General features: G+C 40.6%; 4 protein-coding genes and 1 long non-coding RNA gene across 8 annotated transcripts; 2 read left to right on the forward strand and 3 right to left on the reverse strand.

Moving 5' to 3' along the window:
- Positions 1-475: 475 nt before the first annotated feature.
- Positions 476-65,047, reverse strand: DNAJB6 (DnaJ heat shock protein family (Hsp40) member B6). Of its 4 annotated transcripts, XM_076331917.1 has the most exons (10): positions 64,923-64,992; positions 54,815-54,923; positions 53,265-53,374; positions 50,489-50,548; positions 50,016-50,126; positions 36,920-37,051; positions 35,864-36,005; positions 33,580-33,650; positions 10,111-10,317; positions 476-2,107 (listed from the first exon to the last, which is right to left on the reverse strand). In XM_076331917.1, exons 2-10 carry the CDS (start codon positions 54,877-54,879, stop codon positions 2,025-2,027), a joined length of 981 nt encoding a protein of 326 aa, XP_076188032.1. In that variant the 5' UTR covers positions 54,880-54,923; positions 64,923-64,992; the 3' UTR covers positions 476-2,024. The 4 variants fall into 4 exon arrangements, with proteins under 4 accessions (XP_076188032.1, XP_076188030.1, XP_076188029.1 ...); XM_076331915.1 differs by lacking the exons at positions 476-2,107; positions 64,923-64,992 and adding an exon at positions 65,000-65,047 and having other exon boundaries at positions 9,955-10,317; XM_076331914.1 differs by lacking the exon at positions 476-2,107 and having other exon boundaries at positions 9,955-10,317.
- Positions 65,048-66,525: 1,478 nt separating this feature from the next.
- On the forward strand, positions 66,526-80,313 carry LOC143157201 (uncharacterized). The gene is made up of 3 exons (XR_012994741.1): positions 66,526-66,610; positions 70,913-71,004; positions 79,976-80,313. It is a non-coding gene; the product is annotated as an uncharacterized LOC143157201 (long non-coding RNA).
- Positions 72,493-157,994, reverse strand: UBE3C (ubiquitin protein ligase E3C). The gene is made up of 23 exons (XM_076331918.1): positions 157,799-157,994; positions 147,685-147,738; positions 144,782-144,856; positions 143,941-144,087; positions 143,067-143,182; positions 140,959-141,116; positions 138,713-138,866; positions 137,692-137,912; positions 137,262-137,416; positions 135,003-135,190; positions 127,582-127,668; positions 126,422-126,579; positions 125,622-125,854; positions 120,389-120,493; positions 119,163-119,250; positions 115,587-115,684; positions 112,171-112,303; positions 107,539-107,786; positions 94,625-94,837; positions 86,008-86,196; positions 85,844-85,910; positions 84,835-84,965; positions 72,493-76,446 (listed from the first exon to the last, which is right to left on the reverse strand). Exons 1-23 carry the CDS (start codon positions 157,862-157,864, stop codon positions 76,276-76,278), a joined length of 3,255 nt encoding a protein of 1,084 aa, XP_076188033.1. The 5' UTR covers positions 157,865-157,994; the 3' UTR covers positions 72,493-76,275.
- A 43,568-nt stretch (positions 157,995-201,562) lies between these two features.
- MNX1 (motor neuron and pancreas homeobox 1) lies at positions 201,563-205,007 on the forward strand. Its single transcript, XM_076332365.1, has 3 exons — positions 201,563-202,345; positions 204,406-204,566; positions 204,672-205,007. Exons 1-3 carry the CDS (start codon positions 201,745-201,747, stop codon positions 205,005-205,007), a joined length of 1,098 nt encoding a protein of 365 aa, XP_076188480.1. The 5' UTR covers positions 201,563-201,744.
- Positions 205,008-217,402: 12,395 nt separating this feature from the next.
- NOM1 (nucleolar protein with MIF4G domain 1) lies at positions 217,403-232,051 on the reverse strand. The gene is given in 12 exon segments (XM_076331919.1): positions 217,403-217,614; positions 218,612-218,721; positions 219,443-219,574; positions 219,941-220,073; positions 223,846-223,967; positions 224,598-224,765; positions 226,002-226,112; positions 226,626-226,949; positions 229,006-229,201; positions 230,151-230,275; positions 231,129-232,024; positions 232,027-232,051. Coding segments are annotated over 12 exon segments (2,520 nt in total). The 3' UTR covers positions 217,403-217,436.
- Positions 232,052-254,298: the final 22,247 nt, after the last annotated feature.

Below are 254,298 nucleotides of genomic sequence, written 5' to 3' on the forward strand. Positions count from 1 at the left end.
ACCAGCCCTATGCTGGTGTCACCTCTCCCTTCCTCCACCCCTCCTGCTTTTCCAAAGCACGCACCATTTTCCCAACAAATAAGGAGCGCTAATAGCTTAAAATTGGCATATGTACTGGGGCGACTTCCCCCAGAGTGCAGAAAGCGCACTAAATGGGATGCAAGTCAAAGTGTTGTGTATTATCCAGGATGAATGTTCCTTGCACGGCAAATGTGCAAGCTCCGTTTGAGGTATACGCTCCTTACAGTGATGTTTCCAGCCAGAACAAACCCTCATTTTCCAGAATCAGCCATTTGACGCAGGGACTGTATCGACTTGCTCATGGATTTAGCAAAAAGAATAACTTGGTATGCTTGTGGGCGTTTTGTGAATGCAGACTCTCCCCCTTGTGCTTACAGCCTAAACTTTAATTGAAGCTAAACATGAAGAACTGATGCCAGCTCCAGTCTACAGTACAGTGCAAGAGGACAAAGTATAAAGGAGAATTTTCTTTATTTTTAAATATTAGTAACACTGCACAAAACAAAAAAAAGTGGTACTTAAGTGACAGAAAACCGGTACTCAGTCTTATTTCATATTAACCATAATTTAAATACCCTAACAGAGTTCATGTATGGTTATATGTTTGCATAGGGTTACATTGGGTACTGTAAGCATTTGAAGCTAAACCGTTCAGATACCAGAGACACCAGAATTTGTTATATCAAACCATGCTAGAATGCAGACTTGATTTTTCTGTTTAGCTTCTTCCTTACACCATTATGTGCATTGCTACATCTTTTAAACGTTAGGATGAGTGAGTTTCTCCAGGAACTGTGGACTTTCAATATTGCCAGGTTTAAGTCTGTTACATCTACAACGTATCGGCAAGAGGAAGAACAAAAGAAACGAAACAAAACCGTAAGCTGCTAACTCCTACTTGGAGGTTAAAAAGAAGAGGCAACATACTGACAAGAAACATGCAGGTAAATGCTTAAGGCAACGGAAGGGCTCTGTACAAACTAAAAGGTTAAGAGAAGCAACGTGTCATGCACATGAGACAAGTATGGGAAGCAAGGAAGTAATCTTGCCCAAAAATACACATTTCTTTTAAATTGAAGACATCTTTTCAAGCTAAAAAAAAAACTAGTCCTGCAATAAAACCGATGCAAAATGCTTTCATACATAAGTGTATGTTCTTTGTAACATAGGTGTAAGTTCTTTGTAGAAACAACTTGATAAAATCTTATACGGATGCTGAAAAATGTTTGTTATCTAAAACCTACTCAGCAGAAACAAAGAGCAGTTTTAAAGTAGCACTTAGATCATTTGACTCTAGGTTCTGAAAATAAACTTTTAAAATAAGGAATGATTTCACTAAATGATTCATCGGGAGTCAACTATGCTTAAGGAAATCAGTAGGAGTGCTTACAGGAGACCACCATTACACTAAGTTTCTTAAAATCAGAGGATATAACTCCATGATAGAATTTAAAATGAAGGAACATTTTAATAGCAGGGACAAACCCTTGCTGCCCAGCTTGGGGAAAAAAAAACCCGCCATAAAAGTCACTTATTAAGCTTGCATAAATTACCCTATAAGAGCTCACGTCTCAATCCCATTCCCAATGACATGAGTGAATAGGACTCTTCTTTCAGCAGGCCTGATGTTGATGCCAGAGTGATCAAACAAACAGGCATTTGCACAATTACACCCTTTATATCCTACAAAACAAATAAACAAACACTAGACTAGAGTCGTTTTAGTCCCAGGGAAGGAAGAGGTAAGAAATTCTGTAACGCTTCAAACATAACACACTTCTAACCAAGATCAGCCTCCTTCGAATTCCCTAACCTGACTGGCAAGAAAGCCACTCCGTGAAACTAAAAACAGTAACATAGTGCAATTTTAGTACAGTTTTAAACATGAGTCACTTCCTTGCTAGCAGTGTGAACAATCAAAAAATATACACAAAAGAGTGTGCTCAAATGTTACATTAAGTTGTCATTATTATAAAGGTATTAGCATAGCAGAGAAGTCCATTTTAGTAACTCCCTTTGGTTGACTTCTTCTTCTTCTGTTCCTCTCTCTGCTTCTGCTTCCTCCTCTTGCTGCCTTCTTTGTGTCCTGAGGAAACATGGCTTGTAAAACACTATTCACAGCATTCATGGACTTTTCCCTCTAGCAAAAGCACACATTCTCTGAATGGTTTAAGGAATCTTAAAGAAAAGGTCTGGCTTTCTAATATAGTTTTTTAAATTATCAGTTCTACTATATCCCCAGTTCTACTATATCCCTTATATAGGACAGAAAGAAAACACTATCAATCTTTGAAGTTTGAAATGATCTGGAGAACTTTCAAAAGACTTCAAAGCCATTCAGGAAAAGCTTCAAAATTAGAGCACATGCAAAACCAGGATAATCTTCAAAATGGAAGCCATAAATAAGACTTATACAGCAGGAGCTATTTAAGTACTGGCATTTCCTGCTCACAGTAGTCAGAGTTACCACGATATTTGCATTTCCATTTTAAGACTAGGGAATGCCGAGAATCCTGAGTAAATAAGAAGGTGCTCAGTGTTTACCAATACGCATTTTATATGCAGGTCATCAGCCTGCTCACGCTTAACTATGCACCATAGGTTATATTCTACTGCAGCTCCAATGGTGCATGAAAGTATTAAGTTCAAGCAACAACTATTTGCTACAGGTTCAGTAGGCACAAGCTTCCAGCCATGTGATCATCATCTCAGCGATTTTTTTCCCCACAAAGATGCATGGAAAACAGTTCTTGCTCTGCATCTCGTTCTTTCCTCCAAACTTGCAGTAAAATGCAGCTTGCTAGCAGACTTGCACGGACAGTGAACTGTGCAGAACCAACACCACATCTACCCAAGTGCACCTTAAATCCAAACTTGAAGCTAGCAAACATTTCCCTCAGATAATCATTCTGTGATGCTTTGAGATAGCTGGAGGCATCTTTTAGCTCAGCGGTGCTCCGCCACTGGGAATCAGCACAGTCCGATGAACGGGGCCAGCATGGAGCGGAGGAGCCCCTGCAAGCCCGCTGAGGGGCAAGGCTGGGAGTCAGAGGAACAGCCCAGGAAGGGCACAGCTCTGCCTGTCTGGAAATCTGTTTCTTTCCCCCATTCTGTCTGCAGGCAGGCAGATGTGACCCTGAGGAAGCCGTGTCACCATCGCGTCTGGTTCTCCATCAATTTAGCACCAAAAGCAAAATTAAGACGGGAAAAGGAAGCGGTGGGAGGGCAGAGGAGTATGAAGCCACGCTGTGGCTGAAGTTTGCTCCTAATCAGAGCTTCTCCCAAGTGCAATTAGGGTTGTGCCCGCGGCAGAACTGCAGTTCTTCGGTTTAAGTTTAAGACTTGGGGAGAACCACGAGATAGTCTTTGGGCTAAAATCACTTGAGACATTATCAAAAGCTTATGCATTAGAGGAAATACACTCCCTTGTAGCAAAAGGAAACTGTTCCTAGGTTATCATTCTAGCTCCTACACTGTATCAACAGCATGACTTCATCTTTTGCAATCATCTGAGCCAAGAAGCAGGATATTTATTTAGAAATTCTGCCATGAGCGATTAGCCTGCGCAAAGTTAGAGTAGAAACCAGTTTTATTGTTTAAGGAAGAGAAAAACTGGCAGTGCTTTGCAGAATTGCAGATGACGCTGCGTTTTCCCTGCACCCTGCCACCCTCCTGAGCTCCAATCCTGTCCCCAGGGACACTGCGTGGACATCTCCTAATTAAGAACTCCATCCATGAAGTTTACTTCAATGTCAGCCCCTCGGTCACCTATACATCATCAAAAATAGGACCCCTTGGCATTTAATTTACTGCTGTAGGGGACACATCCCAGAAGGGCTCAAGCATCTCTTTGCTTTCCCACAGAGGCCAATGGAGGCGGAAGAGACGTGCTGACTCTTGAGAATCAGTCATCTGAAGGGTGTTATTCAAAGGATTCTTCCCTTTACTGGAGGGAAAAACAGCATCATATCAGATGATCAGAACTAGTTCATGTAATAACTATGAAACATTAACACAGATATTTGGGAAAGGATCATTAAACCCTAACAGGTTATTAGCTTCATAATTTGCTCATTTTTCATTCTCAAAACACTGTCAGTATTTTTAAAAGGCTTCCACATACAGGCATGATTGCATTTGATACTGCTATTTTATATCATAATACTTTTTTTTTTTTTTTGCAACAGTCCATTTTCTTCAAATCTTTGAGATTTTGAAAGCAATTCTAGCAACTCTTCCTTAAAAAGACTGTGAGTCAATGTAAATTATGACTTGAAATGAATGCCACATAATTCATTGTCTTCTAAATGAAGCAACTCAAATGTTAAAATAATGTGGTATGAAGATATCTAGGCATTTGACAACATGGTCTCCTACCAGCCTCTGGAATGATAAGGCTGAAAAGTGGAAATCTTTCAAGTGTTATCACTGACACACAGAAACAGATTGGACAAAGTAGGAGATAACGCACAAATACAGAGTATTCCTCAAGAGAAAACTGCCAGGTCTTTTCTGTTTCAAGCCTGCTGTGATAAATAATTTCACTCTTGACCATTTCCTTTTCTACCCCCACCTAAGAAGAAAGGATAGGTCAAACTTTGCCAGTCTGTTAGCACTAGTGATGCTATGCTGGGTGATAACAGCCAAAAACCTGATCCGAACAAGTGAAGCAGCTCCTAGTAAAAATAAAAATTGCACACTAAAGATGAAACCCTTTGGTGCTTATTTCACTTGAATACTTCAACCAGCACTAATTAAAAGCATATTTAGCTGCCTTGGTTACAAGACTAGCCCCAAAGTCACGAGAGAACAAAATCTGAATTAGGAAGCAGCAGCCCCATTACTATTTGATTAATTTGCAGTGAACCTGTGTCCTGGTGAGTCTCCAGCATCACGAAGCAGTCGTGGAGACTTCCCATAGTTAGTCCCCTGACTGAACTGGCTTCAGCCAAACAGTTCTGCCCTTGGAGATGGGCTTTGCAAATTTCCACCCTTAGAAGCAATCGTTAGCTATCTAAAGTCTAGAAATGTGTTACATTAAGATAGAGAGTCTTAGAGAAGGGTGGGGGGAGAACAGGTTGCTGAGAGCTTCCCCAAGCTTTGACAGTCGGAAAACAGATTCAGTCCAATGCAGATAGATATCAGCCTAACTTGGTACATTCTTGCTTTTGTCAGCTGCCAGGAGCAGAGATGGATGAAGCAAGAATCCACACCATTTGGAATTACACCTGTCTTACAACCTGGATAATTCTTGTCTAAAACAAACAGCATCTGCTGACTCGCTCTTTCCATTTCATCCCCCTCTCTTCGACTTCCAGAAGAACCATAAAGAGCACAGAAGCTATCCCAGCTTTCAAAAAGCTACTGAAGACCGAAACCAACTTCCAACAATGCTTAGTAGCAACTCCCTCAGCCACTCAGCAAGGACCAAAACAAATTGGGAAGCCTCTCTGCTGGGTCCCAGATTGACTTTCCTTCTAGCTTTCTACTACTCTGCCATCTGCACCTCCAAAGTCACAGGTTTGTTCAGTCACTATGAAACTCGTCACATTCTTGGGAGGCAACTGCAAGGGAGCGTGCATATCGAGCGATTGATCCAAAGGGACAAGGCAAGCGTCCTGGGGAAAACGCTCCTACCCAACCCATTTGTGGTAACCTACTTCTTCCTGCCCTGCCCGACGTCTGCCTGCTTTACCAGGATGCAGAGAGCAACGACGGGTCTGCTCCACCTGCCTTCTGCCAGTACAGGGGAGTGCGGGAGTCAGCAGAAGGAAACAAAGCGTTCAGTCATGACCGATGATTAATAATAAAGTAATAAAGGCCATGGCCTGATTTTTATAGATCTCCTGCAAAGGTGAAGACTTTGGAGGAGCTTCCTTCCACTTTCAGGCTCTGAAGCACTGAGGTTGGGGGTGGGAGGGATTTATGCTTTCTGCTCAAGTCCCAGAGAAAATGGTTTTCAAGAACTACTAAGTTTTTGCTAAGATTGCAGCCATTCTTTTGCCCTCCTTCAAACCAGCAGAGCAGTCATGGCTTCAACATGCACACAGAGCTTTAACAGGGCAGTGGGGAGCGTGCATGTTGGGTTCTGTAGCGTGCTTTCTAATTTTCTGCTCTTAGAAATACCTCTCTAGTCAAAACAACAAATTGTTATTTCAAAAGGTAGCTAGCTTACTTCTGAGTTGCAGCCACCATCTTATTTTAGACTGACCACACTTGCATATGCCAATACAAAAATTCACCCCAGATCACAGCTTCAGTATAATTTCATGCGTGTGACTCAATTTACAATTACAGCTTTACACTACACTTTCACATTCCCTTCTTTCAGCCAGAGCTACTGCCCAACACACACCACAATTTGACCTATTAATTCTCTCGCCTCATCCACAGCTCCCGCCCATGCCAGAGATCGCGGAGAGAGAACCCGCCTTTACATAAAGACCTGAGGTGACAAACCATCCCACCCCGTCTAGGTATGCTGCTCCACTATTTAATTATCTGCACTGTTAAATCCAAGGGCCAAGTTCTCCAGTTTCACTGGCCAACCCAGTGATGTAATTCCAACTTTGATGTTTTAGGGGACTGAAAAGCTTTAGCAACTTACTGGGGCCTTCATTCATGCTTGCTCACCATGCTATTTTCATTACCAATTCTGCCTAGAATTGCTACAAGAACATACCAAGCCGGATACAACCTGCTCGCCTGCTATTAATTAAGGTAACACTATTACTAAATAGAGTCCAAGGTTTTACTCCCACATGGCAAGCAAAAGCTTGCCAGGCTATGCAGCCTTGGGAGCCCTTCCATGTGCAACCCAGTCACCTTCTATGGGAAGCAAATGGGTAACGGGATGCTCTCGTACTAGCAGCCAAAAAGATATGCGGGCAGGCAGCTCTGGCTAAGCCAGGGAACAAGGACCCAGCCTCCAAATCCACCAGCCAGTCTTCCCACCCTCCGCCCGCAGAAGAGTGTGTCTGTTACCCCGTCCCACTCACGCACAGTTGCAGCCAGGGGATGTGGAGCAAAGGGAGAGTGAACTCCCTCCCACCTCCAGCATTCCTCGCCTATTAGATTTCCACAGAAAACAGTGGCTTTGCTTTCCTTTCTCTTTCCATTACATGCCCAAATACAAGTATGTGAGGGAATTATATGGTAATTAGTTTGGGTAACCAAGCACATCAATTTTATTAGTTAGTAATGTGTAACTCAGGAAACTGTATGTCGGTAAAAAGAACAGAGACTGCATTAAAGATGTAATAAAGTACAAATAGCTCAACTTTCCAGCAGAGGAATCCATGCCAGGAAAGGATCAAGATTAGTTAAGATAGTTCTTTTAAAGTGGTTTCCTTTTCAGAGATGCCAGCGGGTGAAAATGCAGCAAAAATGAATTATTAATGTTGTAAGTTTTAGGTTAATGCAAGCTATTTCATTCAAAAGGAAGAGCAAACCTTGCAATATTATCTTGCAAATAATGATCTTTCATATCGTATATTTTTCAGTATTTTAACAATTAAACATTTCAACCATTCTTGCTAGATAAAGATCAAAACTCTCAAATCCAGAGAAGCAGGTTTTTAGGGGTAGTTACCGCTACCCCTACCATTAGTGGCTGTAACCCCCAGGTCTCTGCTGGCATTAATACCACTTTGGTACTGCTTGGATATCACCAGTCAGCCATACATCATACAATCAGGCAGTGCATTACTCGTAGTATCTGAATTCTTATTAAAAAATTACTTGGGTGGAGCTAGAGCACTGTTTGAGATACACAGCGACTTCAGAGTACAAGTTTTATTCTAAAGGCTATTATGAAACCAGGAACAACAGGAAACCCAGAGCAATTTCTACTAAAACGCAAAGTGTCAGTGTTAGATGGAGAATCAAATTTAACTCTTTTTTTTTATTAAAAACCCACTATAATGAATGGAAATCCTGACTAAGGAGAGGATTCATCTCACCTCTGGATATCGGTTGCCAGTCTAAACGAGTTAGCCAGCCTTTCTCCTTGGGCGCTAGAGAGAGGCAGCCACTTGCAGAGGGATTCCCCACCACACAGTCAAGATGAAACCTATCCCCTTTTCCTTCATTTAAATTGCTACAGACTTAAAATTAAACATTCCCACACTTAGAGCTGGGAAAAGAAAACCATTTCACTGCAGGAGAATCACTGACGACTGAGGATTTGCTTGAGGTGCTCTAACTGGGACAACGTCTAAAACTGCCGTGCAGTCTTGCTGCCAAGAGCCACACGCCAGCAGTGGCAAAACCGTCTGATTCACGGTGGAACGGCACCCAGTTTGAGGCCACTGAACTTAACTATTTGCCACTGAATCGAGTGGGCTTTGGACCAAGGCAGAAAAAGATGCTATTCTTTCCCAACGCTGGCCCGTGTAAGCACGGCAGCTGTTGCAGTGATCAATGAGAAGCCAAGCGGGAGCAAGTAAGTGGTCTGTATAATTACAGAGCTGTGCTGGTGAAGCCTGCTTGCTGGGCAAGGCAGTCGGCAGAGGTGAACACCCATCAAAAATGGCATTATTGGCCAGGGCTCGTGCACAAACTGCCCAGGGAGGGATTAAGACACTCACGTAGGTTTTTATGACTGACTCAACCAGTCCTTCAGCAGCCCTGTCCATCAGGGGAACAGTAGGCAAAATATTTAAAGCAACAGTAAAATCTTAGTCTTACTGTAATCAAGTTTTCACCCCGAACCTTTTCTGGTAACTCACAATCTACTGGTAGAAGAGAGGATTTTGTGATTGTGCAAATACCTCTGGAAATTCATTTTAATTGCAAACTTGTGCGTCTTGGAGCATAAATAGATTCACAGCAAGAAGTCCTAAGCGGTCTTAAAAATCGCTCCAAAAATTGCAAGGTGCATGTCAAACTCAGACGCTCTTTGGAAACCACTACAAAGTATTGTTATGATTGCAGAGAACCTCAAGTCTCCAAATGCAGAGCCAAAGTTTTGTTTTGACAGCTACCAGCACAGGAGACAAAACCTGTAACCCTTGCATGGGAGATTTCAGAACATCAGCCCAGAGGTTACATCCAGGCTTCTGTAGAGAAATTTTAAACTTTTTTTTTTTTTTTTTTTTTTTTTTTTTTTAGAGAAAAGATTCAACTTAGCCATCCCTAAAGAGACAAAACTTCCAGCAACTGATCAGGAAGACATTTATCTGAATGTTTCCATTTTTTCAAGCTGTCATCCACATGATATCTTCAGGTCTTCCGTACAGAAGACACTTAGATTTAAAGGCTCATAAACGCAGCAGAAGTTGGTACAGCACTGGGAGTATGTGAGTGCATGTTTTGGGGTACAGTGCATGTTTTTCATGCGCTGTGTTTACCACCCTGAGGAGCCTCATACGTTCTCGCTTCCCAGCACTTCACCTAATTCAGCACTACTGAGAAGGGCCCTTGGTTTGGGCATCCGAGTAGAAAAGCATCTTTATGTTTCAGAAAAACCTGTCCTGGCAGTCCTGGATGATCTTTGACCACAGGTTCAAATTAAATCAAGTAGTTATGAGGACTTTGTTGCCCAAGATAGCCTCTGGACTATATTGCCGAAACATTACAGACAGGAAATATATGAAAGGACTAATTGCTTCCAAAAATAACCGGGACAATCACCGCACTTTTGTGTTCACCTGAACAGTCTTAGCCCTCTCTATTAGGATTTAGGTGCCTAAAATTGCAGCTTCCAGAAATAATATCAAGTTGCTGAACTTCTCCTTCGGCAAGGAAGCCAAGCGCAATTTAAATAAATGAATGTGCAAAATACTGTGGTTAGTTAATCTCTAAAAGGCCTTCACTTTTAAGAACAAAGAGCATAGGCACTTCAGCAGCATAACAGTATTTGCCCTGGATCCTTGAATATCCCAGGGCATTTGTGAATCTAGACTAGACTAAATTGAAGAGGAGAGCTAATGCAGGATGAAGGCACACAAGCTGCCATTTATTATCTACTGGGGAGCTAACATTAAGTCAACACACAGCAACAACCTCTTGCTTGGCTTTTTGTTTTTTCCTTTTGACTAACTGATGGCTCCTTTTCTGCGCATTTCTCATCAACATGCTTGTGCACACCTGATAAATAAAAAGGGGTCTCCAAGCTGCTTGTAACCCGGCTTCTATCTTGTTCTTCCACCTCATCGCTATTGTAATGATAGGCATATTTGGGGGAACTGGCAGGCTTGTGAGACTTTAGCAGGCGAGGGTTGGTCGGCTGGAAAGGCAGGGCATGTTGTCCTCTCCGTCTGCACTCCTCAGCAAAGGCTTCTTCATCTGCCTCCCCTGAAAAAGCAAAGAGTGGAAGAAATGTGAGCCGCACCCAAAATGCTTAAATTTAGCCTGAAATAAAAACTGAAACTGGGCTGGAAATTGGGTGTCACTAAACTACTGCCTTGGCTGTTGTTAGCTCACAGATACTCCTGTCTACCTACAGATCGGGGAGCGTCCGGAGCAGAAAGCTCCATCAGTGGCCTCTCACCACACTGGAGCCACCCAAAAAAGTCAGCTGGATATGACAGCTCTGGGGCCACTGTTTCCTTTTTCCCAAAAGGCAGGGTGAGCGAGCCGAGCACGTGGCCCTGGATGATATTTCTGTTCTGTGCAGAGCATGTCATCTTGTCTCACCTCGCCTGGACTGCCTGCCTAGGAAGGGTTGGCCCTGCTCAAGGAAAAGCTACAGGGGGAAGGAGGAAGAAATACCCAAGCTGGCTACGGGGATGGTGGGAAAAAACCAAAGCCAACGTGGGTTCAGAGGGGCTGGACGTTGGTCATCCACAGCTGGAAGGATGGTTAGAGAAGCATGAAAGATCACATGAAGATGGGAAATCGGGTTGAAGATGTAAGAGGTGAGCACAGTCCAGGGGGCAAGGCAGGTACACACAGCAAAGGTGAATGAACACAATGGAAATAAAAACCCAGTGTTTGCAAAAATTAATATGAGAGATGAGGTATTTCCAGTCATACTCATGCTACTTTGCAGATGACGCTTTCCTTTGCTGCAGAAACTATAACAGTACCGATGCTGCAAAATAGAGAAATCAGCTATCATAACACAAAAAAACACCACCAGCAAAACCACTCATCGAAAAGCAAACAGTAGGATAACAAATAAAAAAAGCCAACAAAAGACATTCAACGGGGAAAATAAGAAAAGAGTGAGAAGAAAGGTGCGTACCACATTTCTCTCTTAAAGGCTTTTTAAAGTTTCATTAATTCAATTACTTAAGTACTTTTAATAGAGCTGATGAAATACGGCGTCATTTTATTTGCATCAAAAGTGGTGTGTCACATTCTGGAAGTTTTTCCTGGGATATGCCTGGCATCAGCTGCTTAGGGAGGGGTGTGTGCCCTCAGCTAATGCGTGTGCTCTTAGTTCATGGCTGGAAAATGCTTTGAAGATGGAAAAAGCACCACGTATGCAGTAAAGAACAAGAGCAGTATTGCCCACTTCATTGTGTGCACCAAACCACCGACACTTTCAAACAAAACAGGTTGCATTGTCTTTACCTTGTAATTGTACATGGGGAGATGCTTCTGAGGGCATGAGGAAAAGGAGGCAAGGTATGTTTAAAAAGTCATTTCACAGTGCAATGCGGCACCTGAGGCCTCGCAGGAGAAAAGGACTCCAAGACGTGCCTCACATCATCCCGCCGTGCGTTTGAGCGCCTGATGTGCATGGATATTATGCAGAGGACCCTTTTTCCCAGGTGATTAAATGCCCATTCCCCCCCACCCAACGCTCACACTTTTTCACCCTGGAGTCTCCTGCACTTCCGAAGGCACAAGCAAGCAAGACAAAAACACAAGTGATGATTACACCAAGGATTTCCACATTTAGACACCGCCTGCCTGCATCATACCAGTGTAAAACTCTGGGTGTGCGGTTCTCCTTGCAGTAGGAGAGGACTGGCAGGACGGCTTTTTTCCCCTTGCATGGGGCACAGCGCTTCAGCTACAAGAGGCAAGGAAAAGCTCAGAAAATGCCAGATGCAGAATTGCCGGCATTACCCATAAGAGGCTACGGGATTTTGCACACTATACAAACAGCACTGAAGCACATATCAGTCTGATGATACCAGGTCTACGAAGATGAAGCCTATAAAATGCCAGGAGTTTAAAAAAAAAGCATAGGAAACCCATGTACACCAGTTGCACATACAAAAACCAGTCAAGAGAGTTCACTTCCTAACAAATTACAGTGCACCAGAAATAGGAGATCCCTCCCCTCCCATGGAAACACAAACTGCATGGCTTTCTTTTTAATGTGCAAAATCTTGCTTGATGCATGTTTAAAATTTATATCGGCAAGCAGATGCAGGAATGAGAAATGTGCTGAGGCCGTCTCGAAGCTCTGTGTGCGCGCATCGCAGAGACACCCCGATCAGAGACACTAACACTTAATGCAGTTAAGTATTAAATCAGATGCTCTACACACACCCCAATAAATTACTCCTAACTACGCTAGAGATCAATCTCAGCACCTTTAGTCTAATTCAGCTGGTGTGAAAGGCACAGCTTAACACTGGAAGAATTCAAAATAATCTTGCTCGTCCCTGGTGACGTACCCGCAGCATCGCTGCATGCTGGCCCTCTTGCACCCTGACGCGTCCTTGATCTGCTGCTTGCAGTGAACGCTCCCGCAGAGCTCCCTTGCTCTGGGAGCTGAGCTGTGCCACCAACCCCACAATGCTGAGCACCTAATGAAGTCGCAGAAAGATCTTCCAGCAAGCACTCACTGCTTGAGTCCAACTTAAAATAAAATATAAAAATGCAAAAGATATTCCATACTCCAATTAAATCAGCTGCAACCTAGAGAAGAGGCAGGAGAGCTTGTCCTGCTTTACTAAATCCCATGAGAGCTGCTTCCCAGAGTAGGTTTTAGCCTTCAGCTCCTGATGATATGAGCACGGCTCTGACTCTGGAAAACGACGGTACCTGCCTGTTACACACCTCCTGTGAGTTTTGGGACAAGTCCTCACAACTATGCCACTTTTTGTCTATAAAGAGTCATGATACGCCTTCTCTAAGGCTTTGCCTGGGGTGTCCTCCACCTGCAGCTCTTCTGCAAATGGCCCAGAGGAAGGACTGTCCCCTCCTCCAGTGGAGTTCATAGTTCAGTTGCTCCATGAAAGATGATACACCAAGAAAAAAACCCCACAGACAGACAATTCCTGTAATGCATATTTCTCTTTCCTTCAAAAATGATCCAAAACTAACTCCCAAAGCTGGACCTTGCACTGCACCATCACATCAGCTGAAGGTGCTGCACCAGCCCAACAAACCCAGGAGAGCCCTGACTGTGCTTGGTGCTGCCGGCACGCTGCCTGCTCTGCCTGCACCGGTCCAAGGTGCAGGATCTGGCTGCTCCTGCTTGGGGTTTATCTGTGCAACACAGCTGCAGCTGAAGCGTAAGGAAAGGGCTCGTGGCTGAGGGTGAGAACCAGTAGGAAATGCTTCGACACCATCCGCTGAGATCAAGTGGTGAAGGGACTGCTTGCAAACTTGTTCAAACCCACCGTTTGCCCCAAAAGAGGTGGCAATCTATGCTAAAACCTAGAGCACAACTCTTCAGTATTGAACTCAGGGAGCCAGCATCCCTTTGGAAGTTTGTGTTAAACCTTTCCTCGTAAGCTCCTTAACTTTCTGTCATCAAGCATTTGTAATTAGCATTTTTGCTAAGCTGAGCTGACCTGTGTTACACTGCAAGAAAATTCCATCTTAAGCTGCCCTCAGCATCGCTCTGCTGTTTGGGGTACGCTGTGAAAGCATCGGCACACCAGAGGGGCTGCATCTGCATGCCACAACCACGTAATGCAGTGGCAACTGAAGTCAAACAGTTTATTAACTTTGGTTAGACTACAAAGTTACCCAGTTTTCCTCCTGAAGAATAACTTGTACTTCCTATTTCTGGGCTGTCTGCACCTGCCCCTACCCATCCTTCGCCCCACGGCGGACCCCTGGCGGGATGCAGAGCCGCTCCCCCCACCACTACGCAGGCAGCACATTTTGCAGCTAAATCATAGAATCATAGAATAGTTTGGGTTGGAAGGGACCTCTAAAGGTCATCTAGTCCAACCCCCCTGCCGTGGGCAGGGACATCTTCAACTAGATCAGGTTGCTCAGAGCCCCGTCCAACCTGACCTGGAATGTTTCCAGGGATGGGGCATCCACCACCTCTCTGGGCAACCTGTGCCAGTGTTTCACCACCCTCAGCGTAAAAAATTTCTTCCTTATATCTGGTCTAAATCTACCCTCTTTTAGTTTAAAACCATTACCCCCTTGTCCTATCACTACAGGCCCTATTAAAAAGACTGTCCCCATCTTTCTTATAAGCCCCCTTTAAGTATTGAAAAGATTAAATCCATCTCGATCACCCAACAGTCATTCAGTTTTCCATCTCCCCCTGAAGTAAAGACAAGTTTTAGTGCAATAAATAGACCCCCAAAAATTGTCCAAACTTGTTCCCCTTTCTGAGTTGCAGGACAGCAGGCACCACAAATTAGTTAAATGACGTAACATCACATCGGCTGTGATTCAAATATTGAATCGACTACGGTGCTGTGCACAGTTATAAGCCGCCAGACCTTTCCTCTGATCATCTACCTTCAGCACACCTTGCAAAGCAAAACTGAAGTGTAATTTGCATCAACTATTTTCTCTTGGTCTACATACTTAAACTTATTTGAAACATTTAGGCCAGCCTGTGAATAAAGCTAGCTGTACAGATAGCAAATATGAGACTTACTTGAAAAGAATTTACTCTGGGAAAGGTCAGCCACACAGGGCATCACCACCAAAAAGTGCTTAAACATTGCTGGAGTTTTGTCAGTGGTGATATTTGTCCTGGAAAAGGCTTTTAGGAAGACTAGTTGTATGGAGGGGGGGGGTCCGTAGTTGAGTTCAGAGCTGGAATATCCACTTCAGAAGCAACTTTCAGGGTGCTCCGGCTTTAACCAGCCCTTGGTTCCCCCCACGGCTCCTTCTTGCTGTCTCCTGTGCCTCCAAGCCAGCACACCCACGTGAGAGGCTGGGCAGCTGCGCCGTGAACCCGAGCAGGGGACTGACCCGCGTTAAAAATAACACTCTTTTTGCAAGCTTATTTTTAACCCAGCTCAGTGCCTGGATCCAGCTCATCATGCAGCCACCCCAGATGGGGCAGGGAAAGGGGCAATTATGGGGGGCTGCTGGAGTCGGCATCCGGATTACAGCATTAAGGAAAAGGTCTTATTCTACTAATGCAAGTAATAATTAAAAACCTTGCAGTTATTTCACTGCGAAACCAGTTTGGAGAAGTTACATTTCCAAGGGTTAATTCTGAAAATGAGGGATTCGGCATTACTACTAACATTTCAAAACAACAATTAAAGTTTGGTTTTCTGGTGCACTGGATTCTCCCAAATGAAAAGCAGCTTCTGGGGAAAAAGAAATCAAACACGAGCTGTAGCATCCAAAAAAGCTGCATTAGGACCAAAACCTGCCTTCTGCTCCAAGCAAGAAGGGCTGAAAAATAATTTCTCATAGCAAAGTGCTGCCGTATAAAAGGGGAAAATATGGATCCTTTAACCTGTAATTAACCAGTAGAGGGCAATATTGCCTATCATGAGGGGCAACGTTATCAGAAAAGTCACCGGCAACTCGTATTTTTTTGGTAATGCATCGATATTATATGTCTAAGGCAAACCGCGAGTACAATTCTTGGACTAGGCCGGTGCTTTGGGGGAGCCACCAGCTACACCAAGGGGTCCATGTGCGCTCCTGGAAAATGGAGATAACGCACGGGAATAAAAACACTAAGGCAGAGAATATTCCAGGTGAGGTGGGACGGGTCAGCCCTGCACGGGCTAGCATTATTATTTTGTGTTACATGTAAGTAACGTCCGTGTATGTCCTGGAATTGAACTGAAATCCTACCAGGAATCAGCAGTAATTAATGGCAAGATAGTAATTAACAGAAACATGCCGAACAAACCGGGGTAAACATCCTGAGGATATCAAACCACTCATTTACATTTAGCATGTCACTTCCCATGCAAGAGGAAGCAGAGCCTTCGTGGTTCCCACACGGCAGCCCTACTGCTTGCATGCTATTTTCTTACACACCTAACCAAGGGAAAAAAAATAAATATATATATATATATATATGTAATCAGGGTTTTCCCTGGTATTAAGAAACAAAAAGTAGGCACACCGGTTTGCTCAGTTTCCTGCAACCGGCATCAGGAGAAGATGCAACTGGTGAGGGACGCCTGGCTTTATCTAATGACACAAGACGGCTCTGAGCTAAAGCTCCAGTGAGCTGGTTATGCAAGGACAGCTTGCAGGAAACTTACTCCATTCAAATCTTTCTTGAATGATGGCCAGCAAAGTGTCTTTCTAATACTTTAAGACTTTAAAGTTAAGAGGTGGTGTATTTTCTGAAGCTCAGAGCAGGACACTGTATTGCTGCTTCTAGACAGGACTCAACTGGAAGTCTGATGTTAGTCTGAGCTGCTACCGATGCTGACTGACAACAAAACAAGAGTGCAAAAGAAAAAAAGCTTTGCTTGACTTTTTTTCCCCTGTTATTACAAGGACTTGGAATTTACCGTGCGCCTATGGAGGACGCTGGAGTTTCTGATGACTCAACTACACCCGCTGCTGCTGGGGAGAGCTGAGCTGCGGCTGAAGGAGCAACCCAAAGAGAAAGAAAAAAAAAAATCCCCATTTAAATACATTTATCTGAAGTCAATAGCACTACAATCTTTGTAATCTGCTGGTAAGTTTTTTGTACTGATAAACTTTTCTACTGTTACAGTAGCTCCGGTATTAATATTTACCTTTGCAAAAGATACCAGGGTTCTTCTGAGACTCAAGTCCAACTTTTGCTGGGAAATCTCATACTTTAGAGGAGCCTGTTGGAGCCAAGAGCTTATTTAATAGAAAGGACCTGTCTACAGGCCTGGATTACCCTAGGCTGAAAAATTCCTGGAGATTAACTGGTCCTTTTGTTTCTTCTCTTAGAAGCTTCACGTCTAATATGTCATAGCACAGAGAAGACATCAGGAGACCAAGTAACTCTGCTAAACCATAGAAGTGGTCTAATTTGGGGGACCAAACTTGAAAGTTGTTTTCAGAAAGTTGCCAAATCAGAGTTTCTTTTCATTTCTGTTAGGAGCAAGGGATGCTCCTAAGATACCAAGCCCAGGGTATTTTACAAAACTGCATGTGCACACACAACCGCCCCTCCTGAAATTGTAGGCAACATGCTCAGCCAAGAAAATACTCCCTCACCATTACTGGAGGCTATGTTGAGCAAGTTCTTCTGATTAATCGTTCTTAAACTTGTTTCTAAATGCCAGGAAACACTAATACTGCAACTCGTAACAGCAGGAGTTATAAAACCCACTTGCAGCCTGTGCTCTCTCAGGTTTGTCAGACTCAACAGAAACTAAAATTTGCATCAAGTCCTCTTTGGAAAACGTCGCTGTCTGAGTTTGGCAGTGACAGCCTTTAAAAATCTCTCTCTTGCTATTTGATGTGATGCTTATGAGCAAAAGCAGCCATTTTAAAATCTACTGTTAAAAAAAATGCAAGTAGTCTCAAAAGCTGAAAGAGCCTGAAATCACTCAGAAACTATCTGGGGAATGCCGGAGCAGCTGCCCCATCTGCACCATCGCTTCTAAGGGCAGAGCTTTTGTAAACCGAAAAAGGAGTTTATTTCAACACTGAAGTTTATCAGCTAAAGCACAGGATGAAGCACAACGTTTTAAGTCATCTCACACAAATCAGTGGCTTTCACCAATTATTGGCAATCATTTTTCTTCTGAAGCAATCGCCTATCCCTCAGTGCTGCTGTTATATTCAAAGAGAGCACGAGGAGATTCAGGGTTTGCTCTGGTGCAGCAAACTGATGTCTGAGGCATCCGTCCTGCAAAATGCTAGTAAATATTTAGCCGAAGTGGTGCCTGGAGCGCTCAGCTGGTTAGAAACTAAAGACGTCCTCAGCTCTCAATCTGCGCCCTCTGCAGAAACCTGCTGCCATGTCCCACCTCATCCTCTCCCCATCTCACACCCTGCGCTGGCTCCCAGCCGCACAGCTCTGTGGTCACCAACGTCACCGCGCTCAGACGTGCATGACGTCTCCCTGCTCCAACTCAAAACCTCACGTTAAGTTTATAACTTGGGGGATTTGGACCGGGCTTTCCCAGGCCAGGACCAGCATTACTATTTCCTCTGCCGTGGGCGCTGGGCATTTCCTGCGAGGGGGGAAAACAAGTCCACAAGCGGCCAGAGACAGCACAGGAGGTGGTGGTGAAGGTCCTGAGAAGTGATGGAAAAAAAAGGGGATGGGATTTGGGAAAAAGCACAGAGACTGATGGAGCCACTCTCGCAGTGCTCTTTCTGTCCCGGGAGAGCCATGGCTGCAGCACGTCCAGTATCCAGGAAAGGACAGGGCTCAATACTTTTTGCTCAACACACATCGCAATCCTCTGCCCTTCTGGCTTTAAAAGCTGGCAATGGACTTGGCTCCTTTTATTTTTGCCCTCGTATCCAGCTGCTCCGGTGCCAGCTCACGCTGTTCCTACCCAGCCCGTACCCCTGCGGCGCAGGGCAGGGGCAGGGAAAGCCCCACGCTGGGTCTGCTCACCCTCCCCGCCCCGCAGCAGCTCCCTTAGAAAGCTCAGCCTTTTGATTTTCTTTTTTTTTTTAGCCATACGGATTTTACCTACCACCCCCGTACACGCCCGAGAACCCCATTATATCCTGTATTCAGCCCAGCATGTACCAACACGAATCCTGCATTCCCAGCACATCAAGCTACTCAAGATGATGACATTTCGCCACAAAGATACCCCAATCTGCAATAAATTGGGAAAATTAAGTGAGTGTACACCATACGCTAACTGCAGGGGCGCTTCAGACGGGTACTTTGAAAGGAGATGTCATCATGCTGTTCCTCTGAGCAGCTAATGGAGATCGATGGCTAAAGCCACTCCTGTTTGACCGTATCGGGTGGCACTGAGCTCTGCAGCCTGACATATAGACAGGGGACTTGCTGAGAGAGCCTGGATTTACCTCCTCGCTGCCAAAACTTACTCATCGGAAGATCTTTTAAAGCCCAATGAATGGTCCTACATTAAATCTGAGGCCGGAGAGAAGCGCAGGCTGAGCACATCCAGGCTTTTGCAGTTATTTTGCTTCTGTCGAAGCACGCCAGGGCATCTGTACGGATTACGCCAACTGCTCTCATCTTAAAGATTTGGGATGTGGGAAATGCAAATGGCAGGAGGTAACACGAATCCCCATGTTTCCAGCAAGCAGAGAGATGACCCCATTTGCATGCTGCTGCCCAAAGTGAATTTTATTCATTTTAAAAGACTTTATCACACAAGGGCCTTTCATTCATTTCTGCATGAATTTTGAAAGGAAGCAAAGAACAAGGAATGAGCTTTGCAGCTTGACATACATAAATAACAAATTAGCAAGATTTCAAACTCAGAGTTTGAACAAATGGACCTGATTTTTAAACAGCAATTGAGATTACTTAAAAGATGATGCTTTCTACACTTTTCGGGGTAATGTCAGATCTCTACCATAGTTTCCTGCAAGTTACGTTGTATACCACTTCATTGCAGTGCTGCCTGCCAGACCCCCTTAAAAAGTTGCACCAGGGGCTCCTACTCTTGGGGCTTCTCTCCCCAACACACTCCCTACGCAACATGTAGGTGAGATGGGGCTCAGGTCACTGTAACTGTCTCCCTCTCTTACACGGCTCCTCTTCCTCCAGAATTGTTATCACTAACATCAAAATACTTGATTAGGTTCAATATTCAGAGATTTTTTTTCATCTCACCTGTATTTCAACCTCAGGCAAAAATCCCTGCAGGTTTCATCTCTACCATGAGGAAGCCTCACAGCTCACGTTTCACTTTGAAATTGGATTTGAAGTGCAAACCCAAATCCTACTGAGGGGGGAAAAAAAAAAACCAAACCCCGGCCCTTACAATGCAACTTAATACTCACTACTAAAGGAAAACAAATAAACAAACAAAAAATCCACAGCGCAACTACATACAGCCTGCATGGTCCTCCACTGCGTACCCAGACACAAGGTGCCTTCCACCGGCATCTCCTCTCTCCTTGTGCCCGAGCAGAGCCCCGCAGACCTTCGCATCTCTCGTGATCATGCTCCAGAACCTCCCAGTGCCAGATGAAATGGCCCCTTTGCTGCCCCAAAAGACAAAACTTTGCTTCTTGCCTTCAACCCTCCTAGGAGTTACCGCCACCAGGTCAAGCAAAATTGGCTTCTAATTAGAAAACTCCAGAGAGCAAGCAGAGGAAAAGTGCTCTTATACTTTCACAATGAACAGATCTTTAGAACTCTTAAAAACCAACAAGTTAAAGTATCAAGACGTCGTCTTATATTTCCATTAGTGGCCCTCACTAAAAGGAGCACCTCCAAAGCAGTTCTGAGGAAGCCCTAACTTGCAAATTACACAGTTTTGTTACACATTTTTCCATTGATTATCTGCTTTAAATCAGTCTTCAAAACCTTAATGTACAGCAAACCCAGATTACCGTAAGAGAAAAAAAAAATTCTATCTAAAGCAAAAAGCCATGCAGTTAAATTTAAAAAGAATCTCATGAGTGGCTTCAGAAAAATGTGATGAATGACTTCCCCAGCTGTTTTGTCAACACTTCCATAGTAATTTGGCAAAAGCACAAAATCACCAAGTTTATATTTTCATCAAATGGCTATTAGCGCTGTTGAAATCTCACAGACACGAGACAGGGAGAGCAAGCTCCACATTTTATATTGCATTGCCCGTGCTCAGTTTGTAAGCTCTCATCTTTTCAGGTTAATCATTTGAAAAATATTCTCCCTTCTACCCTGAGCCTTAAATATGACACTAAGGGCTTCACATATTAACTACAAAAAAAAGAAGAGATACCCGCCCTCTCCAATTATACCCCCCAACGTGTAATTCATTCCTCATCCGTCCCTGCATTACTAGGACTAGGGCAAGCAAATCCCAGCTCCCAGTGCTTGCACACATCCCCGATTTACAGAGCTCCAAAGACCACCATCTTTTAACTGACATAGAAAGACCATCATCTTTTAACTGACGCCGAAAATGACACGTGCTCATAGTAACAGGACGTCCCTTCTGACGGCTCAGTAGGTTTCAAGGCGTTTTATGAACCTTCACCACAAAACCCAATCCTTTTTGACATCTTCCTGACAACAAGAGCACTAAGCCGTTAGTTGGCATTCAGTTCAATATTGACATACTAATGAGAAGTCTGAATTTGAAAAAAATAGTGTTTCAAGTTGACGTTCAATAGTAATTTTGACTAAATACTGTATTTAATTAGGAACCTGTACACCGGCCTTACAGGGGCCATAGGTCCCAAGCTGTACCACTTTTTGTTGCCTGGCATCTCCAATCCATCAGGGAACTCTCAAAGTTTCCAGTCTTTCTTTCCCACCCATAGTCAAGCTCTTCAGCCTGTGCCTTGAAACCCACCATAGTTTAGGAATACAACAAGTAATTTTTCAAATCCAAGACCTATCAGTAACTGTCTATACATGCAAACGTATACACACATATACATACATACATATATTTATACACACAAAAAGAAATCGCTCCCTGTATACTGCTCAAGCTGAAGTTCTGACCAAAATAACCAATAAATGAAGAGCACAGAAATGAAAATTTTCTCAATTAAAAAAAACCAAACACCAAATCAGAAACGTGACTACGATCCAACAATAACAATACTTACCATTATCTTCCGTGCCTGGAAACAGTATCGTCAGTCAGTTTATACGCTCCTTCTGCAGAGGTCCAGTGGGAACAGGGAACGTTTTACCAAGAGAGCTTTGTGCGTTTTGGAAACAGGAGAGTTCGAACAGCGGCATTAGTACCTGCTTGGTGTACTCAAGACAGCCACGCATCTCCTGGGAAGGCCACCCCACAGCTGCCCATGCCCGGAGCAATAGCTGTTCCCATCCTACATTGCTGCAGCAGCACCATCCCACCTTTTAACACACCTTTGAGATCCAGGGGATGAAGTGCCAAGGACAGTAACAACCATTTCCAACCACAATCTTTGGGGCCAAAGCAAAATAGGGGGGAACCAGTATTTAAGCGCTACCACAAAGGCAGAGACACTGGAGAACACCACGTTCCAGAAGGGAGCAAAGAGCACCTGAAAGCCCACCAGCTCTCCGTGGAAGGGATGCGCCCACCGAAACTACACGACAGGACAACTCAACACCTGAAGATGGCATAACAAGCTTCTGCTCAGTATCCCCCATCATACAGACATACCCCCATCTCCTGTAATTCTGCAGTGGCAATGAAGGCTTTTCCAAATATTTAAGTGACTATTTGTCAGCGGACTCGTTATACCACGGTATAAATATTTGAAAAACTTTAAAAACAAATCATGAAAACCGCAGAGGTTTGCACTGTTTAACTACAAAGACTATTTTGTACTACTAGCAGACCAAAGTGTAGGATCCAGCAAAGCTAATCCACCTCCCCCCTTGAACACCAGCAAACTCAGAATCTTCTCAGAAACACTTGCCAAGTGCTTTACTAAGTTTGAAGATGTCAAACTTCATTTACACTACAGCATTTCTCCTCGGCCTTGTAAGATCATTATTGCTCCCTTTGCGGGGTTGAAAATGTCCTGCAGTCAGCACTGTGATATCAAAAGGAAACCCAGAACAGATGCACAACAGATAAGACTGACGTTCACCTACATTTGTTATCATGCAAGTCAGCAACTGACATAGAAAGTCCTAGACTTTGCACTTTTGAGAACATTTCGTCACTTTCCAATTAAAATTCTGACCTTGCCTGAACTCTTGGTATTGGATACAGCCCGGTATCTCTGCAGAAACAATCTCCTTTTACAGTAATTTTAAAAAATACTAAATAAAAGAATTAACAACTGTTTTTCTAAAGAAAAAGTTGCTTACTCAAGACTGAGTGGCGGACTGGGGACAAAGTGACAGCAGACACTGCAGTCATTTCACCTTCCAGGAGGTGGAATCTGTTAGCTGAAGCCATCAAAGCACTGAACTTCTATTGAGAAGATAAACAGATAAATAAAACCACGCTGTTGTAACACTAATATACTGGACATTGATGACAGTTCAGCTAGGACCTCAGAGAGTCCACCTCTATCACAATTTCAACTGAAAATTTGGAGGGCCTATACTTTAAAGGAAGATTAACCAGAACGGCCACAAAAATAGAAAACTGGAGACGCTTTGACCTCTCTCTTTTACTGTTAGCAATGTACCATCTAACCTACATTAAAGCTGCACTTCAAGTTGCTAGCTTGGCTCTGTGCCACTTACAGGCCCATACTCAACACTGGAGACACCGATAATTTGGGGAATTTTGCCGCCACACCCAGAAAACACAACAGCGAGCTGAATCTGGAGCCCGACGCGAACGAAGGGTTGGCTTTTTGTTTCGGGAGAAGCTGGGAGGCATAAGACAAAATTCCTCCCTCAAACAGCTCTCGTAAAAAAAGGCTTTCCACTTTTGGAAACCATTCTGTCCAGGGCAACGAGCACCTCCCCTGCAACAGAGCACACGGCACGGGCATACATTCGGCTTTGTGATTTCTTCTATGAAAAGCGTTACCAAGGACGTAGTCATCTCCTTCTATAAACATTTCGGGAGCAAAGTGCACGCGTGATCTCAGAGCAAGTGCTAGAGGAGAGGGAAGAGTGGAAGCCACGTAAGACTAATCAATTAATCTTTTGTTCTTGATTTTGTTCATCAAGAGCAGCAGGGAGGCTTAAAAACCTGCGTCTTCACAGAAAAAGGTTTTATTTTCCCGAGTTGAGCATCTTCTCGATTATTCACTGCATTAGAAAGCACTTAAAATTCACCTCCTGTTCTATGACACTTTTCAAGACAGAGTTATATTTGTTAATAAAGAAATTATTAATGGCTACAAGACTGCTATGGGTAGGATTCAGGACAAATTACTCAACTTTCTTTTAACTTTTCAAACAGAACTATCTTCCAATTCTTTTGGGCTAATACTTTCAAGACGGATCAAAGGTAAGTCAATTGGAAATGATTTAGACAGCCCCCTTGCAACAGATACTGCAAGTTACATACCGTATAGTAGTAGCTGGCATTGATATAACATCTCAGAAATATGAATATGCATAGTAAAGTACGCATAATTTTCTGTTTACTTAGCAGTGGTAAAAACTATCATCTACTTTGTCATTTTCTACCTGATTTGCTAGAGAAATTGCTGTGTTTTGGCTAAGAACACATGGCGATGTCTCTTCCAGTGATGTAACAGGGGACTCGAGTTGTACAGCGAACAGAATTGCACTTCCTAACCCTGAAATAGGTTCCACGTGGAATGTGACTCAAAAATTTCAAAGCTCCTTGGAAAATACGGATAAAAAAAGATGTAATCCTTTTGCTTTGCCAAGTTACAGCTCTGAGACATTTGAAAATAACTAGTTTTGAAGTGGTTTTCTGCTACCAAACAGTCAACACATACAAGGTGTACACTGGCTATATACTTTGCCAACTACAGAAAGATTTCTGTCCAAGACTTCTTTTAAGCCAGAAAAGGGCAGAGCAGTACGGCACGTACTTGTTTGCTTTCCCGTTAACAAGTTTCCTTGTCACTACAGCTGTGTCTGTACTGGGGAAGCTGCACTGCTCTGACTCTGCTCTAAGGCAAAAGCCTTACGGTTTTCATCATTTGTACAGAAAGGAGACTGCACAAAAGCTATTTTAGGAGCGGAATATTTAGATCTCAAAATACGGTTAATTTGACTGTAGAAGAACTAAGACTTGGTTCTGGAGTTCCAGCACTCTCCTGGGTACCTTCCCCAGAAAATTAGGAAGGGCCTAGAGATACCAGGACTTTGCCGTAAGAGTTTATGTTTTGGGTTTGTTCCAAGCTATGTTTTATGGTTATATGACCCAAATGCTGCTGAGTTGTAATTCCAGGAATTTGCCTGTCCACAAGCTTCTCTTAGAAATAAACTTAACAAATGCAGCTCTGGGTGTATACAAAACCCCAATAAGCACCCACAGATGGTTTTTTCACGCACATAAGCCCTGTAGGAGATGCTTCTCTGGCTGTTCCCTGTAGAAATATTTTTCTGACATATTGCAGTCTTCGGCATTTAGCACACTACCAGAGATGATCCAATGAACAAAAAGCCAGGTTTTTTTCATCGTAGTCACTCAAAATTCAACACATACATATTGCTACCCACATAAGATTTAACACACACTAAAAATAAAAACTTTATATAGTTAAAACGTTGCCCACTGCCAAATGAATCTTTGTCATAACATAACATTCATTAACAAGAGACCTCCTAATCTTCGTCTCAGGAGCTGAAATTAGGCTCTGTCAAGCTCTGCAGTCTGTTGTTGATGAGAAGAGACAGGAGACATACGAGAGCTCACTGTAATGCAAATTCCAAATGAAATTCCCCGGGACAGTCATCACGGCCCTCGCCCTGGTTCCTCCTCGTCACTAAACACCCAATTTGTCCACTACAATAAAGCAACTACTTACCTTAATAGATCCAGAACGTCTTCTCTCGCATGAAGTCCACCCTTGGCACCTGCGCATCCCAAACTGGATGCTTTAGGGCAACAGTCACCAGGCAATACTATCTGTGCCCTACATGTACGCGTTGTCTCCTCTCCTCCCAGCTACCCTGCTTCCCCAGCCCCTCCCGACAGGCAAGGCGGCCCTGCACACAGCCCCAACCATCCCTCAAATTCCTTCATCACGAAAGCATCCCCCAGTCCCAAAACCACGGTAAGAGAATGTGCCATGTGCATTGATGTTAACACATGAGGAGAGGGAGGGAAGAAGCTAAGACACAGACTATGAAGAAAGGCCTGAAGGAACACTGTGCCCTTGCTCTGTGACCCAGGCTCCTGGGTTTCCGCTACTTCTCTGTACAGCCCAAACACTCGCTTCTCACTAAAACATATTTTTCAGAAAGCTGGTCTTTTAAAAGATGCTGAAAGCTGGAGAAACCACTTCTCTTGGCAGGTTCTTCCAACAGTTAATCACCCATGTGGTAAAAATGTATGTTTATCTTCTCATTTGAATTTGTCTAGCCTTATACAAATGTTTATACCCTTCTTCCAAACAAGGCAACCTTTAATATGCACAGTTTTATCTTACTGGTGTACACATTTTTTTTTTTTTTAGAATCAAACTGGAATTTGGCACACAGTCCTCAGGCTGCAAAAGCACCTCCTTTGCCTGCACGGGCAGGGAAGCAAGCCTCTGCAGCAGCACAGAGCTTGGGCTGGCAGAGAATGGGCAAACGCCCACTGCTTCTGCATTCACTGCAGTAACTCATGATCAGGTTTTCCTGATGAGAAAGGCAAAGGCCAAACGAGGAAAAAAGTCCTTGAAATTTATGTCAACAGCACAAAAACAGGCTGTGTTGGTTTCCTCTTCTCCCTTACTGGTTTCATGCCCTGCAAGTTACATTGAGAAGCAGCATCGTGCCTATCAAGGATGTTAAGACCTGCCTTTCTTCTCAGTGCTAAAACATAGAAGCCTAGAAAAAAATTGAAGTAGCACTAGAGGTATTTAATGAAAGAAATACTTTGGTGGTTGTCCTAACTCAGCAGATGAATCTCCCCAAGAGAAAAATCTTCCACCTCTTTGCACTCATTCAGGAGCTCAGTCAAAGACCGAGGGCAGGAGGTTCGTGAACGTTACTCATGCTTGCAGGCAATACCAGATGCATCCAAAACAGCTTTAAGTGGATTTCTAGCTCTATACCGCGCTCCTGAACATCCAGCTCACAGTTTGTGTAGAAGAGCTGAGTAACGCCCTTTCGTTATTGAAGTGCAGTACATGTGGTGGTGGTAAGGACCTGACTGTATTTCCCGTAAGCACCCAGTAGTAAGAAATGTGTATCTCGAGATTAACAGACTAATTCTGGGAGGTGTCTGAGCGACTACTTAACAGGGCATGTCCTAATAAATCAAAGTACCAAAGTGCCTTCTGATGAGAGGCAGCATTAGTACGGAAAGCCTGGCCAACGTCCTCCGAAGACAAAAGGCTTAGTCCTCTGAGTCTGGCTAAGAGAGACTGGAGGAAAGGCTGAGCCTTGGCCATGTGAGTTTTCTCCATTTTCCTCCAGAAGCTTTGGACTTCTCTGTGGAAGTACAATTTTAAAACATCCATAGTCTAGCTCCCTTTGGAAGAAGAATGATGGAGACTGACACCACAGGATATGCGCTTTCGCAAAAGCAAGACGCAGTACTCTCTTGCCGAGTAAGACAAATATCGCAACAGAAGACAAATTCAGGTTTCTGTACTGGGTTTTGTGCTGCCCAGAGCAAAAGGCAGCCTCCGACTACCTGCCTAGGAAAAAAGTTTGCCAGAGGTGACTATGGTGACAGTTAGGCAAATGCATGATAAATAAGCGAGTTAATCTTACTCTACATATCAAAGACTAACACAGACACGGCATGTATTTCTGGAGAGAAACCGAAAGACTGCTGGATCCGCCCAGCTTCCCTACCAGGTGTGTCAAAGCCTCTGCAAGCTTATGATTTTTTCTTTCCAGGTAAACTCTCCTCCTGGACCACATATTGATCAAGCTTGTGACTGCAACCGAGACAGAAGAATCCTATTCCAGAGCTGCTGCTTTGCATCTTTAGCTGTTTTGGTAACAGCTTCAAGCAACTCCGTTATGGACAGCCAAAATAATTCTCTCTTCTGGCCATCAGGAATGTCTGTGCCAAAATCTGAATTCTATGACCAGTCACCCAGGCTGGATTCCCCTCCCATACTAGTAACTCATTCAAATAAATTTACAAATAAGAAACAATGCAGGAGATTTTATATTTGATTTTTGACAGTCAATAAAAGGAAGAACTGAAGCCTTTTCAACGTACCATGTGTTTGTTGTATCACGTGAAAGACTAGCATCCTTACTGTAGTCTTTACAAACTAGGTGTTAATATTTAATCTCTCTCAGAATTAGCATTCAATTGTATGAAAGGATTCAGCTTTATTTTGACTGCTGGTAAGCTAGCAGCTACAGCTATTGTTATGAGGTTCATTCGAAGTTGGCTGCATTGAAAAGAATAACTGAGAGAGCTCTCATTTATGATTCAGTATAAAGGATGAGTTATAGGGCAAAGCAAAGTTTTAAGAGTTATTACCATAAGCCTCTAAAAATCTGTTTTCTTGTCAATTTTAAGTCAAGCTCAAAAATGATCTAATTTTAGTGATTTTAAAATGAACCCACTGTGCTGCAAAAGCTAGCATTATTGAAAAAGCCAGAGCACTAAAGAGACAATTCCACTTAATAGCATCCTTTTAATAAAACTTTTTACTTATCTTCTGAATTAAAGATACTTTAATCCCCACCATTACATTTCAAAGCTGACATCTTCTCAAGCAGAAGTTTTTAGCTTCCGTTATTTGGAAGGTAATTAGCACTTAGGCCACCAGTGCAATCTACCTCACACCAAGATTTCACAGCTTTCAGATTTGGGTACTATCACATCCAAACTACCGCGTGTATTTTAGACATGGTAAGCATGACAGGGGATATACTACTCACGTGGGTTTTCAATTAACTTTCTACCAGCTGCTGTAAGTAAGATAACACCTAACCTAGCGCTCAGTCTGCCAGAGCACAGTTTTCCGAGAAGTTTCAACGAGTTTGAATCAGCAGGCAGCTCGTATAGCTTCAGGGTTACGGCTCAGATGGTCACAGCATTTTTTTTTAATCTTTTTTTATATATCTGACAGCAGCATCTCAGAAGTGGGGCTTACAGTTTTGTGAACGTATGACCTGTGTAGCAGAGTATAAATCAACCGCCTTCTGCTCTAACTTTTCAGTAGTGCACTTCACTCAACAACCAACTCTAGTCGAGGTATTTTCTCCAAAACCAAAGCAGATCAAGCAGTAAACCCACTATAATGATGAATTCAAAAGGTATAGTTTGTAACACTAACAAAGTAAATTTGCTTCGTTCCAACACTATTGCAACAGAAGGATCATTTCAGCATTTCGGGTGGAAGATAAAAAGCTTTTTACTTAAGACAACCACTTGAAGACAAGCAATAACAAGAAAACCCAAACTGTCTATGCTGAGTACTACATAAAGCAAGTATGTGGTCACAATTCAGTCCCAAAGTAAACAAGACCAGAGGGAGCAGACAGTGCAAACAAGCTACCTTTTCTTACCTTAAAAAAAAGTAAAGTTTCAAAGTCCAGGTTACTGCTGATTGGCAGATTGCCGATGTCAGTACTGCAACTACCTTGTGAGAACACCATGACTTAAAAATAAACCTAAATACTAAAGACATCCAAAAATCAGGACCAAAGAGGCAGGTTCTCCAGAGGTACTACAAAATGCTTCCACAAAAAAGTTAACAAGAATCCTAACACTACATTAATGCATTGCATTGAGTGCCGTTGAAAAGTTCTCTAACCACAAGCATCATACAGCTGTAACATTCATTTTGCAATGCAACGATCTTTAGAGGTAAACACTATGCTGTTATAATCACAGATTAAACTAAGGCAAAGTAGGAAACAAGATCACTTTTCAAACAGAACAGAAGCAAATTCAGGAACAGAACTCAGGTTTCCAAAAATGAAAAATAAAAATCTAACTTTTTTTTATCACTGGACCAGCCCAGAGATAGGCTGAAACACGTAAGCACAGCTAAATACAGAAGACAAAGCTCCACGTACACCTAAAGCTAATACACCGGAGGCGGCAAGCAAACAGGACAGCCAAACACAAACACTGACAGAGAGATATAAAACCCTTGGGCTTGTTTAGAGATATATTTTTAAAGTCTTTCACAAGCCTTGTTTTCAGCATTCTAAGACTAAGTCCATCAATTAATCACAAGCTGATACATGTACACCTTACAATACAAACGCTACGGACCCTTACTCTGCAGAGCAGCTTTGTCACTTGTACCACAAAACAATGCCTGTGATTCTCAACAGGGAAGGTATTGGAAGGACTGAGCACAATAGCTGCAGCAATTTTAAAATGTGAAGCATTCTAAGGCAAAATCCCAAACTTCTTCAGTAAAGCCAAGTGAAAGGGGTAGGTGCCATGCAATCTAAAGAGAAACTTGTGTTACAGTGTAGTGTGTTGAAATTATTGCCATGCACAAGAGACCAAAAAGAGGTTGCACCAAGAAAAAGCGTTACAAAGTTATTGTATTCTACCAATGAACTTTGAAGCAGAGCATGAAAGAGTAAGTGACTTAGCAGGTTCAAAAACTCCATCTTAGTTTTTCCAAACCACTAGAGGAAGCTTAATTTAAACTGGATGGTGTCCCTAAACATTCAAAATTAATCCCTCCTGTATAAAGAAATGGTACTTTTAATCAAACAGCACCTGGTTTTGAAAGCTACCTCGTGCCACTGCACATTTGATGCTAGAATCAAGAACCTTTTCTGTTATTAAGTACTTTGTGCTGTTTTGGCCAAAATTGAAGTTTAAGGAAATGTGCTGCCCTTGATGATCCATTACTTCTGGTGAGTAGGTTTTGTACATCCATGCAAATTACATATTAGTAAGGAACGACATAAAATTTTTCAGAGCAACCTAATAAGTGGGTTTCCAAGAGAAAAGAAACTCATTTCAGCAGCACAAATAAGAAGAAATTCTGGATATATAATACATAATAGGAAGAATTTAAATTGGATCCACGGTAAACAGAGTGAGGATTTATTTTGTGTATTAAAAATGAAGTTGGATGCAAGAAGTTGCATTAAAAAAAAAAGTTGGATGCGGTGTTATTTCAAAACTATTAGGGCTTAGGTCAAGTGTAAGAAGGTGACAATTTTTTTTACGTCTGGAACTGGAACTGCCAGTCCAATTATATCCACCCAGCTCAACCACCAGCCTATTCAAATGCTGGTGTATGGGTATCTGCTTACTACCGTAGAAGTATTTACTGTTGAATTCTGCCTTCTGCCAACTCATTTCTTCCTGTCTTTGTGCTTTGCCAGTTTCTCTTTCTACCAAGAAAGTGCAGCACTGCCATTTAATGCTGCATTTTGTCCAGCTCTGACAGTAACCAGCTTCAGGGATCTGAAGGCAGAAGAGAGACTATCCAAAACACTGGATCTTCAGCAAATTTATAGTGTTAAAAGATTTCATTATAGAAACCTGGAGTGAACTGTTCTTATATCATGCTGTGAGAAGGACCACACTTTTCTGGGTAAGAAGATCTAAGGCAAGCATGTGGGTACCGATTTGCCACTTGCAGGTATGCTATCATAATTGTGTTCTTAACTTGAGCTAGGTAATTTAAATTTTAAAGAAGATTACCTGGGACTAAAATAGAAGGTGAAGTTTGGCAGCTCAATGTAAAACCTATGGGTATCCACAGGAAGGAATTCAAACTCAACTCCAGATTGTCCTAATTTTATTTGACTTGGTTAACCAATTTTGAAGCACTTTTTACAGTTTACATAACTTAAAGGAACACACTGTGTCCTATAAATATAAATTAACATTTTTAATAACTCAAGACATCACAACAAAGCCAGATTTTGAAATAAATTGTCTGTTTAGTTATCTGGATCAAGAAGGAACATACATGGGGAAGGAAAAAAACAGCATTAAACAAGAAAACACTGTTTAGTTCTAAACTGAGTTTGTGCTTCTACACCAAAAACACAACACTGAAGTAACAAGAACTCTGCAAAGAACTTGAAAAGGTACATAACTTCTGTAGTCCCAAAACCAAAGTACATATTTATTTCTTCTTCTACCTGTTATTTTGTTTGGTTCTATGAAATTAGCATTAATGGTAGAGGGACAAATGTAAGATATACTAACTTTGCTGCAAATATGAATTCTGTTGTAGCAGTTTGTTAGAAGTCGAATTGGTTTTCCTGCATGATAAACAAAAGCAAATCTTTTCGATGTATTTAATAATCAACGCATTTGTTAGTGCAAAGCAGATGGTGTTCAGCAAGATTCAGGCATTAAGTGATCATTTGAAAACACCATGCTTTTTTTTTTTAAAACACTAAGCCACCCTGAAGAATTTCGTGAAGGCCAGATGTTCAAAGCTGGTGCACAGATAGAAGCTGCACATCCATGATTTATGCATGAAATTACCCAGAGCCTGACAGGTATTAACACATGCCAATAGTTATTTGCATGCTTTCTCTGTGACATAGAGAAATCAAGTCATCTTTCACTAAACTTTGAAAATCTAGACTTAGCTACAAATTAATACTTTGCTTCACTCCATTAATTTAACAAAAGGCATTAATCCATCTTTCGATTTTTGGTTGATGACTAAAAATAAGAGTGATATATTGTAACATTAATAATTTTGTTCAAATCTTATTCAAAGCAATTATGTTTGTTCTCAAAATAAGCAAAAAAATCTTATCGTTCAGAAAGCCTTTTTTTAATTATTAAATGTTTTCCTGTATATTTATGTTCACTACAGATTACTTTTTTGAAGCAATCTCAGAACTTAAAACTTTAGAAAACTTTTTTAATTTTGAAACAGAGGGAGTTACTTTAGTCCTAGACCAAAAAAAATTATGTACTAGGGCAAAAGATGGAGTTAGAGAGTCAGCCTCTGAATGCTTCTTAAAAATAGGTGCTTCAAATACAGGTTTAGAAAAGAAATTAAATATCATGTTTTCAGTCACACTGAAGAAAACATCTGCAAAGAAAAAAGGCCCTCATCCTTAAGATTGAAGAAAAAGGTGGTAGGAAAAAAAAAAAAGCACTGTTTTCCCAAGTTGCCCAAATCACACACAGACACAAGAAGGTTACAAATGCCATTCATGAAAGAATGCACCACAGACATCAGCATTTATTCATTTTGAATTTTTTTTTTTTTTTAGCAAATGACAAAAGACTCAGCTCACTGGCTTCACTTTTGTTTACCTTTTGCTTACATTACACATTTAAACATTTGTCAAAACTTACTAAGTTGTCTGCATTCATGCACAACTAGAAAACATCCTTAATTTATTTAAACCAGAAATGCATTACCAGAAATGTATTAACATTGTTCACTACTAAACATTTAAAAAAAAAGTTGAAATTATTAAAAAGTTTATCCTGGAAATGTTAACTTCACAGCAGACTTAAACTACTAATTGGCTCACATTTCAAATTGGAAAAAGCAAGATTCATGCTAGTGTTAGTGTACATCTCGCCCTAGCACTACTGAAGGATCATGGTTCACCTTGATCATATATAATAAAAAGAAAAGTGCATACAGAAATTTACAACAATTTTAAAGGACAAAAAATGGTCCAATTGATGTGGTCCCAACAATTAACTCAAAAGTCTATGACAAATACGAGCTTCAGTGAGCTATTTATACTACTTAAGATTAAGTACGGATATACAGAAAGTTGAGTTCGTTTGAAATCTTCAAAAAATGTTCCTGTCAATCCTCAAATGGTGGCTGTTATAGCTTAAAATTTCTGTTAAATGCGTGCGTTGAATTACTTGTTATCCAAGCGTAGCAGCTGCTCCTTACCATTTATTGTTAGCGACCTTAACTGGCCATCTTCTTCAACTTCTACTCTCTCTTGTCCATTCTCAACAATTCTGTAGGACAAAAACACAGTTAGCCAGTTTAAAGCACTGTAAGCAGTTTGAAAATACACACCAGACCTAGGTTTTTAGATAATGAACTATAACAGAGCACTGCCTGCTTAATGCAACTGTAGTTGGCAAGCTTTTGTATTTAACAGCGCAGAAGCTGTAACTAGTAACCATCTGCATTCCCCCACTGATATTGCTTATTTATAGCAGGAAAATTGCTTTCTGGAAGTTTGAATCCTCCAGTTTGTAGAGTTCACAGTTACAGCTGTCACCTCATACATTGTCACAGTCGTACTGACACTACACACTATTATCTAGAACTAAATGCCTTTTGACAGATCAACTGTACAATCCTGATGTTGCATTTAGTACCTACCCATTTGTTAAATGCATAATATTCTAGATCCAATCACAATTTTGCATGATGTAAGGCACCCAAGACAGTCTTTAATCCACTTTTAGTTTGATCTGAGCAATTAATTTGGAGACCTACTCTATACCAAGTTTATGACCAGCATGTATGCTGCAAAATTTAAGTATCCCTGACTGGAAGGGAAGATTACTAAAGAGCTCTGTGGGTTTGGGCTTTCTTTGTTTATTTTAGAAATGGGAAGATAAGGAATGTTTAAGTTATTTTTAGAACATTTAATTTATGCCTAAATTTTAACGATCTGGGAATTCTCCCCTCATGATTCAAATGAGGAAACCACATGGATGAATACAAATTTTTCTGGAGATCAGACTTATTGAAGACAATATACCCAGATTAAAAACAGAGGGAACGGCTTCTTGCCTGAAGCAAAATATTACTCAGAGAAGATTTTCATTGGGTATGCTGGGATATGAATCTTCTTTAGACTTAGCTACCTCATGGGCAGACATTCTACAAAGTAACAGGACTTCTCAAAGACAGTAAATGTGTCTTCCTAGATGTGGCTAACCACATTTCTTGCTTCCCCCCGCTTTCTAAATACGATAACAAAAGATATGACAGCAGCATACCTGATTTAGCCTATTTTTTAATATTAAAACAAACATGGTACCTCATCTTCTTTTGCATAAACACTTTCTTTGGTCTCTCTCACCTGGTAAAATTCCCTCAAAAGTGGGCAGTTTTCAGATTTTTCTGGAATACACTCACAGAAAAGTATCATGACCACACCAGCGTGTGATGACAAAGGCTGCATTTAAGTGGTCAAGATGACAGGATCTCTCCAGTGCAACAGGACACAGAAGAACTTTGCACTTTGAAGTATAGGACACAAGTTACCCAACAAAAAAATTGGTTCTCCCTTGCTTTTCCATAAATTTTTACTAAGTACTGAAATTACATTTAACTACTGGTTCAGTACTCCTATAACTTATTGATCATGATGTTCATGATCATGTTCTATAGCTAACTAATATTTGGGTTTCCCAAATGCAGTGATTTCCCCATCACAAGCATGAAATAGTGAGAAGGTACGCTGTGTATAGTACTTGAAAATTCACTTTCCAACAAACAGGAACAGTTTTCTCCAAAGCGGGTTTCAGTTGCTTATTTCACTTAACAGATAAAAGAAAATTACTTTTTACACAAAAACATCACTCAGACACTACCTAGGAAAGCAAACTAGAGCAGATGTTAGGGAAAACTGTTTCATGTTTCATAATGTCTGCAAAATTAAAAGTCCTCCCAATCCCCGGTTAAAAACTTCACAATCAACAGAAACCAAGTGCACTTTTCCCTTCCAGAAGCTCAAGCTGACTTGGCAGACAGTAGTCAAGGACCATAATAAAAGATGCATCACTACACAGGAGGTTCTGAAGGCCTGGAAGAGCTCCATTGCCAGGTCCCTTTCAAACAGCAAACAAGTTGCAACCTTCATTTTTCATCAGGGCAGTTCTGAAAGCATGTCTTGCACATCTGAACCCTCCTCGACTACCAAGAGTTTAGACAAAAACACCATCTTCCCCATTTTCACATGCTACAGCTTTAAGTAACTCAGCAATGCCAAGAAGAGTTGGAGAACCCAATAAAACTTTTCAATTTTTTTTTTAAAGCATTCAGAGAAATCCAAGTAATCTGATGACCACAACAGCAAAAGTAAAAATACACATACATACGTGTATCACTATATTTATGTGTGTATATATATAGTATATTTATATGCATGTATTTATAGCTATGTATGCCTCTACATATCATTTCATACAAATATATTTGTATCACTTACCTCTTCGTAGTAATTTTTCTGCCATTAACTATTTTAGTTGAGGTTGATACTGATTTGAAGTTACCCATCCCACTGCCACCAAATGACGTAGAGGAGAACGAAGTAAGGCCTCCATGTCCCAATGAACCAAATGAAGTAAAACCTATTGGGAAAGAAGGTATTTGACTAAAAATGTATTTTTGCATGACCATGGGATCCAAATTTATCATCCACTCAGACTACATCCTAGCTTCAGGATGCCCTTAGTTGGTTGCATCAACACAGCATCAGTGACTAGATGGCATTAAACACCAGTGTGAGAATAAAAACATGGCTCCAGCCCCATCAATTTCTCCCATATGGACCCATAGTTCAAATTCCAAATGCACAGCATTGTCCAAAAACCATTTGTCACCTCCTCCCCTGAAGAAAAGGCATTCAAGCCTGTCTGCTGAACCATTATATCATTCTTTCCACTCAAGGTAAAGCCAGTAACTTTAGTGAATCTCATTTTTTGCTTTAATGTAGATGTTGGGATGCCCTGAGTTAGCAGACAGAACATTACTAACATCCCAACTAATACCCAGAATCTTAACACTTGAAAGGATGCTGACTACCAGCAACTCTCAGCAACCTCTGAGATACAGAAGTCAGCATTCAAATCGACTACCCCAGAACTGATACTAAGTAGTACCATGGGTTTTAGGCACACATTTTTCCAGTGTATTTTCAGGACCTTAATTAAATAAAAGCCATCACACCCACAACACCTAAAAGCAAACAGAACAAAAACAATTCTAAAGCTATAAAGAAGCTGTAGCACCAAAATTAAGAACACAAGAAGTTCCACCTCTTAGAGGTCTGTTTACTTTTCATGAACTTTCAGGTACACCAAATATTGTAACTATAGCTTTATTTACATTCAGACTTTACAGAGAGCAGCTTAATTTTAAAAAAGCAGCCTCAGAATTTCCTGAATGAAGAAGGCAACTTTTTTAAAAAGTATTTATCAGCTTATTATATTGAGATCCTTTGTGAACCAAAACTGCATTCCTTGTTAAATGTTGTGATATTTACCTGTGTCAAATGAAGAAAAACCACTTCCAAAAGCAGGGAATCCACCAAAGGCAGAGAAAAATGATCCACCACCTCTGCTTCTGCTTCCCCTTGGACCCCGCCTGCCCCCGAAGAAGTCCTCGAAAGGGTCTTCTGCAAAACAGAAGACAACATTTAAGAGGTCAATATTACTGAGTGATTCTGTATTTAATCATTAGGGGTTCTTCATTAAAAAAAAGACATTTCCTGTTACAGATAAGATTCTTCCTTTGAAATATTTGATGCTACTGAACTGAACAGTCCACCAAAAAGGCAATTCCTATGCTCCTTCTGGACTAAATTCTGTCTCACTTTTGGACGTAAATTAATTATAAAAAGTAGCTGATGTCCTTATTTTAGCTGTTTAGTATTAAAAACCAGTAAAGCTAATGTAAATGCTCTTACATTTTTCAGTATAATAGAAGTGGCAAGAGCTACAGAAATAGTATTATTTCCACCACATGCTCATATACCATAATACACTGGAGGTATGATAAAAAGTGAAATCAGTATTTATTTGAAGCTAACGATGTCCAGACAGTTAGCATTTGACAGATTTAACACCTCTTCAGATGCATAATCATGATCCCTACACACCCAAGTCACCATAAGGCAAATCCTTCAGCTGTTCTACAGAACTCCCTGTTGTCAGACTAAGGTTTTCCAAGGTGAAGAAAAAAAAAAAAGTAGCACTACAGACAAATTAAACGCTTAGAATTTGAATTTAACAAATCTTATAATATTGCACACAGGTACCCGAACTTTCTACCTAATTTCTAGTCAAGATTTATTGTGGATCACCATGATGAGGTCTCTGAAAAGTAACTTCCAGATCGGTTATATCAATTATTGAAATATAAAAACAGCAGCCAGGGATTGATGACTCATAGTCTTAAAGTGTTCAAAGTGTTTATTTTAGCACTTGCCACATTAGGTACTTCAAACACGTATTCTGATGCACGTTTAGGCAGCAAAGTATGGAGGTTTACACACAGTGTCCCAAAGAGGCATTCGGTCCCTACCAAGCAGGAGGAAGAGGGGAGAAACAGAGAAAAGGGGTCATGGATAAAATGCTATTTCAAATTCAAGTACAACTGTTATGTCATTCAGAACAGCTGCTGTTTCGTCCTCATTAGGAAGACAATAGTCTCTTTCAAAAGAATAAACAAATAAAAAAGAAGAGCAGGCACGGAGGAAACCAGACACCTATACAAGCAATCCTTATTTACGTGATCACATTTTCCTAAAAAATGGTTATTACTAGAATTTTCTGAAAACTGCTTTTTACTAGTGCTCTTAAAACAACGAGCAACATATAAAATTGCAATCATATAACAGATACTCAAACAAACATAATACTTGCATTAAAATCAGAAAAGTTTAGGAACTTTAACTATTCTCTGCATCAATCACAACTCTCCCAGAATGAGTGTTGTACAGTACCAATGATTTTACCAAGTTTTACAAGTAGGGACTCTCAATATTGAAAGGTAACAGTCTGAAACACTGCTCAGAGTGAGCTCCAACTGAAAAATGCAGAAACTGGTGACAGCAGCAATAGAAGTATGAAAGCAAGGAAAGAGTCTTATAACTGCATGACTGTTCAGAACTACAAATTAACAAAGTGAAGGTCAGAAACGCAGTATTTATTCCACCTCCACCCCTGGTATCCCCACAAAAATCCAAGCTGATTGATGATAAATCACCAAGTTAATGCAATAGTGACAATACTAAAGCAATCAATATAATAAAAATATTCATTACCATCTGGTTTATGTGCAATTACTTAACAGAAGTGAAACATCACAATGTATTCATGCTGAACAAAGGCAACCACTGAGGTTCAGACATATATTCCCATCAGCAAAGACATAAAATGCCAAGAACAGCAAAAAAAATAACCCTATCCTTCCCCTAGCTTCCAGTTATTGAATAAAACAAGACAGGACCAAACTTTTATCTTACATACACTAGACAAGCAAGTGGTAAGATTTTTTTTCTACTTCAGGTGGTTTTTTTGTTTTGTGCTTTCTTTTTTTTTTTCATTTAGAACAAGTTTTCTTCAATATAAAGATAACCTATTATTACCTTTAAAACAACAGAAATTAAACCAATGCTTGGGCATGGAAATATGGGAACCTACCACCAAAATTACCATTTCCAAAACAAGCACTATGCCCATTTAAAAAAAAAAAGGCAATTTTTGTCAGACTAGCATATCAGCTAGCAAGTAAAACCACTCTAGTTAATTGTTTTGTAGTCCAATTTATTCTTGCTAGAGTGACTCATAAGTTAGTTATGAAGGTCATTCACTCACGTGTACAAACGATCTATATTCTATTACTCCCACTGTTAAGCTTTCTATTTATAGTCTAATTTTTCTTGTTACCTGGAGTTCGAATAAAAACAAAACAACCTACCATCTAAGCTTTGAGTTTTTAATCCCCCACAGTAAATCAGCCTATTCTGCAAGTGAAATCTCTCCTTGGCACAACAGCAGCAGAAACGCAAAGGTTTTTAAAGGAGAACCACAGAATCTCCCAGAGACCCCTGCTATCAGCCCAGCTTCTAACTGGATTATTGCCTACTCCTAGCCACACAAAAACCTAGCTGAGATTTGGACATGCCTTATTAGCCTTTGGCAACCCTACGTACCAAAGAAAGAGGTCAGCACTCCGTATTAGCAAATGTTCTAGCCTCAGGTGATTCCTGTTAGCAGCCCTGCTAATAATCCTCTAGTGCTCTTCCAGTAATTCTCTCCAGTAAATAAGATACTCGAACCACTCTTCCACAGTGGACTGCAGAATGCTTAGCAAGAAGGATTATGTAGAGACAGGAAAATGGGTAGGACTTTGAGGGAATATTTCTTACTATCCTGACAGCCATCCAGGTACAGCATACAGGAAAAAAAAAAAGCCAAAAACATTGAGGAGAGAAGACAGCAGGAGGCTACTGCATTATCATTTGTTGTATCCACCACCAAATACACATTAATATAGCAACCTCACAACTACTCAGACCCTGTTTATGCTTTTATTCCCTAAATCAGGATGAGTAATAGTACCATTCAGCAAAATAACAACATTTCAGCCTGGCAGGTCTATTTTTGTGATTTAGCAGAACCTTTCCATGTACTATAACCTTTTCACATAGACGGCTTTTTCCAAACAGTTCAAATGCAGTGAATATCACAATATCAGGGTGTTGGGGTTTTTTTAATGACTCCTCTTATGATAGTCATTTTGGTGCTTACAATCCATGTAGTTTTCTTATTGAATGTTAGAAGCATATCAGATCAACAAAACTAAGCAGTAAAAAAAAACCCCACAAGTGAAGGCCTTTCTAAAAAGGGAGAATACTATACAAATACTATACAACTTAAAAGCTTCAGAAAACTGAAATGCTAGCCTAGTGTCACCTCAGAGTATTACTAAGTACTATTTGGAGATAAATTCACAGTTTATTCTAATCTGGGTATTACCAGAAGCTTATGGGAAGAGAGAGTATCAGATTCAGTTTCAACAAAAATGTTGGAGTACACTTCTGACACAGAACTTGTGGTGCTGTCAAAACAGCAAAGATCAAGAGAGAACAAAAAGTGAGAAATTTCAAGGAAGCCAGTGAGACAGACTTCTCATCTATCAACAACAGCAGATGACATGAAGCTTTTGGGGGGAAAAAGCAAATGCTTCAAAGATCTCATGGTAGTCTGTTACCAAAAAAAGAGACAAAATGAAGGACTTCAGGATTCTTGCTGTTACTAAGTAGGAAGACTGCAGTTACAGAAGCCAAAAAGTTAACGTAAAGGTTGGAACACAAAACCCCCAGCAACACAAAAGATTGTACACTAACAAACCCATCTGAAAATAATTACATTAGAGGTAATGGTTCCAAAAGAATTTACTTGATTTAGAAAAAACTTTGCCAATTTAAATGCAGCAACTGTCTTGTTCCTCTGGGTAAAACCTGCTCACTGCGAACCATGGAATCCTACCTTGCTTTTCTGTAGTCACAGGAAAAGAATTTAACCTCTAAACAAGTCAAATAACAACAATGTAATAAATATCTCACTGCAGTTCAAAATAAGGTAGGTCATGATCCTCCCACACTCAGGAGTCCTCAGTTGTAACCCAGAAACAGGATTTTCTCCCTGTCAGCAGTATAAGCCAATTGCAGAATAATACTTAAAAGATGTGGTTGTTCTCCTTTCCTGCCTTGTGATCATGGAACCAAATGACAAGTTGCATAAATTCATTGATCCAAAAGAAAACAAAAGTGTTTGTATTGTTAGCTTTCTGTTGCACCCATGAGCTAATCCGACTTAGTACTGGCAAGACTGGCGTATCTGAAAGAAAACGGGCAGGAAAGCACCATAAGATAGGGGAAGGGAGGAAAGGAGGCAGAAACCAGAATATCTACATTTGAAGCAGTCCACAGTTCAGTTAAACTTCATGAAATTCATTAAATCAAATCTAAAGCATTAGCTGAAATCACAATACACTACAAACTAAAAGTGCCACATTTCCTATGGCAGTCACTTCTACCATTACACTTGTACCCTGGCAGCTGCTTGGGGAACCAGATCAGGAACTGATCAGCTGAAAAGAGCATCTCCAGATGAAAGGAAGTTCAGCCACATCAATTCTTTGCTAGAGTTCACACTGTGACCATAAAAGCAACTGTACTGGTTACAAGGAAGACAGCAGGAAGAAGTGTCCAACGGTCAAAAGCAGCACAGGAAGATGCTTTCAGCCATAGAACAATGCTATCCCTGATGAAAAGTGTTGAGCACATTCCAGTGCAATGCCATCATTCACCTCCAGAAAATCAAGTGTTGAGATAAATTGTGCACTGTCAGCAAATGTTCTCACACACACGCACTGCTGCAGCCAGAGATGTTGATAATCTTATAGGGACAGTATGCAAAGGAACATTAGCCTGTAAAAACACTGCTCAGTCACCACTCACTGGACTACTTCCCCAACCAGTGAACTTTCTTTACTTTATTCTTTGCAATCAGAGCCATGCTATTGCCTCTGCCAAAACACGACACACGAGCTGAATGCCCTTATTGCAGATGCAGAAGGATGACACCGTAGCTGCCACGCACTGAGCAGAGTAGTGTTGAAAGGCTGCTCAGCCCCTACATAAGGAGGCAGTCAAACTCAACAGCATCGACTGTTACGGTCTGCAGTGTTTCAGTAAGCAAAAGCAGTACAGGCTGCCTGCCTGACATCATTTCTTTATATCAAAAGCATACTGTAAGTGACTTTATAGATCATGCCAGAAAAGAGTCTGAAATGCGGGTCTGAATAATGTGTTTATGCAAAGGGCTATAGATATATGATACATACAATAAAACAGAATTCTTGGATTAGGTGTTCTATGTTATCTCCTGTCTGAAAAAAGTTTCAAAGATGCAGATTTGCAGTAAATACACACAGAACCTCATGCTGCAGCTCTGGAATGTACCCAGGCACAAAAAACCATATCATCAGAACTCAACAGGCCACAGAAACCTGTAAGCACTTTTGCATGGAAATATTTTCTTCCTTAACTACAAAATAAGCATACTGTTGATGCCACTTACTCAGAAGAGACACTAAGGCACTGTTGCAAGCACTGTTGATTCACCTGCCTAGAGTGTTTCAGCATGGTCTTCTATAATTGCTCATTACCACAAATCAGATGTCAAACAGATGTTTGCCCCACTTATTTAAGAAAGCTTACCAGCAGAAGCATTTGAAAGTCTTTCTAATGATATATAGCAGAGATCCTGGGATTAGTAATTTTCTAGAAAAAGGAGACTTAAAACATTACCTTTGAATGCCATCTATACCGTAATTACAAAGATGCTAGAGTCCAACTCTAATCAGCATTTCGTATTTATCAAATTAATGCCCAAATATTCAGGCACACCTTAAAAATGGAGGACTCTTCCACTACCATTGTATGACCTGCTCTCCTTGTGCTACGTTCAGCATTTGTCCTCTGACCAATTTAACCAGCCAGCCATCCAAGAAAACAAAACCAAACCAAACCATTTTCTTGGGGACTAACAACCTGAACTGGCTTGGGATGCCTGAGACAAACTTCCTCTTTGGCCAGTGTGCTATCAAACAGCTTCTCAATGTATCTAATGGGACATTAGTCAAAGATTAAAGTTTTAAGACAGACATGAGAATTCAAAGCAAGGCTTCCTCCCTTTCAGCAGCAGAAGTTATATATTAGTTTAGCTATCCACAGAGCCTCACAGCATTACCTATTCCTGTTTGATAATGCTGTCTGGGTGAGACAATTCCTGTGTTTCAAAAACCTTCTTTGAACCTATGAAGTTATTTCTGAAGAATTCATAGTAGTGAAATTTGGACCATGCAGTGGATAATTATGATCTAAAACTGGTGCTTACAAAATACAACTGTGCACATTCATATCAAAGCAACGAATGCACATGCAAATCTGAGCACTTCATAAATTGCACCAAAAGCTTCAAATTTATGTCAACAGAAAGATTAATTACAAAGAGGACAACGTTGTGCAAGATAGCTTTAATTGAAAGCCACCTCCATTTTCAGTTTTAAGAACCCATTTGACTAACAAATACATTTTGCATTAGAACACCCAAACATCATCATTACCAGAAATGGGATTACATGTGGATTAAAACCATGATCTGACTCTTATGCAAACCTTTTGCCCCAGCAAGACAACTTTCTGTCCTTGAGACAAAAAGGTTGATGAAGCTATCCCATTCCTAAACAACATCCTAAAACACAGATCATGTAAAAGAGTTTGCAATGATTACTGCTCAGATTTTCTTCTTTCTTGTCAGGTGAAGACTCTTTAGCCTGGATGCTTAAAGTAACTCACTATACTTTTCCAGAACGCTCATGCTTCATTTTATGTAATCGATATTACAGTAGTCAATCTGCAGTAATTCTGTTGTTCGATGGAACCAAACTACATACCATAACTAGTTAGTTGATGGTCTCTGTGACAAGTATTTATGTCTAGCTAGCCATATAAAGGTGTTAAGTTTAATTTTACCTTTGGTTTCCAAGAGTATAGATTTTTAAATACCACATAAACCATGTAACCAGAATTCTCAAGGGAAAATTCCACAGAATGTATATGGGTTTATATGCATCATCTGGTATTAAATGTAAATACATCATGAGTTCTACTTCACAAACTACAAAAACATTTAAGACATTTATAAAATACCATCTCAGAAGGTACACTGAGAATACTGAAGTGTTTAGGAACTATAGCAAAACTGTCAAGATTATAACCTGTGTTGAAAGAGACTCCACAAAGAGACTTCTCTCGGACATCAAAGTCTAGAGAGCACATCCATCTGGAGCAATTTATCACGTCACATTATTAACACCTTCTACCACGGAGAAAAGCATGGTTCCTTGTGAGATTCATTTAACTAGGCATACAGGCATCTAAAGCTGTTTGAAATGCCCTGAAACATCCTGTCAAGCTTCTAGGTACTGCTGCTGGAGGACACTGGTCTGCTGTATGTCCCGAGTTGTATTTTCTAACCCATACAGAAATTACTCAGGCATCTCAGATACCCTAAACCATCTCAAATGTCACCAGATGGGCATGTGAAGCTCCATGTACATAAAAGATGACTTAAGTAGTTAAGAGTTGTTTGAGCTACTACATTGCCTGTTGGATAATGTTATGCTCTTGTGATATACACTCCATCTTTCAATATAATTCTTCACTGATAATCCCTTCCAACATATAACCCGTTCTTGAAGTGAGAATCTGAAAAGCCTCTAAACCAAAACTAAGTAAATTCTTTAACAGCCCAGAATCGGAGTCAAGCATCTTTGCCTACACCAAAACACATCAGTTTCTGTTCCTCACAATGCTTGAAGCAGCAGTCTTTAAATTAATCAATACACCTCCATTACCAGTGGTAACATTGAGATCCTTCCCTCACTATGAACTGCTAAAATACAGCAGAAGAATGTCCTTGAAAAGTTTACAAGTAAAATATGAACAAAACACTACACGGAATGCAACTAAAACAAATCAAGGCAAGCACCATATATAGAATAGGATATAGAATCATAGAATCATTAAGGTTGGAAAAGACCTCCGAGATCTTCGAGTCCAACCGTCAACCCAACACCACCATGCCCACTAAACCATGTCCCTAAGTGCCTCATCTACACGTCTTTTAAATACCTCCAGGGATGGGGACTCAACCACTTCCCTGGGCAGCCTCTTCCAATGTTCAACCACTCTTTCAGTAAAGACATTTTTCTTCACGTCCAATCTAAACCTCCCCTGGCGCAACTTGAGGCCATTTCCTCTCGTCCTATCGCTAGTTACTTGGGAGAAGAGACCGACACCCACCTTGCTACAACCTCCTTTCAGGTAGTTGTAGAGCGCGATGAGGTCTCCCCTCAGCCTCCTCTTCTCCAGGCTAAACAACCCCCTCAGCTGCTCCTCATAAGACTTGTTCTCCAGACCCTTCACCAGCTTTGTTGCCCTTCTCTGGACACGCTCCAACACCTCAACGTCCTTCTTGTAGTGAGGGGCCCAACACTGAACACAGTATTCAAGATGCGGCCTCACCAGTGCCTTCTTGGCCACCTGGGCACACTGCCGGCTCATGTTCAGCCAGCTGTCAACCAGCACCAGCACTTAAACTTATAGTTTAAGTATAAAACAAACTTACTCAAATGAGAAATCAATCCCTATATTAAGAGTAAACAGTCAGTTCTAATGTCAAAGGACAGTCGAAGAATAGGAGAAGTATATGGTACAGAGTGCTGAATACCAGTTAACCAGACCTTGGCATTCCAAGGCAGTACTTTGCAATACAAAGAGTAGTACTGCATAGGAAGCATCACCTTTCCTTTTCTTTCTGTTACAAGGATTACCATCCATCTATATGTCAAAGAGACCGAAAACTATCACTGGAAGAGCTCACTAGGAAAAAGCAGATTCTGCTGTAACCAGGTGTCACAGAAAGCGAGACCACATGTCTCAAAAGTTAAGAGAGTTAACCATCTGTTGTATTATCAGATCAAGTTTTAAAAAGTACTAGCCTTCACGCACCCTTATTTTTACAAAGAATTTGCCTGAAAATCAGTGAAGAGAAATTGTGACTGGCTGAGTTAATTCCAGTGCAACACACAGCACATAACATTAACTTTGCTCCATTTGGAAGTGTTCAGAGCTGTCTTCAACGGTACTATAAATTTTCATTTGAAGAGTCTGAAGGGACTAATCAGTTAAAAATCACCACAGAAGTCTTCATACATACTTCTCCTCTTTCCTACAGATGAATAAAGATGCCTCTGTTTATAAAGAAAACTTTCTGTAACTGCAATAGCAGTGCAACATAGCTCACTGGAGTTCAACAGACTCAATTCATAGCACAATTTTAGAAATTCTTCACATCCATAAATTTACAGGGATTATGCATCTGAATGCTACTCTTTACATATTCAATGGCAATCAGGATATAGAGAGTCCCACCTGCATTCTGTGGGCTTCACTACATGCCACTTCAAACTGTATAAAAGGTGCAAACATTTCAAAGTATTTATTCAATTTCATCTTTGATTCCACCAGTGTACATTTTTAGAAAGCATGACCTCAGTCCTTATTCAGTTGCTTATAAAACCAATTATAACCTGAGTAGCTCCTTTAAAAGTCACTAGTTCCACAGAAAATTCATCAACAAGTTGAAAACGCCTCATTTTTAGAAGATAAATTCCCTTACTCTTCAGGACAGAAGCTGTCCCACCAGTGTTTCAACACAGCAGAATCTACAAGGGCTCTAGTTCACCAATATAAATATTCACGTTATACACACAATTCCACTGCCCGCTTTTGGCATTTAATGCACTACATTCAGCTGAAAGCACCCGTATTTTCATGTTCTACTACCTTAAACATTCACATAAATGCAGAGATTGTTGCAAATACTTTTTATAGAAAGCTGTGGAAAAATTGTTTTGAGTTACACTTTTCCGTATTAGAGAGTATCTTAAGCATCTTAAAGCCAAAACAATTTCCAAAAAAAAAAAAAAAAAAGGTGCTCACTTTGAAGCCTTCTGACAAGAAAAATTACAAGAGCTTTTACTCAGAATCCAAAGCTCAACACAGGTTTTAGGACTCTGGTCACTGAGACTGCAGTTATCCACATAAAGTGGAGGTAGCTTTGAAATGGTTAGTTTTCATCAACTGGAGTATACGTAACACTGCTGACAGTGCCAGAACCTACTCTGCAAGAAGTGGAGCCTGTGCCACGCTACTCATATCTTAAAGCTGACAATGACAGTGATCAACACATGAAGTAGATAACCTGCTTTTGAATAAATAAATACATTCGGGTGTTAGGCAGGGGAGAATGTTTTTTGGAAGCATGCCTCAATGTCACCAGTGCAGAGGTGACAATGTCAAGTCCACTGTTTCACAGGGTAAGATGTGTCACTATTCCTCTACAGGAGAGGCTAAAGTAGCTAAAATATCCCAGGAAAACTTTGGCAGTAGTGGTACCTCCATTTGATAAGCTACATAGCTCTATGCACTATGTTGTACAGACTTCCTTCTATGGAATCCAGAAGGTAAGTCATAGAATCATAGAATCATTAAGGTTGGAAAAGACCTCTGAGATCATCGAGTCCAACTGTCGACCCAACACCACCATGTCCACTAAACCATGTCCCTAAGCGCCTCATCTACACGTCTTTTAAATACCTCCAGGGATGGTGACTCAACCACTTCCCTGGGCAGCCTGTTCCAATGTTTAACCGCTCTTACAGTACAGAAATTTTTCCTCACGTCCAATCTAAACCTCCCCTGGCGCAACTTGAGGCCAGAAAGTCCTCAGGTTCTTTTTAAGCCCATGACTACTTAACATGCAGAATTTAACTTCACAGCTTTAAGGTTAGTCATGAACACTGACATTTTTACAGACAAGTTAAATCTTTTGCTGGTGCTGATGAAGTAAACACAAAATTAAACAGTCTCCCAGTAGCTAGAACATGCCTTACCTATACAATTTACTATAAAGATATGTGATTTAGAACCAACTATTTTATTTAAAGTATCTTAGATTAAAAAATAAACGAAAAAGCTAAACACTCTCTCCCAGCTCCTCCTCACTAGCTTCCTACTCAACATCTTACTCAGATTTTTCTAGGTTTTCTACCAATCACAAAATGGTTGAGGTTAGCAGGACCTCTGGAGGTCATCTGTTCTAATCCCCTGCTCAAGCAGGGCCACCTAGAGTGGGTTGCCCAGGATCACGTCCAGATGGCTTCTGAGTATCTCCAAAAGTGGATATTCTGCAACCTCTCCAGCCAACCTGCTCCAATGTTCAAGTCACTCTCACAGCAGAAAAGTGTTACCTTAAGTTCAGGCAGAACCTCCTGTACTTCCGTTTGTGCCCGTTGCCTCTTGTCCTGCCACTGGGCACCACTGACAACAGCCTGGCTCCACCTTCTTTACACCCTCCCTTCACATATACATTGATGAGACCCTCACCGTAAGCTTTCTCTATACTGAACAATTCCAGCAATTCTCTCAGCCTTTTCCTCACGTGAGAGAAGCTCCAGTCCCTTAATTGTTTTAGTGGCCCTTCACTGGACTCTATCCAGTAGCTCTGTTTCTTGTACTGGGGAGCCCAGAACTGGACACAGTATTCCAGATGTGGCCTAACCAGCGCTGAGATCATCCAACTCATCTAAACTGAAATCCTCATCTAGCATTCCTTAAGATTCTTCTTCTACTGTGGGCAGTGAAGAAGTTGCATCTTCCCAGTTCAGCCCCTGTTTCACTCATCAGTATTTTGCTAGATGCTTCCTCCAATCTGCCCGTTACTACTTGTGCTGATTTCCCACTGGATTTAATTGCTCAAGTTCTGCTGCTTATCCTCTGCCAGATTCTTCCTTTAGCTACTCATCTAATTCATCAACTAACATTCCACTGAATTCAACCTCTAGCCCTTCAACCCCTTTTCTAATCCTTCATTAGTCATCCAACAACTGATGATCCCTGAATAGCAAACTAGAGAAAGATATAATTAAAATCTGAGCCGAATTAACCCCTTAATGTTGCCATCAAAGATAAAAAATTACCTTTAAAAATATTAAAACATCTACATACATTATTACAGAGATTAATCAATACCAAGCACTGAATAGGAAGAGAGCTTTGTTTTTCAAGTACACTTCTTACAGTTTTCAGTATGGGACTTTTTACTTTCTCTAAGTAAACACTGAACACAGGATCTGTTCTGCTTTATGGGTCAGCATTCTATGCAGTAGAACATACACAGAGAGATTGAGTAAGAACTCCAGCACCTCTGAAAAGACCTTCAATACACTAGAGCAAGCAATATCACAAGCCAAAAGACCATCAGCACTATAGTAAAAAGATTCCTTTAACAACTTTATCACATATTGCTTCCTTTAACTAAATGAGGCATCCAGGCTTCAAGAACTATTTAAGTTATCTGAGCCTTTAGGGGCTCTATCCCCCAAGCAAACATGTGACATGAATTTGGGAGAGTGTCTAGATTATGTATGCAGCTGTTCTTATTTTGATACAAGAAAGCCATTCCTGCTATGATACAAGTTCACACTGAGAGCTATGTCGTAACAGTTACAGTTAACCTGTCCAGTTCAGAAGTTCTCAAAGCTACATTAAATATTTACAGATCAAAAGAGATTAAATACATCAGACTAAGTTTGCCTGGTCAAATTCTCGAGAGGGAATTCCAGTGTATACTTTTTCTGTTGAATGTTAGTTCCTTCCAACCTACAGAGACATAGCAGCCATGATTTTGTGGTTTTTCTTTTAAACCAGGCCTTCCAACAAAACATGAACTGACAAGCCATATCTTTTCTGTACTATCAAATCAACCAAGAAGAAATGGGTAGGAAACAAACATTTTAAATATAATACAAAATACCAATTGTTTATCTCCAGTTTTCGGAGCTAGATCTAGTAAGCTGCAATAGCTATGTTTGTTTTGTAAAAGTAAAGTTTTAGCCATACTTTAGAGACACATAACTAAAAACAGCGAATTACTTACCAAAGAAGTCAAATGAAAAGGGGTCCCTTCCACCAAAAAACTCCCTAAAGACATCTTCTGGGTTACGGAATGTAAATCCAAATTCAAATGGATTATCGTGATGATTTCCACCTGCAAAAAGAAGTTAAATTTCAGTTACCCTCACACATTCTTACTAACAAGAAAGTTCAGGCCCATATGGTATTTGAATCATTTATAAACACATTTCTAAAATTTCTCTTTCCTTTTCAGTTATCACTCAAGTACACACAATACTTTTTGTAATTAATTCTCTTTTCTCTGTTTCCAGATATCAGTAATACAATTTTTCTAGTTGTTGTAAAAGGTAAAAACAATTGTAATTTCAGTTTTCAGAATATTACATTTTAGGCCTTAGTATAGGCATTTCCAGATTCCTGTCTTAAAAAGAAAGCTGCAGAAAATGGCTTTCCACCAGAATAGAGAAAGCAAAGAACTGCTAGTTGTCAACATACCTCCGCCTCCATTTATTAAGCCTTCTTTTCCATATCTGTCATAGATGTCACGTTTTTTAGCTACAAGGAGAAGTTGTACATCATGTCAGTAAATAGGCACACTGAATTTGGAAAAAAACAAAATTACTTAACTGGTATTCTCAGCTAAACATCTTCTCAAAGCTAGTTTATTTAAGGAAGTTCTGGCATGCAACTGGTGAGCATTTTTGTTGAGGATTGCCGAAGCAATTTAGGTTCAGAATGAACAGGTACTAAACCTTAGACTTATAATAAGTTAGTTGTAGAAGCTCAGGTCCTGTTGTATCAGAAAAAAATCTGGTATAAGGACAAACTTCACAAGGAAGTTTGCCTTTAAAAAAAATACTGCAGTCTTCATCTGCACATAGGTACCATGGAAAGCTTTAGGTTGTAAAGGACCTCTGGAATTCAGCCTTCTCCTCCAAACAAGTCTTATCTCAAAGTTGATCAAAACTTGCCCGGATAAAGCTCTGATCTCATCAATCTCCAAGAAAAGAACATTCTACAGTCTCTCTGGAAAACAGTGCTCAAGCATTCTCATTGTAACCATTCTCTTCCTTCTATCCAACTGGAATTTCCCTTGTTGCAAACTTTGACCATTGCCTCTCTTTCTCTTATTGCAGAAGACCAAGCCCATTATTACAGAGTTATGAGAACAGAAGGACAGCGTCTGTATGAGCGACTGCAAAACCCCTCAAATTAATTATAACCACTTCCAGTTTAATAAAGGGGAATGAAGTGATGTTAAAAAAATGCCATGGAAGGATTTGACTCAAACTGCTTGCCCTCTATTATTTTAGAAGGCATGGAACGGCTCGCTCTTAATTTCACTGCAGACCAGCCTTCCAGTATCCATGAGAAAGGGGAGAAAAATTAACTCTACATTACTACATAAGATCAGACTGCACTGTTGGTACTGGAAGAGAACCTGAAGAGCTTAAAAAGGCAGATAGTCAGCTTATTTTGCTTGCACCGGTGTGGAAGTATCAGCCAAAAATCAGTCAGGGCATCTGATTTTAGACTCTTAATATTAACAGGCTATTCCCCCTGGAATCTCTTCAGTTAAAGATGTTTTTGATTTAAATAGCATCACTGAAAGAACATGCAGTTACCTCAAACAGCTGCTGAAAAGTAGAATACTTCTGACTAACAGGAATTAAAATTTTAGATACTGATCATCTCCAAATAATGGAAACTTGCAGTAGGTTCACACACGCACATCCCCAGCAAAGCTTGGTACATTACCCGTATTGCTAGAAAGCAATTTTTAAAGAAAGGAGGTTAACCTACCCACCAACGTAAAAAGACCACAGCAGTATGGCAGACAAACTGTCAGAAGCAGGAAACAGCAAGGAAGACCTGAGGGCTCACAAAGCCCAAAGTTCATCTTGAAAAATATAATGTTCTTAAAACCACAAGGGAAGTGTGCTCTACGATCACCCAATTTCAGTATTCTTTGCTGATGTAACCCCTTATAAAACTATTCTTCTGCCAAAAACCCGTCTTCATTCAAGCCTGTAATGGTGTCGGAAAATGTCACTAAGTCTGCAGAACAGTTGATTGCCTCTCAACCACAGGGCTCAGGATTCAGATACCCCTGCTGCACAAATGACTGTTAAGATACCAGTAACTTAGGATTTGGTCTAGATCCAAAAACAGGCAGCATTTTTAGAAGATGTTCTAAAATTCTAGCAGCGTACTGTTTCCGAAGAACCTGGTGATCTGTATAACAACCAGACGAGTATCCTATTTTTATCTTGCTCAAAAAATTAGCTTAAGAAGGTTAAATTACTCTAGAAGACAAGTATACAATGAACTGCCCATAAATTAAGTTCTGTTTCTCCCATGTCAATTAAGTATCAAAACCAAAGAAACAGGGTGTACAAGACTGCAGCTTGATAAACCAGGCCAAATTCTGAAAGGTAATCTAGATGCTGCTGGCACTTTAAATATAGCTTTCCCATGCTCACTGGTCTCAGGTGAAATCAAGGACACTTCAGAAATAGCATATAGACAGCTGCAGTCAATTACAGGGGAAAATAATCAAAGTAGCTTAAATCATTTTGTTATGATTCAGACTGCTTTTGCCAGAACACTAGCAAAAGGTAATGATACTTTTCATTACTGCCATCAAAAAGATATGGGTGAACTATAAGCTGAATTCCTGCACCACATAGGTCAGGCCAAGTAACTGTTTCAGAACAATTCAAAATAAACACTCTCCTCAGTATCACAGTTGTCTGAATTTATGGAATTCACCCAAATGCAATCTGAATTTTCAGCAAGGTTTACAGTATGCTTGGGCTTTGTCAAGACTAGTTTTCTGTTATAAGAACTAGAAGCAGTAGGCCCAGCAGAAGATACTTCAGAGTTTGTCTAGCCTTATTTGTATTGGATAAACACAATAATTCCCCTATACTGATGACTTTACCTCCTATGATAAAATGAATATTGGTATTCACAGATATCTCTTCAGAAATTTCTGACGAGAGCCTGGCAAACATAGGATTTCAATTTCTAGAAGGAAACTGGTTTGGTTACTCATCTAGAAAGATCCTGAATTTTTTGTTTCAAATTTTCTGCTTATTCTGTCTTATCTGCAAGCTTCTTTTTTCTCTCTTTTCTTTTGAAAAGGAAGTAGTTGAGTTGGATGGTAAACCAAAGTTACAATATCCCTTTAAAGCATCGTACATCAGCGTTTTCAGTCTGATACCCAGACTAGAGACCTGCAGTTCAAGAGCCCTTTTACAATACCTACCATCTGACAAAACTTCATAGGCCTCAGCTACTTGTTTAAATTGCCGTTCTGCCTCATCTTTATTGTCTGGATTTTTATCAGGGTGCCATTTTAATGCCAATTTACGGTACCTAAATGGAAGGAAAACAAAGGATATTTTACTCTGAAATGAAGGAATATGCTATACAGATACACACAAATGTTTCAAACAAGTTGACAGGAGTTAAAGTATTTAGATATTTCCCAGCGCTGTGTCTTGTGTCTAGACCAGTACCAACAGATTCTGCAGGTACACAAAGAACCATCTACTCAGATTTGCTTTAAAAAAAAAAGAAAAAAGTCAGTCAGGGTCCTTCAGTTATTTTGAGATTATTCCTGTGCATTTCTGATGATCAACATCTGGCAAGTCTAAGCAAAACATTCCATAACATTTCTGCTATGGGCTTCTCCTTAGAGCTCCATAATTATTCAATACTACAACCAACCATGGGAAGCATCAAGAGTACTCTTCTGGTGCAGACAAAGACGATACAGCTCCAAGAGTACCCTGATACTAAACTGTGGCAGCATCCTAACATCAGTGGCTTCTTTGACTGCTACACCGGCACACAATTCCAATCCTCAAATGAAATATTTTAGGCAAAGTGTTCATAACTACTTAGAGGGGCAAAGCTTAGTCTGCGCTTACGTTGATTTGGAGTGTTTTAGAGAGTCATACAAGATCACAGTTCAAACATTTGAGCTGACAAAGTAGTATGTGCAGGAATTTGCAAAAGAACAAGGGAGGAAAAAAAACATAAATCAAATTTCCACGCACTAGTGCAATTTGATTAGTTAAGCTCAGGCGCCTAGGAGAAGGCAAGAGAGAAACACAGTATTTCCAGGTTACTTGAAACTGCAATATATCGTCAAACAGTTTTGGTATACTAGAAATGTGTACTACAGAAATGTTTCCTCCCAATTGTTTGTTGAAAAGTAAATGGTATCTTTTGAAAGTGTTACAAACACCCATCTTAAAACAGTATATAAACAGTAAATCTAAACAAAGAACTGTATTTCATTCCTTTGAACACTCCTAATTTAAACAGTTTTTTTAATAGTAACAGATGTTTAGTCCATCAAAATCTAAGCACAGCAACCATACCTCGTGTTAAGAAAGAGCTAGTATCCAAAAAAGCAGCATGCCAAATACTTGTTAATAACTTTGAAAAAGCACCTCTGCAAAAGGAGGGGAAGACTAGTTACTGCAATTCAGCCACAGAAGAAGGGGCTGTCACTGCCTGTACCATATCAAGTTTGGAGGCACACTTGTACAGAAATGTATTTAACAGTGATCAAAAAACAGTGACTGACAGCATTTTCACTTCAGCAGTACTCAGGATTCTTTTCCCAATTTCATAAAAATGAGCAAATGCTTTTTCTTCAGAACACTAAATATTTCTCTGTTAGCGAAGGTTATCACCTCAGATGACTACTACTTATCCTAATATTGACAAAGTGAGAATCCAGAACCATGTGATTATATTTGTTCCTTAAAATACGTAACATACATATACAGCAGTGATACTTACGCTTTTTTAATATCTTCTGCTGAGGCATGCTTTTGCACTCCCAGAACTTCATAGTAATCCACCATGTTTCAGTAGTTGTCTTGTTAACAACAGCTGAGTCTTTCAAGTCCTGCAACAACAAGAACTTGTAAATGAAGCTTGTAGAGTAATGCTACTTCATAAAAGTCAGGTAGAAGCCTAGTATCTTCCAGTACCAAACCTGATCTGAGAGAGCTGCTTGTTTTTAGAAACGTGAATGTTCCAAACACAAGAAATAAAATTGCTTTATTTTAGGTTGACAGATCAAACAATTACTTTGATTCTGATTTTTGTTTATGTTCTTTAATCCCACTGAAACACAGTGCACAGAGACATAGGTAAACAGCAGGTTCCTGAAACAAATTAGACTGAAAAGCTAGGTTTAATCAGTATATTAAGAAGAGTACGTACAGTGTATCACCATTTTGATATATACATTAATAACTGTGAATGCAAAAGAAACCACGTATCATGTTCACTTTATGCCATCTCTGACACCTATGTCATGTCTTAAGCACATACAAGCATAAACAAAGGGCCACATCTTTCACATCTACTGGTCAGAACATTACTTCCACTGAGATCCTCCCTTCAAAAAAGCAATGTATGTGCAGGTCTTAGAAATCTAAAAATCCACCTATAATTCCCAGTAAGTCTTTCTCATACTCAAACCTCGACAGAAAATTCACATATTGCCAAAGCTACTGAATTCCATTTACTTCCTTTACGTTTACCAACATACAGTACATAGCCAGGTAAGATTGCACAAACTGCAAGGTTAACCAACCAACTCAAGTAGAGAGGCACCTTGTGTTTCTTAGTATAAGAGAATCAAGTTTTCACAAGAGTCCCAAGAAACCTACAAGCTAAAAGAAAAAGCATTTGCCCTACTCAATTTAAATACTGACAGTTTCCTGTCAATATTATAGTTACAATGAACAGTTATACTAACCATTACTTCAACTAAATGACCATTAAGATTAAAGAATCTTTCTAAAAATTTCAAGAACATTTCATCTCTTCATGCAAAGGGTTCTTCTCTCCACCATTTGTAACCAGTCTCCCTTCTGGCAAAAATTCCAGCCACTTTTCCATCCTACCACTGCTGCTGGTTCGTTTCAAGTTTTATGAACAAGGCAACACTGACCTTTTCAATGAGTTATCAACTCATTGCAGGCAAAGTCACCCAAATATACTTAGAACATAACAACACAGCAATGTATTAGTCACATTTTCTTATCCCGTGCATCAAGAACAAAAATTCATTGAAATCACTTCCCCCCGCCCCAAGCCATTCAGTGTTTTTCATTTCAGCCCAGGCAAAGTCTCATTTGCATGTTTTTTCACACAAATGCTGAAAGAATCAAGCATGATATAGCCCAGTGAAATATTCTGAAATTAATTTATTGTATTAGTATTACATCTATCTTTCAACATCCTGGGATGTAAACATTAGAGAGAGACTTCCTTCTAAAATAAATTGGTACATCTTCAAAATACATTGCTGTTGTAGGTTAAAGCTTAATTAACTTTAATTAGGGATGTGGTTACACACACATTTCCTCAAATGGCAAAACCAGTTTAAGAGATACCCTGCCACACTACCTCCCCCCTCCAAACTACTTACAGAAGCAAATGTATTGGAGGAGCCATGTGTTTTTAAAACTTGGGTGGTTTTAGCAATCTAATTAACCACAGAGTCCCACAAACACTTACAAAATTAAAGTGTAGCAGGTAAACAGACCTCTAATTGACTTTGCCCTTTGAAGAAACCTCCACACTGAAAGAAATAGTAAGGGTATAGTCAATATTGTGACCAACACCAAGGGAAGTTGGGAGACATGCATTACAATGAACATTAAGAATACCAATGCTAATATAGTAATGGCAGGGTTCAATATGTAAACATATATTCTGGGATATTTTTGGTAATCTATTTGCTATCAACTAGCCTCACTAGTTTTGCTGTTTCCCAAACAATGATTAGAAGAACAGCTCTATGAATACACAGGTGAGGAGCAAGGTTAGCATGGGTTAAGTATGTTATCAAATCCTGTAGCCAATCCTTATGAGTAATAGCATATATGGAACATACAGTTTACAGAAAGAAATCAGAGGCGGGGGGGGGGGGTGGGGGGGGTGGAATCTAGTATGAGTCAGGCTTAAGGCTAGAGGTCAGAGCCCCTCCTAACAAGAGATACTAGCCTAAAACCAGTGAACTAACAGCAGGAAACCACAACACATAAAAGCACATACCATTCCACTAAGTGTTTTTTCTATATTCTCCTTTTTTTCTTAAATACAAGACTTGCATTAGCACTCCTCTCAATTTAGGCAGATATCGTAAAGGCAAAATTCAAAACTTAAACTTCTAGCTAGAATAAGCAGGTAGGAAAAGCAACTTAGATGTAAAAATTAAATCACATCATTTCCTAGAGAACTTTGTGCACACTGGTAGTCATATTGATTTCAACATATATTTCTTTAAACACTTTAGCTGTTTGTTTAAAAACAGTGCTGCAGTGTTGTAAGTTCAGACTCCATACATACATACGTACACCAATATATCATAAATAACAGAAGCCTGAAGTTGGGACCAAAAATGAGTGCTGAGGCAATGTGACCAGCTCTTAATAGATTACTCTGACCCTAAAAAGCAACTCCTCCAAGAACAGAGGATTATTTGTTTCAAAGAAATGTCTGGGACTTGCATATTCTATCTTTTATGAGTGTGTTATTGTTCAGTTTTCACTTGCTGCTAATATAAAGTCTGGAATTAAGACAAGCCAGCAGCTCTCTAAAGAAAACAAACTGTTTATATTCTCCTTCTCTCAATCAAACATTCAGGTGACAGTAAGAGTTCATCTCCGATTAATCATTATTTCTATCTGTTAGTTACCATAAAGCATAAACTGCACTGCTACAATTTTAGGTATCATAGGAACTTTTTTTCTTGGGTGCAAAAAGGTTTCAGCAGTATTTACATGAAGAAAATCCATCTGCATCTTTTTTTGTCCAGTTTAAGCAAAACATGCAAAAACATGAAACAGCATCAACTAATACTCAGCCCCTTAAAAATACTTGGATTTTTGCTCAACATCCAGTAAGACCAAAAAAAAAAAAAAAACCCAACACACAACACCCCACACCACCACAAAAACAACCAAAAAAACCCCCCCAACCTGACACCCACAAACTAGAAAAGACCTCTGTCTCCAATCTTTCCAGGAAAAAAATATTTAAAATATTCACTCAAGAAAACAACCACCATCAACTTGTAACAAAACAGAAAATGGCTGGTTAAAAAAAAAAATAAATAAAATCAGTAGTGTTAAGGCTAGTAGGAATCTGCATGGTGAAAATGCCTACATGTTTCAAAGCAGCAAACCATATACCTTCCTGCAAAATGAAAAAAACAACCTCAACTGTCCTAACCAAAATGACATGACAAAAATCTTCTTCCAACCCCAAATCTATCAAACAATTTGTCTCCAAATATACAAGCAAGGCTCATTAACTAGGCACTCAAGAGTTTTTTTCCAAAGCCACAAGGAAGCCAGCCCACGTTAGCTAATTTCCCACTTCCAACCACAGAAAATCTTCAAAGTCTTAGAAGAAAAAATGAAGCCAAAAAACTCCAGATGAAATAAGTTGTTTCATGACCTTCATGTTTGCTTTCAAAAATTTACAGTTACTTGTGTTCATAATTGCACTATGTTTATAGGATGTTATCAGCTAGTCTAACTCCTTCTTTGGAGCATGAACAAATTAAACATCCAAAAGTTTATGCGAACCAAAAGTTTCCATAGCTTATAGATTTCTCAGTCATCACAGGAGAAGTCAGCTTTATTCTGGCTTACCAAGCAGAAGCCCTGAATGCTCATACTGACTCGACGCAACTGACACACTATACGACTAGGCTTGAGAACTCCCTCTTATAGCACAGCCCAAAGCTAGGTCACTTTAGAGTTATCTTGAAACCCGGCTCAAACTCTCTTTACAGCAAAGTCCTCAGCTACATAAAAGGCACGAGAAGAATTACAGAAGATAGATATGTAGAGAGCTATAAACTTTTATAAGATCAGATGACAAAGAAAAAAAAGTAATCAGATGCACAACCTGCAGGGATGACAAAGCAGCACCCCCAACTAAATACGGAAGGGAGGAAGGTATCCAAACAAGAAATTCTTAAATCAGTCAGGAGGGAATTCAGACAGCAAGGGGCATGCGACCTTTGCAGTCAGCCCAGTCAGAAAAAGTTATCTATTTCTGGCCATGAAGCAACAGGGCAGCACAGAGAGTCCTGAAAGATGCCAGAATAGCTCAAGCTTAGTGACTAGTGCAGTCACCTGCGTAGAGGGAGATGGAGTTCCAAATTCATGCAATTCACAGAAGCAGCCAGTCATCAACATCCCATGCAAGTTGCACAGCCATCCAATTCCTAGTACCTGCCTGCTTTCTATGAACGTATCTAAAGGATTGCATCCTGCTGGCTACACAGGAAGAATAAATACCCTGTCCTGAATCCCAGTTCAGCTTGAGCTTGTGTCTGACCTAGTCAACAGCAACTGAGCAATTTAGAGATGTCTCTGGTATGTTAATAGATGATGCATACACTCAAGGATCTTTGGGAATTGCAACCTATGATTAAAAAAAATATGATTTTTCACATTCCAAGAGTTTTATTAGAAAGCAGTATGTCAGCTGGACCTGATGAAATTTTACACTCCTTCAAAGTATGAGCAAGACTACCGCAGCATTAATGCTGTTGTGGATCCAGGGCCATACAAAGAATACCAAGCAACACACGCTTTCAAAGTTTTCTACTATTTCTTCATTTGATTTTTATATAGCTAAGACACCTTTGCTAAGCATTTTATTATTTACAGTACAGTAAATTCAGAGATGTACAAATATTTTCAGTCTTAAAGTACCAAACTTCAGATGAAGTTCGGTCACTTCATTTGCTCACAGCTACAGATTTCAAACACAATCCATGAATTGTAATTACTTGCCTATATCTCTCCAAGTTACCCGTCTAAAAGAAGGGTAAATAAAGATCAACCATAAAGCACTATTTGCCAAGGCTTCCAAGACACATTTGTACCAGTGTCTCAAGGAGTTCTCACTGGCTTGAAGAGGTCACTGCCTTTAACACACAGATGCTGGTTACAGAAACTGCCTTCTGCTGTCATCCTACACCCTAACCAAAAAAAGACAAATCTCACACCACAACTCTTCAGAGCGGAAGAGCACTCAGACAACAATCAAATGCATTTTACCTAGTACAACTCAGCAACACAGGAAGCTATCTTTACAAGTTGCCAAACCTTGGCCAAATTCCATATAAAATGAAGAGATCTTTGTCAGTTCTAGCAACAATATCTGGGATGTGCCACATGGAACTGAGCTGAGACCACGAGCAGTCTCTTGGCTGTACTAGCAAAGGTCCACTGTGCTAGCACTGTACAAGTGCTACCATAAAAATGCCCACACTGTATACCAGAAAATCTTTGTAAGAGGAAGTTTAAGAATGCTAAGGAACCAAAAGAAAGTTACTTTAATTCTGATGAGTGCAATAATACAGAGCAAGAAAACCTGTATAAAGTTTGTGATTAATTTATCTGACAAATACATTTAAACAACGCACCAACATTAAATTTTTCTTCCCACTGATATATGCATGGTGTGGTACAGACTACGGTATATTAAAAACCTCAGTACTTTTAACTTCTACTTACCTAAGCTTAGAGAAGCTGTGACAGTTTAACTTCACAGGTTCCTGAAATGTATTGTTTCGTAGAAAAATGTAAATTTACCATATAATTAAAGCTAATAAAATATACTTAAATAGCAATGTTTATACTCATTACATTAGTACTACAACAGCATCCCCATGAGATGAATCTAATAAAATGAACATTCCAAAAAGCTTAGTTTAGTCTCATGTTTTCACCAAACATCCTGTTTCTATGTTAGAAAACAGAGTGGATTTGAACACAGTGATTATTATATGAGAGGATGCAGTTCATACAGGGGAAAAGGTAGCTAGGCTGACTGCTTTACCTTGCAGTTCAAGTTCTATTTAAAAAAAAACCACACCACAACCAAAAAAAGAGCCACCTGCACACGGCTCCCTCACCCCTCAAGGCAAGAAGTTACAAAGAACCCTGTCCATTGCCCTCCTCCCCAAGGGGAGCAAGACACAACTGTGACAAGAACTACAAGACTTTCTTGTCTGTATTATTGCCTGGCACATGGAAAGCCTGTAGAGGGCAACAAGTAAGAAACCATTAAAAAACAATTAACCTACCAAAAATGGAAACAGAAGATAGCGAAAAATCTTCATCTGTGACAGAAATGTAAACTAGCCAACAAAAACTGGAAAAGGAAGTAGATCAGTGAATAGGCTACCCTATTCACACCCTTGGCTGATACTCTACTGCTTATCTATCTGATCTATGAGCATGCCTTACATCAAGGGGTACTTATTCAGGATCTCTCCTTAAAGCAAAGGGGCATTTTTCCAAAACACAACTCAGGTGTCCAAATTTGGAATTGTGTCATACAAATATCTGGAACACTGGCATCCTCCTAAAACTATCCATAAAAGGCTATTTTATACAAAGTAAAAATATTCCTAACTCATTTTAAAAATCAAACACAGATCATACATTTTAAGCGATTAAAAACAGTGAAAGCCTCAACTGGCAAAGATCAGGTCCTGAAAGTTTCAGCCAAATAATCACACGCAACCAGATGATCCTTCAGGGAAAAGAAAATAGTTTAAAGTTTCGACACACTTCCCCGGAAGTCGTTTTTGGAGTCATAATTTTACTTAAGCCAACCAGCAAAAAAAAAAAAGTGCATTAAAGCAAACGCCCATTTCTTTTTCAGAGCAACGATGACAGGCTGTCATAGAGTCAGACTACATTTTAAGACAAAAGAATTTCTTCTAATCAAAAGAATTAACAACGTTTTTACAAAAGCTGGCTGCAATGTAGCTGTGAATGGCTTCAGACTTAATTATATGAGCTTCAAGATCCTTGTTAAGTGCCGAGTCCTCACTAGTATCAGTGGGATTTCAGTACTTATTCAGAACAAACAGAGAACATAAATGAAACCTACAACTAGTAACTGTAGGAGTGAAATTCATATGCATGAATTATTTCTTCCCCAGCTGTTAAACAGAAGCAGAATGCCTTCATTAAATCTAAACTTAAGAAAAATCTAACATCCATTCAAATGTAGTATTTCATTCAAAAGCAAAGAAAATAAAATTTAAACCTACTAATATCATCAACTACAGTTTTAATTTATATCTATCTTGAAATAAATAATCATCATATGTAAGATCCAACAAGTTTTGACGAAGCTAAGTAATATCTCACTAACCCTTCCATTCCTTGAATAAATCAAGACAAAGGAAAAGCTATTGACAGAAAATGTTTTCAGGACACAGCTGACGAGTTTCTTTATAAATGCTATTAGAGAAATGGAGCACTTGCTACTTCAGGAGCAAAATATTAGAGTATTAAACCTCACACAACTGAGTTGAAAATTAAGGTAATACATTCCCTTCAAAACATCACTATTTACGTGGTAAGAAACAGATGGTCCGCTTGAGTCTGGAAGTCCAGTGTATTGGCATGATGGAGATGCACTATCCTCTATAGCCAGCAGCACAAGAGCTGAACACTGCTAACACGGGTGGCTGCACTCGGTTTGTTCAACCTGGTGTGACATTTCAGTCAATTCCAGGCTAGAACTTCAATGCCTCTGGACTCACAGTAAAACACAATCATCACCCTCATCCCGCACGACCTCAGCTCAAAGACCTAACTGTGCCAATGTGTTAAGCACAGATGTACAGATGCAGGAGTCCTGGAAGTTTTACAGTTTAAAAAAAAACAAACACAAAAAACCAGTATTTCTTTCCTCAGTACAGTCCAAATACTATTAGGAACTCATATATCCTTGTTATTGAGGAGATGATTTAACATAAGTTTTTCTCCTCTCTCCATGTACATTCCAAAACTTCTAGTGGATGAAAGAAAGAATACAGTAGGTAGAGAAACATATATATCTATTAAAAAAAATAAATATCAAAGTACATCATCCCTCCAAATAAAAATCCTGTGTTACACAAAAATGAAGCCTTGCATGCTTTCTCCCAAAGTCCAGCCAAGATAAATTAGCAAACTGCATCAATCTAGGAAAGACAGAAGAAAATACCAGAGAGAAAAGCTGTTTTGGTAAGAATGTGCTGTAGTCAGAAAGCACAAGCGATAAAAAGACAAATCTGATGGAGAACGAGGGGAACTTTGCAGTTTACAGACAGAGAAATTATTAACATTGCAGTTTAAACAATACTGCCAATAAAAGTAGCAATTTAAATTTCTCCTCCAATGTCTGAGATTATTTAAGAAAATTTAATCCTAAATTAACTTCCATTTCAAACGGTCTCTTGTTCTCCACTGAAAAGGCAGCATGAGAGCCAAGAGGAGGAAACAAAGTTAGACCAGTATTGTGCACTAGTTAGCATTTCGGTTGTTTAAAATAAAAAACCCACAAAAAAGTAATCACAGAGGCAAGATCTGTAAATACATTTACTCACTGGTCCGAACAAATCTTCTCTGACAACATAATCCAGCAAACTAAATGGTACTTTAACCACCAGGCTCTTGATCATCAGCTGAACATAAAATGCCTCTGAACTAGAGTACAAGGATCTCCAAAGAGTAAACAAAAATTAAGGTCAGCAGGCAGCAGTAACTGCATCCTCAGAGGACCAGAAAGGCAGAGCCTAGTTTCATTCCAGCTGTTCCCTCTGTGTCAGCACCTTGTTCTTATCACTTTTTGACACTTTACATCCTAAAAACTCAGGGCTTGATCATTGATTGATTATGCAATGTCACAAGCTTGACCATTTGCACATTAGCATTGTTATAAATATAGCTTCTACGATGTTACTGTGTCCAAATGAGAACCAAACAAGCAGTTTATTATTATCAGAATCCAAACTAAATTTGCTCAGTATTTTGGATAATCTTTTCTAATGCCTTCATGCTCAAGCCTGCAGCACAGCTTTTCAGCAGCCAACGAGAGCTCCAACAGTGAAACTGTAACACGGCATAAACTGTTGCTACAAACAGGAACGCTGGTCATAAATAACTTCGCTTCCCAACTCGCTGCCCTCTCAGAAGTCCAGCAAATACTGACGACAAACCGTGTTCCTTACCTGCCAGTAACAATTTTGAACTCAGCTTGGAATTTGGCAACAGCGAGTTCAAAAGACCTGACCACTACCGCCTTCACCCAACAAAGCTTACAACTGACCCTACTCTGAGTTAATAAACGCAGAACAGGATTTAACTAAACATTTCTATCGGGGGGAAAAAAAGCACGTTTAGTTTACAAGCACACCAAAAAAGTACGCTGCGAAGAAAAGCACTTTAAGTAAAAGGTCTGTTCAACACATTCCAGAGCAAAGGGTGAACTCAGGCTCTCCCTCACCTTCTCGTAACTGAAACCACTGCAAGCAGAAATGGAAACGCGGATTTTTTTTCCCAGCCCTTCTCTGCTTGCGGCAAACAGGAGACAAATCCGATCTGGGACCGTACGACCCGGGGATCCCAAACTCTGTCTCCTCCGCTCCGAGTTACGCGATAAGACCAAGGCAGCCACTGCGCCCGGGGGCGGCTCCCTCACCGCCCGCCCCCAAGCGCCAGAGATCCCCGCCGCCCGCTCCGCTCCGCTCCCCTGCGCGCCCCACGCAAACCCCGCTCCGGCCGCCCCGGGGCCGCCGCCGCGCACCTCCCCGACGGCTGGGGAGCAAACCCCGAGACAGCCGGCACCCCGGCTCCCCGCGGGGACACGCCACCGCCGGTCCTCCAGCGCGCGGCATGGCGGCGCCGGCCCAGGCCCCCGCCAAGCCGCGCCGGCAGGCCCCGTTTCCAGCATCACCGTGGCTAAGACCCGAGGCCTGGCCCAGAAACCGGCGCCCCCTCCCGCTCGCTTCCCTCCCCCCCCCTCACACGGCCGAGCGAGGCGAGGCCCGTCCCAGGGCAGCCTCGCCCCCCGCACTCACCCGCCCCGGTGCCTCGGCAGCGCGGCCGCCACCCTCCCCGCCAGCAGCCCGGGACGACGGCAACGGCGGCACCTCACCTCAGCCGCAAACAGGAAGCGCCGTCACGCGCGACGTCACTTCCGCCCGGCTGTTTCCGGAAGTTTCTCGAACGGCGTGCTGCCCCGCGGCCGCCCGCAAGCAGAGCCCGCCCCCTGCCGGCGGCCGGCGGCGCTGCAGCGGGACCGGGGCTTCGGGCCTCGAGGGCCGGTCGCCCTCCCCGGGGTGCCGAGGCCGCGTCCCGAACCGGCACCCCCGGCGGGGAGAGCCGCCTATCGTCGGCCTCGGCTGCCACAGGGCAGGGAGGGGGCCTTCCGCGGCGCCGGCTTCCCCTCACAGCACCGCCGTTACCCCTGTCCCGGGGTTCCTCAGCCCCCGGAGGCAGGCAGTCGGGTGGCAAGCCTCCCTGCCTTTCCCTGGGGGGGGGAGGGATGTCCGGGTGTGCTGCTGGGGGAAAAGGAGGAGAAAAAAACCCATCATTTAAAAAACACTCTTTGAATAGGTGAGTTTGGCTGCTGGAAGTGAGAAGACAAAATGTCCTCCCCCAGGTGCGTCTTTATTTTAGTCTCAAAAGCTGTAACCCTCACGCATAATTCTTTTGAGGCCAGATTCATCGTTTTCCAGCTGGCACCTGTACAGATTCCTTGTGCTGTTTGCATATATTTAAGCGCCCTCTGGGTTATATTTGAGTATGTGGTTTTCCGAGTGTCATGATTGAGAGCAAAGTATAAGCAGCCAAGTTACTATTCTATTTTAAAAATTTGGACTTTATCCATGATTTAAATTGCTGTAAAATTACATTTCTTGCCCTTTATTTAAAAAGTTGGAGGAGGCATTGATTTATGGATCACCAAGGTGAAATTGGAGAGTTTCCACACCCAAAACGTGTGCTCCCCAAATAAAGTCAATTAAAAGGCTACTCATTATTTTGGAGGTGTTTATGTGGGAGTGGGATCAGTTCAGAAAGAGAAAAGCAAGCTTGGAGTAAGAGGAGAACCTAATACAAATCAGCAAGGCGAGTAGTAGGACAACCCAAAGAAAAGTATAGGCTTGGTGCTCTGGGGGAAATACAAGCTTCACAAGAAATATTGTTCCGTGAGATTTGATGCTAAATTGTGGTCATGGAAACAAGTCTTTAAAATTAGATCAAAGAGACATCTAGCACCATTATTAGTTTCTCATCCGCAAGTAGCTGTGAAGTCCAAGTTGTTGATCCACTTGGGAAAAAAAACAAACGACGACTAGTAGGTTAGACTGGCTCTTTCTAAATGGTATGGTATTATAAAATAAAAATCCAAAATATATTTTAATTGGTTTATGCTTGTCTTTGTCTTAGCGGCAGGATATGAACACATTTCCTGAGACTTTGCAGAATGGGTGGTTTGCACAGCCACCAATGACAAATATCATTTATTGGGGCACCTTTTTTTTTTTTAACTTATTATCTTTGGTAGCTCAGATTATCTCACACTGAACGGTAACAAGAAGTATTTAATTTTTTTTAAGTTTGTTTATATTGTGCACTTGATATTTAATTTTCTGTTCTCTGGGTTACAGGGAAAGGCAGGGGATTGCAATAAATACAGCACATGGCAAAGCCAGCCAGAAGGGGTACCGTGGGGTCTACTGAAGAACACCCTGAAGAGATCCAGGTGAGCGTGCAAAGTCGGTATCCCCAAAACTCCTGTAGTAAAACAATGTGACCCCAGCTTGTCCCCACCAGACCTGAGCCGGCTTCTGCAGAGCCGCTTATATGATTGCTCCAGTTCTGAGAGATTTCACTACCTTATGCTTGTAAGCACAAGGTTTGGTCAGCTCTGGAACTGCACCCCGGCAGGCGCCCATCTTACCGACTCTGCAGGAGGCAGCTCAGTCTGGCGGGTTGGCAGACTGCTACTGGACCTCCAGGGACTTGGTGACATTCGGAAACAACGGGACAGAGGTAGCAGCTAAGGGATTTCTATTTATAGCTCAAGGTCTTAGGAGTGGGGGGAAGTAACTGCAGAGACTCCAGGCTGAGGTTGCTTCTAACACAGCATCCATCAGAGTGCTCAGCTCCTACCAAAGGAAGAAGTCTCTACCTCCCACCTGTGGTTCAAGCTCCCCTTGTTGGTAAATGACCAAGTATTCCACCTGAAGTCATCTTGACAAGGTTTAACCCTGTGCATTTTTTCATGCACAGAAGTGGGTTACAAGTTAACAGTAATTTGGGGAGCGCAAGACTAACAGGATGAATCTATAAAAACGTTAACAGTGACAGATTTTTATCCCTTTTGATCAGCTTCCTGTAGAATTTGACAGAGAAACATAGAGTAGTTTCAAAAACATAGTCATTTATGGTCTTGTTTTCCTGGCTTCTGTTTGTTTTCTGATCAGAGGAATGTTGCTTGCTGGCAAGCAGTGAAGAAAACGCTGCTTTCATGCTGCTCTGCCCAGTGCACTTGTTGCCTCAGCCCAGTATGGCAGCACACCCACCTCCTACCCCTCCAGATCTTCAGCGGGTCAGCTCAGCTGCTAAGATTTTTCAGGCTAATGTGATCTAATCTGTATGTGTCCAGGCAAAGTCGCTGCTTCTCCCAGATCACCCAAAGCTCAAAATAGATATTGTGGCTATGATTGCTTTTAAGAGTAGCACTCTGATAAACAATGTTCGGAACTACAGTCAGCTACTGCTGAACCACCTTTTTAACCCCCCTTTCTCTCATTCAAGTTACATAGTTCAAGTACCGCAGGACAGGACTGACTAGTTCCCCAAGAATTAATTAAAATTCTTCTGACCCATAGTTCGATTTGATCTGTATATTCAGTCACACTCATTTCAGCTAAGATTTCTCAGAATTATTTTTAAACTTTAGCACTAATCATATTTAAATGTCTTACAATAGTTTGAAAGTCCTTAAATGAGAACTGCCCATGTCAGTGTTTTCCATGCAACAGAAAGACCTTGCAGTCTCTGTGTAAAAAAATAACAGATAAACAAGAGGGGGAACTGCATAAGGTAAAGAGCCAAAACCACCTTTCTTCTCCTCAGAGGTCATGGGAAGAGAGGGAGACCTTATTGCAGCCTATCAGTACTTAAAGGGGGCTTATAAAAAAGATGGCAGCAAACTTTTTAGCAGGGCCTGTTGCGACAGGACAAGGGGGAATGGCTTTAAACTAAAGGGGGGGAGATTTAGACTAGATCTAAGGAGGAAATTTTTTACGCTGAGGGTGGTGAGACACTGGCACAGGTTGCCCAGAGAGGTGGTGGATGCCCCATCCCTGGAAACATTCCAGGTCAGGTTGGACGGGGCTCTGAGCAACCTGCTCTAGTTGAAGATGTCCCTGCCCATGGCAGGGGGGTTGGACTAGGTGACCTTTAGAGGTCCCTTCCAACCCAAACTATTCTATGATTCTATGAAAGATTTTAGAGGCAGGACTCGTAGAAAGAGGTAACAAGTTTAATTAGATCTACTAACAGGACTAATAAAACAGAAAAACTTTTAGATTCAGATTCAGAAAACCTTCTTCAAAGGTATTTGCAAAAGTATAAAGTAAAAGCGTTCTATGTTTTTATGGCTAGCTGCTTACAGCAAAAGCCTGGAATATTGTGTTAAAGAGCATTAAATCGGATGTTGCTGGCAGAGGATCAACATTCCAGTAACAAAAGCTAATAAAGTCTGGTGGGTCTGTTCAAGCTGGTATCAAAGATCCAGGCAGACCTGGGCTGGTATCCAAGTGCTGGGTCATAAGTCAGAATAAACTCTTGTTATCGAAGGACCTTCATTGTTCAGGAATTTTCAGCTCTCACCTGGGAACATGAGGGAAAGGTCTGGTTTCAGTTCAACTAACTTCAGCTCTCTAGAAGTTAAGCGTCTAGTTCAAGGCCTCCGACTACGAAGAGAGAGAGAAGGAGGGGGCACCGCCAGGGCGCAATTTATTCCACCTACTTTGGAGATGTATTTTAGTAAAGGAAGAACCGCCCTCTGGAGCTCCGTCTCTGGGTTGCCTCTTTCATCGGAAGTGCCTCGACAACCACCTTACAGATGGCTGAAGTTAAGTGAGATGAATTCAGGCCTAACTGGTAGCTATAACCTAATGATGGAAATAATGTGGCAGCATTCCAGGAGGTATTAGCAATTCACATAGTTCCCAGATTCTTTTTTTTAATCATTTTTTATGACTTATGGAGGTCAATTGTGAAAAGCCCATCAGAACACAAGAAATGCTTAAAAATGCTGCATTAGAGAGATATTAATATTAGTCCCTTTGATGTGGTAATGGCTGTAGCCTTCTCGGCCTGCTGCTCTGGCCTGCTGCTTAATGCATGCAGTTTTTCTATTTACAGATTTACAGACTCTATTTTTGGTATTAGCAAAGAATATGAGCATATGTATCAAAGACTGTTCTCACATCATTTAATTATAGTACTACTGGCAAAGTAATTCTGGAAAGTGCCACTTAATTAAATATAAGCATTAACTTTTTGCTGATAGCTTATCAGAAACAATTAGACTTGAAATATGGGCAATACACCTAATGTTTAAAACTTTAAGTAGGAGCATTAAAAGCACAAAATAACCAATCTTCATTCGCATTCTCCAGAGATTTTCTGCCGAGCACAACCTCAATTTTCATTGGTACAGTGCTTCTTAGGTAATCAAGAGGCTGCAAGTTTATCTGGACTCCTTTTGCAACCAAAAGCTTGAGCCAAGTGGATGCTTTTGAAAGTGGTTAAAACATTTCAGGATAGCTGGTATTTTTGCCAGTTCCTCCTGAAGTATCAGATGTATTCTACTGATTATTTGGGGTGTGCAGACAACAAACTTAAGAACTGTTGTGGGCAGTCAGAAGATCTCACAGCTTATGGGAACTGCTTATTCCTTGCAAGGACAGCTTGATCAGCATTTATGTTCGTTAACTTGATCAGGGATATGCTTTCTTATCCATACGCCAATCCCAAATATTAGTTAATTCTGTGTAATTTTTCATCAATAGCCAGATAGATCTAACAGATAATTAGACCTAAAATATGTCTGCAGAACTTTGAACTCTGCTGCTGTTTGCCTGAAAGCACAAAGGGGAAAAAGAAAAACAGTAAGCAGAGCTGTAATGAAAAGAATTATTCTTAAAGATACAAGGGCTAGAACGAACTAATTTCTTCAGAAGGTGTGTTTGACAACATAGAGCAAAACTACGTAGCAACTGATGGGAGATGCTTTTCCTAGATCTAACACTTGGGTAAGCAGAAGTAGCAAGATGGTCTGAAATAACACCATCTGGTGAACGCCTGTTTCTTTCTTCAGCAATCAAGAGGTATGTGTAACTATAAACAGAGAATAAAATAGAAATAATGCAAAACTACTTTTCAGTCAAATGTTACACAGAATGAACTAACAGCTGCTCTGGGAATGCAGAAAAGAATGTTCTTAAATATAGTAGGACATTTGAGCAAGCTGTTCCTATGAATACATTAACAAACACTGTGAATAGAATGTATGTTTTCTACAGAGCTGTGGACAGGTAAACTTAGTCCCAGACTGGAGAGCAACTATTCTGGCAATGAAATGTAGCAATGATTTAACAGTCACACAAGAAAAGTTCATCCCTTGACAGCGTGAAAGCAAGTCTGCAGGACATCTGTGCGTGCCTTTTTGTACAAGCAGTCCCATTGGTGCCAGTCAGAATTCCCATGTTTCTCCCGTTTGGCTGTCTGACATGCTTTGCTGGATTGCGCCTAGCACTGGGCTACCCGACCTTTGTAGGAGACAGCCAAATGACAGGAGTTTGTCCAAGAAGTCGCACTTCTAGATGTTTGATACTGTTGCTAGTGGCGGAAGAAGTGAATACACATTAAGGTGATTTAACATTTAGCGTTAGTCCTATGGCTTTTGCATCGATGTTTAGCATCATATCTATAAAAAGTTATGAAAATAATTGAGACCTCAGTTTTTACTGAGTCTGTTATTTTGCAGTTGCTAACAGATGCGCAAAATCCTTGAAAAGACAAAGCAGCACTGGAAGTTGAAAAAGCAAAGCCACAAAATCTTAAATCCAACCTTACCTGGTAAGTGCCATTTATTAACGACTACAGATGTCTACAGGCATCTGACAAGGAAGAGAACTAGTGCAGTCTCCTCAGTCCCCAGTCACATCAAAGTCCACAAAAGATATTTGAAGATGCCACTGTGTTCACTAACAAGCAAGTCGGAGAGAAAGACGATTAAGGTCTTGGAGCACGTGTCATATGAGGAAAGGCTGAGAGAGCTGGGGTTGTTCAACCTGGAGAAGGCTCAGATTCCTCTTAGTACTGCCCTGTGACAGGCAGTGGGCACAAACTGGAATACAAGAAATTGCATTTAAACCTGATTAAAAATGTTTTATTGTAAAGGTAATTGAACACTGGAGCAGGGTGCCCAGAGAAGTTGTGGAGTCTCCATCCACGGAGACGTTCAAAACTCCACAGGCCAAGGTCCTGAGCAACCTGCTGTAGGTGACCCTGCTTTGAACCGAGGGCTGGACTAGGTGATCTCAGACATTCCTGCTGACCTCAACCATTCTGTGTTCTTTGAAATGGATTCAACCGGTGTAACTTCATAATCACTTTTTGCCTTGCGTTGTCTCTCTACACACATTAGAAATGTTATGAGCTTTCCAGGCTACCAGATACATACTGAAAAACAGGCAAGGTATCTGGGCATTTGTGTTCTGTTTGCGCTATGAATTATGAAGTGCCCTACAAGAGGAGTTTTCTGTAATTTTCTGTTTACCAGATATTTAGTGGCAGATAAGCTGAAGCATATGTGGTGCTATTTGTAAGTATTTAAAAATAAACATGCACAACACTAACTTCATAAATGCTATCATGGAACTAAATGTGTATTTAGCAATGAACATAACAGAAAAGCAAAGAGAAGCAGATAAATGTAATTATCAAAGGAGATAAAAATTAAATTACACCTCCAGAGGGGCCCACATATGTGCTAAAATTCCAGAAGCAGCTGAAAGAGATGTTTTTGTACATGTTTGCTGACAGAGTAGCATTCTTCACTATGAATTATAGCTTCTCATATTTTTATCCAAGGAAAGAGTTTTGTTCTTTGCAAAGATTCTGAAGTTTTTTCAAAGCACATCAGTGATCTTAGCTACGTTGTTTGAAAGACACACTGAAACAAAGCTAAACCTTATAGTTGCAGTTTGACTGACAGAGTGGGTACTTCACAGCTCAAAAACTGAAGTCGCAAATCATCCTGAAGCAGTAAAATCACAGAATCATTTAGGTTGGAAAAGACCTTTAAGATCAGTGAGTCCAGCCGTTAACCTAGCACTGCCAAGTCCACCACTAAACCATGCTCCTAAGCACCACATCTACACGTCTTTTAAATACCTCCAGGCATGGTGACCCAACCGCTTCCCTGGGCAGCCTGTTCCAACAGTAGTAACTTCAAGACCAGTGAACAGTTAATAGTAGTTTCCCTTTTAGAACCTATTCAGTGCTATCAATCTTTAGCAAGAGAATGCCAAATTTACTGCAAAAAAAAAAGAAAGAAAAGAGTGTTTCTGCGAAGTTTCAAGAAAACTCAAATTATTTTATTCACAAAAGCAGAGGTCGATAAAAATATAGATATCCTGATCAGTTTTACAGACCATGTTCATTTCGTTTCTCCTTCACTGACAGGCAAAGCATCATGAAAAAAAACAGTAACAAGCATTTACATCACAAACCATTATTAACACAGATTCATGTATATGAGCAGATGTTTTAAAGTTTTTGCATATAATTATAAATACCAAAAAAATTACAGCTCCAACAAAACATTCCAAGAAAAACAGCTCTCTTGTTTTTTCCTTTTTGTTTCTGTGCTGTATTATTTTTCAGGGGTGACAAGAGTATGTGTTGTCTCACTGGCATTTAACAAATAGTTTTTGGTTTAAACTGAAATTTAGCATGAGCTCACTGCACTCCTTAAAGTGTCTTCTTTGAATTCCAAACCCCTTTATAGATCAAATTAGGATGTTTGTACTAGATTACTCAAGTGATGCCAAAAAAACTGGCCACATTGCTACTAATAGCATCAGGAAGCTCTTTTTTTTTTAATTATGGAGCACCCCACACAAAATTAACTGAAGATATCCTTGTTGTTCAAATCGAACTTCTGTCAGCTCAGTGTTTATGCATGAAACTGGAGCTAAATCTTTCCTCTTTTGTAGACATGAGTTCTCACTAGAAATCAGAAGTAAGTTTTGTGAAATTTATACAAGTCTGGCTTTCAGGACCATGATGGAAGACAACTGAGATTAAGCGACAAGGCCAATCATTTCTGTTTTCCTTAGCTTTGTTGTTATGTTGGGTTTTTTTTAATCCAGCTAGTAGGACTAAACCCACATCTGGAAAAATTCTCACTAGATAAACAGACCAAGTGCTAATTTTATTTTTTTATTCCGCTTTTATGCCTTTTAACTTTGGAGAGATGAAGAAATTGTGACCTCTTCCATCATAAAGATAAACCTTGACAAAAATGTTTTTAGAACAGGTTGCAAAATAAAACAAAGATTATTTGAAAATGAAAACCAAGCAGAAAATGCTGTCATTTTTCAAAAAGCAAGTACTGAACTAGGAGGACAAAACACTGAAGTACAGAAACTGACTTTAAGGAAGGGTTGTCTTGCACAGAAAACAACTCCAAACCCATAATTATTACTGCTATAATTCTGATTATCAAAATCTACAATAATATTTCAGGTTACTTGCATGCAAAGTGCTTCCTGCCTCTGCCTACCTAAACTCTGGGAGCATCACAACTGGGAGAGAGTTCGCTCTTCTTTTAGAAAACAGAAAATCCATTTTCATATATAAACAATTCTTGCTGCGTAAGAGCTACAAGAGATCATTTAGACCACCTAGCTCCTCAGGACAGGACTGACTACATCTGTATTACTCCTCATACCTTTATCTCCCGTTCCTTAAAATATCCAGCAATAGATCATTGAAAAGCAGGGACTCGTGCTTCATCCTGACTATACAGAAACAGTTGACAGTCAGAATTGAAGGGACCCGTTGCCAAAGGAAAGCCCTACCCTCTTCTTATTGCAGTCTGGATACTGAAGGCGGTGTAAGCTGTTGCAGCACAGATTTTCAATTGACTACCTGCAGAATGAAATCAAGGCTACAATCCCACTGACTCGAGTATGTCAGAATTTCGTACTTAATGTACAGAATAAACAAAACAAGATCACCGAGTACTACATACTGAAGACATAAAAAGTCAGAGTATTTTCAGCAAACTCAAATTCTCTACTGAAGTTTTCTGCAGCTGTGCGATTCTTGCGATTACATGACTACACCTATCTGCAACTCACACTTCCCCCCAGCCTACTCTCTCTGTTGAACTTGCGTTCATGGTAACAGACAGGAATAGCGTGCACCGTCTCCTTTTACAAAAGCAGAAAGCGTACATTACCAGTCATGATTACTTGGCATGACTCCGACACAATCGTCAAAATATGAATATTTAATAGAAAATTTAAATTTAATTTTACAAAATACAGGTAACACTACCCAGTGTAGCAAAATAATGGAATTGAAAAATAATTTCAAAATATTTAAAGCATTAGGTTCTAAAATAAATAATGCTATCTAAAAGAAGTGTTCAGGTTTTGCAATTAGGAGGAGGCAGTTCCACTATTACTGATCTCTTTTTCAACTTCTTTACAAGTTCCATAATTTATGTAGAAAAATATACAAGAAAAGAATTTTGGGATAAAGAACAGGTTGGGTATGTAACATTTAACATAAATAAAAAGCCTAAAGCAAAACCAAAAAGAAAACCAATCGTTTTATTTTCTGTACATCAAGACTACAAATAGTATTTTAACACTTCATTTATTACCCAAATTAAGAAATTATACATTTTTATATGATTACTAGTAAACATCTTAAAATCACTCAGTTTCCCCACATTTAGAAGGATATTGCTGGTTACTGCTTATTAAATATGAAATCCAACAGAGTTTCCAGTAACAGCAAAATATTTTTTTGCATAAGAGATGAATACAAATTTGATTGTAAATTTTCATGATTTAAAATATAAAACTAAAGTTCAGAGGGATGCACTTATGAATCTTACAGTTTGAACTGTAATTCCTTTTTTAAATTGACCGCAGTTTGCATACGGATACCCAGCGATGTGCCTACTACTAGAGGATCAGTTCCTTCCATTTGAAAGCAAGTTTTTTCCCAGATACCAAATTATATTAAGCAGCATATTCCCACCTACTTTTCTTAGCAGAAGTACTGCAGGCAGATGGATATAAAAGCTGTTTAATCACAAAAAAAATAATGAATTTGACTAGGGTTTACGGCACAGATATGGTATTTAAGATGGAAAGAAATGATAGGGAAAAGGAACGTGAACACCACAGGCTTCAAATATAAAAGATAAAGCCTGATAACTTTGGTTCAAATAATTTTAATAGTTGTTACATGTATATTTTTCCAAAGTGATGACTTTTGTATGTATTGCGTATGCAACAGGAGTCTGATACATTTTTTAAAAAACAAAAAATCTGTACAGGCACAAAAGACAGAAACAGAACAGAGAAAACATGGATAGTCACATCCATTCACGACAGTGTTCAAGTGATAATGACACAGCCAAAAGTTGAACTTAAAATAATGCAAATCCGATTTCTCCAAGGTATTTCAGAAAGCACAAATGGAATATTATAAACGTTTTATCTCAGTGCCTACCATCTTGAGGGAAGGTAGTATAAAACAAAATCAGTTCTGCAACAACTATGATTTGTAAACAATTCTACAACGTAAGTAAAGATGTTATGTTATCGGTAATGTGCATTTTCATCCTCTCAGTTCTGGGATATCTGCAAACATCTGCTTCACTTCCATCTAAAAGATTAATTACAGGATGTTAGCCCTGTCTCATCCCAATGCGCTGCATGGTACACAACTTCATTGCCAGTTTGTGAAATTATTTATGTTTGAACAGCACAAAGCCAAAGCTTCATCTTTGGTTAATTTCACTGAGATGTCACTGTTCTTTAAATGTGCTCTTTCTTCGCATAAACACAGAGAACAGCCACACTGCACACGGCATTCAATGTTTTGAATCATAAAGCAGTGTCAATGTAATATTAATTAAGGAAAGCTAACTAAGAAATCGTGTTTAAAAATGAAACCTATTTGAGGGCATTTGACAAGACACAAGAACTGCAGAAATCTAGACAGAATTCCCTTAAAACTGCTTGGGTATGGGTGCTGCTTATAGAGTAGGCACTGGTTAGTTCCTCTGCAGATCATCCAAATAAGCATCAGTTCGACTCAGCTTAATTCAAATCCAGCAGCACATTCAATGGCATAAAGAAGCTTGCTTCGCATAAGATTTTCGTCATAAAACTCAGGAAGCTTCAGCAAGTTCATGCAGGTACTGGCAGTAGGTAGCCTGTCTAAATCAGATCCTCCATTGTGAATGCAAAATGCAGGATATAACTCCTGAAAAATGCAACAGAAAAAACGTATCAAAAAATACATACAAGCCAAAACCTACCCCGTAACACCTGGCACAGATCTCTAGGAAATAAATCATTAGACTAAAACCTGTCACAGTGACATACTCAAATGGCATTTTCTTTCATTCCTGGTGGCCCCAAAAGCACTCTTGAATTGTGTAGTGCCTCCCTCTACCTTGTCCCCACCAAGATCCATTAATTTGCAAAACACAAAGAAATTTATTTGGTTCTAAGGAAAAACTGAGAATCTGTTACTGTTCATACACTCAATTCTGCAAATTTATGATGCTACAAAAACAGTGAAACAAGAAATGGAAAAAGTAATACAGCAGCATGCAAGAAATTTTTTGTTGTATTTGGGAGAAACAACAGGGATTCACAACTTCAGACTCTCTTTACAAAGCCTCCCAAATGCCCATGGATGCTGTTTGTTCTGTAAGAACAGGAAAATTATGGGTTCCAGCTACACTGACGTTTCAGTCCCATGCTGAACACAGGGAACAACAGACCACTAGCAGTAACAGAGGTAAACAGCCAGTGAGACAGCTTCATCGGGGGCCCAACTTAAATGCCTCTATGCAAACGCACATAGCATGGGAAATAAACAAGCAGTTAGAGACATGTGCGCGCCTGCAGGGCTACGACCTTATTGGCATCACGGAGATGTGGTGGGATGGCTCCTATGATTGGAGTGTTGGGATGGAGGGATACAGGCTCTTTAGGAAGGACAGGCAGGGGAGACAAGGAAGGGGTGTCGCCCTCTATGTCAATGACCAGCTGGAGTGCGTGGAGCTCTGCCTGGAGATGGATGAGGAGCCGACCGAGAGCTTGTGGGTCAGGATTAAAGGGAAGGCAGGGACAGGTGACATTACGGTGGGGGTCTGCTACAGGCCACCTGACCAGAAAGACCGAGCGGATGAGGCCCTCTATAGACAGATAGGAGCAGCCTCACGCTCACAAGCCCTGGTCCTCATGGGGGACTTCAACCACCCCAACATCTGTTGGAGGAACAACACGGCAGGGCATAAGCAATCCAGGAGGTTCCTGGAATGCATCGATGATAACTTCCTTCTCCAAGTGGTAGAGGAGCCAACGAGGAGAGGTGCTATGCTGGACCTTGTTCTCACCACCAAGGATGGGCTGGTGGGGAATGTGAAGCTCAAGGGCAGCCTGGGCTGCAGTGACCATGAAAAGGTAGAGTTCAAGATCCTTAGGGCACCGAGGAGGGCGCACAGCAAGCTCACTCCCCTGGACTTCAGGAGAGCAGACTTTGGCCTCTTCAGGGATCTGCTTGGTAGAGTGCCATGGGACAAAGCCCTGGAGGGAAGAGGGGCCCAAGAAAGCTGGGTAATATTCAAGGATCGACTCCTTCAAGCTCAGGAGCGATGCATCCCAACAAAGAGGAAGTCAGGCAAAGACGCCAGGAGGCCTGCATGGATGAACAAGGAGGTCCTGGACAAACTCCAACACAAAAAGGAAGCCTACAGAGGGTGGAAGCAAGGACAGGTAGCCTGGGAGGAATACAGAGAAATTGTCCGAGCAGCCAAGGATCAGGTTAGGAAAGCTAAAGCCCTGATAGAATTAAATCTGGCCAGGGATGTCAAGGGCAACAAGAAAAGATTCTATAGGTACGTCGGGGATAAAAGGAAGACGAGGGAAAATGTGGGCCCTCTCCAGAACAGAACAGGAGACCTGGTTACCCACGACATGGAGAAGGCGGAGGTAGTCAATGACTTTTTTGCCTTGGTCTTCACCAGCAAGTGCTTGAGCCTCACCGCCCAAGCCGCAGAAGGCAAAGGTGGGGATTGGGAGAATGAAGAGCCACCCACTGTGGGAGAAGATCAGGTTTGAGACCTGATGGGTCTCGAAGTCCATGGGACCCAATGAGATCCATCTGCGGGTCCTGAAGGAACTGGCGGATGAAGTTGCTAAGCCACTATCCATCGTATTTGAGAAGTCATGGCAGTCCAGTGAAGTTCCCACTGACTGGAAAAGGGGAAACATAACCCCCATTTTTAAAAAGGGAAAAAAGGAAGACCCGGGGGACTACAGGCCAGTCAGTCTCACGTCTGTGCCTGGGAAGATCATGGAACAGATCCTCCTGGAAGCTATGCTAAGGCACATGGAGGACAGGGAGGTGATTCGAGACAGCCAGCATGGCTTCACCAAGGGCAAGTCCTGCCTGACTAACCTAGTGGCCTTCTATGATGGAGGGACTACACCAGTGGACACGGGAAGGGCTATAGATGTCGTCTATCTGGACCTCTGTAAGGCCTTTGACACGGTCCCCCACAACAGCCTTCTCTCTAAACTGGAGAGGTATGGATTTGATGGGTGGACTGTTCGGTGGGTGAGGAATTGGTTGGATGGTCCCACCCAGAGGGTAGTGGTCAATGGCTCAATGTCCAGATGGAGGTTGGTGAGAGGTGGCTTCCCGCAGGGGTCCGTATTGGGACCGGTACTGTTTAATATCTTCATCAATGACATAGACAGTGGGATCGAGGGCACCCTCAGCAAGTTTGCAGACGACACCAAGCTGAGTGGTGCGGTCGACACACCAGAGGGACGGGATGCCATCCAGAGGGACCTGGACAAGCTCAAGAAGTGGGCCCCTGTGAACCTCATGAGGTTTAACAAGGCCAAGTGCAAGGTCCTGCACCTGGGTCGGGGCAAGCCCCAGTATCAATACAGGCTGGGGGATGAAGGGATTGAGAGCAGCCCTGCCGAGAAGGACTTGGGGGTACTGGTGGATGAAAAGCTGGACATGAGCCAGCAATGTGCGCTCACAGCCCAGAAGGCCAACCGTATCCTGGGCTGCATCCAAAGCAGCGTGGCCAGCAGGTCGAGGGAGGCGATTCTGCCCCTCTACTCTGCTCTGGTGAGACCCCACCTGGAGTACTGCGTCCAGCTCTGGAGCCCTCAGCATAAGAAAGACAAGGACCTGTCGGAGCGGGTCCAGAAGAGGGCCACAAAAATCATCAGGGGGATGGAACACTTCTCCTATGAAGAAAGGCTGAGAGAGTTGGGGTTGTTCAGCCTAGAGAAGAGAAGGCTTCGGGGAGACCTTATTGCAGCCTATCAGTACTTCAAGGGGGCTTATAAAAAAGATGGTGGCAAACTTTTTAGCAGGGCCTGTTGCGACAGGACAAGGGGGAATGGCTTTAAACTAAAGGGGGGGAGATTTAGACCAGATATAAGGAAGACATTTTTTATGCTGAGGGTGGTGAAACACTGGCACAGGTTGCCCAGAGAAGTGGTGGATGCCCCATCCCTGGAAACATTCCAGGTCAGGTTGGATGGGGCTCTGAGGAACCTGATGTAGTTGAAGATGTCCCTGCCCATGGCAGGGGGGTTGGACTAGATGACCTTTAGAGGTCCCTTCCAACCCAAACTATTCTATGATTCTGTAAATGGAAAAGGATGTTCTGTTGTGTTTGAATGACATATAATATTTGTCATTGTATAATGAGATGGCTTCTTCTGAGAATTATACTTTGTTTTTTTCTTTCCAGGCAAGGAAGACATTGTTTCTATATACGCAAAAATCCCAACAAAGACAATTTTGCTCTAGCTAATGAAGTGATGTGCTATGCCAGTTACAACATTCTTCTGTTTGAGTTTAAAACTATTCCAATTTTACACACAAGTTCTACACAAGCATTTACTTGCCATGTTAAAGTGATGCTCTTAGGAGAAAGAATGAATGAGTGACCAGATCTAAGAACAAATTTGATAAAGTTACAGTACTACATCAATTTCTTTCTATGACAGCCAAAAAAAAAAATCCCAAACAAATAAACAAACAATGATCAAACATATCCTTTCAGTGTTTTCCTTCTAGAGCTTTAGTTTGTTAGCATACCCCAGATATATAAAATAAATTCTTCAAGTGGATGAGTATCAAGCCATCATTTTCCTTCTACTCACCACAATATACAATGATATTTTCTTTGTTAAAATCAATTATCTGATACAATGCTAAAGACATTTCTTGCCCTAATGGGATTTCTGTCTAAACTAATCTTTCAGCAAGCCTACAATTTATGAATTTCAAGACAACAGTACTAATGACTTCAGTGGATCTGTTCATCTGTAAGATTAAGCGAGTACTTACACTACCATGCTCTAGAACTCCGAATCAAGAGGTACTTTATATTCTCCACACAAAGATCTAACTTTATTCTACTTGGTGTTTCTTCACAGAGTGATTATAAAGTCACTCAGCTGTTATTGGGATGATATTGATGTGCATAGTGAGTCTGTAATGGTATAAACTTGTCAAACCCTGATTATTCTTCTGATGTGGTAACTATTGATCTGAGGAACAGACTTTTAAGACATTTTTGTATGTAATATTTAATTGTTTTAATAATATCTGATTTTTTTTTCTTCTGAGAAAAAGTATAGTGAAAAATGTATTTATTTGTTACCTCTAAAGCACTGCTTTTGCTGGCAAGAAAGTATGCATTTTATCAAATGCTTGCCTGAGGTAAAACAGTTCCGATTTTAGAAACTGGGAAAAAAAAAATCTCAGCTCCAAAGGCAAAAGGTCAATGAGATTCTAAGCTAAATTATTGCTCAAATGGAGGCCTTAAAAGTATTTCATAGCTAAAATGCTGCATTTTTAGTGTTCCTTTCAAAATGCTAATTGAATTCCCCTACTTTAGCTTTAAAAATGGAAAAATGAAGTTCTAAATTGAAATGTCATGCCGAGGGCACCATTTGTTGCATAATTAAATACTGTACAGCAGGAAACTGCAATAGTTTGGAAGTGAAAAGTATCATCAATTTATTATGTGACCTGATTGGAACTTAACAATTTTCAACCACGCTTTAATGATTTTTTTTTTGTCCGTAACAATCACATTTATTAAACTTATTAAACTTTAATTAGCTTTAGTAAATGTTATTCTAAGTCTGAATCTGGCAGTGAGAGTTTAAAATTTTTAAATGATGCAAAGCTAGACTGTGCTATCTATAAGCTATGAATGTCAAGACATTTCCTTATCTTAAATTAACATGCACTAAGAAAACGTGAAGGTTCCACAATATAAAGCGTACAGAAGATTTCAGAGTGAGAACCAGAAATTGTGTTCCTCTCAGAAAAATACAGTACACATATTAAAACTGTAAACAAATTCTGAAGATAGCTTGTGTTAATGTCTACCATCAACATAAATATATTCAGACAGTTATTTGGCCGGTAATATTCAGCGCTCCTGCAGCTTCGCACTCTTCACCTTCAAAGCTCTAAACACCACGCTGTCATAGGCTACCAAGACATTACTGCTGACGACAATACCAGTTACCCACTTCCTTCTCTGGCAAACATTTCCTGGAAAACCCTTGGTTTGTTGGTAAATCCGTGTAACGAGATACTACTGCAAGCACCATGCAAGTAGTGACCTAACTCTCACTCAGTGCTGCCCAGCAAAGCAGCAGTAATGCCTTTTCACTCTGCTTTCTCTTCTGTTGCATGCGGCTAAGCTCGCAAGTCCGCTGTACAGTGAATTAATCTTTTAACTTATTGCTATCATGCTGAAAATTTGATGACTATTTTACTTCCATTTTTCCTAGCCAAGTATGTTGAAGTCAGGTTGTGGCCTATCTCCCAAGTACACACACAAACTTCAGCTTTCCTCATTTGGCTTCTTTCTAATGTGTCACTGTCAGCCTTAATATTTTTAGACTTTTGATTCACTTCCTCCATCTCTTCAAATGTCACACTGGCTACCTCAAAGCTGGGTAACTACATCTGCATTTCCTGCTCTCCCCTTGTAATTAAAAATGATGACAACAAATGGAGACTTCTCTTTACTTTGTTTCCACATAATTGTTTCCCAATTCTTCCTTCATTACATGACTGATGTGCACTGTTCTATCTTGGTCTCATCCCACAGTTTTCTAATTGTTCTTCCCACTGTCCTATAAAATCCTGTTTGTTGCTAGAGTACTGTACAGTGATATTCACACAGACTTGGACAGTTTAAGAGAAATGCTTGCAGGCTTTTAAATAATCAATCACACAAATCAATCAATGAACACCCTAGATAGGATTCATGTGATTAAACAGCCATCCCCGTTGTCTCCATATCCAAATCTAGTCACACCGGACACTCTTTACTGTTAAAGGGGATCTAGTTAGTATGTTTTGTGGAGTCTAAGACAAGATTCATTTCATCCTGAAGTAGACTCAGTTGGTAATTTGACTGTTCCATGTAAGTGCCAATTCCTCTCCTAGGTGCCTATAAAAGGAGCATAGCTGAGCTATAGATTATAGGTATCGAAGATGGAGGATACGTTGCCTATCCACATGCTAACAGCACCACACAGCACTTGCTACAGCAGCTTAAGGGATTATGCAGAGGGTGAGACTGCACAGAGAGTTACAGAACAATTGTACCAAAGGGAGGTTTAAACAATCACATGCTGCAATGGCAGTGCTGCATATCCGTATCAGCTTAGGAAGAAATAGGAAAATAAACAAAAGGATTCAAGAGGGAAGAGAACGTGAAGTTGCAGCATAAGGGGATAAACGGAAGTCAAGGGAAAAGGGCCACGCTTCCCTGCAGAATGTGGCACTAGAAACAACTCTTCCACTTCAAAATCGCTCTGCAGCCTAAAAAAAAAAAAGCTGTTTAAGCTACTGGGAGGAGTATTTCGTCACCTCTAGCAACTGAGCCACATACTACTGTATGACAGCCCACATACGCTTTTATATATTTTAAATCATTCAAGTGGCAAAGGTCTCTGACAGAGACCACTGTGATTTCAGTATCAGAGTATCTTTTTGTCTATTTTCCAGAGGAAAACTGTTTTTATGAAAAAAGTAAATCATCAAAAGTTTGAAGAAGAAACACAGTGTTAAATACTACAAACTTCTAACTTGTTTGTGTGGAAGATAAAGGTGGGGGGTTTTGTTTCATTTTTTACTTTTGATATCTTTATCACATGTCACCCCCAGGACATGTCACAAAAAAGGGCCCAATTCCTACAGCTGTGAAGAAATTCTTCTAGCATTTGCTTTTAAATTTTTTTTTAATGCTGATTAAAAAAACAAACACACACACACAACCCAAACAACAACAAAAAAACAGAATGAACTTTCACAGTATGATTCAGGAAAAAATTGTGCAAAATCTCAAATATATTGTTTCTACCTCCAGACTATTATGCACATCTGAATTCCTTGTTCCTATATAAAATATTAGTAGCTGTCCCTGAAATATTTCTATAACGAGAAAATGTTCATTCACACCACTAGAAAAGAGAGTAAGTATAGAATTATTGTACAGAACAGCTAATAAACCTTCAGGACTTACACAATACCTGCATTCATTTCCTATGGGTTCATCTACCTATTTTACCTATAAATGTAGGAAATTAGTTACTATCCACTGCTAATTAAATATTGTATCACAGTACCTTATAATGTGAAAATTTACTAAGTATATGTACTCGAATTTCGTTTAGCAACAAGTCTTATTCTTATTTGTAAACAACTGGAGGACGCAACACCTATATTTGTGTTCCACATAAACCCACCTTCATATTAATTTTATTAAATAGTACAACAGTAAACATGCTGATGACCACTGCACTAAAGGCAATGGTGTCGCTATGAAGCAATTTATCATTTTATTTTCTTAAAGAAAAGCACTGAATGTTCCCACATGTTAGAGCAAATGAAGTCTATGACTGGTTCTTAGCCAGAATTTTGCAGCCCAACTGAAACTCATGGGTAGAATATCCCCAGAATTTAATTTCAAAATGTCTTCAATTTGCCTCGGCCTCTCTTTAGTTTTATAAGCAATAGACAAAAGTTTTCTTCACACTTAAGCTTCAGTGTAAATAGCAATCTAAAGATAGCAGCAAAATATTTAGATACAAAGGGTAATGAGCTGTGACCCTGTTAAGTAGATAAATGGTAATTAGAAGGAAACAATACATCTCCTGCTTCAAACAGTTAATTTAACAGGTTCAAATTTAATAGCTGCTTTTATATCCTAAATCCTCTTTTGCCTGATTTTGAAGACATTATTCTTAACCTGTTTCTTGAAACCAGTAGCAGTACTGCTTCTGTACAGTAACATGAAATGGCAGCAAGGATCTTCCATGACAAAGAGCAAGTGCTCTAACCAATGTGCTTTTAGGCTTATCAAATTTTGCAGTTGAAATAGAAAACAACAGAACAACATTTCATTAAATATTTTAAAACTATACTCATTATACACACAAGTGCAAACACTGAAGCTGTTTCTGTAGTCACAGAGGGACATTCTCAAACTGTAAATTCCTACAGACAAGAAAAACTTGTATCATAATCTGTAGTATTTATAGAAATTTGCCAGGAAGTTGGGAATACGTATACCTTAAACCCCAGAAGAGGCGGTCGAGAGCAGCTTGTTACAAACTTGAGTAGTTTGCGTTTCTCTTCATCAGTGAAGCTTTCTACAACTCTCCAGAATATTTTAATTACAGGATGGTCTGCTGTGTAGCCACCTATAATGAGATTTAAATGATTTACAGATAGAATAGTTTTATGTAAGAAAGAAACTCTTCAGAAAACCTAGCATCAGTTTTGAAAAGCTTAGGGAAAATATTGAAACCAGCAGGCTTAGATTGCTGACTTCTGTTACCTATAGATCTCTTTGATCACTACATTTTGAGTTTCTCATTCATTGCTCACCTATGGCTACTATCTCCCTCAGCTTTTTAACTGCAGTTTTCTTCACTGAATCCTATTTGTTTATTTTAAATTAATTTTATTTAGTTTAGCATTTACCTAGTAACTTTGGATTACTGCCTTTTACTGCAAGAGTTTGTAAAATCTGCAAGACTCAGGATGTTATTTAATGAATCAACTTACCTAGAGGTAAGCTAGAATGTGAACTGATGATATAGTAGCATTTTTTTTTTTTATTACATTCATGATAACTGAAGAAAGATACCTTGCATTTCTCACACGGAAAAATATGAGCTCTCTCTTCAGGCTATCTGAGAAATGGTAAGTATCTGAATGAGTTGGTAGAAACAACCATCCCAAAGTCATTTGCAGACTTATTTTCAGGGCAACCAGACACAACCATTGACTAACATCCATTTAGAAAAGGAATTCCATGTCTTGTAATTATCTGGCTATAAACTTGTATTTAAATGTGTGAATAAAATAAACTGCATACCTGTATCTCCCAGCATTTATAAAATTAGGTTGTAATTTTACCCAACTTTCTGAAATTCAGGCCTGTCTAGAGAGTTTGACCAAAGTTAACAACAAGAATAACCTTACAACTTTTTTTAAAAAGCTGTGATAGAAAGCAAATTTATTTATTCCTGAATCAGTCATAATACATTTTTTAATTTAAGTAAAATATACTTACCTGAATAGTTTGTGAAAGATTTAAGATCATCCAAACTAATAGGTACTTGGGCACCAGAAATCAAAACCTAATAGTGAAGAAAATTAGACAATTACATTACAGGCAAAAATTAACATTTATTTGCAGTTTAAAGCAATTGTTTTCTGCAGTTTTAAGAGAAGTACCTGTATTTCCTGTTGATCAAACATTCGAAGCCATTCAAGATTCACAACATTGGCCAGTCCCTGACGGAAAGCAAGGCAATGCTGTCGAATTTGTTTGTTTAACCTGTAGTCTGCCACCAGGTGAATGTACGCAATTCGGTTAGCGCTGGTAACAGGAATGTCTTTTCCACCTGGCTTCAGCTCAACCACCTATAAACGTAACAGTTTTCATCATCTTGGTAAACTTTAGTTCTGTGTGCTGTAACCGTAAAATTGAACTGCAAAACATTCTAGTAAGTGATGTATATATTTGAAGTTTACTAGAATATACTGAAGAATATTCACCTCAAAATAAGATTACAAGTTATAAAGGTAGGGTTTTTTCTGTTTACTCATAAGAGCACATTATATGGCATCCAGTTTTTAGACCTAGACCGCCAGCTGCTAACGCAGCTGACCACATGGCCCTGTGGTTTATTACCAGAAAGTGGATTCGGCAAAGTCAGAGCTCTTTTATAGGAGACAGCATGTAATACTAAATTCACCACTGCAAGTCAGACAGAAACTGAGGTGAGAATCTTCCCCTTGGCAGGCTCATCCCTAGCTTCACTGATGCTAGTAAGTGCTCTGGAAGAGAAAGTAACCTGTATAAGCACAGATCTCACACGCAGCACTCCTTCCAGTTGGATTAGGAAAACTGTGCTTGACTGGCTAGGCTCTTCTCTAATTGGTGATCGTGAATTCTGCAGGACCACATTATGGAAAAAGCAATGTCCGCTGAGTCAAAATTAAGATTCTGATACAAGCCTGATTTACAGAATGATAAGCATCCACAATTCCTACTGCTGAAAATCCAAGTTATACATGTTCAGTACTTTCAAAAAAATTAAAAAAAAAAAAAAAATCAAGCCTAAACTTGTTTGTCTGCTGAGAAGCTTTTGTCCTTCAAGTACACCAAGATACCTCAGCATGGAAGAATTTTTAATTAAAAAAAACCAACCCACAAAACAAAGACACTGTAATTGCATTAAGCTATAAACCAGAATCAACAGTAGTTATTAAAACACTACTGACCTTTACATATTCTACCCTTTACTACAAGATGGTAATTTTGCTGAGCAGTAGCCAAATCTGAAGGGATTATTTCAGTACTAAAAAGATGATAAAAAAATTGAAAAGCTGAGATACAGCCACTTTCTGAAGCCTTCAGAAAAAAGTTTGTTTTTTCTACACTCTAAAGTCAGCAATTTTTAATTATTTTTGTTCTAAATAAATCTGTATTTCAGTCTGTGGTAATGATCACATCTTCAGAGCACAGAGAATTAAACACGCAAATAGCTTCTTTTGTAACATGCCACCTAATAATGTGAGCTGTTCCAGTACAAAGCGAAATGCTAAGTGGTAAGATTAAAAATTCGCAGTGCTTTTGAGCATTCAGATTTTTACTTGATTCACAGGTTTTTAAGGCCAAGAGAAAACATTAAGATCTGTGAATCTGACCTCCCAGATAACACGAGCCAGAGGATTCTGTCTAGAAATTCCTGTATTTAACTCAATAAATCCATAGATGAGTTAGAGCACATTTTTTAGAGAGACAGGCAATTCAGGTGTAAAGACTCTATGTGATGGAGTATTTACCACTTTCCTTGATAAGCTAGGACAACCTGAATTATAACAATAGGTGTTAAAAATCTGTCTTACTTCTCACTTTAATCCTTCAACTGCAAGCTTCTTGCTTTTGTTACGCCTACAGTAAAAAAAACCTCATCAATACTCCACCATGTCTGTGTGCAGGTAGTACTGACTATGCTTAAATGCTACTCCCTGAAGAATGAAGTAAAATGAAGGTGTCACAGTTTAGCTGACACTGTTTCATACCCTGCACACATTAGCTCGCTCGCTTCCGAGTAAGTCCCCTTCAACAGGAACCACGGACACAAGAGGCAGGATAGCTTTCTCTGGGGTCCACCCTTTGCGGAGCCTGGCATGCAATGCAGCCGGCCAGTCTAGGGGGTACAGGGCAGTACCTGGTGCCACTGATTGGCCTGAGGGTGAGGATGTTTTTACTGGTCAAGTCCACAAGGAGTATTAATAGAAGTATGGGACATGTTCCACACCGCAATGGAAACATCTGATGAGAAGGGGCCCCTGCGCTGCTAAGCTTTCTCCTCTGCTACTGCAGGCAGCAATGCAGTCTACAATGTACTGTGTTTCATCCCACTACAGTAGTTTTACTGTTGTCACTGAAAAGTTAGTCAGTAATTGGATTTATCTAATGATTAGAAACATTCTGATTTCCACTGTGAGTCCAATGGGTAAAGTTTGTTAATACCCACTGTTCTTATTTCAATATTGTCCCATAGCTTAACCAGCTCTTTCCTTCCGCCTCAATTATATCCACAATGCATTATTTACGGGCAGCAACTTCATTAATCTTCCCAGAGTCTTTTTCGATGGACTAAAGGAAGTCAGGTTCCTTTAGTCTCCTCCTATAAAATACCCTTTTACAAGGCCTAACAAAACCAGAAAGCTTTCTCTTACTATTTAAATCCTTGTCCTCCATAGTGTTACAGGATCAGAGCTACCAATGATATTCCAGATGAACAGATCATTGCCGAGACCTCAACACTACTAATACTTCGCTGTCTGCCCACTGACAAATATTCCCTATTCATTTTGCAGAACAGCATTACTTGTTCTTTTGTCACTACTTCACCAAATACAACTGAAGTATGGATACGCTGAATTTGGCCATATTAAAGCATATTTGTATCAATTAACTCATCAAGCTTCTCTTAAGAATATAGACACCAATAATAAACAAAACTAGTTATTATTCTATTTGTGGACAATAATTTGTGAGCTCTGTTTTTGGTTTGTTTTTTTTTTTGGGGGGGGGGAGCTTGAATTGAATTCCTTCCTAAAATAGCAAAAGGGAACCAGTGGCAGGGTGTTCTAGAACACTGCTGTGTTTTAGGATTCATCCCAGCACTAGGTGAAGTAAAATGTTTAACCTTCCCTGCAGGTCAGCAAATAACAGATCAGAACACAGATTAATTTACGCTTATGTTTGCATTATAATAGTATTGTCTTCACAGTGGTCTAAGGATGTCGGGAAAGCTGTATTCATTTTATAATAAAAGCTATTCTCTCTCCCTACAATGTTCCTCCTGCAAATCGGAGGGAAAAAAAAGTTTTGTACTCTTTCTGACCACTATTTTTAGAAACTAGGAAAAAAATATTTTTTTAAAAATTTTATTTTTGCTTTTATTTTTATATTCTTATTTTAAGTAGCAAACCTTGGTTTCTGATCCAGCAACACTTCTGTAGCTCCCCTTCCTCCCCTCAACCCTGCAATGCCACAAGTAAGACTACCGCATTCAGTTAACCGAATTTCCTGGGGTTTTCCTGTGATCTAACTACCCATTTTCAGAGTTTGTCAATGTGAGATTAATTCTACCACCATTTTGTCAAAGTACCATCACAGTCTGAAAGAAAAGGGCTAATGTAGCAGGAATAATAAATATATTATGCCATAAAGGCTAAGAAGGATGTAAAAGAGAAGACAGAAAATGGTAACGCTTGGGCTGGCAGAAAAACAATAGTAAATGTAGACGCAGTTCACTTTTTACTCATTCGTTGTTTTCATGGCATTTTAAAGAGACTATTGTAGAATTCCCACTTAAATCTTTTAAGATGTAATAAATTGCGTTGCGGACTTTTTGAAAAGGAACTCTTCAACAATCATTCCTGACATTTAGAATTATCAGCCTGCATTTTTATTTTTATCCATCCAATTTTGACCACTAGATGGTGCAAGGTAATAACACAGGTTACACGGGATGGGCAAGAATAGAAAACTACCCAAAATGTGCAGACTTGTGTTATCACCTTATTTTCTATTTTGTAGATCTAAGTTTAAACAAACAAACAAACAAAATCATTTTAAGTTGGTTCATGATCAAAAGCAAATATTTTAAAAGCAAATTATATGTATTATTTAGATAAGTATTGAGATCATTCAGACAATACCACAGTAAACTGAATTTGATTCCATACTCACAAAGTATGTCTTCAAAATGAAGGGGAAATATCAAAACGGGACATAAAAGTCCCACATTTTTAAAAATCTGCAAGGAAAGGTGCTTTGCATTCTTTTAGTAATGTGGACAGAAGTATTCCATTAGGCCTCTGACTGACTTCGTTAGATACACTCAGAACTACAGTTGCATGCACTTACAGTTTTCTTGGCTATAAATTCAATTATATGTTTCTGCAAGCACACACTAAAAAATGCGCTCAACTTACACTTATATTCTTATTTAAGAAAACCACCAGTTTGTAAAAAAAACCAAAAAGTAAATCTCTATTTTATGTATGGTTGCAGTTCAAGTGAACGGTTCAGATGATCATTTTCAGTTATTATATCTACTATTTTGAACATTAGCATAATAATAAAATAAATGCACACCAAAAATCAGGGAAACAGTGAATAACAGTATTTGTCAAGCAGAATTCAGGGGATTTATCTTCTGGCTTATTGATAATAATCTGTCACACAAAATCACTTTGTAATGTGATTACAGGCAGACAACAGCAAGTCTCTGTTGGTAGACAAACTTGCTAGCTGCTGCTCACTCAGATCTGGCAGTGGCAATTGCTTCCCAAACTGAAGGAGAAAAAGGGAATATTTAGAGGGTAAAGTGGTAAATATTTTAGGAAAGAATAAAGGACCTGTCATCTAGGCAATCTTTGTATGTGACATATGAAGACATAAGACATATATCCAGTGCAGTTTCAAAAAGCACTCTTCTAGATAGTCAAGAACTCTTACAAACTTGTTTTTAATACAGATGAAAAGATTTTATCTTCTCGCTTGGACTCTGATCACTTTTGTCCACATCACCCCTAAAGTTTTTCCCCATTCTGAAAATAAGTAGATAAAGGCTTGCTTTCTTTCCCTGTCATCTGCCTTCCAGATGTTCAGGCAGGAGTTCCAGGTAGCAGAATGCATTTGAATGCCTAAGAACGCATTTGCCATAAGTGTTATAAATCTGCCTGAGAAGGATCAGCCTCAACTTAAATATTTTGCTTCTGAAAAACCTCCAAAATCATTCCTCTAAGCCACTGTATCCTAGTAAAGAAGCTGCCAAGACAGAAAGCTTCAGAATTATTTTTAAGGCTTCAAAATTTTCTCTCAGGGAAATTTAAAGGCACAGAACACTCCTTTAGTGAGTCAACATGTTTTCAGTAACAACAATGGCATTCACATCTGTGTAAAAAGCCAAAGGTGTCCTGACACCAACTTTTATACTATATGGATTTCACAGAAACTGCTGCCATATATATTATAGTGCTTTTCTGTGGATTTGTGCTTCTACACTTTAGTTATGGAGTCTTCTGATTATGGAGTCTTCTCATATTCAACTGTTCCGAACCATGTCATTTCAAGAATCAATGTTTGAGAAGACTCGCTGGAGTACAGAATCTAACATTTTTGAAGGAAGAGTAATACATATTTGAATCTTCCTCTCTTCCCTTGGGCAGCCACAAAACTTGCCTTCCTCACTGAAAGAGAGGGGGGAGGGAGGTCTGAAAAGAGGAGGTATTTTCTTGAATTTGTTAACCTTACACTTGCTATAAGCATTTTATAACCATTTTATCACCACCTAATCTACAAGATAGAAGGAAAAATAAAATCAATATACACAGCTACCTGAAGGCACCTGTAACTATAGGCTGACATTCTTTTGAGACTTTTTTTATTGGCCACCATTTTATGCAGCAGATCCAACAGCTGAAGTCTAGGCTGGTATCACTGCATTAGATAGTTCTTTATCAAAAGCTAAAGCTATTTGGGGTTGGAAGATAAGGTTGATGGCATAGCTCCCCTAATTAGCAGGTCTAATGTGCAAATTATTAAGTACCTTTTTGAACTTCTGGTGACTGCACTTTGACAACAGTTTAATGGGATCTAAAAGCGCATTACAGGATTGGAATCAATACGCTGATAATAGAATTTCTACCTTCTACTACTGACAGAGGCAATAGAGCCCCTTTTGAATGTGTCTTTCATTGCAGATAATGCTTTTGTGCCACAATTGCTGGATGGACACTGCCACGAGGATAACTATTTACAATGATAGATTTATGATGCATTTATTGGGCACTAATTTATTAGACACTAAAGTGGTTGTTTAGCTGAAAACTAGAGATAATGTACATTCAACATAAGGAGTGCAAATTAAGCTCTTTTCCCAAAGTGAATTAGCCTTACCTTGACACAATTAATTAGTATGCAATGGCTACACGAGTCAAATACCAGACAAAATGTATTTATCCATATGAGGTTTATTAAGGTAATGAAATTAAGTATAAAAAATAACTTGTTGCATTACAACACAGAAGACAGTGACAAGAACAAATTAGTTCTGTTGAACTACACTAACACGCAGTCTCATTAAAAGATGGTTAATATTTCACAGGTATAGTGTTCTCCCTCCAAGTATAAACACAGCAATACAGCATCAGAATATTTAATTTAACTTACATTTCATTTAGTTACTCAGAAACTATTATATTTACTCTTCCTTTTAAAATTATGCAAACAATCAAAAAATCAGAAGTCTTGATAATACTAGCCATAGCCCTTAGAGAATTATAACGAACAAATTAGGCTTCTTTGCAAGAATGCACTTTTTACAAGTTTTTGTTGCAGTAGGTAGAGCTGGCAACATCTCTAACTGGATCTCCTTGTATGTTATTTCTGAGCTATTTCTCTTTTCTATGTCCTTCTACCTTACTTGTTGAGGTAGGTTCTAATGTGTGGCTAATTTTTGAGGACATACAGAATAGATGTATAAAGTATGGAAACCACCAGCTCTCCAGAAAATATTAGCTACTTTTCATTTTTAATTAGCGACTAAACTACTTTTGTATTAGCTGCGATCAACAAAACTATTACTTTAAGTGCATTTAAATGAATGGCTTTAGAATACAAATAACAGACTTCCCTCCCTCCCTCCCCCCCCTCCCCCCCGAAAATCCTAGGTTCTATTGGAAACCGCCATCTTGTGTGTTTTGCAGCCTAGTAACCCAATACATGGATACTATAGAACTCAATTCAGTATCAGTCACTTAACAGCACATGCTACCACAGAGCAGGCGCTCTACTGTACAATACTGTACAATAGAGTAGGTGCTCCAAGAACATGCTTTCTGATACATCCGCATCACATGCCTTCATTTCAAGTTTTTGATTGTTTTTCTAAAGACAGTGCAGGTCAGAAGTTTTCATATAGAGAGTGTAACCCAGGGGAAAAAATGACACCTGGCATATGTTTAATATGAAACATTACTTATATCAGGCAATTGTTGACTCTCCCCCTTCAGTATGATTCAGGAACCCCAAATCTGGGGATACTATTTTAAAATTGTAATGCAATCCAGGTTTTAGGATCTTCCAGAATGACAGGAAATGGATGACAGAAGAGTAAAGATAAAGTCTGAGCCTGATGCTGTTAAAGCAGAAGTCTTAGACATCAAATTTGCTATGATTTAAGCAGCAGCAGAGAACTCAACCTAACAATTTCCAGGACTAGCTGCTGCCATCACAGTGGTGCTGCTGCTTCTGTGAGATGTGCATAGTCCCAGGCTTCCCTGACCAACAGGCAAAACCAGAACTGCTTACCCCCTTTTATAGTCTCTGTTTCTTCCACAAGAAACAAGGCTGAATTCAGATGCTGCTGCATATCGCAATGTTGTCAGGTCTACCTTTTTGATCCAATTATTAATTAAATACCATAATCAAGTACAAGTAGGCCATCAGTAGTACATAATTTTAAATCCTCAAAAACGAAAGAGGAAGCAAAAATGACAATAAACTTTAACTGTATTAGCAAATAAAGGCACACTTCTAAAGCTCTGGTGATACTGATTTTCTACTATGAGCACAAGTGATCTTTAGTACTCACAACAGAGCAAATCAAAGCCATAATCTAATTATATAGTACAGTCGCGTTAAAACTTCATATTTAAGGACCTAACTGGCCCAATTTTTAGAAGCACTGAACACCCATTTCTCCCCCTCCGAGACCTGGTGTCTCAGACCCTCAAAAAAAAAAAAAGGTATTTAAAAAAAAAAAGGTCTAATTTCAGTTCCTCTATTTTGACAATTACAGCTAAAGGAGACAACACTTACCTCAGAATAAAGGGTCATTATTATTTAAAACCATTCTGATTTCTAACTCTGATTCCAAAACTAGGCAGTACTTCTATAGTTTACATATCATCTAACTTTTACAATTATTTGAAGTGCAATCAAAGAAACAACATAAAATATTTTGTTCAAGAAATTATCTCAGGCAGTAGAAATTTTCATGTATGACTGTTATAAAAAAATCACTGTAGTTTACTACTTAAAAGACCAGACCTTTAAATCATCATCAAGAGTTGGGGTTTTTTTAAGCACAAGATTAGTTATTGTCTACTCCAAAGACTGAGTCAGAATCCTGACGATGCCTCACAACATACAGCACTTGTAACAGTTCCTTCTTATCACTTTCAAATTAAAAAATTAATTAGTAGGGGTAGTAAGGATTCATCAGTCACACAAAAAAAAAGCGAAAGCCATTCTTACCTGCGCTTCCCCAAGGTCATTATTTACCACCGTGAAGTTTAGTCCAAGTTCTTCTACATCCCCTTCATAGCTCTTGAGAAAAAGCAAATTTTTGTACATTTCTGGATCTAACGAAGCTAAATGATGAATGTCAACATCCGCACTTGTCCCCAGTAATTTTGAGAGGAAAAAACTAGCAAATGGCAGCTCCACCAGCATATTTTCATAAAGAGCCTGAAAAACAAAGCAATTAAAAGCACATTAGATTTTATTGTTGTACATGCAGGAATTCTGAAAGCTATTGTCTATTTCTCAACTTTTTGGTAATTCCTCCTTAATTTGGTGCCTGAATAGGATCTTCTGAGATGGCAATAGCCCAGATATTGCATAAATTTAAAAATATTCAACCACAGTTTGAGATTTGAATATCCTTGTGAAATACCAAGCTCCCAAATTTTACAAATTAATTATGTGGTGATTTAGAAGGTAAGGTCACTGCTTAGCTGTCATTAATCTTCTGGTCTGAAGTATGATAGCAAACAGCAAGTATATCGATTGCATAGATTGGCAAGAAAAGCAAAGTTTGCTAAAGGACAATGCAACTGCATCAAGAATGTCTTCCAAAAAAAGTTAGCATCTCTACTGCCATTAGCATTGTCATAAGCAATATTTTTCCATCCATATCAATTGCTACATGTAAAATAGTCTGCCCCTTAAAAATAACTATATAAAACCAGTACATTTTAAACTAATCCAAATAAACTATTTCTTTTGCATGTTATACAGATTCATTGCCGCATATTTTTGGTGAATTCTACTGCTTAATGGCATCATCAAACCATCCTAATTTCCAAGTCGAGAGCTTATCAGTTATGCCTGTACCATATGTCCAATCCTTCCTATGCCTGACACCATTAGACCTGTCAAAAGACTACTGAACCAAAAACAAGCCTGACCTGAATCTGCAGCACTCATGAAAAATTTATTTTTAGTGTAAACCAAGAGTTTCCTCAAGAATTTTCAAAAATGCACAAAACCCGCAGCAATACCACTCTCGGTTGATCTACTGTATGATCACATTTCAATGTAATGCAAAGCAACTTTGCATATTTTTCATACAATAAGTAACAAATTCTTGTTGATTGGAAGAAAAAAGTACTTATGGTAGCTCTCCAAAGAAGGAGAGATGGAAACTTCAGAGCTAGAAAGAGAAAGCATGACATCAGTTAGAGAAAGTCTACATGAATAAAGGAAAAATAAAAGACCGTTGGCTTTAAAAAAATCCCTGAAACATGCTGTCTGTGCATAGCCTTTCGCATTGTTCAATTTGTTTGTCACATCAGCATCTCTAACAATGACAACCAAATCTTTACAGTATCATTAGTATCACTTCCAGGCTGATCAGAAAAGGCATCATCAACATAACATAATTGTTTGTTCTCTTTTTACTCTTCAGGAGCAGTGCTTTGCCATTACTTAAGTCCTCCATAATCTGCTGCAAACTTAGAAAAGGAAGCACAATGAGCAAAAAAAGGAAAAAAGAAGAAATGTAGCTGTAATCACTCAATGATATTCCAACAAAGACATTAAGAAAAATATACACAATTCCTTAAACTTTTGAAAGAACGTTTCTGTGAGGTGAGTTAGACCTTGCAGAAAGAATTGAGAATAACAAGTTCAAAGCCAAAGGGTGCATTATATTTAGAGCTATATGATTTATTCAAGGTGTAGAAGTCGAAATCCTCATTTGTATAGTTGACTTTAAAAGCAAACTAGAGGGATAAATCATTAATTTGCAATGTATAAGGTCAGTGTTTGCTGTTCCTGCATTAGTAACAATAAAGCCATTGTAATTCCTTAAATATATCAAAGCTACCCGAATTTAAAATGGAATTCCATCTATGACTCATAAAATGTAAATGTAGAGGTGTAATTTTTTACACAAGGCAGGTTTAAGCCTTTAGAGCATTTAATATACAAGGACTAATAAATGATAGCACTAAAAACTATGATCACATCAGCTAAATGGATTATAAATTAAATTTCCATAATGTATGCAACTGAAATACAAATGTAGACATAAATCAAGGTATTTTCTAAACACAGGTTAATTACACAAATTCAAAACCTGTCTATTTTTTATGCAAAATAATCCACTTAGCATTTTTCAAACTCGTCTTAAGTCTTAGCCACTTGCAACACTTGATCCTAGAAGCCTATCAATAATTCCTTGTCAGGAAAAAACAGCAATAGGTATATTGAAGAAACTTGTATGTTATTTTTCAAGTGTCTGTCTTTTATGAGTGTTTATTGCTAGAAATTGTGCCAAAATGATTTGAAATAAAAAGGATTAATTATAGTAGAAGCTTTTTAATATAAGTGAGTGCAGCTGCAATGCAATTAATGCAAATTGTGTCGCTATCAGGAAAATAAATGTGAACAACATCACTGGCTATTTCTGTTTGCTGCCAAATAACTTCAGTAATTTACTACATTAAGAATCAATAAAAAAAATAATGCATTTCAAATGCATCACTATTAATCTTCAGGTAGTTCCAAAGTGAACATTTATAACTTCATCTAAAAACTATATAAAGCATTTTTAAATAAACTAAATTGTGCAACTTGAGAATAACTTTAATTACTACTTCTCTTAGCTAAGTGATTGCAATATTAAAAACAAAGTATTTTTGGAAACAAGGCAAACAGTAGTGTTTTAATTAATTTGAAAGTCAAGCTATCCTAACAAAATTTAATAAGAAATGCACTAAAACTCCGGTAAATAAAATCACGATAAACTCCATTTTTTTCCAAAGAGGTAAATTATATCATTACAGCTCCAGCATTGTGCAGAGATGCTGAGAAATGCTCAGTACAATTGAATATGACTGAATAAACGTAAACTTTATCTTTCAGTTTCAATCTAATTTCCCCATTTCTCAGTCAGCACAAACTGCTCAAACTACCTGTTGCTGCCAAAAGATTCCTGCCAGAGGGATGAAACAAATCAGCTTGCTGATTCAACTGGGTTTCTTTTCAGATTGTTCGGGCTGTTTTTTATGGGGAGGGATTGTTTGAAGTTGAGCCTTCTACCAAATCAGAATCAGATCCAGCTCACAGCTATGGCTGAAACTGGATAGGAACAGCAAGACCACTTGTTTCAACGGCGGCACAACCTTACAGCAGCCAGCTGCCAATGGAAGTCCACCCTGATGGGTATTTTTCTTACTGCAGCTAATCTAATGGCCAAAAGAGGAGATTCATCCCTTCCCTCTTTTCCTTTAGTGAATTGTCTTGGGGAGCTATAAGTTACCCCATTTTAAGCTTAGTTTTCTGCCCATTCAACTCTCTGAACTGGCCTTCTGCAACAACAACATAAAGGAGGCAGAAGCCCAGCGTCAGTGACAGGCAGGGGAATGATGACCACCTCTTATAGAGGTAACCGTCAGATTGACTTAACTGCAATATGAAGCTGCACCGTTAGAATATACTTACATACATACTTTAATACAATATAAGGTCACGCTCTCCCCACAGAAGCAGTCCTCTTTTTTCCTCCAACAGCCAATGAGCAACAACGTTGACAGAAGAAAGTGGCTTGCTCTTGGAGGGAGGTGACTTCTCTTTGACTGTAAGTCAGAAGTTCCTGTTCATACACTGCTTCAAGAGATCAAAGCCAGCAAGCTTAACCAATATATATTTTAAAACTAATCTCTTCTCAAACTTCAAGTACTCTCACCCATTGGCAAGTTTCCTTTAACTCTTACGGTTGTCACCTATGGTGCTGGTGCCATTCTATGATAAATTCTGAGAGTTCACGTTCCCAATTTTCCTAACAAGCCCTTTACTTGATTCATTGTCTCTATCCTGCAGTCCCATAAACTGAAACTGACTACATACAGGAAAAACTCCAGATAGGAAGTCATGAAAGGAGCAATTGGTGGTCAAATATGACATTAGACTTCTAGTTTCTAATGTTCAGAGAGCAGGAGGGCAGGAGGGGGAATGAAACACAAGCACGATTTAACAGAACCTACATACTGTTGCCTCCCCAAAAGGCTGGGACCATTAGCATTCCACTCCAAAGTGCAGTTTGCAGATGCAAGCTTGGGGCAAGAGGTTAGTCTGAAGCAGAGAGAGGCATGTCTACATCAAGGCAAATCACACAAGCAGTGTAGTGCTCCTAGTGCTCCAGTAGCTAAAAGGTTATGTCTGCTGAAAGGGCCAACCTGGATTTCCCAGCACTATTTCGAACTCTTGTAGGTTTGAGATGCTCTTTAGGCAAAGTTATGACACCTCTAGATAACCATTAAAATAACTTAAAAACTTCTGAAACAACTACACCCAAAAAGCCCCACCTATTTTCCAGTAACAAATTAGGTTTTGTACTCTTCCCCCCCTATTTTCCCATTAGCTCAAGATGCCTTGCTACCTTTCTTTTTTTATTTTTTTTTTAACAAATGGTTAAAAGAAGTTCTTTCTGGTTAAAAGGCTGAAAGCAAGATTTCACTATGGCAGAAGTAGTATTCAGGGAAAGAAACTTCATACACCTCCCTCCCCCTCTGTGAATGCCTGTAGAACACACCAGAAGATTAAAAACAAACAAAATAACAGAAAGTCTACTGTGGTTAATAGGTTTTGACCTCACGCACAAAGCATGCAGTCTGAAATCTACTGTTTCTCTTTTAAATAATACTAGCTAGTTACAATTACAATAAGGCATCTAAATACTGTCTAGTTCAACTACAATTGAATGCAACATGGACTAGCTACAAAACCCTTTACTCAATTCAGCAACATAGATCACAACTTGGTCATCTAAAGTGGAAAATATTATGCTCAGATACTGGACACATACAAATATAATGGATGCGTTCATTAAACACCTGTGATGGGGGGGAAGGCATGGTTAAGGCCAACAACTTTCATAATATAGGCATGCAATTAGTAGCTTTAAAATATTGTGGAAGAAAGATCTCAGCTAGAAGGACAGCCATAGACAGTAAGACGGGAAGAAATATGAAACATGCAGTTCTCCAGACAAGGAGGGCTTTTTTCTGGTTTTCAACGTAACGAGAATAATATCTGACTGGGACTATATAAGGTAACTATCGTAGTATTACTTAAGCACTACAGGGTCACACGAGGTACTGTTCAGGTATGACCCCAAGATTCAGGAAACAGCTCTTCAGAAAGAAAAGATTTTGCACCATGTTTTAAAACCGGACAAACTTTAAGCTAGTTTAGTCATTTCAGACGAATTAGCTATATATAGTAGAGGTTACACACTAAACATACAATATGTTGAACAAAATTCAAATTGTGCAAACAAATTCACAGATGAACCAACTAAACCTCCCTGACTGTGAGGCAGCTTTAATGCCTTTACTTACACTTTCAGGTCTACAATTAATTCTCTCATTTATTATTTTAACTAAAATCTTTCTTAAGAAAAATAATTAATCAGTCACTGTTCTTACTCTCAATTAATCCTTCACAACCCAGAACTGTATTTTAAAATCTAAACAATGCTAAAGTCATAGCCCTAGAAAGACACATGGCTTATGGGCTGAAGCAGTAAGTGACTAGGCTTTAATTCAGTTATTTCCCTAATCAGCCCCCAAGACCATAACCCTTTCTATTTCAGTCATTTTAAACAGTTACTATTAAATAATACTTAGCACTTACAGAGTGCAATACATCTTCAAAGCTGTACAGAACCATTAATAAAAATGATAGAAAAATAGCAAAACCATTAGAACTTCCTTCTACCTTATTATTTATATCCTAGATATATCTCATCACACTCAAAAAGCCTTTGGGGCCAGCAAGGCCTATTCTACCCTAATGAAAAAGATAAAACTAAAAATATAAGTTACATTAACATGTACCCATATTTTTGAAGCATTTTTAAAGCTAGTGTTTAGTAATTTTAACATAAAATAATTTCCTACAGATATACTTAATAATGTGCTTTAAAGTGAGCAAAACCAAACTGATATTGTTCCTAATGTCAATATGGTAAAATAAACCTAATGATATCAGGTGTGTGTCACAACACAGTATGTCTACCTGGTAGCTTTAAGTCACTGTTCCTCAGTTCTCTGAGCTCTACAATAGCAGAGACATCTAGACACGTTCGTATCACCTTAGTAATGGAAAATCTGATACATCATCTTCCCTGTATGACTGTGAAAATTCATAGTGCACTTTTTGTTCAAATACTGGATGCCTTTTCTGTTTTAAAAAAAAAGTATGAGTCCAAAATTCCACAGCTAGATGCCTATAATTAGACTTCTGAGAGATTTATTAACATCTCTTGCAGTAGTGTGAGTATCCTCAGATTTAAAAATATTTTTTTCAGAAAAAATAAAGCCTTTTGTAAATTGGTTTTACTTCCAATTTCCCACTCCCTGGGAATTTGAAGGTCAGTTAGTACAAGTTCATAGAAGTTCCAGAGATGTGGGGTAGCAAAGACTCAGATACGAGGGGCCTGTCAGATTTGCTGCAGTCAGTGTAAATATCTGAAATGGACTGCAGGTGTGTGGTAAGCACAAGACAAACTCATGATTGACTCATGAACACATTACCATAAAAAAGTAGGGACCCATTTCCAAAGACTCCATTGGAGCATATCAAGTATAATGACCTTGAGTTAATTTTTAATTTAAAAATGGAAAGTCATGCTAGTATTTTTATTCTAAGAATTTAGGACATATTTAGTTTTATTTCAAGAACTTTTATTACCAAAATAAGAGTGCTTCAGAAATGTTGGTACTTGCAGAAAACCACCATTTCATCAGCTTAGTACTTTCTTTCTGTTTTAATAGGAACAGTTCTCTGTGTAACTTATACCATGTGTATGATATAAATTGCTATCAATGTCATTTGGGGGGTTTTGAGGGACGGGAGAGGGAAGGAGTAGAAGTACCTGTGGATGCACGGGATAACTGATAGTTATCATTCACTGCTGAAGTTCCAGTAAAGGCTTAATAGATTTTTCTTGTCTCAAATTTAAACATAATTTAGTAAAAACTGAAGATAACAGGAAGACATCTCCTCCTTATTTAAGTTCTAATCTTCTGAAAAACTGAAACATTTACTACTATATAACTAACCTCTGGATATGCTTCTAAGATAAATCTGTATTCTAATAGCAGTGAAACTAGTCATTTTTGAAGACAGTTCAAATAGATTAAAGAATTTCAGTAAATATTCCAAACCTAATTGATTGAAATGGACGTAGGTGTTCCCAGCTGTGGAAAAAAGATCAGGATACCATTACCACACACTCTAACTGTTTATTTATTCCCTGTCTAGGAGCCTGATTTAGAGGCAATAAAATGCAATCAGTACACAAACCAGAAGCAGGAATCATCTGCTAATGGAACTTTTAATTGAGGAGTGACCACTGACATGAGGTAATTCTTTCCATGCAGAACTCCTTGCAGAGACCCCTATGCACTTTATCACGGTAAACAATCACTAACATATGCATTAAAGAAAATTTAAATACATTATGACCCAATAAATATCACAATCCATCAATACACACTTTTCATTCCTAAAGATTTAGAGTAAAAATACCACATTTCAGTAGTCTTTTAGTGCTAGACATATATTTACAAGGTTAGTACTAACGTAGCTATTTGTAATCTAAAGATAATTAGTTATGTTAAATGAACCAGTACACAAAGGAATATCAAGCTGAATAACCATGTCAGAAAATAGATTCAGATTAGTTTACATCTACATTCATAAATCATGAAATAACTTCCATAAAGTATCTTACGATTGTGTTTCTGCACTGTAAAAGTATAATTAAAGAGCATGCCACTTTACATGGTAAATTCCTGTTTTGATTCCATTTCAGATGATTCAGGATTTTCTGAGACAAAAGATCAGCTACCTTGCTTTTAAGTAAAATGCTGAGTCTACAAAATCACGTGCAGGGTAACTGAAATTAATAAAACAAAAAACCTCCTCTTTGTATCAGTATCACTAATTCCATACCTACCTTTCTAGGTACTAGTAGCATCAATTGTGGCTGCAGCACAAATCAATTAAGAGTGTACTGATTTAAGCCAAGCCAAAGCGGATCTTAATTAAATGGACAATAAAGCAAAGGGAAAGGGTAGCCTAAAAATCAGAAGGAAAAAAAAAACAACAAAACAACCCTTCAACAGTCAGAGAAACAGAGGAAGAGTAGCAGCGCAATGCTTGATGCGCCATCCTATCAAATATTCAAGTATACAAAACCCAGTTCTTCTCACTGTAGAGTTTTCTTGCTTTGTTTCCTCTCTACAAGCTTTTGGTGCAAAAAGGGCACATAAATATGTTACTAGAAACATTTGCTTGAAGGTTTTAACTCTGTATGTGCAGCTTATTCATGATTTAAGAGTTCAGGATCTGATCCAGATCTTGCTGTGAAAGACTCCCACTGATTCAATCCATTTTAGATAAGGCCCCAGGATGATTAAGAACTACTTTAGTTTTTCTGCAAAATGGATACTGTAGACACTGCTAATCTCAGAACTGTACCTTCCAGCCAGGAATAATATCTCACACAACAAATGATCTATCACAGCTCTATTCAAAGTTACAAACTATAACCACAAGGCATACTCTCCAAGATACAGAAAAATAATCTAATCAATAATTAACGGTCCCACATTTACTACTAGGGTAATAAAACTTGCATTTGATCTACTATTACCCTGCTAATGTTTAATTTTTCTAAAAGACATGTTTTATAACTTTTTTCCAATTATATATGTTTAACAACATTTAGATATGTGCACAGAACAGTCCGTTATATCTTAAATCAGTATAGTAACTTACAAAAAGTCATATGAAAATAAACAACTTAAACCTTCATCAATATAGTATCCACTAGGCCACGCAAATTACTGACCTCCTTTATAACACTAAGTATTAATGATCAAAGACTAAACCTAGATTGTCTCATCTATCCATCATCAAAATAATGCTAAAATTTAAAATAAACACATTAATTTTGTTTAGTCCTTGCTGCTGCTTCTACTATCCAAGTTCTTCATTTGGATCCACAAAAGAAGGACTCTGTTCAAAACAACTCCTCCTCAAAACACCACGTTTTGTTCTTTATACTGACTTCCCAACCGTTTAAGACAAAAGCTGTCTTGGCAAAACAAATCTAAATCTTTTCAGAAATCTCCAGTGTCTTCCAAGGACTGCAGATTCTATTGCTTAGGAAAAGAGACTTAATATTGTATTTCAAAGACAGTGCATATGTTCTTCAGCAACATGAATGCATGACTCACTAGTGCTCTTCAATATGCTGAAATAAGAGAAGAGATATGGAAGTGGCTGAATTCAGTATAATCAAAGATGCTGAGTGTATTAAACAAAAATCTCTAGTGTCAGAAAGAGTCACTTTGTTAAAGGTGCAGAGACATTCATTGCAAAACATAATATATGCAAGAACTAGTAGGTTTACACCAAAAAGGAAGAAGTGGAAACCATAAAAATTATCATTCTAATCTTTCTATGGACTTTCTGCCATATTCTTAAACTAACACTGATACTTCATGAAATTTAAGTAATTATCATAAGAATTATCTACTTGATGTCAAGTCACTCCAAATGCAAAGAACGTCCTTTTCCACAACATCTATCACATTAACATCATTTAATAGATGCAAATGTAAGCAGGAAATGGAGAAAGATAATATGGTATACAAGACTGAGTTTAGGTGTGAACGTGGTGAAGTTCTGTATCTGCCACTGTTCTACTGATCACTGTTTCTGCTGAAATGGTTAACCAGTGTTTCCCTCTTCCAGGTTTGCAGCAGACCATTCAAGAATCAGCACAGAGAAAATCCTCACTTAAGATTCTCAGGTGTTCCTTCCAAACTTCCCTTCTCTGGCTATGTTGCTCAAAGTTTTGGCAGCCTGCCAGGGTAACAACTTTTGTGTTCTTGTGAGCCAAGTCCACTACATTGCCAAAGCCACAGCAGGAAAGTCTGCATGTGGAAAGATTTTTAGTGCTGATAGAACTGATGGTAAGGAAGTTAAACTAAATCAGGTGCCTCCTCACAGCCCAATCCTACCTACTGAGAGAGCAAAAAGATTAGAGTGTTCCATCCATACTTCTGGGACACCACATGGGACAACATGACTTTACTTTTCAGAGAGGACAACAAAGAGAATTTGGGGCTAGAACACCTCTGTCTGAACATCACTGACAGCCCAGGACACCCTCAGCTCTCAAGCAAAGCCTGTGACTCAGAAACTCACTGCTATGCTTCCAGTGGGCAAAACTGAAAGGTTCTTTAGCTTCAAACCCTGCCGGTGGTGGGAGACTGCTACCCAAGGTCTGCATGGTAAGCTGAGCTTTTACTTTCAAGGAAGAGAAAGGAAAATGCTTAAAAGGCACCAGTGTTAAAATAATATTTACATTACAGAGTAAAGTCACTGAAAGTTGAGAAATGTAAACTTTGGAAGTGTTTGAGTAGCTGTTGTTTAAGCAAACTCATTTCTGCCCTTTTTTTTTTTTTAAGAATGATTTCAGACAACATATGCAATTACATGATCACATGATATTCTTTCTACAAGACCTTTTGCTCATTCAGTGATCAGTAAAAGTTGCATGGACAGCCATGCAGTGTGTATAGTATACAGATGTCAATTTCTTCACAAACTACAAAAATACACCCCAAAAAGTCAATAATTTATCTAGGATTAAAATAATTTAAATTTTTAGACACACCATTTTTAAAGATAAGTTTTAAATTTTCAGATATTTCTACTTCTGAACTGACCAATTAACACAGATGTCAAGCTGTTAGAAACTTCCTGATGAGAAGAAAAACTGAATTAGGTGTAAATCTATGGTACTGAAAGTTAAATGCATTTGGATATTAGTATGAAATGGTTACCAAGAGACAGAGAAATTTCTATAAATTATTATATTTTAATGTATTTGTTTTCTGATAACATTGAAACTTCTTACGTGAGAGTTTTTGGAGGTAGCACTCTTTACATACTGGTTTCCACAAATAAGAAATTGCTGTGGATGCCTGATTGCTTCCTTTGCATTATATCTATTTTGTTTACAAAGGGGCTTTTAATAATCCACTATTGCTCTCAAATAACCCTGTGCAAAGCATAAAATGGACACATTTTTGAAAACGGGTGAGTGAGTATTCAATAACTTAACCAAGATCACAATACTGGCAGGTTTTGAATAGTATGGTCGTGCCTTATCTTTCTGTTTAATTCATCAAGTCTCTAAATACACTACTAAAAAGGTGTCTGTGCACCTGGGTAGGGGTAATTATTAAATAACACTGTCAATTCTTACCTTATGTAAACATTCTGCAAATACAAAAACAATTTATGCTTTCAAAATGTTAAATAATAGATCCTCTGATTTTAAAGACAAAACCAAAAACTATACTTGTAGCACTCTATGGAGATAGAACACATTTTGCAACTTCTGTCTTCACGCTAATATTTGAAATGCAATTACAGAAGGCAACGTGTTGTTTTGACAGAGGAAATTAAAGATTCAAAACTACACTCTTTTTTTGAAAAAATGTTTCAAACTTCCCCTCGACAATTGAGCCCTGCCCCATTCCTAGATAAACACCAAACATTTTTGGAGTGAAGTAACTTCCTCATGATACCACAGCAGTATTTGCTTCCCCACTCCAAAAATCTAGAGATGCAGAAATAAAATGAAGCCTTGGACATGTAACATAGGTCATAATTACAAACTATTGTATTAGTACTGAATCCATCTCCCATTAAGAGCAGGAACATCCTTCAAAGATTATTTTATTGAAATGGCTGATTTGAAATTTTCATTATTTAACAAGTTAGGACATTGCAATAGCTAGGATGCATTAGCAGAGAATTTGCCTACAAAGTGTCAGTTTAATCTAAATCAGTTGACTGGCAACTCTAAAGAACAGCACTCTTTCAACAACTCAAGTTTGCCAACAACCACCTCTTAAACCGCTTCCAGCTACGCTGAAAGGACATGCAACTATATGTTAAATCTCGCTGCAAGTCAGCAGGATTTTAGCCTCCAAAATAATTCAGGCAGTTAAATGGGACTTTTACATCTTAAATACCTTCAGTTTTAGATAGCTGAGTAGCAATCGATACATTTTTTTCTGAAATAGAATTTGTATTCCAAACTTCGTTTCACAGTTAATAGCTTTACAAAGATTATTTCAAGGGCTTAGAAGGAAATAGCCTCAATATTAAACGTGACCACAAAAGAAAACTGAATGTAGTGAATGTTTTTAATGGTTTCTCTCTTCTTTCTTTTTTACCCCTGCATTTTTCATCTAGCTCAACAAGTGTGTATTAGTCTGAACGTTCACAACACCAAAATATCAAGCACTAAAACTCAAGAAAGATGCAAAATGTACAAAAACCCAAGCAGAATAAGTGAAAGTTAATTTGCATATGGCTCTGAAGTATGGTAAATGCCCATGGCAAATTTTAAATGCTAGCAAGAATTGTATACCTCAGACAACTAGAAACTGTTTGCTTCTGAAAATATTAATTTCATATATTCCAAATGATGAAAATGTAACTGCAGACAAATTCTAGAAAGCTCCAGGTTAAAAATCATCATAAGCAGCGTAGTTCTATTGGCTTCAATCAACTTAACTTTAAGCAAGAGGATAAACACAGAAGCAGACATATGCACACTTTGCTCAACTGGCAGTCCGGGTATCTCAAATTCTCTGTACTTCTCAAGTATGCAGCATTAAAATGAACCAGAAATTTGGGTGATATGTGGAAATAATGTTCAGTTCCAACATCTAGAAAAATCATCATTTTTTTCCCATCTACACCTATCTAAAAAGAAAAAAAACCAACATTACTGAATCATTTCAGTACTGCTATAGCTTTATATTTTACAACACTATTTTTACCTTTCCAAGCATTCTTCCAAGAAAGTAGTAATGTCTGGCATAAGAGTCTCCAACAAGCATCTGTGCAGCAGGGTTGGGGTAAAGAAGTCCCTCATTGGTGGTCTTAAAAAATCCCTGGTTAGGGTTAAATCCTGATTTAAGTAGTTCATTCAGAAATTCTCTGAAAATTCCACCACCATCAATACCAGCTTCATCAAGACCATGTGCATTAAGTAAGTGAACACGAATGCGCTTTTTTAGGTCAGGTTCTGCAGAGAAAGGAGAGAGACAAACTCAAATAGAACTATCTGCTTGAATTTTGTTTGGATAAAAACACATGTAACTACACATACAAACATATCTACACCAATTTTATATAAAAATGGAACTAGTAAATAGTACTGTAGCAAAAATCTATTACTGGCTTGAATTTTGGAATATTCAGTATGTGAAACTCACTTTGTACAAAGGGTCTTGCTTTAAGACTCATCAAAAGATGGAGTGGAAAGACACTAGGTAGGGGAAGAAAAAAAATCCTACAAAATATTTTAAAGAGGCCCAAGAACAATCTGAAAATTCTATTTATATAAAGTATTACGAATGCAAGGTTCAACTTTCTTATGTCTGAAGGAACCGTCAATAAGCACTGCATCCCCTTAGAGGGGCTGACTGTTAAGCTACATCATTAGATAATATTATTTGAAATTGAACTTAATATTTTTGATACTTTGGACTTACTGCTATGCCACGTAATTCCAGTGAGCAAGGTGCAGTAAAGATGGACATGTTCTGAAGGTAGGTGTTCTGCTTGTTCCATAGAATGCTGCTACTTGAGAAAGCAAGCAATATTTAGCCCTTGAACTATGTATACATAACAGGGAAGGAGGGCCTTTTTGCTCAATTCAGGGAAGGCTTCCAAGGATCTAACCAAATACACAGCTTTTATTTGAACCCTTGCACTGACTACACTTGTGTCCCAGCAAAGCAACCAGTAATAAGCCAGTAACAATAAAACCTTCTACTGCTTCCATGTGCTACAAATGCACACACTATGGATGGACAGCTGATGTTCATGAAAGAATCTTCAGCACCTCGCAGCAACAGAATTTCTCCTGGACCACCAAGTCTTACTCACATTCTCTCATTAGCGAATGCCTCTACATCTACTAGTAACTTCCCAATTTCACACTCAGCTATTCTTAAAAATTACTTTCTAGTTCCTCATTCAAGTGAAACGTGCTCCCGCACAAAAATTCTGCTGGCTGGAAATACAGGATGGCCATTTTTAGCCACAGGCGCTGCAACAGGTCCACTATCTCACCACCATTCAAAGCAAGAAAATAGAACACAGTTACGCTGGCAAAAGAGTCTCAAGCATACAGACATACTTTGTCTGGAGACTCCCGAGATATTGAGCATTAACGTTAAAACTTTTATATATGGAAAATGTTGGTTTAGTGCTTTTTGGGGCCTGACAAAGAAAATCAGTTATTGGTCTCTTCCTCTGTCTACTGACAATCAGATTTTACAGCAAGGAGGGAAAAATGGTCCTAAAACAAATTCACATGTCAAAATAGGTGACCAGGCAGAGGCGGAGCAAGTTAGCACAACCTCTGAAAAGAAGTTCAATTTTATAACTCATACAGCTTCTAGCTGTAACTAAACTGTTACTGGAGTCCACTGGAGACTATTATGGGATATTCTGAAAATTCCAGTCACAGAGAAAAAAAATTGAGAAATATGAGAAATGCTTGCACATTATTAAGCATATGATAACCAAATAAAAACATAAAGCCGTAAGAACCAACCTAGTACATTTTTGCTATTCCAAGCTTGTTTTCTTAATGATCTCAGTTAAGGTACTACGGAAACATTAACTTTGAACAGCTCTTTTCTCAGGGCCAGTAGACAAACTGGATGCCTCTTCCAAATAAATGTTCTTCGCTCTCTCCCGATCAATTCTAGGACCTCATCTATCACCTGTTCAATCTCCCAGATCGATTTTAATCAATTCAGTCTACAGTCTTGAAATTGTGTCTCTTAATTTTCAGGAATTTCTTCTTTTCTGCTCTCTCACGTGGTGCCTGACCTACTCCAGAACTAAAATTATTTTAAAAAATTATACTGTCTCAGAATACCGGCTTTTTTAAAAAGGTCCAACCTTCTAATTTAGTCTTTATTGATGCTAAATAGCACTAGTACAGTACTAGATAGCATTGTGTATATATGTGCGTGTATATGTGCATATACATGGTGTATCACACACACATACAGAAAAACAGGTTTTCAGACTTCAATGGCCAACTACCACTATGGCTTCTCTATACCTGTAAAGGAGACATAAATCTTCACCTAGAGATTACTCTACTTCCAGCTGCTTGCTACAAGCTTATTGGGTTCTCCCTTGTCACTGTTTTATGAGTAATTTTCTTCCGAAGGAAAGGCTGAAAACGTTATCTGGAACTATATACATGCATATGCAGATAAATTTTGTATTAATACAAAAGCTCTTTTTGCTGAACAGAAAGCTTGACAGAATCATAGAACAGTTCAAGTTGGAAGAGACCTCATATGGTCCAAAATCCCCACACTGAAAGCACGGCCAATTTCCAAGTTAGATCAGGATGCTCAGTGCCTTAGTCCATTTGAGTTCTCCAATGATGGAGATTTCACAGCCTCTCTGGACAGCCCATTTCAGTGCTTAACAAGTCTCACTGTGAAATGCTTTTTCCATATATGACCAGTAAAAATTTCCCTTGCTGCTACATGTCACCACTGCACCTTATCAAAACAGCTTCTGTAACGTCCCAGTTGCAGCAGCAACAATTTCCCTTTAGCCTTTTCTGTTTTGAGACTGAACAAACCCAGTTCTCTCAGCTTCTTCTCATATGCCATGTGCTTCAGTCCCCTGTATCATCTTAGTGGCCTTCTGCAGGACACATTCTTGTATGTTAATGTCTTTTTTTGTACTGGGATGCCCAAAGCTGGGCAGTGCTGGTATGTTCTTCCTAATACAGCCCAGTATGCAGCTAGTTTTCATCTCATCAAGGGAAACTCTTTATTTGTTCTATTTGTTGTCCACTATGAACCCCGCAGTCCTTTATTGAAAACAGCTTTCCAGCCGGTCAGTGCTCAGTCTGTACTGCTACATGGGGTTATTACAGCCTAGGCACAGGATTTTGCTTTGGTCTTTCCTAAACTTCATGAGGCTTCTGTAAGCTCTCTTCTTCAGTCTGTTCAGGGCCATCTCAGCGGCAACCTGACTTTGCAGTATATTGACTATTCCCCTCAATTTCATATTGCCTGTGACCTCACTAAAGGTGGAACACATCCCAGTACCCAGATTGTCAGACTGTAGATTAAGTTTAGGAAACATGCATTCTAAAGCTGCTTTCGTAGTTTAAGAAAACTACATTAAGTCAAAATGTAGTCTTCACAGAAAGTGTGTTTCTCATTTAAAGCTATCTTCTTATTAAACAAATAGGTTGACTTGCCTGTTACTTGACATTGCATTATTCAAAAGCTTAGACTGCAGTTTCTGAATTGTACTTTCATACATTTGGGGGAGAAGGAGGAGTAACACAACAGACTCAACTTCTTCTATTTTCCAATTCCAGTTCATCTTTCTCTTTTTAAGAAACCAGTTAATGACTCATACTAAACTTAGTATAATGAAACTATTCACAACCACTAGGAAAGAGGCTAAACAGTCAATTGCACATATAATTTCTAGATGATTATACAGTGACATCTCCTGATGAACCTTTAAAACTTTCCAAAAACAGGAGAACTTAATTTGTACTTTAAGAAAAAAAATGTCTAAATGTGTATCTTTTAGGTAGTTAGTTTTAAACACACGTGTTGAAATACAAAATTCTATTTATAAATAGAATAGTATCTTTAATACTACCAGAGTAAAGGAAATTAAGAAAAGGCATGATCTCCAGTAATTTTATACGAACCAAGAATATCAACACCTCTTCTTCTTCCTCTCTAAACTAGGCAGTTCTCCAGGAAGGAACTTACATGGCACAGCAGGTAAGATTCACATGGCAAACCTGAAGTGTTTGGCAAATATTCTTTTTACATGCAAAAATACCATATAACTAATAAGAACTTTATTTTGGCAGGCTTCATCTACATTGGAACTTTGGCTTCTAGAGCAGCTGCTCTCACACAAATTCACACCAAGATATGATTTAAATCAATGTGGTAAAATATATACTACTACATACTATCACTACGAAGTACACTGTATTATCCTTATCAGACAGACTGTACCTAGCAAATCCTGTGCAGTCTAGATATTTTTGTTGAAACCGATTACCAAAGCAGATAATATCTAATGAACTACATAGATAAATACACAAAGTACAGTTATTTGGACATTAAATGAGAAGAAAAGCCCCATAAAAGTAGGTTTAAACTAAGGAAGGGTGGGTTAAATGGTCTTATTTAAGACTGCAATAATCAGAAACAATGTGGATGAGAATTACTTTACATAAAAATGAGGAAATTTAACTTTATACGGATCTTCAAATCTTAGAGCTGATATACTTTTAACATCCTACTCAAGTAAGCAAATATGTAACTACATGGTAAGAATAGTAAAGTGTTATAAACAAGCTGATGATAACTTAATTGTAAACCTACCATTTTCAGGAGAAAGTTTATCATAAGCATCTTCATAAATATAATTTCTTCTGATAGTGACATTAATTCCATCCAAAAATGGCCCATCTCCTTGCACTTCTTGTTTATCAGCATAGATCAGTCTTTGAAAAATCTGTTAAAATTAGTGAAAAGAGAAATCATGTCATTGTGCAGATCTAAATACTCAATGAGAGATGGTTATTCACTACTCTTACTGTCCTTTGAGTTGCTTCTGGGCACTCACTTTCAAGTGATTTGTCCTCTCTCTCATCGAGCTGCAGAAACATAATAGAGCCATGTCCCAGGGGAGGGAAGGAGAGGGGGACAGACATGCAAAAAACTTTTTCATGCTAAGATATCATCCTCAATTCTTTCTACATAAAGAGGCACATCTACAGACATTGTGTTAGTGATTCCAGTTTCCTCTCCCTAACTTTCAGAGTTCTGAAATGCAAAGTATACAAAAACAAAGGGAAAAAGTCACGAGTATTTTGCACACACAGAGGCAGTCCTCAATGCTAGTAAACAATTTTTTGTCATTTTTGTAACGCTTAGGAACATTTCCAGTAACAAGAAATTAGGTATCGGTACTCCTCTCAGGAGCAGCGAGCAAATAATTCAAAGCAAAATAGTGCATAGCACTGCCATATTAAACAAAGAACCAGAGCATCACACCAATTCAAGAAAATAATGCCAGCTGACGTACAAATTGAACTTCACATTGTCCCTTTGCAAGTCTTCACAACAGGAACCTGTTACAGTTCACCTGAAGAGTAACTGTAGCTGTGCTTCTATGCCGAGATATAGCATGGGAGGGGGTTGCCTAATGTATAATAATGCTCAATATACCCTCAATCCAGGGAGTGTCTGTTTACTATGTCCTCTCTTGCATCCTTCCCATATTCAATAAATAGTCTAGTACATTTTCCAAGGGATATAATCTCCCAATAATATCACAGACTGCTTTCTTAACTGAGAAGATTAAGTAAGAGTCTCCAGGGATGTTTAAAAACAACAAATTTACCATGAAAAAGGAAAATCTGACAACAGCAGACAAAGCTAGAGTAAGGTCTCAAATCTACTGTTTCTATGGACAACTGTAGCTAGTGGAGAAGATGCTCTCCAACCATGAGGATTATAGCGTAGACAAAGCCAGATTATTCCCTAAGGTACACAGCAGGAAGACAAGAGAAAATAGTCATAAGCTGCAGAAAGAGAAATGCTGAATGGACATAAATTAAAAAAAAAACATAATGAGAGTGATTAAGTATCAGAAGAGGTTACACGAAGAGTTTGTGAAATCTCCATTTCTGGAGACAGTCAAAACTCATCTGGACAAGTCCTTGAGCATCCTGATCCAACTCTGAAGCTATTCCTGCATGAGGAAGGATGTAGACTAGAGTACCTCCAGAGGTCCCTTCTTACCTAAATTTTTCTACAGTTCTATGACATCAAGACATACAGCCACAGACACCTTCTTTTTATGTACAGGGCATGAGAATATGCTCACCACCATTCTCTTTCCTCAAGCATGGCTGGATACGGTTTATTAACTATTGCTACACAACACTAGATGGAAAGAATTGCTTGGAGGTATATCTCATAGCAAAATTCTTCTTGATGCAGAGTCTGGACTCCTACATAATCCAACGTTCATGCATATGTTAGTCCTGAAAATAAGAACCCTAATGCATAACTGAAGCATTTGCAATTACTTCAGACTAACACATGGAAAAGCAAGCAATGCTGACTGACGTACACACCATAGAAATAACACCACCATAGGAAAGCTGACGAAACTATGGCTTAAGTAAGTGAGAACCAAGGCACTTGATACAAATTGGATTTATTACCTCCCACAGGTAAATATCAGATTGAAAGGTGCACATCAATGTGCCTTAAGGCTAAAGAAGATAACATCCCCCACGGTCAGAAGGCTGAGGAGCCTACCATGAAACTGGATTCAATTGCTTGTAAGAGTATCTAATATCTGGTAATTCAAGGCAAGTCTCATAAGGAAGTCAGAAAATGAAAGGACACATGGAACAACCCACACATGGAAACAGCACTGAGCTGTATCACCACATTAAATCACAGCATAATAGATGCAACTGGAAGAAAGGAAGAAGGAAAAAAAAAAAATAAATCACAAAAACCAGGTAAGGTTATCTTCTCCCCTTATTGCAAGTTGTTTTGCAGGGGCAGTGGGAGACTCCAAAAGGATGTTGACTCCCACTGTTACACAAAAAGGGCCATACTTTGTCCAAAAAGCCGTGTAAGAGGATCTCCTCTTTGAACTATAAAAGTTCAGTCTACAGCTTTATCCTTCTCTCCAAGCTCTCATCCAATTGTTATGATTTCAGTTTTTGTGATAAAACCAGACAAGGTTTTATGAATTCCAGAAACTTGATATGTGCATCTCAACATAGCTTTAAGAAGTCCAGAAGTTGTAGACAGTGACTAAATTGTGACATACAGACCCCTGCTCGAGGTCACTTCCAACTGTTCCCCTGTAATCCTGGTGCAATATTGCCATACAGTATTAAGATGTTCTGTTGGAACAACTGTTTCATAGAAGCCTGGAAAAGCCACTTCTTTTCTACCAAAGCTGTCACTGTCTTTTTTTGACAAATACTGATTTACCTTCCCCATGGAACTACTCTTCATTCCCTTGATGGTGTCTTGCAACTTAATGTTTCCAAGACATTTGAGGGAGCAGTTTTTAAGTAATTGATACTGTTGACAACAAAAGCAGTTCAGAAAAAGAATTATGGGTAACAGAATAATAGCTTTAAAAAAAAAATTATGCAAACTGAAATAGGTAACAGAACTAACAATTACATATTTAAAATCTAGAAAGCATTCAAAAGCAAGTCAAACAGTACAAGAATCTTGCGAGTTTTAAACTACATACTCTATTAAAATTCAGCTACTCAGCTATGAATGCAGAAATTTAATCTCTAGGCGTTATTTTCCAAAAATGGACATCCATCATCTCATTCTGAGTAAATCCACCCACTGCACAAAAGTCTCCAGTCTTGACCTTGCAATCTGTTTATTACAGATACACAACTAGTTAGTGCTCTGCTTACCACAAGAGGGTGCAATCATGCAGATCAATCATTGAATCAGGACTGCAGTTTATTATAAGCATACAACTGCTCTCATATATCTTGGAATACATGTTTTTAATTTTAATGCAATTATTATAAAGGGTAATATAACTAGTAAAAAAAGAGAAAAGTAAGTAACTTCAAATGTTCAGTTGCCACATGAGTACTGAAGAAAAACAGTATGGCCTGTCATATCCTTCTGCAGGGAAACGATCCAGTTTCTACCTAGCTAAGTGCTCTTTTTACACTTACTGAAAACAAAAAACTAAAAACCAATTGCCTATTAAATTAGAAATTAGGTACCTTTACTCTTTCTTCAAAAGGAACTACAAAAGGTAGCTCTGTCAGAATTGCAAGTTGTCGTTCTTCAGATACAGAAAGAGGTGCTGGTTCCAAACCCACTTAAAATAGAAAAAATAATTTTTAGAATTCTGAAAAAAATTTTTTTAAACAGTTTATTTTGTATCAAGTGACTCAATTTACTTTGTATAAGAATACATACATTAAAATAGCTTATTTACTAAACAGTCACACCAAGCCTTACCTTTCTTTAAACATTAGTTTCTGCAGGCAAACTGAAATATAAGTAGTAAAAACACACTGAAAACAAAATGTGTATAAAAATAAGTGCTCCTGCATTTTTTATTTCATTCAGCAGAAAAAAGTTATTTTCTTATTATTGATATTTTAATTTTTCAATTCAGAAAAAATACATACAGAAGACAATTAAGAAGCTGTAAGTAATTAGAATTTTCATTGCAGGAATACACAATATTCCCACCCCAATGATCAAAATAGTTTGAAGGTATTGTGCTTTCAACTACAACATCTACTTTCAATCAAATCATTTTAGGCATAAAAACTAAGAACTAAACCAAATCTAATGAAACCAACAGAAAGATAACGTTTATTTCAATGGGTTTTCTCTCCCAACAGCAAGGTCACAGTAATCACATTAAATCCTAGTCACTGCAGAAACAGTGAAAAGAACATCAAGAAATTGTATAATGTGCTCAAGAAAAAAGATTAGAAAAGAATTCAAGAAGCCACAGCAACGGAGAGACTCAATCGCATGTAGTTCCCAAGCTACCATGCAGCTCCTTTGAACCTTCTTATTATACGCAGAGGACATTTTTAGGAAAAAACTCAACTTCAGGTGATGCACAGTAGAAGTGACAATCCTGCTCTAACTGCATGGGAAGAAACTCAGCTGAGCACATATCTGACCGTAAATTAATTAAGTGCAGAAAAAAAAAATGGTATTGCTCACTGACTAGACACTGTGGTTAAAGGTCCACCTAGCTTCAGTCTACAGAGGAAACAAAACCCACAACTCCTTAGTTGTTCCATTTTCATGCTCCCTTCTCAAAAAAGACTCCACAGTCTAGACTATTTATAGACCATATTACAAAATGGAAGTAAATGCTTCACATTACTACCCAGTCTGGAAGTTTATGATGACAGTTTCAAGTTTTTACTTTGGCTCCTACCTGTGGTGACTAGCATTTTGCTGCCCTTCTGCAACTGGACATCAATTCAATGTTCTTTTTTTTTCTACTCTTCAAAGCACTTTAAGTAGGGATATTTTAAGCACCAATTTAACATGACGTGACCCAAAACATCACTATACTTGATGTATATTCATTTGGGTCAGGTTTCAACGTTGCAAGCCTTTGGAATTTCTGATAAAATGCTTATCTGCGATTACCCTTAGTTTACTCAGTAAACATTTTTAATTAAAGTCAATGTATGCAGCCTATTAAGCTAAGGGTTAAAAGCATTTTAAATAAAAAGTGCATGTACAGCAAAGGTAAACTACTACATGACTTCGACAGTTCAATTATTCCAGCCAATTAGTTAATTTTATCTGCATTTCTCCATCACAGCTTCTTTCTTTAAAGAGAAATATGGGATGGAGTCATCAACACAGAGGGCATTTAGAGTCTGCCATTTAAGTAAATGAAAAAGCACAAATAAACATGACCATATGTGATTCAGCAGTACTTTCATGCTAATTGGCTTTAACCCATATGGAGTCAAGAGGGATTAAACAAGTCATGTGCACATTGTTACCGGCTTGTTTTCACACATTCATGTTAATGGCACTTTTTTCAGCCTGATTTTGTATGAAAACGAGGTTTACATGAACACACTGTGTCATCTTTCCTCACCGTCTTGCCTCCAACACACCTTTTGAGCTAACCAGCTGAATTTTAATTTTGACAGAGAATAGGAGATTCAAAAATACTAAGTTTTGTGAAAATTTTCAACTGGATAGAGAAGAGAAATTCCTTTAGTGACCTGATTACAGAAACAGCAAGGAGAGCTCAGTTATCTGCTCTGTTCAGTGTGTCAGCTTGTCTGACAGCCAGCTGGCAAAATGAGGGCATGGAACTGCTCCGCAGGAGCCACAGCACGTGCATTCCTCATCCACCAACTGCCCAGACCGAGACAACTAATGAAACAGAGGGAACTGGTGCTATTATGGAAAGGAGGACAAGGGAGAGAGCTCAAGATACTGTGTGTATAAAGGGAAGGAGACTAGCAGACTAGTCACACGGGGAGAATTTGGAAGTAATAAATGTGGAACAGGTCTGATGGTGGAGAACGTCAAGACAGTATGGCTGTCAAGAGCAATGTAGGTCAATGGAAGAAACGGGGATTACTGATGTAGAGTCCGTAAGGTATACAGGATACAGGCCTGTTGAAGCCTGGCAATTTTTGCTAAAACACCTGCTTTTAAGATTTCGTATTATCAATCACTTAGAATAGGCGATTCCAAAGAGAGAAACTAAACTGAAAAAATATTAGATTCAAAATTCTGAGGAGTACTTACACTGGACCAACTAGTTGTTATCTGGCAACTAGACTAATAAGGTAATCAAAGTAAACTTATACCATCATAGTTATTCAAATAAAAAATATCATTATAAGAAGTCCTTAGGTTTCAATCTTGGACAAAGCCCTTAATTCTGTACAACTCTCTGGCAGCATTCAAAGGCTACAGTATTCTATACATGATCTACTGTATCTGGCTAAGATACTCAAGCAGATTACATCATCTTGAAAGAGAGTATGGACTCTCGTAGATGAATCATTTTGCTTCCTAAAGGCCCCATTTTTAATTCATTATTAAATCTTCACAAGTATTAGTGATTTAATGACTATTTTACCTAAGCATAGCAAGGTAAAATTCTAGAATAGTGAAGATACAAAGGTATGGAAAGCTGAAAGAAACAGACTGTCTACATGAGAAAGTGTATTGGCACAACTAAACTAGTGTAAATTTACCCTGATTGCTAAGTTGGTCCAATTCTCTCATCTTTCTTTGGAAGTTCCATAAAGTCCAGATATTTTGAGTAATTCAAGGGGTTAAGTTTCTGCCTTATCTAATTAGAGACAATATTTATAAATAGTAATTAATACTTATCATGGTACCTAAAGCTTGTTTGTTACAGTTTAATATATAATAAAGAAGTTTCTTTATAGTATACAGTAAGAGCAAAACATCAATGCTTTATATCTTGTGCAACTTTATTAATTTTGTATCTTATGCAACTGCCTTTTATACATATTAATACGTCTATTTTTAACACATATCATTTGTCTACCTCATCATTTCACCTCTTCAATCCCAGCAGAAGCTTGGGGAAAGCTGTTATACATTAAATATTGTAAAGACATACACACACACGTATACAAATACACGTTTTTTTAAATATCTGAAACAAAATTATGAAAGATTGCCTTGCCTTTGGCTATCATTAAGACTTTTATACAAAATACTCAACTGAGCTCTATAAAAGGCAGATTTTCTTTCCATAAGGCAAACTGTTATTTTGACTTAGTAAAGCAAAAATTGCATAGACAGTATCTTACCATCCAAAGTAGATTGCAATGGTCCTATTCTTCCCATTCTTCTGACTCTCCAGACATGTCTAGCGGATGGCACATACAGCTGTGTAACCTAATAAATTAACAGTATTTTACAGTTAAACATTATCTAATTACATACTACAATTTACTATTACATAGTAAATACATAAAACTGTCATGTCCAAGAGTGTGTCTGAATGCCTAAGTATCTTCATTTCTAATCCCTCCTCCTTTTACTTGTGCCTTAAAGCTGAGCTGCAAAATTAACAACAACGTAATATAAAGTCCACGTATCATTTAAAAATACCATGCAATGTTACATTAAATTCTGATATTTAAGATACTAGAGAAGCTGAGTTTGAATTTTGAGATGTCAAATAAATTCTGTTTACTTTGTACTGAGAATCAGGTTAGCGTCACAGTTTAAAGACTACTACTACTTTCTCTAAGGTGTGTAGGCACTATTTCCTAAGAACTATAAAGAACTGTCACACAGAGAAATGGAAATCTTGAACACAAGGCAAGCAAATGTGCAATCATCAAAAAATAAACAGAAGAGTTCACTGCATTCACTGCATAACTATTCCATGCAAAACTTCCAGCTGTTAAGACATGTAATAGTGCAGGTAGTCTATCTGAGTGTAACTAGCTTCTTAAGATCCAAGTTTCCAATGATTCAAAGGATGTTCTTGTACATTCATATTAGCATTTTCTTTTGCACACACATACACACTTTTTAAGCTCAAACAATGCCATTTTTTTCAAAAGCTCTTAGGAAAAGAAAAAAGTAATTTCTAGGTGAGATAAGTACAGAAAATGCTTCTGAATTTTCTTTTACTTTGGAAGATAATTTTGAGGGTTTTTTTCCCCCACTATAGAGCAATTATTTTATTTAGCATTTTTATTACGAGAACTACTTAAAATAACTAGAAAATAAAATGCAACAAAATGCTACCAGATTTTCAGTTCTCCTCTGCTATAAATGCAGATGACTTACACTGTCGCATTGTAGAGTGGGTTCTACTTTATGGAGTGGAAATGTGATTTAACATAAAGGTTTCTTAACAGATGCAAGACTTTTACATTAGAGAAAAGCTGCATTACTCCAGGTTTTAAACCACACTAAATCTGTGCAACGTCAACATCATTGATATTGTCAGGAATCAAACACCTTACCATTGAAACTTTGGCACCTGTAAGACTATGTAGAAAAAGGATATTACTCTTACCTTATCTGCTTTAATGTTTTCTTGTTCTGAGAGCCAGTGATTTGGTGGGCAGAAATTTCTCCTTGTATCCCTAGATTTCAACATTTTCACTAAGTTTGTGATGACCTAGGTGTCAGAAACACATACATTCAATATACATTTAGCACTGTGAATGAAACTGTATAATCCACAAGCAAAAACTTAAGAAAATCTTTCAGTAATGTATGAAATTGTTACTTATTTTTAACTTACAAAAACTTGCTCTTACACTTAAATACCTTAGAATGCGAGTAAGTAAGTGTGGTTCACTTGTAAGTCATCAAAAAAACCTGGCTTATTAAAGTCTCATTCCAAAACCTAAGAACTAGGACTACCTAGGACTAGGTAATTCTAGGACCCTGCACACCTAAAAAGTTGTATGCCAGTTCAGGGAAGCCTAAACAAATCATTACCAGCATTAAATTACTTGAAGAAAGTAACACCTAACCAGGTCATTTATACAATGGTCTTTTATACAGATATTTTTTTTTTGCTTATATAGGTTTTCAGAAGTTAAACGTGTGAATAGATGTATGTTTTAGAAGAGAGAGCTATACAACTATTCTTTACTACCTCTCATTCCAAAACTGAGGTTCTGAACAATTTGGCCGATTTGTAGGTTTTCTTTGTCCACAAGAAGGAAGATTCTTCAATTTCTGTGCATCACTTTTCAAGGAAAATGCTCCACAGAAGAATGGAACTTTTGCTTGCCGTCTCAAGACAAAGGTCACTGTATCACTCCACACTAGGCAACTCTGAGGGATCAACTAATAAACAGTGGGTATTTCTGCCTATAGACAATAAACTTAACTAGCCAGCACAAGATCGTGTGATGTGCTTCTCAATGGCACTGTACAAAAGCCGACATCAGCTTCAGAAAGTAGAGAAGGAGAAGGCAGAAGCATTAAATCGGCAGCAAAAGATAAACAGCAAAAGTTACATCTCTGAAGTACATGAAAGATTAAGTACTTCTGGTTGCTGCATTAACAAACTAAAGCATTTCCAACTAAAGGTGCCTCAGAGAAATCTAAGTATCTGCTGATGATATCACCTGACCAAACACTGAGGTGATTATCCATGTGAAGAAACTAATGTTGATACTTTTAAGCGTAAAGGTCTACATCTGAAAAGACACTATAGGCTTCTTTTCTTGTCAATGAATATCTTGTTAGCATTTTCAAAGCTGGCAAGAGAAAAAAAAGTCATCTCATCCAGAAGTAGCTACCGATTTATCAAATGAACTGTACCCTCAAAGTTCTTGTCTCCATTAAAACAGATCCTAGTGTGATCAGCTCAGTTGTTTATACTGTACGGTAAACCCTACCATAAGACACTTAAAGGATCCAACATACCAGATGCAGAAAGTAAAATCACTCCTGAGAAGGACCTAGCCCAATCATGCCTGAAAGTAGATTACAAGATGACCATTTCCAGAAAAAGGATGGTTACTAAATATCTTCCGGTGATCACCGTAAGAAGCACAAAAAGCCCCTACAGTCCTAAAAATATATGCGTGGGGTGGCTGGTTGTAACTTCCATTTAATATGCACATACATACTGTACATTATTGTAATGTTATTTACAAACTATAATGTGTTAGGTAAAAGCCCTTTAGTGTGTTAAGTTAGTAAGCCCTTTTCCAACAGAAGGTATAAGCATTTACCTGAAAACCACCTAGTAACAGTAGTTTAACAAATTTTTGCTTATCAACTGAACCATAGCGGGTGATGATGCATACACCCATACTTCACCCAACCACAAGCATTTTAGCTTAAACCACTATGTTTAATTCATTTTTTCTTCACAAGGAATTCAACTGATGAAAGATAATTCTGTCATTATTATAACCACGCAGTCAGAAAATAAGAAAATTGAATAGGTAACTAGTTTATGCACATCTTCGTTACAAAATTGGGAGGCTGAGAAAAATGGTTATCATGGTCACTAGGGTGTCTTTGCAATTTTAGTATTTTTCTTGGCAGTTTCCTCCAATCCAGGGGAAAAAAAAAAAAAGTAGAGATATCAAGCTAACAAATACTCCATCTCAAGCACAATTGTCATACTTGGTTGCATGCCTTCTCTCCAAAGCAAAACCAACTTAGCCCAACACTACATAAAACATAATTAAGTGGAATCAATAGAATATTAAATTACTAGCCTAAAAGACATTATCACTGCTACAATGAACAGCCATCTGTTTTGCAACTTGAAGTATAGCTCTTGAAAAATGAATAGAAAAAAAAACATACACAAAGCTTTTCTGAAGTAATCTTGCTAAAAGACAGTCTTAATGGGCAGGTGTCAAGAGTAACACAGAGTTTAATGGGCCTTCTAAAGGATTCTGTGTCTAGATACTATACAAAAGACCTTTTAAGATCCAGTTTGTAAAGTAACGTCTTGAATAAAGACAGAACAAAGAATAATGCTATTAAGGGAACTGTCTGATTACACAGGAATTTTCATCACCTTGCCCTTATAAAATTCACTGCAGGTTAGATGAGTCACTGAAGCTCTGTGGTCCCATTACCACTATACTTAAGGAAAAAAAAAAAGAAATAAAAAAATCAGAAAAAATTAGCCATGTGAAGACCATGCTAATAAAACATTTTACAAGCAGTTAAAGAATCCTTAAAGGAAGCTGAATCAAATTAGGTGAGATTGGAGTTCCTTCTACATAATGAATGGGTACTGAGAACACCAGCAATCTAAATCCAGGACTCCTTTGTAAAATTTTTATAAGGATGTATTTTATTTAAAGGAAAGACCCACTTCAATAAATAATATTAAAGTGAGGATTTCTTTCCAATAAAGCGCCAAGTGAAAGTAATATTCAAAACTAAAATTCAGCAAAATTAACAACTTAATTTCATGGGATTAACTCAAGATAGTGAAATAATTCTTTCATTTGACAAAACCCATTTTCATGTACTCATAACTTAAGTCCTTCTGTGGAATCTGTAACAGTTGACTACACTATTCAATATTATACCAAACCAAAAAAAGGGGGATTCTGCTGAATAAAGACATTGTCACATAAATCTTAGCATTTCAAAGACCTCCAATCTGCTAACAAATAAGCACATCATTGTCAGCAGTCTCACTGTTTTCAGATTTACTGTTACCTTGCAGAAGTAAAGCCTATATTTGCGTGTATATATATACAAGAATGTATTTCATTAGACACCAGTGGCATGGAAAATATGCAAAACAAGTGTGAGAAATTAAAAGAAAAAAGAAAAAAAGAGACATTAAAAGCATAGATGATAGGGAAACAATGTGACTTTCTCTCTGAAGGCAGCTTGCAAAAGCTTTAGAAAAGATAAATCTCTCTTATTTGACAGTGTAAGAGAAAGAAAAGTATTTTCTACTTCAACACCTTATATTTATGATGAACTACTTCAGCTTTGTTTTAATGATTTGGAAGAAGATATTGCTGCCTGCTCACTGCCAAGAAACTATTTTGAAGCTGCCCTCAGGAAAGACTCAATGCTGCATACAGTGGTCTTCTTGATGAGATGAACTTTAGCTGTGTTGAATTTTTATCTGCAACAATGTTTCTGAAGGAGCGAACAAGGGAAGCTTTGTTATTAGCTACTTTTTTGGGTAGAACCAGAGCCTTCGAGATAGCCTCAAGATTTACATTTGTAATTCAGCTAATGGAAGACAACCCTGGCTCCTGAAAATAGTAAGAGTGCACCCAGTTTAGAAAGTTCCACTACGAGTTTAATTCCTGACTGCCAAAGTGGGACAGAGTAACTCAGGATTTTACAACTTTCTGAATGACAGCAAAATATGATCAAATTCACCTGAAATGTAAGCAGCTTATAAAAAGATTGATTTAATATGACAAACTAAAGAGAAGAAATAGAAGATGGCATGATATAAACTGCATACATAAAAATACCCCTTACATGCTGTCCTTAGAAAAATAGACATATTGGGGTTTTCACTTGTGACCTTTAAATCGAAAGTTTATTTGGCAATTTAAAGACAAGTAATTAAATTAAATTGTGCAAACATATATTAGATCAATCCATGCAAATTACAAATTCAGTGGTGCATTAGGACTGTATTCAATGCAATCAAAACATTATCAGTTACTCTCACTGCTATTAATGCTTATGCTCATAAGTGAAATGTGTTGTAAAATCAGGCAGAATAGGCTGGATAGAGGCTATCTTAGACTTGTAGAATGAATAAGCATTCCTTAATTAGCCCATCAGGTTAAGTGCAAGCCTTAATGGTCCTTTCCTAAAGTCTAGCATGACATCTTTCTCCAAACATGGCCAAGAAGAAAGTTCCATTAGCAATATTAATACAAGCTTAGTTGATCATTTTCATTCAATTAACTTCTTTCAATTAAATAGATAGCTTGACAAAAGCAGTGATAAAAGACCTGAAGGGACAGCTGATGACTCGAACTGAACATTAGTGTGCAAGAGGTCGCCAGTATTAAACAGACTGTAAATCTAGCATTCAATTTGGAAAATGCATTTCTTCTGCTCCCACTTCTTTAATGAGCAATTTTAGCTGACTAGATGTGTTTGCTGCAGAATTTTCATGACAAGTCAAGCACTCCTTTTTTTCGGCAACAGTTATATTAGGTTTTTTCCTGCCAATGTTTTCAGCTTCTCTTAACTCATGTCTTAGGTAGGATGCCACGGATAAAACTAGCAGAAATACATTGGTAGATATCCAGAAAGAACATACATTAAGTTTACAATTGCTAAGCTGGATTCACCATCCCATTAGTATTCCAGCAAACCCAAAAGGAGTTGTACCAACATAATTTAGTAGAACACCAACAAAACCAATGCAGCATGGTACCAATTTAGCGAAGCCTGTAATACAGAAGTACTTGAGTAATCATATGATTCAGTTAGAATTTCACACCTACATAAAGTTATAATGACATGCTTAAGTACCTTGCTGAATGGGAGACCAAGTTAAAACCTATCTTCTATACAGTAACTTTTTTATAAACAAGATAAGCAGGAAAATTAAGAATTGCCAGAAGCAAAAAAAATTGTTACAGTTCTCAGAATTACTCAGTTTAGCATATATGCCAAAAAAGCAACCTTCCCAAATCCATATTCCTTGTAACAACTGTGTTAAAAGTATAATTAGAGGAAAAAAAAAAAAAAATCATACCTTCAGCAGAACCCTGAAAATTTTATTTAAATATGTTCTGTCAATGAAAATTGACAAAATTTACCTTGAATAACTGAATCCACCTTTTTTGTTCCGTCTGTATACATTGCTGCATTTCTGTATTTTTTGTTACTCCAACACTCCTAAATGCTGCAATATATTCCTCACGAACCTCTGGCTTTGTTTCTGGGTAAGCCAATTTTATGATTCCTAAACATGCATCTCGAAGGCAGCGTGATAATATTACAAGCTCTTCCAGTGTAAAAGGCATCATTGATGATTGTCTTTGACCTACAACTACATAAAACACGTTTAAGTTTCTTTAAATGACTTTTTCTTAATCATTTTGTTACTAAAAACCCACTTATTTCATTGGAACTTTAATACTCACACACAAAATTTAACGGTAGAGAAAAGAAACATCACCCAAAAAGAGAATGAGTATACGTTTATAAAGGCAATCAGGTCTTGTAATTGTTTGCAGTCACAATGATTTTAATTACAATATTCTCTTATTCTCTCCTGTGATTCCTGCTGTGTTAAATTTTTACATTAGACTACAGGCTCAGTCCAGAAGAACTTCACTCTCCTCACTAACTCATTAAAAATTATCATAATTAAGAACTTCCATATCAGACCTGTAAAGCTAGGGTTCCCAAGGTGCAGACCATCATTTTTCTTTTTTCTCCTAAATGCAATCACCATAAAAGAGCCAGCTGACAGCTGAGTGCTCAGGGGACTATCAGCAAGTCAGCCCAGAAGGGCCTTCCCCACAGATGTCAGCAAATCATTGCTCAGGGAACTCTGCAGCCTTACACAAAAACATTTTGCAAAGCACTGCTGTTTAGTATGCTTGAAACTCACCTTCTATTGGATCACCAAAGAATTCATTATCATGAATAGAAATAAGTGAATGACTAAACAAAGAACTAAAAAGGTAGAAGAGGGGGATAATTCGACTAGAGTCTTCTAAAGACATTGGAGAGCCTCTTGAAATCACCTGAAGGAGTGGTACCATAGACCTTAAAATATAAAATGCAAAATTAAAGAGTTGGTTAATTAAATACTCTAAAAAGTATTAACTTCAGCATTCTAGTAAAAATATTTAGTAGTAGTTCCTACAGCAAAATAAGGACAGCGCTCTCAGTTACATAACTACTATCCCTCATTCTTGCAAAATAAGGTTACTCTTCGTAAGTTCTTGTCACTATAGTATCTCAGTGTCTTGATGATATATAAACTTCGGCATTAACTATTACAGACTGCAGATACTTTCTGGTTTAGAACAGAGACACGAAGCAAAGCGAGTAACTTATCTGCATGTCAGCACAGAACAAATCTGGAGGTCCCATGCCATGGGAACATGCTTCTGCCACCATCAATGTCTGGACTACTCAAACTTGGCAGCAAACTTTTTAGCAGGGCCTGTTGCGACAGGACAAGGGGGAATGGCTTTAAACTAAAGGGGGGAAGATTTAGACTAGATCTAAGGAAGAAATTTTTTATGCTGAGGGTGGTGAAGCACTGGAACAGGTTGCCCAGAGAGGTGGTGGATGCCCCATCCCTGGAAACATTCAAGGTCAGGTTGGACAGGGCTCTGAGCAACCTGATCTAGTTGAAGATGTCCCTGCGCATGGCAGGGGGGTTGGACTAGATGACCTTTAGAGGTCCCTTCCAACCCAAACCATTCTATGATTCTATGAGTCTAAAGTATGCAAGATAAAACTCACATACTTGGGATGAAGTACCTGGAGCTTCAGTGTTTGTTACACTGATACCAGTAAGCACTCCAGAAACTACAAAACATCCACCCTATTTTAAATAAAGATTTTATTTATTTACAACTGTCCAATTCCGAAGATTTTGCTCAGTTTTATGAAATCATAGGAGCTAAGTAACCATTACAGTTTTGTTTTCAATTGTCTTCCACGAGCGCTGTCATACCACCAGTTGTCTCATTCTCTTTTCACTAGATAGGCTCTATTGTAACAAAGAGTCAGTTTCAGAAATGGTATAATACATACCCTGTAATCATTCGTGTAGTCATTGAAGATATCAAATACCAAAGGTGCCTCAGGAATCTGGCATTAAAGGCTAAACTATAAAGAAGCCTGCAAGAGGAAGTTCAAATAAATTGTCTTCCAAAATACTGTATTCACAAAACACAATGCTTCTATAAGAACTTTTCTGTCATGCATTTCTCAAACATTAACAATTCAAATTTATTTTTTCAAGATGGACGTTCTTATTTTAATCAAATCTGGTAAAAGCCCCAAAGCTGAAAAACAAGCATATAAATCCTTATAACCTAAAATACACAGTTTTCATTAACTCAACAACAAACCACACGATATAGACCCAAGTTTGCAGTATTCCACAGAATTAAACACACATTAAATAAAAATAACATACACTCTGAGTTCTTTATCTGGGATTTTTTTAAATTCTAATACAGAAAACCACACCAACTAGTTAACAGGTCACTTCTGTGGTTCTTCTGACATTAAGAAACATAGCAATTTTTGCGAAAAGTAGATTAAAATACCTTAAAGTTAATTTACGCTAGAAGCAACTATTGATTTAAAATTATGTAGCGATTTTACTGGTATATTCTGCATGGCAGATATAACAACATCAACAGAACAATGTCTGTCAGGACAGCTACCCTTATGCATACGATAATCCATCTGTAGACAGAAAACAGTTTATACACCTGTAAAAATAAATGTGTATGTTCACAAGTCAGTTATATACAGGACCCACCTTAATCGTATTATTTCAGGCATGATTACAGCATGACGAACTTTTTGTACAAATGAGAAATAAAAAGCTTCCTTGAATTAAAAGGTCTCCCCCAGCCTATTTTTTCCCCCGCAGGAAGCAACATATGCGATAAACATAATTTGAAACAATATCTTCCAGGAAACCAAACAGGATTTGACTGACTAAACTGTCATTTTTCAGATATTGAAGAACTATATTCAGTTAGCTATCCTAAATGCTACTTTCCTAGGTCTCCAAATTACTATTAGAATAAGTAAGGTCCACATCTCCTCTCAGAGGTCAATAGCCTCATAATATCAAAACTCCCTGTGACCATGCATGCAAGAGGTAGGAGGCTGGGAAATGGGAACAGGGAGGGTAGACTAGAAGTGCTGCCTGAAAAAACAATATTTATTACGGACCACAGGGATAAATTAAAATTTGCCAGATGGCAAAAGGAAAGGAAGTGCACATTTCATTAAGGAAAAAAGTAAAATATCAGTAAACACTTAAAAACATTTGAAAATGGTTTAAGCGGCAATTCATTTAAAGATAGTAAAACAAAAAACCCACAAGAAAACCTACATGCCTACTCACAAACAAATACTGCATAGTGCCACATGCCTCTGGGTCCTCACTTACTGGCTGCTGCAGCCCTGCAGGCTCTTTCTGCTGTGGATAGATACTCTCATGCACCCACACAGCTAGTCCCTTCTTCAGGCTCTCATTTCATATGCATTCACCAAGCCAGTCGCACAGACAAGGAACTGTGCGAGGATAAAGTAGCATTAGGAAGGGCAGAACTCTTCACCAAACAGAAAGGATCGAGTTTCACAGGTACGGGGAGCTTTGGAAATAGAACGGGGGCAGGCAGAAGAAGGGAAAATGAAGTACAAGCAGCCTCTGGTTTGAGCTGCATCTTTGCTGAAATATCACCCCTCTTTTTGAAAAAACTTTGAATTTTAAATTACATAGATCAGTACCTTTAAAAAGAGTTGGGAGCTTCATGTATTCCAGAGAAGTTGCATGTTGGTGATCATTACTAAGTTTGAGTCAAATTTGAAGCAACTGCAGCTAATGACAGCTTAAGATAAGTTTTATTCTAAAATTAAGTTTTATTTTAAATATGTGGAATTTTTGAAAAAATTCAACCTGAATTTGATACATGGGAATTTTACTTCCTTCTAAAGTCACATTATTTTGACATTTGAGTGGAAATTATGCATTATCATGTAAGGAAGGGCTTATTATATCCAGCTAATTTAGAATAAGGATTTGTATTTTAATGTTTAATTATCTGAATGATAGCTCAGATGTCTTGGTTTCCAAAATGAGAAATTTCCTCAGTGACCTTCAGTTTTCAGCCTCATATTTGAAATGAAAAGTAATTTGGCACAGCGCCATTAGGTCTCATAGGGCTTCCAAGTAAAAACTTGTTAATTTTACAATCATCCCTGGAAATTATGTAATAGTTTTAGCAGCAATGAACAAACATTATGGACACTGAACCTATCATAATGTAATTCATTTTACATTGCTACATTCTAGCAATATTCAGCAAATAATGAAGGGAAAAAAAGGACAAACCTTAAGAGCTTATAATAATAACCTTTGTCTAAGTTTTAGCCATTTTTATTCCATAACCGTGATTCAGGCAGTCAATTGTAGCAACTGCTATATGTCATGGCCCGATTCCAGAAATGCTGAATGGATTCAACTTTCACATTTCCCTTCCCTGAAAATCTGGTTAAATACAAAAATGCAAATTTGGTAGAAGATGTTACCATACAGCCTATTTTGTCAATATGAAATACCTATGAAATATGAAGCAGGTGAATTTATCAATTCTAAAGTTACCATACTGTTACCAGAAAATAAACATGAAACTGCAAACTAAACACAGAAGGGTGAATTAGGACTTCTGTTACAAAAATTTTACATCACTAGATTCACCTGAAATATAATCCATTGCGAAAGGAATGACAGCAGAAACAACCTACTGCCCTCCAACTCCAACTACAGAAATTGGCTTTCAAAGTAGAAGATGACAATTGTAACAAAAAAAAACCACAATGCAAGGATGGCCTTGGAAAGTCGTATCTCTGCAAAAGTTCAAGAAATTGGCTATATGAAAAAGTTTCAAAATTGTTGGCTTCACACTGAAAAAAAGAAAACCATGAAAAAGCCTAAAAAAAATTAAATTAAAAAATTAAAAAGTAAAAAATAAAAACTCTGATAATTAAAATAGGTCAAAATCTACCTCATTTGGCCTTTTTCTTTGGCAGAGAAAAGATGTGCATCTGCTAAAAAACAACATTCCCAGATACAACTACATTAAAATGACACAGGCACAAGATGATAATTCCTGATAAACTGCAGAACATTACAGGGCTAGCTTATGTACCCTGAAGACGAAGCATTATCAATCCACAAAGTTCAGAGATCAGTTAATGTAAAGCTTGAGTGTCCATACAATCTTGATCACTTTTTCTTTTAAAGAAAAAAAAAAACCCACACACAAAAACACTAGAAATCAAAAAGATTAGACATTATTTCTTTTTATGTAAATTTTTATAATCTAACTCAGGGGTTTTGTTTTCAATATTTGTGCTATTCTAAAAACAAACCAAGTGGCTGAAGTTTAAACCCTGGGTTTTTACCCCTCCCATCCAGTGGTTCTGCATTTTCTTGAAAATTGCACTGCATACCACCAACTTCTTTATTATGAGATCATTATACATGGTTTTATATAATGGATTAATTAATAGATTTTCTGTGAAGTTCAATATTCAGATTTAGCACTGTAGTTTGGAAAAAGAACCATTTTTCAACTACCAGAAAGGATAAGCTCCTTTCAAGTAGAAAAACGCACACTGTCTCAGCCACAGGCTATGATGGAGTTAAATACATTCCAGTGATTTCTGTTAAGTATCTATTTTAATCATACCAAATTAAATTATCTGCTCCCAAAAGTAAGTACATAACGATCATTTATTTAGAACCTTGTTTCTCTCCATAGGTATCTAATTGTCCACAAAGGCCACATGATTTATGTGTACTTGCCAGAATGGTATTTTGGGCACCTCTGGTTTAAAAAAAAGTGTCAAATTCCTCCTGTGCAATGGGACAGATTAAGTGACCCATTAAGCTTAATTTAGCTGAGGCACCACTACAAGTTAATTAGTTAAAGGCAAGATTTTCAGTCTAGGTCATAAATTGGGCCCAGTTTCCCACTGAGACCATTTAAGTTAATGAAGAGAATACACTAGAATGAGAGGAGCTCATACAGTCTGCGAAAGGTCACTGCTGCTGGGGCAACGGATTTTGACACTTCAGAACTGCAAGGTGTCACAGGTACCAGACAGCATGCAAAGCCATCGTTAAATGAAGTATACTGCTCTTTAGGCTGCTTTATGCTTCTGCCTCTCTCCGTATTGGACCAAGAATGCAAAGCAAAGCTTAAAAACAAAAAATATGTAAAAACTTCATATACAATGTTTCTGGTTTTAAGGAAAACACAACAGTGTAAGAACATTCCCTAAAGAATTACTCAAGAATCATGCAAAGCCTAAGTATCTTCAGCACACGTATGAAGACAGGCTGTTCATATTACACCAGAATGTCAGTTTTCCAAACAATTTTCAACCACAGGTTAAGATTAGCAATGTTATGTTAATTAAATAGTAGTAATGTATGGTCGCTATGAAACTGTTAAACTGTAGCAACCACCCTGGGGCACTGATCAGATGGCTGATAGCGACTGAAGTCCCAGTACTAGCACAGTTTCCACCGCTGTTTAATATTAAGCCATAGTGATGACCTGAAATCTATGGTATTAAATTATGCCCCTAAATATTTTGCAGAAACAGAATTTACTAGTTATCTAAAGTTTTGATGAACAAAAGTCTTGCAAATCTCTTTATAATGAGAACTATGCTCCAAGACTCATGTTTTCTTTTTTTAATAACTGTATTCAATAATATATAAACTTCACAGTGAAAAGATGAAAGCCCTTCCCCTCTGAAAATAAGTACAATACCCAATGACTTCATTACAATCAGGATTTTATTCTACACCTCCCATCTGGCTTACTGAACACTAGCTACAGCTATGTTCTTCCAGTCTTGTGGCCTTTTTCTTTAATTGGGCTTGATTGCATCTTTCCAGAACTTACTCAGAATTTATCAGAATTCCTAACGACTAACCCAAAGCAATGTGCTTTTCCAGTAATCCACCTTTGGATCCCACCACTCTCTGTAGAGAATCAGAAAGGAACTTTAGAGGCTTGCTCCTTCTGTACTTTTGGGTATCTTGTTCTGTTCTCTCCTGGTCTCTGTTGCAAAACCAAAGAAACTACTGGGCTAATGCAGCAACACCAATGTTCCTAACACCATACAATATCATCATTAGTCAAATCAAAGATGTAGTGAGAAGTCACAAGAAGAAAAAGCATTCAGCTTTAATGGAGTGACGTAAGTCTATACTATGAGTTTCTTATCTTTTTTTCAAGAAGGAAAAAAGCCACAGAACTATTAAAACAATACAGGGATATTTGTTGTTTCCTCCCTTCCAAAGCCTGTGTTAACCTTAGTCTAATTTTCTTTACAGTTATTGGAAAGTTATTTTCAGTTATTACTCTCTTTATTTAGCATCCCACTTTGTAGATTTGCAGCCTTTATGTTTTTAATTATCATTATTTTCTATTACAGTTGTAAATGCTGTTAAATAAGCAAAGTCTTTGTAACCTTTTCTACCTTTTAAACCATTTGACCCAGTATGTTTCCAAACAGAAAATAAAAGAGCATTTTTGAGCTCTTAGAATATATTAAAAATAATTTTAAATAAATTATTTCTGCTTAACTATTTCTACATGGTTTAATTAAATAGATACACTTTACTCTGAATATTAAGTCATTTAAAAGTTAAGTTTCAAAACAAGTGAAGCATCTTTCAAAAGACTATCATTAAGTTTGACAAAATCATTTGGGCAATAAAAAAATCATCAGGCAATTAAAAAAAAGTGGAAATTAATGAGAAAAAGTCTTTTAATTGTCTTTTGAAATGGCACAATGTTTACCACCTTTAAAACAAGCATCAAATGTCCTTTGAAAAACACTCAAAAATTATTTTAAAATAGCTGCTTGGTAACTTAGGCCAGGTCTAAAATGCACTGAGAGCAGGACAAAAGATTGACAGCTCCTGACACGATGATGCCTGGCAAACCCAACACTTATGATTGTGTAAGTCAGAACTAGTAATTAAATGTCTACTTTAATCTACCAAATACCTGTATGAATTAACTTCATTGTGATCATGAAAGCAATTCCATTGGTATTACTGACATAAATCTTAATATCTCTACTACTTATTTCTCAAATTGGTACATTCAACTATTTTGGATCTATTCAAAAGTTAAAATTTGTAAATTGCTTTCTGTTATAAGCTGTTGAGTAGAGCTTTCATAACTCCTGAATTTATCCAATGTGTAACTAGCTTGTTATCACAAATAATTGCAAAGACCCAATATGGCTTCTCAGAGGAAACAGATGCCATACTCATACAATTAAAGTTCTGTGTGACTTCTTTATTCATTAAACACCCTTTTCCACACAGTTCACCAGCAAACCTCAAGTCAAAGCAGTGATGCATTTAAACTCAGTAATTACTATCCAAGGCAATGGACTACTTGCAACAATAAAGCGGGCATACTAATTCAACTGCTGCTATGATCTTCAGGTCTCACATCCTGCTCTAATGCAATTAGTCTACAAAGAACTAATTACCCTAATCGAGCAACCACAGTTTCACTGACATCTTACTTCCTCTAACAGCTATAAACACCATTGGGCTAAGATAGCACCTAATTAGTTTTCTGTATCACTGTTTACAATGCAGTTTGAATTGATTATGTTTACAACATTCCCTAAATACTTACTTTACTACCAGCAACTACATACTTATTCAAAACTACTTGCACCAGAACAGTGTTAATACTTAGGGGTCTTAGTCTGATAATAAAAAGGTCAAAAATCTTCTTCCATTGTTACTGACATTTGTGGTTTGCAGTCTTTGTAAAAGAATGCTGTACAAACGAACAAGTCTTTTATCTCCATCTCAGGTGTCAAAGCCCTTCCCAAACAACAACAGTGATTTTCAATAGTTAGGAATCGTTTTAATTTGTAGCAAGAGAGATTTTGGCTATTTATTAAAGAGGGTAGAGAACAAGCTGATTTCAGTGCTCAGCTAGCTAGAGAGACTGTGGAATCCATATCATGGAAAGTTTTAAAAACAAGCTAGACAAACTTCTGCTAGAATGACACTTAACACTGCCTCTGAGTAAGGGGATGGATAAACTCCTTTCAAGAATCTTTGCAATCCCTATTTGTGTGTGATTTTCTGATCACAAACACGACCTGTTCCATAGTCCTCACTGTGGTGATAGAATACTAACTTATTTGCAACTCACTAAACAAACCAAGAGCTTACACTTTTGGATTCAGTGGTTACTCCAGAGAGTATAATGAACAAGAAGAAAAATAAGAAACAGAAAGAATCCACTCCTTGGTTTGCCTGGAATTATTATTTAAATTCTGAAATTCTTATTTATTTCAGCTGATCATAAAAGAAAACACAGAAAAAAACCCACAGGGTATTTAAAACAAGTCTATCTATTTATACTTGCCTGACTTTTGGCACCATCATTCGGTGTTGTACCATTAGCGTGTGGCAGATTGATGCCATCAGGGTAAAGACCTCTTCACTAGCTGAATCTCTCCAAACCATATTCAAGAGAGTGTTTGTCTGCTGCTTTGTATCCAATTTCTTTAGACACTCCTCAGTTATGTACTGAACTGATATTCTCCCATCACCCTACAAACATATCAAAGAAAAATTTGCTTTAAGTCTTCTTAATGATCAAGTATCCCCTTTTTTAAAAAAAAAAAATACTTCAGAATTTTACTAGAACATAAAGTTTTCTTGTACAACAATTAAAACATAAGCACATATGTATATCCCAGTAGCATTCTTAAAGTATCAGACCCAAGAGCGAACTCAAATCCCTAGGTAGGCAACTGCTGGGCTGTGGTACCAATGTTTTCACTTAGACCAGTAGGAAAGACTACCTTTAATGTAAGCATGTTCTGCAACACTTGGCTACAATAAGGCAAGATCATTTACTGACATAAAACATGCAAATAGTCATCTCTTCCCCACTGACACCAGTCAGCATTGGACATGAAATCCAGAAATGGATGTCTACTGTAAGTTCCTTTACAAACAGTATTTTCACATTCATTATCTATGGGTTAACAAATAACAAAAACTTCAGGGCGGCTAATACACGTTTGGGTAGTACCAGAAGCGTACAAAGAGGAATGCTTTCTCTTGGCATAGAGCTAAATGGAGCTAAACCTTTTCTTTTCCTTAACTTCCTCTCTTTATCTTGCCCCCAATGGAGCAAAACAGTCTGGCTTATTGAAGGATACAAGTTATCCAATTAAGAATTTTTAAGAAAGAGGGATTCCCCACCCACCCACTCCCCCCCCCCCCTTTTTTTTTTTTGTAAGACAGGCATGCATGAAAATATGGAATACATAAAAAACTCACAGGAGAAACACACGAAAAACATACTGCAATAAATAGTATTATGTATTAAAGCCTCCTCAGAGCAGATTTTCTCTAATTTACAAATTACTGTAAGTTACCTGTGAACATAAATTTACGTTTTGTTTTTACCTAATTGCCTCTTAAACACCACCACCATCTCTAAGACACAAGTAGAATCTGCCAATATTTACATCTCAGACAGCGTGTGTGTGTGTCTGGCAAATTAAATATTTTATTCACACTATCTTGGTAAAGATTTTGGGGCAACGGTAACACACTGCATCTAAAAATGCACAAGTAAAAGGTTGCATGTATTCCCCAGCAGTATGGCTCTTTATAAGAGGTTACTCTCAGTATTGAGGTCTTAAAAATGCTGCATCTTTCAGAAATGTACATCACCTTACATGAAATGTAAGTAAGCATTATAGGAATAGTATCTCTTAGAAGAGCTGGTACGCTTTTGCTTTCAACACTTAACCAAGAAAATGCCAGGAAGCCTTAGAATGCCTGAGAGACAGAAACCAAGAATTCCCAGCTCAGCGTGGGGAGGCAAAATAATCTATGAGACTTTTTTTTTTTTTAAATGAACCCTAAATACGGTGAAATTTCACACGTTCCACAAGGAAAGACTGCACACTGCCGAAGTCCTTTGAATGGTAGTGTCTTTTTATATAAAGGCCAGTAAGAAACTGTTGAATTTACATCTCTCCAGCTTTGGTTGTTCAAAGCCTTGATCCAAGTGTCAGGAGGTTAAAGTCAGCATGGTTTTTACTGGTGGAAGTCTAAACTATAGCGAAAAGTTCTATTTATAATACAGTCTCTATACATTATTATAGAAAGCAGGTATTCCCCCTTTGAGAGCTTTCAAGGTAGTGGATATATTTAAATACAGAGCTAATTCTACAGGGTAAAGACTGTAGCTGAACTTGCAATATTTCCATGAGAAAAAAAATGAAAATACTAAGTTGGAAGATCAGATTGGTATGTTTCATGGTATCTTAGCATCATCATGGACTTAAAGAATACAGAGAGTCTCTGTAAAATACAAATTTAAAGAAGAGAAGTTTAAACTTTTTTCGTTAAAGAAAAACTCTGTCCTTCAGCAGACACACTACCTGTACTTTAAGATTTTTTTATTATACTAAGGGTTTTGTTTTTAATGTAAGCAACCAGTTCCATTTGCTTACAGTGAGCAGCCATCTATTTTTAAGAAGTAAACATGCTCCCTTCTACAGGTAGCTAGAAAAATACCAGACTTACGGTGATCATGTTTTTGCCTATATTTGCTGCTGCTATAATACAAATTCATTCAAAGAAATTCTGTACTGCTTACTGGTGTAGTTGTCATTTTATTGATCTCTTCATCCTCATCTTCAGAATCACTGTTTGCATCTTGACAATTTGTACCAGCAGTAGACACAGGCAGCTGAGAGAGAAAAGTTTGGAGTACCCTCAAATACACAAGAAGTCCTTCCTCTGAAAGGGATCCTGTAGCACATACATTGAAATAAAAGATCGTTAGCCAGATCACACTGTACTATAAAATATATTTTACCAGAAATACCTGACCAAAACACATTATGCCAAATCTTCCCAAATTAAGCGTGTTTTTTACTGAAAAGAGTAAGAATAGCTAATAAAACAGCTCTCTCCAATTATGCACAAACTGTCCTTTTTGCTTGGCAATGAACCACGTTGTGGAAACACGTAATGTATTAACTCAAATATGAGAAAACAATGAATTGGCCATTCAGCTTTCTCACCCAAATATGTTTCTCCAACTGTTAACACAAAGTAAAAAAGCCATGGGGCTTGATCACTTCTTCTTGAACATCCACTTTCTGCTAATAATAGTGCATTCAGAAAGAGTTCATAAGGGAAAACGGTCTGCACATCAGCAAGCGCTGGAATGATGAAATGGAGTATCTGATCTGTAAAAGGTGCTGCCAGAAACTCCTCTGTGAAGGCTGCAAAAATCTGCTGCCTGAAATGAAGAAAAATTGTCTTTATAGAAAATATAGGCAAAATTTCCCACAATTATATCCATGGAATAACAGATCAATTTGCAAGTTTGAACACATCCATCAAGACGACTGCAAAGATGCACTCCGTTAATCCTGTGCTAATAAACCAAATTTCTCAGATTTCTCAAAAATGAACTTATACTACATCCTTTTCCTGATGATCTTATATGTAATTTTATCCTTTAAACCTTTCATGAACTCACAGAAAACTATTCTGAAGTTAAATTCAGTGTTTATAATCTTGAAATAAAAAAATAAATGAAAAAAGCAGTCTTTTTTCCGCAAAAATACTACTTTAACATAAAACACTATCACGTGATACAACCAGAATTTGATTTTTGTTCCATCTTTCTACATACCTGACTCTTTCTGCTTGTAAGCTATGACTTAGTTCTATTTCGCTCCATAAGCCTCAGCTCCTGTCACAAAGTTCGTTTTAACTCTAAAATTCTTTTCGTTTGCCCTCAGCTTCACGTCTGCTCTCATCTAAGTTTTTCCACACCTATGTTCCTACGTATTGTGATACCTGCTATTCTCTGTGCTCTGTTCATTGTAGTCTTCAGCATTTTATTGCCTTTTTCTTAAACACATCTGAAACTACATTGTTTCATCGATCCGCAGCATTACCAAAAAATCATTACTATTGCAAATAAATCAACAAACTGCACTGAAAGAATAGCTGGACACTCAACAACTACAAACTGCACACCTCTGACAATAACAAATGGGTATACAAATATCCAATATTGTCTTTATTTACCTTGCACCTTCTGGACAGGAGCTATATGTAAAGTGCAATGGCTTCAGAACATTCTCCAGAAGTATTTTTGCAATAGGGACTCGAGAAACATCAGAATACTCAATACTCGAGGGAAGCTTATTGTTAATTAACAAATAAAGCGACTTGTAGAAGCCTGCAAATAAGACAGATCACTTTTTAAATACAGTATTATTTTTCTTCTTTTCCATATAAAACAACTTACATACTTAACATTCATTTGAAAAATACTTTACAATTCATTGCATGAAACTTTACTTAGGAAGACATTTTACAACAGTCCAAGTCACATTCACATAACTAACAGGATATACCAGCAACTCTTCGGAAACATCACTTTATAAAATCATAGATAGATAATTGCATTCAGAGAGTCAGTTTGATTTTCAAAGACCGATCATTCCTGCTGCTGAAGTGAGTAATTTCATTTTTTTAAACAATGACCTATGAAAAAGATGTTCTCTTCTCCACTGAGTGACTCTAGTCATGTTTTTGACAGCTGTCCTTCCACCCTTTCAGAAATGATGAATTTTCCCTCCTCCTCTAAAACATGACTGCATCATACAGGCAAGAGTCCTGTTGGCAGAATGTCTCAATTCTATAAACACCTTGCCATAGCAGGCTGAAGAATACAATTACTGTTTCCAAAACAGGGGTGTCTCAGGCAGTAATGCATTATCACCCAAGCCATAAAGACATGTGTAGAGGGTAATCTACTCTTGCCTCGCTAAAGTACAAATGGAATCACGTGATTTCATTCTTCTTAAACCAACTTCCTCTTGCTCAATAAACTCCTAAACTAAGATGCAGGTTCCTTGACTACAGGAACGACTGTAAATGCATAAATAGTGTCGCATCATTGAGAGGTCCAGCCTAAGACCCTTTGTCAGAGACTACCTAACCTGACATACAATGCAAGAAGTGGAAGTCACCATAAAGGAATAACTGAGCAACACTGACAAGACGCACATGGAAGACAAATTATATGCAAAAACATATACTAATAAAAGCTGATTACAGATTCTTTACAAATTAACCATCATAAATGATTAGGAGACAGAACATTTGTAGTCACACACAACCACTTCTTTTTGTTTTCAGTTTAAGTGATCAGAAAGCTGAATTTTTTTCCTAAAATTTATGATCTAACATCTTGATAAATTTTCCACATATAAGTTGCGAGGACTGAATATTATACTACAAGAACAAATATAAGTATTTTGGAAGATATATTTATTTTATAGTAAGCAATGAGACAAACACAAATACTTCTATAGTTTTAGCTATGCCTAGGAAGGTAAAATAAATGTGCTACAATAAGAGTCATTTTTTTTTCTCATAATGACTTCAACATGTAGTAGTTAAAACGAAATCCGTAGTAACAGGATAAGATAGCCTAGTCCACTGAATGTACTTTAAAACTTACATAGAATTATTCCAACAATTAACTAACAAATTGGAAGGTGCTCTTTTTGTGTTTTATACCAATGAAGCTGCATCCAAGATGTTTGTTTCATAATGTTTTTGTCTTTTCTCCCATCCACAAGTCTTGCAAACTCAAGCTATGGTATCAGAAAGCCAAATTAATTTTTTCACACATTCCCGGAGTAATAAAGTTTCTTCGAGACAAAATGTAATTTTGGTGATAACTACACAATTCATTAACTTTCAGTATGTTTGCACAGGTGTAACTGATTGCAGTTTAGCAAACAGTTTTGCTGATGATGGTAGAAGGGAAATAAAAGCTAGGTCACCATCTCTTTGCTAAGGTGTCTCTAGTGTTAGCAGGATGAAAAGGTAATGCCAATTTACAATAATGAACGTTGGCAGTTACAGAGAACAGTACTGCAACACAATGCCCAACTTTCACCCAACTAAAGCTTAGATCTGCCACAGCGTGTGTACATGTGTGTGTGTGTAAACAGCTACTGGAATAAAACTTTGTTAGGTAATATCCACCTACTCTCAAAATCAGTGGTGAAAGTCTGTAAAAGTAACTTGGTAGAATATTCAATTTATAAACAGAATTTCCAAAGAAATCAAACAGTAATTTCTCAAGCAGTGATCTCATTACAAGCAAAATATCCACCCAGTGTACAGGGTAGTGTACACAGCACCTAATTCATCGTGTCTGTGGTAAAAGCAAAATTGTGATTAAACAACATGGTATTACACATTCTGTCTTATTTTTGAGTATTTCCCAGAACTTCTAGTTCCTAGCTACTCACCTTTTTGAATCATGTAGTGCAAAATTTGTTCAATTAATGATGTCACATAGCTGACATCTTGTAAAACAAGCAAATACGTATTCTCAGATGAAAATACCTCAAGCATTCTCATAGGAAGTGCAACATTCAGACTGTCATCACTGCAATTTTGCAATAGCCTATAAATGAAATTAAATCAAAATTATTTAACAAGATATTTCTCTTATTTCACCACAGGCATATGTACACTGATTTAAAAATAAAACTACAAAAAACCTTTCACATTCACCCTAAAATAACTTATTTCTACTTGATTCCAAAGTGTTCTCAGTAGTTTAGCTACATCTTGCTATTGGCACCTTTATAATAATAATTCCCTATTTTAGGGTTTCTATGAATATGGCACTCTCTCTTTAAATCCTACTAAATTCCTGCTTTCAATGACTTGAAAGTTTGGAGGTCTATTGCACAAACTGGAAGAGAAACAAAGAATAATACATGTTTTTCCAACATGTATTACTACCCATATTAAAAATGAAGCCATGAAAGCCCCAGAGCAATATGGGCTCAGAACAAACACTGGGGAACGTCATATGTATAACTAAAACAGTACATCTGTGATCATGGACTGAAACATTAAAAATACAACCATTCCCATCCTTTTAGCAAGTTGGTTATGAAACAACTACCAGTAACCACAGAAATGGTGAAGATTAAGAGCCTGTTTAAAATTAAAAGGATTTGTTAGTATGAGATGTATATAGGCATAGTTGCCCTAACAATGTGCTTGCTTTCCCAGCCATTCAGAAAAATAGGACCTATCAGCAAAAATTATTTCGACACCACAGCTAAGACATTTCGCTAAACAGAGAAAAAGATACTCTGACAACAAGACCTTTTTTGCAGATATAGCTGCAATCAAGCTACCATTTTTTGCTACGGTATTACACAGCCACCTTTTTTTCCATAGCATCAAAAGCTACAGCTTCTCATGAATCTGAACTTATCCCAGGGAAACACTTTTTTGGCTACCTGTCCCACTGCTCGCTTTCTGGGCTTTTGCAGAAAATTAAAGTAGCTCAGAAAGCAAGTATAGACACCCATCATCATGCTGGCAAGGTAAAGTTAAGAAGAGCTGCTTCTTACATTCTCCCTGTACGTATAGGCAGGGACAGCTCTTCCACTCCTTTTGTTTCCCCACATCACCCAGTCATGAAGGGAGAGTGGGAATACTGAGAGAGCTGCATTTACACAATCACAATTTCAACTGTAGTGAAAATGTACAATTCAATCCAGTGACACCACAGCTGTGTTCCACTGTACATGGACTTTGAAGCCCACCACTCAAGTCTTCTTTAGTATCTGGTGTCACTGTTTATTATACATACAGTATACACAATTATAAGAACACAAGGTTCAGTGACTTGAATGAAACTATTTTCTAAAAAAGCCTCAACATTAAAAGGAAAAAAAAACCTATTTTAAAGCTCTGGAGAGTATAACTAGTTCCCATTATTGATAAGAGCAAATATATTGTTTTCTAAAACCAGGCTTTAGCTGCCAGCTATTCAAGTCGCCTTGATAAGATTTACCTTCCTGTGATACTCCCAGGATCCTTCCGCTACAAATAATAAATGTACTGCTGAAGCCAGTAATGTAACTGCTTAACATGCCTTAAATTCAAAATAAAGTGTGAGGAAAGGCATCTTAAATAATACTAGTTTTAAAACAAAATATATCCAAAGCATATCCTTGGAACATTAGTCTAACTCGGATAATACCTTCTAATCACCATCAGTTCCCAAGAAAATCTTCTAGTTTCCACAAATATTGCTAATGATATCGCTATATGCAAACAGTTAAGAACATACTTAAGCCTATCCCTAGACAGGGCATCCCTTAAGCACATGCTGAACTTGAAAGTCAATGGAGCTTAAGAACATTCCATTGTTCTTACATAGAAACAAGTATCCTATACCGTGGCCTACATATATATTTAACATAAACAGTCCTCTCCATAAAATAAATTTACGTTTAATACTTCACCTGCTGCAAAAAGAAACAAACAAGTACCCAGCATAATTTCTGAACGCTTTTTAGACAGTAGCACATAGAAAAAAAGAATTTACCTGCAACACAGCCCCAACAGTCTTTTTATTTGGAATAAGCAAGTAAGTCTGTCTGGACCATCCAATTGCTTAACAAACTGAGAACTCTGTTTAATTAAATTCTGACACATCCATATCTGGGAAAAGATATGCACAAGTTTACTGTTTATAACAACAAGTTATATATTTATTGCAACACAGACAGTAATATTGCAATCCTGCTTTGGATACCTTTGGAGGACTTACAAAACACAAAGTAAGACAATCATGTTCAGCTGAGAAAAAAAAATTGTTACACAACAAACTACACGACTGCTAGTACTAAACTTTGAAAGTTAAGAGTGAATTACACTTAGAAATAACTTTACTTTTGCAGCAAATTTATGTGTTAATTTTTTGTTTTTAAATAGCCATAATTCTTTAATGTCCATTATTAGTACCCATTATGAATCATACTTACTTGTACATTTGGGAAGTTTGCAGTGACTTTGCAATTGATACACCAGCATTATTGACCAGTGAGGAAAAAAAAACACCTAAACACCTTAGGAATGACCAGAAAGCTAAGTGGAAAATATTGTTTAAAAATTCAATTCTAATAGAAGTATATTATTTTTAATAAATTACTGTGAATAATACACACATGATTTTCCAAGGCTTCATTTCACAGACTTTGTGTGTGTGCACATATAAAATCTAATTTTAAGTTATTCTTTCTAAACAAAAACAGCAGAGTACAGGAAAGTGCAGGCCAGCAAAAGCCAGAATTCTTAAATGAATTTACTGAAGTGGTCAAAGCCTTTTTTGCATCCCTTCAAAATCTTCTAAGTGAAAGAATACTTTAAAAGTGCATGAAATAAAAGCACTACAGATCAAAGTACGTAACAGTACTCACCAAACGCTTAGAATCCTCGTTCTGTCTATAGAAAAAGAGTAACTGACGAACTAGAAGGGTCAAATTAGCTCCATTAGCAGTGGAAAAGGTTCCTCCAGACTGGGCCAAATTAGCACAGCGATCAAATTCACTTCTTTGGATAGAGTACTTAAAAATTAAAAATAAGACATGCATCAATATATCAATAATGGTTATGAGTTAAAACAGATGCAAAATTTTAAAATCCTCATTTCAGTTTCCTATCCAAAGTGGTAGCAAAGTAGTAAAATGAATACAACACATTTGTTAAGAGATCAAAACATACATACAATATCATAGTTAAAGCCATAATTGCTTTCTGTAATTCAAAAAGTACACATTGCAACGAATGTGTTGTTTTTCAAGTAAAGAATATCACATCAAACATTTTCATCTAGTTTACTCAATAAATATTAGCAAATTTAAACAGATACAACTCTTTCTTAGAATAATCTACCCAACAGCAGCTTAGAAAGAACATCTTTTTGACTCAAACTACCACCTTAGTCATATTGGAAAAAAAGCTCCACTGGTGTGTGAAAGCTGCTAATACCTAACTGTTTTCATACACTTAGTCAGCTCAGAAAAAACATTGCGTAATCCCACTGAAGTCCACTGTCACATACATGCTTTGCAGAATAAACGTCCATCTACTAAAATATTGAGGTTCAAATAAAAACATCAAGAGAGAAAAAGAACTTGCACTTTCTGGGCACACACAATACTCAAAAAGGTGAAGATTTTTCAATTGAATTATTTATTACTAGAAAGTCTCATTTTCAGCAAAACAGTTTTACATCTTTCTAAATAAATAAGTACTTACCTGATGTTTTCTGTCTCTGTACCCTCTTACAAATGACTGGATTATTATTGCATTTTTCAGCCTCCGCCTTTCTTCCTGCAAAACAGAAGCAAGAAAATCGAAATCAACGTTGTGGAACTGACTCCAATTTCTACAATTTTGTCAAATATATTTGTATTCAAAAGGAATTTTTTTAATGAAAATTAAGCATTCATCATTAGTAAAATAAAGCGTTTGAAGGTTTGCATCCAATACTCATAAACCAGGGAGAAAGCTTTTTATGTTTTTAAGTGTAAACTTACCATTAAGATATTGCAAAAGAATTTTTAATACTCAATAAGTATGTAATACTACAGAAATCAAAATAAACACATTTGTAATTTATTAGACAAAGTCTTAATACTAAAATGTTGAAGAATTCATCAAATTCAATGACACCATTCCTCTTTCAGCATAGATCAGCTAACACTGAAGACCTGCTTATTTGTTTCCACTCAAATAATGTATCAGGATTATGAGGCTGGTGCAGTTTAGAAGTGGGGAAAAAAAACAAACCACAAAAAAAACCCAAACAGTTACTTGGAGACAACACTGCTGTCAAAAGGAAAATGAGGCTTAATGCTTTAAGCCCAGGAGGACAATATGGAAATTAATACAAATTCTTGCTCTCTCCTTCAAACCAGACATATAGAGTGAGTCATTTTATGATGTCTTCCTCAGTAGCTAGAAAGAGTAGTTTAAAATCATCCCTTTACAATGGCTCACCTTCTGAGGAACTGAAAGCCAGCTTGCTTCAGGTACTATGGAAAGAGCACTCAGTGAGTCAACACTCAGTGAGTGACAACACCCCCAGCATATCCTATCACAATAAATATCTAAGGGAACTGGCTACTGTAATTAGGTTTCTAATTATGTCCATATAGTTTCTTAGGGGATGAAAGAGGGAAGTAAATAAAATACTTGCTCATGAACTTAGAGCTACTAAGCAGTGGTTGAGGAAGGCAAAGTAGGAAGATCGAGAGTAACAATCAGAGAAGCCTGCTTTGAGAAGAGAAACTTTAATCTAATCAATCCTTGAACTATAATGAGCCCATAATTCCGAGGGCCACCAAGCAAAACAAAACACCAAAATGTTTTGAAAGTTTATGTGAACTTTCCCATATGTATTTTAATGAAATTTATAAACTCGCAAAGACTTTATTTCTAATTTATTGTGCCATATAAACACATCCAACTTAAGAACTTAACCTGAACTGACCAGAGGAACACCAGATGAATTTGCTATCGAATGCCTACTTTATTTTTCTTAGAAACCCGGGTTGCTAAAGCAATTTCTCCGAATAAGCATATACTTGAAAGACTCTAATTACCTATAGAGCATGGACCAAAATCAAAATTTTCATAGGCCAAAGGATATTCTTCTCTCCAAAGTACCTAACAGTAGAAGTGCAAAGTATGGGGGCAAGCAGGAGAGAGTTTCAATTACAGAGAGGCACTGTCTCTTCATAATCATAATGCAATGCTCGACTAGAAAGTAGGTATGTTCTCCTTTTCTCTAGATATAGGTTTTATCCTAGAATACACAATTGTCAATTAGCAATCCGTAACTGCAAAGGTTTTAAGTCTGAGGTCACTGCTAAGATTCTGCTACAGGCATTTTTTTAAAAGCCATAACTGATTTTATTCTCAGAGGAGCCATTCATTTTGTAAGAATCTGATACATGCCACAGAAAATCGTTGTGTGTATGTGTGTACATACACAGATATGAGTATATGACTCTGCATCAGCTTTGCAGCAGACAGAATTAAGCAACTGAATGGGTTATTTTGATATATGGCAAAAAGTTTATGAAGTGCAAAAAAGTCTTTTTGCCTATGTTGGTAAGGACTCCCTGATCGTAAATTTGATTCATAACACAGCATTCTAACTGGTGAAATCCTACTAACTTCATACTTAAACTTGGTCCATAATTATACATTCAAGTTGGAAAGAAAGAAATACAGTAACTGTCCTCAGAAACAGAGGAGCCACTGCAGAACCCATATTGAATCTATCAAGGATCAAACACATCTTTAAGGGGCAAACAGCTGTTTTCTTGATTAGCATGAAAACTACATAGTTACACTTTTTAAATCATTTTTAAGACCAAATTTTTTCTACTCATATCAGAGGGGAAAAAAATGACAAAATGAACATATTCACTTTAATTCCGTATCACTAAATTTTGTTTTCATATTGCCACATATATTGATGTTTTAAAACTGGTATTTTTCCTTTCAATGCCTATTCCTCCTTTGCATTATTCCAGACTGAATTATCCATGGCAATAAGCTTCCATCTCAGACCAGTGTTAAGATTTCCTAAAGCCTCACACATCAGCCTCACAACTACTTCTCCTTGCTCCTCAATTATCAGGTGATTTCAAAGCACTTTAGGATGCATTCAAGTATCATTGTTCTGATTCTACCTCCACAGAACTGAGGCACACGCTGGGGAAGTGAATTGCTGAAGGTCATCCACGAAACCATAGTAGAACCAGGAGCAGAAGACAGTTTGCCGAGACCAACCCATAGTAATAGATTATGGACAAGGCAAATAATGCAATTTACTATCCAAATACCTGTCTTTTCTCAACAAAGACTAGATCAAATGAGCACCAAAATAAAAGGAAAAATTCCCTTTGCACCCAGTGCATGTTTAACTACCTTCTTTTGAGATGAAAATCACTTCTGGGAAGCACCTTAAAAGCAGTCAAACAGTTTGTCAATTCTAGTATACTGGAAGACTATGTAGAACTTGCAAAGTGAAACAAAACATTCCTGAACTAAGTACGACTGCAGCAGAAGAAAGTACTTTGGACTGTAAATGTTACTACATCAAAGAAAAATCCAGTGTGCATGCAAACGCTTACAGCCTACCTTACCTCTCGTTTTCTCCTTTCTTCCTGAGTACGATGCAGGAGAGAAGCCTTTTCTTCCTATAAAGCACAAATAAAGATACGATTGCATTTTCATTCAAACACATGATTCAAATGTGTTCATGACATTTAATCCAGACTTCACTTTGGGGATGGTTCATAATATGTAATATGTAAAACACTGAAGAAAACTAAGTGTTAAATCATTTTCTGCTCTTAGAAATACATGTAACACAGACCTCTCAAAAGCATAGTGACAGAGGGAAGCTATGTAAAAAGAAAAGGGACAGGCAAACAGCAGCAAACTGTACTGATCCCTGTCCAGGTTTGTGTTCTCAGCATCCCAATAATCTAGGCAAACATCATCCATTTACAAATGGGGGAGCTGAAACATAATAGGGTCCCAATCCTACCAGGTAGTACCAAATGTTTATCGAGTGTTTTCCTTGCTTGGAGCGTACATAAGTCATTGGCCCAGGTGCATACAGCAAGTTGTGGCACGTTCAAAGTAATCACATACTGTTCCAAAGCCCCATGCTTCTGTCTAACTTGCAAAAAAGCATTAAGCTCTTATATTTACTTATCCTTTTCCTCAAAACTTGTCCGGAAAAGATGTCAAAGCAGACATAACATAAATGGTAGTAATTTTTTCTTTTAAAATTTTAAACTCTTCACCCAAATTAAGGCTACAAACTGAAACTTTCAGGATACTTCTACGATACATGTAACTACTTCCTTTTTCTCCCTATGCCCTTATTAGTCTAGAGAAGTTAAGAAATAAAACACACTCAAGCTGAAAATGTATTATATCTGAATACATAAAAATAAATTTGAAGTTGGCAAACAACTGTTTATAAAATATTTAACCACATCTAAAACAACTGTGCTGCAATATTTTCAATGTCTACATGCAGATACAAAAACTGAGGGCAAAACTTTTCTGCATTTCTTTTTTGATGATACAGAGGAAGCAAGGCCATGATTCTCCTAGTTTCTTTAGGATAGAAAATACTTTAACACAGATCATCAAGAGAGAATGAAAAAAAGAAAAACTTAGATGCAAAAAAGGAATTTAAAATTGGGTTTGTATTTCAGATCATTTACTGGAGCAAGCATAAAGAAAAAAAATCCCACAAGAAGGTTAACCATCTTTTCCTCTAAAGACAGTATTTATGGCCAAAGACACCACTAACTACAGCTATTGCCCTCTAAAGACAGGGTTTTTTTCCATGTGTTAAACATAGTATAAACAAGTCATAACAATCCATACATAAGACAATGTATCTCCACTCAAGCAATAGGAAAGGCTCCAGGTCTGCTTGGTAACGTGAGGCAAGAGATTCTGACCTCACACATGCAAAAAAGACAAAATAATGTACTAAATTAAGAAATAACCAACAGGTGGCTTAAAGTTTCAGGACTTTTTTTAGTAGATTACTTCTTTTTCAACAGCTGATACCCAATGTGTTAAATTAGTAAAATGTTCCTGTTTAGAAGTGATCAGAGTGACATCATCAGTGTGCTTGGAGAGTTTCATTCTGCAGGCAGCGCCATATAGAGAGCATTTCTGCTTAGAAGCAATGCTGCTGAATTTGTCCTTACACTTCAGAGCGGATTGAAAGAAAAAGCAAAAGAACACACAGAAAAGGGAATACAAATTGCTACATGTGAGTGTAGAAGAGAACGGTACAAGAAAAAATATGAACACAGTAAATGCAAGGGATTAGTAGATAAAGGAAAATAAGCGGCCAGAGAGCTTATCGGAAACAAATAATTTTAAGTATTTGGGGAGGGGGGGAGACATAAAGAGGGCAGAGTATCCTCACTTAGTGTAACACCAGCTTTGCATTCATCAGGAATCAGGTCTCTTTGAACTGAGCACTTTTTAAACCAATCCACTTTAAAAAAAAAATAACAAAACTCTAAGGTTTTGGTCAATGTCACATACTTGCTTTGAGTATTTGTAAAGAAAAACACCAACTTTTTAAAGTATAAATTAAATACAATAGAGGAACTATCTTAAGACAAAGAATAAAATATTCAAGTAAGTACATCCCACCTTTAAAAAATATTACAGGTCAAATAATACTTTTGTTCTTGTTCACAAGACACACGTAGATCAGAAACATAAAGGAATGGTATCATAACTATGACTAAAGAATATATTTAAATTAGACGCAAGAAAAATATATCTCCTTCAGAGTTATTCAACCCAACTGGAATACACTGTCTCTTCAGAAATTAAAAAGTAACAGTAAATGTGCAACAGAAAATAAACCTGCCATGGGAAAGAGATGAAAATAACTATGAAATAATCTTCTTTGCCTACAAAGGGCATTCTAACAAAATTATTTCTAAAAGACAGCTAACTGCACAGTCATCTCTGAAATCCTCCCTGCCTTGCCTCTTAATAATCAGAACAGTGAAAAAGAGCTAAACTCAGCAGCTGTTGCTCTGTGGCTGGTTGTAAATGACAACGGCGTTATGATAAGTGATGTACATTTGACAACTCCCATCTATACAGTCATGTGACCGCTGACAGCTACAGCCACTGCTCCACCACCTCTTCCTGCCTACCTACAGCCAGAGCTACTCACAGTACGAGATCGTCTGACAGTAACTTCCAAAGATCACACCTAGCTCATTCCTACTCCTCATCTTCCTTGCCTCGCTTCCGAATCAAATTCCCGACACTTTCTATGTGTAGTCTTCTTTCTTCAGGAGCTTGACCTCCAAAGTGCAGAACAGGGAACACACTGTTTGTGCGTTTCATGCAATGTTTAGTATATTACTAGCAGTGCCTTCCCTGTCTGCTCCTTCCTCCAGCAGGAGATACTGGTAAAGACAACCAACCTCAGCTCTATCACGCAAGCTGCAGGACCGTGAAAAGCCCGATTTGAGAAGTTTTCTTCACCAAATATGTGAGGCATGACACAAAGAAACAAGAAAGCAAAGAAACAGTATGTGACAGCAAAACACAATGCGACCTTATGGATGATGACTCAGAGTAAGACAGAAGGGGGGAAAAAAGGTGAAAACAAGGAAGCAGATGGAGGACAGTATACAGAAAGGAAAGCTTGTGACTACCATCAAAGAAATGTTAAGTAATATTTGAAATGTCAATTCACACATCAGGATAAAACTACTATGTACCGTATTATTCATCACAGCAAAGTTCGAAGTCGCACCGCTGCTGTAACAGACCAGCTGATGAGAACAGCCGCATCCAACAGTGTAACAACGTCAGTGCTTCAAAAACTCCAATTAAATACATAATGAAAAAAAAATTGAATTAAAACTGCTTTCTTGTCCTCATTTTGCTGAAATGCACTGTTTTGTTGCAAAAGTGAACTTTGCAACTTCACAACTCCTAGCCTTTACATATCCTAGACAAAGACTGAATAACACAAACGAATATATGAATTATTATTCTTTTTGTCCTGCATTTTAACACTTTGCATTGAGAGTGATAATAAAGTTTCAGCCCTCTTGGCTCAAAATTCAGGTTCAGAAAAAAAATGTATACACAATTAAATTTTTTCAAATACTTCTAGTATTTGTTGACTCTTAAAATCTGGAATTGAACACTCCTGGGCAGTCATGTTAATCAAGCTATCTTAGCTCCATGCAGGTAAATTTAAAACCTAAATATGCTAGATGCAAAGGTGAAACTGAGTAATTATTTTCAGGTACTGTCTAAACACTGAGAACATTTAAAAAAAAAATAACATTGACACAAAAAAATTAAATATTATTAATAAATGTTTGAGATTTATTTGTAAACCACAGGAGTTTATTTTCTTTCTTTAGTTGAGAATGCTATTCTATTTAACATTACAATAGATCATGCAAAATACAAGGCATGACTTTTAGGAAATTTTCATGGAAAAACAAGTAAGCGCTTCATCTTTAATTTTTGGGGATGATTATAAAATCTTGCATGGTTTTCATCTACAAAACCCAGGAACTCACATCTTTTTTCTTTCCTTAAAATGAGGAACATGACTTTTCAGCTGAATTTAGCCTGAACCACATAAAAATCAATAACAAATCCCAAAGCAAATGAAGTGACCTAAGCAATTTATAGAGTAAAATTCCTTTCAACACAAGTATTTAATAAGTCCAGCAAATAAAAGGAAGATTCTGTAGCATTTATTTGTAGAGAACAAAAGGTGGACCCCTCCAAAGCGGTTGTCAACAATGTTTCTAGTTCCCAACATTATTTTAGACAAGATAAACTCCACTTCAATTGGTTTTTCTGAATATTAAAAGAAATTAGCATTTTAAAAGACTCACAATGTCTTGAACTTAACCACGACCATTTCAATGCCATTGGACATGCAGCTCAGCCAGCCTGAGTAAAACATGTTCAGCAGCTTGAAAAATTCTGCTTTGAAACAGTTTGTGACTCTTCATATCTCTGATTATTTACATCATGATTAAGTTTGTATGTAGAGAAGACCATCTTTCAAAAGAAGGTATTTTAAAGTACTTAAAACATGCCCAGGAAGAGGCATTTGGCCAAGGAAAGCCTGGCCTCACTGAAATCAGTGTCACAGTGCTTGCTAGAAAACATCTCAGCATTTTAGCTCAAATTTTACTGTAGGAGGTAGGGGGTATCTGGAACCACTTTTATCATGGTAGCTACAAAGCCAAGCACAGTGGAACCAGGACTTCACTGGAGGCTCTAGAGGCCAAATGAAATGCAAACAAGTTGCTTTTAAATTTACTCTCAGTTTGTCTCTATTATGATTTTTAAGACGTATATTGAACACATCATTGTAGTTGAGTGACTTCATTTTCTCAGAAAGAAGCAGGAAAAAATATATCTATAAAAGCAGAAATTTTTGGTTTGAATTTGAGAAAACAGCACATAACTGAAAATAACAGTGTAGTCACTGCTGTCAGCTAACTACAACTCCATCATTCATTTGTAGCTTCCTATCAAAGGAAGAGAATTTTAAGTGTCACCCAGAGGGAAAAAATCCACAAGAATGTAGTATGCATTAATTATATAGTTTCCTACTGACAGACGGTCATTATTTTACAACTTGATGGTCTCATCATATTTCCACACCACAGATCTGAAATTCAAAAAGTATTTCAAGACTTAGGCTTTGACATTTCAATGCTATGGATAAAACACAGTTCTGACTCAGAATGAGGTATGTAGTACTTGCATAAAGATCTATGCCATGTGCCTTATTGGACAAAGGTCTTATGGAGCAAAGCAGTGCAATTCTTTCCCACCATTCAAAAATAAATTGTAAATTCGTAATTGTAATCTAGAAATCCTGTACTATAAATCCCTAGCATCATTTCATTTCCATTGTGACCTGGTGTAGGTTCAAATAAGATATAATAAAACAGTGATTCTTCCTTCCTGAAATTATTAACAACTGTCCTCAATCAGTAAGAGAGAAACAAAACTATTTTTTAAATCTGTCCCATCGTTGCTTAAATCCTACCGACATCTATCACCATAAGCAATCCTAACCTGTGCAGATCTCTCCATACACTGGTGATCTTACAGCCTACTGTTTTTAAATCATTAATTTTTATTTCATGAGAAGTTACTTCATGCGTAGAATACAGGCAAAAAAGAGCAAACAAGGTGCTTCTGGAGTTCTACCTCTGCACTTCAGCTGAGGAGGGGGGAAAATATACAGGAATCTAATGCTTAATGTTATGCTATTAATTTAAGAAAGCATATCAGTAACTATTAAAATAAAATATACACAAACTTTGTAAATTGAAGATCTTTCATTATTAAAAATGTCCATATTAAAAGAAATTAAAGAGACTTTTTAAAATACAGATGGAGTCATCACTATTTGTTCATTAGTAATTTTCTGTGGCTTCCTCAAAAACAAAACCAAAACCCAAAAAGAAACTCAGCGAAGTTGGTTTCACTTTCATGACAGTGCTAACTCATCTGTATCACAAATTCCTGAAAACGAAGATTTTTTTTAAAACTATCTCATACTGTATTATAATTCAAAAATACTCTATTTTAAACAGTCTTGGGATTTATAAAAGCATGTTTTAGATGTCTCAAGTGATACTGTAAATTTGACTTAATAATACTCTTTTAACCATTTTTCCTGTTAAAGGCTTACAAGATGTCATTAATACATTTCACAACCTAAATGAATAATGTGGAGCTACAGAGCTCCCTGTACATCTCAGCACAGGCACGGGGATCCACCTGCATCGATGTACTAAAGGACTGGTAACCTCATATTTTTCTTAACGCTCATAAAATTAATAAAGGAACACTAGGCCCAACTGTACCAAATCAAGCTGACATGGTTAAAAAGATTCTGCACTATGCCACCGAGAGCCCAACTTCATGATAAAATTAGTGAAACCTGCCAGCTGCCACCAGAAGGCATGGTGACGCTCCACCTTGAAGAAATATGTTCACTATACAGGACACAAAGGATGGGGTGGGAACCACTCAGGTGACGGACCACCTGTTTCAGTCCACTGCACAGTTAGGTTGGGTTAGTTCAATTTGAACTGCACCCCAAACCAACTCTTCTGATGCACCTCTTTCTTTTTCTGCCTGACGCACCACAGCAATTCTGCAGCCACAGCCTTTTAGGCAACAATTAGTGTCCTGTACAAAAAATCCATGAGTAAATCAAGACCTTAGAATCATAGAATCATTAAGGTTGGAAAAGACCTCTAAGATCATGGAGTCCAACCGTTGACCCAACACCACCATGTCCACTAAACCATGTCCCTAAGCGCCTCATCTACACGTCTTTTAAATACTTCCAGGGATGGGGACTCAACCACTTCCCTGGGCAGCCTGTTCCAATGTTTCACCACTCTTTCAGTAAAGAAATTTTTCCTCATGTCCAATCTAAACCTCCCCTGGCACAACTTGAGGCCATTTCCTCTCATCCTATCACTAGTTACTTGGGATTTAGCTAACCTTCCCGCATTGAACTCCAGTAACAGTATTCATTTTTGGAGGCTGTTTTAGTTCAGAAGTAAAAAAATACGTTTTGCCAGTTACAATTAAAACTAAATCTGAAAATATCTTTTGAAGAACCTCATAAAGCAGGGAATCGTGTTTTAAAGGTGACAATAAGAAACCCCAAAAATTTAAAAAAAACCCGCAACTTATCACATTGTAAATAAAACACAGTATCTATACACTCAAACACATATGCAACTAATGCAAATAGTCCAAATCAATCAGCAGATTTTTGAAATTAGATATGGATGGAAAAGTCCAAACACTGACAATACCATCTATATTTTTACACTTATGTACAAAGCAGTGTTAAAATGTTACAGTAATATTCTGAAAGGACCAGTCACAGGGATAGTCATTTTGAGAACATTAATTTTGCAACCCAGGATTTTAACAAAAATAGGTGATACTTAAAGACTACCTACAAAAGGTTTGATTGAAGTACCTCTCTACATCATCCGCAATTCAGACCATCATAACACACATGAATATAAGATGCAAACTGTGTAAAAACAAACCTGAAGCTCTCTGCTTTTATAATTCAAAAATGCCATAAAAGTTAGTGGTGAGAAAGCACACTAGATTCAGTACCTTTCTAACTGCCATAATGCCACAAGTCCCCAACTATATTTCTACCATTGTGCCTACATCGGCAAGGCCCCTCGTGAGGCCCAAGGAAACACTACAGACACACATGGCAATGTCAGACAGGGTAACAACACATGTGACCCATGACCAACACGGTTACTGTTTGCAGCTGCAGTTCACGTTAGTAAAGCAACTCTCTTAATAGTCAGGTTTGTTGATGGTTTATTTTGGTGTAGTTGTATCCACATCAGGAAGACTGCTAGCATCTTCAGCACTGACCATCTCCGCAAACTGGAGTCCCTGCTTTCATACTGGGAGGGTTTTGATAATGTAGTTAGTTATACAGGTGCAACAACATTTGGGAAACTTCCCCAAATTGGGTAGAGAGTTATTCTTAGCATTAAGCAGCCTGCATACAGATTCTACCAGTATTTCTGAGTTGTGCTTTATTCCAGAAGGAATCAAAATAGGCAGTTCTAAGCATCCAGCTAACTAACAGAGCATCGCAGAGGTGCAGGGTTGGAACTATACACTGTATCTTTCTAAAATTATGCACATTTGGGAAGGCAAGGGGGTTTTTCAAAGAACAATTTCATTTTTTTTTCCCCACGTGCACAAAAAACCGAAAGGAAACATTTTACAGTTCAGCCTTCTGTAAAGCGAAGCCTATAGGTATGAGAAACATGATCACAAGGAGCCTGTGACATGAGACAATGAAAAGCTCGTGGAACCCATGTAAACACTTGCCACACCAGTCTCTGCTGTAGTATGTTTACATAAAAGTTCAGGTAAAGTGTATTTTTAAAAGTAAGTCTTAGTACTGTTTAAATAAATTCACTAGTACTGTACATAGTTTCTGAAAATAAGCAGCTATTTCAAGGGCATTCTACAATGTCCATATAACCATGATGCGCAAAGCTGCGACTAACTGATTTGCATTGATGCAGCACAAGCACTTCAGTGTACCAATGTAAAATCATTAAATCTGTGGACCAGTCAGTATCAATCTGATCGTGAAATACAATCTTTGTGTTGGACAAAGTGAAGGTTATGCATCAATTTCAGTTTCCACTTCCTTTACCTTTTAATATTTGCCCTTAGAAATTTATACCTGTATAACATTAATAAATTTGTCCCATACAATTAAAATAGATAGAATTCTGCTGAATTTTCGTAAAGGAATCAGTACATGTAAAAGAAGATATTATGACAATTGTTTACTTCTGTAGAAGGAAACATGTTCTGCAAGTAACACTATTAGCAAGTCAGTGCCAAAAGTTGCAAAGTACCTAAAGTGTACAGCTTATGACCAGAGCATGCTCTGTCAATTCCTAGTTCAACTGGGGAACACTTATTGTATTTTTCACTCATGTAATGCCATTGTTTGTAGTCTAATGGACAGAAACGTCTTATGATAAACAGAAGGCGATTCAGATGAAAAGCTGCACAATTTAAATGCAGTTCTGTTACACATTCTCTTTAATAAATTATGTAAGGGAATACACCAAAATGCAAACTACACTGTGATTTTAGTATCACATAGTGCAGTACTTTAGCTCAGTTTCCTAACTGTACTGCCAAGCCTTAAAAGTTTCAGAGAACCAAACTTGCTTACAGGGCACAATAATAAAACTTAAGACTTATTTTTGTCCCCATTAAGATTCAAAAATACTAATGAAAACATTCAATAGCTTCCCACACAATCACGTCCAATGATAACATGAGGAATCAGTATTTCAGCAGTGAATTAAAGTGACCCTTACAGAACAGGCCGCTTCTAAAAACACTTTGTCCTTTCTCTCGTTCTTCGGTATGCCCTTCAGTGCTTGACTAAACATTTGAGTACCCTGTCCAAGATCTAAATAAACCGTTTCGCTTCTTTTCCATCAATAAATATAAGGAAATTAAATAGTTTGGTACAGCAGACAATTAACTGCTACTCACCCTGCACACGACAAATTGACTGAACGTAAACTTGACAGAGAAAAGCTAAACCTGTGAGCCGGCAACCCTCACTCACGTGGATGAAGCCTCCCCCAGCAATGTGCATCGATCTCGAGTTGTGTAAGGCTGTCTGTTCCCCCCCATCCCTCCAGCGAGGGGGGCCCACTCAAGACTTTGCCCTTGGAGAGAAATGACAAGAGGTCTCCGAGCCCTTCCCTCCTTCACCCCGGGAGCCCTAGAGACGAACAGCTCAGGAGGTGCTACCAGCCACAACAAACCGGATTGCTTGCAGGGGGGAAGAGCTAAGGAGACATTTCCTCGCTTCCCACAATTCTTACTAGACTACAAGCCTGGGAGGGTGTGTGTGGCCTGATTTAAAAAAAAAAAAAAAAAATACACCACAGAGCCAAGGAGATCAGAGATAAACACATCATCAGGAGGGGAGGATTTTTTCCCCTCTATTAAACCTTAGTCATAGCTGCTCCCATTTTTGAAGGCCCAACGGTTAAAATAACGATAATACAAGGCGGCAAGGCAGATCGGGGACGAGGGAAACCGACACAGACACAAACGCGGAGACAGACAGGCGCTGTTTCTTACCTTCCTACTCGCTCCTCCGAGAGACACCTTGGGCCTTGTTTTGAAATCCCCTTCAAAGCTAAACATCTTTACGGCTTATCCCATCTAGAGCGGGGTCCGGCCCCCCGAGCTGACCCCGCAAAGGGGGCGCCGGCCGGCCGGCAGAGGCGAGCGGAGGGGCCGCCACCGGCCTCGGGGAGGCACAAACCCCCCGGGCTGGCACCCCGCGGCCCGCCCGCCCGCCGCCGGCGACCCCCGCCGCCCGCCCCCGCGGGACTGCTCCCCTCACGGCGGCCCGGCGTCTCCCCCCCGCCTTCCCCGCCCCGCGGCCTTCGCTTCCCCGGTCGCCCCCTTTCTGACCGGCGGCGACGGCTGAGTGTAGTGGGAGGGAAGAGGAGGAGGGAGGGAGCGGAGGAGGGAGCTGGCGGGGCTGCTTCACTTGCACTGGGGGAGCAGTCGGCTGTGGAGAGAAGATGGCCGCCGCCCGCAGCCACCCCAGCGCACTCCCGACGACCGGGCGCGGCGGCGCGCGCGCCGCCCGCGCGCGCGCGCCGCCTCTCGGTCTCCGCGAGGCCGCGCCTCGGGCCGCGGCGGTCCCGGCGCTGGGGCGGCGGGTCGCGGCCGCCTCTCCCCGGCCGCCCTCGCCGCCAGGTTCCGCTGCCTGCCAGCCCCGCCGAGCCCTCACCCCCGCCCGGGCCTGCCTCCGCACTTCCCGGGCCTAACGACCGGGTTGTCCTCCCGCCCGTTGGAGCCGGCTGTCTCACAGCCCTGCCCGGTGTCCGGTTTGTCCCAACTACGGTTGTTTCAACTAAAACTTCTTTCCCATTTTAAATACGAGCTTCGCGTGGGTGGACGGGAGCGTTTGGAGCCAGACTTGTAACCGTTGTACCGCCTCCGCCCCGGCCGGGCAGCGCTGGAGACGGGGCCTGAGCTGAGAGTCCCGCTTGGCCTCGGCGAGGGGCTGCCTTTCTCAGCGTCGGCGGGCTGTAGTAACATGCTTTTTATATATATTTGTCCTTTTCGTAGGATAAGCATATGATAGACATTACCCCATTGCAAAGACTTTGTGACCGGTCTGAAGACCAGACGCTGAACACCCAAGTACAGGCTCTTGAGCTTACACAGATGTAAAAATCCACTTGAGAAAGTTCCTGGTGCAAGTGGGGTCTGCACGGGATCAGGCCCTCAATGAAGAATGGAAAGAGAAAAGGACTGTAATACAAAAGCAACAGACCTGAATAGTGAAGCTATACCTGAGATTCCTTTATTTTATATTTCTTAGCCTGTTCTCCATTTTTCAGTGCTGTGGTTGCATCCTTCCAGATACAGAGGTGATATGGACAACAGCAATAACAAAAAGCAGTTATTCAGTCTGAAGCTACGAGGTGCTAGATAAATACACGTGGCCAAATCCAGCTTTCATTTCCTTCAGTGGAAATTTGACTGAGCCCTAACTCGTGAATTCTCACATTGGTGTATCACAACAAACAAATGGCAAGGATCCATGTCAAGAGACGATGTATGCGCTTCGCAGCTGTTCATACCCAGACCACAATGCCATTTAACTATCGCCAAGCTGACGGACAAATGAAATACTTGTTGAGATTTCTTTGGATTTAGATGATTCAGAAGAGTCTAAATTTTAAAATCTAAAACTTTTCAGACTTTCCATAAGGGAACAAGTGCTTGGCAAGAGTGAACATTAGCCCCGCATTCCCGAGATAACATAGTTTCAGTATAAGCAAGCCTGGCCTCCTATAAATACTGTTTACAAATGCAGTTGAGGTTTAGGGCATTGTGAAATACCATGTCAAATGTTCGTTCATAGTTTCAACACGTTGCGTTGCTGATGTAATATCACAACGCTCTATATGGGAGTGGTAGCGAGTTTTTTTCCAAGCATGACAGCGTTGTTTTCAAGTGGACTTAAGCCCTGATGAACTTTGTAAGCCTTATGCAGAAAAGGACTAGTCTAGGTGTCCCTAGCAGTTAACTAATTGATTTCATTATCACAGAAGCGACCTGTTAGGTCACGAGTTTGTGCCAAATTTTTATCAGTAGCAAAGCCAACTTAGGGATTCAATCCCTTCTCGTGTAAGAAGCCAAAGAAACATGAAACTGCAGAGAGCAGGGTTTCTATGAAGTAGGTTTTGGACCGATACACGTTTGACAGGTTCCAGCTCCAATGTCAGAAGGACACAAGATCCTCTGCTGACCCTGGCTGTTACCTTCTGAAGAAGCAGTTGGTAAATGACATGGGCCCAACTGATGAATGTTTGTCTGAGAAGTCTTAGTGATTTGCATGTGCCCCTAGAGGCCACTCTAGGTGTAGTTTTATTAAATGAAAACTTATATACAGAATAAACTGAGTGCTTGTATCTTGAATACAGTGAATTTATGGAAGCATAAAAGAAACTGTAAATGAGTTTTATTTTTATATTTATTTCTAAGGACAAAATATACGTTTTTATCACAGTGGAGAAAATATACAAAAGTCAGAAATCTCAGTATCACTTAGTCAAAAAGTCATAGCAGAGACTGCTTTAATATTGTCAGGGAGCAATAAGAGCAGGGCTGCTCCATGAAGGAAGACGAGTGGGCACCGAGCGTGACCCCAGCACAGGCCATGCCCTCCCCACGCAGGACGTAACCCCACAGGATCCAAACACGGTGAGCAGAGCCCGGCAATGGTTACAGGGTCCACCGACAGCCCCATGCAGTGTGCGGGGATGAGTCTGGAGGGTCCAGCCACGAGCAGAAGACAGAGCTAGGACATAGGTTCAAGGTCCATCCAGAAGGCAGGGCTGGAGACCGGTATGCCTGAGCTTAGCTGGACCGAAGAGCAGCGAGGTGGTTGAGTCAGGGTCTCAGCTGTAGCTGTTCAGGGCAATTAAGTCCTGTCAGTGCATTCAGAGCCCTGACAAACATGTACTCAAGGATCTAGGAATATTGCTGATGTATGTATGCTGTGTTAACACCCGCCTGCCTCACCTGCTGCAATGACGTTAGCTCCAAACACAGTTTCCCATCTTTCTCATCTCCTTCTTATTGCACATTCCATGAGATTTTTTGCTTTCTCCTAATCATGGTTCTCTGCCTTTTGATTGTTCCTTTTTCCCTCTGCAGGCATGTGTGCACGTTGCTTCCAGGTACAGCTGGACTGCAGAAGTCCAATTGTTCATCAGACTGTAGTCTGTTAAAAAGATGCCATTACTCAACATTTTCTTCCCTCCCCGCAATCAATATCAATCTTTTCTACTTGAAATCAGGTAGGTAGGGCCATTTTGTCTGTATATGTGAGAATCACCAATGACAAGTATTCCATTTCAAAGAAAATTAATTTCTTTTCAGTATTTTTGTTAATAAACAAAAAAGGTTTGATAGTCTATATTGCTTTTTGCTTGCAAGTGTGGGATGGGGGGGAGACATCAGAGGAGATTATGCCTAAGCAGAAGGTTAAGTTCTGGCATTGGCATGGCGTGGGGGTAAGTTTTCAGAGGCTGTGCAGATACCTTCTTTTTCTTGTAAATGCACGCCATAGAAATGAAAACAGCAACACACGTGAGTTAGTCACATTTGTTGAAAATAAGGGCAAAGTGTGATTCAATCCGCATTAGAGAGAAACTTAAGATAGATTCTCTCCTGGGCCTGCCTCTTGGTACCAAAGGACAGGAAAAAATTTGTGGTTCATATCTGACTATTGTAAGATGATGCTCCCTGGTCTTCTTTTTCCTTTTTCACTATGAGTGACTCAGAGCAAAGCCATCTTCTAAATGTAGCTTGTTGACACCTTGGTACTGGGCAAAAGAAAACCAGGTATGGGGATTTTTTGGGGAGCAATGATGAAAAGAGAAAATAATTCCTTCCCAACAGTGATGAAGATCTTGAGTTGATGTTGTGCTGGGTGCCAAGGATAACATTACTGAGGTGACTTACGAACTTTTAAAATTATGGGGCTACTGGTACCTTACTGTAAGTAGACTAGGACACTCTGCCTCTGTCAGGGACAGATTTTATAGTTTTCATAAACACTCTTTCTACATATTAAAAAAATCAGTGGCATTTAAAAAGAAAATAAATATTATACACGCTGTTTTTACCCTTTGAATGAGCACCATTTTACATCTACAATCTTCTCTATTGTCAGACTAATCCCCAAACAATTTAACTTCTGATGTGTTGACCTTCTGGCCCCACTCTGTGCATATATTCCTTATTTAGACAGGGTAAGCAATCAAAAGTATATTTGACAATTGCTCAGTACTGTAGGGTATGATGGCCAAATTGTCACCATCTTACTATTACTTTCCATTCCCCGTGCAATTATAGTAAGTGTCCTAAACTTTTATGCTGACTTGCTGAACTCAGATGAAAATCTTAAGAGGCACTGACAGCGTCTCGTTATGTGCTACATTACTTCCCAAGATGCAGAAACATTTTTTACAAGAGGGCATAATAAATGAGCGGTAAATAAGTTAGAAATACTTTAATTTACAGGAGATGAGGCTTGAGATTAGTCCAAATGCTGTGATAGGCCAATATCTGATTTCTAGTAATGCTTTAGTAAGGTTTGCTATTATATGGACGGATGGTGGGAGGTAATTTATTTTTTTAAATTTATTTACTCTGGGTAAAACACTGAAAATTAAATCTATTCTATCAGAGAAGATACTGGCAAGACGGTAATGTAAAAAGCACTTCACTTAAGCACTTCCTTTAGTTAAACCTGAGTGCCAACAGACACTGCCAAGGAATGAAGACATTTTATTTAAAATTACACTGGCAAGAGACCATCAAATTATCCTTAACATTTTCATTAAATTGAGATACAGATATAGTTAGGGTAGTAAATCTTTTCAATACAAGGAGTTTATTCCTGAGCCAAGGCCAGATTCAGCAGTAATTGTAGGAACTATTAAGACCTAAAGCCTCATCTACATTACCAAAACAACTGTTCAAGGCTTTAGCCCAGTTTTGAAAAATGGACAGGCTTCATCCTGTATTACAGAGCTAATCAGATCAGCGAACTACAGTGATGCATTTGGATTCCAGTCTGGGGTGATCATTCCATGTTTTGTTGGCTTGGTTCAATGAGATTTTGGGGGTTTCCATTAGAAATCTCTGAATATCCATAGGTTGTCTGCAGTCCATGCTCCCAAGGCTCTAAAACAGTCAAACAAGTGCTACCTTTCTTAATATTGACACCTTATTCCTCAATAGGAATGTCAAGACTAAGGAACCTTTTATCCATAGTTTCTAAGATGAAAAAGTTATTACCCTATGGTCTCAGCTCCTTTGTAAGATCTACATAGCAAAATTTCCCCCCAGAGATTCCTACATTTCATTCACAGCTTCTGATTGAACAAGATCATTTATTTTAGGCACCCAGTCTTTTGAGGGCTGTGGGGGTAAGGGCTTATTATAGTTTTATAGCTATAATTGTGAGACTTTATTATGTTACTTGGCAAGTGTTAGTTAACCATAAATCCTAGTTTGTTTTCTGGGGTTAAAAATTGTAAACATATTTAATTTCAATACTAGTGCTACAAAGATGTTCAGCTAAATAATAAAGTAAAGATTAGGATGTTCTTTTCCAAGTCTGCTTAAAAAATTAAGTATCAATTTATTTTAATAGAAATGGAGCATTCAGGATCCTTAGATGTCTTTGAAAGCCCAATTGCAAGGAATAATTGCCCTCAAGTGAGCACAAATGTAACTTCATATTTACCTTGTTATCTTTGGCTCACCTTTAATATACCTGGAAGCTTTCCTTATATATAGGCATTATAAAAATTGCCATTCCAAGCAAATTCCAACATGCTGATTTTATGGTGATAGAAGCGTGCTACGGGCCAGTACACATCTAGCTGTTGTTAAAATATGTTCCACTTCATTTCCTATTTAAATTGCTTGGAGTATTTTCACCTTCCCTTGGTGCCCATGTAAACAAGAGCCTTATCGAAGTCAAATCTTTCATGTGGTTTGAGGAAAACCAGACCAGATTATTTCTTTGGTTTAGGTGACCTGAACTTCCTTGTGATCCAGAAAAACATACACACACACACACACTTATATGTGTATGTGTATGTATTGATATATGGATATATGGATATATGGAAGTTCTCAGAAGAATTTAAAGAGGTCCTTCATAACAAATTACTCATAATTAAAAATGTTAAAGGTCTTGAATGTCTGAAGAAGAAGATCCCAGTACATCTGAACCTACGTTCATTAAGTATGAACTCTCAGATGGGTTGTTTGGTGTACAGGGCTTTGGCTCTTGTAGCAGTGAAAAAAATTAACAAAAACACAGGCCAATGTCATGCCCACTCAAAAGGTAAGTTTTCAGTGACCAGCTCTTAGATGGAAGTGGCCTTCAAAACCTACTGGAAACAGTGGAAATTAAAGGCAGCTGATAAGCTCATATTGTGAAGACTCATCCAAAAATTATTTAAGGGGCACAAATTATGATCTTGTGGAACATAATTAAGAGAAAGCAAGGGGAAAACAAAAAAAAACCAGAAACCAATTCAGATAATTAAGAGGAAACAATAGTATTCTCATATTTTAAATTATTCTGAAAAATTTACTACAGCTACACCATGGAATCCTAGAAGGTTGTTCTGACTTACCTCTGTGCATCATTCAAGTTACTCAGATTAATCTTCTGCATGGGTGTTTTAGCTTAGTCCTAAATTAGCTGCATAGGTTCTTCTATAAACTTAAATTTTGCACGGCTCAGATCCCTTAATTTAGCTTTGCAGTTGATAAAAATCTGTGGTTACACAGAATTCAGTAGGGGTGAAGACACTTTATGCTGCCTTAGAATAAAGTTCCTGAATTTTACTCCTACCTACTCTTATATTTCTCTATGAATGAGATCAGTGTAATCTAATTTTAGCTGTCTAAATATTAGGCATCTAGTCTAACCTCTTCATCTAGACCTCTCAACACAGAGAGGCACCTTCTTCCTCTTCTAAACTCCTCTCTTAGAATGGGTTCAGCTCACTGGATGTGTTTATTGACTGAAAGTTCATGGTGAGATTAGGCACTTGCCATGTGCATGGCTGAAGTTAGCTGGGGTGAGTTCACCCTCCATGTGACTGAAGACAAGCCACACAATAAAGAAGAAATTTGTCCTTCATCCATAAAGAAGGAGCAATGATGCTTAGACACTTCTAAACAGACTTTAAGACCTAAATGACAAATGAGCAATAAAATTGTTCAGTATTATTATTAGTGTCACAGAAGGATGTTGAGAAAAGTGCCAGAGACTGTTGAATAATTCCCATTTTACTTTGGTACTGATTCTAAAGGCTGTAGTTAACATCTGCTGTGGAAAAAACCGCAGAAATGACATTTGTCTTTTGATCTCTGCCAGTAAATTTGAATTTTCAAAATACCACTAGGAAGAGATGAAGATGCCACAGCTAGGATTCGGGAGATGTAGTTTAAATGCCCAGCACTTCCACTAACCTTATGTGTAATCATGATCAAGTAAGCTAGCTGGAAAGCATCTTTGCAGAGAAGGACCTCGGGTCCTCCTAGGCAAGAAGTTGAACATGAGTCAGCAGTGTACCCTTGCAGCAAAGAAAGCCAACCTATAGCAGTCTATATTAACTAGAGCGTAACCAGCAGGTTGATAGAAGTGACTCTTCCCTTTGGCACTTACGAGACTGCATCTGGAAAGCTGCATGCAATTTTGGGCTCCTCAGGGCAAGAAAGACATTGAAATACTGGAGCAAATCCATCGGAGGACCAACAAGATGATGAGGGGCTGGACTGTATGATACAAAGAGAGGCTGAAAGAATTGGATTTGTTCAGCCTTGAGACAAGAAGCTGAAGGAAAGACCGTACTGCAGTTTATAACTATCTAATGGGAGTGTACAGAGAAGGTGGAACTAGACTCCTCTTGAGGCAATGGGCACAAGTTGCAACCAAGAGGCAATGGACACAAGTGTCAACAAAGGAAATTAGGGTATTTTCAACCAGATATTAGGAAGAAAATTTTCATGGCAGAGGTGGTCAAACACTGGAACAGGGCACACACGGATACCTTGTGAAACCTCCATCCTTAGGGATATTCAAACCTACACACTGCTGTCTGTTGCCTTGCTCTGCGCAGAGGGTTTGGACTAAGTCCACAGGTCCCTTCCAACCTCAACTGTTCTCTGATTGTGTGATTCAGTTCACCCAACTAATAGCTATAATGTGGTCATTTACACCTGAGCTGGTTGCTCTGGGTTCCCTTTGACATCAGTGTTGTGACTCATCCAACATTGACTTTAAGATGGGGCATACCAGCCCATGCTCAGTATTGTTGCTCAGTTGCTGAGACAGAGGGCAGTCCCTTCTAAGCCACAAAGACTTAGTCATATTAGTCCCACACTCTTTATCTCTCTTTCACATTTGTAAAGCAGAGATACTCCTACCTCTGTTTTTTTGGAGGTACACATTCGTTAATATTTGAGCCTCTGTCAGAGACTGTGATGTTGGCTGCTATATATGGAAAGAGAAAAAAATAAAGTCTTCCAGATGATGACAGCACTGTGGCTCCCTCCTCTCCTAAGCAATGCCAACAATAATTTTAAAAAAGCCTTTTATCTTCAAACGTATTTCAGAGCCACTTCAGAGTGAGAAGAGCTTCTTAACATATGAACTTTCAGATGGCTGGGCTGAAGAAAATATGGAGCTTTCCTTTAAACAATTAGAGCCCATTTTGCTAATCAATTTTTGTCAGGCGCCTAGGAACATTTCTCATGATCAGATTCCAAATTGTCTTGAACAGTATGAACTAATGACCTTTTATCAGTCCAGTTTGGGGCACTCTGATACATCCTTGCTCAAATTAAATAAATCACAAGCCTTAATTAACAAAGACTGGCATGACTGCAAAAGCAATGAATTAGTTTGTACGCTGAGAGATCACAAACGTACAGTAGTTACAATTAATGGATTTAATTTTAAATGCTGGGGCTCCTGCATGAAAGTGCCTGAGAAAGCTATCCTGGCATTCTTATTACTCTTTAATTATAATTGATGTACCTGGGAAAGATGTCAGCAGTGTACATTTTAATACAGGTGCTAGTCTCCCGTAAGAGCTCATAGTCCTTGCTTGAAACAGTCAATGATAGGCAACAAGGTTTTGATGAAATCCAAATTTACTAGGGTTATTAGAAGTCATTAATTATTTGGCACTGTAGAGCTGTAATCTGGTACTATTTTTTTAATAGACAGCTTTATATATTTAAGTTTGAGAACTGAGGTTTATTTTTACTTTAAAATACTTCTGTCCCTTTTGGCCCCCTTCTGCCATTCCTGTTTCTTGCAGATTTCTCTCTTTTTTCCCCTCCTTAGGCTGAGCTCTTATCTTCCAAGCAGATATTTCCAGCTATTTTCTGTGCTTTTTTCCAGCCTGAAGAGAGGTCTTCACTGCTCCACTATCACTGTTCTTGTGTGAAGCAGCTCCCGGGAGGTTTAACCAGCAATGAACAGTTAGTCAAGTCTGAAAAATAAAGTCAGCTAACATCAGCAGAAGATAAATACATCTTCTGTAAAATGACATCAAGTCCACTGGCATTGTTTGAGGTGTCAAGCTTGGTCTGAACGTAAGCAGCCTGATAATTAAGTATTTTCCAAGGGTAGTCCTCTGCTTCCCTCCATCCCACATGCAGCCCAGCAAGCAGGGTTGACACCAGGCACAGATGAAGTCAATAGCTGCCTAGGGCAGCCGGCTGTCAAGGGCAGGACAACAGCTCTGCTCTCACTGTGCACTTGCCTGTGCCATCTGGAGAACAAGGCCAGCAATTCCTGCCTCTGCAGGAGGAAACCGCTATAAAAAGTGGCAGCAACAAGGAATGGGGTGGGCAGTCCCAAAAGTAGACAGCATTGCCCCAACCCGTCTGTCCCCTGAGGAGCAGTGGCAAGGTCAGCTCAGCTGGGATCTGTATCCCGCTCTCCCTCCCAGCTTGGTCCTTCCACCTTCTCAGAGCTGGCTGGACCACGCTCCCAGCCCTTCATCCCGAGGGTGCTCCTGCCCAATTCATCAAATCTCCTGCGAGACACTCTGCCCTCTTCCTGCAGGATGAGTTTAAAGGAAATATTTGCACTGCAGCTGACTCTCATAATTACAGCACAAACCTTATGATAACTTGCCCTTCTCTTATTGCCTCAACTTCTGGAGTCGTTAGACTACAGGAAAAATCCAGCAGTCAGTTAAAGAGGAAAATTAATTTTCTGGTTACAGAGACTGGAAATGGCAAGTAGGTGAGTCCTGAAGGCTCATAAAAAACAAAAGGCAATTAAAATCCCATATGGATTTCATCATTGACTTTACAAAAGGTTTGTCACTGGCTTTAATGCAGACAGAATTTTCTTGATTCCTTTAAAAAAGTGTATTTTTTAAGGATGTATCATGATTATTGGGTTCTGATTCATCATTTCTGAATATTTAGAGTTGGCAATAAAATATTTTATGGAACTGCATAACACAAATATGACCATTTGCTAAATTTTGTGTATTATGCATCTCTGGAGCACAAACCTATAATTTAAAAATTAAATTATGTAAATCGAATAACAGAAATAACATCTAAACTGTGTTTTGTATTAATTATGTACTATCTTTCATCAGTTCCATATTCTATGCTTACCAATTAGTCCCTACAGTGATTGCAGTCAATAACAGTGTTTAATGGTGGAGAATCAAAACAAAATACTTTTAACTGAGAAATGGAAATTTGCCTACAAGCTTTGCTTGCTTTGCATTATCTGGTACCCTGTCTTAAGCAAACAAATATTTTGGCCAGATAAGAACACTGGTTTGGTCTCTTGTGGAATACAGGACATGGAATTTGGTCCATTTGCCTCTGCAGTGATCCATACACTTTGGATGTAGGACTCGAAAAAGCGTCCTGCGTCATGCAGTCCAGTCCCCTGCTACCACAGGCTCCATATGTACAATCCTTTGCACAAATTTATGGAGCTCCATCCTAGGAACACTTGGGCTGTTTGAAGTAGAAATTGATGGGTTTCCCCTTCAAGAATCTGGCCAATCCCTGTTTGAGTCCATTTATGCTTTTGGCCTCTGTAACATCCTCCAAGAGCAGAATCCTGTTGCTGCATGCCTATAAATGCTCCGTGCGTGAAAAAGTAACATCCTCTGTTTGTTTTTTTACTTGAGTGTTTATCAGTTGTCCCTCAGTGTTTATGCCTTTCCCATTTTCCTGACTAACCCCATTAGAAGCTGTTGCAGAATCTGACTGATACGGAGCATAAATCCCTTCTAATTGCTAGCCCAACTCTGTTCAATGTCATTTTATATGCATTTGTTCTTGCAACAGCATTGGCTTCTGTCTTACCTGGTTGAGTGTTGATAGACAAAATCTTTTTTCTGCCCTGTCAAGTTTTGCTAGGCTGAGCAAGCTTTGCTCTGCTGAGTTAGGTGAGGTTGCCACAAACAGGCCGAGTCAATCTGTCAGCCTTTTGCCATTGAAAGGGATGATCCCTGATTTTCTTCTCCTCCTCCTCTCTCTCCTGGCCATCTGTGTTTCCTATGCAACCGGTTCTGGCTCTTGTCTGACCTTTCAATTTAGCTGATTAAACCAGCAGAAAAATAACTCTTCATGTATTCTGCTGGTTTAGTGAGCAGGATCCGTTTGGCAGGCGGTCAAAGCTAGGCTGGTTCATGCCACCTCTAGGAACTACACCAACTGTGTCTTCTTGTACGATCTTGTGTCTTGTACGATCTTGTACGATCGGCTCCCCACTCCCTTCATCATCCTATTAGCCCTTCTTCACACTTTTTGTCAACACGGCTGACCAGAGCTGGGTGCTGTGTTGCAGAGCAGGTCTCCCCTGTCATAGTGAAACTTCCCTTTCACTCTTTGAAGTACTTCTGTGAATGCATCATTTCCATTTACTTTTCTCATCTCTGCATAACGATGTTGTCTCCTAAGAGTCCTGGTATTCACTGGTACATCCTGATCTTCTTTTTCCTCAGACATTTTCAGTTGATGAGTTCAATTCATGGCAGAAGTTCCTCTGATGGTTCCCCTAAGGCAGGACACTTTTGAACTATGAAATTTGGTCTCAGTTTTGGATTCCAGTACTTTTGGTTATGCAGTACTTTCTTTCTGGTGGATATTCAGACTCACTTCAGTATTGACGGTGCCTCTCAACTTTTTACTATTGGCAAATTCCGCATGTGTCACAGTCACTGATAGAAATACTGTACAAGACAGGCCTGAGGCTGGACAGGCACTAGAGAACATCTCTGGTGACCCTTCAGCGTAGACAATTTCTGCTTGACTGAAGTTTTTCTTCACTAAACTGGGATTACAGTCATTTTAAGGAAAATGTAATGTTACAAAGCAGCCAGATTATGCCAGACAACTAGACCTTGATTTTTTTCCTCACCATCCAAAATACTGTAAAGCCTAAACAAGAGGAAAAGTAAAAATGAGAAAAGAGTAAAAGATATACAGGTTAAATACCATCAATTACTGTAGTCCTTTTGTTATTTTCATTTGTTCATATGAAGCTTTTTAAATAGGATTTGTTTCTCGAGTAGACTATCTTTGGAAGGCTTCTTGGAAATAGTATATTTTAAAGCTAACTTTAAGTGAATAGAAGAAGGTCATGAGTTTGTTTCGAAAGTAGACTGGCTCATGCATCTGATCTCCTTATTGCTTACAACTAGCGTTAATAATTTTCAGGTGACTATGCTAAAGGATTTTAGGAAGTTTATTGTTATTTATTTTGCAGCTAACTAAATCCCCTGCTTCCACTTTAATTATTTTTAAATTACAATGATGTGGCATGTTTAACATGGTTGGGAGTCACCAGGTAGTATACCACAGATAATCTTCAGATATTTATTTACCTGACTATAGAGATAGAACAATAAGATCTTGAATATTAGCTTGTGGTTAGTTGTAATGAAGTTATTTTTAGAAACTGTCATCATAAAGTTTGATCCTTCTTCCTGACTCTGCACTAAACTGACATATTTAGAATCATAGAATCATTGAGGTTGGAAAAGACCTCTAAGATCATCGAGTCCAGGTAATTTCCTAGGTAATCGATTTCCTAGGTAAAGCTCCTGTCCTCAGGAGCCACACAAGCAAACAAAAGACCATGGGATGAAAAAAAATATACAGCCTTTGATATCTATTTGTTGGCCCTGTGCTGTCTACTATCTATTTAGTACACAAAGCTGAAAAGGGAACCAAATTTTACAGATATGTTTAACTTTCGAACTCAAGAAAAACTGTTTACTTAGTTTCAGACTGTTGTTGCTACAATTAGAGTTTTGCAGAACAGTCTCATGCAGTACTTAATATGCTAGCAATATGTCATGGCTGATCATTAATTTACTAAATAAAGTATCTCTGGTAACAATTTCCCAAGACATGACATCTTTTGTAGATTGTAGTTTGGTTTTAAGAACATTAATCTCAAGAAGTCCAATAACAAGGCCTGATGGAAAGCAACATTTTCCGTAGCATAACCCTGCTATCTAGAAGAAAACGTATAGCTGAGTGAATACAGAGAAAGCACAATCATATTCAAAAAGCAGTTATTACTGTACTTGCATTAACCTTGCAAGTATCATGCCTAAAATGTCTATATAATGTATTTAACCTTGCATTTGATAATGAAATATGATGAACAGATCACTGTAGCAGAGTGCAGAAGATGATCGGGAAACGCTCACCAACCAGCACGGCTAGAGCACGCGTGATCAAATGCTGCAATATGAAAACACGAAATATGGCTGTAAAAACATACAATGTGACAGGTAAGGAAAAACAAAGCAAGAGAGAGAAATGTCAAGAATTCAAGTTATTTTGGTCATGGTAGATCATCTAGAGACTACCTGAAACTGGAGTTTCATTATTTTTGAAAAAGTAGTAAAAAGTAGCCGTTACTTTTGAGAGTTTGGGTCTAATAGACACAAGAGTGAGGGAAGGCTGAAAGTATTTATTACCCTGAAGAGACAAGGCAGAGACTGCATGGGTTGCCCAAGGTCAGGTAGGAAAGCACTAGCAGAGATCAGCAGAATTCAGCGTGGATCTCTTTTTGTCCTCTTTCCTGTAAACGGGCTGGGCTGCAAAGGTTTACTTTAGCATGGAAGTTTAACCTATAAAGCAGAAAACGCTATCAGTAGTTCTGCAGTGAGGTTTTCTATTGTTCATGTTCAAACATGCCAAAGTTATTGAATCCCACGTTGATTCTATTTGTCAACATTTTACCTTTCATTGTTAATCCGTGATCCTTCAAAAACGCTTGGATTGTTGGTGTTCAGGCAACCAAGTGACAAATACTTTTGGAATTAAAAGAAAATAGACATATGGCTGGTACTTACAGCAAAGTTAGCTGATGTCATCACTGAAATGTAATTTCTAGTCATAGTTAAGTCCACACACAGAAACTTTTAACCTGAGTGAGATAATGTGTTAACTCAAGTTGGTTAAGCCACCAGGGGTAGAGATGCTGAAGTAGCCTGGCCCATGCTCGGTACTTACACAGCCACTGGGTAGTGTGAGCCCAGACCAGCTCTGTGTATCCAGGGCCTTCTCACAAATCCTCTGAGTCCAAAAAGAAATGGTCTTCCATGTTCACTGGGAATGACGTTGCTGAGCTTTTACCAGTGCTGTGAATTATAAAACTTGGCTTTGTCAGACAAATGAATAAATGCAGAACCATATGTGCACAATTTGAAAGTTAGCTTGCAGTGTCGTTCGATTCAAGTGAAGCTAGCTCAGAAAAAGAAACCTAAGGGAAAATAAATTGTGTTACCTCTGTAGTGATGACACTACTAAGGCTAGATTAATTCATAGCAATTATGGACATTGACCCATCCCAGTATCAGACCATAGTAGGCAAATGGTGCAATTTTCCATCACCCAAAAAACTAGAACGTTCGTGCTTAATATTTGAGCATTAAAACTGCATGAGGTCATTTAGCTATACAAATTTTGCAGCATTCCTTTACAGTTAGTAGTCATCTTGCACAGAAAAAAAAATCCAAGACTTGTCATGTTATTTGTCTTGTGCATTTAATTTCTATGACAAGATGATAGATACAGTTTTGGAGGCACCGTTTAATATGAAACCACCAAAATGTCTCTCGATTGAAGGTTTCATGGAGATATGCCCTTAAAGCAGGAATTTAGATATTCTTGTACTACAAAAAGTTGTAGTTGACTACAGTAAGTTTTCTGAAAATTTACAAATGCATTTGTTGAACAGCTTATACAATATAAGAGAATGAACATAGTTCTTTTGGGGGGTTCATTGTTTTTCTATTTTTTAGTAATAGTAATATGAGGTTTTGGTCCTGTTTACCCTGTACTGATGCCTTTAACACGAAAAGCAGTGTTAAAGGTAAAAAAATAGAACATTTCAGAGATTTACTGGTGTGAAGTCTGGCTACTAGACTGTAGCAAAACAAAGACAGAAGGTACATTCCTGTTGTATGAATCTGCTGATGTAGCATCTGTTATTCCTTGGACTTGCTGTTCCTTTTTCTTTTTAATTATATTTGTGGCAATAGCAGTGTACTATTTTTAAATTTTGGCAGTTTAAAAACCTTATAAATTTGGGGGAAGATTGAAAGTTGGTTCAGTAATATCTTTTTGTGCCTTGCCTCTGCAATCTGCAGATCATCGTGTGAGTGTTGTCACTTAATGTTCCACTGATTATTATTTTGGAAGAAACATTGTCTAATGTAACAAATGGATCTGATCACAAATGGACTTAAAATTTGGAGGATTAATGGATTTGATGACAAATACTTAAAAGGCAGCCCAGCACTTAGGGTTGCACGGACATTTGCATTTAAAATAGGAATTAAATTATTTTCTAATATATGAATAATAAGATGTCTCTGTCCCAAACTCTTACTCATAGGAAACCAAACCCATTAGCTGAAAATGTTAGATAAAGCCATGTTCTAACCATTTTTAAAGCAGTCCCTTTGGAAAATTTTATTGGCAAATAAAATTCTACTTTGGATCTGTCTAACAATAGAGTTTCTAAAGTCTGTAGGTTGAAAAATGACCCATTTGTAGATTATTCTAAAATCTAGGACATGGACTATTTTAAGGTTTACTAATGTGTAAATGTTGGCTTTAATAGAGTCACCACAGTTTTACGTTCCAGAGCTTGCCATGTAACACTCTTCACAAAATGTCTATGTTGTAAATTACTTTCCGAATTAGTTTGTCATAAAGTTTTGTTCATGGCAAATATTGCGTCATACAATTGATTTTGTATTAATTACTTCTGATGAAGAATAAGCTATGCACTGTATTTCTCCAGCACAAGTCACACAGAGAACAGCAGAGCTAACATATTTTATGAGAGGAGTAACTTCAGCTTTGCCAGTTGAACGATTCAGCATTTCACTGAGTTGTAAACTCATCTCCTGCAGGGTGAGAGCCTGGTGGCCGAAGAAGACCCTCGCTATGTCCCCATTGCCGCAGTCTGAGCCCCAAACTTGCCCTTTTTCTGCCTCCCTGCCATTCTGCCAGCTCCTAGAGCAAGTGGCTCTGTGGGAGTCCCAGTTTTCACGGCTCTAGAGAAAAGCTTGAAATGCAAATCAACCAAGGATGTTCATAACCTAGCAATCAGAAGCACTCAACTATTTATGGATTTTGTTACCATTTTTAAGCCATGCAAGGTCTTGCAAGAGATCTTTCAGAGTGACCCAGTTTGACGTCTTTCTCCATTCCTGTGGGGGAGGGATTCTCCCACAGCGATTCAACCCCATCATTACTGCTTCAATGCACCGACCCAATATAGTGGCTCTGGGGCCGTGGTGAAGATGCTCAGCCACAGGTTTGAAGGCCAGAGCACCATGAGAAATGGATCTGACCCCATATAACTAAAACCAAGGAAATCCACCAGCGATCCCACACCTTCCCATGAAGGATCATTTACTCCACGGTACTGGGAGGCTGGTGCCAAAAGTTCACACAGTCACACAGTGGCTTCTTCCAGTTAAGCCATTTCAGACGTATATGATCTCTGACTATTGTACAAATCATTCTGTGGATGCAAGCATTACAGTAACATGTATTACCATGCACACATAGACAGGAAAAGAGGAAATGGGATGAGACAGCCTGGATATCGGTCAGGAATTACCCCTTTACAGGACAAAGATGACCTGAAAATTTTTCTTCTAAACCAGGCTTCTATCCTTTTTTGCTTCTTCATGCCATTCAAGGAAGGCCTAAAATCTGTTCATTTATGCAGTGTGGGCTTCACAAGAAATTTTTTAGGGTATGCTTTTATTTCTTTTTTTAGACTTCTTCAGCCAGCTCCTGGCTGGACCAGAAATCCGTGGTGCCTTGCAGCTGCTGAGTCAGGACATCGCAAGAGACAAGAGACTGACAGCTGTGGAGATGATCAGTCAGATGGCTTCCACAGGACTTCTGGGTGGTTTTGGCATTAATGGTTCTTTCATTTCAGTTGCTGACATTTGGGATATAAGACATCAGCTCTCTCTTTTGGGGGCAGAATACTCCCACCCTGACAGCTGTGGTCAGAGAAATCACAGCATGCGCCTTCCAAGTTACCCAGCCCCACCTAGGAAAACCAGAAATGACCACGATAAAAAAATCTCTGCTAATTTTAAGGCAATAATGAAATAGAAGAAACCTTTCATTTAAGAAACGAGACAAACTCTTCAGGTGTTCTTTATAAAGGCCTACAGTGAAAGACACAACCTGTTCTTAATAGTAATTTTCTTGTTGCTTTTAAAGACACAGCAACTGGGTGTTCTGAAAGCAGAGAAAACCCTCAAGAAATTATAGGGGTCAATTTAACAACCAAATCAGTTATGATTAATACTCCATACTTCTATACTTTTTAATCCTCATAGAGGAGACTTCAAATGACACAAATGTCTGATGAAAGATGGCCATCAACTGGAGTTTCCTGCTCCTCACCTACAAGATTTTACATGGAGAAGATTAAATTGGCTGGCTTCACAGCCCTATTTCCTCTTAAGCTCATTGCTCCGTTCACTCGGTTCCTGCTCACCATTTGCTAACGTTATGGCTAGGAAATTCCCTTCAAAAGCAAACAAGAATGACATATGAGAAATCCCACAAAACCCTTTCCTCAAAAAAAAAAAAATTATTAAAATACTTTTAGAAAGCATTAAATGTATTCCTCACTGATTCAAAAACATAGAAAAACAACAGTGTGGTACCAGTATTCATCCATAGCCCTCTGCCACCCTAGTGCTGACCCACAGGAGCAGATTTACACTGCACCAATGCACTTGCTTCCCAGTCAATACCCACACCCACAACATGTACACCATGAAGCGGCAAAATGTTGCGCTTTTCACAGCAAGGGGAGGAGATGTTCTGTCCTTCCAGCCCCTCGGATGTCCATGGAATGAGAAACCCTCTGTCCTTCAAGGGACATGTCTGTCCCCATCACCTGTACTCTCCCTCTGCAAGGTGACAGCACATATTTTAAAACACATATGGCTAATCTGCACCCACAGGTATTTGCCCTGTATTTACTGAGAGAAACCTGTGCTAAGAGCTGTGTCCTTCCACTCCTTATTTCCTCCTGCCTTGCCAGTACCTCTCTCCAAAATCCTACAGAACTCAACTGCTCCCAGTGTTATCCTTGGGATCATGGAAAGATGCAGGGAGGCAAAAGGAATGATGTTGCTCATGCTGGTTTCTGATCCTCCTGATGGCGCTCTAGGTGTTTTTGATTCCTTTAACCAATTTTGTGCTAAAACACAGGTTTTCAGCTTTGCAGATTCTTCATTTAAGGCAATTGAGGCACTTGCAATGTAATACTGTCAAATGCAATAATGCAGGATAAGGTTTACAATATCTAAAATCACAGTTACAGTGTCATGGTGGTCTGGATTTATTTTTTTCTCAGTTTCTTTCAGATCACATCTGGTACAGTTTCATTTTTTCATCTGCAAAATACATGTGGAATGAGAATGATAATAAAGTTGCAACTACAGAACTTGGGCTGATAATGAATAAACCAGAACAGAATCCAAGGATCCAGGATGGAAAGCATTGTGACTTCGCTAGCTGAGTTTTTATATTGACTTAGTCCCCAAAAGTTTAGAAGTTGGGCCTCAGCTTAATCCAGCAGGATTTGGGTCTTTTATTATTTTTACTTCATTATTTTTTAGGTTTTTACAACATGAAGCTGCCACTCAAGTTTCTCAGCAGTTTGGATAACACACAGGAAGAGTGAGGTGTATTTTGTCTGCCAGAAAACATCCCCAGTTCCCCCGACTTCAAAGAAGGCAGGGCTGGATCCTGATGGTCTGCTTTGCTTCTTTGTCAGAAAACTTTGTTTTTCACAAGGTTAAAGTGCTACTTTACAAATCCTGTTTGGACATGATGATAATACAAGAGGGTTGCGTCCTCCGGTCAGGCTGAGCTGTGTTCAGCCTAGAGAAGACACGAGGACAAAGGAAACCTGGACACGGCCATCCTAATCCTGGGACCACTAGGCTGTTCTGCATTAATCCCAGCTGCCCGTGGCCCCCAGGATTTATGGTTCACCATAACGGTGGGATTTTGGCTATATCCCTTTCTCTAGGAATGCATACAAGGGTCAGGGTAAAGCTGACTTCCAGGGTCTTTGCGATGTTGAATTGCTAGAAAATAATTACATAAAGTATAAAATAAAATTAAATGTCTCCTCTCCTTACAACACCCATTTGCTTTGATGTCTGATGAAAACTCGTCAATAGTGCTGATACTTTGGAACTGGTGTCTGTTGTGGCGTTTCATCATTTTTTGGTGCTTTTCTACCTTCACCTTTTTCTCCTTCACCTCTCGGGCTTAGAACTGTTTTGTCTTGGGTTTATATAATACCCAGCACACTGGGACTCAACACAGACAATAAATAGCATTGCAACAATAATTAAAATTAGAGGCCAGTGTCCAGTATTGCCAAGGAAAAACATCAGGTTTTCCCATTCAAGGCATCCCTGAGAGAAAGCAAAAGCAAAATCCCTTTCCTTTCTTGGCACTGAGTCACCAATGTGACTATCAATTAGACATTTTAGGAGCAACAAAGATTATGATATGAATGCAGTTTAATCAGTCATTTTACAGCAGCAACAGTGGCAATTAGAAGTGTTTTAGCACTTTTAGGTCAAGACTAAAAATCATAGAATTTATTGCTGCTGATTTAGAGATTAACATTGTGCCAATTAATCAATTACTCAGTATAAAGAATTGACAATTCATTGACATGCTTCTTCCAGACTGGCAAACTACTATTTAATAGTTGAGGATTAAAAAAAAAATTAGATACGGAGCTAGAACAACAGCTATTTCAGAAGAAAGGCAGCTGGGAAACTATAGGCAAAATAAAAATAACACTGAGAACCTTGGCAGATTTCATCAACCTCTGCAGCCACAGGGTTATTTCAGAATGAAGATTCAGATACAGCATTTGATTTTTGTGCAATACAGAAAAATACTCTGAAGCAAGCATCCCGGGCTGCGGTACACAGGCGGCCTAGGAATCGGCTCCTCTCAGCCCTAGTTCCACTGCTGCCTTTCTTAATGAGTTGTCTGAAGGCGTTTGGGGAGAGTGGAATGAATGAATAACATAACAGGCAATTCCCCTTTAGCTTTCTCATTGGGCTTGACCATGCCTATATTTCTTGTCTCAAAATAATCCAAACTGCGTGTTAAATCAAGGCTCTAAAAATAGCCATTCCCACCTGATGTCCTGTTTTGATGCCAGAAGTCAGAATCACCTGGAAAGCTATTTCTGATTTGGGCAAAAGCAGAGCCAAGCTTTGAACAGTGCCTCCAGACTAGTGTTTGTGCTGGTGCTAGAAGAACTAGCACCAAAGGAGTTACATTGCCATCAAATTTGTGTGAGAGAGGAATCTGTCCTGAACTTCCAGTGTGATTCCCACCTAGCCCAGGAGGGATAGAGATTTTTGTTTCCAAGGTGCTGAGAAATCATTGTGCTGTGGGCTGGTGGACTCACTCTGATTTCTGTGCTCAGAAGATACTGTCTCAGTAGATAAATCATCTACATCAAAACGATGTGGCTACTATGGCTACATAGTACTATGCTACTCAACCGGCAGAGTATACACCGGTATCCATAAGGTATATTTGCATCTGTGCGTATTTGCAGGAAGAAGAAAGAAAAAGAAGAAAGTCAAAGGCCCAAACTCAATCCGAGTATTCACACACACACAAAAATTATATAAATGCAACATACCAATTTTTTTTTGTTATTTGCATGAAATCTACCAGTAGGAAATGGAAGAGTGAAAGAGGGCTTTTGCATTTAAATAACTTGTTAATGTCTGGAAACCAAAACAGTCACAGAACAGCAATAAAGAAGCTCTTCAAATGTTGCTGGAGGATGTCCATAAAGAGGATATAATGAAAAGGACTGCCCAAATGTGCAAGGATAATACAGTTAATGTATTACTTCTTTTATTATTTTATCATCTTTCATTAATTGCTGGCATCTTTCCTGCAGGAGCTGGTTCCATGAAAAGGGCTTTTAGTCAAATGTCCTAAATGAAACAACCACTTAGAACCCAAGAACAAGGTTGAAACAAGGTTCACCTGGCTTCTCTAAATCACAGTGGAAGGGTGAGGGCAAAATACCACATTGGTTTCATTTTGTGGCATCCTAATGTCAGGATTGAACCAGACTCCACAGAACGATGTCTCCAGGAGTACAGCTACGTCTGTATTCTGGAGTAAAGACCAGGTCTGAGAGCATTAAAAGGTATTTCCAACCACCTTGCTGGCTGTCAGTTCACTTGGGCTTGGGCTTTAACCGTCTTTACTGAATTCAGAAAGAATCAAGCCTGGGATATATGCTGGCCAAGTAGGCTGTAATATTTTTTACGCTTCCTAGCCAAATGGCCAGGCCAATGCTTAGGCACTGAGCAAGCTTGGACTCTGCCCTCCAGGGTGTCCTGGGCTCGATTGTGAACAAACAAGAATGAGGCTTGGCCAGTGCAAATATTTCCCCTCGGTATTGGCTATTGAAGGTCAGACAGCTTTTCCAGAGACCCTATGAGCACTTTACCAGGACAGAAGAAGCAGCACAGAGGCAATGTCCTTGTGCATAGACAGCTACAACAACAGGTAAATGGATCTCCAGGTGAAACAATGGGGAGCAAAGGCTGGTACCCACAAAAGGGTATGTTCATCAAGGTCACTCCTCTACATCTCCCACTCACTCACCTAAGCCAGCAGAAGTGTACTGTGTAGGAATGCCCGTAATGAGCACAAGGCCTGGCTCCAGGGAGTAAGCGAGAGGGTCAGGCAACATTTGGAAAGGCCTATTTCAGTTCTGTGCCATGAAGTTCCCATGTACGGGCACTTCAGAAATGGAGTCCATGGAAGGGGACATACTGCCTGCTCTGAGCTCTGGGCAGGACTTCCCATGAAGTCCACAGAAACATTCCTGCTCCATCTCAGTGGACTTTGAATCAAGTCCTTCATGCAGGAGGGCTTGGATAACTTCTCTTCAGAAGCAGCAGTGACCACAATTACACACTGTCCTACCACCTGCTTGAGAATATCCCTGTCTCTTCTCCTGTAACTTTTAGGATCCACAAATACACTCCCAAGTCCAATGGTTGCCCCCATCTTCTTTACTAGAGAAGGGTAATGAACTCGACTGCATCAGAGATATGGAAGTCACCAATCACATGCAGATGTCACCACTTTTGACTGACTGATTTTTATTAAAACTTAGTGAGAGTCAGATATGATATTTCCCAGCATTCAACGTGGGTACTTCCTTAATCACAAGGTATCTTTTTCATGTTCCCATTGCAATCGTTTGCCATTCTTCTGTAGCGGAGTCTTGCACTTGTCCCTTTTCCAGCTACCAGTCAGCTCACATTAAAAATATAAAACAGCAAGGATACTCTGAAATTTATGGAGAAAATGTCTAGAGAGAAACCCATTCGCTCATACTGGAGTAGGCACCACAGAGACAACTCAGCGAATCAGAAGCAGCCAGAAACAAAGGCAGATTTTCTTTGTCAGAACAAATTTTACAAAAATCCTGTGCTTTTGACCTTTAGACCATAACAACTGATTTTAGTGAAATTGCTCCCAGGTTGCTTGACAATAGTTGGGAGGAGAATGAATCCACATGTCTTCACTTTATATTAATTTCTAACACTGTAAGTAAGCCTAAAGGGCTGATATACTCTAGGCAGTGTGCGCAGAACAAATGAACAACCCCTGCCTCTTGCACAGGGTATGTTGCTGCTTTCGCTTAATGACTCTAATTAAGCCATACTTAGTTAACTGGATTTAACTATATCTAGTTGAACTGATGTAACATATAAGGGAAACATACAGCAGTCTTGACTATATTGGTTAGGACTGCACCAGTTTGTAACCTTGTGGTTTGGGTCTGTTTGCATCCCACCGTGCTTGCTGAGAGTTTGGTGTCAGGATGCACCAGAGTTGAACATAAACTTTTCAACAAAATCCTTTCCAATTAACAAAATGTTTCACAGAAACACATGGGTTTAGAAGAAAATGTTTCCTCACTCCTAGTTGGAATTTCTGGCCAGAGAAACAAAAAAAATTATTTCAGGACTCACCTGCCTCAAGGGGAAAGGGACCAGGTCTCTTACACCCCACACAAATGTCCAAATCATGCAGCACTCTGGTTTTGTGTGTGCACGTTTATGTATGGGACTGCGTGCACATGGGTTTGTGTATGGGGTTGTGTTTGTCTGCGTGGGTCTCATCTTCATTCTGCGTGAGAAGTGTCAAGTAAAGATGAACAGAACTGCTAGTTTTGGCAAGTGCTGACAGCTACCGGTTTGATATGTTAAAAAGGTCTGTGGGGAAGACTTAGTGCTTTCCACTCACAGAGTACAGCCTGCTCTCTTCTGTTCATGCTCGCATGAGGACTTTCTGACAGTGCATTAAACATTGCCCAGCCCGGGCACATCCATTCCCCATCTTGTTTTGGGAAGGCTCTTGTGACAAGAACCTGCATCCCAGGGACCAAGACCTGTGGATGTGGGAAACCATTGTTGCACACAGCCTCAGACATCGCTCTTTCCCACTTATCCTGCCCCAGAACACTCTTGGGCTCTCTGATGCCCTGTATCAGAGGCAACTGCTGCTCATAAATAACTGCTAAGGCAATTGCCTTGTCACCTGAGGTAGCATTAGGACCGTCAGGCATGTTAAGTTCACAGGATCCCATCCAAACCCATTGAAACATAAGACTGTTCCATTAATCAAAGTAACTTCAAAGCATGAAGTTACTGTCGATCCACAGATAGGGAAAGTGAGACACAGAGCAGCCATGAGATTTGCCTGTTACAGAACGGGTCACAGGTGACGTCCACCGTGCTTACAGAGAGTATTTCTGCACAAGAGAAATAAGAACTTGCTGAACAAATTTAATTCTTCTGGTTTATGCTTTTGCAAGACCATTCACAAATGACCTGGGAGCTGTAAGCAGTCGCTAAGTAGTTGGGTGAGCAGTTCCAGCACATTTACAAATTATGAAGTTATTTTTCATGGAATATTTGCTCTCTCTGCTATGTGCCACATGGTGATCTTCCTGCTGATTGATTGGCAGGGTGAAAACTTTTGAGCATGAGAAATGTGATGATTCACAGCAAAGGCCATTCTTGGTAAAGAAAATGAGGTTTCCCATTGGCAGATAGTTGCGTGGTGACTCAGAACAAGGGCAGAAAACACACTTGCTCCACAGACACAAACCATACACCATCCTAGCCCCGAAGAGCAAATTAAAAGAGACAATTTTAATTGACTCTGACTCAAACAGCTTCTGGAAATCTGCATGACGGTTCCCATAGACTGGTGTGTCTATGGGAAGCTTCAGAGCTTCTGTGCTGGTTTTTAGTTTTGCTTTTTAACTGGGAACAGTTGTGAAAGGAGTCTCTCTATTTCATGTAAGACTCAGAAGTCTGTGTGAGCTTCTGTGAGATGGCCTGTACAGACCCAAAGACCGGGCATTTCTACACCACCCGTTGAAGACCACCCAAAGGCAGCCATCCTGGCCAGATTCTCTCCATATAAAGATAAGATCTTCAAGCACTGGTTGCATTGGGGCTTACTGGGGGCATGAGGAATCCTTCATGTCCAAGACTTGGTCATTTAGCATCTCACAACAGGAGCTCTCAGCCAGGTTCAGGTAAGTTATCTACAGGCATCTTGCAGGTAGTCTGCATGGGAGCCACATGGGTGGAAGATGCAAAGGACAGAGTGGGAGATTATGAATGAATGTGCAAGCCACGGTGTGTTGCGTTAATCCATCTACGAGATAAAAAACTCACCCTAAAGCCAAAAATAGTTAGTCTGCAGACAAATCAACAACATGGATTGCAATCAGATGATTGCTAGAGCTGACACATGGCAGGAACCCCTGACTGAGGATGAGGAGGGACCACTCCTTCAGCAGCAGCATAACCTAATACTGCCTGAAGTCCACCAGGGAACCACAGCTTTTTTCATTGAGCAGATTCAAGGGGCATTTGTAACCGTGGATCCATTATGGCCAGGCATAGGGTTGTTTAGAAGCTCTGATGTGGGCCTGGGATGGGATCAAACAAACCTAAGCTATCCTTAGATGCTGTGTTTCTAACCCTGACTGGTTTTCAGACTTCCATAGCATTAGTTTAATCTACATCCATGCTCCAAAACTACTTTTCATTAAGAAAACCAGCAGATTTTTGTTTGTTTGCATGTCATTTTCTTGTTGGGGGGGATGAGTTAGGGAGGTGGCTATGAAAAGGTCTGTATTTGGGAAGGATTTTCTAAACATGTAAAGAATAAAAATTCTCCTTCCAGGAAAAAAAAAAAAAAGATTCCTCAGGTTGTTGAAGTCAGGGATCCAGAGAGATGGACTCTGGTTCCCCCTCCTCATCCACAGCAGCAACTTCCCCTGTTAATCAGACTGCACTGGAGCTTCTCCACTTCATCCTTTAGATTTGATAAGTAGGGGTGTGTGAACATCCTTCTCCAGGGATTTTATTTGAAAGCTCTTGCAATTTTTTCTTTCATGCATACTTTCAGTCATTGTCAACTATTTCCTTCTTTTTCTTTCCGCCCCTCCCATTTCAAGGTCTGGTGGGACATCAGACCTTCTTCAGCTTCTGCCTTTTTAAGGGGTTGGCAGACAGTCACCGTCTTGATTCCTGTGGTCCCAGAGTAAGTTCAGTGATCCTCTTTCTGACATGGCTTTTCCTCATGAGGAGAGGCTCCTTTTCACTGCAACTTTTTGCTGACTGTGTTGCTTTCTTTCTCAAAAGTTTAATAGTTGTAAGGTTTGATGATTTTTTGCCCTGCTTGCCAAAACCCAAAACGTTTAAATGTTTGCCTTGCCTCTCACAACGGAAAGAACCTAGCATGCTAAAACGCGGGTTTGGGAGTTCAAAACCAGGCAAGAGGAGATTGCCAATGCTTTAAAGTCATTCATTTCCAAAACGGAGGGGAAAGCAATTCTGTCACGATCTGTATTTTATTATCCATCTTATGATTTGTACGCCAGGAGGACAGAAGGGACATTTTCTCTCTCTTGGATTGGCCAGAATAACTCATAGCACTTTTTAAAATCAATTATATTACATAGCAGCTTTTCAGCAGTTCAGCCTGGAACTGCTGTCAGATCTTAGAAAATAGGGTTGTCAGAGACCTTGAGAAGCCCTTGATCCAGCCCCAGGGTGTGATCAAAAATATCTACATAATCTCTGATTGATCTTTCACTAGCCTGATCTACTAAAAATGATTTTGCTGCAGTAGACTTCAAGCCCCTCCTGCTGTATATATCCCTTCATGCTTTACAGGCTGCTCATACAAAAGGACTGACCTCCCTGATATAACCAAACCCATGATCAGATTTTTATTCCATCCACCACCTTCTTAAATTCCAACTTTACTGCATACCTGGAGTAGGAGGTTTATTCTTAAAGGTTTCCTTTAGTGAAAGTGAAATACCCAAAAATACATATATTTGATGCTACGTACTTTTGTTCCCCCTGTGGTTCTGTTTTGGTACTGGAGGGTTCCAGAGTTATAAAGACTAGAGCTACTCTTAAACTTTTTTTAAACTTTTTTTCTTTTAATCAGAACAGATGGTTTTGTAGAATCTGAAAGTCTGCACGGGCAACAAATTAAGAAAGTATTCAAAGACGTGATTTCTGAACTCCTGGGTAAGCCTCCAGGTCACTGCAAAACTGCAGATGGAAAATGGGGCTTGCTTTGCTCCCGTCCTGGATGCCTGCGAGCAGATCCACTTCCTAGGGGGCAGCTACAAAAGCTCTGACTGTGGGTTTAAGAAAAGGGCTGACCTTAGTAATTCCTACCTTTCTTGAACCCTTTTTTCTTATGGGTGGGATAGAAAGAAGTAACATACCAGAGACTGGAGATGCGTTGGCTAGAAGGGCTGTCAGTGCCAACTAAGTGAGGAAATTTGTTCAGAGTGAACAACGTAGCCCTAGAAAGTGAGCCTAAAACCACCTATTTAGAAAGGAGGCGGCATTTCTATTAGAGTGGGACAGGTGGTCTATGACATCTACTAACACCTCCCCTAAATAAAACTTCATTGGAAGCTTTGGATGGCCATTCTTTTGCTCTGCTCCTTGTGCGAGGTTTCAAAGTCCTGTGTTTAGTTGAATAGGCTGATTTAATTCCAGTGGTGAACAGCAGCAAAGGTGAAAGTCTCAGCAGTGCCACTAAGTGAAACCGTCCTGCTCCAGCAAAGTTGCTCCCTTCAGCGGCCCCATCTCTCCCCGTCCTGCAGAGGTGGCTGCTGACAACGCGATGGGGGATTTTGCAGTAGGTGACTCTTCAGCCTTATCCACCTGCACAATGGAGAATTTGCTCAAGAGTAGACTTGGTTAGCAAGCCCAAAATACCTCCAGATAATCACCGGCATCTATTTGTGTATAAAATTGTCATTGCATTACAGCCAGCAGTTCTGATAAAGGTTAATTACTTAGATAAATTGAAAAATCTATGTTCATTTACAAATGGACATAAAATGAAGTCTCAATTATTATAATTTATTTACACTGTCAACTTAGATGAAAGCATATTCAAAAATATTGCCGAAAGCTGGGGCCCTGGGGCCTGATTCTTCAAAGCCTTAACGGCACTAGTAGTTCTTACCCTCCGAGTGGCAGCATTTGAGTCAAGTGGGTAAAGAGAGAATAGGGCTTTTGTTCTGCGGAGAAATAAAGTTGGGCTTATTTAAGAATAAAGTGCTTAAAGAATTCCTTCCTTGCCCAAATGTCATACATATTTGATTTGGATAGTCTAGAGCATTTTTGTGCTACAGTAAATTCATAGCAAATATAAATAGACACTTCCATATATTTATTACTCCAGAGAGACCTGTAGATGGATTTCACCTCACTTACCATACCACAAGCAAATTATGTTGAAATCCTTCCAAGATCCGAAATGATATGTTTATAAATTCTCCTTATTGAACTCTTGGCCTCAAGTAACTTTATTATAATAAAACATTTAGGTGTTTATTTTATTTATTTTTTTTTTAATGCATTCTGTTTACTGCGAGAGAAGTGGCAGCAGTTTGTAATTTCACATCCATCGGCTGAATTTTATGCTGCAGAACAATCATAAAGCATAAATGCATCAAATAATAAAATAACACCCCATCATATCAGATATGTAATGAATTTCTGCATGTGCTGTTGTTTTCATTATGCTGATTTACAGCCACTTTAATGTACACAGTCTTCTTAAACAACTTAGAGTTGATTGTTCTGGAACTAGACTGTGATTCAGGATAACATACTGGCTCTTTGCCATCTCTTAGGAAAGTTATCTAAATCCCTCTGGGGGCAGACAATCTTGGATTAAAGAGTTTAGCTTATTCAACATACGAATTATGTTCTAGCCACTAAAACCAATTGCTCAAATGCGCTGGAAGTAAAATCAACACCACTGGAGCTGGAGACAAGCAAGCAGTGAGGGACCACAGTGTCCGTAGGCTATCAGTATCTTGCAAATCGCACATCAACCCTGAAACCTTAACTCAAGAATTCCTGGTGCATTCAAGGTAACTTTGCTTGAGGATTTGCCTTTAATGACATGACGCAATTCTAGCAATACTGTGCATTATTTGTATTCACGTGCAATAGCCTAGCAGAGTCCTTTTTGACAGTGGCACACCAGTTGGTATGTGCCGGCAGAAAAGCACGCGGCGTAAAGGCCTTGCCGAAGGAGGACAGAGCTTTCCAGCAAGGTTAAGATTTCAACCAGTGCCCCAGATCTCCAGAGGCTGGAGGAAGGAGACCCTCTTTTGAATAGAGCCAATACCAATGTACCTACTGTGCTTCCAGGAGATATTTGTGTCCTTCGAATAGCAGAGAAAAAAAGGCAAGTTTATATGTCCCAGAGACAAATGTGACATATGTCACTACAAATCTCGGAGCCCTGTTAAAAGATAGTGTTACCCCGAGCTTTCACTTTCTGTTCACTGCCAGAGGTTTAGCCCAAGGATGGGGTAAAATATGGTTTTCCCGAGTTCCCCGTTCACCACACCGCAACGCTCTGCGATGCTCGTACGTGTGCTGGCGCACAGCCACGGCTCCCCCCTGCCTGCCTGCAGGCTGGATTCGCACAGCTGAGCCCGTCCTCGCCCCACGGAGCTGCCTGTGCTCAGCGCCTTGGGATGTCGGGGAGCGACACCAGTTTCCGAGTTACAGGGATGCTTCTTAAAATGTTATTCAGGGATTCCTTCCCCTGATCAGCATGAGGCTAAGCCAATAACTATTTGTCATAACTGTGATTAAAGCAAATTTTCCAGTTTAGTGGCGAGGCCTGGGAAGCCAGGTATGAAACATAACTAGAAAACACCCCACAAGAACTTGTGAACCTCACAACGGCCACAGACCACACCAGGAAGGAGCTTTGCCTTTTCCTCCTCGAGCATCTCCCTGTATCACTGCCACAGGCACACGCTGCCTCTGAGTTCCTCTCCATCTCCCCCTGTTTTGTCAAGACAGCTCTGAGCAGCAGCCACTAATGTTGCACCGCACGAAAGAGAGTGACAAAATCTCTCTGATTCATTCCCAAATCTGACTTTTCCTGCTCAACACCCCCTGCTCCTCTTTACCACCCAGCTCTCGGCATCCTTGCAGGAGCAACCCCTGAAGCTACAAAGCAATAAATGCCAGCAGTGACTGTAGCGGGAGTTAAAGCAAGTGCTGCACTAGAGTTTGCTGCCAGAAATGTGGCTGGAATTACTACAACTGTTATCTCTTTTAATCTTATCTATCCCTTTTACAAGCTCTCTCACCAGCTTCCCAGTGAGCTGTGAGTATTGTAATAACATCAATTAGGTGTCCATTAGTATTGCAGATATTACTTTTCATGCAGCATTATGGAGATACGGATGTATAAAATGTCAATATTTTTTTTTGCTGCATTATGTTAATCATGCTGTAAGTTGCCACACTAACAGTCTTCGTGGAGGCTGTGGTATTTATGCTGATTTAACATTTACAAGCCGCCAGTCTGCCTGGGCGCTGCGCTCCACACAAACACATGTGAAAGGCTGATGGGCTGAACTGAAAAATGTGTCTGACTTAAGTAATTTTATAAACACTTTAAAAACATTAGGACATTTACACTGCTCTGCAGACACAAGGCCTAGTCCTATTCTCTGTCAAACTGGTGGCAAAATTCCCACTGGCTTCCCTGAGACGCAGCTCACTGTGCCTTAACTAAATAAATGTAAAATAAATGTGCAATAAATGTAGAAAATGCAGAACCGCTTCCCACCCACAGCGGAGAACTCCCCGAGTACAAGATACACAAGCTGCGTGTTGGGAGCCGGGACCGTGCCCAGGCTGGGCTGAGAGCCTGCGATGTTGAGGAGGTGTTTGCGGAACAGCAGAATTTGGAGCAGGATTTGTTCCTCCCCTGTTCCCAGGGTAGGTGCCTGTGGTACGTACCTGTGCCGTGCGCGAGCTGCCTCGTAGGTACTTAAAATTAGGTGAGATGTGTCCTGCCATCCAGGTATACATATTGTGATGCCCTTCTAGGCTTAAGGCTGGACTAAACGGACATCTGACAGTGCTGCTCGGCTGTGCTGCGTGTGCAGTGTTGGACGGACAGGCGGATCGGGGCACAGGCAAGAACATTTCATGAACTTCACACCAAAAGGAGGTAGGAGGATGGACATTGCCAACTCACCCCCTTCAAATGTATTAGTTATCTTCTTAAACAAGGGGTTACTTAGGAAAGGTGTTGAGTGACTTCACCGTCAGCTTTTCCTTCCCGTCAGCATCATCTTGCCAACTCCCACTCCAGTTCTCCAACATCCCTCCCCTTCTGGTTCCATGTCCCCATATAGTCCCCGAAGCATCACCCTCCTCATTCTTCACCTCTCTCCTTTGCCTACAGAAAATTCAGCAAAGCAGAGGCAGCTGCCGCCACGCTGACCCCCTTGCCCTTTTGTCTCTTCAGACGCTGTCATTTCCCCTTCGCAGACACCTGCTGTTCCCCATTTTTGGCAGCTTTCTGGGCCGGGAGAGATTGTGTAGGTGTGTGTTTGCTCAGCACCAAACACTGCAGGGCTTGCTCCACCACGGGAGCTCCCAGGCCTGATGGAGCACAGTAGCTGCTCCTGCTGCTGACAAGAGTTTGTAATGGAGAAGCCTGTTGGTTTCTTTCAACGAGAGAGTAATTTCTGTTGACATTGTTTGGTCTAAATGTCGGTATCACAGTATCATCCTCATTTTGCAGCACTTATTTCACATAGTCCTGACATGATAACAATGTCCACTTAATCTTGCATGGAAATTTCCTTTCAGTGTCCATTGGTCTCCACTGATTTATGCGGACACTGCTTTCTTGTGTCACTGTGAACTGCTCTCCATAGATTTTCTGTGTCATTGATTTGCCATCATCTCCACAATCCAATACAATTTTCCTCCACTTGCATTTGATATTCTCATGTTGACACCAAAGACCTGCATCACTAATATTGTATTAACATCATTCCGACATGGGAACAAATCCTCATGCTAATAACATTTACTGATGATAACTCACCATAATGCAGTTGCCAGTAATTTGCTTCCACAGGATTCAGTCTTTGGACTTGACATCCAGACATCCTCTCCGAAGCGTTTCTGTTGATCATACCCTGCACTGCAACTTTCTATCTAAATGAGTAATAACAACTGTAATATCAATAATTTGAATGATTGGATCTTCAAAGACCTTTGCAAGCAAATACTTAATTCTCACAACAACCTAGGCAAGAAATAAACTTCCCATTCCATATAAGAATAAGCTGGAGAGTTTTTTTACATTTGCTTTATGAAAAACCAGTAGAGGATCCTTGGAGTAAGCAACAGCCCAAGGGCTATGTAAGTTACGTGGGAGACCCACAGTCCGTCCACTCCTCTACCTGACCCAGACAGGCTCCAGATGGCTGCCACTCAAGGATCTCATTTTTTGTTACAGCCAGAAATCCTGGCTCAGACCCTAGCAATCTCTCTCAACAAAATTTAATCAGTACTGATATGTTCCCATGAAAAGTTTCAGTTTCAATAAATCAGCATTTTCCAAGAAAAAAACATCTGGTTGGAAAACTCCCAGCCCACTCACATCTCTGCTATCAGCTACAGAAAGTCAATATTGTTCTCCATCATCGGGACCGCCTCTACACTCCAATTTTTTAAGAAAGAGAAACTAAGGTCCTGATAAAGGATATGATTTTTTTCAAAAGTGCACGAATGATTGAAGACGCCGGCAACTTCATAGGACGCCTGTTCCAAAGGCACTTGTAAGCTTTTGAAAATCCCACCTCAAATCTATCATTTTGAAGTCTGTTTGATTTTTAAAGTCTGGGGTTAAAAAACACAGCAAAAGCTAAACAAAAGCTTATTTAAGACCACGCGGCAAGATCATACCGTCCACACTGTGATGAGAAGAGAAAGTTTTGAACGCTCTTCCGGCCAAGGTGTGGGTAGGGCAGCAAATCCAGGCCCCTTGCAAGCCACGCTGGTGGAGGCGGCTCTTTTTTTCCCTTTAACAGCCACAGTTCAACTCATTTACCAAAATAATTGAAATGCCTGAAGCCACAGCAGGGCCCCTGCCAAAAGGAGACGTTGGGGCCATTCCCCACAGGTGCATTTTATCAAACTTCATTGAGAAGGTTCCTCCAAGCTCAGCCAGCAGAAGCTATGGATGACTCTGCTCCTCTGTATATTGTCCATCAGCAGAAGACCCAAAGTAGCCCAGTACTAACTTCCAGCAGCAAACCTGACGTACTCATAGTCAGCTGAGAAATTTTGGGGAAAACAAAAGGATTTCCTGAGTTGCCCACATCCCCTGTTCTGCTTACTGAACCAAACAATCTATTCAGCAGAGAGCTTTAGGAAAGCTCAGTATTAAATTGTCATTTTGTCAATAAAATGTCATTTCATCAATAGTGCGTCCAGGTGGCCAAATGTTTCTGCATAATGAATTCAGCTGATGCATTAAGGAATGTTATACACAATATTAATCAAAAAGTACTGTCAATATAAGGACCATATATAAACCCAGCAAAGAAAACTACAAACCTGTTTGAAAGCTAAGTTCTTTTTTCTGAGATGATCCTTCAATCTAGGGAGATTGTGGATTCTGCTATCGAAAATGCAATTAAGAAAATAGCATGATGGTCTGTGGAAATATGTTATTTAATTCCGTATACCATTTCCTTATCAGCAGGGCTTTACTGGGATCTGAACTTAAATTGTACTGTTTGATACACCGGGATCACTAAGACCAGAGCCTTAAAGGAAGCAGGATTTATTTGTGGTTTTTTGGAAATTCTACAATTTTGATATTTGGGTTTGTTCTGAATAAAAATAAAGTGTAAAATGTTGTAAACCTTTCTGAGAAACTATGGCTTTGGAAATACGCTATCAAGTCAAGTAAAAGCATTTTCTTGCAGTTTGGATTGAAATGCTTTGCCATGTAAAATTTTTACAAAGTCAATTCTGCAATGAAAATGAGAGTATTTGATCGCAGGACTGTCAGAAATTCCTCTCTGAGCAATTGCTGAGCGCAGCGGCAGATGATCACGCGGGGTATCAACCACCGCTGACCTCTCCCTCTCGACGCTGACGTCCTCTTTGCGTGGCGCTCTCCAGACGCTGCCTCTCGCTTCCCCGCTACCCCTCCCCAACCCCACATCACAGACCTGGACCCCTTGTCCATCCTCATCCTCCCCATCCCTCCTCACCTCCCACCACCTTCTCTCTCCCTACGCAGCTGTGGCTTTAGCACCTCTGGCTCTGGGGTCCCCCCATCTGCCTCCATCGTGTCCAGCTCTGAATTTCCCTGCAAGCCCTCGTTGCAGGTGCGGTACGCACGATTCTCGGTGAGCATCACTGACCCAGCTCCATGCCTCCACCGGCTCCTTCCTCGGCCCATTTCCCTAGCTGTGGTCAGGTCTGACACCTCGCTCCTCCGGTACCGGCTGCTGCAGCCCATGGGAGGCAGAAAAAGCAATGACAGGGAGGGAAATCCTGCTCAGATCCTGACCAGGTTTATCTCCGGAGCAAAAGCAGTCCCTGGGAAATGCAGCTAAGGAGGCTGCGTGGCTCACGGAGGAGCCGCTTTCGAAAGTTTTATGATTTGGCCAAAGGCTGGGTTTGTGGGATCGATGACAGGAGGTGTGCCCTGTGCCAGGGGGCCTGATCCGCACCAGCTGTGGCCGTAAATCACGGCTCAATGGGTATGCAAACACCCTCACTGGAAAGACTTTAAGCCGGGCGAAACAATGACATTATTTCTTAACCTGGGTCTTGGAAATGGCTGAGCCATTTTTGCTGACTTAAAAAAAATAAAAAGCAGGCAGATATTTTAGCTCAGGAATTTCAGCCCACATTGATCAAATGTGGTGAAATTAGAAGTAAGTAAAAACAGGTCTTAGAAGGGGTATTTTAGGCATATTTATTTACAGACAAAATCAGCAGCTCTGCCGGTAGTAGCAATAATTCAGGCAGGCTAAATACAGTATCGCTTTCACTCCTTGCAGAGATACCGTACTACAAGGCTCAAGGGAACAATGCAGCAGCATCTACAGGAACTGTGTTGGATTTTATATTGACAATATATCTGAACATTTTTCAGAAAATTTTCAATTATTTTATTTGCATGAATCATTCTACCACGTAAATATCTCCACCGTAATCAGCAGAGCTGCATGAGCAAAGCAAATTAGTTCTGCTCTTAAAATTAAGCGTTTTATTCTGAAGTTAATAATATGAACACTAAACGATTTTCTGGCCTTCTATAAACAAGATCATGTTCCAGAAATTTTCATCAGAGATGTTATTAATTCCATTACCTTCTTGTAATTATTTCCTATCCTTAACACGGGAAAATTGATGGTATGAAGTGTTATCTGTCCCCAGAAAATTATAGCTGCCACAACAAGTTGCCACGTTCTGCACAAATAAGCCAGTAAAGCAAAGAAACCACTTAGATTTATCTATTTTATTTGTGTTTGATATTTTCAGTGTGTCTGCATTTTAAATTTATTTTAATGTAAAGGTTAATGGAGTTTTAATAAAGGGCAGATGGCCACTCTAATTGCAGAACACCCAGCATACTCTTTTAAAAACCTCTTTAGCTGGCTAGACAGATATTAATAATTCTGAACGCCATTAGAAAAAGCAGAGGTTTGGATCAAATGATTCTTCGTAGTTAAATTTATTATTAAACCAAAACTGCAATCATTGCATACATTTTGCAAAGAAAAATTGTATTATCAATATATTTCCCATCAAGTGATCCTGTGAACTCTCTATTATCTATTATCTATAGCTAAATTACATATATGAAAGCACCAAATGTTGAACTTCCTATTATATATTGTTTTTTTATCCAGATGTCGACTTTCAGCCTTTTTTTTTAATTCTCTAAACATTTCACTAGTCACGCAGTCTCCTCCCTGCTTCACTAATTTGATCTTTTTTTGCAAGAGCATGATTCCTGGGTCACATAACATTATGCATGCACATCGCAATCCCTGGTATGTGTCTTAAAAAAAGAAGGAAAAAAGGAAATAAAAAGCATGAGCTATTTTGTACTAGGCCCTGTGCCAAGCAGAGCCTCCTGCTTCCAGAAAATACAGTGAAAGCAGACTGTATCTATGAATATCTTCAGAGCAGCCAGTTCACTGCGAGTGGAAGGTGGCTAAATGCTACAAGGGAACGAAGAAGCCACAGGTACAAATCCTGTGGGTTTTATCACCAAAATAATTTGATTCTTCGAGCATTTAGAGTCAGGCATTTCAAAGTCCCAAATAAATCCTCTGGAGTTCTGATGTGAATCTGAAGAATAACTGTGTAACACCTGAAATAGTTTAAACCGGACAGCAAGTTTCTGCTTTGGAAATAATTTCTATAACCTCTTCCTGCCCCCACTGCAGACCCCTCCGCACAAGCCCATGTACACCATAACCGTCACCATCACCCTCTGAAATCAGCAGTTACATTAACAAGGTTTTGAAATATTGGCTGGAATGCGGTTTGGGGCTCTACAATGGAAGAGAAGTAAGTTTTATACCATTTTATGAATGGGCATTAATCAATGCTAAATCACAATGAGAGTCTTACGGAATCACATATTACAATCTCCTAAATCGCATGAGGAACTTGCCATGATTAATGTTACTACGACGACATTTGATACAATTAATAGTGGGAGTGGTTCACATTTAGGTTTTACCACATTAGGTGCTTTTTCTGAGCCCGCCATGGATGGGAGGGACCTTTGGAGCCCAGGCCAAGAAACAATAGTATTTGTCACATTATTAATCTGCACTTATGATTCATCTTTTCTCCGTCCTGACATTTATGTTGTTCCTCTGACATGCACACTGGAGGCCCAAACGGTCCCAGAGCTGAACAGCATGAAGGTGAAGGGAGTCTTCATGTGTCTCCTGGAGAGGTGGCAGGTATCACACTCCCCATCGACATGGATCTGTTTTTTCTCCAAATAATTCCTCTAAAATCAATTGCAAGAAGCCTTGCCCCATTGGAGGGGGGTCCCATGGAGGCAGGGCTGAAGACTGAGGCTGGGACCACCTGAATCTCGAAAGCTCAAGGCAGCCTCCAAGATCTACAGACCCAGGATCCTCCCGGGACACACCCATTTAGAGGAACCAGTGACACGAGGTAAGTTGAGGACAGCAAAGAGCACCTCTGCCTGCTACAGGGGTGACCCGGAGCCCGGCTTTTCTCTGCCCAAGCCCACAGCTATCAGGGAGAGGTTCAGCATCACCCCAGACGCGGGTGGGAGGTGACTTCTCTGTCCCAGGTGTTTAAGCACAAGTCAGTGAAGGGCCACCCTGAAAGCCCATCGGGATGAAGGATGTCCCAGGTACCTGCATACGGACACGGTATCCGAGACGCGCAGCCCCCACAGTGGCCTGCACATGCTGGGCGGTAGGATGGGGTGGACTGGACCAGGCAGGAGGCACCAGCTGAGGGATGATGAACCAGCAGACCTGGGGAGTTTGTGTCCATCTGCACCGAGGGGGAGCCTCGGGGGGAAGGGGGGCAGGGAGCAGAGCATGTCCCCCGTACCCCCACACTGTCACAACCCAGCCACGCTTGCCTGTCCCCCTCGGTGCTTCTGTCAGTCCCCTCCCTGGAGCCAGCCTGCTCCTGGGGGGCTGCTCCCTCAGCCTTGTGCATGTTCAGGTATCCCCCCATGGGTTTGTGGGGTCCCCCCCATGCCTCACAGCCTGGGGACAGAGCCGGGCCGGCTCACGGAGAAGGCGGGACTGCAGTCTTTGGCTGCTGTGGGAGGGGGGCTACACCAGGGGCAGGACGACCTTCACTGCCCACCCTGTCTTTTAGGGCAGCTCTCGGGGGGTCTTTCCTGTGGGGGAGAGGGGAGCAGAGAAGGTGAAAGAGCACCGGGCCCCCCATCTGCTCCTGATACAGGAGGGGGACCCATGTTCCCCTCCATCCTGCACGTCCCTGGGGCAGTGCTCGGGGGGGCCATGCAGACCACCCCAGCCAGGAGGGAGCTGGTTATTTAATACCCCGTTATATGTATTTAATATATATTTAACATCCCGCTATTCCCTCTCTAGTCCCCAGCACAGGCTCCTGCCCGGGACAGGCAGCGGGGGGGGGGGTCCCTGCGCAGCCCCTCGCCCTTTCCCCTGCGATGCCGCCCGCCTGCTGCGCCTGCCCTGGGGGGGCTGCGCGGGGGAGGGTTTGCGGGGGGAACCCCAAAGGCATTTCGCTGCCCCCGGAGCACCCCGGGGCTGTACTGGGAAAAAAAAAACCCGCAGCTTTTCCCCAAAACGGCACGGTTTGTCCTTAACCGTCCGTTTCTTCGCAGCGCCGGCGGAAGGAGCGGCGCAAGGGATTTTCAGAACCCGGCGCTGCGCGCAGCCACCGCGGCCGGCGTTCCGCGGAGCGCAGGGGGCAGCGGTGCGGCCGGTCCCGAGCGCGTAAAATACCCGCGGTGTTTCCAAATGATGCATTCAGCCAGATGTTCAAGACGTATGAGAGAAGAGTAGTTAAAACCCACATTATATAGTTCTGCCTAGTCTAAGATTGCATGCGCTGACCCATATATTTTAAACTGTAAACGGACTCCAGTCATTTAAAATATTGCAACGTCGATAGGACTAATTAATTGGAAATAAGAAACGAAAGAATACAATTAAACGAGGAGAGAATCATTTTCTAATTTAATAGCGGGACATTTATAAAGATCACAAGCTAAAAGGCGTCGAATGATCCTATCGACGGAGTGTTAAATCAGCGCAGCTGGAGGGGGGCATGGCCCCGGCCCCGGCCCTCTTCTTCCTCCTCCTCCTCCTCTTCCTCCTCCTTCTCCTCCTACGGGTACGCCATTTCCACCCCGGCCCCCGCGGAGAGCCGCGCTCCGGCCCGCGCCCGCGGAAGCCCCGCGCGGGGCAGCGCCGGCGGCGGAGCGGCAGCTCCCCGTCTGCGCGGTGCCCTCAAATATTGTGATACTTTATTAGCCCCCATTTCCTAACAATAATTTATTGCGATAAAACAGACACCCGAGGTCCTCTTAAATTGTCTTTTCATAATGAATAAATTTAAACTGGCTAATTAATATATAAACTAACCCAATTTGTCAGGTTGATTTGTATTTTAGTTAATTGTGAAAGTAATTACCACATGGGCAAATTAAGAGCTTTCTGGAAATGACCAAGGCAGGGTTTTTATTTCCTTCCTGGGTGAAGAAAATTCATTTTTCCCAGCTCTTGATGTGATGAATAAAAGTCATAAATCTGGGTGATTGGTGCAGGCAGAGTCTAAATGGCTTCATATTTCATTTTAGGTTTAATAGAAATATTCATGCTCTGTTTTAATGAAATTAAATTGAAGGGGGGTGGACTGAGAGGCTGTCGGTCGGGGCTTAAAGGGGCAGCGCCCGTTTGGTGGGCTTTTTGTTGTTTTCTTGCGGGTGAGCAAAAACTGTCAAGCTTTCGTTATTCCAGACAACCCGCGCCTGATGCGGGGATCGCAGCAGTAGTAGAAATAAATTTAAAATTTTTGCTTGACGTTATCTGAAGAGAGAGAAAGACTAACGAGAGGCAAAACTTTGCAAGACGGTTTGTAGAGAAAAGAAGGAAAAAAAAAAAATGGCAAAAAAATATCCCGGCCTCCTAAAGCCGGGACAGCTTTTTCCCTGGATACGGGGCTTTGGGTGAAGAAAGGTTTTTGGCAGCCCGTTTGCAGACCGGCCCTTCTCTCCAGGACTGACATCTTGGGGTGCACTGAATGCCCTTTTCCTGGGAGGGACGTGCAGAGGCGGTCGCCCCCGAGCACCCCGACAGGACGGGGCGCTGGTGGGGGCGCCCAGCCGCATTTGTGACCCGGAGCTCTCCCGGGATCCCCGTCTCCCTTCCCCGGGCGAAAGAAAAAAAGTTTGACAACGCACAGGCATTTTCCAAGCACCCGAGGCTGGTTATGCCAGTCCGAGTACCCGGAGGGGCTCGTTTTCTCCCCAGAAGAGCCGGCAAACCCCCCGCGTCCGGGGCCAGCCCCCCAGGCCCGGGAGCGGCCGCCCGGGAAGCGGCCCCGGCTCGGGACCCGCCCGCAGCCGGAGCCGCTCCGTAATGGATCTGATCTGTGACTTGTTGATTTCCCCTGAGCAAATAAGGCTTTGATGCAGTCCCGGCGAGAGTGGTTAGCTGATGAATTGACAAAAACTAATCAGCTTTATTGGGAAACAGGTTAAGGGCAGCAGAGTGTCAATAATTCTCCGCCTGACCCCCTCATCCATTAAGAGAGGCAGGCTGATTAGACCGAGAAGACCCTGTGCTTTTTGCACTGAAATTGCTTTCATAAACTCACCATTATTAGCAGTCAATGCAAGCGGCTAATTTAGAGGAGACATCCCGAGGATGTCACATTTATCAGGGAGGTTTATGTATCATTATCTCATTTACAGAATGTCGCAGTGTAATATGTGTTTTTGGCAATAACGCTGGCCCCGCGCCTGAGGTTTGTAACGGCTTTGGAGAGACCGGCCGGCGTGGGGAGACCGGGGTGGGGGGGTTTAATTCAGAGGACTGAGACACCCCCGCCCCGCTCCCTCATGGCAGGGCTCCGGGCGCTCCGCCGTTCCCACCGGGCAGTCCGCAGCGCCGCGGCCGCCCGGGGTTTACCCCACGGCCCCACGCCGCCCCTTGCATGCACCGCCCCGGCTTTTCAAAAGGCGAGATAGGCATCTGTTTGCCCACGGCCGGGGGAGCGGGGGCTCTGCTGAAAGGGACCACCCGGAGGCGTCGGGGGAGCGCGCTCCTTGCGCTATCTCCGCCGAGATAACCGCGCATTGTTGGCTCCCGGGCAATATACTGGATCAACACAGGTGCGGGAGCCGCGGGGAGTTCAGCCGGCCCGGATGCCCCGCGGCACCTGGGGGGGGGCAAACACACGGGACGGAGCGGGGGAAAAAAAGAAAATAAAAGAAAAAAAAAAAGAAAAGATAAAAAGGAGGGTGAAGAGGAAAAAAGAAAAAAGAAAAGAAAAAAGAAAAGAAAAAGAAAAAAGAAAAAAAAGAATTGGTACTCGATTAAAAATAAAAAAAAAGGTCTGAAAATCGAAATCCTTCTCTAAGCGCTAACTATTCCCCCCCGGGCGGGAGGGCAGCCTGGGAGTGATCAGGAGGGTCAAGGCGAGCGGCCCCGGTGGGCGGGGGGGGCGGGCTGGCCCCGTTGGGGTGCTCCCGAAGGGCTGCGGGGGGCGGATGGAGGAGCCCGGCCGCGGCAGCGCTGCTCGGGGCCGGCTCGCTGCTGAGCTGAAGCCTGCGGGTCCCGGGGGGGGGCTTCTCCACACGTCCATCAGCCAAACGGTGCCTGCGTGCGGCACTGGGCCGGGAGGCGCGGGGTGCCCGGACGGGGCGACCCGCCTGAGCCCGCCCGGGAGGCGGTGATGGACCGGAGCGGGGGGGGGGGGGCGGCGATGTGTCCCCGGTCCTCACCCCCCGCCAGACGGCCGCGCCTTCTGCCCCATCACCTCCTGGAGAAACGTTCACAGCACCGGCCACCCTCGTCCGCCGGCCGCTGCGTGCCGCGCATCCCTCGCGGACGCGGACACGCGCCCCCACCCGTGTCCCGAGCGCAGCCGTCCGCTCACGACTCTGCTTTTCCACCGGGTGAATTCCCCTGCAGCCCCGCTCCCTCCTCCCCCAAACAGCACCGGGAAGGGGCCCGAGCGGTACCGCAAAGCGGTCTCCGTATGTGCGGAACAACCCGGGCCCGGGACGCGCCCGCGCAGCCCCGGCAGCGCCGGCCCGGGCGTCGGGAGTTGACACCGGCTCTGCCCGGGGGCGCCCGGGAAGCGACAGCCGCGTCCCCGTTTCCAGCGGGCTGGACATCCCCCTTGCCCACGACGCACTGAAGAGAGGTGACCCTCAGCCCTGACGGGGGATGCAGGGAAGGAGGGGCGGGTGCGGGTTCGATATCCCCCCCGCCTTCGGAGTCGGCCCCTCGGAGCCCGCCGGTGGCCCGGCAAAACCGAAGCGGTTCACAAAAACCATCCTGGGACTCGGTTTCCCCCTCTCCCCCCGGCGGAGCCCGGGGTAGCGGGGTGTACGGGTGCCTTGTGCGGGGCACGTCCCCGGGCTCCCCCGCAGCGTGTGCGGGCCGTGCCCGGGTGGGTGCCGGGGGTTCCCCGTGCGGGAGCGGCCGCCGCTTGGGTCTGGGTGCAGCTGCTCTGCTCGTGCCTGTGTGCTGGTGTGGGGCACACCTGCGTGCGAGTGCTGCCGGTGTGCGTGTGGCTCCGCTGTGCCACGCGTGTGCATGCGTGCGGCCGTGCCTCGGCTGCACAGGTGCGTCTGTGTGTCTGCCCTGCTCGTGTCTGAGCGTCTGCCCTGCTTGTGTCGGAGTGTCTGCTGTGCTCGTGTCCGTGTGCGTGCCGTGCTTGTTTGTGCCTGCGTGTCTGCCATGCTTGTGTCTGTGTGTCTGCTTGCTTGTGTCTGTCCCTGGTTGTGTCTGTCTGTCTGCTGTGTGTGAGCGAGTGTGTCCGGAGGCTCCAGTCGGGGAGGTCAAGGAAAAAAAGTCAGGGCAGGAGAGAAACGGAGTATCAGGACACAGAGCGAAGAGTGCGTGTGTAAGTGTCTGTGAACGTGTGTGAGTGTCTCCGTGCGTGTGAGTGTCTGCGTGAGTGTGAGTGTCTGCGTGTCTGTGCGTGTGTCTGTGCGTGTGTGTGAGAGTGTGTGCGTGTGTCTGTGCGTGTGTGTGAGAGTGTGTGCGTGTGTCTGTGCGTGTGTCTGTGTGTGAGTGTGTGTGTGTGCGCGCACACCCCGCAGAGGTGCTCTGGGCCTTCTGCCCACGGAGCAGTGGCGAGAAGGGCACCAGGAGCAAAGTTATCGGGTATTTTGCTGGTTGTGTTGGACCCCGTTTTTCTTCTCTATTTTTCCCCTCTCTCCCTTTCTTTTCCCCTTTTCCTCCCCCCTTTTCATTGCTTTTAGTTTTCCCACCCCGGGGACACGGGCCGGGGCGGGGGGGGGGGCAGCGCACCCTTGTCGCGGTGGCACCGGCAGCCCCGGGGGCACAGCCCCGCCGCCCCCCGGGGGCGAAGCGGCCCCTCCCGGGGGGGGGCTCACAGCGGCGGGGCCGCGACGCGGGCATTTCCCGCAGCCGAGCGCCTTCTCCTGGGGGCTGGCAAAGGCTTTTTGAAGGGAGAGCGTGTTTACCTTGGCAGCGCTTCGTGCCGCAGCCCGACCTTCCCCTCACACCGCCGCTGCGGAGTCCCCGCCGGCCCCCCCCGGGGAAATGGGACCCCGGCGAAGGAGCGACCCCTCGCCCCGCTCTTTCCCTTTTCTGTCCGGGCCTGTTTGTGTTAGATAAGCGGGTCTAATAACACCACTGACAAACCCGGGGTTTGGTGGCGGGCTTGACTCCCTGACCCACGGGTGTTTATTCTTCCCGACTCGTTAAAAAGCGGTCGGCGGCGCGTTTACGGCAAATATTTGCCGTGTGCGGGCATGCTGGAAAACTGTCTCTGAATACACGGCGGGAGGCGGCTCGGCCGGCGAAGCCAGGCAGGTACCGCGGCTGGGAGGGCTCTCCCCGCGGAGGGGAGCCGGTCCTCCGTCCGTACGCCGGACTTTCCCCCCCCGTTAACCCCCAGCCCGCTGCCCCCGCCTCTCCCGGAGTCCCCGGGGGTGGGGTGGGGGGTGGAAGGGGGCGGGCCGCCCCCGCTCCGCCGTGACAGGTGGGCGGCGGGGCCAATGGCGGGCGAGGCCGCAGCGTCGCCGGCCCAATGGGAGCCGCCTGTGGCCCTTGAAGGGGCGCGCCGCGGAGCGCGGCCACACTGCCGCCCGCCGCCGCCGGGAGACGCGGCCGGCCCGGGGCCGCCCGACGCGCCGCGGTTCCCCCCCCAGGCCTCCCGCCCCAGCCCGCCGGCGCTCCCATGGAAAAATCCAAAAATTTCCGCATCGACGCGCTGCTGGCTGTCGACCCCCCCAAGGCGGCGGCGGGGCAGAGCGCGCCGCTGGCCCTGGTCACCTCGCTGGGCGGCAGCGGCAGTAGCAGCAGCGGGAGCGGCGGCGGCAGCCCCCCGTCCTCTTCCTCGTCCTCTTCATCCTCCTCCGAGCATCCCGCCGGCGGCCCCGCCGACTGCCTGCGCACCGACAGCCCCTCTCCGCCGCGCCTCCTGGCCGCCCACTGCGCCCTGGTCCCCAAACCCGGCTTCTTGCCCGGTACCGGCGCCGGCGCCCACCCGCATCACCACGCCTCGGCGGCCGGCATGGCCCTGGGACTGCACCCCGCGGCGCCCGGCGGGCCGGGCATGCCGGCGCAGGCGGCCCTCTACGGGCATCCCGTGTACGGCTACTCGGCGCTGGGCGGGCAGCACCCGGCCCTCTCCTACTCCTACTCGCAAGTGCAGGGAGCGCACCCATCCCACCCCGCCGCCGACCCCATCAAGCTCAGCGCCGGCACCTTCCAGCTGGACCAGTGGCTGCGGGCCTCCACCGCCGGCATGATCCTGCCCAAAATGCCCGACTTCAACTGTGAGTATTTGCCTCCCTCAGCCGCATTCCTTCCGTCCCCCATCCCGGTGCAGGGGCCTACCGGGAGCTGCCTCCTTCCTAGAGGGAAGGAACCCCCTCCCTGCCCCACCGTAAATGAACTGCGGATTTAAACCGGCGGCGACTCTTTTTTTTTTTCTTTTTCCATTTTATTTTTATTAGAAGGAGGAAACGGCGATTCGCGATGGGAAGCGGGGATGTGCGGGTCGCCTCACCACTGAGGACCCCGAACAGCCCGGCTTTTCATGGCAGGTTAAATAGGAAGGTGGCAAATCGCTTCCTGCCGCTGCGAACGCCCTTTCCCGTCGTCTCCGGGGTGCAAAAGACGCCGGGGACGGGAGACGGGGGGCGGTGGGGATGGCGCAGAGGCAGGAGCCCCCGTGGCCTCCCCCCCAAAACGCAGTCTCGATGTATCGCCCCAAAAGCGGGGCAGCAGGTCCCATCACCCAGCCACCGTTCTTAATTTTATTTCTCTTTTATCGGAAATGGGCTTATAATAATTATGGCAGGCTCCTCTGGGCAAACAGGCGTAGGGAGGATCTGGGGTTAGCCAAAAATTAGGGGTTCCGTGTTTCCCTGGGGACAGTGAATAGACATGAAATAAATACGGTCGGGAGGGTTTAGGTTTGCGACTAGGGAAGGCTGAAAATGCCGCATTGAAGCAGGCAATCCCGAAGTCCCAGCGAAGGCGCGTTGCTGAGCGCTAGGCCTCACGGCGATGGGACCTTGCGTGCATCTGTTTCAGGCAAAGATCATTTTCGGAGGTGTGAGCTCTCTGTGGGAATGGCCGATTTAACAATACCGGAGGTGTAGTTTTACGAAAATCATGCCAGGAAAAGAATTGCGGGTTGTGGGGTTGTTTTTTTTTTTTCTTCTCATACTCGGCACACACATTCGCAGACAAAAAAGTCCATTGTTTTCTCTCGAATTGGGGTTGTTTAAACTGGAACATTCAGGGAGAAAAATAATTAGGAGAGTTGTCAGAGCCCTGCCTCTCAAACAAGGTGCAGGGGGGAAATAAGTAACTGGAGGGAAACAAGAATGGAGCCTCGGAAAATCACACCGCAGTGAGAAAATCTCCTCGGCGCTGCTGTCCGGGAGCGGACACTGTCCTTTTCTCTTTCTGCCCGCTTTAGCGAGCGGGCTCCAAACGCGGCCGGGGAGCAAGAGCTGCCCTTTCTTCGTTTTCTGATTTTTTTTTTTTTTTTTTTTTTTTTTTTCCTAAATCAAACAAGCCAAAGTGCCAAAACGCTCCGAGAAATGAGCGGCGGCGCGGCCGCGTCGCATCCCCGGGGGTGTCCGGGCCCCGCGAAGGGGCTCAGCCCCTCCCGGTGCCCTCCATCGCCGGGCTTTTTTGTTTGTTGTTTGTTTTTTTTTTTTTTAATGCGGTCCCCGATTTCAATTATTATTTCTGACCACGGAAAACACGCCGATATCATTTTTTCTTGTTCGGTTTTCCAGCCCCCGCTGCTGACTTACGCTCCGACGGGCGGCCGGTGCCCGCCGCTCCCAGCCGGCGGAGTGGCGCGGAGCGGTCCCCGGCCCCGGCCCGCCGGAGGGCTGCCCGCCTGCAATCCCGTTAATGAAACGGGTATGGGCGTGCTGGGAGCGCGGCAGGTTTAACTAAAGCATTAAATGGAGCAAATTGCTGCTCCCCGGAGAGCCCGGTACCCCTTCGCCGCGATCCCTGGCTCCGTTTTATTGTCTCGCGCTTGCTAGGCTCTTGGGAAATCAGGAGACATATTTTTCTTTAAGAGATTTAATTTAATTTTTTTTTTTGGGGGGGTGTCCCTGTGGGGGATCCCCTGATACTGTGCAAGCCGAGAAACTCCGGAGCCGGAGGGCCTGGAGGCTGGAGGGGATCCCTCCCTCAGCCCGCGCTCCGGTGGATTAACTGTCCGTCCTCGCCTCGACCTCCCCTCCACCGTCTTTCCTGCCTCCCCCCTTCCCGCCCCCGGCCCGGGGGATGCCCGGCCGCGGCGGGGCGGCTCCGCGCTCACCTCCGCGCTCCCCGACCCCCCCCCCCTCCTCTCCTTTCCCAGCCCAGGCGCAGTCCAACCTGCTGGGGAAGTGCCGCCGGCCCCGCACGGCCTTCACCAGCCAGCAGCTGCTGGAGCTGGAGCACCAGTTCAAGCTCAACAAGTATCTCTCCCGGCCCAAGCGCTTCGAGGTGGCCACGTCGCTGATGCTCACCGAGACTCAGGTGGGTCCCCCCGACCCCGCGGGCAACGGGCAGACGGAGGATGCTGTTGGGGGGGGGGGGGGGGGCAGTGGATGAGGCGGTGTCTGTGTCCCCCGTCTCCCCCAGGTGAAGATCTGGTTCCAGAACCGGCGCATGAAGTGGAAGCGCAGCAAGAAGGCGAAGGAGCAGGCGGCGCAGGAGGCCGAGAAGCAGAAGGGGGGCGGCGGGGAGGACAAGGGGGATGAGGACCTGCTGCTGCCCGCCCCGGAGAAGAGCGGCGGGAGGAGGATGCGGGAGCTGCCCGACAGCGAGCCCGAGGACGAGGAAGAGGAGGAGGAGGAAGAGGAGGTGGCGGCGGCAGCCGGGCGATGCTGCCCTTACCACTCCTCCGACTGCTCCGAGGCAGACGAGGAGGACACGCAGCCCCGGGGCCGGCACGGAGCCCCGGCGCAGCCCCAGTGAGCCCCCCCGCACGCCCCGCTCCCTCCAGCCGCGGGCTCTGCCCGTGCCGCCGGGGGGGGAGCCCCGCCGCTCCCGATCGGCACCGGCCCCGCTCCCCCCACCCCTTGTTCCGATTTCTCCCTGCTTGGAGGGGGATGGAGAAGAGGATCCCCCGCATGCCGGGCAGGGAAGAGGATTTACGGTGAATACAGTGTTATTATTGACTGAAAATCAGACAAAACTTGAGCCCCCCACCCCCCCAATCCCTGCCCCCTGGAAGCGCGTTCCTTTTGCTGAATATTGGAAATGTTTTGTTCTTACTACATATCGGGAAAACTGTTTATGTCATGAACGTTAAAACTGCTGGAAGTCTCAATACTGTCTTTATTTTTGTATATTGTATTTATAAAAAAAAACAAACAAAAAAACTCTACTTATGCATGCTAAATTATTCCCCAGGCCCTCCCACCTGCGCGATGGGGTGGAAAATAAACGGCGTTTTGTACTTGAGATGTATGAGCGCTCTGTGCGGGGGGGATGCTGGGCTCTCCCGGGCCGGGGGGTCCCGGTGCTTTGGGCGGTGCCGAAGCGCCCGGGAAGGAGCGGGGAACTGGTTTCTAACCCGAATTTAATTCGGTGCCGCAGCCGTCGTGCAATATCCGACACTGGCGTGGGTTTTTCCGAGAGGAACGCCTCGGTACGGGGGAAGAATCAAGACGGCTTCTCTTCCCTCCCCGCCCCCCCGGGTTTTGCTTTGCTGCTTTCCAGCCCCCCCTCCCCGGCAGCAGAGCTGCGTGTCCTACCGGGGGAGCGGCGGGGTCCTCCGCCGTGCGATGCTCTCGGGAGCCCGGGCAGCAACGGGGCCCCTCTCCCCCCGCGGGGCTGCAAACCCGGAGTCAGGGCGCACGAAACGAGGGAGCAGCGCTGGTTTCCAGGGGCGGCTCGGTTCGCAAACGAGCGGGGAAGCTCCGGCGGAGGGAAGGGGGCGAGGGGCCCCCGCGCCCTCCCCGGTACCGAGGACGGGATCCCTCCACCCCCGGACGGCCGCCCGGCAGCGAAGCGCGGGCTTTTCGGCAACTGCGGGGTTTATCTCGCCAATAAATTTGCGGATCAATTCATCCTTGTCACCGCAGCTCTTCCCTAAATCAATTATAGCGAATTTAAATATAATCACTGGCTCATCCCCACCAGCTCGGGGCCACGTCTGGCAATTCATCCCCCGCTAATGAATCACGGCGCGGCTCGGCTCCCGCTCCCGCGTAGGGCCGCGCAGGGGGGGCGGAGGGACCCGCCGGACCCCGAGGGCCCCCGGCTCCCCCCGCATCCCCCCGATTCCCGGGTGCCGCCGCTCCCCCGCAGAGCCCCGGCGGATGAAGAGCTCCGAAAGACGGAGCGTTCCCGCTCCCGATTTTTTTTACGAACCCGCGTTCACCTTTCACGCTAGAGCGGCACGGCCCTTCTCCACGGCTCCTGCAGCAACCCGTCCGCTGCGACACAGCCTGCCGGATTCCGGGGACCGCGGCATGGGATGGCACGGCGGGAAGGAGTTGTCCGTCACCGAGAGCTTCGGCTGGTGCCGGCCGGAGGCGGCATTTCGGGACAACGCCGTTCGTTACCAGCGGTACGCCCCGCGCGCCGGGGGGGCACGCCGTGAGCTCACGGGGCAAATCACAAGTCCGGACGGATCCCGTATGTCAAAAAACTTGATGGGGATAAACTTGCTTTGGGCTTGATCGATGCCCCCCCCCCCCCCCCCCCCCCCCCCCCCCCCCCGCCCTCGCACGGAAACAATCACGTCTGAGGCTCTGATTTAGAGTTGTAAACGATTTCCTTTCGGCCACAGGTTGCAGAGAATTTAAGGCGACAGAAAACCAAAAGCATTAGCTGCTCTGCGATTTTCCACGCCGACGGCTGCGGCTGCACCTTCGTGGGTGAAAGCCCGCGCAAGGGCCGCGCAACGCCCGCGCAGGGCGGCGGCGCCTCCCCCGCCCTAAACGCGGCGGCGCGCCCGAGTTACTTCCAGCAGGATTTACCTCTTGCTTACGCCTTAAAATAGCTAAACCACATCAGTCTGGAGGACGCATCGTTATCTTAAAAATATTAATATTAATATTAATAATAATAATAATAATAAGTCAAGAGCTGCCTGAGATCGCCCCCCCCCCCAAAAGATCCTCCCTCAGCCGTTAATTTTCAATTAAACACCCGCTAATTAAACTGGCAGGGGCAGTTAAACACCGGGCCCGAAATTTACGGTCTGCCCAAGAGGTGTGTGTCCAAACGTGCCTCAGCCCTGTGAGAAACAGCCTTGCCGGGTACAGGCAACTATTCACGGACCCCGTATCAAAGTCCTACCGGTGTATTGTGTCTGTCTCAATAAAATTAATCTCTTTAAAGCCCAGCGTCTCACAAGAATACCCTCAGTGTTCCAGACTACAAGGGCAAATATGTTTTTCAGATTCGGTTTTTATGGACGGATTAAAGTTTATTTTCCATAATAGGGCACCTAATAAAACTCATAAAGCTCTGTCAGTCTTACAGCTGGTGGCCTCATTTAACACTTTCACTTCGTAAATCATTTTACAACTTACCAGGTGTTTCCAAAACTGAAAGGAGAGGAGGGGGGAAGAGAGCGAGAGGGGGGGAAGAGAAATTAAAGTCACTTAAAATATAGATACGGTCCTTTGGCGGTGGGTGCCTTTGCGTTGTCGCTTGGAAGGGCTTCAAAGAAGGCGTCGATCCCACCGGGGGAGAAAAGCCTTTGAATCAGGATTTCCCAGGCTCTTTTGAAGTGGGGAGGCTCGTCCCCACGTGCAGCGCAATCAAAGGCTCCGGGTGATTAGCGGAGCCCGCTAACGTGCGCGACACGCTCCGCGCTCCGCTCCGCTCCCGGCCCGGCCCGGGGAGGCTCCGCTCCCGCTCCCGCTCCCGCTCCCGCTCCCGGCGCGGCCCGGCCCGGCCCGGCCCCGGGCGGTGGGCGCCCCGTGGTTTGCCCAGCCGGGCAGCCTCAAAGGGGCCCCGTTATCTCCCGCAGCCCCAGGTCGGCCGGAGGCCGGGCTGGGGACGGAGGGGACGCGCTCTCCGGCTGAGCGTCGCCCTGGGGTCCCCATTGTGTCCTCCATCGGTGTCGGGGGGTCGCTTTGCCCTGAGACCCAGCAGAGGCAGGGCTAGCAAGGCTTTACTCTTTACCCTGTTTGTAATCTCATTATTCGATTGGTTCCCTCCCCCAGACACAGTAGGTAACAAGCCTCTTAAAACTTTCATTGCCGTACTTGAGAAGTGGTAAGTATGAACATGGACCTTCGGTAGACATTTTACTTTAAAAAGCAACATGGTTTAGGCATGGATGTCATTAACTGGCAATTTCATAAGCATTAAGTGCTAAAACAAAAGAAGCAAAATAGGATCCATATGTTCGAAGTAAACCTGCTAAAAGTCTTTCAAATGGGAAACCATAAATATATAATCCCCCTCAAACTCTCCGTGAAACTGCTGGGAATGGAATACTTCACTAGCAGAAAGACTATTGATTATTTCTGAAGTCCAAACTGTTACGCTCATCCAAAACTAAGGGAATTAATGTCAGCTTTTTCTCTAGTTCTCAGTGAGACCCCATCCCACGCTCCCTCCTCCTCCTCTTACGCCCCTTCCCTTTATGCCTGCAGGGCCACGAGTGGGAGGGTTCCATGCCCGCCGCTCCCTGCGTGACTGCCAGTGCCTGCTTCGGTCCCATGGATCCTTCCCGGCTCTGATTTCTGTTACCAGCTCTGATTTCCCTGCCGGGGCCGACACTAAGAGTTGGTTCCCCAGGTGCCATCTCAGGCACCAGAGATCCCTCAGGGCAGTGAATCTCAGCGTAGATCCCCTTCTTTCTTTCACAGCTTTCCCCTTGCGTGCTGTGGGTGCCAGGATAACTGCACGGTGCTTCAGCTGCGAAAGCAGAAACATTATTTTTTAATTCTTCAGCCATACATCATTCCTGTGATGCGCAGGGTGCTTCTCGGTTGCCTGTTTGACTCCCATGAACGGCAATGCAGGACAAATAGTGGAAGGGATGAAGCTCCCAGGGCACCTTAGTCTCTCTTGGGCATTGCATGTAGTGACCAAATCACAGTCCTTCTGCCCCTAAAATGCTGGTGCAAGTCTGGCCGGAGTTAAATGCCAACTGCACGTTACTCTGGGAGCTACTCAGAGACTGATACAGTGGTTTGATTTCTTATTTTGCCCTAATGCTCATGCAATCAGGATCACATCTACGGTGGGTTGGGGTTGTCCCCGATTAATAGATTAGGTGGTTTTGTCTTTTCAGGGACTTTTTGCTTTAGTTTTCTTGCCTTGAGGAGTGAGGGGTTGTGCAATGTCTCCTCCAAAGAGTCCTCTGCAAGGGCAGAGACCCAGGGAGGTATTTACTGTCTTGTTCTTCCTACCCTGAGGGCTGAAAACCTTTAGTTTAACTGAAGTCCTGGGGTTCTCCCTGTGTGAAAATGGAAGTGCCTGCATGGAAATGGGATCACCCGCGACGTGTAGGAGGTCAGAGTGGTCATCTAGTGGTCTTTCTCTGATCACGAGCTACTATCAAAATTTGGCATTCAGCTTCCTTTTGGAAAAGAAACAGGTTTTGCTGGGTTAAATCTAACTGGGACTGGTCTCTAAAATTAGTAGATGAGAAGAATGACATCCTTTTCTTCTTGTAAAACCCAGCAGAGCTGGTGGCTTGCGATGAATTGTGTAGCTGGAAGGCTTAGCTCCATTTTACTGCTTGCAGGACATTTGCAAGCAGATTGCAATTTCCCCTAATTAATCCATTATTTGAAATTATTATTCACAGGACTTCTGTTAATGTTCTTGGCTGATGGCAGATTTTGGCAGGTTGGACTCGTGTCTGAAGAGGGAGCATGGATGGACAATGCAGAAGCCTCTAATTCGGCTGTCTCCCCTCTTCCCGCACAGAGGAGACGGGGACGGAGAATTCCTGTCCCCATCCAGCCCTGCTGGGCTGTGGGTACCATTTCCATAAATACAAACGAAAGGCAGCCAGCATGGATTTTAACCTGGGGATGGGGCAGGGGAGCCATCCCAATTTAGAACAACATCTCAAGGGATGGGGCAGATTGCCCATCGCTTGGTATCCCCGGATGCCCTTTCTGGAAAGTACGTGAAAGCCAAGCACAAGCCGCCTTGCCGCCTCCGGTGCTAATTTCTGCAGTGTAATAGCGGCTGGCGATGCGCAGAGGTCTGCATAGACGATCTAATGATTCTTTCTGGACTTCAACATGATCAATCTATAAAGCATGTATTGCTGTAGCAGCTAGGTGCAATTTTAGAAATGTTAATGAGTAATTACATAAAGGTTGTCCACAGTCATTGATGTTAATCACCGTTCTTTTGCCAGGGATAATTAAGATGACACTTCAGCAGCGTCAGCCAGCGGTTCCTGCTGTGTCTGCTGCCTCCTTCTCCCTTCCCAGCTCCTGCCGCGGCTCTCACCCTCCTTCAGGGATCTTCTTGACTACCTTCATCCCTCCCATGCCCTTAGCCCCCCAACTTTTCTGAAGGGCCTGATTGAGTGTGGCCTGAGGATTTTTAAGATATAAGCATTTCACACGGTCTTGTGAGGGGGAGCTGAGGGTGCCTGGAGAAGCAGATTCGGGTGATGCGAGGCAGTGATATGCCGCCTCCGTGGTCCTGCCCAGAGCATCACGGCACTCAGCTCTGTTCTGCAGGTAATTTGCTTAGACAATGTGTGCACCTTTCTTCGGCCTCCACCACATGAAACAGCTGGTCTTCCCACCTTTTTTGCGTTTCTGTGTGCCTTGGAAACCTCTGATGAAAGGATCATGGCCAGTGTTAATGACTATGGAGGAGCTGGAATAACAGCTGTGTAAGTACACGGTTTGTTGTAATAAAACTTATAAATTTTATCCACATTTTCACTCTTCAGCCCGTGATCAGATGCTGTTCAGTGTAACGCACATTTCAGGTGATGGAAAGCCCATGGTGGTGCTTTTAGCGGAGGAGAGAGACCCCGGCTGTGCCACTGAAATGCGTGGGTGGGTGGGTTGGGGTGTGAGTTCATCTCATGCTTCTCCTGCAGATTTCCCGGGTAAATGAGTTGAACTGCCTGCGTGCTGGTTCCCCGGCTGTAGGACAGCGAGGAGATGAGTGTGTGACCTGTTCACCTGCAGGGACCATGGAGTCATGTTGAGGTGGGAAGGCCAACCTAGGTGTCTAAAGCTGAATCACCCCCAGGGAGCAGGAGCTCTGGGCAGTGGGCAGGTAGCTGGCACTTGCACCACGAGAAAGATCTCCCATTCTGTTGACCCTGAAGCTGCCCAGAGAGGACACCTCTGTAGTTACTACAGATCCTCATGGGTGCTCTTTGTTTTGGGGATGGGAGGAAGAAAGCTCTTTCATCAGCTAAGGATGGCAAGACACCCGAAACCACCACTCCTTTATTCTTCCAGACCTTCATCTTTAGGACTGATAAACACACCTAGAGGTTACATTTGAGGGTGGATTTTAGCAGCAGAGGAATATGGGATGATGTTGAAAAAGCTTAATGTCCTCTTCTGCAAAACCTGTTACTCCTGTGCCTCCGACAGCTCCACGTCAGCCTTTGGGTAGCCCTGGCTCCTCCCTGGAGGAGGCCATTTCAGAGAAAGTGTTACTCAGCATCCGTGAGGGTGTCAAAAACCTGGCCAGGAATAAAGATTTGCTTCTCCAGCCCTTAGCAGTCTGAAGGCTCCTTTAAACTCACAAACCTGGTGTAAGGTTTCACAAGAATAGGGCAGCCCAAGTGACATCGATGGGTCCAGTGTCTCTCCAGATCTGATTCTCACGTTGCTTTCAGACCACGGATAAGAAAATCAAACTGATTCAAAACCCGCAGCAGCTTTTGAGCCTACCTATTGCCTGCTGCTCAAGCTCTGAAGCGGTGGTGAAGAGCTCCCGAGAGCCTCCCTCGACAGCTTTTATCGTCGTAGGCAACGCTTATGATTCGCAATTGTTGCCCCTGCCTTTCTGCACTGCCTCCTAATCTCTGCTGCACAGTACCTGCACAGTATCCTTGGCGTAACAAAAATCTTCAAGAGACCAACAGGCTTAGTTTTATCTTCATCTGAACAAACCATTTAGTTAGGGAAATTTGGAAAGTACACACCATCTAGTCAACATTTTAAGGGTGAACTGAACTACAGAGTAAGGAAAAAAAAATCCATCCAGAACCTAGGACTTTGGCTGAGTAGGAGAGATGATTTTGTGAATAAGATGCAAGCCTAGAAAATGTAATCAGGATGACTTATTTTTCCCCAAGGTGACACCGAGCATACCTTGGCTTATTGTCCCTATGCTAGAAAAATGCGTTGCTCCATCCCCTGACTGTAACTGAAGGCTGTTCCCGCAGTGGGCATTACTGCCTCGTAACCATATTCCCTGTTATTTCACGCCGGAGCCGTGTGTGCCTGCACACCCAAGAGAGATTTGAGGGTACTCTTACCGTCTGAACGGTAAAAGGTCCATAATGGAGTTTTTAATGAAAAATGTGTCATGCTTGGAAATCTTTCACGTTTGAAAATGAAACAACCATTTCGCTGTTACTGACAAAAGACTTTAAAGGAGCTATTCAAAAAAGGTCTCTATTTGTAAGTTTTACTCTGTACCTCTCATTCTAGTTACACTACTTTGTAATTTTTTAATATATTCACTTAGAAGTCCTCCATTGGTACAAAGTGAGCTGGTTTTGGTGTGTTAACTGTTTTTTCCTAGGACACAAGTTTTGAGGAGTATTTGGTGCCAGCTGGCTCTTCCTAAACGTATTCTTGAGAGATGCCCATTTCATTTCCTTAAAGCGTTATTAGGGAAACCACATGATATCCGATTCTGAATTGAGCATGCATCTAAATGAGTGGAAGGCTACTGTAATTAGTTTTAAAGCAAGGCTGCAGGTCGCACCAGAATTTGAGGATAGCACAGCTGTTTTATACGGGCAGCTGTGATGTCCATGCCTGCGGGCCTCACGGTAAACTAACCTTTACTGGAGGGCGAACGAAAGCTCCTCCAGGAGGTGAAATAACGAAAAGTGGCATATGGTAAAAGAGTCATATCTCTACCTACAATTTCCTGAAATCAGTCCAACCCAAAAAGTCTTGGGTAAAACTTACACCCTGCCTTTGGAAAAGCGACCCTACGGATCAAACCGTCTCCTGAAAACAAAAGTGCTTCATCTACTGCAGGAAAAAATCACGCATTGATTCTCGCACACACGGGACGTAGCCAGGCACTAAGCCGCTATTACACTCAATGCAACAAAAATTTGAGTATTAGAGTTGCCACTTGCGTATTTATTAAGCTGAAAGCACTGTCGCGCACATTTGGCACCGCACTGCTCCCGGGCTGTAACTTTTCACATGCAAAGTTCACCCGTAGAACAATGCAAATCAAACGATCCCAGATGTGCTTTAAGTACAGTATTGGGTTGCACACTTTCGCTAGCGCGAGGCAGGGCAGACCCGCTTGCGTCTGCGCTTTCGGAGCACGACTGATATCAACCCGTCATCTCCGGTGTGCAGGACAATGGAAAAACGTCAAGTTAAAAAAGCCCTGCAGATACTTGGCCCATTCAGGTGCGGTGTTAAAACCCTGCCAAAAGGACTTGCGTATGATTTATCAGCGTAACACTCTGGCCAAAGCTAAAAACCAGACTTTACTGCCCTGTTAATTTTGATACAGAAAACAGAGAAAGTTTAAAACATCGCTGTCCAGCTTAAAAGAAAACAAAACTTGAAACCGCAATAATAGCTATGAGTGCACGGTGCTGTTTAAAGGGAGAATTGAAATCTTCTGCTATTTTTTGCTAAAAAAATCAAACATCCGGCTTTTAGTTAAAAGCATCTAAAGCAAATCACGCTGTATTTTCCACTGGCTTGTCAGGAGTAAGGATTAGTGTCGCAACCGTAGCTGCTTGGTTTTCCAGTGTAGCGTATTTTGACCAATTCAAAGCCCTTTTTTGCTCATGAAGCAGTAACTGCCCCAAACTTCCTTTATGGAAGAATTTTGGACATTTTAAGTGGCACCTCTCTTATTGGAACAATCAGGGAATGTTTCTCACAGAGGTTTGATGTTGGCTAACAGACTAATACTCAATAGGGAGATATCTTGACATGCTCTATTCTGTGTATCATAGAATCACAGAATAGTTTGGGTTGGAAGGGACCTCTAAAGGTCATCTAGTCCAACCCCTCTGCCGTGGGCAGGGACATCTTCAACTACATCAGGTTGCTCAGAGCCCCGTCCAACCTGACCTTATGTATGGTGTGTGTATGTGTGTTATCGAACATTTATTCCACGGCAGACAAAGCAAAACGTATCCAAGCCCGGCATAACTTCTCCAGCAGCCTCTGCTGGCAGCCAGTGCTTAGTGCGCAGTTTTGCAGGAAGCCGCTCGCCAGCATTTGGACTTGCTGCTGTCACAGAGAGACCTTATAGCACCGACAACCCTGCTGTGAGGAGGAGACGCTTTGGCAGGACTAGCTTTGCTGGTGACACATTTTTTCTGCAGGGTTAAAAATATGCTATATCTAAAAAATATGTATTATATATAATATATACTTATACATACATTTATATATATAATATCTATAAAATATATTATGCATAAATATATATTTTTATATAAATATATAAAAAAAAGAAATAGCAAGTAATCTCAGCTTTCCATTTCACATGTGCCTTATATCCTTGGGATGCGACTGGACCACAGAAGCGACAGCTTGCAGACGCGCGTGCACATCAACAGCACACTCTGACGGGCCTTCCACCTCCGTCAAGCTGTGGCAGTCTGGCCAGTAGGACCACAGAAAAAATTGTTAAACATGGCAAGATCCAAGACTCAGGAATTCACATTTATCTTAGAATTGTCAAATTTCTGTTTGACAGTTATTCCCTCACTGAATCACAGCAAGAGGACGGGACTTATGCAGAATGGCCCGCAGCAACTGTCCTTGTACCATGACTACAGCACTGTGGACCGGCAGTGTATTTTTGGCTGCTTTCCTTGAAAATTCAGGTTTTCATAAAAATTTACATTTATACATAAACGTGACAAATGTAAAAGCTGCAGGCAGGTAAAAATCCGTTTTCTTCAGAAACAAAGCAATGGCTCTAATAACTCCTAAGTTTGAACAGAACATACTAGCTGTTTGGGATAAATAATAACTAATGCAAGTCTCGGTTTAAAAAAAATAGCAATTGTAATTTTAGACTGCAAGGTTAAAACCATCTCCTCTAATTGCAGAGCAACACCTGCATCACACCGCCTCAGGCAGCTGCAGCAAGTGAACAGGCTCGGACCCATAAACCGCTAGGCAATCTTTCCACGGGCAGCAAAGGCGGTCAATGCCGATTGCCAAGCAAAGCATTCGAACAAGGAACCGGCAGCTTGCCACCGTTAATTTAAGGAAGATGTTTCAAGATTTATCCTGACGAGCAAAGTCGCCTCAACCTCCCGGCTAGAGCAATGTGTTTCCATTTACGTGGTATTAAACCACAAACATGCTGAAATGCCGGGTCTACCTAAACTCCTGCAAAAAAGGTAATTAATTAGGTGGCTGCTGCAGTCTAGGGGGAGCAATTTTTACTCACCAAGGTCCCATGCATTCCACAGCAACCAGCTTCTAGGGGCTTGCACAGATTTTCTCCCCATTCCAGCCTCCAAAACTAAACACGAGGTTTGGCACGGTTGTTTGCAAGCACTCTCCAAAGTTGTGACTTTTGTATCCATCCAAATAGTGACAATTCTTCTGCTGCCCATACTTTTGTTAATTGGTATGAATTTTAAAATATTTTAACTGATTTTTTTTCCTCTTCTGCCTGTTGCATGTAAGATGCAACTGAGGGGAAACGGCCAGTTTTGTATGCTTAAAAGCTGCCAATGGTATGAAACAGGCTGAAGAAAGCATCTTGCTTTGTTCTTTTGATAGTAATCTCTTCTGTGTCAGTTGTTACCATGCTAGTGTAACCCGGGATTTTGAAGCTGGGTGTCCCTGCTCCCAGGACACCTTGTTCCCTACAACTTGCCCTCTCCAACAGAGGAAAGGTGAGAAAAACAGCTCCCTGGCTGCTGGGGGAAACATTCCTCTGCCTGAAAACATTACTCATACAACTGAGCAAGCAGAGTATTCTACATTCAACTCTGATTAAAAACTTAAAAAAAATTCAAAAAAATTCTTGTCCACCTCTCTTGCTGCGGAACTGAAAATTTTCTGGAGGATGCCTACTGGGAGCAAATTTTCCCAACAGGGGCAGATCCAAAGCAGCTGAATAGACCAACTGGTATCAAATGCAATTAGGAGGCACCATAAGCGAGCGGACTATTGAACAGCAGAGGGCAAGCCTGGTTGTAGAAATAGGGCCAGCAGCTCTCCCACAGGTAGATTATGCAGATGCAGCGCACACTGCAGAGGAGAAAGTGCTTCCCCTCCTCCCCCCAGTTTAAGGTCATTCCTTTCCTGGCAAGCCAGCTAGAGTAAAGCCAATACAAACAGCAAAGCCTTTAGAAAAATTGCAGTTTAATGTGTAGTGGTAAGGTGACAAAAGAAACAAACCATTAACACTGAGTGTTACAGAAAGAAATGTACACCATTTTTTTTTTTTAAGTATCTGCATGGAAAATGCAAGCAAATTCTTAAGGAAGGTATTCTCTTATTAAAAGACTCATACTGATATTATTCTTTATGCCTAGAAAAATCTAATTAACACAAGTGATTAAGCAACTCCAATTTTAAAGCTGCGAAAAACAGGCTAAAAGAACAAAAAGACTATGCTGTGATCTCTAAACCCAATACAATTGGGCAAAGTCAGATCCTCAAGTCCTTTTACTACAGCTTTGAATCCAACTGAAGATCTTTTCCTGACCCACAGTCAGGTAAACAATTCACAGAATTAGCAGGTAACTTCAACACTTTAAGAAAAAAGTTGATTTCTTCCAAAACTGACTCACCAGTACTTATGCCATCTAGTGGCCTGTTTCTTCAGGCAAGTACAATGATTAGTTATTAAAAGCCTTTGGTTAAGGCTGCTTCTTTAACATACAGTGGTCAGTATCATGCTATTATTTTAAATTAAAGGTTAGAATATGCAATGCAGGACGCTACTGCTGACTGGGAGTATCATAGAAGAGAAATTCAACATCTTCTGCAGATACTAACCATCACCACGAATCACCTGTACTAAAAAGGGATGTGGCAAAGATATCTTCCCTTTCTTCAGAAAGGCCTTGCATCACCTTCAATTAAACCTGTAACTAGTGTGCAGAGCAAGGTAACTGTTTACATCAAAAAATGGATCCTTTAGAGTAACACGGATCTTCTCAATTATTTGGGTCTGAAAGACTAACAAAGCCTTGCATCTCCACACAGATCTAGTTTTTCCATATGTTTTATTAGAAAACCAGAACTATAGCTTCAATTTGGGTTCTTTTGCTTGCAAAGCCTTGGTTGCTAGCTCAACTCTTTCTTTTAATAAGCTGGCTTCTTCAGCACTTTTTTGGGCTTGTACATTTTTCAGTAAGAAGTGAGTAAGGAAGAGTTTCAAACTTTCCCGTAGCATTCCCAGTTTGGGGTTGTCAGATATCCTGTAAAGATACAGATCAAAAATAGTATTTAGTCTTCTGCTGTTTCATAAGCTTCTTAATTTTTTTCTTATCTTCTTCAAATAGAGACGTAGAAAAAAATCCAACCTATAAAAGGAGCTTTTCTGAAGAGGCTTTCAAATTACCAGCAAGTCTACATCGCTTTGGCAAACAGCCCAAACACACTCAACATACAATTGATCCTCAACGATAAAATGGAATATTGGAGCCTTAGACTTGCTTTATGTAAACAATTACATTACAGCGGCAAACGAGGCAAACACCATGTTTGAGCTTCCTTGTGGTGCAGTGTTAACAGTTGAAACATCATCACCTAATTTTTTCTAACTTTATGTGACATTGCAAGTTTAATACAACAAAATCACGGAATCACAGAATAATTTAAGTCAGAAAGGATGTTGGCAGGTCATCTTGCCCGACTAACATCCAGGTGTGGTCAGGCTGCTCAGAGTCTTATTCACTCAAGTCCTAACTATCTCCAAGGATGAAGATGCCTCTCCAGGCAACTCTGCCCCATATACAAAAAGAAGATTTTCCAGACAATGTTGATTTAAAAAAAAAAAATCCTCCAGACCTTTCCCTCATTAGTATTTCTTTATTCTTCCTTCTTACAACTAAAGATACCTTCTAGCAAAGACTGCTGGGAGAGTGAATCCCACTGCACACAGATGGTAAAGCAATAAGGAAAGCAGGTAACTACAGAGCTCTGCTCATGGAAGTCCTATGACCAAAATGATACATTGAATATCTGAAAGCCTTATTTTGTATAACACTTCTCACAGTTGTATCTGTATCAGAGCCTGTACTAACACACAAACGACACGCTTCCCTCCACTCACCCAGAAGAGCTTACTTTTTAAGGGATGGATGGCTGATCTTTGGAAAAGGTACTGTATAATTCCAAACAAAATAAGCAAACTTCTTATCTTCTTAATTACTACTCACCAATGGTTCCCTGGAGAGATCTCTGATCACTTACCTCACAAAAATGTCACTAAGTTCTTCAGCATCTGTTTTGATTAACAGCATGGTTAATACTTGTCGCAAGAAACGGACTTTGGGTTTATCTAGTTCACTGAATTCAATTACCTAGTGGAGAGAGAGGGAGAGGGACAATTAGATTAATTCAAGTATTTCAAACAGCTGAATTCTCTTCTAAATGAACAGCTTTTAGCACACCGACTGGCCTCCCATATATACTGAGTCTTAAGTTTGGCACAGAACAATTAGCTGAGAACACTGCCTCCAAAAGCCAATCAGTAAGGAAGCAGAGAAGTTTCTAAGGAATAACCTGTCTACTAGTACCAGAATACCGGATATAATTTCTCAATTAGATAAATACTTCAGAAGCACCTAGATCAATCCATATAATTGCCTGTTTAACACATTTCAACTATTATTCTAATAAAACCCTGTGGGCTCCCCATTCTGAAATCCAAGTGCTCAGTAGATTTCTTTCTGGTCTAATAAAAACCAACATCAGCTAAAAAGCATAGCACAGAATCCACTGACAAATGAAGGGGGCCTCAGTTCCAACTCTGGATACTCTAAAGAAAATAACCTTACAACTGCTTTAGATATAGAATTGTAGACTTTCTGTATGTCTGGGTCACCACAGGTTCCCTTTTCCCCAAAAAATAGCATTACCATAATCAATGAGATTAATTTGGTAATTTTAGAACACGTTTTGTCTTAGCTTATGACCACGAACAACCGAAGCACCAGCTAGGTAACAGAGAAAATACATTTTCCATAGAACTAGCAAATGCAAGGAAAACACAGAAGTATTTTGAAAAGAAAACACACCAACCTTGAGAACTGAAAGTGGCAATGATTTTGCCCTTAATAAGTGAGCCAACAGTGAAACCAAGTTGGAAATGGCAGCGGCTGACAGGTTTTCCAAGTCTCTGATTTTGTCCCAAATACTAAACTGAAATGTCACCTAGGTGTCAAAGGAAAAAAAAATCCTACAAATCAAGTGACCATTTAAATGAGTAACAACATAACAAAACCTTTCGGCCTTCTATTCTTTATGACCCCTCTGTTAATTAACAGAGATGCTTGGTCAGACTGTTCAATTCTTTTAAAATGTGTAAAACAGAGGAAAGCAAACCTTCTGCAGTAGTTATTTTATTTCCTATTCAGATCTGACCATGAGTATGCCTTACTGAATGCATAGCTATACCAGCAGAATTTTTCCTCAGGATCAAGATCTTAACTGGCATGCATCCATTCTCAGGTATTTAGTAACTGTCTTTCTAACCATAATAATGACACTAAAACAAAGTAGAAACAGATTTTTCTTCACCTGAAATCGTCTTTCATATTCACAAAACTTGTTAGCCAAAAACGCATAGAAGGGGTTATATGTCTTCTCCTGTAAGCAGCAGTAAAGAATAACATGAACAATTTCTCTCTCCTGCTGATCTTTCAGTCCAAGCCTAGAATGTAGCAAGAGAATGAGAATCATTTAGTAAGGAAAAAATTACTGCCACAAAGCAAGAGCTACAGTCAACATCCGAGAGTAATACTAAAAAACCCCCCAAACACCACATTAAATTTTACTTGTGGGCTAAATCAGTATCCTGGTATGGCAATATGGAAATGCTACAGTATTATCGGTGTTAAAGGAGTGGCTGCAAAAGCATGACCTCAGCAGACGAAAGTGGAATGATACAAGTGTAACTACCCCCAGGGAAGGAAAGGTGGCCCACTCCATGTTTGTAGCTCTCCATGAAGAAAAACAGTGGAGAGGGCCCTGTCATCATGGAGTCTTGTGCTTTTGAATGTAGCAGTAGTACTGCAGTAAGTGCTGCTGCATGGTGTACCAATACAAAGGTTAAATAGTGAAACAAGACCTGTAGGACCCTGTTGTGGTTATCTCACACTTTTACCTATGGTCATAGGAGGGAAAAGAGCCTTTGGATCAGTATAAGCTTATTTAGAGAAACATGTCCAGGGCCCTTCACTTCTGTGGTACTTAACACGGATAAGAAAATATTTTAAGATGTTTTTCCTACTTGGTGAGATGAATCTTTTCATCTCTAGGTCAACTCCATGCTACATAATACTTGAAATTCACTATTGTTTGACAGTAGCCTAAGAGGATGCAGTCAGTGATTTCAAACCACCTTAAAAAAAAAAAAAAAAAGCCTGAAGAAAACAGTCAGTATCAACAGTATTTATGTTGGCTGCCTCAGCATAAAAGCCAAGGACTGAACAGCCTGCCCACTTGAACAGCTGACCAGTCTAAAAGAGGGCTGAGATGCTTTGGCAGAGAATGGTAACTAACTCGCAATGCACCTGTTCTGTGAATAACATGATTTAGCTTCCAGGGCTGCCAAATGCTTGGCAGCATTAAAACCAATTAAAATGAAAAATGCTTCATATTATAATCTGAAAACTGTCAAACAAAATTCTTTTCATTGCTTCAAGCTCAAGTTTCATATGGCATTAGTATAACTCAAGTGTATTTTCTAACTAAGTTTGACTCCACTGGAACTTGCTCTACAGTCTGTAAAGTACAGTTTGTCATTGCTTGAGTCTAATATCCCTCATTTGTATACACCTCCAGACATACACCATTGCATTTGATCACAGACATGTACCTGATTAACAGAGAAAGTATTGTCTTTCAGCCAAAACCCCCCAGAATTTAAGGTTTTACAATAGGAAAATCTGGGATGATTTCTAGGCTGATTGCTAATGAGCGGTGAAAACTTAGAAGTCTGCTTCTCCAAAAGAGACCAGCACTGTAAGTGCTGTGTCTGTGATACAATTCACTTGTTCTCCCATCAGCCAAGTTCTATCTGATTTTATTACAGAGCAACAAAAGTTTTTTTTTAAAAAATACACAGGTTTTCAGCCACCGGACATGCATTTAATAGATGACTTGTGAAGTTACATTGCAATCACTAATTTGGCACACCCTCCTTTTCCATTGTTCATCATCACTTCTACCATGACTTGCTTATTTAGGAAATATTCATGTTGCCAGATGGTTGTAACCAAGTAAATCAGCACTTTGATGCTCAATTTTGTTCTTGCCTTCACTTCTTCACAGACCTAGCAGTATTTTCTCTGTTCAGACCTAGCATTCCTAAACATCTAAATTTAAGAGTCAGGATTGTCTTTCACTGCTGAGCTTCACCATAAACCTGTACAGATTTCATAAACCTGATAATCTTAGATAAAGAATGTGCAACCATCTCACCTATTAAATGATTCATGACTTAACAATATTCCCATGGACTTGTATGTCTTGATCACTTTAAGAATTTCCCCTTGTATATGGCATAACTGCCTCTGAAGTAGATTATTTGTCACCAGCAGAAGCCTGCCTCGAAGTAGGCTAGTTATCATCAGCTGAAGCCCAAGACTATCATTGCCTTTAGATCAAAGATAGCAATACTCAAACCCACCTTTTAGAAGCCAGTTCAAATGATTTAGTAGAGTCACATACTCGCTATCCTGAATTACACACCACACTACAACAGGATACCTAAGACTTTTACAAGTTTCAGTTTTTTGTGAGATGTAAAGTTTCTCAAATTCTTCAACTCTATGAAATAGCTTAAAAAATTGCCTCTTCATCAAACTTAAGAAGCATTCATTCCCCCTCATGCGTGAATCTGTGGTTTGTGAAGGAGGTGCGGCCTTCCAGCTGATGAAATAGATCAAGGCTCACACTCTTCTTGTCTCCAGTGATGTCTCCAGCCCTCCCTTTACATTGACACTTCTGCAATCACAAGCTGAGCAACTTCAAGGAGCTGTTCTGGCTTCAAACTAATTACTTTCTTTTGATGTAAGGAGGATAAAGACAAGCAGAACTATAGCAGCATGGATTTAAAATGGTTTAAATTACCATTTAACCATACCTCAACTCTGCCAGAGATCTAGCAGCAGATGAATCAACAAGCCCAGTTAAAAATATTTCTTTATGTATTTCTCAGGCTCTTCCTCATGAGACTGACATCAAACATACGAATATAAATTCCCATATGCTCTGGAATGCGTGTTCACATTAAAGTTAACTCCTTCACTGAAAATTCTGTGTACTTTCCATTATACTCTGCCAGACATGGGCAGATTTGAGAATTCCCCTCTCTGAGTTCGCTGTATAAAAATCAGTATCAACACACACCAGGCAATCTGCAGACAGAATTTTCCTGCCAAGCCTGTATGTATACAGATTTGTACACTAGTTTAAATAGCATGGATGAGAGTCAAGGATCAATTTGCAAATTGAACTACCAGGTCTTGGCAAGAGCTGCAGCAGCAGCAGCTAATTTCTTTTAATTGAACAGGCCATATTAAGATATTGGAATGACTCCATCACAGTCTTAAATCCAAGCTGTGTTTTGCAGAAGTGGCATTTAATCAAATATTAGTTGACTTTATTACAAAGTCTGTTTTGGTTTGGTTAGCAAATTAAATAATTGCATGCCATCCTGGTAAGACAATTCCCTTGAATTACAACGCTGCAATAGAAAAGTTCAGACCTGATCTCTCCCCTCCCAGTTACTACGGACTTACAATTAATATTCTGACAAACACAAAGAATAGCTTAGTTTGAGCTTTTCCCTGATCACATCTTCTCCTAAAGAACTGTTTGCCAAGTGGTAAGGAAACTGGTCTTAACATGAAATGTGATCCTGGAGCAAATCCAAAGCTAATAAATTCTGCAGGAAGGAAGTAGAGGTGCTAGAACACTACCAGGTCATGCAAGTATCGACAGAGACCTACAAGATGGCTTAACAAGGTGGCAAGAAGTAAAGGAAGTTGCAGTAGTATGGAAATCCAGTGACAAAACCAAGAGATGTTCTGAAGGGGCTTCTGGTCTGCCTCTGCAAGGAAGCAAGCCTGCAACAGACTTCCATCCGCTAGACCGGGATGCACATCTTCAGTGCAAAAAGATACAGGCTTCTTAAGTCAAAAGATGCTGTAAATCACAGTTACAGACATGAGTGACAATAACAGGGGCTACTCCTTTCCTTTGACTGCCAGTCAGTTCTGCCTGCCCCCTACTAGTCCTTACACCAGGGTTTTGGTCCCTCTCCTATCCTTTTACACTACATGGATCCCTAGCTATGCACTTCTTTAATTGTATTATCAATTAAATGCTCTTAAGCCTAGACCAGCAAATGTTGTTTTTCCAATCCAGCTTATGCTATTTTTAGTTCTGGGCTGTCTTCTGTGCTAGTCTGTACTTACTTGAGAAGCTTTTCAAAGGCATCCAGGAAGTCTTCACTTGTCATCAAGACACAAAAAATACTTCTCCTGATATCAGTGTTCATTCTCTGCTTACGAGCAAGCTCCATTACCTTTGAACTCACCTGAAAAAGAAACAATTAAATGCTATTTTATTTATGTTTGCTTTAAGAAAGCTATTTCTGTGCAGCCTCTACTAAGACCATTAATGAAGATCTCCAGTAAACTATGAAGCATCAATCCAAAGGTCCTGAGCTTTTGTCCAGAGGCACAGGCATCGTCAGGAGCTTTTTCAACTAGGGAAATAGATTTTAATGTATTTTAAGTGTGCCAATTATTTTTAAGATGTGCTTCTCTAACGTAAGTCACCATGACCATCTTACCACACTACTTTTAGAGTCAGCTTAGATATATGCCACCCACGGACAGACAACACTACCTGTCAGAATTCATACTAGCAAATCCATTTTAGGTCAAGTCTTTTCTTCCACTTACATAACAAGTTACTTCTGCAATTCCACAGGATAAGAAAAAACAAGCTATACCATAATAGTTGTAGTAACAGCTCTTATGGAGCGCATGAATACAAAATTTTGAAAAATGTAAGAGCAGAATTTACAGTCCAAAATCTTAGTCTTACAAGAGTCCATGAAGGTTTTTTTGATGGGCTCTGAAATGAACCTATTCACCTGTACGAAGAATATTCAAAAGATCACAAACACTTAGACTGCTAATCCAGCACTGCTTGGATTTACCTTTCCTATATGCAGTTTCTCCTGAGTCTTGCTGTTTGTATCATTGATCATTGGTGCTCCACTCCAGGATGACCCTACGATCCACCAGCGACCAACCTGATCAGCACTGAGGAGAGATTCCAGGGAGACACGGAGCTGAGTTTCTTTTCCAGAACCACTGCTGTGAACCTTGAATAACAAAATACAAAAAACCCAAAAGCTTTTATTTGAAGCTTTTTTTAAAAAAAAAAAAAAAAGAAAACAACAAATACTTTAATTACTTAAAATTACTTTAAAACAAATAACTTAATCTGCATAAAGGTCTTCATATTTCCCCCCCACAACCTTTAGTTTCAGTCAGCAACCTAAAAAGAATTTACAAGTTTCCCATATGCTCTAATTTCTCAAATACAAGTTGCTTAAATCTACATTTAGAAGCTCTTGGTTTGTTTGTTTTTTTAAAAAAAGAGACAATCAATTAAAAAGTAGCCATCTTCCAATCATAAAACTTGATTAGAACTCAGACTTGATGCTGACATTGAAAATCAGTTGCAGCATCTTACAATCTGGACATGATTTTCCTTCTGAACACTTGTGATCAAATAAAATGACGTGACAAACTGCCTCAAGTTTTGTACAATTCAAACAACAAAAAGTTTACTCTTCGAACAAAATAAGAGTTTTCAATAAAAGAGGCTAGAAGCGTACTAAGAGGACTGTGAAAATTTAAGAGAGGAAATTCTACAAAACTAGGTTACCTACCTTGTTTTTGCCTGGCCTATTATCACTGATGTGCACATCCTGCACTTACAAATTTCTGAAAAATAAGATGCTCTAGGTGTTGTAGACAAGTAGTGTAATTTTCAGGTTGGAGATACAGTGACTCTAAAACCAGATTCAAGTCTTGTGAAAATGAATTAGTTCTCAATCCAAAGAGACAATTACTTTCGTGCATTTTATACTGCGTTGTTCTAGACAAACTGCCCTCTCTCCGCCAAAAAAAACAAGAAAGAAAAAACACTCAGGTTTGCAGAAGTGTTAGACTTCCAAAATAATTCTGGTGAAGTTAGGAGCAGGTGCCTGCATCCAAAATCTATGGAAAAAGGAACTTGTCATAATGACTCATTTCTTCTGCACAATCATTAAACATCCCACAATCTCTTTTTCAAGTATAGGACTTTGAGGCAAAGTCTTTGGCTAAGTATTATGTCCTTTCTCAAACTGTTCTGCAGAAGGCTGGTTGACTGCTGACTAAACTTGGACACAGGAAATAATACTTAATCTGAGAAGTGATTTTTGTCCACAAGGGTTTCAGAATGTTAAATGAATTAAAAAATACTATAGCCCCATCAAGCCAACGTACAATACAAATAATTACTTCTGGTTTAAGAACAGCTATACTACATATATCAAGAAAGTTCTCACCAGTGTTCTTTGCAATTTGCGGAGTTTTTCAACTGGTTCAGGATCATAACCAGGAATCTTACGCATGTCATTATTCCTTAGCGCCAACATAGTCTCTAGCATAAAACGAACCTATTGGGAAAGAAATATTTCTGTGGATTATGTGCTGTGAGTTTCTTTAATAAAGTAGAAAGCGTACTTTGAAATTACTATTCTGTGAGAATAAACTCAGCTGGCAATATACATCAAAATTTAGACTACATGAATATGAATACAGAGAAGGATGTTTAACTCCTATTATATTCATTTGTGTTCAAGCTTCAATTCAAAGCTTAATCTGCTAAACACCATGCCTCAGTGACCATTTTTTGAAGTGTACAAAGTATCACAAAACAGAAGCACTGTCCATTGCATAAGACGCAAAACAGTCCTAGTCTCAGCCATTACAAGCATTTTGGTGTCTGTGTCCTAAGAAGTAACGGAGAAAGACAGACAAGAAGAATGCAAATAACTGAATGCAACAACTGAACGCTAATGGTAACTTAGAATCTAAATAGAGTGTAGCAGAAAACATTTTGTTAAATTAACACAAGTGCTTATTAAAGTCTATTCAGAACAGAAAATCTTCAAAAACCACACACATACCCTAGCCTGATCCTGGAGTTTCTTCTCTGCTGTGTTTGCTTTCCTCTGGGCTTCAGTGATCAGTTCCTTCAAAGCCAACGCATCATCTTTTCTTAAGGAAAAGCCCACGTTTTTCAGAAGAAACAAGATCAACTCAATCTCTTTTTCAGTGAAAGTGCTAACAAGCTTTTTCAGAATATCAAAGATTAGCAGGGAATGAACCACATGGAAGTTATACAGATGAGCAATCAAGGCAAGCAGATTTTCACATTCTTTCCCTTCAGCATCACTTTTACAGAGTTCATCAAATTTCTTCACCACAGCTTCCAAAAAGTGAGCACCGACCTGGCAATAGTTCCATTAAGGGGAGAAAAAAAAAATTAAAAAAAATCCGGCAGTTAACTGTAAGTAGATTTTACAGACATCTGTAAAACATTCATTTTTGGGGCACTGCCACTATTAATTTTAAAGAAATATTGTTGCTCCTCTCAACCAATATGGATGTTGTACATTTACATATACAAGTATCTAAGTGGTGTGATGTTTTCTTGAAGTGTATGTTATTTACACCTCATATATGCCATCCAGTTGCCTTTTAAAGTCTGTGCAAGAAAAGCAAATGTTATGAACTTACAGTACACATACATCAGAATTTGTTTACATAATTTTCATGGACACATATTAGCATCTTCCCAGCTGTCAGGCTAGCACGCTGTTACTGCTAGTCATTCATCCAGTAAAAGCTGCATGTCAAAAACCAAACGCATCACAGAGTTCAGCATTCCAGAACAAAATCTTTAACAGGAGGGTAAAAAATAGTATTGTAAAACAACCCCCACCATACCAAGTTTTCACAGTTGCTGAGCATGCACTTAGGCTGATTTTGAAGTGGGGATAAGTCTTAGCCATTTGTCAGTGGTACAGTTGGAAAAAGAGATTTTGGAAAATCTATATTTGTGAAGAGAGAACTGATGCTAAAGACTGGAATTAGAAAGCATACCAAAATATAGGTAGGTAATGAACACATTACTGCTAAACAAGACCCCCCCTCCATTACCGTGGTGCTAATATTTGCTGATTGTTCTTATGAAAACCAGAAGTCCCAGTAGCAGTACTGACTTGCATTACAAGCCTTGACCAGCTTAGGTTTTAACTATCCAATGATCACATTGCACAAATGTATAAACACAGTTATTGGAATCCCAACTTCTTCATTGCTCAAACTAATTGTAAATGCAGCTGCACTATCACACTTCCGTGTAATGCATATTCTACATTTATTTTACAGAAAAAATAACAGGGCTTTATAGTATACTTAAATACTACAGTCTTAGATTCAAAGATGCTGTGTAACAGAGTCAGTAGTACAGCAGACAGTCTGGATATCATCTGCCTATTTCTAATACCTGTTAGCATATCTATAGCTAAAACCTATTACTAGGTATTTTGCAAAGTGTCAACTTCTAAAAAGATTGTGTTTCTCTTAAAACAGCATTGTAATATTATGTTATATTTGCAGTCAGAACTGCCTTTCAAGCAGCAAAGAGGAACAAAAAAAGTTTAATGGCAAGGCTGCATGGAGAAACCTGCTGTAATTGCACCCATCTGATATTTAATACGGTTTCAGAGACAGCATTCAGGTCACTATAAGAAAGAACTTGCATCAATACATCTTTTGCATTGCGATGTAGAAAGAAAATGTAACCTGATGGGAACATGGTGCTGAAACACCTCAGTTTCCTGAAAGACATTTCACTGAAATAAGCCAAAATCTTCCCTTTGACATCAGTAGTTTCAGCTTCTTAACAGTAAGCAAGAGACATTTTATTTCAATCATTCATCAGGCTTAAAAACACAAAAGAAAAACCTCCAAAAAATCTGCCATGCTTTTTGAAGTTTTTGATATTCTGGAGTCATTGATATACCTAGTTAATTCCACTGATGATTTGCATAACTGGGCTTAAAAAAGGACTTTTTCCACTGATATAAAAGGATTTCTGTAACTGTAGCACTTTCCTTATCTGGATACACATCGTTCAAGAACAATACCCTCATATACCCCAGAGAACAGAAATGGATTAGTGTAATTAAAGAGGAGAAAACTTGAAGCTTAAAAAAATCAGTTTTATGGATGCAGAAAGATTTTGATGAAAAAAAAGATGTTTTTATAACTGATCAGTGGTAACTCACGGAGGAAATAAATTAATTAGATAAAGCAACAGATGGTCCCTTTCACTTGTGGACACCTAGCAAATAAGCTACAAATACCGATGAAATTCAACTAGAAATGCTTTTTAGTGACACGCAATCAAAAATTAAAAGGCAATTCAAATAAAATATCAAGGAGAACACTCTACAATATGTATTATTAAACAAGATTAGTCCCAACCACAAGAATTACCTCAATTCCTACATTATGATGAAGAATGCTGACCAAAAGGACATGCTCCATCATCAATCTTGCAGGCATGGCAACTGCAGTAACACAAGCATTCATGAGAATATCTGTCAGAGTTTCATTCATGTCCTTTCTGCTGTTGGCCATGTAGAGCTCTTCCATCTGTCCACTAATGGAGGACAAATTCGGTTCACTCAACCTATTGAGAAACAAAACCCAACGTTCACTTCTTCTCTTTACACGGTTCCAAAATTTTCAATTTACCCAACAACCAACCTATTCTTTTTAGAGAAACTAGCTTGGCTTAAGAAGAAAGATTGAAAAGATGACTGGAAAAGACCTTTTGTATTTTGCTGTGTTCACTAAACTAAAATAATACAACATATGTTTAATTCTGTTTTGGGTTTTTTTTAAGTATTTACATGTAAAAACAGATTAGTGGCAGTATTTACAAAGCACTGTCAATGTGCTTACTGTCACGCTGAACAGACTTATTAAGAAAACAGACTTTGTTCTTAGCAGTTGTAACTATGGCACATCACAGTCTTTGGAGAAATTAAGTATGAAAATACTTCATACTTTTCTAACATATAAGGTGTACCAAATTCTAAACAACTGAACAAACTGCATACTGTAGTCTGCACTTTACAGATAACATAAATAAAAGAAAATGCCAATAGATTTCTTATTTTAAAAATACTCTAAAATTAAAACATGTGAAAGCGTCAACTACTTTTTCTGTTCTTCAGTACTTTAAGCTATGAAGTGTTGCTCCTCCTCAGTTGTAGTGCTGGAGAAATTTAGTTTAAAAAATAAAATCATGCTCTTTTTGGGGGAGTTACAACTCACACTATAAGTTTTTTTTTATAGGCATACTCCAACTGACACTTAGAATTATATCTAGCACTTGCAGGCAACTGCTGTGTGGAATTCAGTCCAATCTTAAATTTATTTTCTATATTTTCCAACTTCTATAATGACCAACTTTGAAGAACTTACATCAACAAAGATAATTAAGGATAGCAGACATGATTGCCAACCTAAAATCACTTTGTGAAGAGAGAAGTCACATCCTTGCCACTTTTCTTTGAATGATGAGCACTGTCACATCGAACCAGAAAGATTAATGACTTTCCTCATTACATTACCTATTAATGAGACCATTCACCATTTTCTTCAGTCTTCCCAATTCTTCTCTTTTCTTGTCATCTAGTGTCTCCTGAGCTTTCCTTACTTGAGGGGGAACATACTTCGTAGCACTGTGATTATGACTCTTACCAGGAAAACAACAAAATAAGATACCAAATGAGACTAGTATCTTAAATCATAAGTAGAAATGTATATTTGTGTTCAAATAAGACTAATATACCAAACTTTTAGTTAAGTATATATTTTACCATCTAGTAACTAATGCCAAAGGAACAACTTCACACAGAAAAGAAGCATGCAACAAGTTACTGCTTATGACCAACCTGACAGCAGCAAAAAACCTTTTCCTTTACATGAAATCTTCCTTAAGTTATTGTAATTAAAACCTGGCATCTTAGGTCTTGGTTTTATCCAGGTTTTATTAGCTGCAGACGTACTAACAGTTTAAGTTAGTGCCATGCCAGCTAAATGACCCATTTGGCCTCCTCTCCTCCACCCGTGCTACAAGACCTAAAGCAGGCAGAACCTCTGGGATCATCCAGAAGAAGTAACACTTCAGTTTGCAAAAGATATTAATTTTAACGTAAGTTCTCTTTGCTCTTAGCAGAAGTGCTTAATCATGTTCTTAAACTCTAAAGCCCCTGGGGTAGTACCACTGTTCTGCTCCTTTTACTTGCTGATCTCATATGCGGAGACAAGGCCATAGGCCCTGTGCTTTAGGGTATTATCTGCCAGCATCCTGACTCGGGGGAACACTACCCTCCACGCCTAACAGTTGTCCCTAGGACTTGGCAGGCCTCTGAAGTCAACCCTGTTGTTGGGCCCGGCGCCATTTTGACCCATGACAACACTCTGCATGGCCTGACTAGACAGCAAACACCTGTGCTTTACAGAGGTGATGTAAACTCTGCTTTATGTTCAGGTTGTGCCATGTGCTTTGAGAAGCAGGTTTGTGTTATCTGAGGCGAACACCCTACCTCCTCCTCGCCCGGGGGCTCGCTGGCCTCAGGCACCCCGCAGTCCTCGGGGGACGAGGACGAGCTTTCGCTCTCCCACTGTCCCTCCACATCATCCCCCTCGGAGGGGTCTGAGGCGTCCTCCGGATCATCCTCCGGGCCCTCGTCGTCCTCCTCTGGCCCCGGCTGGCCCTCCCGCGGCCGCGGCTGGCCCTCCCGCGGCCCCGGCGCCTCTTCCTCGTCGCTGCTCTCGCACAGCCTGCTGAGGCCGGCCCGGGAGCCCAGGGCGCCCAGCACGTAGCCCAGCCCGTCCCGCAGGAAGCTCTGAGGCAGCTTCTCCGCCGCGGCCCCCTCCTGCTTCTTACGGCGCTTGCCGAGCCCCAACCGCCGCTCCAGGCGCCGGATCTCCTTCTCCTCCTCCTCGTTGGCCTCCAGCAGGGCCCGCTTCCTGGCCGAGGCGGTTGCGGCGGCACGGGGGGCCGCGCGGGCTGTCGGTGCCGGCACCGGCGGCCGCGCCGCCTCCTGCTGCCGCGGCGGCACCGGCCGCTGCTTTCCGACGGCGGCGGCGGGCGAGGCCGGGGCTCTGGGGCGGGCGGCAGGAGCCGGCTTGGCAGGAGCTGGTTTGGCCGGAGCGGCGGGGTCCTCCACCGGCTCCCCACGTTGGAGGCGGCGGCGGCGGCTCCGCTTCAGCCTACGCTTCTCCTTCCTCGCATCCCGGCGGCTCCTGCGGTTCTGCCTCTCCGAGTCTTTCAGCAGGACCAGCGGCGGCTGGTCGCCGGCTGCCTGCACGAACTCCTGCACCGCCTGCCGCAGCCTGTCCAGCTTCCCGCCGCGGCGAGCGCGGGCGGCCGCCGGCCGCTTCATCTTCCCCTCAGCCACGCCGCGCCTGGACGCCGCCATCTTCGGGAAGCGCCGACCTGCCTCTTCCGCCGCGCCGCCGCCATTTCGGGCAGCAGCGCCCCCTGCTGGGCGTTGGCCACCGGGCGGCGGGGCGGCCCCTCAGGTAGTCCCAGCTCTGGCGAGGTGGTCCTCGGCGGACTGGAGGTCGCTTGAAACCCGTACCAAAGCCGTTAAGTCCGTAGAGATCCCCTCTTTTTTTTTTAATATATATTTAATAAAATGTAAGGCTTGTCCCTCTTCTTACAGAAGGGACTGGAACAATTTGTCCCTCATAGCCCTGGCTGCGGCCACAAGGCCCTAATGCCCACTGGGCACGAGGCTCTTGCTAACGCCTCGTGAGGCCGCAGGAGCCAAGGGACATCAGCGCCCCTGGCTGCTCCTCCACCTGCCCAGTCCCCCGTTTTAAGCCCCTTCCAACCCTGCGAACCTCAGGTGTCTCTTCCTGAGCATGCCAGGGACAACGTCCACGTCGATGGCCTCTGTCCGGTGCTAACTTCTCTTGGGGCGTTTCCATCCACAACGGCGTGCGGGACAAGGTGATGCAGCTGCTGGGACCAGTGGCCCCTGCCACAGGGACGGGATCCTCAGTGCTCTGCCTGGTCCGGCACGCAGAGCAGGTGACAACTCGTCTGTCATTTACGTGATCAGAGGGAATTAAATGTCCCATGGCAGCTTGCTGCTGTCAGCAGGAAAACCAATTAGTTGGTTTTATTTTTAGTCTCTTTGCTGTACTCTAGGCTTATGCAACCTGCTGGGTTTGTGTGTCTGGCCCTGTGTCTGTGTCTGCGTCCTCTCCTCCCAGCAACTTCAAAATCTAGTGCCAGTTTCAGTCATGCCTGGCAGATGCCTGGAGCTCCCCAAAACACTGAATTTCCCCAAGTTTCGTCAAAATAGGTGGCTGGGTAGAGGAAAGAATTTCTCAGCTGAACGAAGTGCTACAAGATGAGTTTAGACCTTAGCAGACACCAGAAAACACAAATGAAAGCCAGCACACATGATCCAGTTTCAGAAAAGGGTTGGTCTTGAATCTCCTGTGGGGACCAAATCCATAGGATGTCAGGCTTCATTATTTTGTTCTTTGGCGTTGCACTCCTGACCTCTCTTGAACAATGAAGTACTGCACAGGACTTATATTTTACCTGAAAATTTAATATGGCTTTATTATTCAGAAGATCATTTTTGTCTTTCTATGCATGTTTCCATATTCTCTCATTACATCATATGTCCTAGATGACCCATGCTTCAGAAATCCAGCTTTCTCAAGGCTGATCATAATGAATCTTTCACCCACAGTGACAAAATATGTTGCATTGATTTGTCAAGGCATTCCTTTTGCTACATTTTAAACTATATATTATGCTATAATTTATTGCTGGGCCGCTCTTTATTCATGCACAGACAGCTCACATGCATTTTGCATCCTATTTATAGATTTATTGATAACAGTAATCCAGCAGCCTGCCAGAATGCTAGATAAATACAGCTGAATATAATTTCAGAAAATATTAGATGCTTTTAAAACTCCCAAGATTTGCATCTTCCTTCTGTCTCATCCTGTAATTTGTCATTCAGGGCAACAGAGCTTTCCAATAATGGGAAATTTCATGTATCTTCAAAGAGGGAAAATATCAATATCTGCCTTCTTCAGTACTCCACGTCACAAAGGAAAATGTGGAAAGCATGTATTTTGCTGAACTCCATAATCCCAAATTTGGGTGAAAATGGGCATCCTACTTTTGCAAAAAATACACAAATAGAATTATTATCACCTGTTTGTGAAGTAAAAATACTTTCTAAGAATTAAAGCAGTATTTTAGACAAAATATAAATATAATCATCAAGAAAATGTAAGATTGAAAGAAATATCAGTCTGCTTAGTAGACTAATTCAGCATTCAAATCTAGTGATGCCATATCTAAATAAATACATTACAACAAATATTTCAGATACTATCCTAGAATATTGTGGTCTATTATTTTACATTTACCAATTTGGCTTCAAGTACCTGATAAATACAGTCTTCTTAAAACCTAAAAGGTGAATAATTAGAAACTCCTGTCAACTACTCTTCCAACTTTCCTGTGTTGTCTAAATGCCAGAAAAGGGGAGAATATGAAAAAAGGATTATACGATTTTCATATTTAGATCTCTGCATCATATGACTGTCACTTACCAAATAGGAATTCTGAATTGAGTGAACATTTTGTAATTGTTCTTTGTTTTGACAGTGATCCCGCAGCAGAGAACAAGCCGCAAGGGCAGGTTTCGCATTTAGAATGAAATTGAACATAATGGCATGATTCACTGGAAATGAAAGTTCATATAGAATTGTTGCTTCAGTAAATTTTTGCTTCCTGCTGAGATAATCTCTGTTAACAGATTTCCTTTCCTATTAAGTTAGATTCATAGATTTTTTTTTTCCCCTCTGCAGAGTAAGCGGAACACATTTCCTCTAGCTGTCTGTCTGCTATTGTCTCCTGGTCACCTCCCACATGCCATGAAAATTTGACTTAGTGACTACATAATACACATAGGTAGATTCTGGCTCTTTTGTAATTTGCAACTATTGAGAATATTGCGCTATTTATCACCACAGGAAATATCAAAGCAGCACCAGAAAGACTTTTAGACTGAGCTCATAGGGTCATTCTTTGTTCTTACCAATGGAGAAAACAGCCTGATTCACACAACAATATCGCTTTACAGCCAAAGCCTTTTTTGACTATGCAGACTGAAAGCTTTGTGCCAGAATGAATTTACTCTAAGCAATGAGAGCCTCAGAACAGTGCAAGTTAGTTGAAGACTCTGCTGTGAGTCTCTAGCACAGCATCCATCTACTTGAGGTATTGTTTCCCCCCATGTCATACTGTCACCACTGGGATCAGCATAACTGAAATTTGGTCTGCTGGGAGAGATTGTCTGTGGAAGGATACTTCTCCTCTGGAAAATGTTTTCCAAAGTCTCAAGGCAGTAGAAAGTTGTTGGCTCTTCAAATGTGCTCCAGTTCCATCTATTTCGGAAGGTATTGGTAGGTGAGGAAAGTGATTTCCTTAGTGGTTTAAAGATGCATACCTGTTGCTCAGAATCTTGTTGTTTTTTTTCCAGAGGGTATGTGCTAAGCAATTTCTGAAAGCTCAGTCCTTATACAGTTTAAGTCAGGCATGATGAAAACTGAACTACACAAATACTCTAGAAAAATCTCTGTCCCGGCACTTACTCCCACAGTTTCCCCAGTCTTTGTACCTGACCTTGGGCTTGTCATTTATCTTCTCCATGCTGCTTTTGTACAAAATGAGTTATCTTCCATCATTCTGAGACTAAGGCCATGCAAATAAATTCTCCTGTACCTCCAGGTTTGCCTGCTGAAGAAGTTACCACCTACAGCACCTTCCCTTGAGGGGGCTTATTACTGCCTCTTTTCTGGGGCTGCCCCAACAGATTTGCTGACTGAAAGCTGTTTGCTGAGTTTTTCATATAATTGTTTTCTTTTAGTCACTGAGATCAATGTCCTTTCAGTCAGTGCTGACTGGTGATACTCATTAAAAGAGATCTACAGTTAGTTTAAGCTAACTTAGGCTGTTTTGATTGAGACAAATTAGGAAGTAACCATATGAGTAGCTCTGCAAGGGGATGCAAGGGGATGTCTGTAGCTCCCCCCCTCCCCCCAAAAAGAAGCAGCTGAACGTGGTAATCTCAGCTCGCAATACTAGAGTAGGGAGAAGACGTGTATTCACTGACTTTAATCGTTAATATCTTTTGGTTCATTGGAAGGAAGGAGTGGGTACTAAAGGTTATTATTTAGATAAATGACCCAAAAGACAAGCATAAAAAAGACAGATATGCTGGGTGAAAGCAGAAACCCATTTCCCCAATCCATTAGCATTTTTAGTTTTAAACTATAAGGAGATTATCTAATACGTGACACAAGGATGACTAAAAAAATGTAATCAGATGACTTTCTTGTTATTAAAAGGAAGAGGTAGGTTGCAACTAAAATGAGCTTTTAAATTAGTGCTTTGTGCACATCACAGTTAAAAAAAACACAGTTATAAATCAGGATAGCATCATTGATCAAAGTCCCACATTATGGCACTTTGCATTTCCTATATGAAATTTATATAATCAAAGTTTCTGTGCCAAGAAATGTGAGTGTCTATGGGAGACTTAACTCTATGCTAAACACTGACCTTATCTAAGGAATACTTGTATTATATTGTCATTTATAATGCAGTTTTCATCAAAAACCCGTAAATATTTAACAAGGGACATTTCGTTTTCCCTCTGTTCTTTCTCCTTTGTTGTTAATTGCTTAGCTTTAACATACCAACTGTAATTCTATTCCCTGAAGATCAGTCTTTATTTTTATTAGCTATTTCTTTAATTCTGACAAGGCAACTTTAAAAAAAGAATACTTGGAAGTAGGAGTGACACTCCAGAATAAATACCTATGAATGCTTGAATTCAGCAAACAAATCCCCTAAAATTAACAGTTACTGTTACTTTGTTAAAATCACCTTTTACCTGTTTATCTATAAAAAGTGAAAACACTGGCAAGAATAACTATCGTGACACTGACACAGGAGCAATTGCACCAGTAGTAGTGTGCAGCGTTACTGTTCATCCCACTGCTAACACTATCTTTTTTTATACACGGTGTAAGGTAATTGTTTTCAGGGACAATTAATTTCCAGCTTTTTCTACCTCAGTGGGGTGCTCCTAGCAATTAACAAAAGTCTTACTGCATTTTCCCCGAGGCTTTGTTAAACATGCAAAATATGGTATGTATCTGAGCCACACACAATGAAGTATTTGGAGGTCTTTCCGGGATGACAGCAAACTTTGGATCTGGTAACTTATACTGTAACAATGAAATCAATTTATACATGTTGGTTGCCATTCCACATCTTAATCTCAGTTCCTATAGTGCATTGTTATTGTTCGTAATGTAGTATTAATTTAATATACAGTTCCTGTTCAGGAACTCTACTCACCTGACCATAACCAGAGTGCAGCAGTGGACTGTGCATACCACATCTCTAGTTAAAGACCGTTCTCTCAACGTACTTTGAAATAGCAACACTGATTTAACCCTGACAGACAAGATAGAATCATAGAATCATAGAATCATAGAATCATTGAGGTTGGAAAAGACCTCTAAGGTCATCGAGTCCAACCGTCAACCCAACACCACCATGCCCACTAAACCATGTCCCTAAGCGCCTCATCTACACGTCTTTTAAATACCTCCAGGGATGGGGACTCCACCACTTCCCTGGGCAGCCTGTTCCAATGTTTCACCACTCTTTCAGTAAAGAAATTTTTCCTTACATCCAATCTAAACCTCCCCTGCCGCAACTTGAGGCCATTTCCTCTCGTCCTATTGCTTGTTACTTCGGAGAAAAGACCAACACCCACCTCGCTACAACCTCCTTTCAGGGAGTTGTAGAGCGCGATGAGGTCTCCCCTCAGCCTCCTTTTCTCCAGGCTGAACAACCCCAGTTCCCTCAGCTGCTCCTCATAAGACTTGTTCTCCAGACCCCTCACCAGCCTCGTTGCCCTTCTCTGGACACGCTCCAGCACCTCAACGTCCTTCTTGTAGTGAGGGGCCCAAAACTGAACACAGTATTCGAGCCTGTGCGGCCTCACCAGTGCCGAGTACAGGGGCACGATCACTTCCCTACTCCTGCTGGCCACACTATTTCTGATACAGGCCAGGATGCCATTGGCCTTCTTGGCCGCCTGGGCACACTGCCGGCTCATGTTCAGCCGGCTGTCGACCAACACCCCCAGGTCCTTCTCTGCTGGGCAGCTTTCCAGCCACTCTTCCCCAAGCCTGTAGCGCTGCATGGGGTTGTTGTGGCCGAAGTGCAGGACCCGGCACTTGGCCTTGTTGAACCTCATACAGTTGGCCTGGGCCCATCGATCCAGCCTGTCCAGGTCCCTCTGCAGAGCCTTCCTACCCTCGAGCAGATCAACACTCCCGCCCAACTTGGTGTCGTCTGCAAACTTACTGAGGGTGCACTCAATCCCCTCATCCAGATCATCAATAAAGATATTAAACAAGACCGGCCCCAGTACTGAGCCCTGGGGAACACCGCTCGTGACCGGCCGCGATAGACTTCTTCTCCCTCAGTTGAGACAGACATCTACAGCAGAGCCAGTCACCCTGCTCTCTGTTTATAGTCAAATGGAGAGAAATAGTCACTTTTAGAGAAAAATCTCATCTAATCCATCTTAGGCTTCTGCTTCATGACAAGATGGGCAGTGCCTTAGACTCCATTAACCCAACGGTTAGACCTCCGCTGACTTAAAAGGGAGCCTTGTGCGACTGGCTTAGATGCAGGCAACTGCATTGTAGATACGAAGTGACCCATATGCAAAGGACAAGGCAGCGAAACAAAACCATAAGGACATGAGCTTGAATAACCTCATGTTTACACAGTTTGTGTCTGGCACATATCTGACACTAGAAACCACCCTAATCTACTCCTACACCTGCTAACATCCCTTTCAAGCAATCACCATGTTTCAAGACTGCAGTTTTGCAGCTATGTTAGGACAACCTCAATCAAGGTTTTGAAACACAGGTGAAAACAGGAACAATTACAAAAGCCCTTTTTGTGTAATTGCATTGTTTATCATGAAAGGGTTTCTCTTTTTTGCTCTCCTGAATAATTTTGCAAAAAAGAGCATACTAACAAGCAAGCTAACATTAAGAATAGAGCCCTACACAAGAGGATATGTATGTGTATGCCTAGGGAGCTGGCTGGTTCTGTACAGCTTGAATTTTCTTTTTCTCAGTGGAAATTTCCTCCTTGCTAATTGGTGGCAAAGGTAAGATATCTAGTTTTAGGACAACCCACATTTGTCTGGATGCACTTTCAGAGTGGCAGTGTTAAGCTTACTGCAGCCCATTCCTGTACATAATCATGGAAAAACACACACTTAAAATGAGGTACGTGTTAGTATCGTTTATAATATTATGATTACAGAAATCAACTGAAGAGACAGTTTTATTCTTCATCTTATAATTGCAGATGTAAATTCTTAACTGCAGGTGCCATATTTTCATAGTGTTTAAATAAATCCTCACACTATGGGGCCCTGATCCCTGATGGGGGACTCCTGCCGCACCATAATGAAAAGGAAACAACAAGAAGAATAAATAACTGTGCCCTTGCTTATAAGACAGGCCAAGATGTTTATTTGAATTCCTAGCTCTAATTAATCCTGAGTCCTGCATGTGAGTGGTTCCAGTTCTAAGACCTTTTACCTACGTGGTGATATGACTGCCTGGTTTTGAGGTCTGCAGATGAAAGGGTAAGCTTGAAAGGAAGAGAAGCATACCGGCAATTTGACCACATATTTTTTTTTTTTTTTTCAGTAGAGAGGATAATTAAATGTATAGTAATACATGGCAATAATGATGATGTTACTTGTCTACAGATGAGCTGCCTATATGCAGGACTCATTTCCTTCTTTGGCATTCACAGAAGTAGAACCACACAGCCTATGTGATCCTAATGCTGCTTTGTAAATTGATCGTGGCTTCTTTCCATTTCAATTTCAGTATTGAAAGAAACTTGATCTAATGTGTTTGGACACAGGACCAAAGACCAGATGCAACTGAGTTCCAATCCTGACATAGTAACATCCTCTCTGTAGCCTTGGGCAAGTCACTTAATCTTTGCATTTTGAAGCTTCGAATTTTGTTACATAAAATAATTATAAAGATGTTATGGTGTTAACCTGAGCCACATTAGTGGTGGGAAAACTCTGTAGATGTTCTTTGTAAAGGATGGTGAAGAGGAAGGGTGCTGGGCAAGAAGTGTTACTAGAGATACATCCGAGCAGCAAAATTTAGATACTGAACCTAACCTGGGTGCCCCTAAAGATGAAGGAGCACTGGGATTTAGGGTTCAATATGACCTCGATTATTTTTTTATTCATAGAAGCAAGCAGTTGACACGTTAGAGATTGGGAATTTCTTACTCTTCCATAACTTTCACATGCCCAATTTCAATTGCTTTTTCCCATCAGCAGAAAAGGTCATTCTCATTAGGAGACAAATAACACAAATTGGGTGCATCCAATTTGCATATTCAAATATGCAAATGAATACACTTCTCATTTTTCTTCCCAAGTACTGACCTCTGAGTCAAATGGAATTTATTCTACTCTAAGCTGAAAGTGAACTTCTATACAATAAAGATGATTGGGTGTCATAGGGCATCTGACATTTTATCTAATTGTGATTCCAGATATTTGATGGCAGACAGAAAGTCTGTGGCTGGATTTCACAAGAATGAAAAATTAGAAGTCAGCCTAGATTCCAGTTTTTGTGTAGAAACAGAGGCGATTAAGCAAAATTATTAGACCTGTTCAAGGCCAACATCAAAAATTGTTTTAAAGACCAGTGTTTAAGATTGATGTTACCAGCAGCCCCTTGATGCAGACTGGGAATGTAGCCATGGAACAATCCCAACCTCCAGCAATAAGGAAACAGAGATTCAAGGTCACTTGCAAGCTGAGATGCTTTATATAGCACATTTCAATGCTTGCTTACATTCTGGACTGACCATAGGTTCTTATAGTACCAAGGATTGTCCTTTTATTAGGTAATCACTATGAGTGATTATAAGATGAGAAAAATTTTGCCATCATTATCTGTGATAGACAATACACTATTATTCTGCAATAGAATTTAAAAACATTGTCGCATTTTATTCTTTAGTAACTAGGTTGAATAAGGGTGTGATCTGGTATTACTTTCCAGTTCCTTCAAAAATAATTACACGCTAAAAATTGTAAGACATCAAAAATGCTTACTAATGTTTTGCTATTACTCTGTTTAATCTTGGCATCTGCATGCCATCCATTAATTTATTTCAGTAAAAACTATAGGTCACATTGTGAAGTTCTCATTATATTTCCATGTAGTCAAAACTCCCATTTTTTTTCCAGAGTGTAGCTTCAGTCAAGACATTGATTTGGGGTACATGGCTTTGTGCATACAGTGATGCACCTAACAGAGGAAGATAACTAAGATAATGCTTTAGTTTATGCATATTTCAGATTTGTATATAATAATATTTTTTTCAGTTTATAATACTTAAACTTATTAGTTCTTGTATTTAATTCAAGCAGCCATTTAAATATTTCCTCCATGTTACAATAAAGAGTTTATTTGGCGCACAGGCTTCAATGCTCTTCTTAAGTAAATAAGATATAAACTGCATAATAAAATGATAAACTGAAGAGACACTCCAACAGTAATTAAACTATATTTTTCTTTGTTTCATATACATACTCACACAAACTCCTATGAAAGAGTACTATAAGCTGCTGCTTCTTTATAAAGGCAAAAATACCATTTTCAGAAAAGTCAATAAACAGTGATTTTGTCAAAAATAATGTAATACCAGTACCTTGATTCAAATTAACTCAGCATACAAATTAGTGTATTTTGGCACTTGTAAAGAAATTCTGTAGAGGACACTATGCAACGCTGTTTTCTGCACCAGCTTATTTTAATACTATGGCAGGGTAACCATATTTCAAAGAACTTTAAATATAAATAAAAATAAGCACACACACATATAAATAGGTACAAATACAGACACACATTATGTATAAGTATGCATACAGTATACAAATTCATTTAATGATTTGAAAGTGTACACTTTAAAATCTATTGTTTGAGTGAATCTTTAAACAAATTCTTCCCAAAAATGCAATAAACTTGTCCTGCTGACATTGTGCATAAGTATTTCTTATTCCATAACATAGGGCAGGAAGAACTATCTGAAAATTATGGTCTGTAGTTATTTCTTGACTCATGAATCCTTTATGAGGATCGTGCGTGTGCAGAACAAAAGGACAATATAGTTTCTCACATTTTCTATTACTCTCAGTACTAACAATGGCATCGGCCAGACAGAAGAATGTATTTGTGATTGCTTTGAGTGTACTGTGTAGCTCACAAGCATTTCTCTCTGTAACAGTGGTGGCTGGAGTAGCTCCCTCTGCTCAGTTATATCATTCGTTCTGCTATGTGAACACAGAATGAACTGGCTCAGAGAATTCATTCCGATTCATTTTTTTATTTTTGCTAGGTTATTTTCCCCAGGTCTGTCTGGCCATGTATCACTGTGTCAGTACTGCTGAAGGGGTAGTGGGAACAAATTGAACAAGAACAAAGCTGGACAGGATCAGCGCTACAGCCCAAGAGGTACTCGCTCGGGTACTTTCACGAAGTGCTAAAATGAAATCCTCACTTGGGTTTTTCAGAAGCTCTATGGAGATTATTAGCCTGCAGTAATATAAAAATCAATTAGATGTAGGGAACTTGGAGTTGTACAGTGTCCGCTGCAGGATTACTTCACAAGTGCCAAATTATGTGATAAATTTTATAACACGAACAGACAAAATAGTTTTTGATTCAGTTATTCTGTAAGGTTCTTCAGGTCACAGAGAAGGAATTTGAGGCTTCCTTCAGAGCTATTTGACAGGAAAGCTGATGTTCCCTCAAACCTGTCATGACTCAAGGTATGACCAGAAAATATGAAGGGTAGAAGGATATACCAGCAGATCCTGCTGCGTGGTGATGGTATTGAAGATGGGAGTCAGTTATGGGTATGTAAGACAGAGAAAGGGAAGGAGTATGGCTGGCATTTCAGCCATTAAAAAATTGTATCTCACTAAGGTGCTGCTAGTGTTTTACTGTGGTGTATGGGGTGAAGAGAACTTGGAAAGGTTACGAGATCACTGCTGTGCTGCCTCTACCGCTACAACAGAAAATCCAAACATATGCTGTAGCATATAGTGTTATTTAGGACAACAGCAATGTTCAATAATGATTTCCTTCACAGATTCGCTGGCAGCCTGAATGCATTCAAGACTAAATGTCACTTTGGTAATAGAGTTGAAGTGTGGAGAAGACCCATCTGAGAGAGTTTGGTTGTTCTCTTACTTTATTGATGATATCCAGGTGTTAATACACGAGACAGTAAATAGGTCTGAAATTATATTCTAATCATGCTAAGTCTGGGAGCATGTGACTCTAAATGGACCAAAGCATGCTGTGAGCGAGGGTTTAAAAAAGGCGATGATATCAGGTCGGCATATGCCCAGAGTAATGGCACTTGGATACCCACAATGATAACAGGACAGAGTGCAGTATGGGGAGATGGGCTGTCGGGCTACAGAAACAGCGTTCAGCGCAGACGTGACTATATAAATAGTAAAACTCTGTCATATGCTATGCAGCATTACCAGTACTTCAAAGAAAACTACATCCTATGCAATACTTTACCAGTGACTACAAAGTGCAGAGTTATTTCCTGTGGTTTGTTGTTTTTACTACTCAGGATGAAGTGAGCCCTTTGTATCCAGGTTTCCCATTGTGCCTTATGTAGGCTTTTAATGTATGTTTAGCTTTTGGCAAATTAACCAACAATACAAAAAATACTGTTTCTGTAAAAGCAAGTAAGTTTTGAGGTATCAACACACAAGATGCAAAACAATATGAATGTATCCTATGAAACCTTGTTAACTTTGTAGTATCCCTACAGTTAAATAAGTGATTACTCACAGAATGACATGATTTAAAAACAAAAGACAATCTGTCTCAAACAGATGACATCTTTGTAACCTTATCAGTACTGAAAATAGAGAGACTAGATTCTGTGAGTGTATCAGTAACCAATTTGTAGGGAATATGCTTCAAAGAAGAAAGAATGAATGGTATACCTGCTTTTACATTGAAGAAACTCCTTGTCTCTGTGCTTCTCTAAAAGCTCTGCAGCCTTCTATCCTCCCAGGCATGATACAGAGCCAGCATATTGTGGTGAGCTAAGCTCATCAGCAGCTCTGAACTTGTCACATGATGGGCCATATGGAACTCTATGCTTTTTTTTCTCTATAAGGTGGGACCAGAATTTTGGGAAAGCCTGACTGCAACAGCCATGTCAATGTGGAACATGTGGACAATAGGGGGAACTGGCTAGAGGTAATAAAGCTGAAGGACACCTATAGCAAGGTCAAAGGTATGATTAGCTCCTTGGGCCAGGGAGAGGATGCACTCCTATGTCAGGTAGTAGTTATTACAGGTTGAGCCATGCATGACCGCATCTTTGGTGAGAAATGGGGTCAGTGACCATTATCATACACTGGAGATGAAAGGATGAATATTGATGCTTTCAACCTTATGTGGATAAGGCTGGGAGTTTTCCCACTCCTCTCATATCAGCTATTAGCAGCATGTAGGAGAGCAGGGCACACCTGGTCAGGCAAAGAAGACATCTTATGCAGTTCAACAAGTTCAAGATGTAACTTGAAAGCCAGTAATGTAGGCAGACCTTCCTCTCTGCTGCTTCTCTGTTGAAAGATCAGGAGACCCATGCCTTTTCTATGTGTAGGATTCAGCTGATAGTGAGAGGGCTTGGGATGACTCCATCCAGGCCATGGATGAGATTTACTGAGGGAATGGCAAACAGACAGGCCAGGGAGTAGTGGCATGAAGAACTTTTGACCCTGCCTGCTCACCTCTATTTGGAGCACAGGAAAACCTGGGGGACAGAGTAAGATGGTGGCATCGCATATCCATGGTGGCATATGCTAAACCCGCATCACTGGGAGGAATTGACAGGGTCTGCTTCTATAGTTGACCTGTCCTGGATTCAGGTGCCTCCATGAATCCTCCAACCTAGGAAGCAGCCTCAGATATCAAGCTGTTAAGAGACTTTCAGGTATCGATGCTATTTGACTAGACAATCCAGTCAGAAGATAGGGCAGAGAGAGCATCTGCAACATTTTTAACATAGTTGGTGGCATCCCCAGCTTTATGAGATCAGGGGAAAAGGAAATGCCAGGACATCATAGCAGCATGGCTGATGCCCATACCCCACCACTCTTAAACTGTGATATTGAACTTTTTTTTAATGAGGATGTAGACTGGCATCATCAAAACTGAAGGCCTGGAACAGTAGGTCCCTCATTTAGAATTACAGTACCTATAGAGGTGTACGCACAGGAACTTTTCCACAGGGCTGCCCACAGCTCCAGGTTAACTTCTGAATCCTGGTGGATACTAAGCCCAGCCACAGAGTCAGATAGGAGCCCTGAAGACTTCTGCAACATCCCCATACCCAGAGTAATTCCTGTTCCTCAGCACCTTCCGTGGGGACCAGGCGGGGTGAGGGGGTTTTTTACTTGGATGTGGCTAATCTCTGCCACCTACCCAGAGGTCAGTGGATAGATGTGGCATAGGCGGAGGCTCCTGGTGGAGCTGGTCAGGGGCCTATTGGGACATTCAGGGCCCTGACAGCCTGCTCCAGGGAACAGGCTAAGTACAGTCTCTGCTTGTACTTAGTCTGAATGTACTTTGAGAGATTCCAGGTGTCCCAAGGAACACAGGAAGATAGAACTATGTCTTTTGGTGTCTGATAAGTGTCTGCCTAGTTTGAGCTGGCTTCAGGAACAAGGGCTGACCTTTAACGAGATATTTTCCCGTGTGGTTTTTTTAGTCTTCTTTTTAAGTGTGGCCTGGCATTCAAGGCACAGTCCTTGGCAACAACCTCTCTATGTGAGTTAGAATAGGCAGAAGTGAAGAAAGTGGATGACAGATGAGAAGTGTGTGGACAGTAGTCTCTAGACAAACCTTGGATTTGGAGGGTTTGTAGGACAGCTGCATGCTTTATCGTATGTTGTGTAGATTGACCTTTCCTCTTGCCCAGGCCAAGGGCTACGGCTCAATAAAATTGAAAAAAACCTAAGTAGGCACAGTGTGATAGTGACTTTCAAAGGGGTGCCTTATGGAATAGAATGAAGCTGCGTCAGGGAAAGTTCAGACTGGACATTAGGAAAAGGTTCTTCACTGAGAGCGTGGTTGGTCACTGGAACAGGCTCCCCAGGGAAGTGGTCACGGCACCAAGCCTGTCAGAGTTCAAGGAGCATCTGGACAATGCTCTTAGTTGTATGGTTTAGTTTTAGGCAGTCCTGTGAGGAGCAGGGAGTTGGACTCGATGATCCTTATGGATCCCTTCCAACTAGAGATATTCTATGATTCTATGTGACACACCACATGTAAAATACGGTCAAATATCATGTATGTATATGCCTTGTAGCATAGACATATATGGAACATTCAGCTAATGGGTATCTCTGCAGTTGCAATCACTGGCAGGGTGGGTATAATTTGAATCTAATGTATGGCTTACAGGACCTAAAATTAGAAAGATGAAAATATTTTAAAGAGTTGGATGAATCACAACCTATTCCTTGTTCTATCCTCCCACCTTCAAGACAGTATGAAATCTCTGGAGTCCTCCATTCAAATACTTAGATACACCCAAATGTTTAAAGTCACTAGACACGGCTTTTGCTTTTATATGAGGGCCAGAGGACTATGTATCATCCTAGGGGTTGAGGATCCTGTCATATTTTTGTTACTTGGAGGTGTAATTACTGTAATGTACTATCTACTTGAGAAAGGAAGTTCAACTCTTAAGAACAAATTAGCTTATTTCACATGATTTTTGTTAAAAGGCTTGCTAGATCTAAGTCCAGTTTCTGAAAATAAGTATTGTTTTATGTTATAAAATAATCTGTTCTCATGATGTCAGCATTTTCTGACAGACCACTGGTGGAATGGATGAGTGCTATATGTTCTGTGGATCAAATATTGATCATTGGAGCTCTACTTAGAGTGTAGTCTTTGATGCGATAACTGCATAAAGTTCTCCTGGTCAGGAGATCAGACCTGACACTTGTAGTGGCCCTTTTTGGCCTTCCAGCCTTTGATGCTAGCAATAAGCTTATACAGCAAAGAGAAACCTTAGCATGGCAACTGGCAGATATTGTAAAAGTGCATTTTATATATGACTGTTGCATGAAGGAACACCTGCTGAAATTTATTTGCAATGTCCTTGAACAACATTGAATTCTCCAGATTAGGTGCTGCCTGTGGAGCAAACCTATTCATTTTGCTAATGAGACAGAGGAGGAAGATAAAGATTTAAAAAATGCCTGGCATCATATTTTATTAGTCACCCAATATAATTATTGACAGGGATCGAGGATGTTAAGTTCCAGAAAAGGACTACTTATTATCTTAACACTCCTGAGATGCATTAAACGCATTTGAATTTAATTAGAAAGGAGTATCCATGATTTAAGAATAAATCTTGCACCTATTAATTTTAGAAATTATGATGATTTATTTCCTTTAAAATTTCTAGCATTTTGGATAAAAGTCCTTCATAAAAGGTGCATGGCTGACTTTCAAAGACTAAGTTTATACAATGTGATTTTGTGCACCAGACTGAAAAACGGTTGTAGCTTAATACTGGATAGATTTTTGAAATGCCTTCCATGTGGTATTTAACAGTACAGTCATCTTAGTCATGATGAGTCAGATACTGAATTTAAGAGAGAAAAATAAAATTCTTTAACTAATACCAAAAATGTTTTTTTTTATTGTTTAAGGATTTGGCAGTGCAACCCATCTTCTCCAAAAATTGTAAAATGTCATTTCTCAAAACTATGTAACTAACAAAAAATAACTTGAGGATAGTTTAGAATGAGCACAGATGGTCCAGCAGTTTAATGATTTCATTTATTTTTTTTTTAAGGACAATGAATACAGCCATGTTAAGTAGTCAGGAACTGATAATACGGGTAGATATTTGCATTTTCATAATTTATAATACAGCTAATGCATGGTCACATGTTTTAGAATCAATAGTAAATTGGCAGACTAAGATACCTAATGAAAGATGTTGAATGGCCCACAAATCAAAGGAGAATATTCAAAAAGGACAGAGAAACAATGAAAGGTAAACAATCAGCAAAACTCGCAGAGAAAGCACAGACGTAGTGATGGGTAAGACTCTATAGCCCGTGCAGCATGTTGTGTAGTTGGAATGCTATAGTGCTACGTACGCAACAAACCAAACTGGAGCAGGGGCTGGAGTCATTTTAAATGGTACTATGTAAGCACTTCAAGAATGGGAACTAAACATAGACTGAAGAGAAAGCACAGGAGTGAAGAAAGCATCTGTTCTGTAGGAACAGAAAAATTATTTGTGACACTTCGGTTTCAGAGACATATGCTGGTGCTATTATTCAACCAGTGCTAAAACAACATGAAAGCTTCTAATGATTATTTGCTAACACAAAAAATATTGGCTTCACTCTCAAATAACTCTTTTGGATCCCATTATGATGTTGCCATGGAACCAACCCATGATGTTGGCAAGCTCATATTCCATATGGGCAAACATAACACTCGCAAACAGTAAAATAAGTATTATATGTACTTAGTATGTTAGGAAGTTCCCAAAGATGAGAAAAATTGTAAGAAAAATTGATTTGGATAAAAAAACAGGGATGGAAGTGATTTTTTTTTTAAAGGATGTATTTATTCTGGTCGACAAATCACTGCTAATACTACTGGCAGATGACACAAAAGAGTTGGCAAATACTGGAAATAACAGAGTGGCAAATTACAAAGATGAGCTAATCATACAGAGCAATCTGAAACATTTGGGAAGCAGAAAACAAAAGAGGCTTGAATTCAGTCAGATGTCCATGGATGCACCAGGAACAAGGAATCGAGGTCCTATCTACAGAACCAGGGCTGTATCTGGAGAACAATGATTCCGAATAGAAATTATGGATTGCTGCTGGTTGATATGAGCAAAGTTCAGAGGTAGCCACTGTTTTCTACCTCAAGGAAATGACTGCTATAGCATTAGGATTAAAATGTCCCTAAAACTGGCTTTACTCTATATAGGCAAATAAGTGGACATGGCAACCCAAAACAAAGGTAAAGAGCCATTAATCTTACTTTAGGTCTGCCACAAGGAAGCCTTTTACCTACAGCCAGACCTCTGATAGCAGGAAGACAGGAGTAGACACAAGTTTCTTCAATAGCACATCCCATTTGCCTCTGGGAAGTAATCGTGTTTTTCACCTCTGAAGCTGTGTGCTGTTTTCCTCTGTAATGATTAAAATGATCTGTGATAGAGAGCAAAAACTAAGGAGGTCATTTTACATCTGTTCATAGAATTGCTGAAACCAAGCCTAGAATACTGCTTTCAGTTCTTTCGCCTACGTTTTAATAAGTATGTTAAAAGTTTGGGGAGAATTCAGGGAAGAAAGAAAAAAAAATGAGTTCATGGTTGAGAAAAATCTCTAAAGAGTAAATTTACTTAGAGTAAATCTTTTTAACTCACTGAAAAGGAGATTTTGCGGTGAATTGTGATTAGCAGGAAATATCAAGTATTAAAGATCTTGGCTGTAGCCGGGAAGGACAGAACAAGAACCATAGTTAGAAGCTGAAGGCAGTAAAATTCAAATCAGAAATAAGGCATGTTTTTTAATACAGATGGTAATTAAATATTGAACACACCATACAGAGAAGTAGTGAGTTTTCACTCTTTTGATCCATCCACTCTAGCTGAACACCTTTCAGAGGCTGACGGAATCAAACACTAATTTCTGGGCTCAAAACAGACATAGACTGGTGAAAGGGAGGCTTCTTTTGTTGTGTTTTTTGTTTGTATGTTTGTTTTGTTTTTTGGTTCTTCGATTCTGTAACAATATTGACCCTGGCAGGAGTTTAGGAGTTCTACCAATAAACACCTACTTGAAGAATCAGCCAAATCAGCCATGGGTAGACAGCATGGAGCAGATGTCCCCAGAACCCAGACGTTCATATCTGTATAGCAGGTGAACTTTGACTTCTATATGCAGCCACATATCCTTTAATATTTCCTTTTATCTCATTCCTAACCACATTTAAGCTGCAATGTGGTGGGGTTTTTTTGTTGTTGTTGTTGTTTTGTTTTGTTGGGTTTTTTTGAGTGTTTTGAATCCTCACAGTAGGACATGAAAGACACAGTAAAGGTGAATGGAAGCAAAATAAGCTTTCAGTCACTTCATGCTGCCTAGATACGGAATGGAAACTGTTCTAGCTTCATGACATGACTTACGCTTCCTTTACCTAACAACACCAAGCTCCTGCAGAGTTTATGCCTCTGACTATAAACTCTGCAGAGGTCTTCTGACTTCTAGGCTCCTATCAGTGAAGCAAACCTAAGGACTAGAAGGGGTTTTATTCATCACTGAATCCAGTTCCTTGGTTATTGAAGGCAATCTCACTAAACTTTTTATAAAGGGACCCAGCTCTAAGTTATAAGTAGTGGAGATATTTTACTGAAATGTTCATTTCAAAAGCTTGTTCAGAACTGTATTACTTTGATGACTTTTTTTTTTCTATTTTTGGGGGTATAGATTCATCAATATATTAATGAATATATATATAAAACCCAGCACATACCTATGTGGGTCTATACTGAACTAGTTTATATCCATTTTTTGTGCCAACATTCTCATTTTTAATTTAAATTTCTTTCCCTTGGCTGTTTCAAAATATATATATTATGCCATAATATAGCATTTAGCTGGGGAGTTAGTGTTACTGGGTTGACGCAATGAAGATACAGGCTGGAAGTATTTGGAACAAAAAAAATCAAACAAAAAAAAAGCAAACAAATAGAAAATAGAAAGAAGGTATGGAGAGAAACAAAATGCCAGTCAGCAATATTTCAAGTTGAATCCAGATCCAAGACTGATAATCTGGCTTTCTCAAGTTATAATGCAATTCTTGCTATGCTTTAGCTTACAAAATATAAGACATTGAAATGATCACCCAATAAATAATCTTAATGTACATAATTATGATAGCGTAGCATTTCTTTTATACCATGATCAAGTTATTTTAACTTCTCCATCTTTCTTTTTGTCTTCCATAATTGGCTTTTGAGGATGTAAAGTGCTGGCTATCATCTGTGGCGTGTGTTTACCCTATGTTCTCTTTAAAATCAATGGTCACTCTCAGCAACATACTAAATTGGGCTTCAGGCTTCAGTCTGGCCATTTCTTAGGCAATACTGTGAATGTAATCATCTAAGTAGTCATATTAACTGAGAGAACAACTTCCTATTTTCTGTTTAGTCCAAGCTGCGTTTGGCTGAATGATGACTGGAAAAGAAGGCATCACCTATTCAAATGCTGCTAGATAAATTTAGGTTTAAAGGCATGGTGCCAATTTCACATTTACCGTTAAAGAGGGTGATCTAAAATCCATTGACAAATTCTGTGGGAACCTTCCCAGTGAAACAGTTCCAACTTTAGTAACTTCAATTTTAGCCAATTCAACTGATTTTATTAGCTTGAATATCCTAACATTTTTTCTGGAGAATCTCAGAGTTAACCCTCCTTGGGGATTCAGATTACCAGACACTTCTTGGGTTATCCTGAAGCTGAAAAACTGTTCATTTAAAACTAGGCTGAAAAAGAATAAACTGAGCAAAATCTATTAAATCTGCTCAACTTTTACGCTGAGGGGTTAGGCACCACTAAATGTAAGTTTAATAGAAGTCTGTTTTTCATTACTCCCTTTGTGTGTGTATATCTGTACATTAGCAACTTGAGAAAATGTTCTATTTACACCTAAATCACGTATAGATTAAACCTAGACCAAGCTCCTTAGGCTTACTGAGGAAGTCCTAAGAACCGTTGAGGACAGTCTCTCCAGCACTGTCTTTGTTGTGTCTGAAGCATGGAGGAAGAACATCTAGAGGTCTTTTAGCCACTCACTGGTGCAAGGTACCTCAGGCTTAATTTTTGAGGTTTTTCTTTCGGTGTGCTTCAAAATACTACTTTTGTACTCCCATCAAAAATCAATGGGTTCATCAGCCAGCTGTCTCGTCAGTTTGCAACAGCTGCCTACTCTAGACTGCATTTCCTTCGATATAAATAGATTTTGCTGTGGTGGCTACCATGACCTTCCTTCGTGATGTAGACACCTCGGAACTGAGCAATAACTTCTGCCCAAGAAAGGATCGAAGCTGTTTTTTTTTTTCCCCCATCTTCTTAGCAAATATAGATGTGTATCGTGGTTCTGATGATTCATCTGCTAGAAATTGAAGAAAGAACTTGCCAGTCCATAGTATAAGACAAATTATGTATCTCCTCCTCAGGTATATTTCAAATGCAGTATATTAAAAAGAAAACATACAGCCCAAGTGGAAGCAGAAGGTTCAATTCTGCTAAATCTTAATTTTATAACAGCTACAAAAGTACAGCTCATTTTCCTTACAACCTTCTATTTCAGAGCAGTGTTTACTATGTCTGCACATAAAGTTAGAAATGTATGAAATCCTTGGTGCCTAGATACAACTCTCAGACCTCCTTAATGAAATAAGCTCAGTTTCAGATTCAATGAGCTGTTCCTTAGCAGCGGGTGAATAATTTCCCAGGTAGCTCAGGTACTAAATCTCACCTCAGGCCTAGATTCCTAACCAACTGGCAGTAGGTGTTGCTATTTACTGGCAGAGATTCCCTAAGAGCCTATAGATTGCCCTGCCCTAAGCGTAGCTCCTTCTCTTGACTCCTAACTGTGTCTTTCACTGTCTCTTCTTCCCCAAACTGCTTCACTCTTCCATCTGCTTGTTGTGGTCATCCTTGTTGCGTGGATCAACTTGCTGCTTGACTGCGGCCTGAACTCCAACCGTGCTCCTCCTTTGCCTTGGTATTAGCACGTATGTTTTAACATACTGATTGCTGGCCTAATTTCTGATTGTTCCCATTTTCCCCCTTTGACTGGACCTTCTGGTCTCCCCAGTTCTTAGATCTGGTTTCTTCTGGCTACAACGCTTCTGTCTTCATCGCAAATCCAGTGAAGGCCTAAATGCTAGGTTCCTCACACCCTGTTTATTGCCAATTTACCAATTTATTGCATAGGTCTTTTATACAAGATGACGAAAGCTGGGAACCTGTCTGTTCTGTACAAATGTTACGCATGACTCTTTGTAAGAGCAGGGTTTGTCTTTGAGTCCACTGACATAATTTCTATAGGCAGCTCTGAGAGCTGATTTCTCTGGGGACAGGTTCTTGCATACCAAACAGTTGTCTACCTTTTCCAGTTGTGTTTGTTGTTGCAATAAAAGATATTACTTCTACCTATAAACCTCGTCTTCAGTTATACTGTTCTCTCCGGACCAACTCCTGAGAGGGGAACAGCACTAGCCACGCTCACAAGCCAAAGTCTCATGTGATGTTCCTCTTGGCAGCTACAGATGCTTTCACCACTTTCGGCATCCCAAGAAGAAAAGGCGATTGAAGATAAGTGGGAATAGTTGAAGGAAAAAAACAAATGAGTAATAATATTGTCTATCAGACACAATCTAGTGCTGTGCCGGGAATAGCTGTAAAGTACGACAGCTTCTCTCAAGAAGCATCGCAAAGACTCTGTGCTCCCTGCTCCTTCAGGTCTGCTTTTAAGGGTCCTCTCCTGTTCCTACAGCCTCAATGAATACCTAGAAAGTCTCCTTCCTCAAGCAGTGGACTTCAGGAGGAGAGAGAGTGGGGACAGTTCTGACCTTTCACAGGTCTCACAGATTGCTAAATCACCATCTATAATTTATAGTGTGTCCTAGATTAATAGGTTTTTGTGTATATTTAGGCAATTGATCTACTTGAAAACGCCAAAACAAAGAAAATTGCCTGTGTGTATAGAGGGAATAGGGAACAACCGGGAGATTGCGCCTTTGTACTACAGCACTGGGCCGAAAACCAACACGGCAGTTTGTCGGTAGAAATCACTCAAAGACACAAAGCTGCTCCAGGCAAGTGGAATGCAAATTTTAACTTAAGTTCTAAGTACAATCTTTCAAACTAGAAATTCTGATGCATTTACAGGAAGACTGAGTTCAAGGAGGATCAACTAGACCAGAACACCCCCAGACTCCCTCGTGTTGCCCCAGTTCAATGACGGTCTGTAGCGATCGCGCTTCCTGAGGGGGGAGCGTAACCCCGTTCACACCCATCTCCTGAGGGGCCTTCGTGGGTGGGACCGGGTGAGTCTTGCAGGCAACCCCAGGCTCAGGACGGCTATGGTGACTCCTCTCACTGGGAAGGGGGCTCCCCGCCAGGCCCTGCGCCTGAAGCTCTCCCCCTTCCCAGCCGCTGCCTGCTCCCCCATCCCCGCTAGCGCCTCGGGAGCCTCCTGTCCTCTCAGGGCAGGGCAGGTACCTCCTCTTCCTCCCCGCTCTGCTCCCAGGCCCCACGACGCTCTCGGGCTCTGCCTGTCCCCTGCCAGCCCCCAAACGGGCACAAAGCTCCCCTTTCCAGCTAAAACCAGCAGCCCCCCCCGCCCCCAACCCGCGCCTCAAGCCCCGCCCCTTTCTCCAGCCCGCTCCTCTGGCTCCGCCCCCACCAGGGC

Source organism: Aptenodytes patagonicus, chromosome 2 (genome assembly GCF_965638725.1).
Source record: "Aptenodytes patagonicus chromosome 2, bAptPat1.pri.cur, whole genome shotgun sequence".
NCBI classification, from domain to species: Eukaryota; Metazoa; Chordata; class Aves; order Sphenisciformes; family Spheniscidae; genus Aptenodytes; species Aptenodytes patagonicus.

Excerpts from the sequence above, each read along its gene's own strand:
- UBE3C (XM_076331918.1), bottom strand. The coding sequence starts at position 157,864 with ATGTTTAGCTTTGAAGGGGATTTCAAAACAAGGCCCAAGGTGTCTCTC. Across the intron at positions 137,913-138,712 it reads TCCTGTCCAGAAGGTGCAAG|GCAGCAGATTTTTGCAGCCT; the intron begins GTAAATAAAGAC and ends TCTTCATTTCAG. Across the intron at positions 119,251-120,388 it reads AAAACATTAAAGCAGATAAG|GTTACACAGCTGTATGTGCC; the intron begins GTAAGAGTAATA and ends TTAATTTATTAG.
- MNX1 (XM_076332365.1), top strand. The coding sequence starts at position 201,745 with ATGGAAAAATCCAAAAATTTCCGCATCGACGCGCTGCTGGCTGTCGAC. Across the intron at positions 202,346-204,405 it reads CAAAATGCCCGACTTCAACT|CCCAGGCGCAGTCCAACCTG; the intron begins GTGAGTATTTGC and ends CTCCTTTCCCAG. Across the intron at positions 204,567-204,671 it reads TGATGCTCACCGAGACTCAG|GTGAAGATCTGGTTCCAGAA; the intron begins GTGGGTCCCCCC and ends CGTCTCCCCCAG.
- DNAJB6 (XM_076331915.1), bottom strand. The coding sequence starts at position 54,879 with ATGGTGGATTACTATGAAGTTCTGGGAGTGCAAAAGCATGCCTCAGCA. Across the intron at positions 53,375-54,814 it reads GCAGAAGATATTAAAAAAGC|GTACCGTAAATTGGCATTAA; the intron begins GTAAGTATCACT and ends CCTTCCATTTAG. Across the intron at positions 36,006-36,919 it reads TTTTTCTTCATTTGACACAG|GTTTTACTTCATTTGGTTCA; the intron begins GTAAATATCACA and ends CTTTCCCAATAG.